Genomic DNA, 228,453 nt, shown 5'->3' on the forward strand with positions numbered 1-228,453 from the left:
ACTATTTTTCAGCCTGAACTGATGATAATAATGAAGATGTGTGTAGAGTGTGCTGCGATACCTGGAGATGCTCTTCGTATTTTCATTGACAGCCAAGGGGCTATAAAATCTATCACAAATCTTTCACGTTTCATAATGAGATGGCAGAGTCATTTCACTCAAAATATTGCATCGAGGGGAATTATAAAGCAGGTGAATTGGCGAGTATTGGCACCAAATTACCTAACGACTGCATAGACATTGATACACGTATACCCTTACAGACACAAAAGGTGCTTATATTTGACAGATTTGTAGGAAAAGCGAACGAAAGATGCTAAGCGCAAAGTAGGTATACCTGCTGAGCCGAAATAAGTATAGTCTTACGTACTGTCCAATTGGCACACAGGCGCAAAAGGTTAGGCGTGCAGACATATGACTTCAGCAGAAGCTATCGAGCGGAAGAAGAGAAAAAAATGATATGGCATCTTTTGTGTCACTGTTCTACTCTATCCAGACGAAGATTCGCCATTCTAGGCAGACAATTCTTCAATTCGTTGAAAGTCCTCAGCACTATGGAAATCAGGGACCTTCTAAAATTTTTAATCAGTTCTCATTGGTTTTAGTAGAGATCAGGGCAAGCTGCCTCTGTGGCAGACCATAGTGGTAGACCTCTACAACTCAACTTTTTTTCCTTGTTCACTCCTCTCGGGAGCATAGGGCCACGACAGGGCTCAGTCTTGCGTTGGTTTTGTTAATCTATTTTGATTTTGGACAGGATAGGTGACTAGCCTGCCGCTAAACTCAACCTACCAATCCACGATTAGATTAGTCGAAAGTGAAACAAATGGCTGTCACAATTTTTCAATAATAAAAATACAATATCTTATAATACCAAATCAATATTCTACATTTGTCCGTTTCTGGTACTATTAATTGAAAAATAATTTAGTTAGTATAACTTTGTAGAATTTGGCAAACAGGGAAATCAGAAACTTAGCACTCCACAAGCTTAAATTTCAATCGATATGGCCTAAGGGAGTTTGTCAAGGTTAACAGTTACGCAACTACGCAGGTACGTAAACCCTCTGACCTTCACACGCTGTAGTAAGATGAAACCATGAGGATCGTGAAAGGAAATCATGACAATAAGGCAAGATAAGATGGAACAGAGGAATATATGAGCAGATAGAAGGGGTCAGACCTTGAAGATATTTTATGTTCTCCAATACTAAAGGCACCTTCAGACTGCCTATTGACAGAAGGGGGAGGTCCTTGGTAGGAGGTCCTTGGTAGTAGCATTTCCAAAATCTCTAGCAATAACCCTAGCATTTCCAAAAGCTGTTTTCTTATAAAAAAATATAATCTAAGTCGCGGTGGAGCCGGATGATCACTTAAAATGTGCTGAGGGGTGTCATTATCTGCCAAATATGAGCGGCACTTTGTTTCAGTAAAAATACTCATCCGCTGAAAATGGGAGTGCAGTTGTGGGGAGTCTTACGTCGACTTTACCAAATTGATTTACGTCATTTCTACTTAATGGCTATGCAAAATGTCTTACCTGTCTCCAATACTTTCCAGTACTCAACTCCTAAACTTTATTTCGTAAACCAACTTAAGCTTGATAATCAGTCCATCTCCAGTTACTCCAATAACTCCAGTTACGGTTCTTTAAAATGTTTCCTGATCTATTATGGATACTCTCTGATGCACTCGTCGGTGTCCTTAGAATTTTATTGTAATACCCTCTAATATATTCCATTTTAAAATTAATCCAGCGTACACCGATAATACTTAAAAGAATGAGTTTCTGTTCAATAAAAAAGAGTAATCAAGATAAATTTGTTTTGTGTGACTTTAATTTTGCTTTTTTATCCTTTCGCGCATTTCCTTTCGTCGAACCCATATCAAACACAATTTACTGCTTAAAATTGCACCCTGTCTGGTATGTTGTAATTCATTTCCGGCATTCAATTATCTTTTAATGCGGCGCAAGCCTTTTAAGTACCAGCTACTGGTTGTGAGTATCGTGAGGCCCTTTTCGCAGTCCTCTCTGTGCATATGTATGTACGTATGTATGCATGCATGTGTGCGCCATCACAAAGGGGCGAGTTTTGTGTCTAATACCTATTGATTTTAAATTTAGTAGGCTTAATTTACAATTTAATTGCATTAATCGCATAGGTAAGGGTTAGTAGTCGCACGCAGAAAGGAAAAAAGTATTTGTAAGCGAAAAAGGAAGAAAAGAAAGTCACTTTTTTTATTTGCTAGAGAGTCGAAGCAAGTGCTTGCGTATGTTCCGAAAATACCCGTAGCAAAAATAGACTTCAATTACGATATTGGCGGCATTGGCGGCATTGTCTGATAGACAGGCGAGACGCCGCGTCACATGAACTGCAGGTAGGGTGCGCGCAAAAGTACCCACTTTGCGTTGAGAATGTCCTTTCAGTATTTACCTATACACATATACTTGTTTGTACGCGTGCATGCCTAGTCCGTGTGTGTGTATATGTGCGCCGTTAAAATCCAAGGTTATCGCGTAGTGCTAACAGACGCCATCGCCATCACTACCGCCAACACCTACGTTGAAATCGTCAATTTCACTTAAGCGCACAACGCAATTCAATTTGCCAGGCTGCTGACAGGCAAACAATGGATTCGTCGCCGTTTCGCCCTGATTGCTGAGCGTCGCAGAGTGTATGGAGTCGTAGTGGTTAGTGAGCTCAGTGTGAGCAAGTGAGCAAAAACTACGCAAATTGAAAAAAAAAGAAATAAAAAAGTCAGCATCGATTGCGAAATTGATGTAATAGCAGTACAACACGAAGGACATTAAAGCGATAAGTAAGCGCACATATTCATTTACCGCGAGCTTACAGTTAGAGAGAGAGAGAGAGGCGTGCAGCGATATGCATTGACTAACTCGGCCAACGCCATTCAAAGTCAGTCAAACACTCAGCCTCTTGCTGAAGTCAAGCTGGCAAAGTGCAATAACACCAATCTGAATCGGCAATCGTGCGTGTATGTGTGAGTGTCGGCAGCGAATGCTCTTTGATAGCGTTTGTGACAAATTGCCAGCAACATGCAGTTGCATGTGTGCGTTGTTGTTGTTTTTCTTGTTATTACTCTGCAAATTTTCTTGTTTTTTCAAGTGTCAAGTAGTCCTTTTTTATGAGCTTTGCTTTTCATTGCAAGCATTTCCTACCCTCTCACTTTGGGTTACAATTTTTCGCTGTCATGCAATTGATAGAAGGATTTACCACACGTCCGGGCTCGATGCGACTTAAGCGCGCAATGTCTTTGACTTAATGCCCCAATGCGGCGTGTCGGATATGCTTGATGTTTGCGTAGTATTTTTTCCTCTTCTTCTTCCAATTTTTTTTCATTTTGCACTTTGCACTTTCCTTTTTTATTCACTGCCGCATAGTCGTAGCGAAACGAAAATCACAGAATAAATGACTTTGCGAAAAATAGAAAAAAGAAAAAAAAAAATAGCGAAGGAAAACTGCAGACACCCCGCTATGCACAACATGCGCAAACCAACACAAAAGGCTGACATGCTGAAAGCCCTAGTCCGCGTACTAACGATAAACGTGAAAAATCGAATTTTCATGTTGCAATGCGGGCCACAAGCTGAGCTACGCAGCACTGCGCTGTGTTGGGCTTTGCAAAGCCGGGCAATGGGCTTAATATTCGTGCTACAAAGCATAGCCATATTAAAGCATGTTGGCGAGTTTATTGGTGTGTGTTAGCTCCATACATAGGTGTGGCAGGGAAATCCGCTTTTAATAAAGAAATATTTCCGAGGATTTGGCTCGTTGCCTGTTATGCGAGTGCAAGGTGTAAACGAAGGGTGCAGCGTGTGCGTGGCAAGTGTAAGCAATTAAGTTTTTTATATCCTATATCTCGAGCATAAAATTGAGGGTACGTACTCATACACATGCACATAAATGCACATGTTAGTGTGTGCATGCCAGATTGTGGTTAGCGACGTAGGAAGAGAACTTTTTAGAACAAATTTGTTGGTCTATTAATGTTAATGGTGCACACTCCCTTTAGGATAAGACAAATTGTGTAAAAACAAGGGAACTGTCAGTGGATATCTTTAATTTATGGAACTCAATGGGATTTTGATATGTGTGCAAAAAACAATTTGAATGGGCTACAAAATTGCACACCAATAATACTTCTAAAAGTTCTGATGAAAAATTTTTAAATTTCTAAATATTGATGAAAATTGGTTGATTTTTTTTAATTTGGTGCGAAGTCTGCATCTTCAAGTTAAATGGTTTTTATTGTAATATAAAAAAAAACAAAAATAAGTAAATAAAACAAGAAATAATATTCAATGCGTTCCAATATATCGCGCGGTATTATTGTGAGCACAGGTATTCACTTGCTTATATATAATAAAGTAAGAGCGCTTAAACTTTTTTTTTAATAAAACACAAACGGTTTGACTTTTTTAACTAATTTTTTTTTTATAATGGAGTTTGAACATATACATTTAAGTATGAAATTCGATTTCTTTTGCATGACCACCGCGTGCACGTTTTACGAAGTCCAATCGTTGAACCCAATTTTCGACCACTCTTTTGCATAAATCCGCCGAAATTCCAGCAATTTCGCGTTCAATATTGGCGCTGAGCTCACAAATCGTCGCCGGCTTGTTACTGTAGACCAATGACTTCACTTAACCCCAAAGAAAATAGTCTAGAGCCGTCAAATCACACGAGCGCGGCGGCCATTCGACCGGTCCATTTCTGGAAATAGTGCGCTCATCGAACTTACTCTTCAACAAATCAATTGTAGCGTGTGCTGTGTGGCTTGTGGCCCCGTCCTGTTGAAACCACATGTCGTCTAAGTCCATACCATTCAATTGCGGCTAAAAATAATCGTTTATCATGTCATATGGGCCAATTACGCCGCCGGCATGTAAACCGCACCAAACAGTAATTTTTTCGGGATGCAACGGTGCCTCATGAATCACGTGTGGATTGCTTTCTGCCCAGTAACGCATATTTTGCTTGTTGACAAAGCCATTGAGCCAAAAGTGAGCTTCATCACTGAAGATGATGTTTTGGAAGAAATCTGGATCATTTTCGAGTTGATCTTCAGCTCAATTTACGAATCAACGTCGCTTCAAATGGTCAAATGGCTTCAGTTCTTGTGTCAGCTTGATCTTGTACGGATGTAGGCCAAGATCTTTTCTCAAAGTTTGCCACAATGACGACACAGAAAGGCCCAATTGTTGAGAACGTCGTGTGAGCGACACATTTGCGTCTTCTTGAACTGAAGCTCTGGCGGCAGCAATATTTTCAACACTTCGTGCACTTCTTGCTCTCACTGACACCGGAACATTATGTAGCGAAAACGTAGATACAAATTTTTTCACTAGACGGTCGATTGTCGAGCGGGATGGCTTGTTAAATGGACCGTAAATGGCCGTAATGCTCTTAAAGTAGCAGCAACAGAACGATTAATTTCGTAAAAAATTTGCACGATTTGCAATCGTTGCTCAAGTGTGTAGCGTTCCATGATGAAATGTATACTAATGAAGTTTACAAATGATAAGCGAAAAATAAAAAATATTGCGTCGTTCGCCCTCCCTATCGGAAGAAATTGAAGCGCACCTATTGAAAAACGCTTTAGTTTGATACCAGTATTCTATTTGATACATATTTTGATTCCCATAAAAATTTGAACACATCATTTAAAACGTTAAGCCGCTGTGAAATTTTCGAAAAATCAATTTTTGCTTGCTAAAACATTTTTCAAGTCAAGTCAATTGACCTGAAATTTTCTCTGTATTATAATAGGTTTTGGCATAGTTAATGGAGGCGCAAAATAAACCACCCTATCGGAAGATTTTTAATATTTGCAATTGGCGTTATACGTCAATCTCATTTGACATTTGTGAACTACACAGCTGCAGTCCACAAACAGACAAGTAATGAAGCGCGTAAATGATTTTTTTTATTTGTGTGAATGTTGCCATCAATTAGTACAGTAGAAGGATGGGTTGCTGAGTGTTAATATGCCTTTAAACGATCCACTTCAAGGACATAAGTAAACAGCCGAACAATGCCAGAAATCGTGGAAAAAATACAGGATATCGTATTGGTCGAGTGACTAAAAGGGATTTAGTAGAAGCTCTTGGCATCTCATTAGGTAGTGTAAGCAATATTTTGACTGAAGTTTGGGTTTCAGAAGGCTGTATGCACAATGGGTGCCGCATTCGCTAACCATGGAATAAAAAAACAGAACAAACATATTCGAATGGGACTTTTTCAGTAAAGGATAAAGTGGATTTTGTGCATCGATTCATCACTATGAATGGCACTTGGGTCTATCACGATGAAGCTAAATCAAAACAAGAGTGAAAAGTGGTGTGAACCTGATTATTCGGCTCCGAAAAGAGTTCGTATCCAGAAGAATTTTGTCGTGGACTACTAGCAATAAATTCTGAATATTGTTGTAACCTTTTAGTCTAGCTGAAGGAAAAAAATCGTAAAAAATTCCCAGTTTGCAAGAGAGAAAAGTTTTTTCCATCAAGATAATACACCGTGTCACAGAAGCATTTTGCCAAAGGCTAAAATCCATTAATTAAAGTTCGAATTATTGGAGCATACTTCATATTCACCAGATCTGGCACTTAGTAGTTTCTATCTGTTTCCAGACCTAAAAAAATGCATGCGTGGAAAGCGTTTTTCATCAAATGATGGGGTCATAACAGCTGTGGAAACATATTTTGCAGCCCTTCCAGGTTCTCAATTCGGGGATGGAATTCATAAATTGGAATCTCATTGGAACAATTATATTGATTTTCAGTAGACCATACTGAATAATGAAAATTGTGATTTTCTTATCGAACCGCAAAACTTTTTGAACATCCTTATAATAGCGCAAGTGACCAAATTATAAAAAAAATATGAAAATCTAGGTGTACCGCACACCTAGGTGTTCGTTAACTCATATAGCTAATTTATTCGATATGATATAGCTTATTCAATCTGCCCATGAAAAACATATTCCCAGTAGAAAATATGTAAACTTAAAATTAGAACATCGACATTATATTGACTTATGTCCCAACTTTTGCAAGATATTTTACAGTTCATACATATTCAATTTATTGAATTGACTTATGTTAATATTTTTTCACTTCCAATAAATTAAACAGACCGGTCACGTGTACATAGTGAGCCAGCCATTGACAACTTGCATATTTGACAATTTACATGTGAACAATTTTATATGTGTTAGTAGTTTGCTGCCATTAACCCATAGGAAGGCAATGAAGCAGTGAGCAAAAATACTTCAGAATTTTATATAATATTTCCTTAAGATCCCCTAGCTTACGTGGCTACTATATAAAGTTTTTTATTTATAGTAACCTTTTTTGGAATTGCTTCAGAACTTTGTTGAAAAAAACACTTCTTTATATCTATGCCAAATGTGACATTGCTGCTTTTTTCAATTATATCATACATCACATACATTTTTTTACTGCTAATCGTTTTTCCTCTAATTTCTAAAAATAAATTTTCCAAAAGTTTTAGATCCTTTAAAACTTGTGTCTTTGGTTTGATCAAATACCTTTTGGTAACATGGGTTCTTGGCCATTGTGACATTGAGGGGAACTGCAGAGCCGATGAATTAGCGAAAATCGGTAACAAATTGACTGATGAGTACATAGACAGTGATATAGGTATACATAAATTGTAAGAGTAGCGAATAAAAGATGGCGTAATGAAGCCACTTGCAAAAATGCCCTACAGCTGTGGCCAACTCTCAATGCTAAACGCACGGAACTTCTACTAAGAAGAGATAAGCACAGTTCTTCAGTGAGTTACGACTGTGCTTATCTCTTCCCTTTCAGTTATTAAGGGGCACTGCGAATCGGTAGGCACGCCCAGAGAATGGGTGTGCAACCATATGACTTCTGGAGAAGTTGTCTAGACGAGGAAGAGGAAGAAACGATCCCGCACCTTCTGTGTCACTGCCCTGCTCTATCCAGACGTAGACTCGTCATTTTGGGTGGGCAATCTTTTAATGAATTAGAAGATCTCAGCTCTGTCGAAATTTTTGAAAAGTACACATTGGTTTTAGGAGGGATAAGGGCTAGTTCCACACGCGGAATCACAAAGGGCCATAATCCAGAGTGTGTCTTACAGTGTACCACAGCTTCAACCTAACTTAACCTAACCCTCCTTTAGGTCCATCGATGACCATTCAATCTTGTTCGAAATTTGAGAGCGGCCAACACTAAGTTTTCAACACTATACACAAAAAAACACAAACAAAAAAAAAACACACTTAGTGCTTTTGCACATACAACACGAATTTCGCAACATTTGTCTTTTCATTTTTTCTTTTCCAATTTTCCAAAGTAATTCCATTCGTGTTAAAACTAATGACACTTCATGAAAATTTTAAACCAACAAATTCAAGCTTTTTTTGGTTTGGCTATTTGGCTCACGGTATACATTGTGAAACTGTTTTGTGTTTAAAGGATTCCAATTTTAACAATCTGCACAGATGTTGAATTTCAAAATAGCAACCGATTTTTGTGTGATTTATTTTATTTTTTGTAATATAATTAGTGATGTCAGTTTCAACATTTCGAGGTAACTTTAAGCCCCAAGCTTTTTTTGGTTTGGCTACTTGGCTCTCGAGCTTGTTTGTCAACAATTGTCAAATAATATCGGGATTTCTAATTCCTTACGATACAAATTAAAGTGGTGCACAAGTCGACATATATGTGCTTTCAAGTCATTTGCTAAATTCACACAACAATGCAGTGTTTTGTTCTCAACTAACAGTAACAGGCAATAGCAGCTAGAGAGAAAACCAAATCATGCTTTTGTATGACTTGTTTCTCTCTCAGCATTATCACAACACACATATTTCGGCAAGATAGCAAGAAAAGCAATGACACTGAAAGGCAATGAAAAACAATTCAATTCAAACAAGTGAATTGTGTCAAATGTGGATTATTTACTTACATGAATTCCTGATATTTTAAAATCAAATACGCAGTTAATGTTTGGTATGATGGTTTTGTAGAATAAAAATTAAATTCTGATTAATATTTGAATGTAACTTACACTTTGCCTGCTAATATACGCTACGTACATACTTACATATGACACCAATTCACACATTGTACTTGATGTCTTTCGGCAAAGCTTGTATGAGAATGTTTTTCTACCATTGCCATGCAAGCATATAAGCAGCGTCGTGCAATTCGTGCACTGTCGATAGGCCGAAGTAGTATTGCTTGTTGAAGACAGTTTTTCTTCGTTGCTGTTCAAGTTGTGTGCCTACATTGCTTTTTGTCTTCACAAACAGTGCCACATGCAATGTGTGACTTGTTGCTTTGTAATAAGCAAGTCATTTGTGCACCACTTTAATACAAATGGTGACAAAAAAATCGTTTTTTACAACAAAAACGCAACATTGAAATGCACTTTTATTTTTGCCAATTTTTTTCCTGATGGTACAAAAATTTACATGCATTCTTTATTACAATAATAATTTTAGAACAATCTCAGGTATTGCAACTGGGCATTGTAAATTTAATTATCATCCTACGAACCTGGGCATATACTCCAATGGAACTTACAGATTCTACAGGGAGCAACGTGAAACCGCCAAACATGTCTGGTTTCGTGCATAGCACTGACGCATAAGTGGCACGAAAAACAGGATAAACATGTTTTACCAGAGAAGGAAATAAAACTCAATAAAATATGGCAAATGCTAAGATACTACTAAGGATGGTCAGCTCAGCGAAATACTCAGAGTCCATGAAGACAAAAGAGCATACTCAAAAATGTTCTAGAAATTCTGAATGAAAAGTGGGAAATTTTGAAGAAAAAAAGATGAATGTTTAAATATTTTTTGCGAGTTGTGAAACTGGCATTTACTTCAATATATATTCATATAATTGGTGCTACAGTTTTCTGCCGCCTCCAAACGCGGCAGATAGGATTTTATGAGCAGTTTTTTTACATAGCATAAATACATTCGGAGGTTTGCTATTTCCTGCGGCTGCTGTTAGAAAAAAATTTCAATCAGTTGGTGTTTCGTGCCCGCGGTTTAGAACCTGTGCACACCGAGTGGCATACACACTCCCACGTATTCTTTTATAACAAATAATAAGCACTTGTTCGGATCTATAGAAAGTTGATACAGAGCGCGTACCATTCCATTTGTCGCGGTTAGTACTACTCCCTAAGCATCGCAAAATCGTTGTGTGAAAAAAAAGTGCTATGTAATTTTGAAGCTGATAAAATATTTCTTTAAAAAAGTATCTCTTAATTAAACAAAGAAGTATTGTTCTTTGCCGAAAAATGCTAAGAATGACATTCTATACTAGGCAGGTACTGGCCAACGTAATTCGAAACTCATTGGCTTGTCAATGCGAATGAATTGAATATTGTGGTCTCCAACAGCGAGCCAAAAAAAAACTAAAATTTCAAATACAGGAAATCTGATAATCTGTAAATGTAGGAAAAGTGTCCAAGTGTAGCTAGTTAGCAAGAAGGAAAAACAAATGAGCAAATTAGCAAGAAAAAAATACACAGTAAGAAAAAAAATCGTACATTTCCAGCAACAAAAAAAGGATAAGAGAACCGAACTAACGAAAACACAAAGCCAAAGGCGAGCTGAGCATTAAATGAAAAAAAAAAAATACAAAATGCAGTAAAAGTAGATAAACCTGAGCAAAAACCCAACTGTTGCACTTTATTGTTCCTGTCAGTGCTGTCACCGGAGGCAATCGAATTAAATACACAACAAGCCTGAGAAAAATAACAACACAAGGTATTAAAGGAGCTCTGCCATTTTGAACATACATACATTGATATGCACATAGTTAGAAAAGGATGTCACGCTGTCAGAAAAAACTAATATTTACTTAGATGTGCAATACTTAGATATGTATGTAAAGTAGATTAGGGTGGGTTAATTTGTATCGTTCCTAGCTTATTCGGATTCTAAATGAAATTCCATTAATTAAAGTGTTATTGGGCCTATTTAAAGTATGATTCGTTGATTGAATGCCGGGTTTTATCTCCTTTATCCTTCTTTTTTGCATCCTCAGTCAACTTCTTCTCAATCATCCATAAAAAATAAGGGCGGATAAGCTGGCCGTTTGACATATATAAGAGGGTACTTCATTTAATTAGTTAAGCAAACAATGGGTGGTTCAGATGACTTAAAGTTAAATTAATATTATATTTACAAAATGCATATTTAATACTTATACTCCTTTCCAATTTCAATTTCAGGATCAAAATTGCCTTTAAAGCTTTTTCTTACAATTTTATATAAGGCGCCTTCGATTCGCTATGCGCTAGCGATTGTCGAATAGATGAAGTAACTGGTATAAATAAAAAAATGTTGATAGCATTGGAGAAGTGCTGCTAAATATTACTTTTGTTTGGAATCACTTAATTAGTATTAGAAGATTGCGTTCATACAGGAAAACTTTTGTTGCTTGAACTTTTTGCTTGTTATGCTCGTGCTCTGCCAATACCCTTTGAGTTCTCGTTCTTCTCAATGTTGTTGTAGACTTTAAACTAAAACTAAATAAGCGCAAGCAACGGAGTTGACGTGTGCGGGCCTGACTCACAACACCAAAAGAGAATTCGCTAAGTTGAAACTACAAAATTTCCTCTGAAGAAATGCGGTCTAATGCAACCTCCCCAATCTCAGGAAAAAGAGTTGACATCATTAAAAATAGTGAATTACACTAATTTTATGAGGCTTAGCCGTACTCGCTAGTGGCGAATCTTGTTGTTGTTGTTATAGAAGTTCAGTAGGCCCTGCCAGTGCAGTGTGGTCACCGATCGTAATCGCCTAACTCATCTAATGGTAGGTTCAGGAAATGTGCTGTTTCGACAGGTTGGGTCTAGGCGAAGAAGAATGTTAGGTGAGTGGGTTTGAGAGGGCATGTGGATAGGTGGTTAGCATCATGTGATGTGCTTTCACACGCCTGACATATATTGAGTATCTCGGGGTAGATTCTGGATAGGTAGGGGTTTAACCTATTACAATATCCAGATAGCAAATGAGCCAAAGTTACGTGGGTCTCACGAGACAGCTGAAGCTCTTCGTCTGCAATAGGTGGTGGTTGGCCTCCGATAACGGCATTCGAGGGTCGGGAATTCAGGAAGAAGGTGAGAGACTCCTGATAAATTTCGTGGCGCTAAGCCTTTCTATATACTGACCGGCTGGTTGGAGTTTTGTTTTGTACTGGATCTCGTCAGTGTATTTGAAAAGATGTCTCCTGACTCACCCGGGAGGTGGCTCAGGCTCTAGCAAAAGCCTGCAGAGGTGATTCCTACATTAACGCCCAAAGAGAAATTGCTTGTTGAGCATTTTGCTATACTCCTTGACTCGGAGCAGGGGGGCCTTCTTGTGAAGGTGTTGCAGAAGGGACATCAAGAGGCTTGCCATGCCTGTGTTGATATCAATATTTTGACAGGTCTGGAGCTTTATCCACTGCGAATCACTAGTGCCAAACGACCAGATGGCAATGATAACTTTGTCGTTGCTTTCACTTGCAAAGTTTTCGTTAAGCGAGTAGAGCCCCTACATAACGAACAGAGAAGTAGCGAATCGAAGGCGACCGTATAATCCGAAACAGCTAGGAGTGATGTGGAAAAAAATAATGGACTGCCCTAATGTGCACATATATTTTTAAAATATCACGTACAATATACTTTTTGCACTTTGCTGTTTTATGTACACTCAGTTAGGTAAATATCTATTCAATAGTTGCAAGTTTTTTGTGGCATTGTACTAATGCTATTGTTTGGCTGCTATAAGTCTCAAAGTACGCACACACATACAACGCGCACTCCTCTAACAACACACAAATCAAGATAAAATTTTGAAGATCCTATCGGCGTACGCTTACCAACACAAGTACAATAGCACCGAAGTTGCTGTTTTTTGTATAAATGGAGGTCTCGTACACAATGCGACATTTATGCAGGCTCTGCCCTTGTGTGTGTGTGTAATTCTTTAAGCGTCCTTTGTTGCAACGCTTACAATGAGCTGCTGTTTGCATATCCTTTGATCCGTTTGCCATTGCTGCTGCTTAGCTGAGGCATATTTGTGAAAATTTGTGAATTTGTTACAATAGCAAATGAATTTCAGCCCTTCATTTTACAGCCACTACCCATATACACCCACATACATATGTACGTATATACTTGTGCTCACATAATTAAGCCCCTCTTTAACTCTTTTCAATATTCGCAATATTTTTCATGCTCAATTTTTTCCGTTTTTGTTTTTATAAAAATTAGTTTATTGTACATTAAACAGCATATAAGTCAAAGCTCGAAACCTTGTATAAGAATCACAAAAATTTAACGGATTTCAGAAAATTGTCCACTATCAAAAAAATTCCGAACTTATGCTTTATATGGAAGAGAATTCTCAGCTTCATATGCAAAAAAAAAAAGATGAAAAATCACCGCGGTTTTTAACGATTTCAAGCTTACATTTTATTGTATTAAAATGAACTGGACTATAAACCCGCTAACACAGAATTTTTCTAAGAATTCTAATTATAGGTATATACAAGGCGAAGTCCCAAATTAACAAGACTGGCGTCATAAAAATGTTTTTGATGGCGCTATCTTTTTAATGAGTTAGTGCGTTGGAAGTTAGATCCCTAGCGGACTTCTAGTGAGCGAATGTCACGGTTCAGTGGAAGTTCACGCGAAGTTATTGCGTCTAAAGTGTCGTCGGTACAAAAATGAGTTTCGAACAAAAAGCTAATATCAAATTTTGTTTTAAGATAGGTAAAACGTTTACCGAAACATTTGAATGGATCAAAAAAGTTTATGGCGATGATTGTCTATCTCGTGCCAGAGTTCATGAGTGGTTTACACGTTTCAGAGATGGTTGTGAGGACATAAATGAGAATGAACATATAGCCGCCCAAAATCAGTAAACACAGAGAACTTCACCGAAATTGTCTGTAAATTTATCAGAAATGTACCGAAATCATAGTTGAAATTCATGGAATCGGAGTTGAACATCTCCAAACCATCGATTTGTCGCATTTTAACTGATCATTTGGGCTTACGAAAGGTTTGTGCAACGAGCCACCACCACCCAAAAAAATCGTGTTTGGAGAAGTTAAAAATCAAGTTGATGTTCATTTGCTTTCATGATTCCAAGGGAATTGTCCACAAGGAGTTCAAGCCAACGAGCCAAACCGTCAATACAATTTTCTATCTTGGCGTTTTGAAGTGTTTGTTGCATCGCATTCATCGAATTCGCCCTGAATACCGCGAAGGAGGAAGCTGGCGCTTATTGCATGATTATGTACCATCTCATCGATCCACTCTTGTGAATGATTTTTTTACAAGAAATCACAAGGCTCCCTGTGATTTCTACCTATTCGGAAAATTTGCTTTTGGCCATGAAAGGAAAACGTTTTGCGTCCGTAGAGGCCATCTAAAAGGCTTGTACCGACATCCTGAAGGACATCCCGGATATTTTGCAAAAACAAATAAATAAAATTTAAATTTAGCATGAAAAATATTGCGAATATTGTGAAAAAACGAGACTTAATTTTGTGACCACAAGCATACATATGCATGTATGTGCATATGGGTGAGTACAAATGAATAAAAAAAGGTAAAATTTTTGATCCTGAATGCTGAATTCTGAATTCATTTCCAACCTTTACCTGTTCTCTGTGCATACTCTTTCAGGGTTTTCTGTAGTCAAGCTTATGTCATAAATTGGTATACCAGCTGGCAGGTGTGAGCAGCAGTAGTGTTGAGTGAATTATCCTGCAGTGCTAATGTTGCGCGTGTGTGTGTGTGTATACCTGTACTCATTGTGATGCTGTAGTAGTATTCTAAATGGCAAATGCCTCAATTTGTTAAATTTGTTAGATTTGTAAAACTTGTCAAGCTATGCAACAACTACCCCTCTACATTTGCCACATGTGTTATGAATCTCGTGTGCATGTGTCTCTTCATGTTTGGATGTATGTATGTATGTTTAGTGCATAAAAGTAGTTGTGTATGTTAGCTGCATACGCATTAATTGCCACTTTAAAGCGAATGCCTTGCATTCAATTTTGTGCAATTTACCATTTTGCCAAAAATGCCCAAAACACACACACACATACACACATAATCGAACTAGCAAATAAGCGAGCATGTTTTGCATATTTTCGCAATTGAATTGTGCGAATCTCCTTTTTCAGCTGCTTTCCGCCTCAGACAAGCCCAGCCGAACCCAGAGCAGCCACATAAGCGCACACCGTACTGCCAATTAGCTGCTCGTACTTCGCAGACTATTATGCGAATAATTTGCGTGAATGTGCCGTCGAAACCGCACAATGTACCGCTACTTGCTCTTTCGTATCGTTGCCGTCGCCAGCGTCAGCGCCGCCACCGCTTTGCAATCCTCTCCAAAATTCTATTGTAAGCGTGCGCTTTCACTCCTTCTTCCCGTTGATGCCGCCTTTCGCTTTTGCTTCGCTGCGGTTGAATTGCAAATTTATTGCAATTTTATTGGCTGCACAAAGGCAAAATAGCAAATTTGCTTACAACAAAGCGGCAATCAGTCGTTGCACAAATGCCACAAAAGCCGCATGTGGCTTTGGGCTGTACGCTTGCTCGCGCACTCGCCTATTCGCCGCGCATTAGCAGGACAATGATATGAATGTATACCACACACACACATACATGCCCATACTCATACATACATACATATATATTCATTTATTCTTAGTTGTTATTAGCGAGACCAAGCACAAGCAGAGGAATTATGATTAATGCAGGAAAGTTGCAATAGTGAGCGTTTTAATGGGGAGCGCAACTGCAACAATGCCCTGGGGCACAGTAGTTCATTTACAATGGCAAGTTATCGGTGAAAAAAAAAAAATTCTCGGTGAAAGCCAATCAGAGGTATATAAAATTGTACTTAACCAACAACAAGAATGGATTCATTTAAACTTATAAAAATATTTATATAAAATTCAATAATGCTTCAAACGAATTTTTAAAACTTTAAGCTGACTATGCTAACATTTTTTTTGGATCAAAGTTTCTGAAAGCTAATTCTACCTAATTGCGACCTTATAAATTCAATGGCGTACTTCGTTCTTTCATATTGGTTCCAGTTTTTCAGATAACGGTATTTGAAAATGTTCCTTATTAATACACCGCAGTCTTGCATTAAAAAAATCAATGAGAAACACTTTTTAGATTATGTTAAAAATAGTCCTGTGCAAAGTCTTAGCAGAATAGTTTTAAAACTGTGGAAGTTATTACCCAAATAACAAAAATAAAAAACCAAAAAGATAGTAATGAATTGTATTTTAGATGTAAATAATTTTTTCGTACATATTTTATACCCAATACTCAAATAACATCCAATAAAGAGTGCAAAAAACATAAACGGTTTTTGGTTTAAAATATGATATTATGATGTAAGATTGTCTGTAAATGATCTCTTAGCGGTTCCAAGGGGAATTTCCAAATATCGTTACCTCGAAAGTCGGAGCCAATCTGACAAAACGGGGAGCGCTATTGAATTTATAAGGCCGGCGGCCGAAAGGGTTGGTGCGTGACTACCATTCGGAAGACGTAGGTTCCAGTCTCCGCGAAACACCAAAATGAAGAAAAAGTTTTTTTCTAATAGCGGCCGCCCCTCGGCAGACAATGGAAAACCTCCGAGTGTATATTTCTCATAAAAAATATTTGCCGTTCGGAGTCGGCTTAAAAACTGTAGGCCCCGCCACAAATAGGAGGAGAAACTCTGTGAAACAGCCGAAAAGATAATTTAGTGCAATCAACTAAAAACTTTGAACTTGGTATTGTATTTCTAAACTCTTCAGAGCCTACCTTCTGCTCAAATATGAAGGAGACGGTATCAATAAAACGGTCTGCGGATGACATATGGCAAAAATAATTTTTTTGTTTTTTGGTAAGACTGTTATAAGCTTACATGGCAAATTTCAGCGTGATATGTCACATAGTTTGTTTTCTGTGCTACTGTAAACAAGTCAAGCTCGAGTGTGTTCTTCGAATTCTCTTTTATGACTTCAATTGTCTCAAAATGTTTTCCATGGAGCGGCAACTTGAGCTTGGGAAACAGGAAAAAGGCACATGGAGCCATATCAGCCGATTTGTTGGCCGATTTTTTCAAATGTAATATCACTAGTGATGATGCATACTCGTTTTCTTCTTGTCATGTTAATTTACATTTATCTTTGAATTTTGGCTTACCCTATTTCTGTGGACATTGAGAGTGGAATCTTGTTTTAAAAACTTCTTCGCAGACTGATAAAGAGGAGCTTTCCGTAATTTTTCTCAAAAACTGCCCGTCTGTTGTGATTCCTCTCAAACTAATTCTTAATAAATCTCATTCTTCTAGAGCTTTTATCTACGATTGGAAAATCACAACAATTACCCCTATTTTCAAAAGTGGCAAACTTTTCGAAGGTACTGTAAAAGGAAAGATGTACTTTCCTACTAAGTGCTTAATTTCGACCATTCAGCATAGATTTATCATGGGCAAGTCTACAATTTACAAACTTAGCTGATTTTGGTGAATATTGTTTTTCAACTTTGCTGAATGTTTTCAAGTCAATTTTGTTAATACGGACTTTTATAAAGCATTTGATAAAGTTGTATGAGTTCAAAGATCTAGGGGTGATCTCTGACTTTGATTTTTCATTCAATAGTCACATTAACTTTGTTGTATCCACTTCTTACTCAATCTTGGTTTTATATGGCGTAATAGCTTTTTACTTCCTTTCTTCGCTCTAGATTAGAGTATGCAACATTTATCTGAAGGTGTTCCTTAAATATGCTCTCAGGTCGTTAAAATTCTCAAATCCTATCACTACCTATAATTCTCAATTGATTTTAATTAACTTAAAGCCTCTAGAGAGTAGCATGTCTATTAGGGCGGGTCGATTTAAAAATCGCTCATTGCTCTGAGAAAATCGTATTCTAGGGATCAAAATAAGAAACTTTGCCGAAGGAACCATACCTCTAAAACGAATTCTGATGTCCCCCAATTTGGCTGGAACGAAAAATCCCACTTTGATCCATTTAGAGTGCTCCAATCGAGTCCAAATGTAAGACCGACCCCCACTAACTTTGGACGGCCGATCCACCCATGCCAGTGGCATACCCCCTGGAACTTCCCTGGGGGGTTCCCCATACAATCATTTTAAAATATCACCATTTTTGGCCTTTACATGAGAAAAGACTCTAAAAAGTTCGACCCAAATTGGGGGACATCGGAATTCGTTTTAGACGTATGGTTCCTTCGGCAAAGTTTCCTATTTCGATCCCTAGAATATCATTTTCTCAGAGCAATGGGCGATTTTTTTGTCTCGCCACAAATTGACCCGGCCTAACGTCTATACTCCAACTGCCTTTTTTTAGTATAATTAAAGGAGAAATGGATTGTTCATTCCTATTACGGAGCATTCACTTTGATATCACTACTAGATCTCTACGCAACACTTACCTACATATATCATTTTAAATTACTTAACACGAATTATGCGCGTAATGCTCCTATTGCCCGCGCTCTGAGAGAATACAATGAGATATCGAGTTCTATTCCGCTTAACTTTTCGGTGTCAAACAAAGAATTTTATGAATTTCTCAACTCTTTTTTAATTTATTTAGTTAACTATCTGTGGTAATTTAAGCTCACATGAGCTCAGAGTAGTCTGTAAAAGCTATAACAACCCTCTTGGGTTGGATAATCTGGTACTTAAAAATCTGGTAAAAAATTATTAATTATTTGTTAGCCATTTTATGTTTATGTTTATCTGAGGGACGCACTCGACTGCATTGGACTCGATTGCCATGTTCAAGACTAGATAAGGCGGTCCAAGAATAGGACGGTTATAAAAGTGGTGTCTCGTACCGCGATTGGTCAACACGACTATCTGGACAGGCATAGCTGCCCACGAATGTCTTGAACATTAAAAACGTATCAGTAGACGTGCATTACTAAAAAACCCAGAAGCGGTTGTAAGTAAGAACAGTATTCAGGGGCTGCTCCATATTAGGTGAGTAAAGCAGCCACTTGTTGGGAGGTATAAAATGCAGCAGGTATTCCATAAAGAATAAATTGACCGACATATCCGACTACTGTATATTAGTACGACCAGAGTGGCCTCTCGTATAGTCAGCTCAGTTTGAAAGCAGGTGATCCTGGAAGACCAGCTCCATCTAAAGTAGTAACAATGTCTCAAATCTCGCCAACATCGAAGTTTTTGAACAAAGAATAACAAGTTGGGATATGAATGGCTATTGCCGCTTAGTTTTGAAGCCATGAGTGCACGATCTCCGACCTCTAAATCCAAAAGATTAGGCTTCGTAACAGAAGCATGACTACGAAGTGTAAAGGTAAGTGAGATTCTAGGATGAGAAAATCTCGAACACCGACGCAGGTTTCCATAATTAACTCAAGTAAAGGAGCTGAAAAGAGTAAGCAAGGGGGTTCGGAGAAGCTCTTCACAGGAACAGTTCATTGACGCTAACGCCGTAAATAAGCTTATCTAGAAATTCCAGTAATACTCACGCAATATTTGGTTTATCCACTTCGAACCCCAATTCGAAAGGCCCAAGAGTAGGTGTATATCGATTATATGTGGTCGATTCCGAGTAAATGAAAAATGTATTATTAAGTGTTCTATTTTATATACTTCCATTGTGTGTGATTAGTTTTGGATTGTGGTAGCTGTTGGAAAGAATTCTTAGGCTCTTGCTTGCTGGCTGGTAGTTTTTACAAACTGAAAAACTTGTAGTGAAGATGGCCCGGTTATTCATTCCTGCATTGTCCTTTTTTCGCTTTTCAGAGTTTAAGAAAACGACGCAGGGATGTTTTTATTCGGTATAAATACAGACTTCTTAAATAGATTTATTTCTGGCGTTTAAGTTGAATTTTTATGTTTGGTGTATTAAGATATTTATAAAATTTTATGGCAAATATATTTGTGATACATTGGAACTCGCTATATTTTTCTGTTATAAGTATTAGTTGCCCTCTTGGAAGGTTAAAAAGTTCCACAAGAATATTTGCCGTTGATTTTTACATACAGCTTCTGAACAGATCATATATCTAAAATATAAGGATCACTTAGTTTGTGTGCCAATTTACCGTAAAAATGTACAAAACAGTGAACACTTCGACTACCCCGAAAATAATATGCAAACGTATATTTCTTTGCCATCTTTATCAGAATTCATTGTCGGAACCTTGTTATTTTAATTACATATAATTGGCACTTACATCCTTTATTGGGGAGGACCGAGGACCGAGGAGGGACCTTCAGTTTTAAGCTCAAAAATCACTGCTCCAAGACTCCAAGCGGCAGGAATTTTTTTGCGAGCAGTTTTTTCATGGCTGAAATACACTCGAATTTTTGTCATTGGGGGGCGACCGCTATTAGGAAAAACATTTTCTATCAGTTTGGTGCTTCATGCATATACCTAAGGACTTCCGAATGGAAGTCACGCTTCAACTCACTCGGTTGCGGTAGCCGCGTTTTGTTATTTCAATTACAAAAATATAAATTATACATATAAAATAGATGGCAACCCTGTACAAGAATATATTTCTGCATGAAAGGTTCTAATCTGCCTCTCATTTTGTTCCCATGTTGTGATAAATATTTTATTTCCTTTTACAATAATTTAAAATATTTGGCGACCTTATACGACTATTAGATGAACTTACTAAGTGGAAGATTATTTTAATACAAATTTGAGATCGTTATTCAGCTAATGCCGCTATACCTCGTTAATTTCATGAATTTTGGATAAACCTCCATCTAACCACCCTCTAAAAACCTGACTTACCCCAATATCGTGGGCGCACTAAAGTCCTATCACTTTTACTAGTGCAGTGTTCCGCGCATTCCGACTAGCAAATTCATTTTAAATTTAAGTTCCAATTTTCAACACAAAAATAAAAATGAAATAAAAATCTCTCACTTATTGTATGTTCTCTGTAAGCTCAAAAGTTCACCGCTTTGCAATAAGTACCCGTACAATTAAATTACAACTTATTTTATATTAAATTTAATTTTAAAAGTAGCAATACCACTGTCTGCGGCCATTCGAATGCATTGTGTCGGGCGACGCTTGCGGCGCTTAAATAATGAATCCATCGCGCATTGCTATTGTGGCAGCCACAATTCGCTTGCCGCACGAGCAGCTTTGAGTACGCCACTTTCAGTACTCCTTTCCGTAATGCCACTAAAGCTCCATCAACGCAGGCGTTTGCTTGTGTTTGGATGCGCAATGTGCTCAATTTTTAATTAGCCGGAGCAAAGCACAACCAATGCTCGCTCACCGTTGGGTAATTGCAACGTTCCTCTTGCACTGCGCAAATATAGAATGGAGTATACAACAAACATATGTATGCAAGTATGTATGTAGTATATACCTGTGCATACATATACAAGTAATTATATATAAATATATGTATGTAGGGCTGTAAAATGGGTGGTTTGTTGTGATGATACGCTGAGCGCTAAGTGCTGACTGCTGACTGCTGAGTGCTGAGATTGAGCAACGCAAATCCTCTAATTTCGGTGGCTGCTTTAGTGGCAAGGATATTAATGGGTAAGCTGGTGTTTGTATAAGTGCTTATTTGAGTGTGGGTATGTACTTGTTTTTGTATGAAAACCACAGCTTTCACTTTCATTTTTGGTGGTTTTTTTCTCTTATTCGGCAAGTGTTGCGCCAATAATTTACGGGATATTAATGGTTGCCCAGCTGGAAGTTTGACGAATTTGTTAAGACTTTAATTTTCCCAGTCACAGTTTCTCATTTATTTCTTAGCATGTAAAGTGTCAACAACATGTAAAAGTCGCCAACTGGGCTGCATACAAATGTACATACCAACAAGAATGCAAATGTACCCTATAGTGGAAAAGCCAAACTATTCAGTTCACGTTCTGGTGTTCTTGACCTGGTGTTTGATGAAAAAAACAATACTAGTTCGAGAGTGACTAGTATTGGTACAGTTAAAAAATTAACAATTATAAATTTATGCGAAAACAAATATTCCTCTATTATGTGTGTTGTTTTTATTGTTGTTATCTGGCAGCATTATCGGTCCTTATTTCGTTCTTTAATAAGGAAGGAGCTGCCGTTACGGAGAATGGCGACCGCTATCGAGTCATGTCGACTGAATTTTTTTTCAAACATTAATTAGCTAAACATCGACGACATTTGGTTCCAACAAGATGGTGCAACTTGCCATACAGTGCGGTTTGCAATCAATTTATTGTAATATTCAAGCCACCATTGAGGACATGCAGCCAGAATTTTTGGAAAAAGTAGTCAAAACTTGGACTGATCGAATGGACTAAGTTACTTGTAGCCGCGGCCATATATCTGCCGGGTATCCTATTCAAGAAATAACTGCCATGAAATTATTTAGCACATTATAATACATAAAAAAATGCATTCCAAAAATATTTCAGTTGTCTATGATCATTTTGAATTCTCAAGCTATTAAAAAAACAGCCAATATAAGGATTTTAGACCCATTTATTTTAAGGCCATATCTCAAATTTCACTTGAGTAGATATCAAATGAAGGCGTTTAAAATGCTTTAAAAAATATTTTTATTTGGTGTTGCCACATGATTTTAGTTGCAAAATAGTAATCTATGACACATTTTATTTGAATAGTAAATATGGATATTGAAGAAAAAGTGTCTAGTCAAGTTTGGAGCTTTGTTGGCTAAGCCATACCTGTAAACATCATTTTACTTAACTTAGGCCAACCTACAACCGGGATCAGCATCACGTGTTATTGGTTAGCTTAAGCCCTACTTAACTTAGAAAACATAGAGAGCAGAAGGGTTTAGATTCCTAAGTTATGTATCTTAAGTAAATTGAGAGCCGTGAGTGAATCATGCTGCCATATCATTTTTTCAGCTATTTAGAATAACATTCCTCCAAATATACCGCACGAAATAGATGTTTCGTACAAATGTAAAATATATGGAAATAAAGACTAAGCAAAGCAAAACATTACGAACACCGACGATGAAAATATCGCTGGGACTATCTTGTTGACGTGCTGCGTTACATCTTCTAAGTTTTTATGAAAACTAAGTTAAGTCTAAGCCTTGGAAATACGTTCTCTTAATAAAAAAGTATCTTAATAATAAAATATATCTGGTGATGCCACATATTCTATAAATATCAAAATACAATTACAGAAATACATACATATATCAGTGCAAGACAGCTTGAACGCATAAATATTTCTAAATCGCGTTGCGTTCTAGTTTTAAAGGAAAATTTTTAATTAATAACAAAATTTAATAAGAGGTTAGGATACAGGTTTCAAACAAAATATGTTCAAAAGAAAGAACAATGCTTTAAATATGTTTGATTTAATTAATTAATTTAATTTTCTTGACGTTGCCACCTAGCTTTTAAAGCGAAAATGGTAATTAGGGCACAAATGAGTTAAGTCTTAATATCTGGGTGTCACGTTCTTTTTTATTTAGAAAGTTAAAGTATTTTTTTTAACGGCGTTGCCACTTATTTTTGTGAAAGCATTAGAATTTCCTTATAGTACACCTTTTTTCAAGCTGTGTTAACGAAAACCACTATTAATTTTCGAAATTTATTTCATCAAGTCGCCTAAGCAATTTTAAAATTTTGTTGCTGAAATAGTTGCTTTTAGCGAAAACCATTTTTTTGGTTATAAGAAATTTAAAATCTCATACTATAGCTTGGTAATGGAACAGTTTTGAGTGTTAAAAAACTAGAAAGTAATGTTATTGGAACAACTCTTTTAATTGGTTGCCGCAAAGGAAAATTTGGTTAAATTGCATAAATTCCAATTATTCCAATAAATTACGCATTCAAATTCAAGCAACTTTAATTTCCGATTGGTTTCTATTTAGCAATAATAATTAATAAGGCACAATAAAAAACTGATTTATATATTTGCACTGCAGATAATAAAACTAAAATTGTTATATACAGAGAAGCACTTCACTAAATATATACAGGGTTGCCAATATTCGACGGACCCATCTGGCAACCTTGTATCTTTTGTCAGAGACGTCAGATCGCTTAATGACATACCGCGTTGGAAGCGTCAGTCCAAGCAAATTTTTATCATGGAACAGTACGCGCCATGCAAGCGCTCCCAAATTGTTGAAATTTACATTCAACAAAAGAAGTCGATTGTGAAAACTTAACCTGCGTATAAAAAATTAAATAATGTGAAAAGTGCGCCTTCTAAGAACAACATTAAACGTTTGTATGAAAGGTTTTCGACTGGTGATGCTCTTTCTAATCCAAAGAGGCCAAATCAAAACCGTCGCCAAGGACATCCCAAAATCGCCGTTCTCAGCAGTTGGGCATTGCTCGGACCACCTTACAACGAATTATCCGCATTGATTTGCATTTATTCCCGTATAAGATTCAATTGACGCAAAGACTGTATATGTATGTACATATATACTTTAAAATAATAAAAAAATAAAAAGTATCAAAATATCAACTAACCGTAACAAAAAATATGTGTCGGTAAAGGTTTAACTAAATTTATTTTTTTTTATACAAAAGCTAGTACTTAAAATTTTTTTATTTGCAGCTCTTACATTTTATTTCAACATAAATAAAACTGTGAAATATGTAATTTTGATAAACGGAATCTTATTTAGTCAGATTTGAAAATTAAAAGAAAATGTTATAATTAAAATAAAAATATTTTTTAAAAGTTGAAGTATTAATTATATCCGCGCACTTAAGCACAAGGGTACCCTAATTTTCCTCACGTAACAATTGTATGTAATAACATAAAGGAAACGCGATAGATAGAGACACACATATGTATCTATAGGCCTCTTCTATGCGCCTCTGCTCGCTATCCGTTGACGAAAAATATTCATCTGAAAGCAATAATAAAGTTATCGAGCAATATTCGCCGCTATCAAGTGTGGTTGTACCTTATAAAACTGGTATAACTCACTATTTTTCAAACAAATGTAATTTTAAGCAGTTTTATTCCAGTGTTACCAAGATATGTTTATTTATACCAGTTACTTCATCTGATCGCCACTTGCTAGCGCTTGGCGAAAAGAAGAAGGCTTAGAATAAGTATACCCAAATGCTAATTTGAATGCTGATTTAACCCGATTTATTCAAGTCTGCTATGCGTACATCTGTCAGTGCGAAATTGGTCAACGGTAATATCTCCAAATTACTCAAATTTGGACAAATAATTTTGAAGAATAGGCGGCGCCATGCCCAATTTTTGCATACATGCTTTTTATCTGGATAACGACTTAATAAAACTCGCCCAAATTAGATATACATATAGCACTGCCTGCCATTGCGATACGAAATAAATATTAGTGAGATCGGATAAAAAATACGCCCACTTTTTATATGTTAAATCTCAATTTACATCCTTCAAGCTATAACTCCGATTATCAGTGGCGTTGGGTTATGGTAGGTTAGGTTAGGGTGGTTGCCACTCTCCACAAGGGTCTGGATATCTATTGTGACACCACTATTTCTGGCTCATTACTCCCCTCTAATTTCCAATGTGATAAAACCACTTTGTCTCTCTATTAAGCAATGACAGGCTGTGGATGGCTGCGGATTCAAGTCTGTGAGTTTGTTTGATTAATAGTTAGTAAAAATTAAGCTTTACTAAAATTAATCAAATTTATAAAAAAATGATTTTTACTAAAATTTAACTGCGCAAGTATTTAAAGTTTGATCCGGACTGAATTTAACGTTGCCTACTTGTTGTAATTTACTTTTTAACTACTCCGAAAATAGTGGCTTTCGAGACAAATTGGTGTAGAAGTTTTTGATCCATAATGTTACTGGTATAATACAACTTGATACACTACACTACAGACTATTCCGTTAATTGCTACAAAACTGATGCATAAGCTGCTAATTGATATTTCATAGGGCAGCGTCATGTTGAAAATACTGCGTGCTAGCATTGAAAAAAGTTCGAAGTCTAATAGATACTTTAGCTGTAAAGCGTTAGGTATTTCAGGAATAGCGAATTTTACTGTAGGGTGCAAGTAATTATAAACACACACGCACGCACACTGTAAGTCTCTCATCAACTGCTACCGTTCCACCCATCATCATCCAGTGTCCTTATTCCCAACTGAATGACACGCTTTGCAGACGCTTGTCGTCTTTTCAATTATTTGCATTAATGGCGTCTGGCTCGTTAGTTTACAAATAAAAAATAAACAGAAGGAAAAAAGTATTACAAAAAAAGCGAAAAAAAAAACTTCAATCGATTTAATTTATTTCTCACTTTCTGTTGACGCCATTTGGACTGCTTGCAAGTCCACTGCATACTCACACAAACTATCTATTTTTATACAAAATTTATTTGTTTGTTTCTTTGCCTTGGCTTCACCACGTTGCCGCGCTGCATGACCGTGTATGTGTGTATGTTTGTACCGGCGCGTGTTCAACGCCCTTCGACACGTGACTTTCTAATGAGTGCCTTTGTATGTTCATTTGCATTTCTCGTTCATCCATGCTAAGGCGCCTGGTTTCTAGCATAAACTCACACGCACAACGAGACACTCACACCCGTACAAGTATGTGCGCACACATACGCTCACGTCAAGCTCACGAACTTTTGTACTTGGAAAACACTGAATTTGTCGATTTCGTGTTAAGTGAGTTGTAATGATTTGCCATTAGAAAATTTGTACACTATGCGAATGCCTTCCCAAATAATCCCCCCAAAGGTTAACGAGTGCTATAAAATTCGAATTTATCAAAAGCTGGAAATTATGTTTCATTTATTCTTCTGGCTGCCTGATTTCATTGCCATTTCTAAGGGGTTTTTGTAGAATTCGCTGTGAAACAACTTTTTTATGAATTCCAATTGAGCAGTTCCCTTCTTTTAATGACCAATCGTCAATCTGTTAATGAGTTGAGAGTGCTTGCAGACCAAAATATATTGTACAAATACATAGTTGTTCTAATTTATAATTTGTTATGAAGATTTGTGTATTTGCATTCCTACAAATAAAAGCCATTGATTTATAATGATTGGCAATAAGGACGAAGGAGGTCAAATACCAACTGAAGGTACAAGCCCACTGTTAACAAGCCCAAGTTACTTGACGTCACCTTCGACAGTTTGTCCTCCTTCTCGGCGTATATAACCGCGATTACCACTGAAGTCCACGGAAACCAAGAGCAACAAATTTTGGTGCCGACATTCAAAGTAATCGGCCAGCCGGTTCTAAACTATACACTAACCATCTGGTACTCGTATGTGGGGACAAGTAGGACGCAGTAGATGAAGATAAGTTTATATATATAACAGTATACACCATCGCACCTGCCCATCTGGTCGCACCCCATCGAAGCAGCTCGTTACTTGGGCCCACCATTAGATTGTATCGTGTAGTAAGCTACTAAAATAACAGCAGTGACTTGGGATATCTATATACTTAATAAAAAATAGTTTAAAAAACTAAAAAACACGCTTTTATTGCTAATCGAACTAAAAAGTATAAAATAAATTTTAATGACAAAGAGACCTATAATGAAGTAATAGCAAATCGAACGATCAGTCATAGTCAACTACCTCAGAACAGAATTATAACAAAAATTAAGATACAAATAGAATAATTCAAATTAGAGTTTAAAGCGTGGGATGCATTTTGCTTCACTTTCATAACCTTCTGTACATAGGTAGTTGGTAATAGAATGATTGTAATATTTACTATATCAATATTTACTATATCACACTGATAAACAATAGACAAAAATAAAGAGAGTAGTAGGAGTTTTTTGAAATTTTACTTCTAAAAGAATAACGCGGCGGTAATTTCAAAAACGAAATCAATTTTTTTATACGGGATACCAATTTTATTTATTATTATTTTTTTGTAGTGTGAGAAAGCTGGTATTTTCTAAAGTTTTTATGTGAACTTTCTAAAGCTCCTTCAGATAGTAAATCCATAGATTCGGCCATGATTGTTCACCAAACTGCCCAACCTGCATGGAGAAGGAAGAAGACGCTGATCACGTCTTGTTTCAATGCCCACGCTATGCTACCGAAACTTGTAGCATATTAAACGAAGAGGATCTTATAGATTTTATGCTAAAATCAGGTGATAACTGGAAGCGAATCTGCGCGCACGTAAAACATATCCAAAATGATTTAAGACTCGCGAAGGTTCGTAGACGAAATAACTAGCGGCCTATGAGCCAACCAGCCCCATGAGGTAATTCCTCCCCGGGGAGAGTGGTAGATAGTGGAGAGGTGTTTAGTACGTAGGTGTTGCTGTGAGGCTAAACGTCGTGCATACTGCTATGCCGGTATAGCAGTACTTATGAGAGTTACCTCTTCACGGGCGTCTTCCAGGAAAATAAAAACACAAAAAATGCCTGCGCATTTTATATAAACATATAGATTACACAGTCTGTCTAATAGAAACATGATCGCCATACTTTAAAAACTATTTATTTGACCAATTCAATTCTAACCAACTGCATTTTGTGGGCTTATAATATTTATTATACGCAATATAATTAAAATATGTAGTCACCACCATTAGCTATAATGACTTCACAGCTTCGAGTCATACTTTGTTTTAATTTCTGAGTAAGTTGTGGACGTAATCGGCTCCAAATCAACCGAATTCACCCTGATAGCTGCTTGACCGTCGATGCATGTTTTTCTTTGAGTTTTTCTTACATATTGTCCAAAAACTTTCAATGGTTACTGTGAGGACTAATTCAACATTTTAATCCCATTTTGCTGCCTTCTTGTAAAATCTAAAGTTGGCTAGTTCATCCAAATATCTTTGCAGCTGAAGGAAATGATGCTCTTTTATTCATCAAAACTGCATTCAAATTGGTGGTAAACACAAATAAATGAATATATCCTTTTTCGGAGAAGCAGCCCAAAACATGAAACTTAACTGGATTCTTAACAGTTCGTTGAAGTCGTCGATTATGAGTAGTGCGCATGTAACGACGCATGCATCTATTCGACCAAAAGGAAGATGCACCCATTTAAATTACGTTTGTCCAACGCCATTCTGAATTTGTTTAGGCCCATGCTATGTGTTGTTCTCAATGTGTTATAAGAAGAGCAGCGGTTTTTTAATGTGTTCCGGAATTTGGGGTATTCTGCATGTAAACATCTTCGAATCATGTTTCTGGATACATTAACATTACTTTACCTTAAAACCACTTCAGCTTCACGGAACGTTAAGTTCGGCTTTGTCACAAACAAATCGATGATTTATTGAGAGGTATTTTGTTTTTTGGCCTTGTGCGGGAAAGCCGTCAACGTTTTGAACTACGATATACCATACTTCAAATATTTTGATGCAGATGCAAGTGACAATTTTGGACCTTTAGAGTGAATAGACTACTTCCAATCGTTCTTCATATGTGGAACTCATTTTTTAAAAACAACATACGCTTTCTAAATTCCTCACAAAACGAACAAAATGCGCATCGAGTTTTGCGAACAGGATGCGCCTATTTAAAAGCTTTAACATTTATTTATAACGGAACTCTAAGTTCGAATTTTGCTGGTCACCCTTCTATTAGACAGACTGTATATATAGATATAGTAGACCTAAAGTGTTGAAATGCTATTGTTTACTTTCAAGTTTCATACTCAAAATAGAGGGTCTACAAAAACCTTAAATACCTTCACAGGTGCTAAACCAGGAAGAATTGAAAAAAATTGGCTAATACTGATATAGGAGATAATCTTAAAAGACAAAATACGTTTAGAAATACAATTTTTAGAACTGTGAGCGCATTAATATATTACAAGTAAAGTTGTTTATAAATAGGTCCATAAAAAATTCTTATAAGTTAAATTTTTTTTTTGGAAATATTAAATAAATCAGTGTTTGCAGATGCTGAAACTCGAAAATTGTGAAAATATAGTGTCCTAAAAATTCCTCTAAATTTTGTTCGGGGCTTATGGCGATTTATATTTCCTTTTGAAATAGTGTATACTTGCAATTTTTAGAAAAACAATTTTTTATACGAGTGTACGAGCAATCACTCGTACTCATAGCAATCACCGAAACTAGATCAAAAAGAGAAAGCAAAAATTGTTGAACCTTCAATACCGAAAACAGACGTCACACGTAAAATCAGAAATATATTTGTAATATATTTGCACAATTACTCTTAAGTTTAAAACTTTATAAAAATTGTTATATATATATATATATCTACAGTCAACCAGAGCTGTTTATGTAACGGAGAAGGTTGATGGGATTTAAGTTGGACCACTGCTTCAGGCTGTCGAAAAAAGGAGCACTCAGTAACCTGAATCGTCTGGCTCCAAAATCCGAACGTTCACAGAAAAAGTTCTCAATAGTCTCCGTTTCTGAAAGGTTCGCACACTTCTGCAATGAAAATTAAATGGTTAACCCAGCATTTCTGCGTGAATGCCGATCGTCCAATGACCGGTAAGCACAGCTACAAGTTTGGAAATACAAAGTTTGGGCGTGGAATCTCCATGGCTATCTGTGTCCTGAATCTATTGTACTCGGACCACAATGTATGATCTTTAAATCTTGCAGATTAAGATAAATACCTAATTTTTTCACTTATTTTAGGTATCCCTACTATAAAATACCTATATTGTACAATACATTTTTTTTGTCTTCTGGCCTCATATCTTTATCGATATCTATGGAACCGTTTCAGATATCAAATTGTAGTATAATTTAAAACACTTTTGACTTTTGTTTAAATATTGGAGGTTCAAGGTAACAAGTAAACATATACAGATACATATATATTGATCCAATTTTATTTATATAGACAAGCCCCGAGTATACTTTTATTGAACAATATTTGAGTGCGTAGTGATAAACGAGAGTCACAAAATATAAATGAATAATTAAAAATATGTATAAATAAATAATTTTGTCGAGCTAGCTTGTTCTGATCGAATCACTGTGCGCCATGCAGAAAAAAATTGTTTCAAGACAAATGAGTATGAGGTTTTGAAAAATATAGCTTTTACTTTTAAAAAGCGAAATTACCTGCGATAACATATAAGAAACAACGTACGGTATTTGTTTTTGGAATGGGGGCGTATGCTTCAATTTCCCTCACTACTCTTATGGATTTACTTTCATGCTATGCACTTAGATATATACAGGGTGGCTGATGAAAGCCGCTACCAAAAAAAAAATTTAATAACTTTTTTTCTTTTTAAGTTATCTGTTCCATTTTTGTTTTAATTTGCAGATTGATCTTTAAAATTTATTAAAATGGATAACTGGGACACGCAAACAAGAATTTGGATAGTCCGCCGCTATCACGCACTGGAGTCCGTAGTTTTGGTACAGAGAGAGTACAGGCGGATGTTTGGCGGCGATCCCGCGAGCAGATGGACCATAATGAGACTGGTGAATAATTTTGCTGAGCAAGGAACAGTCGCAAGAAGGCCTTATCATCGAAACCCACCAGTTCGGACGGAGGAAACGATCGCTGCTGTAGCTGCAGCTATACAAAGCAATCCAAGGGTTTCAACAAGAAGCTTATCTGCTCAACTTGGTGTCAGCCGACAGTCTTTGCAAACAATAATGCACAAAGATTTAGACTTATTTCCCTACAAAATTCAAATGGTTAACAAACTGAATGCAGCAGACTTGCCGATTCGCTTGGAATTTTGCCAGAAGATCCTGCAAATGGTGGAAGAAGACCAAAACATGTTAAACTGCCTTTTCATGTCTGATGAGGCCCATTTCGATTTAAACGGCAATGTGAACAAACAAAATTGTCGAATATGGAGTACTTCTAACCCACAGATACTCCACGAGACGGAATTGCATCCTCTTCGCGTGACAGTGTGGTGTGCGGTTTCTTCACGCTGTATTGTCGGGCCTTATTTTTTTGAAGAAAATGGTCACACCGTTACGGTTACTGGAGACTGTTATTTGAAAATTCTGCAAGAATTTTTCTATCCAGAACTACGCCGAAAGAGAATTCCTTTCAACTCTGTGTGGTTTCAACAAGATGGGGCAACGTCTCACATAGCCCAGACTGTTATGACAGAGTTGCGACGAAAATTTCCCAATAAACTGATTTCAAGAAACTCCGAATTTCGTTGGCCCCCCAGGTCGCCTGACTTTACTGCACCTGACTTTTTCTTGTGGGGTTTATGTAAACAAGAAGTTTATAAAACAAAGCCAACAAATTTGGATGAACTATGGTAAAACAATCCATTTGGGCAACAATTGCGGCTATTCCTGTCGCAACTAAGATGCCGCACTTGTGTCAACGAGCATGGGGGGCATTTAAATTCAATTATTTTTAAAACTAGTTAAGCTACATTTAATAAAATTTAATGACCTTCAACTTGAAAAAAAATAAATGAATTCCATACACTAAAAAAAAAGTTATTTGAGTTTCTTAATGTAGCAAAATTCATCAGCCACCCTGTATTTCACAATACCAACCACAACGAATATCTTTAATTTTGCTCGTCACTTTACAGCACTTTAGAATAGAATAAAATTTGCATTGCCTATTTTGATACAACAAAGCGAAATTCTGACTAGCAAGAATTGAATGATTTACTTCAATATTTGTATAATAAGCTAATAGAAGTCCTAGCGATTGCTATGTACAAAGCATAAGGATGATTCCATGATAAATAATCCAAGTAGTTTGGGCATTATAGTCAATTTTTTCGAAAATTGGTACCTGTAGGTTTTATATCCTTTTATAAACCAAAAAAATTTGAAAAAAATAATTATAATTTTAAGATTTATTTATTGCTGAACATTTTGGTACAGATTTTTAAATAAACATTTTTAAATATTTTGTGTTTATTTTTAAGTTAAAATACTTTTCAAAATTTAATTAATCAAATTTTTTTATTCTTTTATTTTTGGGAAACTTTTTTGTTAATTTTGAAAAGCACCCACCTCAGATTTTTTTCTTATTTATTTCATTAGTAGCTGACTACGCTCAGTAATCCCTAAGAGCTTCATAATGGGATTCTTATAACTTTTCGAGTTATATAATATTAATACGTAGAGCGAATCTGTGAAAAATCAGTGCAAAAAGCTACTCTAGTGCAGGGCTGACGCGCGTATTCGCATACTAGTATTACATATGCATGTTGCACCCATTTGTAAATCGATAGAAGCGTCCCTACGTACGTATTAGTAAGCAGATGCGCGGTATTTTGCAACGGGTCTTATGTGCGCTCGCTTACGAGAAAAGTGTAAAAAAATTAAATGTTAAAATATCTTCAAGAGCAAACAATTTTTAAAAATTCTTAAGGCGTTTTCGTATGTACTGAAAAAAATGTCCGCTTAAGAGAGGTGTCCGTTAGGAGAGAGTACATTGTAATTCGAAAAGTTAAAGGGAAAAATTAAAGAAAAAGGGGAAATGAAAAAATAAGACAAAAATCTAAAGAGGGGTGTTTTTCGAAAATTATAAACAAATATTTTTTGAACAAGGAAATTTTGAATAAAATAATTAAATTTGTTTAACAAGTAAATTTCATCCTAAAAAAACTCAAATTTTTTTTATTTTAAAATGAACCGAAGATATTTCATTTACAAAAACCACCAACATTTTCAACATTGAATATATAATATGTATCTTAAAATTATAGTTTTTTTCTGTTCACCGTGCTCTTCTTATTTTCCTGAAATCTACAAATAAACCAATTTGCGTTCAGATCTACAAATAAACCAATCTTTCATAAGTTTTGGTGTTCTATCAAATGATCTTTGTAACAACAAACAGTTGACGTAAAGGAGAAACTTAGGAATATTTTCAAAAACGTTTATGCAGTAGACATTAAAACTAAAATACTACTACTATAAGTGCTCGTAAAACTACTTACTTTGCGAGTTGCGACCTAGTAACCTCTAAATACTCTTCTCTATTACCCAACCAATCTTGGGGCTTAGCGCCTGTGGGTGTTGTTGCGCATTATACGCTTAACTGCTTTAGTTTTAAGCAAACTTATGCACTTAAATATGGATATGTTGGCAAAGCACATACACACATACATATAAATGCGCATATGTGCTTGAGCAAGTGCACTCCTACTTCAACATTCTGCCATAAAGCGCGCAAAGCTACTTTTGTAGTAAAAAGTAAAAAAAAGCATGTAAAAACATGCCAATCCTCCATGAGTACCTACACTTTAAAAGGGATTTCATAAAACGCAGTGTGTTAAGTACGTGTCTGTAATGCATAAGTGTTAATGTATAAGAGCGCTTGCGTTTATGTCCGCTGGTGCATCCTTTGCTCTGCTGAACGAAAAGAAATTCGATTATACTTTCAAAAGGACATCGTGACCTGGGCGAAAAGGAGCAAGGCGGATATACATACATAACTGTCGTTCGTGGAAGTGCAGTAGCAGTTCCAGATTCATACCTACATTCTTATGTACACACACACACAAAGGAGTACGTTTTAATGTTTGAATGAATGAATATGTAAGAGTTTGTTTGTTTGTTTGTTTATTTTTGAAACGCTGCAGCAAGTGCAAGAAGGTAACGAGATTTATTGCCAAACAAACCAAATCAACCTAACCAACTAACCGACCAACTAAACGAGTCAACTAACTGTGCAACCAACCAAGCGGCTAACGAAGCCAAAGTGTTGACAGCCATACAAGCGGACCGTATACCATTAAATAAACATACATACATACATATATAGTACAAATACAAAGATATAGCATGTATGTATGTGTGTCAATATGCCCATGTAGCTGTGTATTGTAAAACAATAACATGAAAATGGGCATTGAAAATGAAAATAAAATTGAAAAATTTATAAACTACGTGCAAGAGACCGGTGCAATGTAGTGAGACAATGAGAAATGTTGGCTTGAACGCGCCGAGGAGCTGAGTTGCCAAAGTCGTAACCATAAATCATTTCAACGCCGTTAGTTGGCTAGCCGACTTGCTGGCCGTTTGCTTGTTGTGATAGTCAAAAGCTGTGTGCATACACTGCGGTGGGTATGACCTGTCGGTTTTGAACCGAAAACTCATTTTAGGTCAAAGTGATTTTTACTTTATACTATTTTTGTTCTTGGCTTTGCATTTTTCACTTTCATTTATTTGATTATACTTCTACAAAAGTCACGTCTCTACTGCAGCATCACACATCCACACCTTGTGCGTGCGCCCGCGCTCGTGTGTGTGCGTGTTTGTGTGAGCATATACATACATATGTATTTTCCGTAGTTCCGTACACGGAAGTGGCTCGTTAAATCTGTGACGACAGTTAAATATGTCGGCGTATAAATCTTTACCGCGACCGCGTTGCTGATGTTTTGGCTGCCACACAGATTGGCAGGTAGATACATAGCGAGGTCTTGAGGCCGTTTGGTTTTACAAGCGCTTTGACTGGTGAATTTAAATTAAGTTGTGCGATTTAAAAATGAAGTTAAGGCAACGAACCTTGACCGTTCAGCACAGAAAATGGATTGTTGGCGCCAGTTACCCTTTCGCCGTCCTACTGTTACTGCCATTAGGTCACCTATATATAATATACATCCATGCATACATATATACATACATATATATATACACACACATATACAAATCTTAGCAAGGAAACAAAGTCATTATTTCTGGCCTGACTCAGCGTCTTCCTCATTTGCCTTTCGTCGTTTCCCATTTACCATTTTCAGCACTTCGCATATTCTCGCTCGGTGTTATTATTATTTTATTTATTTTTTCTATTATGCTAGGATTACGAGCATATTTTCAAACGAAGTCAAACTCGGTCCAACAGTCGAAGTATTCACCAGTACCAGTATGGCAATGCGCCAGTGAGCCACAACATCCAGCTGCCGCATTAATTTTCCTGTTGACCTCAACACGCTTTTCAAAAGTCTTAATTGGCGTTCAACGCTTGTCGCTCACCACTTGCCGTTTCGTGAGGCCACACAACGTCGACCATTTTCAGCATTTTAATGTTTCTTCATTTCACTTTTAGATTGTAGTATACATATATAAAGTTGCTGACAGTGCAAGTGAGTGTTTGTGCGTATTGGTGTATATGGTTGTGTGTGTGCATATTGCATTTTCCAGCGCAAATTCATTTTCCGTTGCCACCATTTGTCGCTCGGTGGAAATTTATGGTTGCAGTAGTCACCACACAGACACTAACAGTACATGTTTGTCTGTGTTGCATGTCTAATTACTTACTGTGAGCGTCAAAAGTGAGTCAACACCTATGGGAACTTGCGGTTGATTAAGATTATGGCAAGGAAAAAAAAACGCACCGATTCTAATTAGCATAAAATAGAGTCAAGACCAAGTCAGTCAAGTAAAAATTCGCGTCCGAAGAAAATAAGGGGATTGATAAATTTTTTCTAATTTTTTTCCGGAGTCGGCTTAAAACTGTAGATTCCTCCATTGGTTGAACAATATCAAGACGCACGCCACAAATAGGTCGAGGAGCTCATCCAAATACCTAAAAAGAGTATAAGCGCCAATTATATATATATATACAAACATATTTTATTTGAATATCTGACACACTTATGGGGCAAAACACGTCAAGTGTACCCGCTTGAAATCTTCATGGCTTCCAATTTGTTGAAACTTGTTGAAGATATTCTATTAAACAGTAGCAGAAATGTTGCCCATGGAGAGGAGGAAATATTGAGTGGTTGTCGGGATATAGACGTTCATAATTTAAATTTCTCATTTTGTGCAAGACTTTTTCTTCGAATTGTAAGTCAAATAATTGTTGGCCTATGAGAAAACCAAAAGATTTTTCCATGTTTTCCGTAAAAATATTAAAAAACAAAATTTTTTAATTTTAGTATAGTATAATAGTAAATAAAAAAAAAAAATTTTTAATTTTTTTGGTTGAATACATTTTTCAAATGTTTTTGAATTTTGTTTTAAAATGTTTAATATTTTTTCATTTATGATCAAATGACAGTTTGCAATTCTTTTAATTCATATCTAACTTTTTATAAAGATATAAAATTTCATGATTAAATTTTTATCTTGAACGCACTCTTCCGGATGTCATCAAAATTTCCTTAGTAACCAAAAACTTCAGAAATTTGCTCAGAAAGTCTCTCCGATAAAGTTAAAAGTTTAATAAAGTGCACCCCATATCTTTAAAAATACTCGAGGGTAAATTCGAACTGCTCTGCACAAGCAATTTCATATGGGTCGGTTGACCAAAACGCCTAAATGAAGAGACATATTTACAGTGAAGAAAAATCCTCGGAGTAAAGCATTCTCAAATCAACGAAAAGACAGACATCATTCGGATAAAAATGTTGCCTTAAATGGAGGTTGACGTCCGCCGTCCCTGAAAAAAAAATACAATTTATCTTCAGTGTGAAGCATCGTGCCTCAACAAGGAACGATAAACCCTAAAAAACTTTTCTTGCACTTTGCTGTACTAAAATTCAGCGGGCTATAAACTGCGGGCCCAGAAAAATTCTAAAAAATTTGGTTAAAAAGTTGAAAGTCTTTGAAAATTTTGCAAAACTTTCTACAAAGTTCGAAGCTTCGCATTTTATTGTTCTTTTTGTTTTTTGCAGTATGAACTATATTTTTATAAAAAAAAAAACAGTGGTGTGCTTATAACTTTCCAATGGAGTGTACCTATATGAGAAGAAATGGTAGAGTAAGGGACGAGTCATGACGTACAGGTACAAAAACTGTTAAAAATAAGAGAAGCAAAAATACTTTTCTCATTTTCTATTCTTGGTATAATTTTTTGGTAATTTGTGAAGAAAAGAAGAGATTAATTAGCAGCGTCTTGCAAACATTTTAGAAGAAATTTGTGGATAAGTACATTTTTGACGTGATAACGTCTTATAATTCGATGTAGCCGGCTGCACGTGCCAAAAAATGTCACGTTACCTTGCTCATGCGTCGTTACCTTGCTTGAATTGAAGAAAAGTTATTTAGAGGATATCTGGGATAACGCTGAAAAGAGAAAATTTATTACGACTAACGAAACATAGTAGTTTTGGGGTGATGGTGTGGTGATTCAGCAATGGATAAGTTTGCTTATTTGAATATTAAAAACAAATTTTAAAACAAAACATTGGGATGCTGGGGTGATCAAATGAATACTGCTTTCAACAAGACAACGACCGCAAGTATATGGCTCATAAAGTAAAGTCATAGCTTCTCAATAATGTCGCCAAACTATTGCCAACACCTCCACAATCACCAGATTTAACCCATATTGAATATTTATGGGCACTTCTGGAAATAAATATGTATAAGGAAACACCAAATTACAAGCAAAGAGGTCTTGAAGGATGTTATGTTGGAGAAGTGGAAGAAGATTACTATCGAAGGGACTACCAAATTGGCAAACTCTAGGCTTCCATTGGCATACAATGGGCATATTTTTGATAGTTTTTTTGAAAATTTAATTTTTTTTAAATAAGCGTAAATCTATTGTTTATTGGTTAAATGGTGTGATTTAAAATAAATAATGCATTTTATTTAATAAATTTGAAGTTTTTATACTAGTTAAAAATTTATTTCAAAAACTTAAGAACTTTTTTGCAAGATACTTTTTCAATTGCCCACAGAGGAGCGTAGAATAAGTGTGAATGTATAATTTACTATAGTTAGTTCGGATTTTTGGTTTCACTTTAATTATTATTATTTTTTTTTGTGTATTGGTTTTTTTAAAACGAGTATGTATAAATTATTGATTCCCATAATTTCACGAAAAGCAAAAACGTCATAGGTGTAGACGCGCTCTTGACTCCCATTGTACATACGTATGCGCATACATATAGTTGCATGTATATTTATTTGTTTATTTACACGATCCAAGAATGCAGAACGCCTCAAGTTTAGTGACCATAAATCAAAGCATTGTTATTTAGGTTATAAAAATATTTAATGTGCTGTGAAATTTAGGAGTATTTGATACTATGAAATTATTGCGGATGTGAATCCATGATTGCATAGCTGAAAATGCTAGTGGGAATGTGAAAGTGGGGAGATTTATTTCCAAATATTTGAACGAAAAAGCAACAACAACAATTTTAGCTCTGAAGCTACGTTGCAAAGTAATATATCTGTCATATTAACGAAATATTTCACAAAAAAAAAAAAATGTAATACAATAGAAAATTTAATCGAAACATGTGCATTCAGGAGCTTAGTGCTCTCTATCTTTTTAGGTGGAAAATTTTATACATATTTCAAAATTGATTTATACTTACTTACTTACTTAGCTGACAACTACAACCAATGGTCAATCTTGGCCGCTACCAAAATGTTGCGCCAATTGCCTCTGCATTGCGCAGATGCTAGATCCTAGGTAGACAAAGTCCTTGAATATGCCGAGCTCGCAATTGTCAATTGTTGACACAAGGTACTTTGTCTTGCCCTCGTTTACCGCCCACTCGACGGGATTCCTTTTTAATATTGAAGAACGTTGCACTAACTGCCGCTGACTAATGCCAGTAATGTCGATATCATCAGCGTAAGCGAGCAGTATGACACTTTTATAGAAAATAGTGCCAGAGATGTTGGCGGCGCGAATAATTTTCTCCATAATGAAATTGAAAAAATCGCATGATAAGGGATCGCCTTGTCTGAAACCCCGCTTCGTTTCAAATGACTCCGAAAGATATTTGCCAATTCTCACTGCGTTGGTGGTGCTTGTTAGGGTCTTCCTGCAAAGTCGGATGAGCTTTGTGGCAATACCAACTTCAGGCATGGCGACGTACAGGTGATCCCTTATCGTACCGTCGAATGCAGCTTTGTAACCAACGAAAATGTGGTGGTTTCGATCTATTTCTCTTGGGTCTTCTCCAAGATTTGGCGTAATGTGAAAATCTGGTCGATGGTAGATTTACCAGGCTTGAAACCAAATTGATTAGGCCCAATCAGTTTGTTGACAAGGGGTTTTGGCATTTCACAAAGTACGCTTGATAGGACCTTGTATGCAATACCTAGGAGGCTTATCCAATGGACACCCTTCTTGTGGATTAGTCAGAGAACGCTCAGATGCCAGTCGTTGGGCGTGCTTTCATCCGACCATATTTTTCTTATAAGTATTTGCATACCTTTCGTTAGCTCATCACCTCCGGCCTTGAGGAGCTCTGCCGGCAGGCCATTCGCACCCGCAGCTTCTTCTTCTAGAAATCCTAATTAAAAATTTAAGTTTTACTAAGGATTAAAATTTGTACAAAAATTTCAACTCTGATTTATACCGGCTTTGTTAGACAGAGAACTGGACTTTTATAAAGAAAAATAATTAAAATATAAAAAGAACTGGTCAAAATGTTGAGGTGTTATCATTTTATCGCGGGAGTAGACGCAGACGCAGTTGAACGGCCTCAGTCTGTAGGTAAAAGTTTCTTCACCAATTATCGCTTCTCCACTTAATCAGCATTCACCATACAAGATCTTGATATATTGCTGTATCGCAGACAGCTAATACATAAACGAAATTTTCTTCTTGCCATAAGCACTGTTAATTTCTCTTTGTGTGCTAAAGCGCCAGTTGTTCCAAATGCATAAACTTCCATTGTTAACTTTTATTTTCATGGATTCCGTTCGAGGACGACTTCTCTTTGATTTAAGTTATCCTACTGAACTTCAAGTCTGCGCATAATTAGTTGCAGCGTCTCGGTCATATTAAAAAAGGAGAAGGGAAGGAGCTAAACAGATGCAAAAAAGGAAAAAGGAGCTTTGGATTAGAGGCTGACAGTCCACAGTGGCGATTTACGTTCGTATTAACCGCTTCAGGCTACTGATGAGTTTCACCAGATGTGTGCTATTTAAATCCGCAATATCCGCAAGTGTGGCGAATCTAATCCCTTGCCCGACGAGAGCAAGGCAGCTGCGAAGAAGGTGCTGAGATGATTCCCCCTCATCCTCCAGACAGCTTCTGCAGAAAGAACTTGCAGCAATCCCAAGCCTCTACGCATGGACACCTAACTGCAATATCCGGTAAGGATACCTACCAAATTCGATAGTTACGGCTTTGTTAGTCTTAGTTCTGTCGAGCGCCCCCGGTTTACCCGTGGCCAGAAGGATCTCGCGACTTTGCATGTTGCACACTAGTCCAGCGCTCGCTGAGTTGACGCAAAGCCCGACTTTCCAGTAGTAGACCACAGGTTCTCAAAGGAACTTCAATTCTCGCATGTTGTGATGAAGTCGTCTACGGGGCTCCTCTCTAGCAAACTAATCGACCCAACAGTTTTCCTCTATGTCGCTGTGACAGAGAACCCAAATGCGCCTGATATCGAAGTATTACGATGCAATCGAGAGAGAAGTCAGGCATTCCCGACTAATTTCGAACGCACAAACAACTGGTTTAAATGCTCTAGTTTTACATGGAACGGATGAACATATTAATTATCTAAAATGTAAGAATCACATATGTAGTTTCTTATGCAAATTCACCATAAGAGTATGCAAAAGATGGAACGCTTTGAGCCTAACAAAAAAATTCAGCCGAAAAGTTTCAAATCGCTGATGCACTTATATATTTTTTTTTTTGCCCTCTCTACCAGAATCTGCTGTTGGAACATTGTTATGCTTTTTTTTGTGTGTTCTTGAGAGTTTTATCGCTTCCTAATTAGCTTCTCAGGAGTGGAAAGAGCACACTCGTTGCTCTTCTCGTAGTTGATGATGCATTAGTTTCAACTTAGTAAACAGTACAACAGCCAATTATTCAGCTTAGCATTTTCCAGAGTTAAAATTGCCTGTCTAATTTTTCCTCTTCCCAGGCCTTGCCGATTATTTTTATACAAAAACGTACTTTTTCCCCCTCTCTCGCTCTCTTTGATAAGAAAATTAATCACGCATATTTAGAATTGCCTTACTTGTGGGAACTAAAACTTCAACTGAATAGAAGCACTTCACAATAAACCAAATGATTTTATTAATATACGGGTCACTTAAATTTTTGTGGCACTTTAAATTGGATAAATTGACTTTATGTTGGGATCTTAAACCAAAACGAAATGCCATATTTAATACGCACACGAGCAACAACAATGCGAACTCCCACGGCTCAACTGGGTTGAGCAACATTGAGCAAACTAACTATACGATGTCGTCCCAACGCAGCGAATGAGGCGATAACTTTTTGAAATTGTGTGAAAAATGACTTCCTCATTTTTACATAAACAAAACAAAATGCAATGGCGTTTTTCAGGGAGTCGAGGCGAACGGAAATGCTCCACAAAGACGCTAACGATTGCATTGTTGTTGATGTTGTTGATGCTGCAATGAGTTTTTGAACTTCATCGTAAACGTGTCAACAGCAACTAAAACTAGCAGCAGCTACCGAGGTGCTGATCTCCCTAAGCAGTTCTACTTGTTTTCATTTTTGTTTTCATTTGTCATGTTGCTTTTGTTGCAGCCGCATCCTTGACACAGAAACCGCACCAAAGCTGCAGAAAGTTAAATTGCCTGCGGCAATCGCTGCAACGACAACGGCAACGGCATTGGCGAGAGCCTCAGCAACGGTGATGGTGATAGCGAAAGTGCGGGTGAACAAACACAAAGAGCGGCAGGTTTAATCGACGATATGAAGGTGGAGGCAAAGGCTTTTGTAGGGCTTTGGTGGCTTTCAGGGGATTAGGGGTAGGGTTGGCATTTTAATTACATTCAAATACGAGCAACATCCAGCACACAGCAGCAAGCAGTGACAGTGCCAACGACAGATAGTGTCAGCGAGCGAGTGATTTTTGTCACCGCAATGCCACCGCAACAACAACACAAATGGCTTGCATGTATGTACACATACATATTTACATTTACATGCCCGCATAGACGAGCACTACCAGCTTTTACAACATGTACTAGGTATTTCTACACTCCTACACACGTACATATATATATGTATATACAAACATGCACATACTATGCACAAACACAGACTATGTACGGACATATGTATATTCCCCCAGGGAACGGAGAAGTAGTGCGTGGGATTTGTCTATGCGCGACGCAGCTGCCCGCATTTGTAGATTTAAGGATTTAAATATGAATGCAGGAGGAAAAGTGTCCGAGTAAAATGAGGGCGCCACACAAGTGCGCCGCCTGAAAGCCGAAATGCCTTGCACGCTGCCCTGCCACTGCACTCGACTCTGCATATTCTGAGTAGCTGAAGGTTTTTGCTTCAATTAAATTAAATGAAATTAAATTGATGGAAAAATATGCGCTTTATTAAAGGCATAAATCTACTTAACTGTGGATATACATATACATATATATATATGTGTGTGTAAGTAGCAACAAAAAATATCCTTGGCGCGACTAAAACTAAGCCACTCAAGGGTTGGCCAGCTGTAGCGGCAAATGCCATTCACCGCTCACCAATCGCCATTTTTCTTCAGCTGTTATTTCGTGCATAAAATTCAATTACTTTGCAAATAAGAAAAAAAGTGGTATATTAGCAGAACCCAGAAGCAGTCAACACAACAAACAAAGCAAACAAATAAAAAAAGCAAGCGAAGTGGCGAATACGGCATGGAATAATAACCAAAAATAAATAACAATAATAAAAATATAAATGCAATAACAACAATTCTAAATAAAGTTGCTACTACTGCGACATTCCAAAATATTTGCTCTGCCCATTTCTTGTCCCAACCCAACCCATTTGCAAATTCTTCGTCACGCTCGAATGTCCTTTCGATTGTTATTGCTTGTTTGCCGAATTTTTATTCCATTCATTTTTTCGTTTATTCTATTTAAGTGTATGTGTGTTATTTGCCTTTTCGCATTGCATAGCCATTGTTGGTCGTATTTCATGCAATTGTGCACTCACTTACCCCATTAGAAATGTCGCTACCTCGCCTTCTCCGTTGGTCGCCCGCCCAGCCGTTGTCCATTGCCAAACATTCGACTTTTCTCATTACTTCATTGCTCGCTCGAACGATTTTATTCTAATTTATTGCAGCACTTAAAGTAGTACGGAAATTTATAGAAGGTGAAAGCATTTGAATTCGGTGTGTGGTCCTTTGATAATTAATAAGCATAAACAAATTAATGAAATATTCAAAACTGCAAGCTCTTAAGTCATTGCTTAATTAATTAAATAAAACAAATTCTCTTTGAAATTCTAATTAAATTCTGTCATGATATCACTTACATGTGCATTCATATTTTATAAGCTTATGAGCTTATGAGCATGTATGTATGTATGTATACATGTATGTAGGTATGTACATGTGTACAAATATGCTGGATTTGAAATGCCTGTAGTTTAGTGCACTCATACACACACTCGGACAATTCTCATAGGTGAGTCTCTTAGCGGGGCTGAGGAATTTGGCTCAGAGGACCAAATAACTTTCTTTTCCTAATTCATATAATTTAATGACTTCTAAAAATAGGCTTCATATAAATTAAATTAAATTAAATTAAATTAAATTGTTAGATACCAGAAAATGTTTGGTAGATACGAGTGCGTAGTTTAATAGCCAAATAAATTTTAATTAAAAAAAAAATGCAATTTTCAAGTGTTTCATTTTTGAAAATTTTTTCCCCACAGTGTTGAGTGTTTTCGTTATACGATGGGTGGCTATTTTTATTTTGAGCCTAATATTGAAAACACCGTAAAATAGTAATGCAAATGGTTTCATTGTTTTTTAAAATATATTCCTTGGAAGTTACTACACTTCTGCATTCCCTCGAACTAATTTTCAAAGCAATTTTCCACTCCGAAGTGGATACCTCCAAAACAAGCCTTTAAACAGCTGCAACAGCTTTTTTAGGCTAGAAAATATTTTTATTTGTGATGGTTTGAACCACGTTCAGTTTTTATTTTTGATTTTAGGGAACAAAAAGAACGGCGGACTTTCTTTACTTTACATTTCTTTACACCAATCGACTCGAGCCCTTTTTTGGACAATTGTCAAATTATGCGGTATCCAACGAGAACAAATTTTCTTCATGATCAAACGATCATGCAATATTGAATATATGCTGTCCCTTTAATGCCCAGTGATGCCTCTATCTCGCGATATGTCACATGATGATCTTGCGTTATCCATTGACGCACATCATCGATTAACCATGCCTGGACGGTATTTACCAAATTCATCCTGCAAGGGTCAACGGCAATATTGGATCTCTTTGTACCAGCGTTTCACAGTGGCTAAGTGTGTTGCTTAAGGTAAGTTGATCAGTGCACTGCTGGCTCGATAACCCACGTCGGAAATCACCGCAAGAAAATTTTCACGAGCCAATTCCATCTTTTGGAATTAAGATAACCGAAACTCACAAATGTTGCACTTTTCGTTTTTCTGAGTGCTATGCTCCATGGTATAAATCTCTTTCATCTGACGCTTCCAGTGCATTATGACATTAGACAGTCCAACACCTAGGTGGTTTTTTATAAAGAGCCTTTCTTAGTGCTCCCTCTCGAGTATCAAGGTATTTCAGTAATCTGTTTTTTAATCATATGAAACAAATTCCAAACACCGATGTTTCGATATTTATGACAATATTGTACTCTCATTCCAACAACGATATATTGAACTCCCTTTTCTCCGTTAAGAGCGCGGATAAATAATAGCCTATATTTTTGTTCAGCTGATGCATTTGTTCTATAGCTCAACAGTTTCTGATCTGGACGCTTACCAAACTTAGCAGAGATTTTGTGTGTTTAGCATTGAGAGTCGTCCACAATAGTCGGGCGATTCTACAGGTGGTTTCATTACCCCATCTTTCATTCGCTGCTCTTACAATTTTCTCATTGAAAGGGATAGGCAGCATTGACTGTGTACTCATTAGTTAACTTGGTGCCAAGCCACTAGTCCCTAGTTTATCGGCCCTGCAGTTACCCTGAATGTCACAATAACCAGGAACCCATGTTACCCATGTTAGAGTACATATGATATTTCGCAAATATTTCTTTCTAAGCTTTTTGTGGAAACATCTCTGAGCGACTTCTGAAACTCAAACAGGATAATCTATGAACTTCGACTGATTATCTGGGAGGTAATCAGGTTAAAATACAATTTTAATAGGATGTAACTTGGCGCAGAAATGGAATGAAGGAATGAAACATGAACACCAAACAGAACAGAAACGAATGCACGATATTTTTTTATATGGAGCAAAACCGCCAAGAAAAAATATGATAAATAATCAACTTCGAACTTATACTTTCAATAATAATAATAATCAACTATACTTATACAATAAAACTGTGTACCCAGATTTTTTCTGAAAATTCTGAATAAAATTTAAATTTTGGTGAAAATTTGGTTACATTTTATAATTATTTCACAGGGTATGGTACTTCTTGTATAGTGAGTTAGACTTTTATAAAAATAATAAATCAAATTATCGGTTCTGTGTTCCCTAATTGTATACAGAAGCCTCTGCATGATGTGAAAGTCACTGTTTGGTGTGGTAGGAGCGCTATGCACAATATCGGGCTACCCTTCTTCGAGGAGAAAGAAGGTCGTGCCATAATTTTGAATGGTGATCATGATCACCGAATTTGCAGCCATTCATAGGCACGGCAGACGTCGAATTTACTTATGACTATGTTTCTTCGGTGGCTTATCAGCGTTTCTTCGGTGGCTTAACAGCGATTACGATTGGCCTCATCGCTTACCCGATTTAACAGCGCCAGGTTTTTTCTGTAGGCTTACTTAAATGGAAAATGAAACCCTAATAAGTCCCAAGCCTACAGCTCTCTAAAGGCTAGGATTCGTGTGGAAATCGACCCTTAACCCCAGAAATACTCCAAAATGTTATGAAGAATGCAGAAAAAAATAGTGCACATGTTTGTCATGGGAAATGGTGACCAATTTTTTAATATTGTTTGTTATATATATATATATATATATAAAAAATTTAAACGAAGGAAAACGAAATTGTATAGCAGTCGCCCCTCGGAAGGCGATGGCAAGCCTCCGAGTGTATATCTGCCATGAAAGAGCTCTTACTAAAAAATTCATTTTCCATCCGGAGGCGGCATAAAACTTTAGATTACTCCATTCGAGGAAAACCACCAAAACGCACACCACAAAGTGAATGCCAATCTTCGACTGGAAAGGTCAAGCTACATTAAGCGAGTAACCATTTCAGCCAAATTGGCAAATCGAAAAGCGCCCAGTTATCTTAAGGTAATATTTTACGTAAGTAAGGAGCAAAGATTTTCGCTTATCTCAGTAAGAAATTATATACATATATGTATTGTATATAATTGGCGCGTACACCCGTTTTGGTTGTTTGGCCGAGCTCTTCCTCCTATTTGTGGTGTGCGTCTTAATGTTGTTCCACAAATGGAGGGACTTACAGTTTCAATCCGACTCCGAATAGTAGATATTTTTTATGAGGAGCTTTTTCATGGCAGAAATACACTCGGAGGTTTGCCATTGCCTGCCGAGGAGCGATCGCTATTAGAAAAAATTTTTCTCTCTCTTTTCTCTCGAACCTACGTTCTCTCTGAATTCCGAATGGTAGTTACGCACCAACCCAGTCGGCTACGGCGACCGCTTATTATTATAAGAAATTACTGTAAATTAAATTTCCCTGTCTTCATATGAACTAAGTCAATAACGCAGTATTCAATAAGCGCACTTAAGCTTCTTACACCTTTACTCATTTGACGCTAGACGCCACTCACTTACTTCTCATATTTTACGTACTTAATATTTTGTCATTATCTCAGAACGTCTTAATGTCTGTGTCGCATGGCTTACTGCCACATAAATGTCGGTAATGCATTTCCATTCCCAGTCATTTGCCGTCAGTGCAATTTAACTCCTTTAGAGAAGCGCGAGGGCGATGAATGGGTGCTACTACAATTACCACAGGAGTACGTTGTGAGTGGCGCACATCCATATGCATATACATATGTATATGCTCTGGTTGCCACTGCAAGACGAAACAGCAATTTCAACTGATTTAATCATTTAAATAATTTCGATCCTTGAGTGCTTACGCTTTTCACCACCATCGCCATGTTGGGCCTCACTTCACTCCATGTATCCTCTCAAGCAGTTGCGAGTGTGTGTGTTTGTGCATTTGTATGCGCTTCCCTTTTAATCGTGTTTTTCGCCCAAATGAGACAGGCACTTTGTTAAGGACATGTCGGCGCATGTATATGTATTTATCTGGTGAGTGGTGCAAATTGCTGGTGCCGCTTTTCATTGCAACAGCAGAGCAGCAAGTGATGGTGGCAGTGGCAATGGCAAGCACAAAATGAGTAGTAACCAAAAAGGAGCAGCCTGCAACAACTTTATAGCATTCGCTTATCTGCATGCTGAAGTGTCAACATGTGTTCTTGTGGCACGCTTAAGTGCGTCTCGAGTCGGCCGAGTGCACCCAAATGCACGCACACACACAAACACGTACTTACTCAGTACAAAGGACTCTTCTTCTCGTGTAACTTTGTTGTTATGCTTCATTTTTTGTTGTAGTTTTGATTATTTTTCTTTTGTTTTTGTTTTCGTCTTCCACACCTTTACCGTTGGCGAAATAAGCGAAAGCTAATCGCATATGACGTGTTGCAAGTTCTCACGTTGGCGTCATTGTCTCATGTAGCCCATGATGTGTTGCATGTGCGTTGCATGCTTCTTCTTGTTGTCATCTGTGCCCTTAGCGTCGTCATCTTCATTGTCCTTGTGCGGTTCATTTTTTGGCTGCCATCACACGTATCCTCACTGAATTGGCTATAATAATTTTTGCCACTGCAAGTGCTACTGCTGCCACAGGCAGTGCAACGCAACTACATACATAGGTATGTCGTACGTATGCTCATTCACCTACCGATAGTATTTCCGTACACATACGAGTACATATGTACACACGTACGTGCTAGGGTTGCGAATTTCGGTGTCTCGGGGTCCCGTTATTTTAATATTTTTAGGTGCCGACATTTCCGGGACTACTCGCCTATAATCCCGAGAATTGTGGGACTCGTGCCGTATCCCGATAGTGCTATAACGAGATCCCGAAAATCCCGTAATTTTAAAAACCAAAAGAAAATGCATCGCTAGTATATTTATATGTATTTACATTAAAGCAGCTCCATGTAAGCCCCAGTTCCTTTGAGGCTTCTTGCGAGGTGCGAATAAATGTGGGTATGCATATCTGTGGCAAGTGTGCGTGGTAAAACAGCAGAAAAATGGGCGATACGCAACAACTGATGCTGATCGTTTTCTTATTACTTCACTTACTTTACGATTTATTTTATTTTATCTCATTTATGCACTTTGTCGGCTGCCTCATTGTTGTTGGCACTTCTGTGTTTTTGTTCTTCTTCTTGCTTTTTGTGTTCTGGCAGCAGTTGCTTGCTACATATGAATAAATGTACGACACATGCATGCTTACGTAGCACACGAGTACGTATGCATGTCCTGTGGATGCGTTGTCGTCATCCAAACCCATTCAACTCGTTCTACACGATGGCATATGCACGGTCATATTTCTTATGTATGCATGGCCGGCTTTGTAGCCAAAACAAAATAGCAGAAAAAGAAACAAAAACTAAACTGAAAACGAAATTCGAACAAAATGCAATTGAAAAAATTGAATCAAGCGAGCGAGTTGTGAGAACGTGGCCAAAAGGATGTCTACTTGGCTGCTTTTGCTTGTGTGGCATGGCAACAGCAGCCAGCCACTTACTTCCATTTGCGTTGCTGATGCAGCAGTAGCTCCTGCTGTTACTTGCTGCCAGCTACCGAGGAGCTCCCGTATGTATGCTGTCCACAATCGGTGCCACTCTGCTACAATAGCATTCACATATTCACAATGGTTGGTTCTTGGTTTGTGCCACCAGGCCGCAGCTGATTACAACACATAGATTACGCGCTCATATTTTTTCTTTTTTTCTTTGGCTGCATAACAAATTTGTTATTCCACCCGAAATTATTGTAATGAGTACGCAAACATTCTCTTGCCCAAGCATTATTGTTGTCACACTGTTTTTTTATTTTTATACAATATGTATGTACATATATTATATTATATGGTATACATACATATATTTATATGCATATTTTTCATCTTTGCTTTGCATTAAAATGCAAAACTGCGTCATGTGATCCTGCGAAGGCAAAGCGTGCAGTGGTCATACGCTCGTGGCGAATGCCATCCATACTCGTATAAATTTGTCCCGTTGAATTGTGCATGCAAATGTGTTTTGAGCTGAGCTTTGGGTTGGCTTTATCTTTCGTATGTTTTTGTTTGCAAATAGCGCTGGAAGAAAACAGGCCGGATAAGTTAAAATGCAAATGTATTATTTATGTTTACTTGAATAAAGATTACATCCCTTGACATCGTCAAAATATATTATGCTCTTTAATATTTAGTTTGAATAGAGCTGCTGGCACTTTTTTTACCTACATAAGCGCTGACTTTAATAGACCAAAATATGTGTGAAATCGCCAAAAAGGTGAGTTCAAGAGCAAACATGGCTCCTTACTATGTTCAAAAAAGCAATTAGGTGAAATGGCATTTAAATCTTAAACTCCTTATGCATTTTTTAACACTATTTCATCATCTACAAAGTAAAGTCTCCACCTCACCCGATACAAGGCATCTAAGCCAATCCAATCCAATCCTGTATAGACTTCCAAATACACAACGCATCGATTTTCAATCTGCTCAATCGTTGTCGAAGCAGTGTCCCCCGGATAGACATTTTCAGCTTAGGCAATAGCACCTAGAACTCACACTGCGCTAAGTCAGGTTGTGGAATGATATTTTTAAAATTTTAAGCGCATGCCCGGAATCCGCTTACGTTTCCAAACAAAACAAATTGGCAAAAATCAGCATGATTTTTGAGCCACTTCAAACTTACCTTTGTTATACTAAATCTAAATACCAGAGATTTTAAGGTTAATGACTGTTAGAAATGGAATTGCGAACGAAGATAAGAGGCAACCGAATTCATATGTAAATGAAAAAAAATTTGTTGAAAAGGTTAATTAGTAACTTTAGTTACATGCGATTAAGGGGTTACATACGTCCAGCAGCGCCAAAAATGCCATCCCTTTTAGAAGGTATAACAGGGTAATAGAAATAAATATAAAAAAATTGTATACATTGTTTATTAGTACTTAAACTTTATAAAAAATTTATTTTAATTCTAAACAAAAATTATATATGTATATATATATAATTGGCGCATACACCCTTATTGGGTGTTTGGCCGAACTCGCCCTCCTATTTGTGGCGTGCGTCTTGATGCTGTTTCACAAATAGAGGGACCTACAGTTTCAAGCCGACTCCGAACGGCAGATATTTTTATGAGGAGCTTTTTCATGGCTGAAATACACTCGGAGGCTTGCCATTGCCGAAGGGCGACCGCTATTAGAAAAATGTTTTTCTTAATTTGGGTGTTTTACCGAGATTCGAACCTACGTTCTCTCTGTGAATTCCGAATGGTAGTCACGCACCAATCCATTCGGCTACGGCTGTCGCCAAAAATTAGTATATGAAAAATCACGTGACCCAAAGTACAATGAGAAAAAAAGTTGCTCCACGGTCTGCATCATTTCTCATTGAAATCTTGATGAATATGTAAAAGGTGAAAAAATTCTTGTAAAATAAAGTTGTAGTTATAGCCTGTCGAGCCAGATTTTTCAATTTCGAGAAATTTTGCAATTTACGGCATTTTAAAAAGAATATGCGTTTTATGTCATAAATGTCACACTTTAATTATGCTTATAAAATTGTGTAATAAAAATAACAAAAATCAGAAACCGCATCAAAAAATATTAAAAACTGTATAAGTTATCATGCAGACCCTACCGGAAAAAGTAGTGCATTTGACTCGAGGTAGCGCACATTTAAATAGAAGAAAATATAAATAAAATCAAGTAAAACTGTTTTTTTTTCACTATTAAATTATTTTTGTTAGCTTAGCTTTGGACTTTTCAAACGATCAAACTATGAGCTTTACGACGACATAGCGCAGCGAATAAACATCCAGCGGCTTCGTTGGCTGCGTCATGGCGCCCAAAATGGATACAAACGCTCCGGCTTTGAAAGTATTCGATGCGGTACCAGCTGGTGGTATCAGAGGAAAAGAAATGAATGGCGCGCTTTGCTAAACTCGGCCAAAGTCGCGTAAGCGGTTATCGTGCCAATCAAGAAGAAGAAGAAGAAATTTGTTTTTATCAATAAATTGCTCGGCAACGAGCTCTACTTTTACACAAAAATATAATGAATATTAAAAAATACGGTTTACGATTTAGCAACGTATGGCCTGGTGTTGTCATGAAGAAATATCAGTTTGTCTTGTATACCGTCCCATTTCGGCTACTTTTCTTTGAGAGCACGATTCAGACGCATTAGCTGCTGTCGGTAACGATCGCCAGTGGTGGTTTAAGAAGCTCTTAATAGATGGCACCCTTCTGATCCCAACAGAGGCACAACGTAACCTTTGAAGCATGAATACTTTGTTTTGCTGTCGATGGACCTGGTTAACCTGGCAGGCTCGACGCTAAGGGTTATCATAGTAGATCCATTTTTCATCGCCAGTGCTAATGCAATGCAGAAAACATTTTCTTTTCTGCCAATCAAGAAACATCTCACACGTCATCAAACGTCTCTCGATATCCCTCTGCTTCAATTGATGTTACACCCAGTTACTTGCATTCTGGACTATTCTCATCGAGTGCAAACGTTTATTGGCGGTTAATCTGTCAACATACAACTCTTAGGCATATCATGAAAGGCGTCTTCATTCAATAATTGTTGTAGTTGAGTATTTTCGAATTTTTCGGTGCCCCTTCGCGATCTTTATCTCTCGCGTCTAAATTACCACTTTGCACGCGTCAAAACCACTTTTTTCTTTTATGGAGCGTGATTACCGTAAGTATTGATCAATATACGACACGTTTCAGCTGAACTTTTCTTTAAAAGGTAATAATGAAACATGACTTCCCGCAAATGTTGTTTTTTCGGGACGAACGTAGACATTTTTGACGCCGGATAAAAAACGATATTTACGTTTCAAACAAATCTCAACTACTGCAATCGGAACCTCACATAGACACCTTGAAATCACCAGAACATTACTAGAGCGAACACAAATACAGTATCAGCAGCGACACCTCTTTTACGAGGGCGGAAACTTATTCCCATACCCAATATTTGATCTCAATATACAAGTGTAAAATGCTTAAATTAATAAATAAAAATTTAATACATAAAAAATTCGTGAAGAAAAAGCAAAAATGTTGGTACTAACTCCTTAACCCCAGAAACGCCTTAAAAGTTACGTTAAAAGCCAATCTCATACATTTTACGACTACTCACTTTTATATATGACTAAAAAAATTAAATTTGGCATTAAAAATTAATTAAATTAAAGTTAAATTTTAAAATTCCACATATGCAATTTTATTTTATATTTCTTTTTTAATTTTACTTGAAAATGGTTCAGAAAACTTCAATTTTCGTAGTACAGGAAATCTAGCACGACGTTCAGACCAATTGTTGGTTAAGTTGAGCTCGTAAATGTGTTTGGTTTACCTTTCTAGGATTAACATAGCTTAGCCAGGGTTGCAGCTTTCTGCAACATTTTCGATATTTTTGCAGCAAAAATTTCACTCTCTCGCAAACCTTTTGGCCAACATTTTCTGGCTTTATAAAATTTACTAAATTCATTTTTCATTCTTCAAAAAACACGTGCACCAATAATGTCATGAAAAAACCTTAAATTTAAATTAAAAACACTGTTCGTAAATTTACGATGAATATACAAGGTGGCACAAAATTAATCATCAAATTTTATTTTAGACTAACTTTTTTACTAGATAAAAAATATTAAACATGATTTGGAATATGATGAATGAAATCATTAATTTGACCTTTACGCGCTCCCATTGCTTGTCTGTTTAGTTCACAAGTCTGCTGTCTAGTTCACAAGTGTAAAATAGGATTGACGTTCGACACCATTTGAAAAACTATAAATCTATAAATAGGATTATTAATGAGACCATTTACAATCACAATCATTTTTTTAGCTTTAACAAATTATTGGTGTACTTTTATCCGTTATCGCATACTATTTCAGTCTTAGAAGAGTCCTACTAAAATGTTTCGGGGAATATTTTTATAGAACATTTTAAGGCTCGATCGACCTTACAGCCGCAATATTTTCCACATTTTTGAACTAAGGGTAAGATATATTGGGCTAAAATATTTTACCAAAAAAATTTGCCATTGAATTTTATTACAAACACTTCAATTTTATACGAGCCTTTTCGTATAATTTAAATTACCTTGAGATCAACGAACGAAACTCCAAAGTAATAGAAAATGTTTTTTCTAATAACGATCACCCGTCGGCAGGCAAAGCCATAAAACTCCTCCCTTCATCTATCAACTTGATACAAAATAATAAGATTTTTGTTTTTTTAATTTTTCTCGCATATAGTTTTTTGATATCTACTTCATTACAAAATTTCAGTTAAATAGGCCAAATACCTACATATACGAATGATTTTTCAAAAATTAATTCTCTCACCCAAGCACAAATATGTGAGAGCTGACAATTCTTAATCTTATACTGATATCAGTTATCGCGAACAACCAGCGCTTGCGCGTGGAACACTTTTCCCTTGCTTATCCATGATTTTAGATTAGTCAATAGATTTCGTGTCTTTGAAATTCATTCGTTCATTTAAGCTAAACAAGAAGCAAAATTTCACATCTTATCCTCCGAAATCTTTTCTTTAAAAAATTTAAGCCATGGACAATTTCCTTTACAAATTCTTTGAGCCTGTGATTCCAAATGATAAAGATTCATCAGACAATAAAATAAAAAAAATATCACGGGCTTATTTTCAGGTAAAAATATTTGAATCAAAAATGTATGTATATCGAATGTCGGTCACAAATTCAAAAAAAGAAAACCAATTTATTATATTATATTTGACATTTTACCAATTTTCGGCAACGCTCATACGAATTTATCGCACAGAGCATTTGTGAATGCTAGTATATCATGCACTTAATTAAAGGATGTTGCTTTCTGATATATCGCATTTTTTATTGCATGCTTTATAATCTGGTATTTGGGAGTAATAAAAAAATATGAAAATTATTGCATGCGGTTTTTACTCTATAAATAGTGAACTTTTATGGCAATCTAATGGTTTGTGTCTACACTAGGCGGAGAGAAAACATAGAACGGAACAGGGAGAGTGTAGACAAATTTGCAATGTTTCTGGTTCTAAACAAACCAAATTCATTGGCGCTGATGAGTGTTTTCGATAAGCGCGCAGTAAAGTATGTTGTAGGCGCATATTACGTGAATACACTCAAAGCTACAAAAGTGTGAAATCATTTGCAAATAAAAAACACTAGTTATGTAACTATTTAGATTTTACTTCTTTCAACTAATTTGAGAATGCGGTTAATAATTTTTTTAATTCTGCACTCACTCCAAGGAAATATGAATTTACACGTCTATGTAAGGTGAATTCGCTACAACAGCTGCAACATTTACATGTACGAGGGTCGTTTAAAAAGTCCATGCAAAAATAAAAACTACTCAATAGTTTGGAGTAAACCTTTTTCCGACATTAGTCTCCACTTCGTCCAACTCAAATTTTGAGTAAGGAGTTTCCACCGTAGTAAGAATTTACCACTGTAGCGAAAAATTTGCCGCAAAGGCCCTGCGATCACCACGCTAACTAAGTATTCACCACAGTAGCCAATAATTTGTCACATAGACAGGAATTTATATTTACCATACTTCATGGAGAAAAATAAATGTAAGAAATTTATGGACCAGAAAACTTGTTGTGGAAATATAGCTCTGACGTGGATGTGCGCATGCTAATGCACGCTAGATGACGCCGCAAATGCGTTTGTACGTCTTATCCAATATAAAAGTAATGAAATTCTAAGGTACACACTTTATGGCATATTGGGCAACTTTTGTAGGAAAATTTTGTAGAATATGAAGTGAGAATTTATATAAATTGGGGAAGCGCTGCCTTACAAGTTCTGTGCCGGAAGTCCTTTATATAGTTTTCCATAAAAGCTGACAAATTTTGGATTTCTATATAGGAAAGTTGCTTGACGAGAAAACTTAAATAAAAATAAATAAAACAAAAGTTGGAAGTTTTCTGCTTTGTCTTTATGCTTTAAGAAATCGGGTGCTTGCTGGTACAGAGTGAGAGTGGGAAGGCAATGCATGCTAGACTTTTAAGCTACTTATTGCATTTCAATGAGAAACAAAGAAAAACACTCAACCTCATAGCCCATTATATAATAATAACGCTTGAAGAACTTTTTCCGATCTCTCTTAAGGGGGGAGCCTGCTTTAGAGGCTTCAAAAATCGATTTGTTCGTGGATTTTTTTGGGAAGGACAGAAATATTCGATTGGAACGAATCTTTCAGGTTTTATTGTAATATATTTCAACAGTCTTCTCAAATTTTGAATTTGAAATTTGAAACCGAAATCCCCAAAAAAAATTTTATTTTATTATAGTAGTTCCAGTTAAACCAAGAAAATTAAACAAAAAGCGAGAAATTCAAAATTTTTTTGCTAATTAAAAAAAAATTGTTTTATTTTTGGAAAAACAAATTCACATTAGATTGTTTAAAAAGTGGGTTAATCATAACTTTCTTAAGGTTTTTTAGGTTCAACTAGAAGAGAATTTAATTTCGAATACAATCAATGTTATCTCGTTTCGATAGGACGTTTAACTTTTTCCCATCTATCCCGCCAATTGAGAAAAATTGTAAAAAAAAAACCGAGAATTCGCACTTCGAGCGATCCGGCCGCTCGTATACCTGCTCGACGCTTGCTCACAATTTCTTCTATAACTGCGAAAATATTTTGAACTTGCTTCTGAAATTTTGAGGACACATTCTTGGATAGTTTGGGAAGACATTTATGCAAAAAAAAAATCGATTTTTTGAAGCCTCTAAAGCGGGCTCCCCCTTTAAAATCAATATGAACTGATCAAAAACTTAAGCAGAGCCCAGTTTTTCGTACCGTAAATGTGCATTAGATGTGGGGGAGAACGAGGAATAGAGTGAGAGAGTGTCAAGAATAGTCAGAGATAATAAGCAAACTTGAAAAGTAAGTTTAGCTTAATGTTAGCGAGTATGGCAACAAAGTGAATTCATACTTTCCCTAACCACTATTAGTTTTTTCCCCTGCGATTTGGTTTCGCATACACCCCGTGTTCACAATATATACCACTAATTTTTGGTGTTTTGTTTTTAATATAGTTCATCTCCATACCACGAAAAATTTCAAATTCCGTACAAAATTTAGAATTTATTTTAAAATTCATTAAAATTTTCAACTTTTTAACCAGAAGTTTTACAATTTTTCTGCGTACGTAGTTTTATAGTCCATTAAATTTTGGTATAATTATACAATATATCAAATTTCAAGTGACTACAAAACACCGTTAATTTTGAACATACAAAGAACATATTCGAATTGTTTTATATGGAAAAAAGCTGAACATAAAAAAATGCCAAAAACTATGATATTTTTAGCCAATTGAAAATTGAAACATGCATTTAGTTGCATTAAAATTCAATAGGCTATAAAACTGTATACTCAAAAAACATCTAAAAGTTCTGATTAAATTATTATTTTTTTATAATTTTTCAGTAGAATCACGATTCTTTTACATACTCGGTACTTGCGACACCTTTTTTTTTTTTTGATTGCGTAATTAGTACTTGCGACATAGAAAATGTTTGCCTCGATACTTGCAAACTTTCTCGTCTTTCTCTTTTTACGTTGTATTTTTGAAAATAAAGCTCAGGGTAGTACTGTCGATGTCACTCCGGTAATGAGATTTATTGAATTGAATCAGCTGAATGCATTTAGGGAAGTACCATCTAATTTATTTGCTGACGAAATGACAGTGGGCTTGTTCGAGCTTCAATCATTGTCAAAAACATAACGTTCGAAGTGTAAAAAATTCGGCAAATGTTGCGCGCGAATACAATCATCGTTTCAAGTGTTTGAAAAAGCGTCTGACTGGGATTGTGACGATACCATTCCTTTTTCGGAGTTAGGATTATAGATAGCTGATGATGCATCCCATATTCAATTCATTGCAACTTTGCTTCGGGAAGTAGAACCATTGCAGCATGTTTCCCAAAATGTAATGAAGAGGACGAAGTAGTCGATGAAGGAACTAACGGTATGATGCTAAATATCGGGGAGGCAATGACAGCATTCAAAATAAAGGGTTTTCCAATAAGAAGTGTTATTTTGATAAAAAAAAACAATGGTTTCGTTGCTTATGTGGCACGTAGCGGCGTCTTGTTGAAAATAATGGTTGTCCAGAGCAATACCATCCGATTTCAGCCGTAAAAAATCGTTAATCATCTGTCGATAGCGCAATCCATTCACCGTAACTGTTGCTCCGGCTTCATTTGCGAAAAAGTAAGGTCCAATGACTCCGCCGGACCATAAACCGCACCAAACAGTCACATGTTGAGGATAGAAAGGCTTTTCAACAATAACTCTTGGATTTTCTGAGCCCCAGATCCGACAATTTTGCTTGTTGACGAAGCCGTCGAGGTGGAAATGGGCCACATCACTCAAGATGATTTTTCGATGGAATTCCGGATCATTTGATCATTTTCATGCATTTCAACGAACCAATCAGCAAAGACACGACGCTGTTGATGATCGGTCTGCTTGAGTTCTTGTGTTAGCTAAACTTTATAAGCCTTAAGACCCAAATTTTTATGCAAAATACGCTGTAATGACGTTTGTGGAATGCCTAATTCCAAAGGCCGACGAGGAATGGACAAACCTGGATTTTCTTCAACACTTTCGGCTACACCAGCAATATTTTCGGCTGTTCTTGAGCGACGTGCACGGGTTTTATTCTTCACATCACTAATTTGTCCCAACAGCTCGAATTTTTTCACCAATTTCTGTGATTTGCGGTCCGACAAGGTGTTTCACGATGACCCAAAAATGTTCGGGTTTTACGAACCGTCTCTGCCAAATTTTCACCATTTTTATAGTGAATTTTAATAATTTCAAGGCGTTGTTTAAGCGTGTATCGTTCCATTTTTATTGATGGCGTAGTTTCTACTTGTCAAATATCAGAAAATGACAGCTTCAAAAGTGACATCTGCCGAAACCCTTTAGATATACTTGGATTGGGCAGAGCAAAACAATGCTTAACGATTTTATGACGCTGCAGAGGCTCAGAAACAGTGTTATACTGAGCAAGCGAGTGCCTACAAAACAAAGCAAAATGGAAAGTTTCTTTAATATGAAATGAAAGTTTCATTAATTATCGTTTTAAAGCGTATTTAATTACCCTAATTAATCCTTACTCGTCCATAAGACGACGAAAAATTGGGTGAAATTCTAAAACGTTTATAAGGATGAGCACTTAAACTAAACATTTAAACTAAAACATTATATTACCGTAAATATTTCTTGTCAGTGTATGATCAAGAGATGTACAAAGTTGCAGTATTTGTTAAAGAAAACTACAGCGATGATAAATAAATGAAATGAAAACTGAATTTTTTTCATCTCCCCGGGGGTTTTCTATCGCATAAGTACTATGTTCCCGTAGCGGGGCCTTTCGGCCGTTAAGGGTTAATATAATAAAACCAAACAAACTTAGAAGGCTATCAATAAGAAAACGATTTTAAGTTGTATAGAAAAAAACCTCAGTACTTGCGACAATCTCCAAACTTGCACCGAGCTCGGCTTTCATTAAGTGCAAGAATCGAGTTTCTACTGTAATTCGCCATAGAAGTAATCAGTTCATTTTCACGTTCCACATTCTGTATTCTCTCAATTGTGAGGCTGCTTTTTCATATGAACAAAAGGTATAGGCCTCATATTTTTAACGCATTCTCCGACTTTTCAATATCAATATAAAGAAAAAAACATGTATTTATGTAGCTAAAATATATTTATTACTATTTCAATATTTGTGTAAACATTTTAAATTACGTAAAATGATTAATAAAAATGTATCTTTGTTTAAAATAATTCGTTACTTGGTATTTGTATTAGCAATAAAGCACAAAAAAAGTGAGTAAAACATAATTTTGCATAGGTTTCTAAACTCTTTTGTTAAAAACTACATAATATTAGCAACATTTTTAAACAAAAAAATAATAATTTCAAAATTTGTTTAGTATTTTCTTCGATCAAGTACGTATGTACAAAATTTTGCTTAGTTTTGTTATTTTTCGTTTCTAAACAGTGGACATCTACATATAAACTAAGTAAATAGTTATATTGTATATGTATGTATGTCTGTGTATATCTTAAAGAGTAATTTTTGCATTTTTAACAAATGGGAAGATTTCGTTGTAATCGTTTATTGGGTGGATTCATTATAATTCTTTTTTTGTTTGTTTAATTTTTTTTTTTTGTTAAGGTAAAATTTTTATATTTACTTTTTTGTCAACTTTTCTTAAAAATCTTATAAAAATAAATTTAAAGTAATGCCTCACTTTTACTTCGGGTTACTGTGAGCTGCCCTCTCTCGTTTTCGATTTGTGTGACCAGTTTGTATGTAGTATCGTATGTAGCCGCAGAGTTACATTTGTGTGTAGTTGAACCATTATCCGATGTGCGAATTTTCGTTTAAATTATTTAAAAAAAAAGTTCTCAGTTTTCAAAAAAGAAAAAAAGAACAACTATACATAGCATCTATACAAAGGCAGAACATACTATTTGGTTGTATGTGCGCATGTATATGTGTACTTATGTATGCGTGCATGCGTGCATGTATGAGTGTCAGAGCAGCACGCAATTGCTGTCCTGTCGGCAGCGACGTCGCAAACAACTGCGCGAGCCCATCTCGTACATAAAGTCCGGATTGCTTATGTAATGCTGGTTCAGTAACTGACTGCCCAGCAGTGGTGACAAACGTATTTGTTGTTGGGAACGATGAAATTGTTGCGGTGATGCAGGTAATGTGTTATGTTGCATTGGTAATGTGTGTTGGTGTTGTTGTTGTTGTTGTTGATATTGATGTTGCTGTTGTTGTCTCAATTGACTGAGGGCAGGGCTGGGCAGTATAATTGTGCTAATACTACTCTGGCCTCATATACCTTGCAAGTATCGACGTAACTCTTCTTCGGTGTCGAATATCATTACCGGGAATGGTGAGCCGGGCACAAATTCACCAGCCCATTTCACCTCGACACGATAGTCACCGGGTTCTGTGGGGTCATACTGCAAGGAAGTTGTGTAAAAGAGTTAATTACATATTTGCGGTGTGCAAAATTTCGACATCTTTCTTTACCTTGCAGAGTATGGTGCGATCCTTTTGACTCTCGCGCTGCATTTCCACGCGGAATGCACCTTTGGGACCACGCACACGCACAGTCAGTTGGCCAGCGCCGGCGCCGCGTGTATCGCAGATGAAACGCGACTGGAAGGTGGCGAGCACGCCGTGCTCAATGCCGGGCCCATAGACGCGAACCTGTGGCGAGAAGAGATTGTTATCGAGTATTTGAAAGCAAAAACTACGAAACTGTGAATATTTTTATAAAAAATAAACGAATTCAATGATTTTGTTACTCTTGAAAATATGTAATATTTAGGCAAAATACTCCAAGGAAAAATATTAGATATGCATAGTTCTTTTCAAGCTCACTAATGGTGCCTAAAGAGAACCTAACTAGCTGGCTGGTAACCTCAGCAATTATAAACGACTTCATTGCCATGCGTACCAGAAAAGGTCTACCGGACAAGACGAAGTCCGGATTCTCTAAGAAGAACTATAGAATGTCAGAACAAATTTTACGCAATATGGCTTTTGTCGATCTTTCTAACGCCCAAATTGCGAACTCTCCAAATGCTACCACATTGCGCATCCAACGGTCTTCACAACTCTGCTAACGGCCAAGGGCAACCTATTATACTCTCTTTTCTTTCAAAATCCGTTTCTTTCAAAAATCTTTTCTTTGAAGCTCTTGACTGCCGCATTAACAGGATTATCTTAGGACTTTAGCTATTTGCACGATACGTTCAAAACCTGGATATTCAGGGTCATCCTTTATGTAAATTGAAATAATACCGACTATTATAGTCTCAAAATTATAATCATGAAAGTCTTAAGTCATCTAAGTCGTGTATTTAATTTGATTTTCCTAGAGTTTTCTGGATCCCTCAGTTGCGAAACATACAAATAAGTGATTGCACTGCTTGTGTAAATTTTAAAGATTTATAAAGAGCTTAATAGAAAACCAAGTCGACTCGAATGCCGAAATTCATCAATATTCCCGGCCCTTTCTATTTCAAACTATCACTTCCACTATTTCTTATTGTACACGTTTTTGAGAGTAGAAGCAAATATTCCAGATAAAATCGATTCAGATGTTCAAATATTTATAAGCCATGCCGTTCTCTCTAGGCCCACACGTGCCTCCAAATTTCTAGTTGCATTTCAATTGAAATTCATGAGACTTCATCCACTCACCTTGCTTGCATCGGGTGCTCCGGCGACCTTCAAAGCAAACGGCGAACCCGGCACATTTTGGCCACCGTATTTGATTGTCAGTAAATGCCTACCCGGCTCCTGTGGTTTTATGTTCAGCGTAAATGTAGCATCCCCATGATCATACAGCTCACAGTAGGCCACCTTTCGTGGGCCAGCGCAGTGAGCAGTCAACTCACCAGGACCAGCACGTCGCGTATCAATCCATGACTTAATATCCTTGCCGACAATGCCATGTCGAAGACCCTCACCCGAGCAAATGACTTTCGAGGCATCCATAGACGAACCGACAGCAACTGTGAGCGGGCAACCCTTCACCAGACGACCGTTCCATTTCACAGATAAAGTTAACGGTCCCGACGATGACTTCTGCGGCGTGTAGGAAGCCAACCAGATATTTTCGGTTGGTCGCGGTTGCGCCAAACTTACCGGCACGGAAGTGTTATCTTGATGTACAAGTATAACCTCAGGTCGTCCAGCGGGTGCATTTGTAGCGTCGATGGTAAAATGTGCAGCCTCGCCAGCTTGTGCCGCAGCCAGACCGCGACCGGTGAGCAGAACCTTATCGGCCGCTTGTTGACCAGTCACAAATGCACTGCGTGGACATTGGACAATGGTTAGACCACTCCAAGTGAGGTCTAAATCGTGTTCGCCTGGTGCTAAACTGTCTGCGGAAATGTAAATACGCATTTTACCATCATTTAACTTGTCGACCGGAATTTCAATGCCATCTATAGAACAGGCCAACTCGCCCGGACCCGCATTTTCCACATCGAAAACTATACGTGCCGGTAAAATAAGACGGCCGTCGTGGTCTAGCAGCGTGCCCCAACCGCCGACAGGAGTGATCTTAGAAGTTTCCACACAAGAAATGCTCCACGGAGAGCCAGGCAAATTGCCACGATTCGGACAGCTGGCGCGTATCTCATAATGGCCAACGGAGAGAATCGTGTATGAAATGCGCCATTCATTGTTGCCCAACGCCTGAAATTGCCAATATAAAAATACTAGTAAATACTCGCCAGTATAACTACACAATTTTACTTACCTTAATTTTCGGTTCAATTCGTTCGCCAAACTCATCCACGCGTTCGATTTGCACATTCGGTGCAATGGGACAGTAGACAATAAAAGAGGCTTCCTTGTTGCGCTGGCACACCTCCAGACCATTACCAGCGGCACGTGTGTCTGTCTTCACGCCTGTCGCGGAGGCGGTGAAGGTGAAAGGCGAACCCTGGATGGTCTCGCCACCGTACATGATTGTTAATTTGTAGGCACCCGGCTGGGATGGCACGAATTCAACGCTATGGATGCCCTCTGACTGTTCGGTGATGTGAACAGGTAGATTTTGATTGGTTGGGGAGATGGCAAAGGCTTCCAATTCTGCGATACCGGCATTCTCAGTGCGCACTGAACGAGAGAGGAGAAGCATGTAAATATACAAAATAAAATTGTTGATGAATAAATGTACCTGTGAAGCAGATGGGGCTGTGTAATGCTAACTGTCCTTTAGGTACGCCTTGAGCCGTGACACGACTAGTGTCAAAGGCCTCACATGTGAATGGACTGCCTGGTAGTGGCTTAGATTGATGGAGTACCTCTGAAAAAATATGGCATATGTAAGAAATTTTGAAATACTTATCTCTCAAAAGCCAACTCACCAATTATACTTTGGCCTGGTTTGTTGATGGTGAATTCGGCCTGTAAATGTCCGCTCTTAGTTTGATAGCAGCGTACTGGTAATGCTTGGCCACCCGGTCCTGATACAACTACGTCAAATTCGCGCGCTGGTCTCTTAACTGTATCGATGGCAAATGAAGTAGTTTTGCCCACACGTGCCTGATATAAACCAAGTCCAGATACACTGATCTCTTTGCCAACATTTGCTGGCAGCACGTTAATCTCAAGCGGTTTCAGCGAGATCGGTACTTCGTTGTACAGTATCGTGATCTTGTGTGGAGCCACGCGCATTGGATGGTAGACAATCTCATAAACCCCTGTCTTGGAGGGACCACGTATGGTATGTGGCACCTCAGAAGCACCGCACTTCACCAACGCTGACAACTCACCTTGTCCAGCCTCGTTGAGTGATACTGAAATGCTAGCTGGTCGCTGGCAGAGGGGCTCACCCACTTCGGTGATCTTCACCAGCGATGGGTCGAAGACGTTAAGTGTGCGTGTGCCTATGTGTTGACGTGTATCGCGATCAATAAAACGTATCAAATAATTGCCCGTCATATGTGTGCGGAATTCTGCCGTCTGCCGTGTGATGGTATACGGCACCGGTTTGTGATCGGGTCCAACGATCTCCGCGATCTGGTCATCAGTAGGAAAGTCGATGGTGGCCAAACTACCGATCTGTATGTACTGTGTAGTTTGTTGTATGTCGACGCGGAATGGGCTGCCATCGACGGGTACTTCATTGAATGTGATATTAACGTAATGCTGTTCCGTTGTCTGCGGCACGAAGGTAACATCGTAAAGACCACGTGCGCAGGCAACCACTTCCGCCTTCACAGTGCTCGTATCAGTGGAAACGACTAATTCAAGGGTACCTTCACCAGCGCCAGCGGCATCCACGCTGAAAGTTACTGGCACGCCCAATGCGGCTGGGCCATACTGCTGATCCAAACCGCTGATGCTGACACGTGAAACGTCGAAGACATTGCACGAGAACGGGGAACCGTTAATATGTTTATCATTAGCTGTGACGCTTATCAAATGCCGGCCAACCACCGTGGGCTGGAATGCAGCGGTATAAGCGTCGCCACCTTGTGGACTTAACTGGCATATAATATTATCACCGGATGGTGTTGTAACAAATACTTGAGGCTCAACGCCTTCGAACCCCTCCAATTCAAATGTATTATCCAACTTTATAGCTGCTTGCTTTAGACCTTCACCGCTGGCCAAAGCACGTGGCAAACTGATTGGTGCGGATGCGATCTGACAGGTGAACGGTGAACCGGGTACAGGATGCCCATTGAAGCGAACTGAAAGCGAGTGTGGCGCCGCCTCCGTGGGCTTGAAGTTAACCTTGAAGCGTGCATTACCCTCGGACTGTACATAGTTGGGCACGTTTTTGCCATTAACAGCTACGATGATTTCCAAGTTGCCTGCACCAGCCTGACTGGCATTAATGCCAAAACTAACGCTCTTCCCAACCACACCTGGACGTATATCGGTGACAATGACTTTCTCGGCGGAATAGGCTTTGAGTAAGAAGGGACTACCTTCCACATGACCGCCACCAGGCAAACGCACTTCCACTGAGTGATCGCCTACCTCAACAGGCTCAAATTTGATGTTATAGCCAATAGTATCCAATGGATCGATCTTCACAGGTACATTGCGTCTAGCCGGACCTAGTATCTCCACACTTGGTTCCGTGTCTGATTCGACTACAAACTCAAACAAACGTCCAACGCTCACCTTATCTAGTGCTTCGGGTGATTGTATACGCGCAGCGGCTGAGACACGACAAGTGAACGGTGAGCCCGGTACATCTTGTCCATTGAAACGCAATTCAACGGTGTGATTTTGAGGGTCACGTGGTGTAAAACTAATGGCGTAAGTGTGCTGTCCCTGTGCTTGAGCCGAAGTCGGTACACGACCGCCATTGACGGTCACCTCAAGATTACCAGGACCAGCTTGTGAGGTCTCCACGAGGAAAGTGACCGCCTTACCGACTGTGCCATTGCTGACGTTCTTCACTTTGATGGCATTAACATCGTACACCTGGATAGGTGAGGTAAAAAATTAATATGTAGTTACAGTTAGATGAATGTGAATATATACGACATGTGCTTTGCTGAATCCAGCAATCCAGTGGCGGTAGTGAAGTGATGCAGTAAAGTATAACTTTAAGTTAACTGTATAGTGAAACTAACAGCACTGGCCTGGTTTGTTTTGACTATCGGTATTAGCGAGAATATTAATGAAATGAGAGGGCTTGAATGTTAAATAACATTTACAGCCTCTGGTTTTAGTCTACAGTGTGCGACACGGTGTATGTATGCTTACCTTAGCTGCATAGGGACTACCCGCGGTGGACAAACCGTTGACGGTTACATTTACTCGATGCTCGCCGACAACTCGTGGCACAAACTCCGCCTTGAAGATACCCTCCGACGTTTGATGAACCTGTGCGGGCACTGACTGGCCGGCAGGTCCTGATGCGTTGCACGATATTTATATTTTGTGGTTAATGCGTGGATTTTTGAGATTTTCGTTGAATTTTCAATTTCGTTTTTGGTTTGAAAGTTTTTTTTTTTGCATTTTGATTTTAAATAATTTTTGGATTGTTTTGTTTTTGATTTTTACGTTTTGTTATTAAAATTTTTATGCGAACGTTGTGTTGCGCGAAAATAAAGTTAACGGCGTAAAAATTTGTTTTTTGTTGAAATTTGCAAAATACGCAAAATACGGGTAAATTATATTTGGTTTAGCAAAAGCATACGTTTTTTTTAGTTGTGGGTTTACAAAAGTTAGTTGGGTTTGTTTTGGTTTTTTTTAATTAATTTTTTGTTATGTGGGTTGGCATGTGAGTGTTTTGTTTAAAAATGAATAAATGAGAAAAAATTTTGAAAAAAAGCTTGATTAGTTTTATTAAAGAAAATTATTGTAAATGTGAATGAGCGTCGTATGTATTTTGGATATTTAGTGTTTTATTTTCAGCTGACTAAGCAAGCGAAATTATTTTACTTTTTCCTTAAAAATATGTGTATGTTTATACACTCCTTAGTTAGTGAATTGATAAGTGGAAATTAGTTATAATTTTATTTTTAGTAATTTTAAATGCTAATGGGCCTTATAAGTATAGTATATAATTCTATTTACAAATGTAGGAAAAGCGTAGGGGATACTAAGAAATCACACGGCACTATTTTATTTAAGAATTTTTGTTAGTACGCGCATGAGAAGACACAGTTGCGAAATATTTAGATTGCAGATGGTTTTAATAAAATTATTATGAAGTGACTAGGCATTAAATTTGATAACTTTCATTCAAACTATGTAAATCGCTACAGTTTTTTTTTATAAAATTCGACTAAAATTTAATTCTACTAAAGGTATGGTATGTGTACTTCAAAAAACAAAAATAATAAAAAATTAAAAAATTATAAGAACAGCTTTCTTTTATTTTAAAGTCAAGTTTATTATTAGCAAGAATTAATTATGAACTACCTTTTTAATAGTGAAACACACAGACAAATTTCTGAAACCCACCGTCTGCCTTAATGGATTAACTCCTTGTAACATATTTAAAAAAATTATTTTTTTACGTAAAAATTCGCTAATACCTTAAAAATTGCATACTTAAGGCATAAAGTGAGGAAAATTTCTAAATAATTATATTTTGAAATTTGGCGCAGCTCCTCTCAGTCCATCCATCCATCCTCAAAACTTGAACCCAGATGCCATAGCACCGCGGCTAAACTCGCGCTAAATATTGAGACACCGATAGCGCTACATTTAACCCGCGTGCCAAGGGACTAGAAACAAATGGCATTGGCAAGTTCAGTTTAGAGGGAATAATGAACGCGAAGAAAAGATCGGTGAAACGAAAACTTGGATGCTCGGATGGATTTCAGATTAGTTGGGTGAGTGATAAATTATTAACAAATAAAAACAATTTTTTTTCTCAGATTTTGTTTGTTTGTTTCTACCTCAATTTGGGGCAATGCGTATCTAGAGAAGGTGATGTGATTAGACTAGTTGGTTCTCCGATTCGCCTTTAATTTATAATACCAGTAAAACGGAATGACGGCAAGTTGTTGTTGTGTTGTAAATGCGTGACATACTATTTGTATATATTCGACATTCATTCCATTCTTCTGTTCCCTTTACTTCACATTCAGAATTTAAAAAATGTTGTTGCTCAAATGCTACGGCCTTGTATAGATTCGTCTTGGTTTGGTGTGCATTTTTCGAAAACGGTACCAGTGTTTCTCTAACAGATCTTGTTTTTGAATTACTTTATTTTGATTTTTTTGTTTTGACGCATACTAAAAAATATGTTTTCTTCTAATAAATATGGATATGCTCAAGGCGCATTCATTAAAAGTTCATTAAATGACACTAGACGAACAACAACGTTTTGTTTATTAGAAATGCCCCGACAAAAGAAAGTAGAAAAGAAAAATAAAATGACGAACTATGTTGCATAGCCGACAAGAAGTTGGAGCTATGCGAATGACACGGCTTTTAGTCATTTCATTTTATGCTGGCATCCGGATGTACACGGCGAGAGAAGAACACAAATCAACGATCTACCGATACCAATTTTAATAGATCCGTCTTGTATTAGGTAGCGACGTGGAATTTTTAATAACAAATTTTATATCTAATGAAAATTAATTTTGTTTTCTAATTAACCAATGTGGCGCTTTATCTAAAAAATAAAAATTGGAAAATTTTCCCCACTGAATAAACTATATACACATATGGTCATTAAAATAGGTACGCTGCCTTTATATACCGACTTCCTTGTGCCACTATGAAAAATTTAGAACTATTATTGAGATTTCGCTTTTTTTATAAATGGCATCACTGCTTCGTTGCGTTATTGGTTGCTCAGATTCGGTTATATTCATAATGACTAATTTTGCGTGGCCACTAAAATAGGTACTTTGCGGACAACTCTTGAATTCGAACTAATTAAGTTGAAAATATTGTAACGTAAGTAGCGAATTAAATATAGTTCATAAAATAACTAATAATTAATATGAGTTTCTTTCAAAGATGGATCGTGCGCAGCCTTGCACAGTTGTCAATCTTCGAAAACAAAAAAAAATATCGTACAATTTCATCACACTTGAACGGTCCAAAAATTTTGTTGTAAATACCCTTAAGCCCACTGAACGACGTGGTGACAAAAAGAAAACGACTTGCAGTTCTGATAATCTAACTGCGACCCTTGCCAAGAGATATTCTTTTAAGTCATCAAAGGCCATTGCAGCTGAAATCAACTGAACTGTACGGCGTCGATTGTACAACATGAACCTCCAAGGTAGAATAGCTCATAAAGTTCCTCTGTTGAACGAAGCAAATTTAAGGAAGCGGAAAAGTTTTGCTCAAGAGTACAAGTCATGGTGTGGGTCAGAGGGAATGAAAAAATGGAAGAACATACTTTGGACCGATGAAGCAAAATTAAATTTATTTCGAAACGATGCTGGGCGGTTAACAAAAACAAAAAAAAAAAAACAGTTGAGCACGATGGAGGCAACAAACTGATTTAGGGATGCCTTCCTTGGTATGGAGTAGGACCTATTCACCTCATAACTAATAATATGGACAAATTTACTTATAAGGACATACTTCAGGAAGTGATGTTACCATTTGCTGAGGAGAATATGCCACTTTTTATGCAAGATAAAGAACCAAAACACGCCTCAGTGTTAGTAGGTACGTGAATGGTCTTTACAAAATATTGCTCAAGTTATGGGCTGACCAAGCCAGTAACCCAACCTAAACCCCATTGCAAACCTTTGAGGAGATTTACTAAATAAGCGAATCGAGAAGAAAACATTAAAAAATAACAAGGATTTATGGTAAAAAATCAAAGAACTATGGCATTCCACTATTCCTCAGGAGCCTGCCGTAGGTTTATCAATTTCATGCCAAATTGAATACAAAAAGTCATTGACAATCATGGTGAATACCACAGGGAGTATGGATCAAACTAAGCAACATTTTTAATAAAATCACTAAGTTCTTTTTGTATCGTATATATCTCTATTTCGTACCTATTCTAATGACCACATGAATATTTCGTTTTTGTGCTTATTGTCACTAGATTAAATTTTGAAAGATTCTTGAATTTTTATTTATATTAATCTATGAAACAAAAACTACATGCAACTGAATATCTGTTATTAATAATTTTAAAAACTTGCATTTTCCGTACGAACGAGGGGTACCCATTTTAATGATCATAGTGAATATTTGGAATAAAAATAGCGCGTTTCTTAAAGTTTGAATTGCCCTCTTTCCAATGGATGTGTGAGGTTTTAAATGCCACGCTGCCTCCTCCTCCACACACTACTCCAAAATCAGTGGGTAATTACCATAAATAAACATTCCCCAATTTTTATACTGATTGTCTCAGAAAATTATCGAACCTTTTATAATAAATTCTAAACTAATAAATTTTGCAGATTTCGCAAAAAGATAGCCGCACCATTTTTGGTGGCACTCAGTGTGTTTGGACATAACAATGTCGCAATCAAAGTTTGAATCATATCAAAATCAATAAAGAATTATCAATTCGGTGTGTTTCTTTTCAGCATTCCAAAAATTAGCTCTACAGAAAGAGGTCTAGCGAGGGCAGTGCTAAAAATTCTGCTAATTGGAAGACTTAATAATTATTTGGAGTAAACCTTTGAAACTTTCGATGATAAAATACTCACTATTCATCTACATTTATATATGAAAAAATGTATAATAATAATATTAAAAAAATTTCCTCGCCATTAAAAACTCATATAAAGCGTATTATTTTTTGTTTTTGATTTGTGAGTATGTTTTTATTTGAAAATATTCCTCTCTTAATTGACAACATTAATAAAATCGTTTATTGAATACATTACAAGTGATAAATGAAAGTACGGACATAGTGTTAGTATTGATCAAGGACCTATCGGTGACTACTAAAACTTAGTTGTGTTGAATTGATAAAAAAATTATATTGAAAGGTAAGCATTTTGTTCACGGCTTTATAAGTACAGAAGAAATCATCAAAACAAACTTTAAGGTGTGTTAGTGAAAAGAATACTACTGTTTTTTACCAATTTACATTACTAACAATTAAAATTCTGATAAGTTATAGTATAGTGCAATAAAATCAATTCAAGAAAGGAAGGTAGAAATAGAGAGAGAAAGAGGGAGAGAGAGTGAGAAATAGAGTACAAGTGTACAGTGTGCAATTTAGAGCCTGTTTGAAAGTGTAAATTGTCTGTTTTGTATGACACACATACATATTCTTACATATGTGTATGCTGTATTATAAGTATGTTTTTAGTAAGTATGTAAATAATAATTTCATATATGTAAGTATGATAATGTATATATATGTATAAGTAGAAAGAGTGTCTAGTACAATAGTTTTCGCCGCCCTGAAATATAATACAGATCAAAAGTGAGAATCGAAAAATTGACAATAATAAAAATACTATAATAACAAAAACAAAATATGATTGTTAAAATAAATAGAATATATATGAAATAAAATTTTGTATATGTGTGAACATTGAAGGAAGCAATTTGAATTTGTGTACCTAAACATATACATATGTACAAACAAAACGAGCAGACATTGAACATACATGAATATACATACATATGCAAATATGCCGAAAGAAGTTTGGAGCGATCTTTCAACGCGCACGCCTCACAATAGAAGCAAGCAGATGAATTTCTTTATCTTTAAATATGAGTTTGAATAATTTGCGTTTCGGGTCTTCGATCGATTAAGGGTAGCAAAGGTGTACACAGCAGTTGCGGTCAAAATAATAGTAGTGGATTTTTTTTGTTTATAAGATGGTCGCTTTTACGAGGTGTGTTCAAAAAGTACCGCGAATTTTGAATTTTCGCAGGTTACGTATATTCGAATTTCGATTTTTTTGTGGCGAAATGTTGGTACTCATGCCTCTCACTCATGCCGACGAGTTCGGCCATTTTGAATGTTCAGTTAATTGTTGACAGCTGCTTTGCTTGCACGTGTTGCGGCTCGTCTTCGCTTTTTACCTATTCAAAAAGATGCACCAAAGAACCTGTATCAAATTTTGTGTGAAAAACGAAATTAAGCGCGCGGATGCATTCCGAATGTTGACTGTGTCATACGGAGAAGCTACTTTGGACCAAAGCAACGTTTATCGGTGGTACAAAATGTTTCAGAAGGCCGAGAAGATGTGAACAACGAAAAACGTGTCGGACGCCCGAGTACTTTAACAACAGACGAAAAAATTGATGAAGGGTGGAAAATAGTATTGACCAATCGTCGAATCACCGTTAGAGAAGTTGCTGAGGACCTAGACATATCGATTGGCTCGTGTCATTCGATTTTTTTCAATGATTTGGGCATGAGACGGGTCGCCCCAAAATTCGTACCAAAACTGCTCAATTTCGACCAAAAGCAGAATCGCATGAACATTGCTAATGAGAAGTTGGACTCTGTCCGCGACGATGACCCAAATTTGCTCCAGAGGGTCATAACTGGTGACGAATCGTGGGTTTATGGTTTTGACGTGGAAGCCAAAGCTGAATCATCTCAATGGAAGCTGCCGCACGAACCAAGACCGAAGAAAGCGCGCCAAGTTCGGTCGAATGTAAAAGTTTCAATTACCGGTTTCTTCGATTGCAGGGGCGTTGTGCATCATGAGTTTTTGCCACAGGGTAAAACGGTCAATAAAGAATATTACCTGCAAGTTATGCGCAATTTGCGGAAGAACAAAAATTGAAAGATTAAAGATTAAGAAATTTGTGGAAGAAGAAAACGCATCGTTGCTTGTACGCGACTTTTTGGCCAAAAACAATACACTAATGATACCACATCCACCGTTATCCCCAGATCTGGCCCCCTGTGACTTTTTCTTGTTCTCGAAACTGAAGAGGCCCATGAAAGGACGACGTTACGCTACGATTGACAAGATAAAGACGGTATCGAAGGAGGAGCTGAACAAGATAGAAAAAAATTATTTTTTGAAGTGCTTCGAAGATTGGAAAAAACGTTGGCACAAGTGCATAATAACTCAAGGGGATTACTTCGAAGGGGACAAAATAGATATTAATGAATAAATAAATAATTTTTGAAAAAAAAACAAAATTCGCGATACTTTTTGAACACACCTTCTATACGTTCCCTGCCCCATATCCCGGCCTACGCTAAACTTCATTTGCACACGAAGCTGAATTTTTGAATTTAACATTTTTTCATGTAGAATTGAATATCTGGTAACATTGTTGTATATGAAGTTATGATGTTCCCAGCAATTTTTTTTATTTAATAAATTTTAATATTTAAATTATGAAAATAATACGCATTCTCTCAAATACAAGAAAGAATAGGTTTTTATAAAAAATATTAAAGTTACCATGTACAATATAATCAATATATATGGACTACTTTCACACCGCTTTCTAACAAAAAATTCTGCTTGAGCGCAGGTGAAGATTTTCATCAAATCCACTTGATCGGCAATGTGTTAAAAATGGAGCGTCTTGCACAATAATTCTGGCGCGCCTCTTTATTTTTGTAAAGCTTTTTCTACTTTACGCAATCAAGGAAAACTATACACCAATTCGTCTATGAATAAATTCGACTAATTTCGATCTCTCTGCAAGAGAATCAACCAAATCAGACAAGCAAAATGTTGCGACAGAGAAGATGGAAGGTTACATATGTATCCACGACTCTTAGTGAACTTGACCGAACTAGCTATTAAATTGTGGGTTTTTTTATACATATTTGTTTTTTTTTAATGTTAGGAAAAGTGCTTTCTATTCTGTTTTCTTTTACTTTTCTTGTTTAAATTACTCTAACCTAACCTTTGATTTTTATTTTCAAATGCTGACTATTTTGATAATCTCTTCCTAATTCTCTCATTTATATTTTTTTTACAGCAAAGCGACGCTAATTTTTCTACTTCAATTATTTTTGTATCCTATAATTTTTAAATAAAAAAGTTTACGATCCCCAGTTGTATCTAAAAATTTTTGCTGGACGTTGAAAAGTCAGTTGCAAATGTGAAATTAACAAATTACTTGCCAGTTAGGCAGACAGTACAGGGTGATGCTTGGTACGACATGCGACGTATGCGTCTTGGGTCGAGCTTCTGTGGTGTTTATCTTAATGTTGGAGCGACCTACAGTATCTGTCACCTCAGTACGGCAGATGCTTTTCAATGAAGATCTTTTTCATGGTGTTTCATGCCCACAGCGACTTTCGAACCCAAGTACTATGGAATTGTAGTCACGCACAAACCCCTTCAACTACAGAGGAAAAACCTAGAAAACTCCTGAACTGAATTCTATGAAAAACGGCGAATAGCTTTTATTAGGGAATTTTTAATGGGGCGATTGCTATTAGAAAAAACTGTTTCTATTATTTGATATTAATGCACGGAAATTCGAAGCTACGCACTCCCGAATTGTAATCACGCACCAACCCATTCGGCCGCGGTTTGAAGAATCCCTCTTGTTAAAAGGTTATAGCAATAATCGATCAAATATTCACTGACACGCCATGAATGTCAAAGTAATTGAGACCTTAAGTATGCGGTATTTATTGTTATTACCGTAATTTGTAATTCGTTATTTTATAATTTTTTCTGGTAATTTATTTTTGTATACCTACTGTACTTTTAAATTAATTTAGACCATAGTATCTGCACATTGAAAATGTTGGCGCAAAAATAGTTAGAGATGATGTAGGGAATTACAGAACCTCCCGGAATATCCAGAAGGACGGAAAGATAGCAAAAAAGCCAAAATATTAGTGTTTACAACGCAAAATTCACTGTTTTCATTTAGAAGCAGTAAAAACATTAAATGACAAAAGTTTTTTCCGAGCTATTCAATAAGAAAAAATTCAAACTGGAGAACGCACGCTGGCTAGTTTCAATTAAAAAATATTACCTTGTAAAGAATTACTACAAAATCGAGTTTTGTTTGAATATTAGATTTTTATTTGAAGGAAAAGACAAGAATGAGTAAAACTTTTGCCTACAAAGGAGACTACGTAAGATAAGTTCCGTCTTCATTCTTAACGCGGCTAGTTATTGGTCCATTCTCTAACATGAAGACTTTTAAAATATTAAATTTGACTGCGAGGCATTCAAATATAGGTTATGGGTATTGGCGTATGTACTTATATATGTATAATGAAATTCACACAATACAGATTTTGACTTCACAGGAACGGGCGTACATAGGTATGAATATCTTTCTATGTGAAATATCTATTAAAAGCAGGCCTTAGTATTTTTGTTTGTTTGTTTGCTTGCAGTGCGGAGGTAATTTTTGCATTTTTTGTTTTCGAATTTAAAAATTTGTAAAAAATCATGAATGAATATTAATGAAAGTTTGAGTTAAGGATTGAACCACAACATGCGTGTGTTAAATTTTTTGGTCGCTCGCTTTTTGATGAAAAAATGCAAGGTTGCGTAGAGAAATGAAAAAAAATGTGCTCATAGTAAAAGAATATTTATTTTAATATTTTGTGTATATGCACATACATTTGTATGTATGTTCACACATGCATATAATTTGATTAAAATATTGCTGAGGTATGCCGTAAATAATGAGTATTGTAAATTCTAAATGGCTAAGAATGCTCTGATTTTTTAGCAAATTTAATGCTCTGGTGAGCGCCTCCATGTCAAGTGGTCCAAGTATTTTGAAAATTGTTGTAAATTCTTCCAGAAACTCGTTTATTTATAGGCTTGAGTATACTAAGAAGTAAACTGTACATTTTTTTATATTTTTATTTAATAATTTTGAGGTGTATTTAAAGTTGGAATTTTGGTGTAGTTTTTTAATGTGGCTCATTTTAACAATTCACAAATTTTTCATTACAAATGTTTATAAACCTTCCGGCAGGGTGATTAATTTTACATTATAGATATCTTCAAACTCAAATTTCATAAGATTTCTAGATCGGGATTGATTTCCCTAAGGACAATACCAGTCCTCCTATAAACAGAGTATTCTCAAGTCATGGATTCCGTAGCGTGAAGAGTCACCACCCTAATAGTCTAGACAGTCGCTGGTGATAATCGGTTTACATTTGTGGTAATTAACGATTAACTCGGAATTATCTCAGGAACTCATTACAACTAATGCGGATTGATTAAATCTCATGATTTAAGCGGACTAGGGGAATTTCCGATTGTAACATTGCTGAGAAATAACACTGAAAATACTGAAACTTTTAAAGATAAGAACAAAAAAGACTGGATGCAATGCTAGTTTGCACTAACACGTTCGAAATGACATTAATTGTTTTAATATTTCGGAAAATAAATAATTGTATTTCTTGTCTGCGATTAATCTTTTCACTAATCCGCGTAACAGCCGTCTGTCATACTACAATTTTAATCAGAATTAATTGTGCCGGCAATCCCGATTAACGCCGCTGTCTATCTGGCCTATAAGTTGCCGTGGTCGAATTGGCATACCATGAGAGAACGTAAAAAGATTAGAGAGTACTAAAATGTGTAACAAAAGAAAGCAAAGCTGAAACCAGGGAACATTAAAAATATTTTTCTTTCTCTTCTTCATCTTCTCATAGTTTTACAACAATCTAACAGGGTGTATTAAATGATGTGTGATTGACAACTCAGTGCGACTTTTTTTAAGGGACTATACTGTCAAAAATTATAAACAAAGGAACTATAATAAAATGGGTAACAATATTATCAATTTGAGCGCTGCCACACACTGAGCAAAATACAGTTAAATTGTTTTTTTCTAACAACTGTAGGTTGATCGATTGCACCGCGACGTGGCGAAAGAATGTGTTTAAGATCAAAATTCAATCATGAAATGTTATCTCTTCAAAAAAGTTTAAGTATCGGATTTAAACTGAGCATAATTACAAAAAAGTGAAAATTTCAAAAAATTCGAAAAAATTAGGATACGAAAAAATTTATAATTTTTTTTTCTACATATATTTCGGATAATTTGGATAAAATCGTATGGAAAATATTTATTTTGATTTCTCTCAAATTAACAATTATTTAAAGTAAAATCCAAAGAAAAGAGACTTACGCGAAAAAAAATTTAATTTTGAACCCCTATATCTCGATAACTACTGAATATTTACTTCCCTATCTTTAGAACAATTTACGCTACTGTATAGCTAATAAAATATTATATTCTAAAAGACAAAATTAACCACATATCATCCACATGTCGCTATTTCTCGAAAATATTAACCTGATTTACTGTAGATGTACAAATACTCAATATTTACAGCATATCCGGTGAATAAGTGAAATCGTGAGGCTTGCAATAACTGATAAAAAATTGTGGTTTGTATATGGTTTTGAATTTGCATTTTTGTGAAAACCGAAAACTTCAAAAACAAAAAAAATATGCATGAAGTATGAACTAATAAATAAATTAATTTATGATGTTTTCTTTTCTATTTGTAAATGTTGCGTTCTTTTTCCCTCTTTATTCACATATTCCTATTTGGGAAGACAATTTCTTCCGCGTTAGACAATTTTATTTAAAAATAATAATGAAAGAAAAAAAATAATAAAAAAAAATAAATAAAAATAAAACAAAGCAAATTACAAAGAAAGTTAGCAAAATCAAAAAAAAGTATACAAAATACAAAGCAAATAAAATATAAAAAAATAAGAAATTATAGCAATAAACAGTTGGTGGTAAAAACAAAACAAAGAAAATGTGCGTGTTTCTTTTTCATGCATTTCGTTCATGGCAAGACAATTCAAAACAGGTTATTTAAGCGAGTAAACTATTTTGTGTTCTTTTTAAATATTGTACGCCTGAAATTAAGCAGTCCTTAAAATATCGATAGTTGCAATATATTTATGATGTGAAGGCAACATAAACGGCATAGAAAAGAAAACACCATTAAATGAATGACTGAACACTTTTGACATGTGTTGGAACGGTTCACGTGAAAGGGATTAGTACATACACATACATACATATAAACAGGGAGTTTAAAGACTTTATTAGTTAGCACCTCACCACGTACATACCTTCAACATTGACCTCGATGTCTTCCAAACGACCGCCAGCGTGATTGATAACAAAAGAATTCGGCTGATGCACCGGGCCAGGACCGCCTAGTGACACTTGTGGACCGGACATGCCACCACTAATGTTCACAGTTAGCGGACACCCAGGTACCGGCATTTTATTGAAGGTCACATTGATGGTATGCTCACACGCCTCAGTTGGCACAAACGAAACGGAGAATCTGTGAGCAAAAAAAAGGAAGTTTAAGAAATTAAAAAAATTTCCATTTCCTATTTTTACAGATAAAATTTCAATATTCACCTTGCACTGCCTTGTGGATGCACTTGGGTCGGTATATTCTGTCCTTTCGCCGAAATGGTGATCTCTAAATTACCCTCACCTGCATCGCCAGCGTCCACTGTAAATTGCACAGATCTGCCAACAGTACCACGCGACACACTACCCACTGCCACTTTCGTCGCATCATAAGATTTTGCCAAAAATGGAGTACCTTGCACGGCAAAACCATTATATTCCACATTGATCGAGTGTCCACCGACTGAGGTGGGCGTAAATTCGGCAGTGAAGCCGGCGTGTATATCACCAGTGACACGTACCGGCAGTTCACCATGCGGACCGCGCACACTGACCGCCAATTCAGCAGCACCACCACCGCTTACAGTAATATGGAACGAAGCTGGCCGATTGACGGGTATCAATTCGAGATTCGAGAGATTCAGCATGACGCGAGAAGTGTCTGCAACTGCGCATACGAATGGACAACCACGCACCGTTTCACCATTAAATTTAATATCGATCAAATGTGATTTGGCCTGTTCGGGTGTGAAGGAGACCAAACAACGTCCACCACCGACAACCTGAACGTGATTTGGTACTTCGCCTTCGTTAATTGATATTTCCAGCTGACCTTCGCCAGCAGCGCTTGCATCGACACGGAATTGACACGGTTGCCCGACAACGCCGCCATTCACATCGGTCACTTGTATTAGACTGGCATCGTATACTTTGGCGATAAGTGGCCCACCGGCAATTTTTGTGCCATTGATCGATGCCTCGATGATGTGTGTGCCCACTTCGGTGGGCACAAATTCGATGCGTGCAGCACCATTTGCCGCCTCATGGGTGACTCTGGCATTCAGTTTGGACTTAGTTGGTGTCAAAACTGTAGCCACGCACTCGCCCTTGCTTAGGCTTTGTCCAGGAGGCGGCAGTATCTCAAAAACCGCCGGTGTATTAGCGGGTACAAGGCGTGTCGATTCGCCCAGTGCTGTTAGACCGGGTGTAGACATGATCTCAACGTGCCACGGTGAACCTGTAAGGAGAAACGAAGGATGGAATATGTTTTAGTAAATGCTCGTAATGGATTTATGTAAATAGGTTAAGAATATCAAGGAAAATATGTGAATATGCAGCATCAATTTCCGTAGACAAGCATTTTCGAACTATACGCAATTAAAGTTTCTATACCCTACGGGGGTTTTTTTTTTGAGAAATAATTTTTATTTAATAGAGATACCCTATTATGCAATCCACACGAACCGATTGAGAAGAGTCCTGAAGATCTTTCTTCGCTTAGGTCTGAACTTTCTTAATTTTTCTGACACCATTCTGTCCTAGGAATCACGGACATTAACAAATAGAGCAGATTGCCTACACTCTTCTTCTTTAGCGAATAAATTTTAATTTGATATACAGAAATTTCCCGCAGGCACTATCTCGATAATGACTTTTTGAGATTAATTACGTTTGTCTTTAATTTCTCAGCTCAAAAGCATCAGTCGTATTCTGTACCTATCCCTAGCAACTGGTTTCAGCAGTTCATATTTGATGGCCGAGAATATTTGGCCTTGGCGTTTATCAAATAAACTAATTGGAGAGATTTAAGCAAAAGCTTTTTCTCTTGAGATTACCGTAATATATGTGAATGCTCGTATGTATGTATATCCGCTTTTCTTCACTTCCTGGATGTAATCAGAAATACGCGTTCAACGTATTTCGGCGTGATATTGTTGTTTAAGCGGTTCATCAAGCCCTGTAAGTACAGTGTAATCACCGTTTGTTATCGTCTGTCACATCTAACGGTAGGCTTAGGGAATATGCTGTTTCGAAAGGTTGGGTCCAAAGGAAGAGGAATTTTAAGTGAGTGGGTTTTGAGCGGGCATGCGAATAGGTGGCTAGTATCGGTGGGTAGTGTATCGGTCGGGCTAATGTCCAACGCGGGTCTTACGAGGCAGCTGAAGCTTTTCGTCTGCGATCGATGCTGGTTGGAGTCCGATGACAGCATTCGGTGACCGGGAGTTTAGGAAGGTGGTAAGCGGCTCCCGATGAATGCCATTTAATGTCTGTGTAAACTGTCCGATCCAGTAGTTGCAGTTGGGTTCAATCCTGATTCTCATCAGTATAGTTGAAGAGATGTCTGGCGAGATAGTCGTTCACTATGGAGCACAAGCCATCTATGCCATTGCCAGACGCCATTATCGATTAATCGTCAGCATAGGATACTAATGAAACTCCCTCAGGTGCCTGAAGAAGCTTCGAAATATTGAAGTTGAAAAGCAAGGGTGAAAGTATACCACCCCACGACATTCCTTTACCCTCCTCTGATTTAAGTAGTGGTCTCGAAAAATGACAGACGTATGTGGGCCACTGAAGTAGTTCGCCGACTATCTCTTCACTTCTGAGGATCTTCTGTTGAATATCATCAAGTAGTGTGGAATTGCTTACTCTGTAGAAATTTTTCGATAAGTTCATTGCTGGTAGGGCAGTCCTCTTGCAAGGGTGGTTTTGGTTAAGCCAATGATTAACATGTGTGCTTATGACAGTAAGTACTGTGCTGACACTGTGCACTCTCCTGAAGCTATGCTGATGTGTAACTGGAGCAGATCTTTCATAAAGAGCGGGAGTGGGAGGAACAAGTGGTATGTTGGCCTGTATTGGTATGGTATCTAATTTTTCAGCTATTAAATAATTTTTTTAATGAAAATTTATATCCGATGTACTCGTCGAGTGCAAGCGGAATTTCAATAAGGACTCAATTTGTTAGTTTTAACTTATACAAGAAAACAAAAAATGTTTAAAATATGTCGAAAATCAGCCATACAGTTCGTACTTGTGGGATCAATGCTTTCATCAGAAATGTTGTAAGGAACTTGGTAATAGTTATTCTTAAGTGCGCTGAATTCTCATTGCGGGAGAAAAGATTTAAACACAAGTTTTCACTAACAATTCATTTAAGATGCATTTCTGGATATAGTAATATGCTAAGTAGCTTTGACTTGTAAATTTTTCATTTGTACAGGTATTTACAGCTCACAAGGTGTCATAAGTGTCGTATAGCTTATAACGGTTAGGTAAATGTTTAGAGGAGTTTAAACCAACTATTTATTAACTGTATTTAAATCTTTAATATGACCTTTTTTAGTAAAAGTTTATGCCTAAATTTCAGAGCCTCTGCTCCAAACTATACTCTTTCAAAGTTAAAGGTTTTTATGCCACCAGTTTTCATACACCATTTCCTGCACTTTCCCAGATATTTATCACTGTTTAACTTTGTTATAGGCGTACTTAAAGGCAAGTGATTAATTTCTCTACCTTTTGTTGCTTTTATATTTAGTTTCGCTTCCTATTCCATTGTTTCTTTTTTTCAAATTGCCGCTTGTTTTCTCAAGAAAATAATCGCAGTAGTTAGTTGTTGACAGCGAGCGGCTTTTGCTAATTTTCTACCAAGTGCTGTATTTTATTTTTATTTTCATTTCTTTTTTTGCATGAATCGACTTTTTAATTGGATTACGGTACTATTTGCTACTCGGTACCCACTGTTTAGTTGAGGCCAAGGAGAATTGGTAGCACTACGATTGAAATTTTGGCATTGAAACAAGAATAAAATGCCGTAAATGTTGCTTTTGTATTACATATTACTGTCACATTGTATGAATTTGCATTGGCTGAAGTGTCTTTTTTTTGTACTTTTCATAGGCAATTGCTGTAAAATTTTTAAGGAAAGCTTTTTCGCAGCCAGTCAAAGCTGTAACCTCGTATTTGATGTGGTTGTTGTTGTTGTAGCAGCATAAACATTCCCCGTGCTTACACGAGGAATGCTGCTGAAGTGACAGCCCTTGGTGGGATATAAATTCGGATCGTTCCGGTTACCTAGAACGCCTTTATGTGTGGTATCAGAGATTAGTGTACATTGGAGTCTAAGCAAGTTAAGTTATGTGAAGTGTTGGGAACAATGGTCGCAATACATTGATTCTTTGTCGAGTTGTTTAGCATGTGACACTTTTTTGTTGAAATTAGTAGTCACGCACATTATTTTCTCGTACAATAGACACCACAGCTGAACATTTCTAGCGCGTTCTTTCGGAATATACTTTTACACTTCTAATACGGTGTGACATTAGTCTATCTCTAGGGTTGTCAGAAATTACAGAGTTGCATGATGAGCCAATGGCACAAAGAACACCACAAATACCGCCAGCTGCACCTCGATAAGTTCCAAGCGGTTTTGTAGTCATTTTCCCGCAAAACATTAAGTCGTTTTATTTTTTATTCCAATCAATCCAATTAAATCAAATTATAGGCGGCCGCCGTAGCCATTCGGAATTCCGTGAACGTAGGTTCGAATCTCCGTGAAACACCAAAATGAAGAAAACGTTTTTTTCTAATAGCGGTCGCCCCTCGGCATGAAAAAGCTGCTTATAAAAAAAATATCTGCTGTTCGGAGTTAGCCTCAAACGGTGGGTTTCTCCATTTGTAAACGAAGACGCACGCCACAAATGGTGGAGGAGCTCGGCCGAACACCCAATTATATACATAATCAAAAAGATTAGACCAAAAGCTGGAGTGTTCATAGTATTTACTTAAGTAATCCTATCTTATTATTGCTGAATATCTCAGAAAATAATATTCTGCAACATGCAATGGGTGCCACTTGACAACTCACAACACACCAAAGCCAATAAGTCTAATACCTACAGAGTAATAAAATTAATTTATTGAAGTTTAAAGATGTCGGATAAGCGCCGCACTTATAAACTTAATAAAATTCCAACTTGTTGCAAGTTGGTCGAACGATGGTGTGGCTATTAGTGTTGTGGCAGTAAACTTTAGCCAATTCATTCATAATGCAACGGCAGCAAGAGACTAGATTAATGAATTTGTGGCTACCAGGCAAGGTGTTCACGCATACACACATATACATATATACATACCTACACATACCAACTGGAAAGCATGAATTGAGGAAGCAAATTCAAATTTATGTATGAATGCAAAGTGTAGGGAAGTAATTCTATCAAGCACTTGAACTGAATTGCCCAACGCAAAACAACAACAACAACAACAAACTTGCTGCCGGCATACATAATAAAGCGTTGCTTTGAAGCGTTTTGAACCAGAAGTCGTTTAGCGGGCAAGCCTGCAAAAATGGACTGGAGCCGGACACAGACAGGCTGGTCGCTTGAGTTGCTAGTTGGTAACAAAGAAGCAGTCAGTCCGTCAGTGATGCACCGAAGCGTGGCAGGCAAGATGCACTCCTTCTCCTCTCCGCCAAGCAAAAAGCGGCAAGTGGCAAGCAGCTTTATGTACTGAATATAATGAAGGCTTTGTGTTGGTGCATACAGCGTACAAAGGCGATTGCAACATTATAGGAAGCAGCTACAATTCGTTCTGGGAAGTGATGGCGGCGACGACGACGACGATGATGATGACTTACAAGTTAGACTACTGCAGCTGGTAATGTAGATGCACGCCTACAAATGTATGTACATAGAAACATACGCATATATGTGTGTACACAAATGGGCATGTAGAGCTTGCGCTTGATGAGAATGGCCATGCACTTGCCACTTGCAGCATGCAACTTGCCAAAAGCAGTAAATAGCAAGCAGCTGTTAGTCAATTGCCACCCCATTTGGTCAAGTGCATGGCTACATACATACAATGTTGGTGTTGCTTCACAGAGTGTTCTTGCATCAAAGGAATGCCAACAGTTTTGTTGGTGTGCGCGCGTAATTGTAGCCTCTACATTGTGGTGCTTCAGCATACTGAGATTGTTTGGCTGCCTGACGGCCTGAATAGCCGATTGCTTGGTTGCCTGGTTGCTCGTTTGCTTGGTTTGGCATTTAACGGTGCAGCAGTTTATGGGTAGTTGCGCATCTTACAATTTAGTCATTATTCTTGCAATAGTTAACTGTGATAAGAGCTGCATCTTGTATTTCGTTCGTACTATTGATATAACCTCCTATCGCTGCCTCTGGTGCGCACAGCTGTGCTGAGATCCGGCAACAGTTTAATTGCTTTTGTAATTTAACTCTTCATTGAGATGCTCCTTAAATGGTTTTAGACTTAAAATTGTTTCAGAAAATATTATACATATACCCACATAACTACCAGCGAACAATAGAAATAAGCAATTAAAATTTGTGAGCGAAAACAACGTTAATAATCCGTGAATTAAGGGAAATGGGAGGAGGAAGTTATTAATATTGAGTTTACAGGATTTCAGTTGCATACTTATAAAGTTCGGCACTAACAACACAGTGCGTAAATTTATACAGGATGCAGCAACTACTGTTTGGAATTATTTAAACTATCAATTTTTGACTATGACAACTAAGATAAAGTTTGTGATGCGTCAGAAATTTAGTTTATGACGAGATGGGTAGCTTTTTTCCAAAATTCTCCCAAATATGCTGAAGAGCATTTGTGGTAAATGCATATTCACAACGAAAAATCATATCTTCAGATTAAACTCATTTCATTTTCAACAGAACTTTCGCCTTCGGGGGTCGAAAAATCAACATCTTCTCATTAAGAAGCCTTTCATCCACATTTTTTTCGGCGAAAAAATTTTGCCCAAAAATGTCATGTCTTCGGAGTATTCGAGCTCAGGCACTTCAATCTCAAACGAACTCTAAGTTTTTGCTCAATTTCAAATTACGTTAAAATGTAAAAATATTCTACATAAGAAGAAAGTCCAACACCAAATTTTTTAGAATCAACCGACTAGACAGTGATATTTTGATGTTAGTCCATATAAATTATTTTTCTTTATATTTGTTAAGTAAACACAATATAAAATGCATAATAAGACACAAATTTTCTGGTTCTCTTATTATTAAATAAAGAGAAGAAATTATAAAAGATAAAAAGCTAATCACTTTCAGAGTCACTGGATGAGTCATGGTCACAACTTTCTTCACGACTATTTATTTGGGGTTTGCCCAATAAATTCAGCACTTCATTGCAATTGGTGCCTTGTTGCACCAGAGTTTTGCCGAATCTAATTTCAATTCAGAAAACAAATTCAATTGCTGATAAAAAAATTGCTTAAAGAAAATAAATAATAATAATATTTATCTGTCAAATAAATATAAATCTGCAGAAGGAAAATAAATCTGAAATGCGGCACATAATTTTTAAGCACTTTTGCCCAGCAAGATTGTTGAAATACACTGTGCAATGGCGAGCGTTACCGCGTCAAGTTGATACATTTATTTTTTATTACCAACGATTTGTACTTTTATATGTATGCACGTACAAACTTTCCCGGACCACAATTTATTCATACTTCCTATGAATACTTCTCATGTGCATGTATATACCCCGTTGTATAATTATAGATACAATTTTTTTTTGGTGACTGTGCCAGGCGTTTTCTTCCATATTGAAAAAAAAATTGAGCATGTAAAGGGTGATTAATATAGAGGTATTAGATTTTAAATTGAAATAAAACAACAACAATTCAAATTGATTGGGCAATCTTTATTATTTTTGTGTAGAGCCATTCATGAATTTTTTTGTTTAAGATAATCCCTTTCAAATGCCGCAACTGCGCTGTAATTCGGCATTTCGTAAACATCAATTTTGAATGACTCGCTGAAGGACTTCGGTCGGTATCGTGAATAACTTTAGCTATGTTGACTTCCAATACCTCAATCGAAGCTGGTTTATACACAAAGCATTTAGACTTTATACACCCCCTCAAATAAAAGTCCAAGGGTGTGATATCACACGATCTTGATGGCCAACCCATCGGTCCGAGACGGCAGATAAATTGCTGACCGAAAGGGCGACGCAGTAAATCCATTGTTTCACGGGATGTATGGCAAGTAGCGCCGTCTTGTTGGATCCAAATGTTGTGAAGGTTACAGTCTTAAATTTTCGACATCAAAAAGGGGTGTATCATGGCGCGATAGCGTTCGCCATTCACTGTTACATTGGTGTCTGCCTCGTCTTTGAAAAAAAATATGGGCCGATGATTCCTCAACCCTATAGGCCGCGCCAAATGGTTGTTTTCAGTGGATATTACTGTTCGTGAATGGCTGCGGGCTCAAATGCACCAATTATGCTTATTGACGTAGCCAATGCATCAAAAATGGGCTTCATCGCTGAACACCATAAGCTGGCCTGAGCGCGTGATGAACACTATTCACAAAGCGTCGATTTTCGTAATACGTATGTGTACGATTTATAAACTTTGTTGAGGCGTAAGTCTTTTAATGATGAAATGTCAATGAATACTGGACGTAGGTATGCGTGATCTGCTCTTTCACTTTGTACTCGTATTGAAGAGAAAGCGTGACAGCTTGGCTCAAAATTCATTGGGCTATAAAACTTCATACCCAGAAAACTTCTGTTTCAAAGTTTCAATTTTTAAATTCTAATGAAAATTTGAAAATTGAAAAATTATGTGGAACGTTGTAAACTTTGCGTAACGGGGTAAGAGCTCACCTTTATCGTTGATAGCCCCACGACTGTCATTTTCAGAAAGGTACTAGCCAATGATGCTGCCGAGATTGAATGGGTGAAATTTTTTACCAATAGAGACGAACACTATTTCACCCGCAGATTTATGATATCCCATTCAAAACGAACTAAAGTTGTCGAATGAAATGACGCATATACAATCTAAACAGGATTATGCCAACTATATTAATTTTCGTCCTCGAAATAGAGCAAAAAAAACACACACTCACCTTCTTACTTGACCTGATATGTTTAAAACAACAATGCATCCGCACAGTCAGCAAACCACATATGTGCATATGGACATAAATAGAAAATTTTAAAATAGATACTTTCTTATCGCGTATCATTGCTGCAAGAGCCTCATAAATATTTAATTGCCAGCAGAATTTCATTTTTCATTCAAGCTCCATATTTGAGCACAGCAACTGCCATATTTGTTGAACTTCAGCGCTTCTTCAACGTCTCTCTACAGTTTTCCACTTCTATTTCCATTTAAAAAATGTTTAACTTTTGTCGCTGCTGACTTACACGTAATTGATATGCTTGGCTAAAACTGTGTGAAATAGCTACCCAGCTACACGCGGCCACCTATGTATGTAACTCCCCACTACTGAACACTTTCCAAATTTGCCAAGTGCTCCGCTGACGACGTTTGTTAATCGTCATATTTTGCAAGTTTGTATGCGTGGCGCATTCTGCTACAATGAACCAAGATCAAGATCAAGCTATAAATGCGCCAAACGGAGCGTTGCAATTGGCAGGCATTGCGCACATATCAACACACTTATCTTCACTTTGGGTTTCAGTTGCGTGTGAGCCTCAAATTAATTGCGAAATTAGCAATTTAAAATTAAAAAACTGTTGAGAGAAGAAAATCTGCGGGAAATTTCGAAATATTTTACTAGAAATAATTGGTCTTTTTTTCTATCTAATGTGGAGCGCAGTTTGTTACATGCAAATTTAAGTGGTTGGGAAAATCACTGTGCGAATAGGAGGGCTGCCATGCGTCGCCGATTGGAAAAGGAAGTCAAAAATGAAACCGCTCGAATGGGGCATGTAATTTGTAGCCGCGACGAACATATGCCAGATATCATATTACAAAAAAATAATTTCCACAACATTTCCGTTGTTTATCATTTTACGTTTTTAAGCTCTTAAAAAGACTTCCGAAATGCAAATAAAATTTTGCATAAATGTAAAAAGAAAACCGAAGATATTCGACTTTTTAAAAATTTCAAAGATTTATGCAACAATCTCAAATAAATTAAATTTTCCTCCAAATTTTTTTTGTTTACTTTTTATTATACTCAAGCCTATAAACAAATAAATTTGCAGAAAAATTGAAGACCATGTCCAAAACAGACAAAGAGCTGCCTCGTAAGAGCCGCTTAACTTTGGCTAAATTACGTCCTGAGTATTAAAGTAGATTAAACTCCGCCGCCGTAGCCGAATGGGTTGGTGCGTGACTACCATTCGGAATTCAGAGAGAGAACGTAGGTTCGAATCCCGGTGAAACACCAAATTAAGAACAACATTTTTCTAATAGCGGTCGCCCCTCGACAGGTAATGGCAAACCTCCGAGTGTATTTCTGCCATGAAAAAGCTCTTCATAAAAATATCTGCCGTTCGGAGTCGGCTTGAAACTGTGGAACATCATCAAGACGCACACCACAAATAGGAGGAGGAGCTCGGCCAAACACCCAAAAAGGGTGTACGCGCCAATTATATATATAATATATATATAAACTCCTACTTCCTCCAGAATCGGCCGCGACCTATTCAATATATGTTGGGCATGTTAAGGTACCCCGCACGATACTAACACCTATTCACATGCACTCTTAAGCCCACTCATCTCACACCCCTCTTCCTCTGGACCAATCCAGCGAAAAAAGCATGCTTCCTGGGGCTACCGTTAGATGAGGTAGATAATGACTATTGGCGACTACATCCTACCGAGAAGGTTTGATGAACTGCTATAACAACAACAATAATCATATTCAAAGTACTTGGACCACTTGACATGGTCGATAGGGTAGAGCATTGGCGCAACACTGAAAAGGTTCTAGGAAATACTTGGACGCTTCTCAGAAGTCACGAAACAGTCTCCTGTCTCTATTTGGCTTTTAAGTCACCAATTAATTTGCCCTCTTAGTATTTGAAAATATAATACTATACAATTTTCTTGCCCGACTCGAACCAGCAACTTATTATGTCAGAAGGTTGACAGTTAAACTACAGAGGACAGATGTGAGAAGTGCAATGACTGACGATTGACGAAATTGCACTAGTTCAGTAACCGATCTTTTCGCACTAATTCAGGTTTTCCCTGCAGGAAAACATACAGGGTTGCCCATATTGTACGGACCCATCTGGCAACTCTGTATCTTTTGACAGAGACGTCAGATCGCTTAATGACATACCGCGTTGAAGGGTCAGTTCAAGCAGATTTTTACCATGGAACAGTACACGCCACGCGAGCGCTCCCAAATTGTTGAAATATCTATTCAACAAAAGAAGTCAATTGTGAAAAGAAGAAGAAGAAAAGAAGAAAATTATGATGCCAATTATTCGTCAAAAGCGTATGAAGCAGTTCTGGTTTCAACAAGACGGCGCTCCACCAAACACAGCTCGCATCACAATCGATTTTTTGAAGAAATTGTTTCCTCGTCGTTTGATGTCGAAATATGGCGATTTTGACTGGAGACCACGTTCGCCTGATTTAACGCCACCTGACTTCTTCTTGTGGGGATATTTAAAATGAAAGGTGTATCTTATATTAATAAGCTAAAGACCATAGAAGAGCTCAAGAACAACATCCGTGAGGAAATAGTCGCTATTCCAGCCGAAATGTTAGCTAAAACTATGGAAAATGCTGCAAAACGGGCACAATACGCCGTACAGGCTCAAGGCGGCCATTTGAGAGATATCATATTTAAAAAGTGATGTCAACAAATCTACTTGAACCAAATAAAATTATTATTATCGTCAACATCAAAAAAATTGTGTTTTTATTTGATTTAAAAAAAAACACATGGGTTCGTCGAATATGGGCAACCCAGTATGGGCGTGCGTGCATACCATATAATATATAATGACAGTATCATCGACTAGATCTCTTCGTAATTGCGATATTTATCTCACATTTCGCATAAATTTATCTGTGAAGTACTCTATGAGCGGCTAACTCTCCAAGCTGTAATTCGGAGCAATTTTTCTTTTCCAACCCAATTGCCTTCCAACAATTACCCGCATACTTTCTACTTTGCCTACATTTATTTGCAAATACTTTCCTCAGTTTTGCGATTAAGTGAGCCGCGCCTAAATGGACAAGTGAAAAATTATTTCTTCAATCAGCATATTTTTTGTGCTTCTCCAACTATTTGCGCCACTATTCGCTTAACTGCCTACAATCACATCAAATTGGCGACAGGAAGTAAAACAAATACATGTGAACTCTTTTTTACTTTACTTATAAACTAAATTTACTTTGTTGCAATTTTTTAATAGCAAAATGAAAACTGAAAAATGATTGCTTGGCAGGCTTGAAAATCGGCGTCGCACAAATAAGCCAAAGTTAAGTAAAAGTCAAAACGAAATTCTGTGCAGGCGTCGGAGAGGTTAAGCGAATAGCGGCGCCGGTGGTGGCGTAAAAAGATAAACGATATAATTGCACAATTTCATAGAAAATTATATTGCAAATTTAAGTAGTAAAAGTTGGCAATCTACGTGCCATATATTGGTAGTGGTGCTTGTGTTGGCTAAATTAGGATAGGTAGGCGTCTGGGAGGAAAATGATTGCTAAAACAAACGATTACTTGTGCGTGTGCATGTAGGCGTGAATGCAAAGTGTTGCAAATCGCAAAGTCTATTTAACTGGTGGCAAGGCAAATTACCTTCTTCACTGCTAGGCGCAACTTTTAGCAATTGCTTTGACACCATTTTCAGCAATAATGGTTCAACTCACTTTTTTTTAAGCCAATTTAGCTAAGCGATGTATGTCATGGATTTTCTTTTAAACTTTTGAGGAATAAAAAGTTATTATCCACTTAATTAAGATGCGATTCAGGTTAGAAAAAAAAAGTTTTTATGTTTTAAAAAGTTACTAAAAATGAATGAAATCAATGAAAGGTGTGCCCACTAAAAGCATTACTGCATTGCAAATTCATGCCAATAATTCCAATGATTGCAGAAAATAATTTTTTAGTCGACCCAAAAACACAAATAATGGATATAGTAAAAACGCAAAGCATAAACACCATAAAAAACAAGAAAAATCAGTGTTGCAATATTGGATGCTATTGAGTTTCTATTGCACATTCATTTTCATTATTTTACAATTTTTCTGCACACCTTTTTTATTTAAATTATGATATTTATTTGCTTATTCAAGGTATGCAAAACATTTGAAAATACATACAAATTAGCATGAGAATTACTGAAAATAGCCAAAATTTCAGCAAATGAAATTTAAATGAACTTGAACTAATTTGGTTTTTTCCTCATGTGTTGTGTGAATACACGGAATTTTGCAAAAAGAAAAATGAGTAACGAAAGTGAGAGGTAATTATTCATCCACACATACATATGCACAGCCCCCGACAAATGATAGCCCATCAAAATTTTGCCCAGTTTTGACTATTTTTGTTTTTGAAATTTTGGTCGTTTTTTTTTATAAAAATATAGTTCGTACCACAGTGTACACAATGTGCTTATTTAACACTTTGTTGTTTGCTTTCGGTATTTCTTCTATTACACTTGATGAAATACATCAAACGAATTGTCATGTATACATTTTTTGTTTTGGCTACTGCAACAAACATCGTACGAAATCTTAGAAAAACTTTTGGGTATGCAAAATTTAAAAAAAAGATTTGGGTATGCAGTTTTGTGGCCTATTTAATTTGGGTGTAATATAATGTAAATTTTTGGTAAATATAATTAATTTTTTACATTTTCTTATTGACAGTGTGACGCATTCCCTTCCATTTTTTATATGGGTAGGAAAACAAAAATTAAAAAATCAACGAGAATTTTGCGCCACTTCAAATATGCATTTTATTACTTAAAGGGTACTATTGCGCGCCATTTTTTTTTAGTTCTGGTTAAAATGTTTAAAATTTTGAGGAAAATTTGTCGCATTTTTATAAATCTTGCGTGATATCACAGTTTTGTATAGTTTTGTACAGTGCGGGACAGTCACAGGGGAGTTAAAAAATGTTTCCTTCTCCTCAATTTAATGACAAGAGGGTGCCTACCTCATGCTAATTTTTGGTTCAGTTTCGGTCACGTTTGTCTTGACGAATCGCGGGCTGTGTGCTTTGTTGCTTAGTACTAAATTCCCTGAATAGCATTTTGCAAGCTGCAAATTGGCTTACCAACGCGAGTTATTCCCATGACCCAGTGAGATATTTTTATTTTGTATTAATTTTTTGCGTAAATTACTTAAACTTAAATGTTTTGCTCAAATACTTTATTTTAAAACACTCGTGCAAACACATGCAACATGTCTTTCTTTTTTATTTATTTAGTTTTAAATTCGAAAAAATATTTAAAATATTAAAAATATTTATTTAATAAATTTGTGTCTGTAGTGGGCCTAATGGCCGACACTTCAACCTAAAATATCTTTTGTATCCTACTACATGTTTTAGAAGTACTTAATACTAGTCCTATTGACTAATGTCAGGTTCTATTTAACCTAGATGTTCCCTGCCTCAGGTTGGGTAGTGGTTGAACGCCAAGCACTTTCAGTAAATTTTCCGCCTTGCGTAGAAATTTCAGAATATCTGCAACAAGACATGCTTGGTTTCATTCGGATCCATCTTATCGCGATAAAGTAGCAAAAGATGTGCTCTGTGGTTTCATCATCTGCCAATCAGAGTCTTCACTCTGTCTCATTCCCAATGTAAATTTTTGAGACATGGTAATTGAAGTAATGTTGAGCTGCCAGAAAACCTACTATTTTCCTGACGTATATTTTACGCATATTATGCAGTTCCCTATTAGGTTCTTGTGTGACTTCCCAATGGTTAATTTTTTGGGTATTTTCCAAACTATTTATCCTAAATTAGCTTCTGCGCTTCCGTCCTTACCTTTTATTCCAAAGTGACCAGAAACCCAACAAAGCATAATTTTATTTGTTGCTCTAAGTTGAGACATTCATACATTGGTTTCGATTCCACAGAGGGTGAAGCTAGTACTTTTAATGCAGTTTGATAGCTATCTGTGCACCCTTGTTTCCGCTCTTACGGTTTATTCTCGCAGCCTGAAAGACGCTAGGCCATTCGCCCACTGGTTCTGAGATTTCCGTGTTTGGACCATATGTAGATTCTTGCACTGACTGCAATATTTGTTTGGAATCGCTGTGAACTATTCGAAACTTCTGGGATCGACCCAAGGCTGAGGTATGAGCAAAGTCAAGTAGATCATTCCCAAGTAAGATTTACATTTTTAATGCACTTCTGGCATAACCTTAGACACTTTCCATCATTACACTATAGATTGAACTCAGAGCGCTAATTGCCCAGCTGTGGCTCAATATTAAAATTAATTTCCTAGAGATCTAGTCCCGACTAGTAACGCGGCTGGTATGATGAGCGATAAACCAGCCTGGAAAACGTAGTCAGGTAATACAGATATATTGATTCCGTTAAGCTGTCACAGACTATTGGAACAAACTTACGTACATATTTATTTATGCATTTGTAAATAAACTAAATTATCTTACGCCGCAAAGAATTGATAATTAAATAATATTTCTGTATGCCTGTTTGCGCTTTTCCGTTTTAAAACAATTTTAGTGTACAGACCAGGCAAATCTATAGATACGAGTATGCCTTGAGTAAAGAGAAAAATGGTTTTTTCGAAAATCTCATTTCGGCACTTCAGCCATTCATTCACACAGCCTAAGCGCAGGTTGACTTGAAATGACAACTGTCTGCAATAGAGAGAAAACGAGTTGCACTTTCACACCGTCAGAGTGAACGTCACGTTCCAGTCCATTGTTAACAGAGTTATGATGGCTAAGGAAACTGATGTGAAGGTAAGCTGTGGATGATTGCGGTGCAACAGCGGTCAATATGGCACCGGCTAAAGCGCAGACAAACACAAATAATTACACACACACATCTGCATGTATAAATGCATTTATTGTGAGGTGAATAAAAGCGAATTTCACATGGCAAACAAGAATTCAAAATACAACCGCAATGAGAAGAAATCTTTAAAAAACAAATAGGAAAGTGTAATTTAATGTTAATGCTGCAGCTGCATGGCCAACTGATGGAGTGACGCATTGATAAGCAACAGCATTCCTGCATTGAAGAAAACGAAAGAAACCACAGGCAAGTAAGCTGGCAGCAACTTGGTTTCACACGCACAAATATTATCAAGCAGCATAGTGCAATGGGGTGTGGCTCAGCCCATAATAATTTTCATTTTCATCATACAACAATAACAATCAACACCGATTACAGTGAATGTGTTGATGGACAGCCAGGCAAGCTGGCATGGCTGGATAAGCAAACAACAGGCGCATACGAAAAAGGAAAAGTGCAAGTGGACAGCTAGCGCGGCAACAATTGCAAAACAATTATGCACACAACAACAACATGCATTGAAAAATACAAGAATGTATTCACAGCAAATACCTAAAAGAGAAAATGAGGAAAAAGATAAGTGAAGCGCGGTAAAGTTACACCGAAATGGCCGCTAGCAGGTAGTAGGTACATACGTGTAGCAACAACAACAGGACCATCATCAACCGGCAGCACTCATTGATAGCAAAACACCAATTGGCCGTGTAACAGCAGTGGAGCAAAAAGTAGTGAATTTTAATATTTGTGCAACATGCAACGACGGCCAATGACTGGCAAAAAATTACAAATGCGCGAATTCTTCAGATTTTCTGAGTGATTAAAAGAAAAAGCAAGCACTAAACAACAACAACAATAACATTATTGCTGATGTCCACTTTCAGCTGTTTGTGCGCTGCTGTGTAGTGAAGGAATTGGCGGCCGGAAAGCAGGCGGGAAGGGAACATGAACGACAAACCAACTAATTATAATTGATTAGAAAGAGTAAGTAAAGAAATCACTTACGAGTTTGATGAAATAAAAGAGGTTGTATCGAGAAAGAGCAAGACGAGAAAAACGCTTAGGAAGTTGAAGCACCAATTAAGAGGTGCACTAAAAAATAATGATAATATAATACAGTGGGAACGGAAACCGCAGCTGGTGATGAAGCTTTTAACTGCTTTCAGAAAACCCATTTTATCATATGGTAACCAGCCTAATATGATTGCATGCAATAGGTATGCAATACAAAACAGAACAGTTATGTTCCAGGCGCAGAAAATTCAGATAGACGAAGAAAAGATCCGTCTGATTCGCTCACTGTTTTATATATCATATATAATTGTTATTTAGCGAACTTTCTCGTCCAATTTGTGGCCGGCGTTTTTATGTTCTTCCACAAATAGAGAGACCTACAGTTTTATGCCGCCTCAGAATGGCAGAATGTTTTCTGTGAGAAGTGTTTTCAATGCAAAAATACCTTCGGTGGCTTGCCACTACATACCGAGGAGCGACCTCTATTAGAAAAAAGCTTTTTCCATCATTTCCACCATTTGCGCACGGCGACCGCCGTATTGGAAAATCGATTTTTTATCAGATCTATAATCGAGGTATCGGAGAATGTGTACCCAAAGGAATAGAGACCAATTTGAGATATATCCGAAGATGCAACTAAACGTAATATTTCATTTTTTGTTGTACACTTAAAATACTCTTTCAAAGAAACTTCGAACACACTTTTTTTCTGAAATTTTGCTTTACTTTTGAGGGGAACTTTGGCTGCGGCTTCACGTCACAAAAATAGCTTGTGTTAGTGATATACGAAAAAAAACAACACAGTCAATGCTCCTGCTATTCGTATATCGCTGCGATAAATTTTGTTAAACAGGTCCCAAGTGACGTCAGCCCATCAGCCGATTCTGGCAAATTCGCTCAGAGCCAAATAACGGTCTGCTACATAGATAACCTCTAAAAATCTTTTCACCATGCTTGACCACAGTGCGGGAGTTGAATTTAAGAGGCGCCATGGAATATGTATCTATGGAAATATCATTTCATCATATGGTGAGGTGAGTGGTCAATATTACATTTGGCTGCCCACTTTGCTATGAGCAACAGCTCTTGAGTTACAGCATGAGCTGAGCTAACAAGAATTCTCAACATCTGTACATCGTTTAAAAGGTGTGGTAAAATATTTTTAGCAGCGTTTTTTAAATAATGAAACCAATAAAAGAAATATTCAACGCTTGCATTTACTTTTCTTCATTTGTCGGTACCGGTAATTATTCGTAAATTAATAAGAAAACCAAGTGGTTTGGAATTTCGCCCAAAAAAAATATTTCGTACACACATATGCAAGTACATACAGGTATGTATGTATATCGTAGTACACTTTTTAAAAGGGACGTAAACGTAATATAAGCCATTATGAAACATTTAATTACATTTTTCAATTACAATAATGCGCAGGAATGTGTTGGGTTAAAAATAGAATAACTTAGTCAACATTTTTTAGTGCAGACAGGTATCTACACTGCGCTAAATAACTCTAGCACTAGGACTTATTGATTAGTTTTCAAAATTGATTCGTTTCTTATTTAATTTCAAGCAATTTTCCATTAAAATATAGTTCTTATTTAATTTTCATAATTTTTTCATTAAAATATAATTTATTCTCTTCCAAAAACGATATTAATCCAAGTTTCAAACTTTGTAAATATTAAAAAAAAAATTAAAAAAAGTTCATAAAGGTTTCCTACTTTTAGTCAGCACCTTAAGCAAAAATTCTGAGTATGCAGTTTTATAGCCCATTAAATTTTAGTGCGAAGTGCAAGTTTTAAGTATCTCACAGCTCGCGTTGATTTTTGAAAATTTTTTTCGCTAAGGTGTTGCGCATTTTCTCCATATAATGAATGCTCGCTATTACTCCTTATATGGAACAAACGCTGACTAAAATGTTTGATTTTTTGATAAAAAGTTTCTGAATTCTTACAAATTTCATATAAAGTTTGAGATTTTAATTATATGGTTTTTTTTAGTAGGAACTGCATATATTTTTATAATTTTATAAAAAAAGAGTAGTCAAAACTTGTCAATATGTGGTGTTCTTTACTTTTTAACGCTGATAACATATATTCAAGGTTGATAGATTGCCAGGCTTCACCATCAGCTATGGTGTAAACGGCTGCCCCGTCACCGGGTACTTGGTAACAGAATTCTGCTACCACACTCGTCCATTCAGTCATTGCTTAGATGGCAAGGAAGTGACATAAGCATAGGCTGTGTTGAGTTTTTTCGTATATTACCAACACAATCTCAGTTTCTTCGTAAAAAAACGCTGTTATGACCCCGGTTACGTCAGCCAATCAGCTTATGCCTTCAAAATCGCTGAGAGCCGGTTAACGGTATGTTCTTGGCCACACCTCTAATAATCGTTTCACCATGCATATATCTTATAATATTAACCCCGTTGTGCTGGCGCAAATAACCGTTATATGAAAAAAGTACACAAGCATAAAATTATAACAAAAGTAAGATGTATTAACCAGTTGAATAGCAAAATAATTTAATCAATACTTGTGATCAGGGTCATCACCTAATTTAGAAGCACAATACAGTAAAAAAATGACTAAGTTATTTGAATGACAGTCGATTCTATACCATAAAATGATTTTACTTTTTATCTTTTTCTCCTGTTGCTATTTTGTACTTTCCTCCCAAACGATTAGCTCATTCATTCGCACGTCGAGCGTGGACTATTAAGCAGCTAGAACAATTAACACAAACTTGAGTGTAAAATCGTTTATAATATATTTAGTTAAAATGAGCAATCTTTTAGAAATGTGCTGCCTCGCGGCCTGTTTAATTATGCAACGTATTGCTATTTTAAATGTACTTTTTTGATATTTTCCCACTTTTTCTTCTTTTTTATAATTACAGAAAATTTACATATAGTTTTTTGTATGTATATTGCCTTGACCATTTACGCATTTTGCCGTGACAGCAGAAAACCTATACCAATTTAGCTTTTACTGGGCGAATACTATAATGCGTCACCACCATTCCCCACTCTTGAATTTTCTGTTCATAGTCAACATTGCAGTTGCCAGTACACGAAAGCTGAGAATGAAAAACTCTACGGACGAATCAACTCAATTCAGTTTATTTCAACTCATTTCGATGCAAACACACCTCGCACAACTTGGTTTCAATCACTAAAAAATTACTTACCCATTACTTATATTCAGGTAGTGTATGCCGCCGTAGCCGAATGGGTTGGTGCGTGACTACCATTCGCAATTCACAGAGAGAACGTTGGTTCGAATCTCGGTGAAACACCAAAATTAAGAAAAACATTTTTCTAATAGCGGTCGCCCCTCGGCAGGCAATGGCAAACCTCCGAGTGTATTTCTGCCATGAAAAAGCTCCTCATAAAAATATCTGCCGTTCGGAGTTGGCTTGACACTGTAGGTCCCTCCATTAGTGGAACAACATCAATACGCACACCACAAATAGGAGGAGGGGCTCGGCCAAACACCCAAAAAAAAGGTGTACGCGCCAATTATGTATGTATGGTATGTGTGTGTATGTAGGTGTACAGGTGAGTACATATTTATGTACTTGCACATGTATGTTTGTAATGTTTTACATATAAATACATCGGATGCTAAATTCTATTTTAATAAATCAAAAAGAAAGCATAACTGTCACTCTCTGGATAATACAAGTAAGTAGGTATAGGTATATATAATAAAACCACTGTGTCATCAAGTAGTTAGAACCCAATAACAATAAAAAATGCGCTCACAAAAGCACGTTTTTCATCTATTGAAATAGCAGGGTTGCAGAATTAATCGCCAAATTATTGCACAAAATTCTTCTCTCAATAATTTTATCATCATTAATGACATAAAGACAATTCGCTCTTAGAAGCAAACAGACAGGATAACATCAGCTCTAGCCTCATCCTTGGATCTAGCTGATCTGCTTTACATATCAACTAACACAAAACAAAAATTTTTCCCAATAACGCCATCAAGAATAATGCTTAGATAACCAACCAAACAAACTGAGATTTTACATTTCTAGATCACAAATAGTCACATAGAAATTTTTGGTATAAACACACATACCTGACTTACATATGCAGATGTATCATTGTTTCTCTTAAACAAAGAAGCAAAACTGACTGGTTAAGCCTGTAGCAAAAACTGACGGTAGCCTCTGTTACCAATCGAGAGGATAGTCACCCATAGTACTCTACTATAGAAAGAAAACACAAAATTCGAATACTATTTGGATTTCGATTCGAACATACATTCATAATGTATAGACCAGCCATATTCTTTTGTACACGATTTGCAAAAGAACATTCCAACTCATATTAAAAAAGTTATGCCCAAGGTGAATACCGGGATAAAAATTTATCAAAATTCCGTTATCAGAATTTTCTGCTAATATTGGCATAAATAAAAAAATTTTTTTTGTGTAAAATAAACCTTTATTTTGACCTTTCCGCACTCCATTCCTTGTCTGTTTGCATACAGCAGCTGTTTAGCTCACGAATGTCAATTATGATTAACGTACGTACGACGCCATTTCCAAATCTCCCGAAAGGGTGATTAATTTGGCGCCACCTTTTAGTAGGTACTACCCACTCAACTATACAAGCACACACATATGTATGTATATATGTGTACGTATTAGCATTTGTATTCACTTATTTCGTTTTGAAATTTTTCTTTTGTGTAGTTTTTTCTTGACTTCTCTTCTTTTGCTTGATTTTGCATTTTTGCTCAGTACTAACAAGTATTTGGCTCATAAATTGCAAGCTGCTTTGCTATTCAACGTTTATTGGAGTGTGCGCTCAAATGTCTGTTCGCATTTGGTACGATTATTTACTTGCAATAGAGACGGATATTTCGACAGCTATTTAAAGGTTAAAGCCAACGTGCACTGCTCGTTGCGTGAATACATAAACAGGTTGGTATACGTATACATGCACGTAAGTATGCATGTAAAAGAGTATGCAATCCAAGCAAAGCTTAAAAGCAAACAGATTGTGTTTATTGCCGAACTACAAAATTTAAATTTAAAAAAGCTAAAATTTATTACCGGTAGCAGTTATTTTGGAAAATTAATGTTCTGTGAAGAGCCCCGTTCGTTTAAAGAAAAAAAAAAACAGTAGTAGTTGAATATAAGGGGTGTGTCTATTTGTGTGTATGGGAAAGTTTTTTTTGCTTTCCGTTATTAGAAAGATAAACATATCTTATAATGTAAATAAAATATATTTTTGTGATCGAAGTATCGGTAAAACAATTATTTGGGGACTAGCTAAAGCATGACTAAATTTTGATTTTGATTCTCCACTAGTAAAGGTGGATCGATTTAGCATAATTCAAAATTTAAGTTAGAAGCAAAAACACAGAGTCACTTAATTTCCTGTTCGGAAGCGAACAATTCGTACATCCCTAATACACATAGAAAATTATTGAACCAATTTATTAAGTATTTATGTTCAAGGCAAGATAAACTCTGTTGCAACTTAGTTGAAGATCATACATAGATATATAGGGTGATGCAAAATTAATCACCTTGTCGGGAGATTTAAAATTTTTGCAAGTATTAAAACAGACAAGCAATGGAGCGCGTAAAGGTCAAAATAAATACTTCCATCACTCAAAATTATTTTCTTTTATTTAGTAAAAAAGTTAGTCAAAAACAAAATTGGATGATATACCGCATACATATGTATGCACATGTGTATATTAGGGCGGACCAATTGGTTTTCGAAGACGTTCCTAGCAGAGTAGCATTTTAGATGAAATTATTAGAAAAAAAGTCAATAGCTGTAAAGTCAATTTTAAGCACGGCTCCCTAAACACAAATTTTAGAGGAATCTATTTTTAACTAATACGAAGTTAGTATGAAGATCAACATTCACTTAAGTAGTGAAAGTTATTTTTCTTTGTATTTGTAGTTGGGGATTTTTCGCTACGAGAAATTTATTTTGGATATTATTTAAAGAACCACAAGATGTAAATGTATGTAAATCAAACTAAAACTTGCAAAAAATCAAGAAGAAAAGATGATTTTTTTCGGACCATTAAATTTTTTACAAATAAGAGCGTTTTTTTTTTGGTACATCACAATTAAACTTGTTGTGGAGATATTATTAAAGCTGGAAAAAGAAAGACTTCCAAGTTTCCATTTTTTTTTCGAACAATTTTGAGTACGCAGGATTATATCACAACGAATTTCGATTTGATAAAGGACAGCCCCAAGTGTTATTCAGTCTTTGATCACGTCGACGTAGGAGCAAAGCAACTAACATAGAGACGTTTTTCCTTGACTGATTAAGTAGCGCCTTTGGGCGCCTGACGTACCATTCTGGTCAAATTATTTTTGCAGCATTTTTTATATCCAAATATAGCAAGCTGCTACTTGTACGACGCAGTTTGCAGGTTGAGAATGCTATACCTACAATCTCCATACCAAGGGGTGAGGCGGGTGGTAGTGTCGTCTCTCGCTAATTCGTCTGCCTTACAATTCTGTGCAATGTCACTATGCCTTGGCACGCATATCAAATGGGTGCGGAAATATTCGGAAATCACGTTAAGAAATGCCTCCTGGCATTTGCGAGTAATGGGCCAGTTCAAACTTGCACAAAAAGTCAATATGCTAAATATACAATTGACTTCTCCAAATAATTCTGAAAATTGTGATTAAAAACTCTTAAATTTTGAGGAACATTTCTTGACTTTTTTTTGTGATGGAATTATATTTGCATAAAAAAATTAATTAAATGGGTAACAAATAAATTGTCAAAAAGTCCTTGTGCTATAATTATTAGCACACAGTAGAAGAGGATGAGCAACCCAAAAGACATTCATTTTCCAAAATAAAAACATAAATCCTCGAATCTTATTTTCCGGTTCAGATAAATCAGACATACATACTCGTATATATGTATGTATGCCACATTTGGAGGTTTTCCAATACAATAAGAGGGTATTCCAAATGCTTTTAAAATGATTTGGTCGAGATTAATGTTAAACAGTTGACATGAAATTCTTTAAAACTGTCTTTTTATTTAACTTTTTACAATTTAATTTAATATTATTTTCATTTCTATTATTTCATTCCCTCTTTTTACTCAACATAATGCTAGCCACACACATATTAAGGCTGAGACAAGCCTCTGTTGTAACAGGTCGAGTATTTACATTGTGTCGTGCGTTTGGCACACATACACATATACATATGCGAATTTCATTTCCCCAAATGGCTTCACCAAATATTCGGTAGTATTACCTTTATAGGCAATATATGTCGCTGTATGCATCCAAGTATGGTGAATAGGCGGCCAAAATATCCAAACGCTTTTATGTTGTGCCTAACGGCAGATACAACGTTGAGGTGGGAAAGGAAGGAATGCGGTCCGCCGGTTATAGGTATTATAAAAAGTGTGAATGCATAAAAATAAAATAAAAGTGAGAAATATTCCAAACGGGAGTTTTTATTTGAATAAAATGCAAATACAGTTAGCTATTTACTAAGCACAAAACAAAGTAAAAAGCGTTACAATAACGTTAAAAGAAGAAAAACTTTAATGGTGCTACAAGAGCGTTGTATACATCGACTGACTGACTGACTGACTGACTTACTCACCAGCTGCATAACTGACAATAACTGCTTTGTTAGCGCCACGGCAAAAAATACATGGATGCGTATGGTAAACAAGCAAATAGAGATTGTTAGAACTAATAGCCGCAACTCAAGTTGGCTGCAGATGCGGAGGAAAAAATTCAGAGGAAAAAATGCTGGCAAAACAGCTGGTAACATTGCTGCAATGTTACCGTTAAGGGAAATGGTTGTTGCGGGCATTGTTGTGAATGGAAAAAACTTTAAATTTTTTTGTGCTGTGAAGTGCTCACTGAAAATGTTAAACATGATGATACCAAGCAATAACAAAAACAAAAGAAAAACATGCTGTGAAAACGGTCACAATATCAAACACAGCCATTGAATTGAATTTACAACAATTTATGCAACATACTCGTACATATGCACATATACCGGACAGTAAAATATATGGCTGGCATATACAATAATTTCTTATATAATTGCTTGTACCGCATAGAGATCAAAATCTTTTTCAACCGGAAAATACAATGTGATACACAGCAATAAAAAACTGTGTGTGTATGTGGTAGTAATGTAACAAGCCTCACCTCTTTTCACTTGCGTAGCTGAAATTATATCGACGGAATTGGTTATTTCGACAGCTAAAGCGGCTGCTTTGAATTGTATTGACGCCTTGGTGACCAGAATTTCCGGATTTTATGCCACAACAATAGCAGCAACAGCAACAGCAACAGCAGCAGCACTAACAAGTTTCGCTAGTATGTAATGCGTGTTGTCGCAAATGCGAATTCTTTCTTTCTTTCTTTAGTATATTTATTTCTTCTTCTACGATAAATGACTCTGCCCGTGCTACCTGCAGTTGATGTAATTCTATAAGCAATTGCGTTTTTATATTTTTTTTAATTTTGTTTTTTTTTAACTTTGCTATAAATGCTGTTTTCGTGCTAGCAGCGGTTACGTGTGCCACTTGTGGCAGGAGCAGCAGCAGCAGCAACTATTCAGCAGCTGGAATTTATTGGTGACGATAAGGAAAATGTTGCTGGTAATGGCGTTGCGGTTACCGGCAGAAATCGAAGAAGTGAAGCGATGGCGGTGGTTTTTGTTGGTATTGTTGGTGTATCTGGTTGTGGTATCTGTTGGCAGTGACAGTGCAAAAATCTGTTGGGATGTAGTGTGTGCGTACGCTTTTCCTCTCCACTTGGTTGTGCCTAGTTTTATTTCGATTGTGCCTCCTACTGAGTACGTATGCACCTGTGCATTTGCTTCGCTGACAATGTGTGGCTTTCTTTTGTATCGAATCACGACGATGCTGACGGTGTTTGGCGCGAAGTTTTTTATGTGATTTAGTTAAGATAATTTTTTTTTAATTTTTAGGTATTTTTTTACTTAAGACTAATATTTCATAAACAAAAATTTATAAAAATATTTTAATATCGCTTTTGGATTACATAACACGTTGGCTAGAAATTTCAACAAATAACAAATTTTAGTTAGAGAAAAATTTAGGAATCATCTTTCCAAAAAACAAAAAAAAAATTAAATAGTTTCGCAGGATTGTGTTTTAGCAAATTTTTCATATGATTTGTTTAACGTTGCTGTACGATTTTTTAGGTAGACAAATTAGAAGAATGAATTAGATTTTGGAACTCATTGAAGGTTGCTATTTCACTATTTTTTTAATTGTTTTATATAATTTAATTTTATTTCTTTATTTAATATTATTTGATTAAATTTCACTTATTAAATTTTTATTAATATATATATTTGGCCGAGCCCCTTCTGCTATTTGTGGCGTGCGTCTTGACATTGTTCCACATTATTTCGGCTGCTTTTTTTTAGTTTTTTTTTCGTATTTGAAACTATTTATTTACTTGATTCCATTTTATACTTTTATTTTATATTTGTATTATTTTTTAAATGTTTTCTTTTTTTTGGATGTTTATATTAACTTTGTTTCATTATTTATTATAATTTTTTATTTATATTTTATTTTATTTAATATTTTTAACTATTTATTTATTGCATTCTACTTCTTAAATTTTTTTTTTATTTTTTTGTTGTTAATAATTGCTGTTTTTTAACTTTATTTAATATTATTTTATTTGAGATCATTATTTACATTATATTTTATGTAATTTTGTTATTACTATTTTTTATGTTATGTATTTTTTTCATTTCTTATATTTTTTTATTATTTTTATTTATTTATTCATTGTTTTCTTATTTTAACTTTATTAATTTTTTCTTTATTATTTTTATTTATTTGTAAAAATTTCATTGCATTCTACTTCCTAGAATTTTTTATATTTTTTATTTATTATATAATAAATAAATATTTTATCTGATTTTATTTTTAATATTTTCTTTATTTTTTATTAAATATTATTTATTTCACTTTTTTTGCGAGTTTATTGAATTTTATGTTTCCTTTGCGTTTTTATTTTGGGGTAATTTTTCAATTTAATTTTGGGATAGTGCGCCAAAAGTTCACTTCACTTGATAACTTCATGCCCCATATTATAATTGCACTTTTTCACTTAATTTCTTTTTGTTTAACTTTTATTCATATTTAAGCATAATTTGTATGTATTTCAACAAGTTTGCTCAGCTGCCATACGCCGAAACTGCTGACTGTGGTTGCCTGTCTGCCCTCTCAATAGATCTTTGCGCATGCGCGCACAGCTTTCGATGTTTTTATGAATTTTATTTTAACTTTTTTGCTGTGTGCTTTGAGAGTTATTGAAAACCGGCTTACGGACGACAAAATACAAACAGCTCCACTATAACAGGTACATACAGGCCATAAAGACGCACTTTAGGTATTTTCCCTTACTCACTTCACCAATTTCTGTGCAACAAAACCGGCATCAAAATACAGTTTCACTGGTTTTTGCTAATTTTTATTGGATTTTTGTGTTTAGCGCACGTGTATTTTGTATTCAGTTAAAGATCGCTCGTCGTGCTTTGCCAATGAAGTGGCTGCGTAAGGAATGCCAAAGTTTGCATACCATAGACCTACATGCATATGTACGTATGTATGTATGTACATATGTATAAGCAATTTGGTTGGAATGTGAAAATGTGTGCCAATATTTACAAGTCATTTGTTTGCTTTTATTGTTGTCGCTGCTGTGTCGCACCAGTGAAACTTATACCTATACACAAAATACACCTGAAATATATGCCAAGTAAATTAAGCGAGGCTTAACATAGAGACAAATATTCAACGGTATAGGAATGTCTGAGATAACAGAGGATGTCTCTTTACATACCACTGATGCATGCAATGCCTAAATGAAATACCATGAGAGGCAAGGTGCGAGAGTGAACACGAAAAGGGTGTGCTGCTTGTCTAAGCTGGGCTTGGAGAGTAAAAAATATGTGCATATATTCCACGGATCAGCCGGGAATGCTTAGTTTTCATTTGCATTTGCATTGTAATGCTTCAATCACCCTCGAGCAGTTAAGCAATGCACTGATGGGAATTATAAATTTTATATGACTAGCTTTATTAAGTTTTTAAGTTGGTTAATTTTGCATGGGAACGAAAAGAAAACTCAAAGGTAGCTGGGGAAAAAGAAAACTTCAATAACAACAACGGCTGCAAATAAATATAGTACATCAAGAAAAGGAAGAAGAACTCCGGGATCTCAGAATTTTTTAAATGCATCAAAAATCTTGGGATTGGTGCATACGCGTCGCGTGCTCATTTATTCATTTTTAAGTTAAAGTTTATGAAAGATTTTATGTTAAATTTTATTTAACCCAACATACCCCTTTTAATCAACCTAAGATAGAGCTGGGTTAGGCTGAGCGTATATGCTATTCTTCTAGCCACATCCGGCAGAGATATGTTATTCTTCTTCGCGCAGTAGCATCACATTCGAGAAGGTGTGTTGGAGTTTCCGGGTATTGGTCGCAGAAGCAGTAGGGGTCAATGGAGCATATCCCAAACTTGTGCGGATGGCTGCGCAACATGCAGTGACCTGTGAGAATTTCTGTGAGTATTCTCAACTTGTCTTGGGCAGGGTTATGAGTTGCCTAAATCTCAACTCAGCAAGCGCTGAGCTAGTGCGCAAACGTGCAAAGAAGCGAGATCTTTCGGCCACGAGTAGATCGAAGGCACTCGAGAGATCTTCTAGGGCTAACAAAGCCGCATGTCTCGAATTTGGTAGGTATCCTCTTCACCGGACATTGTCCGTTAGGTGTCCATGCAGATATTGCAGGGTTTAATATCACACTTCTGGTAAAATTCATCAGCAGCTTGAACCGATTAATACGAATTTAAATCGGCACTGTTGGTCGTTATCCTGTAATGCAACGCCCCTTCTTCCCTTCTTCATTTCCTTTCATTTCTTCATGAAAAAAACGATAACTTTATTAAATTTGGGATTTTCCAGATCCCGAAACTGCATTAAAAAGATCCCGAAGTTTCGGGATTAACAATGATGTTAGTATTTTTTTATCTAATACTACTAGATTTGAAAGGTATCCTGTGATACTTATTTGTAATGGAAAAATTAAAGATTGAAAACAGGGATGTGGCTTATAGGAGTCACGATCAGTTAGTATTACGGTAAAAGGGCTCCCAATAAAGTGATAAATAGTACACTTGAGGCATGTCAATTAGACTGAATATATAGTAGATTAATCTCATTTAGTCTCCTCACTTCTCCAATGATTTATTTTGCTCCACTTTGTATCAAAATTTTTTAGTTCCTTATTTCACCTTGAGCGTCATCAGTTTTTACAGTTTATGTCATTTCCCTATTTAATTCGTCAGCTATTTTTCTTGGTTCTAAAAGGTATTTCCCCAAATATTTATTTCTGATTCTTTTGAATATTGAACATTTTTCTATTTCTGTTTCATTCAAATTACACAAAATGCAGCTTAGATTTTTATGTCCGCCAAAGTACATATATTAAATCACATCTTGCTTTAAGGATCAATTTTATTTTATAAGATCCTAAATTTTCGCTTAAATACATTTTAGCAATACAATGATCGAGACCCTTAAATATACGAGAGTTTTTTTATCGCTCGAGTATACGGATATTTTCACCCGAGACATCATCGTATTTGATTTTATGCATTTATCTATGCCCATTGAATTACAAAACTTGGCCTCCGTAGTCGAATGGGTTTGTGTGTGACTACAATTTGATAGAGAATGGGTTCGAAGAAAGCCTCTGTGGGTATGATGAAACATCAAATGATAGAAAAAGTTTTTCCCACAGCAGTCGCTTCTCTTAAGGTAACGGCAACCTGCGATAGTATTTCCACCATGAAAAACCTTTTAATTAAAAACATTTGCTGTAGGGGGACGGCATAAAAGCTTAGGCGCCTCTTTTTGGACGCAAGCCACAATTATATAGTTATCATCATTTCATGTTCGTCGGTAGCCGTTGACGATTAGCACTCACATCTTTCTTAAAATTCTAATAAAAATTAGCTTAAGAAATAGTGTTTTTGTTTCTGTGAATTCTTCTAGAAGAGAAATCTCCAATAGTAGGTCCAATATTAACTATTTTTGTATACAATTTTAAAATTCTTTGAAACATCCTTCTATCTTTCTCATAGAATGTTTAAAAAAATTTTTTATGAAAAAAAAGCAACTTCATTTGATTCGCATGTGTTTATAGACACGTCGATCACCTCCTTTCCTTTGGCTTAACATAAAAAATGCTTCTCTTTCACTTTTTATTTCATTTAATGACATTTCATTGCATTCCTTTCTTTTCTTTATTTCTTTTGATTGCTTTAGTCTCTCGTTCGATGATGAAATATTTTCTTAAGCCTCTTAAAATATTCGTTCATTTTCCTAAATGACTTTGAACTTGACTTGTCTCGCCGATATGCCACATTAGTTGTTAAACAATGGCTACTAATTAATGTTCATTTGTATATATTGCATGTGCTTGCGTCTAAGTTTTTCATGCCAATGGCACTGGTTGAACCAAACCAAAATAACGAAACTAAAAAAAACTAATTAATTATCTAAATTAATGGATTTCATCAAGAAAAAGGTCAGCAAGCGAAGAGCTTAAGAGTTAGAGTAGATATATTCGTTTATGCAAGTTAATAATGAATCAAATTTGTAAAAATAGATTTTTTTAAACCAACGAAACGAAATACAATATCACTCACAAGACAACTCATTTTCTTATTATTTTTTTGATAGAAATGTGAAGATTTTTTTCATGTTGAGAAATTTTAGAATTTTATTGCTTTTAAGTATACTTTCACAATGGCAGCCGCCGTAGCCAAATGGGTTGGTGCGTAACTACGTAGGTTCGAATCTCCGTGCATGAAACGCCAAAATGAAGAAAAAGTTTTTTCTAATAGCGATTGACTCCTCGGAAGGCAATGGCAAACCTCCGAGTGCATTTCTGCAAAGAAAAAGCTCCTCATAAAAAACCATTTGCCATCCAGAGTCGGCTTAAAAACAAATGCATTTCGGCTTCATTTGTGGAACAATACAAAGGAGGAGGAGCTCGCCCAAACATCTAATAGAAGTGTACATACCAATTAATTATTTATATATTTTTTATACTTTTGCAATATACTTAAGGCCTTAGACATTGCTTTCAAAATACAAAATGTATTAGATTATATTTTAATTAAGGTGACTTATTCACCTACTTAATAGAGCAAGAATTAATTATGTCTTTCGTGAAGAATGGACAGATGCGCTTCATCAGTATATAGAATACACAAGGTGGCGCAAAAAGTACCAGCTTTTTTGAGAATCATAAACTTTCTCTTTTGTTCATTTCAGGGGTAATTTTTATGATTTTTTTGAGTTCTGAAATGCACAGATGTACCCATTAGTACTCGTAAATATTTTTTCTATGTTTTTGCGTGCACTGCCAATTTTTACGCAACTCAAATAATCCCGAACTTTGCTAATATTTTCGGAAAGTATACTTAAGAGCTGGTCATTGCTGGCAGTCTTTGTAGGGGGAATAACGCAAAGGCCTTCGTGGACTTTGTGCCGTAACTGCAAGACTGTCGGAAGTGTGACTATTCCTCCCCGTGGTGGCCACTGGAAACAGGATACCCCAGCACGGTCATGTCTCTGTTGGGGTCCTGGCTAATATAGTCGGGCGGGAAGAGTAAACTTCCTTGGGTAAGTACAAAACGAAGTGGAAAAAATGGTCAGAATATATGTATATCTGAGCCATATGAAAGCTTAAGGCATATACAGTAAAATCTCACGGCAAACTATCAAACACTCGCACCTAAAAGCATCGTTTTGAGGCCTACTTCGAGACACGTATCAAAATACAAAATAAAAAAAAAATAAAAATGGAAGAGTCGGTAGAGTATTAAAATGTTCTACAAAAATATTCCTGGGAACATTTTACTAGGCGTCTTCTAAGGCAAAACCTTCATACAACCAACATAAAAGTCTGTGGTTTTGGTACTGCGTAATTCCCATAAGTTTTAGCTTCATCTAAGTTTCGGAAGATATATCCGCTCAAAAGATTTGACTTCTGGTGGCTCGACTTCAAGAGACTGAACTAATCGGATATTGGAAATCACGTGTGGAAACATGTGTGGCTTCGAACAAGCCGGTTACTTGGGAACATCCAAGCTGTGAGAGCTAATGTCGAGCAGGAGCCGTTAAGATCAAAGCGAAGTCGATTCTACGTTGTTGGAATGGTACATGCATGGGGATATATGTGCTGATATAAAAACAAGAACTACATCACCAACAGCAATAATAGCAACAACAGCAGCAATAACGACAAAGCGAAAATTCTCGGTGGTTCCTTCGAAGAATTTCGATAAACGCTTTGAAGATGTTTCCGTACAAATGCCTGATTTATTCCATAAATTTAGGATGAGTGACGAGGTTCATTTTCAGGTCCTTCAGGGTCACATGTTAAAAAAAAATAATAGTTTTTTCACTCGCAACTCGCTTTGAAAAATGCAACGAGTTGTAGCCGTTAACATTTTGTTTGTTTTTTGTTTAATTCCTTCACACTTTTACGTGCAACAATTGTTGCATGATGGCATGTTGCATGATGCACAATGCACAATGAACCGGGAATCGGGCATACACATTTTTTGGTTATTACAGCGTAACCAATTTGAAAAACAGAATAAGGAAAAGAAAAATATTTTATTTCAATGCATGCCATAAAGCAACACAAAGATCGGAAAACAAATAAATACAAATACTTGGTAAAAGGTAGAAATGCGCCATTTAAAATGCAAGAAAGTAAGGAAAGTAAAGTAAATGAATCCAAGTATGCGGCAGAAATGCATGTCAAGTATGGGCAATTCCCACTTCCTGGCTGCAGTTGCATTCAGTGTCTTATTCACACGCACTCACACATATCCATGCATGCACAAATATATGTACATATATGTATATGTACGTACATACATATGTATACAGTATAGCGCACCCAGGCGTGCAGCACGAATTCGCTGGGAACATCAAGCCATAATCTGCAAACAAATATAAACAGCGCAAGGAAGTGCAAGGAAGTAGTGGAAGTGGTGGAAGTCGCAAAAGGTAACACCAAATCAACGCAATTCCAGCAAAAACAAAACAAAATATTTTCTATCGGGTATATAAAATAAATGCAAGACATGCAACAGGTGGAACAACAATAAATTAATACATACGCAAGTGATGAGAAAACAAAGGAAACACAAGCAACTGTAGCTACAACAATTACTCGCATTCACAGATTTATTGCCACAATTTATACGCCTCGGCTGCTATACCTGCATAGGTACGTTTGCACGCCCAACTTTCTGTTGGGAATGAATTTACTCGCATCCCAAAGCAAATAGCTCTACATAGAAGTTGAACAAGATTTTCTGTCATCGCTGAAATATGTGGCAAAGGTTTCTATGTTTTTTTTTCTAACTATTCCAATCTCAATAGATATAGTACTCGTAGTTACACGTACTTTGTAAGAGTGATAAAAGCATTGGTAAAATGGGTTAGAGTGTGTAAATGCTTTGGAATGCTCGGGAAACAGGTACTTTGCAGCTGAATCGAAATGCAAGTACAAGCGGCATTGTGTGAAGTAAAAGTTAGAATTTGTCGGAAGAAGTGTACAACAAAAATGGTATTCAAAAGTGACAAGATAATAAGTAAGTGAGGTTGAAAGAGCATACACAAACAACAACAACAATTACTAAGGTGATATTGCTTAGAATTCAAGTGACTGCAGCAACTGCACAGAGAATGGCTGAGAAAATTAGTGAAGCGTAGACACACACATGAGAAAATTGTATACTTGTGCTCACATAATTAAGTCACTTTATAATTATTTAATATTTATTTATTTGATTATCTAGTCAAATACACAATTGCAAGTTATTTTTTACAGTGTTTGACTTCTTTTTACAATATTTCGCAATATTTTTCATGAACAATTTTTTTCGTAAGTTTTTTATAAAAAGTACCTATAGTTCATTGTATAACAGAAACTTATTAAATTAAATATATAAACTTTGTATATTACAAAATTCACAAATTTTAACAAATTTCAAAAAATTGTCATCAAAATTTTAAACTTTTTGGTCAGAACCTTTCGAAAAATTCTGGACATTCAATTTTCCATTTAATCTTAGAATAATAAAGAGTACGTCGGAGTCGCTTAAAAATCGCGTTGACTTTTCACAATTTCTATTACATACTATGATGAGAATTTTCATCCATATAAATGATTTCTAAGCAGAAAATCATCATCATTATATAAAAACGCCACTCTAAAATATGTTAAACCATTTTTTAAGTATTTAAGATTTTTATGAAAAATGCACTGAATTGAAGGAAATAACATCCTTTAGTGCGGAAATGCTAACCCCGATATATAGGAGAGTCGCATTTGACATAAAAACCAAAATGTGAAAACAAATATATCTCTAAAACCAATACGTGCGTATTGTGAAAAGTGGTAGGTATTGGAAAAGGGGGAGTGGTACTTCCCATATAAGTAGAAATTTCCAATTCGCTTTTCTCCGGAACCATAAAAACTAAGATAATGCAATTTGATATAGTTACTCAAATTATCAATACCTGTTGTACGACGAAAATCATTAGATTTGGAAAAAGAGTGGCGTGACACCTTCCATGTAAGCTGAAACCTTCATATTGTATAAGGTATCGAAATTTCATATAGTTACATAAAACACGAAAAGCATTAAGTATTGAAAAATGGGGCGTGGCACCTTCCATACAAACTTAAATATCATGTTATGTGTAAAAATAAATGAGTCAACGGAAATTAAAAAAAAAATTAAAACAAATTTTATGGATCACTACGCGGGTTTGAAAAAACCTTACATATTTTATCAGATTGTATCGTTCAATTGAAATTAGATAAAACCTACTACAGTGGGAATTCTTATTGGTCGAATTTTCGGCCACGGCCGATGCTAGTTCTGATTAAAATGTTAAAAATGTTCTTTTATGAAATTTTTGCGATTATTGTACAAGATTTTTGTTGTACAATTAACTTATATACTTTTATAAAAATTAATCGTAAAAGTTTAGTGTGAAAAATATTGCGAATATTGTAAAAACTATGAAGTGACTTAATTATGTGACCGCTAGTGTACTTATATACATACCTATGTAGACACAAAGGGATTTTAGGGGTTTAAATGCCTTTTTAAGGAGTGAGAAATTAAAATAAAGAGTCTTTCAAAAGTGACGTCCAGATGCCAGGAGTCAACTATTATGAAAATGGTCGATCTTTAGGAACAACATTTTGCAAATTCGGGACTTTTTTGCTGTAAATAATCTTCCGAATGAGTTGACAATCCAAAGGTCGGTGAAAACATTTCAAGAAAGTGTCTCTGTCGAGAATAGAAAAAGATTAGCAGACCAAAAACTGGAAATTCTCAAAATGAAGCTGCCAAATGTTTACAAAAACATTACATTTTACATTTTTGAATTTTCTGATACCTCAAAGACTAAGGCATTGCTATTGTCACAGATAATGTAATATGAAACTCTCACAATTTTCTGCGGAGAACGGGGGCTAATAATCCGAAAGGCATGTGAAAGCTGATTTACTGCTACCTATTATTATTAGTTGTGTTCGATACCAAGAAAATTTGTAATAGTTATTCCCAATTTTTGTAATTTGTTGTTCGTTATCGTCAACAAATTTCCATAACTCAAAAATTAAGAGAGCAAGTTTTCCTACGGTCTACTTTTTGAATAAACCCTTTGAATAAACTGGAATTATTCGTAAATCTTGAAAACTGAATAATTGGTATATTTTTTAATATTAATTTCATGACTATTTTCCATAATTTTTTTCGAAAAAAATTATTCGGAATTTTTACACTACTTTAGTTCTATAAACAATTACAATTACTTTACTACTTTAGTTCTATAGACAATTACATTGAAACTTACTCGGAAATGAACTAAGAATCTGCCCGAATATCTCCGAAATAAATAACAAAACTATTCTCAGAAAAAAGTTCCACACGTACGCCCAAGAAATTTATCAACACAATAACTTTTTATGAAATTAATTAACGGCCTGGGGACTTTGACTTCTACTATGCGATACCTTTCAATTTAGTAATTTAGTCAATCATTTAGATTATTATTTTGCTTACTTTACGTAAAGAAAATAACTGCTTTGTATTCGCCTATGACGCAGAGTATTTTCGCTACAAATTATATTAGATATTCCAAGACGACTCTGAAGTGCGTTCCAAATGCGTACTAGAAATATTATAATGACAACGTCTATATAGAATCTGCTAATATGTGGAGCTTCTTATTTGTAACGAAGTTTTCTCGAAATCACCACATATCGATACCCGCAAAAGAAAAAAAAACATAATAACTCGAAATCAAGTATATAATCAGAATTTGGTAAGTTTTTTTTGAATACTTATATTAGAACCTAGCAAAAGGAGGAAACCTCAAATTTTTTGTGGAATATGTATATAGTAAAGGGTTTTCCAATAAGAGGTGTTATTTTGATAAGCAAAGAAAAATGCTATTTTTTAATATAAATGATCGGATGTTTATTTCATTATAAAGAGGAAGGTATGCCGTTAATAGTGGAAAATAGCATCAGGGAAATGACCACCACGACGACGCTTACAGGACAATATCCTTTTCATGAAATTTTCCATAACCGAATTGCAAAGTGGTCGCCCTATGTCCTCGATAGTTTAACGAATTCCACCTTTGAAGTCTTGAATCGACCCTGGGCTGTTGGCGTAGACCTTCTCTTTCACGTGGCTCCAAAGAAAAAAAGTCACAAGGTGTTAAATCACAAGATCTCGGTGGCCAATTGTGATCACCTCTTCGAGAGATAACACGGTTTGGAAACTTTTCCCGTGGGAGAGTAGATTGTTCGACGTCAACTAGCAGCGTTTTATGACTGACTGCATCGAAAATTGATAGATTCAATGCTACTCGGACTGTTCTTTCACAGATGCGGTTTGTTTAAGTACGCGGTTTATCCGCTTATTTATGGGGTTAAGCGCTGTGGTGGTACTGTGCAGTTCATAGAAGCCATGTTGATGTGTTGCTGCGGACAGATGATTCGTAAACACCGGAAATAGAAGGGCTTCAACTGATTTCTCTACTGGGGAAACAAAAGATATCGAGAGATATGGCTCCCCTTGGTTGGGGGGTTTCATAGGTCTAATTAGTGGTACCACTTTTTCTGCTTTCCACTTTTCCAATAAGATAAGTGTGACTAAAACTTTTTTCAATATTAACATATATAGACTGTCGGGCTTTTCCTTTCCTGAACTTGTTCGCTGGTGCACTATTGTTTGTCAGGTTGTGCAACCGTCTGGTAACCCGACAATATAAATTGTCGACTGAAGAGGTTCGTGTATCTCTTCGGTTATTGACACTGCACCATTGTGATTCGTCGAACTAGACAGAGACCTTGCGGTGGACCCGAGTTAACTCATATCAAAGGTGACGTTACAGGTATTCAAATGTTCTACCTATTTAGACCGATTATGTCGATTTAACAGTTGTGGAATTTTCAAATTGAGATCCTTATACGAGGATTCTCGGGCTTGGCCTGAGCTCGTTTGCTGAAACGGCCGCTTCTGCTAGAAAATTTTGACGTATTTCCGTTAACTGTTCAGCAGGTATGAAGCGAGCCGTAGCAGCGGTGATCACCTTGCGGAATTCACGTTCGCCAACGCACCCATCTGTAGGAATGGGAAGAGCATCGAAGGTGTTCTCAGTGATTTCCGCGAAGCCGACCCAATCAGTTTTCTTAAAGTTATTATAGATACGTAGATTTTACTTGATTTGGATCGCTTCTTTCAATATATTTCATAAACAAAATTTTATTATTTCAATGCAGGAGTGATTATAAGCCTTTATTAGAGCCCGATTTTTATGTTCGTAATTGTCGATTATGCATAGTAAGCAATTTGCCTTCTGTTGTAACATTTTCTGACCCCAGAAGAACAAAATTTCAGTAGAGAGCTCTTAATTTTAAGGTAACCTACTTCAATTGGTCATAAAGGTCAAACAATTTAAATATTTTATGTAAAACAAATCACCGAATCGAAGCGCTTCAGCAAAGAACATCAGACAAATTTATTTAACTTTCAAATTAATTAATTTTTTTCTATAATCCAAAATAAAATTGTTAACTCTCGAATGAGAGATCAATGCAGCCACAGCAATAGCGCTAGAAGTAAAAACAAAAAACGCACAACAACAAAGTGACGTCTTGGCGCTACAAGACTCGAAACGAAAAAGTTCATTAAACTGGTTTTCCAGCGACGTCAAAGCGCAGTGGAGGCAGTGGCAAAGAGCCAAACTAACCAAACAGCCAGTCAGACCGCCAACTAGACAGCGAGCACAAACAGCGTTAGCAGCAGCAGCGGCAACATTAGCATATTTGGCCATTGAAACGAGCAAGTTGTCTTTTTGTGTCGCGTTCGTATCTCGTTTTTATTTCGATTTTAATATTTAGCTATTTGGCTATAGGTATTGGTTGATTGGTATTTCGGTTATTGGCTCATAGTTGAGGAATGCACACATTTCAAAAGCGTAGAAATTTTCGAGTTAGATGTTTAACACTCTTCGAATGGTAAACTTTTCTTTAGAATTGAGATATTTCAACAAAAGCGCACTTTTTATATTTGGCAGGCGGCATTTTTAAAAATTTCACATCCATACATACGTATGTATGTAGACAAATTTCACTTTTTACTCATGAAAAACATACAATTTTATTTTATGAAATATTTTACAATGTGAAATTTCTTTTAATTACAATTAATTTATTATTCTCATTCACATTGTGCACTTTTCAATGACTCTATTGGCGTTGACTTTTGTTTGTGTAGTTGTTTTTTTTATTTTATTTTCAATTAAAGTGTAGTTTCGCTTTTTCGAATTTTCTCCGCAGACGTGTCAATTTAGTTGGAAACGCGAGCTAAGACTGTTACCGGCTGAGAAGTTGTGGCATTTAAGCCATTGTCGTCGCTCAGAGTCTAATGTGGGGAGCTAAGAGAACCAAAGTGATCTTTTGCTCTCTACGGAGTTACACTAAGTGACAATAAACAGGTAGTAGTGGCAAGTGCGCCCGCTCAACTGAGGCTAATACTAGAGCGCAAGTATTTGCAAAAACATGTTTATTTCATGCAAGCTGAGGTAAGCAATAACCGAGTTTCTCAATTGGGAATGTGCGTGTGCATATCTGATTGTTTGTGTTGAATGAAGCATTCCCAGTTAGCATGACGACGTTCAATGGGCGAGTGTAATTAAACATCTGCGACTCTTTAAATAATTGTTTGAAGAGTTGAAATAACAAAATGTAAGGATTAAATGATTACTCATTCTCATATATTTTCTATTACAAATAATTGAGGTATAAGTCAAAAACCCATGGTATATTGTGAAGAAACTGAATAAGTGCAAAAATAATTTAAAGAAGTTAGTGTTTCATTAATAATAATAAGCGAAAAAGAATTAAATTCGTGAAATTTGTTGAAAGTGAAGTTGAATTCCTTTCAATTATAAATACATAAGTACTTATACAGCCACAGCTTATCTGATAAGCGAGAGAGACGATTTTTTTGTAAAGTGCTATATATTTCATAATATTTTGCTAAAATGGAAAAAAAGATTATAGAGATATTTTATTTATTTATTTTACTATTATTCTTCCACTTATTTCCTTGTAATGCAAAAAAACAGAGAATTCACGCCGTAACTTAAATGAAATAGTTCAAAAGGAGCAACTATTTATTTCTAATTTTTAAAATTGTAAAGCATTTAGTACTTTATTGGGTATCCTTCATTATCAATTACAGCTTGAAGCCTATGTGGCATAAAGTCAACCAATTTTTCTGTGTATTCTGGACTAATACACTTTTCAGGTGTTGCATTTTTATGGATGTCAGATTTTCTTATATTTGGCTTCAAAATCGGCCACATATTTTCTACGACGTTCAAATCCGGTGATTGTGCAGGAGCTTCAAAAATGTAGGGACATTTATATATGTATTAACGATGTATGTATTATTTGTGACTTGTGCTTAGGGTCGTTTTCATGACAAAAGCAAAAGTCAATTTCAATTTGTAATTTTCTAGCGCTTTGAGCTAAATTTTCTTGCTGAAGTTTTAAATAATTATATTTGTTCATTGTTTCCTCGATAAAGGTAAAATTTCCAACTCCATTTGATGGCACGCATGCCCAAACCATAACGTTGTCACCGCCGTGTTTTATAGGGCAAATTTTGGAGTTTGAGATTAGTATTGGCCTCGTGCTATATAAAACGACCATCTGGTCCACATAAGTTTATTTTATTTATTTATTTACCTAGTCTACAAAAACCACAGCCTCTCAAAATGCAAAATGTTTTGGTTTTTTTGCATTACAATGAAATGAATCGACACTTTTTACTTGGGTGTTTGCTCTCCTTCTCAGCGCACACAACCGCAATTGCCACTAAAGTCCAAAATCGCAACAAGGTCCTCAAATCGCTTGCCGGCAGCACTTGTGGCAAAGACAAAGAACTGTTGCTATCGATATTTAAAGCAATTGGTCGGCCAGTTCTGAACTATGCTGCGCCTGTCTGGTTGCTTGGAACTAGTGACACGCAGTGGATAAAGCTACAGACATGCCAAAATACTGCCATTCGGACAGCGACCGGTTGCCTCCTTATGTCCCCTGTTCAACACCTTCACAACGAGGCACAAATTCTCCCTGTAATGGATCATAACAAACTGCTCAGCAAGCAGTTCCTGCTAGGATGTTACCGCAGTAAACGACATTCACCGTCAATAAACGACATTCACCGGGAGACCGTGACCACCTTCTTAAGAGATGAAGAGCTCCAGCTTCCCCGTGAGACACGTGTAACACTGGCACAATTACGTTCTGGATACTGTAGCAGGTTAAACTCCTACTTATCCAGAATCGACCCCAACATACCAAACATAAGTCCGGCATGTGAAGGCAGCCCGCACGACACTAACCACCTTTTCACATGCCCTCTAAAACCGACTCATCTAACACCTCTCTCCCCCTGGACCCAACCCGTCCAAACAGCATGTTTCCTGGGCCTACCTTTAGATGAGCTAGACGAACACGACCGGTGATATGCCCTACACTGGCGGGGCTTCTATTACTGTTAAACAAACAAACAAACAAACACTTTTTTGCATTTTATGTAGAGAAATGAAATAAAGCAAAATAAGTAAAATATCTGCATAGTCTGTTTTTCCATTTTCGCAAAATATTATGAATAATAGAAGACTTTACAAAAAAAATCGTATCTGTAAGAAATAAGCCCCTTTGTTGGGGCTTTGGCGGAGCTCCTCCTCCTGTCTCTGGTGAGCGTCGTAACCTTCTTCTACATACGGAGGGATCTACAGTTTTATGGTGCCTTCGAATGGCAGATGATTTTTTATAAGGACCTTTCCCATTGCTGACATACACTCGGAAGTTTGCCATTGCCTGCCGCCACTAGGAACAACTTTTTCTATCATTTGTGCACGAGGTTCGAGTCCGAGCAGCATCGAAAGGTAGTCACGTACCAACCCTCTCGGCTGCGGCGGCCGCCTATGCATTTTATTTTTGAATTTTATTATTTTAAATTAAATATCGTCATCATCAATTCTTTTTGGAATTGGAATGGAACATAGGGCCCTGCTCTGTCTTTTATTTCAATATAATATGTGTATATATTTGTATATAGGGATATGTTTACGTTTGTAAAAACAAAACAATTGACGACTCGTACAACAACCCTCAGCTGAGTCTTATTCGACGCTCATATTTATTCGCATTAATTCCTGGTAAACTCTCACTCAAGACTTCTTTCGCTGTGTGCTACGTGACTATTTCTACCGCACTATGGTGAGTCGTCAAAGATCGAAAATCTCTCTTGCCGATTGAAAGTGGTTTGCATGCGATTCTCCAAAGAGTCTTTTGCGATCGAAATGGCTAGCTGGGTTATGTTGGACACGTAGCTACAGGTGAGCGTCTTGGTTTTCAATACACAGAGATTTACTTTGAGATTTCACTCTCTCACACACTACTGAGAAAGTGCTCTGGGAGAGTTGGATTCGAAGCTTATTGTGAAAAAAGGTATTTAATGCAATTACAATACAAATTCAAATAGAACAAAATGCAATGAGGTAAAAAAACTAAATAAACAAAAACTAAAAAATTAATATACAAAAATAAAAAAATTAAAAAATAATACAAAGTAAAATTTTACTTGATATTTAAATTTGAATAATATTTAAATGATTTAAAATAACTCAAAATCAAATAAAATAATTTGTTAAAATTTGTATGTTTTGTGTGTGTGTGTTTTGTTTTTGTTTTGCGTTCGGTTGACCGCATCCATAGTTTGTAATCACCCTTCAGTTAAAAGCTACTACAGGGTGGGCCAAATAAGACCTACTAATGTTAAGCACAAATAACTTTTTTATTTTTAGACATATTTATTTTTCTCTTTTTGTATGTTATAATTGAATTGTTGGAAATTTATTATGGAACCCTACAGTACAACACAACCCGTTAAAATTATAGAGTTTTTCTATTCTTACACAATTAGCCACACAAATTGATTTTTTAAATAATGTTTTGATTTCGGATAAAGCGCGTTTCCATTTAAATGGTTATGTCCACAAACAAAACTGTAGATTGTGGGGCTCTGAAAATGCAAGGGCAACACACCAACATCAGTTGCACCCATATAAATGTACTGTTTGGTGCGGTGTTATGGCCATTAGAGTTATCGGCCCATATTTCTTCGAAAATGACGATGAAACGCCGGAATCGATTTCAGGAGCTTCTTACAGAACATTGATTGAAAACTTTTTGCGGCCAATGGCGGGCAGTATCCTAATTTGTGGTTTCAACAAGAAGGAGCAACTGCGCTTACTGCTAGGCAGTAGTCTTTAGTCATTAGTAGGACTTATGTGGTCAACCCTGTAGTTTTGAACTAACTTACCACCAGTTTGCTTCGCAGCTGAAATAGCTCGTCTTCCATCATTTTAAATGCTAACAAGTCGTATTTTTAACATGGCGATGGATGCCCTGCGTCAGCATTTTAATCGATTAATTAATTAATGTGATAGTTGTGAACTAGACGGCTCCAGTATAGTAACATGCAAGTAATGGAGCGCTTAAAGGTCAAAATAAAGATTTCCCGTCTCTTTAATTTTTTTTTAAATTTAGTAGATCAGTTATTCAAAAACAAAATTGGATGATTAATTTTGCGCCACCTTGCACAAATCAATGAACCATTCAGCATCTACAAGTCTTATAGCAGTTTTTGAACTAATTAATAATGGACAAAAAAAGGGTTATGGCCTCCATCAACATTTACAGTCATGATTCGCATAATTCGCTTTGCGCGCATTCTTACAATTTTTATGTATAGTATGGAGCATTTTTTTCCATACACCTCTAATTCTGCAACTGGTACAATTCGAACTACTCTTGAACTATTTAATATGACTTCCATCAAATAAGAGTTTCCTGAGTAGTTTGGTCAGAGCTGGTTTGCAACCAACCTTGTAATAATAATTGACCGAGAAAATTTGAAAATTCTTCGGAGTCTTCTGGTTGAGCACACAAATTATCCAAATTCACCACCAAGAATTATTCAATTATGCTTGTAAAACTGTCGACTAACATTTGATATTTTGAGAGCCACTGGGCCTAAATTTTTCACCAAAGGTGCTTGTCTCGACTAATACTTTTTGGTAACTATGGTAAAATACTGGTTGACGGTGTGGGCACTTTCAAAAGGCTGGAGGTAAGCAATTCAACACAAGCGGTGGAAAGCAATGCATAACAAAATTTGTGCTCCAAAATGATATCCAAATTTCGTATATTTTATTTTATACGAAAATTTAAAGAACTAAAAGATTGAAGGAACATGAAGCATGAAAAAAAAAATGTATTTATAGGAAAAAGGCGTGTTCACACATATTTCAACATTATTTTCCGCAAATGCAACTTACCTTACTTTATTTTGCAATTTGTAATTGTGAGCAAAAATACTTCTTGTATACATTTCTCTTCTTCTCAATTGAGTGATATTTTTCATGAGACTTATGAGAGATTTTATCAAGTAAATTGTTACAAACTAGTGAGTTATAGGAGCAATTTATATTAGGAAAGATACGAGTTTTGTTAGAAAAACTCAGCTTATTCGATATTCGAAGAAATGAAGTTTAAAAGTCCCAATGATGCGAAAAAACCGGTGGGAGCACCCTAATGCATATACGCATTTTCTTGCATGTGTAGTAGTTGCAGATATTCACATATTTATGCTTGTCAAGCACTCACCTGTCACTGTTTCGCCATTGAAAGTAATCTGTACGGTGTGTATTCCCGGTTCGTGGGGCGTGAAGCTGGCTACAAAACGTTGACCACCCAACGAACGTACCGACGATGTGACACGGCCACCATTGACAAGTATCTCCAAATTACCCGAACCAGCCTTCGAACCGTCGATCTCGAACTCTACGGGGCGTCCAATGGCACCGTTTGGAATATTCTGTACACGTATGGCACGCGCACCGGTGGCATTGTTGTCTATGGGTCGAAATCGCGATAGTGAACTATAGCCATAATGACCATTCCCATTGCCACCACCACCACCACCACCAGAGGTACTTTCCCTAACGACGTGCTCACTAGACTCCTTAACGGTCTTCGTGTAACCACCCGATTTGTCGGTGTAAGTGTTTTTGGAGTGTGATTTAACTGTAATGGCACTGGGTCTGCAAACGAATTCAGTTAAATTTTAGAAAATCAAAGGATTATATCTTTTTTTTTTCAGTAAACTCACTTGTAACGATCCACATCATCGACCGAATCACGTGATCCACGTCGATCAGAGTGATACTTTTGTTCCTGCAATGCAAATTTGTTGTATTGTGTATTGCGATGTGTTTCATGGTCGATATCGGGTCGATTGTACGAGAGGTCTGTATTCAATTGCTTTTCCGTCATATTTGCCAACGATTCGAGCGAATTATGCGAAAGCATATGTTTGGTTTTATTGATGACATCCCAGCTGTCGCGACGTGCCGTTGTCGGTTTGATTGATGATACGCGCACATTCGATGAGTGATCGATGCGCGGTTCAGGTGAGGCGGTACGACGCAAGCGCTCAGCAGTTGTGTAGAGTGAGGGGCTGGCACGTACATTGGAGTCGGAAACATAATTAGAGGTCGATTTGTATGTCGAAGATTTCTCAACGGTGCGAGAAGTTTCGTAATCGGAGCGATTATTTAGACCGTTCTGAAAGATTATGGAAAACAGAAATAGTTAGATGTGAATTTTAAAGCAAATTTTAAAGCTTTGAATTCTTTAATCTAGCAGCGTTTTAATTAGTTTGATATCTATATCTGCCATCACTTATAGGAAAAGACTTCGGTTGGACGGGACCTATGTCAACCTGTATCAACAGATGATTCTTTCAAGTTCGCTAAGAGCCGAGTAGCGGCGCCCCGATATGTGCAACCTTCTGAAGCTATTACCACGGTGCTTAATGCTTAATGGCGTCACGACGTTCCTACGGCAGGTGGTTCTACGTTACCGGAACCACCAGGATTTATATCCGGTCAAGGACTGTCACTTCAGCAGCATTCCTCCTATATGCATGAGGAATGCTTATGCTGCTACAACAACAACAAAACTTCACTTGGATTATGGCAGCGGTTTGTTTATGTACAGACTGCGTTTGGGTTGGTGAAATACAAAAAAAAAGTCAGTACAGTTCCGCGCAAGTTGCTTCGTTGCCGTCTGAAAAACGACTGGTTGGACGAGCGTGTGAATACAAGTGAAATGATCGTGCAGAATTTGTCTGCGAATCTCCCAAGTGACATGGCAGCCGAAGTTTCCCTCACAATTTTCTTTTTCCCCAAATCTAAAGAGCAAAACCTTAGTTGCCTACCCTATTTTATTTTTCACCATAGCAGATAGAACAAACCCGGTAATCTATCATCCTTGACGTCAGTCAATCAAATAATTCCTTCACAACTAAAATTTGGGTGAGTAAAATGCGTAAATTTAAAAGGAATGAAATTTTAAAGAACAAACCCTTTCAGTTTAATTTTCATTAGTGTGGGCGGCTCTGAGCATGGAGGAGTTCTTGGAGCATGAGAAAAAAATCTTTGTATCACGGCAACATCACGGAACTTAATTGCCTCCATTTGAGGGTCTGAATAAAATATATTTTTTTATACACAAGCTGCTGAAGAAACTCATGAAGTCCGCGGCTAACTTCTTATTGACTTGGCCTGCCTTTGATATTTGATTGATGGTATTTAAAATTTACTTTTCTTAATTTTAACTATTTTTGGTAATGGCAACCGGTTTTCGTTTCAGGCCAACAAGTAACTCTACATGGCTAGTTAGTTATACTGTGCTCGTATTTTAAAGTTTTTTTTTGGGCAAGCATTTCCATAGTTGTTCTTTCTTAAGTGGGACCTTTGAATTTCATAGGGCACACTATTTTTGTCAGTTTGGCTCCAGTTTTCGAGATTACGGTGTTTGAAAAACTTCCTTGGCGCCGCTGAGAGCCCATTTAGAAACAACTTTACATTATAAATTTTGAAATGGAAAAAAATTGAATGAGAAGCTCGCCCAATCATCCGACGAAGGATATTATCGCCAATTACATGGCGAAAATTTGAAGTGGCTTTCCAATTTTCCCATGGAAACAAATACCATATTAAGTGTATGAGTACCATGAAAAAACTATTTACAGGGTGGTCCATACAGTTTCCTTATTTTTAATCATATTTTATTTTGACAATGTGAGCTTTTCCCCGCTGGAAGTCTTTATTGAAAGTCAGAATCATATCTTCGCGGCTATTTTAACAAAAAAAAAAAATGCCGCTCCTGGGGAAAATGCGCACGTGATCGTCGAGAAGCCAATGCATCCTTAGAGAATGACATTTTGATATGGATTTTGAAATGGTGGAATCACTAGCCTATTTTCCTTTTAAAAAGCTGCTGAATGTGCCATTTCCGTCAACGGTGAGTGCTACAGAGGCATGATAAACGATATTTCTTATCGACTGTTGAGAGGGCAGAAAATGTAATTTTCTTTAAGTTTGAGTGCTACATTTTGACAGCATACCCATATTTCAGAAAGGAACATGAAATATATATAAAGATCTGCAACATTTATGGGTAGAATAGAAAGCACCCGAAGTAAAGGGTTTTCCAATAAGAGGTGTTATTTTGATATTCAAGGAAAAATGCATTTATATTAAAAATAAATGATCGGATGTTTACTTCATTATAAAGAGACCTTCCTCTTGCCTATAATAGTGGAAAATAACATCAGGCAAATGACCACCCCAACCACGCTTACAGGACAATATCCTTTTCATGAAATTTTCCATAACCGAATTGCAAAGTGGCTGCCCTATAACCTCGGTAGCCTCACGAGTTCCAACTTTGACTTCTTGAATCGACCCTGGGCTGTTGGCGTAGACCTTCTCTTTCACGCAGCCCCAAAGAAAAAAGTCACAAGATGTTAAATCACAAGATCTCGGTGGCCAATTGTGATCATCTGTTTGAGAGGTAACACGGACCGGAAACTTTTCCCGTAAAAGATCAATGGTTTCGTTGCTTGTGTGGTACGTAGCGCCGTCTTGTTGAAAATAACCGTTGTCCAGATCAATGCCATCTAATTGCGGCCATATAAAATCGTTAATCACCTCTCGATAGCGCAATCCAATTCAAAATAAAACCTGTTATTGGAAAACCCTTAGTACATTTCTGAATTCTTAGTAAAGAAAAAGCGCTTTTTCAGTATCTTAATTAGCGAGAATGAGCGAAACATGTGTTCTTACCCCAACCAGTACTGATTCGAGACCTTACGATTTCTTCTCTATATAGACTCCGTTGCAAAATGATATTCGCACCACAATTTTTTTTATAAAAATATAGTGTATACTACAACAAAAACCACACAAAAAAAGTTTTAAACTTTGCACACAATTTTTCGAATTTCATCAAAGCTTTAAACTTTGAATTTAAACAAGAATTTTAAGAATTTTTGTAGGTATGCAGTTTTATAGCTCATAGAGTTTTATTATAATAAGGCGCAAGTTTCAAATGATTTCAAAATAGTATTGATTTTTGAGAATTTTTGAGGTGTCACGCCTTTTCTTCCATACAAAGTGCTTGCTGGAATTTTTTATATGGAAAAAAGGGTCGGTTAACAAAACAAATCAACGGTTTTTTGTAGTTACTTGAAATTTTAGTATTAGTATGAACTATCCATACATATAATTTTATAAATAAAGAGTGGTGTGTCGTTGGGTTATGAATTAATAATGATTAGGTCAAGTACATGTCAAAGGTTAATTTCGTTTGAAGACGATTTAATTTTTTTTTTTCATTTTTAAGAAGAAGTAAAAGGACCAAAAAGTATCAATGCACATTTTCTATATTTATTTACATATATAAATTCTTGCTCACCTTATTCAGAGTTGTGACTGGGCTGCCAATTCGGTGTGTGGCTGTCGAAATGTAGGCATTGCTGGGTGAATAACGTTGCACCGGCGAAATTGAGGTGTGTCGTGGACTGGCGCTTAAGTTGCGCGCATTCGACTCATATGGAATCGAAGTTTTAATTGTCAATGGACTGTGGGTGCGTACTTCACTCGAGCGTATCTGTGGGAAGTGCAGCGCAAAAGCAAAAATGTTAGGGAAAATAAACAAAATACTCGTTTGTATGTAAATATGTAAACAAACGAAATAATACCAACAACTTATTGAGCACTTATACGAAACAATAGCGACAAGGTTAAACACATCAAACATTTAAACAAACAATATTAACTAATTATTGAAGTAATTACACTAGGTATCGGGCTGAGACGTGTCGCGAAAGTAGTTGCCGATTTGACATTGGCTGTGTGACTCTGCTGTTGCTGCTGCACATGGAATTGTTGGTAGAGCGATGGCGCTTGCGTTGGCGAGTCATCAAAGCGATCTTCGCGTGGTGGCGCCAATTTCAAATCGCGATCATTGCGCTTACGATGGTACAGCTCATTCTCTTTGTCGTAGTAGTAGTCGTGTTTGGTGGTGGACGAATTCGAAGAAACTTTCGAGTCACGACGTGTCGTATTGAGGGTATACAAATCGGTTGAGTTGATATATTTGGTTGTAGGAGAATTGTTGTATAGATCGCGTGAGAGGAGTTGGGAAGCCGGTGGTGGTGTGGGGGAAGTTGCCAATTTATCCTAAACACGCAATTTTGCAATGTGTGGGAATGCGCGGGAGAGTGCAATTGTAAGGATACACAAATTAAAGATATACATACATACATATATGGGGGAAGAAGAGAGAGAGTGATTAAAGACATTTTTGGTTAGTTTCGGTTGATTTGGAGTCTAAAATTGTATATTAGTAGCGAATGCGTGGGTGCGAGGCGGCGTAAAGCAGTGCGGGTTTCGTCTTCAATATTAGTGATAGCGGAATATGATTTATTAGTGAGTAAACTACAATATATTATATGTACATACATATCTACAATCATACGTGTTTTTATATTGACTATGCAGGTAACCGAAGCAACTGATCTAACTCGGATAAAGCTATCCATCTCTCTACACTCCGATTCTGCGTAGGAACTGAAGATCAGTCACTACAGCTACCTGCGGCCCATTTCAGACATACAATTATGATTTTAGCACAAATGACCACTTCCAAGCTTACAACTCCCAATTTCGTTTATCTTTTCACACTTACCTCACTCTCTCTTTTGTAGTAGCTCGATGTGGTGCGGTAGTCGGGTGTATCGATTTTCGGTGATACTTGCGGCGAGTATGATCTTTGTCGTTCTGCGCTGTTGTGATTCAATAAATCTCGACGTGAGAGCGAAGCTGTTGCTGCCGACGTAGTATTCCTATAGTCATTGTGTCTCGTATTTGTGGTGGAAGTGTAATGCATCGAGGGACTCTCTGAGCGATGTTTGCTCTCATGCAAAGGGCTGCTACGCGTTTTGCCCGAACGTCCTTTGGTGCCGACACGCATAATGAACGGCGAACCTTTCACATCGTAACCATTGAAATATATGTACACGCGATATTTGCCATTTTGGCGTGGCATGAAGGTGACTCTATACTTATTCTCAACGATCTTTTCAATAGAGCAGACAAGCGAACGTTTGTCATGCACAATGTCCACATGCAGTTCGCCAGTGACACCAACGCCACGTGCATCCACCTCGAAGGAGTGTGCTCGCAACGGCATTGCGCCATCCAAGCCATGCACCGAGACGCCGCTAGCATCGAAGACGGCACAAGTGAATGGTCCTCCCTGAATATGACGGCCCTGGTAGGTAATGGCGATTTCCCAAATGCCTGCTTCGTCCGGCTTGAATATGGCACTGTGTCCTTCCTCGACCTTCTTCAACGGGCAGTTGTGAGAGATGCCAGTTGGCGAAACGGCAGTGACGAGTATGTCTTCGGTCTTTGGTGCGCCAGTGGCGTTGACTAGCACCTCGACAAGACTACCTAGAGCACAGGGTGCCATGCCAGGTGGTGCCACTTGTATAAAACGTGGCAGCACACGGAAGAAATGTCCGCCCAGACTATCGTCGCCAATCTCCACAACTATCTCATGCATGCCATACTTGTCGGGTATGTAGACGCCTTCGCCATGTGGATTGAGACGTACCGGTTGCGGCTGGCCTGATGGTGGCACTACAAATGCCTTCACCGAGCTAAGGCTAATATCGCGTGAGAGCACATCGATGCGGAAATGAGTCTGAAAAGGAATTTGTATCAGAGCGCATTACGTTTTAAGGTTCTATCTGTTATACGTACCGGTTCACCAACACGTCCAGAATTGCTTTCCATTAAAACATTGATTAAATCGGAAAGTGGTGGTCGGGGTGGCACCCATTGTAAGTGTGCAGCATAAGCCATTATGCCCAAATGCTCTACTTCTGGATTAGCCATGTCCTTGGCTGTGAGTATGGGTTGAACGCCCAGACGCTGGCCAGCTTCCACCGCTTTACGTATATTATTTTCATAATGGAAAGGGTCGGTACTTAATTTTTCGGGTGCAGGTGCAGGGCCACCGAGACCTTTAATAATTTCACACATAACGCGTCCATCGTTCCAGTCCGTCTACACAAAAACAGGGAAATATTACGAAAAATCACTGGATGACTATTTCAAAACTGCTTCGAAACTTACCGTGAAATTCTTAACAGAATCCTTGACCTGTGTATTAACCCAACGCATTGTAGCATTATAACCTGGTCCACCAGGCTTCATGAAGTACGATAGATATGTCATACCAGATAATTCATCCAACCATGGGGAAGCCAAATACTCCGGTTCCAACACTTTTGGCACACCGAACTCACTTTGGGCCAAATTCATGGCATTCGTGCAGTTGCGCACACTTTGACTAGGATCCAGCGAACGCCAATGTGGAAACAGGCCTGGTTGACAGTAGTCCAACAATGCGGCCAAGTTGACACCACTATTCCAGTCCGTGGTCAAATTGGTGATCTTGCATTCGGGTAGCGCTGCCTGCAACCAGGCGAGCATAAGCTTTCTGGGTGGGAACTTGCTGCGACCGATTTGGTAACGCACAATCAGCGACCAGATAAGACCCAAAATGAGTTTCACATTGCCATTCACAATGTCTACATTGCCAATATTGACGAGTTTGATGTGGTCCTTTTCGACGGCACTTAACGCTGTTGTTGCGTTCTCAAGGTAATGATGTTGATTGGCTGGACGTCGGTTCCATGATGGTTTAAGTGGACGTGTTTGCAGGTTCTCCACCAGCGCGCAGAGACAAGTGCCATCACAGAAGTCGGTCGCCCAATCGTGGACCTAGAGAGAAAGATATAATAAGAATAAACATTTTAGTAAAAGAAATTAGTGCGAGTACAGAGCAAGAGATTATACAAGAAGAAGTTAAATAATTAGAACAAATAGTTACAGCCTTCAATTTTGTGTGAGCAATCGTTCATTTGAAAGTGTTCAAACTTGCATCCAAAGCAGTATTTGTTTTCCTGATTTATTGAAAAAGGCAGTAAGTATTAAGCCGCATAGAAATAAGCTGTCAACATTCAACATGGCTCTTGAATAGTATTGCAGTCCTACTTTTTTCTTCAAAGTTTCTTATATTGCTTAACCTATGTAAAGATTATGGCAGGTAAGCCAACAAAAGTAAAATTGCAGAAATTTCTTAATGAGGGATTTGACGTTTTCAATTATTACTGATATGATTTGAAGCGCCCCAAGTGTTTTTCTACCAAGCGAAACTTTGGAGCTGATTTCTTGAATGTTTGTGCTGGATTCAATTGCCACAAAGGAGCACCAAAGTGAAAAATTTCCAGACGTATGAATTCAGAAGGTAACATAAATTCGTTGGATGAAGTTCTGATTAACTCTATGGATGACGTAAACACTACCGCCATATTTTAGCACGATGTCTCTGTCATACATGCGTCGCGCGCCACCCGAAATTTACTTCAGGAAAAACTAATTGAAGTACACATTAGGATGGCCACCACCGCACCCGGACTTATATTCGAGCGAGAACATGTGGGGCAACCTTCCTCGTCGAGTAAGTGCTGGAAGACATAAGTTTTAGATAGTGTAAGGGCTGGGTAATGCAGTCATTGAAGAATAGGGTCGAATTCCTCTTTCAGAGATTAAAATTGTCGTTGTTTCGATGTCGGAGACGGATTTTTGAAGTGATAATTAAATCTGCAGGTGGGACTACTATTAATTTTATGCCACCTACATTTGTTATGCTTTTCCGACTAATTGTTTTATTTTAATCGAGTTGAGCAAATAAGTTAGAATTTTCTTTTTGGAAAAAAAGAAACATTAATAAAGAAACTTTGTATTGCGTTTAAATAAAGAACTTTCATGCGCAGCATATCATGAGTTTCTTTCGTTAGTTTCTTGTCTGCAATCACTCCTCCTATTTTATCGTTATTATTATTCATTTATTTACGAAATGAAGAGAAGGCATAGCTAAAAGCTGGCAGGTTAAAACTTTACCTGTGTTAGTAGTATGGAGATTGTTTTGCTTTGATTGATTGCGCTTCTTCTGCAATACAATGTGCTAGTTCACACCACGCCGATGAACGATTTTCAGAGGACGCAGTTTTAGAAGCGACCGTAGCCGAATGTGTTGGTGCGTGACTACCATCCATCCATCGTGGAACCACCAAAATAAAGGAAAGGTTTCTAATAGTGGTCGCGGCTCGGCAAGCAATGGCAAACCTCTGCCATGGAAAAGCTCCTCATATATAGTTTTGAAAAGCAAATAATTCTACAAAATTTTCTTAATGAAATCTTCATAAAAGATTTGGACCAGTTTTTACTATTTTTCCAAGTTTTTTTTTTTTTTTTAATTTTCATACATTTTTTTAACTTCGTTACATTTTTTAATTTACTTTAATATTTTATAAAAACATAGTTTGTTTTACAACAAATAATACCTAAGTTAAAATTAAAACTGTGTAAAAATTGCACTAATTTTCATTATGGAGAATTTTCAATAAAGTGAAAATTGAGGAATAATTGAATGAATGGAGAACACCGTCTGGGGGAAAATTTTCAAAAATTAAGAAGAATTTGTGCTTTATTGTAAACAAAAATTTTTAAATTGTATTGATACTAAAATCATAAAACTGCTTGGTGGCCGCCGTAGCCAAATGGTTTGGTGCGTGATTACCATTCGGAATTCACAGAGAGAACGTAGGTTCGAATCTCGGTGAAACATCAAAAATAAGAAAAACATGTTTCTAAAAGCAGTCGCCCCTCGGCAGGCAATAGCAAACCTCCGAGTATATTTCTGCCGTGAAAAAGCTCCTCATAAAAATATCTGCCGTTCGGAGTCGGCTTGAAACTGTAGGTCCCTCCATTTGTGGAACAACATCAAGACGCACACCTCAAATAAAGGGTGGTTAAATTTTAAGGGCCGTTGTTGAATGTGAACGACACCTAAACGTCAAGTTTTTTCTGCATTTTATTTCACATTTTTCCATTTTAGATTATCTCAATTTGAACCATGGAAAGATACATAATCGAGCATCGCGATAAAGTTATTCAGGCTTATTAAGGAAACGGGCGTTCAAATCAAAATGCATATCGCGTACTTCGTGAAGAAAATCATCGTCAGTGATGTGGCACATTTTCACCTCAGTGGGTGTTTTATCACAATTTACCGATTTTTTTTTATCTTGTACAAAGTTTGAAAATTTGATTTAGATGTTATTTGTTATAGAATGAACTATGTTTGTATAAAAAGTTAATGAAAATTAAAAAGACTAAAGTAAGTTAGTCAAAACTAATCAAAAATTTTGCGGTCGTTTTTTCGAGGCTTGTAGGTATGTTGGTGTATATCAAGTAAGACAAAGCTTTTATAACATATGTAGATATGTAGATGCAATCGAAATATTTGTGAGTTCATTCAAATATTTGCACAAATATTTCAAAACTCGAAGTTTTTACACACACATAAGCACATGCAAATAGTTTGCCCTTTAAGTTAATTAGTTTGTGTCAAACTCTTACACGTCCAAGGTCTGGCACTCGACTCCATACTTTGTTATGCAAATAGATATGAAAATTTTGTGTACCAAGTTAATGCACAATTAAATGTAAAATTAAATATTTGTCATTTCTGTTTTTTGTTTCCACTGAGAAAATGACCCTCTTTATTTTAAGGGAGCACAAAGGGAAATACTTTGTAAAGACGAAAAGGAATTCCGAAGTTAAATAGTGACATTTTGTTTGATAGAAAACCTGACATGGCTTCGAAAGAAAGGAGGGCGGGAAAGCCAAATACAAAGTCAAAAGCAACTGCAACAGCAACAGCAATAAAAACAAAACGATTGAAGGATTACAAAAAGCTTTCTATGTGCGAGTATTTGACATAGAAAACTTTATATGTCGGTCCAAATGTACACAGCTGACTTTAAGTGCCGCAATTGAAAAGTGGACGTATGTATAATTGCTCATAAAGGGTGTTACAAAGGAGGCTGTTCAAGCTCGAATTTGAGATAAACAAGTTTTGTAGGTAGCATGAATTTTTTTAGTGAGAAAAAGTTTTGAAAATATAATACATAAAATACTAATATATTTTTGTATTGTCAATTTAAGTGATCCCGACTTAAATAGTTAAAAAAATTACATTTTAGTGCACTTTCAGCTATTGAAAGGTAGATCATTTTTTAATTTTAGCTTTAGCTTGCCTACAAAATGAACTCACTTCATCTTGGTTAATTTTTTCCAGATTTTTGTGATTAATTATAGATGAGTCCTCATATTTCGGCGTTAATGCATATGTATGTACAGGTAACTCGCTCACAGGCATGCGTTCCCCTTTTCGTCTAAAGAAACTTAAAATAGATGCACTTACTTTATATTATAAAGCATTTGCAATACTTTTTCAATTGAAAAATAAGTGGGAACGCAATTCAGAAAATAGTTTTTAATTCAAATGTTCTCAAATGTAATTTGCGTGGTAATAACATCCTAATTAATCTGTACTATTACTAAATATTAATTATCAAAACACAAAAATGCAGTAGTAGTGTTTTTATGCGTAATTATATGTGTAGGTATGAACATATGCAAGTCGGAACAGTCGGAAGTCGTTCGTTGTTGTATGTAGTTATACGTTTGTGGTGGTAATACAAAAACGAGTCAGCACAATTCCCTACATTGTTCTCTATGATGTGAATATATTAACAGAGAACGTTAATGATATTAGTTATTTAACATAAAAGCCAACAATAACATTAATCTTATATGTAAATATACAGGGTTGGCCATATTAAACTGACCCATGTGATTATTAAAAAAATATGGAAAAAGAAACATTTTTTTGTGTTTCATTGTGAAAAACATTTAATTTAGTTCAAGGAGATTCGTTTACATCACTTTTTGAATATGATATCGCGCAAGTGGTCGCCCTTAGCTCGTATAGCGTAATGTGCCCGTTTTTCGGCGTTTTCCATAGTTTTGGCCAGCGTCTCGGCCGATATGGCGGCTATTTCCCGACGGATATTGGCCTTAACCCTCCGATGTTCATATGGGTCTGGCCAGACCCATTCGATCTTTAAATGTATGTAGATCTTTTATTTTTAATATCTGAGGCTTCTTAGTCCATGACTTCCTAAAATGTAGTGTGCTAAACACAATGAAGTAGCAAAATTAAGAGTTTTGCTATATTTGTTGTAAAAATAATACTTTAAACTAATTTCGTTAATTAAGCTCACATGGGTCTGTGCAGACCCATATAAGCTTCTCATGTAAATTGGTTAACCGTTAGGTGTAAACAACTAAACTGTTAGCGGAGGCAGCGACAGAGATAATTTTTTAGTTGACATTTGAAAATTAAAGTGAATACGTGTTTTTTAATTAGTGGGAAGTGTTTTTTTTAATAAAATGGAACAAGTAAATATGGATGAAGTTGATGTGATGACGCATTTGCTTCGTAATCTAAGTGCAGCAAATGTGAGTCCGGAAGAACGTCAGCGACTTCAGGCACAAATTGAAGAAATTATGGGACAGGAGTCCGATCCATTTGAAACAAGTGGCGACGTGGAAGATGATGAATATTTTCCAGATGAAGACGACTTCGGTGAAGCATCAGATATAGAACAGGAAATCGAGTTAGAGGCTGTTCTGGATGAAAACCATGATGATATTGAGAATTTTTATAGAGAAGCTATCGCCCTTCAGGCTTCAACCACAATGGAATCATGCAGCACATCTATTACCCAGGGCCTTATATACAGGTCGAAAGATGGTAAGATGTGGAATTCAAATCCTCCACCACCTGGAAGGCCTCGTTGTCACAATGTTACAACTTTTACTCGTAAAGGGCCACTACGAGGAGCGCCACCGCGTCATAAAGCTCTTTTCAAGCTATTGCTGTCTCCTGTGACCTGGATTTGTGACTCAGTTTCAAACTACCCTTTGAAAGGTATAATTTATACCGAAAACCACCAGGTGGCCAGCGAGAAACGAATCAAGGTGAACGGGTCGTCATGAAATTGATGGAAAATTATATGGAAAGCGGTAGGACTGTTTATGCTGACAATTTTTTTTCAAGATACAACTTGGTAGAAATGTTGATGGATCGTAGAGTGGCTTTCGTCGGTACCGTAAGAAAAAATAAGACCTTCATTCCGCATGAATTGCTTAACCCGAAGCGTGATGTTAAAAGCACTTTATTTTGTTATCACAATAATAATATCGCTCTGTGCTCGTATATGGCAAAGCCGAAAAAGCCAGTAATTATGTTATCCACTGCCCATTACCGTCAAAGCACCGATCCATTGAAAGGATTCAAGCCAGATCAAATTTTGGACTACAATAAATTTAAAGCAGGGGTAGATACAATGGATCAAATGTTGACTGGCTATTCATGCAAACGCTCGACAAACCGTTGGACACTGGCAATGTTTTATAATATGCTTGATATTGCCGGTTTGGCCTCTTTCATGATCTATGACGAGCTGAATCCGGCAAAGCAGAGAGATAAGAGGCGCTCATTATTCATTGAATCGGCACGGCAGCTAGTTATCCCACATATGACGAAACGGGCGACTAACCCATTAGTAGGAGGTTTGCTCATATAAGACAAGCAATGAATCTTTTCAATATCAAGGTGAATATGAATTATGTACACACCTACATATATCTCCGCGTATAAAGATATGTGTATGCATGTATTCATATTTACTAATTTGAAATAAATAATTTCGCTACTTATAGGTACCGGAATCTTGTCCATCGACATCAGATGCAGCACAGCAACAATCATATGCTCAAGTTGCTTCAACAGGGTCATCGTGCTATCATCGTGCTGCTTCTTCTTCGAAAAAGCGACGTAAAACTCGTTATAACTGCAGCAAATTTAATCGTCCCATATGTCTTAATGAACATTCCATGCAACTATATAGTTGTAAACCCAATTGATCTTCGTAATTAATACTAATCCGTTCGAATAAATAAATAAAATTATTTTTAAAACCGTATTTCTTACATTATTTGTATGGGTCTGGCCAGACCCTTATGATGCACTTACCGCATCATAAGGCACCGAACATCGGAGGGTTAAGTGCGCCTAGTGTCTTTGGCTTGTTGACGTAAACCTTAGATTTCAAATTACAGTAAAAAGTTATAGGGTTACTCAATGGGTCAGTTTAATATGGCCAACCCTGTGCATAACCCTTGCTTTGTGCTGCATTTCGCACGCATTAACAGCAGTAGAGCAGTCTCATTTTGCCGGCGAACAGCGCAGTTATGTGGAAGTGTATGTTGTATCTGCGGGATTTTCGAAGTCCTCGAGTCACGTTTTTAAGAACCATTTAAAAAAATGTCCCATAAGACAATGAAAAACATTTACAAAATCTATAGCCAAATTAAAAATAAATCGGTACAGCCATTCTCGAGCTTTGCGAACAGGAGAATATGTATTTACATATTAGTATAGAATTTGGGGTAGATTACTACAAATCTATTTGGCTTATCAAATCCAATGCGGCTAATAATCGTTTCTGAGAAATGGAATTAGGCATATCATTTTTAAATTTGATTTTATTTCACGAAATATAATATCGCAAACAAAGGTAAGTAGCGGAGACTATAGGCTACTTTGGTAAATTGATATGATTACTTCTAGAACGAACGAATGGGGCTGGCCAGTTAATAACGGGACATTTAGAAAATTATATCATCATGTTTGTTATGCAAAATATTCTATATTTCCCCCATTGTGTGACTATTTTTATTTGGGCCTCAATTTCCCATTTCAAATTTCGGGCATTTATGTAACACTAGAGATATACAGATTTTAACTGAGAGCTAGTGGGCTACAAAAACTTCCACAAGCTGTCGACAATCTTCAAAGTAGCCATGAATTGTGCCAAAATGTTATATGGGTTCCAGGCTAGTACAACATCGGGGACATATAGGCATATTCTTACTAATATGAAAGTTACCTTTTTTGAGAGATTTGCAGGAAAAGCGAGTGAAAGCTGACGTGACGAGTACACCTGCAGAATCGCCCGCCAATGCTAAAAGCACAGTATACCAGATAAACCCAGCACACTCATTTCTGCCGTGATGGGGCACTGCCTGATTGGCGGACATAAATTTTGCAAAAGATGTTTAGAAAAGACAATTTTGTACCTTCTGACCCACCGTTCTGCTTCCTCCAGATGAATAGTGCACATTGGTTTTAGAAGCGAACTAGACAAGTTCTTACAATGAGGTATACGCCTGAGTGTGTTCCATTGTGAGCAACTTCGGCAACCTATTCTAACCTAACCTAACATTGCCGGTGCTAATAGTGTAAGGTGGTGTAAGTCCTATTTTGGAAGAAGTGACTTGAAAGTGTTGGCTTAAGTTAGTTGTGAGGAGAGGTCCAAGGTATATTTTAATGCAAAAAATTTAAAAATAATCCTTTTAATTGACCACTTATTTCTTTAATAGCATTTACATTTCTTGGAAAGGCATGACCTGCAGGTGTAGCGAGTAAATAACGAGACTAACGCAGCTATAGAAGAAACTTGAATGCGTCAAACGCCAGCGACCTCAAGCTGCTTAGTGTAAAGCCTTTCTTTCGAGCGCAGTACCTGTCATTTCTTTAAGGGAATCGATTTGACCTCAATCAACAACATTTTTGGAAAATACAAATCTTGATTATTACAACTCAAAAATGCTCGAAGATAAACGTTGCTTTTATTTATTTATTAAACGTACTTTTTGGCATCAATTCAGGACTGGTATAGCTTCCTTACAAAATAATGCGTAAAAACATCGCCAAAGTTGAAAGGAGGCGAAAAAAATGAATCCCAATTTTGTTTCATAATGAACATGTACCTGCATGATTCAAAAGTTCCAAGTCTCGTCTTTGAAAAACCGATAAGATATTGAAAATTAGCGGATAATCAACTATGTTATAGACTTACACTATGATCAGATAGTACCGGGAATGTTTAAATAAAACAAAACGGAGTTAAATTTCAGGCAAATTTGTTTTATCTCTTTCAAAGTATGACCCAGTCCTCCAAGCACCCCTGGTAGGCCGACGAACGGATGGCCTCCAGCTCCTTCGTCGAATTCTCTTTGATCTCCTCTATCGACTGAAATCCCCTTCCACCAAGTGGTAACTCCAACTTGGGAAACAAAAGGAAGTCGCTCGGGGCCATATCAGGTGAATACGATGCTTGAACGATGGTATTTACTTGGTGTTTAGTCAAATAATCCAGCACAATTTTGGCTCGGTGCGATGGCGCGTTATCATCATGCAAAATCCAAGAATTGTTCCCCCACATTTCCGGCCGTTTGCGACGTACAGCATCTCTCAAACGCCACAAAACGGATAAATAATATTCTTTATCGACTGTCTGGCCCGATGGAAGGTACTCATGTTGCACTACGGCTTTGTAATCGAAGAAAACAGTCACCATCACCTTCTCGGTACTTTTTGACTATAGGGTATAAGTACGCAAAGTTGCGAAAAAGCGTAAGTCAAGATTTTGGGGGTATTTGAAAAACTTCGTATTTCGATTCTTGCTTTATTCGACAAGTCCTACAAGAAAAATAACATCACTACCGAACTATTATTAGTCAACATTGCCATCTTCGCAGTTGATTTCTTACTCGGGACCTACCGAATAGTAGTAGCCCATTCGGCAACTACGGCTTCCTACCGGTATACCCTGTATTTATGTTTTCGTGCGTGCATTCGTGTGGTTATGTGCACCTACACTAGTCTATTAGAAACCCTGAAAACATGACAAATTTTCACTTTACTTTACATGCGGTGTGGACTTGAATGCGGGTCTAATTAGCACTACAAATTTGGTATCTATGTGGCTTTGCATTTGTATGAGAGAGTATGTGTCTGTGTGGCTGGGTGTGTGTGTGTGTGCTAATAGCATTTGTATATAGCACATTTGACTGTGAATGTCGGCATTATTTGTTCATTGCGAGAGTGAGCTTGAGAATCAGCAAATATGCAGCGAGCTGACATCAACTTTCATCACCGCCAAATAGGCAGTCAGCCTGTCAGTCGGTCAGTAAGAAAAACAACAAAAGTAAAAGCAATGCAGTGAAAAGTTAGAAAAGGGCTGAGTAAAATGTAAAAATCCACACAATAGAATTTTGCAATGACAAATAAAATAATTACAAAAATAAATAGTCGATGGTGGTAGAGGAGAGATAAAATACCTATATATAATAAAGAGTGGTGAAGAAGTACTTGTAGTTATTGGCAGAGGGAACATGTAAGAGCGCGTAATGCTGGCAGTGTCAATAAGTATTGAGACGAATGCGCAATGATGTGTAACAAGAGCAGAACCAGCCGCAAAATACAGTCATAGCTGAATGTACGCGTATGTATGTAATTATGTGCGTATGTATCAGGGATGTCTATCCCGGGATTTCGGAATTTTCGGTATTTTCAGAATTTGTAATTTTTTACGAAACATTTGCAAAGGAGGCGGAAAACAGAAACAAAAACAAAAATATTCAAACATATCCATATTTGCTAAAAATATAAGCCAATGTTGCTATTTTTTTTGTTAAAGGTGTAATTTTTTTGTTCTATTATGTTCCATTTGTTCCGCTTCATTTGTACCAGATTAAAAAAATAGACGCCTCCAATTCGCTATTTCTCTGCTCGCTTTGTTTGGGTTCTTCTCGCTTGACGAAAAATTTGTATGCGAAAGCAATAATAAAGTTATCGAGCAAGATTCGCCACAAGCGAGTATTGTGATGCCCCCTAGAAATGGTATAAACTCACTACATTCAATACTGCCAACTTTTCTTTGTGATATTGGGCAGATCGCATAAGGCCGCATTCATACAGGCCAACTTTTGTTGCTTCAACTCGTAACTTGTGGAGAGCACCGTGTCGGCCGTGCTCAGTTAACACGCTATGTGTTGTTGGTCTTCTCATTGGCTGTAGACTAAAAACTAAAGCAGAGTTGCCTTGTGTGCACATGACGAGCAACAGGAAAGCTGAAGTAACAAAAGTTTCTTTGTATAAAAGCGGTCTTACTAATACTTATTAAGGCTCTCGCCTCATTTGAAAGAAAAAAAACAAAATAGATTTTTGTTTTATTTATTTATGCAGATTACATGTTCAAAAGTATCGTCCCCAAACGATTTTCCGACATCCCGAATATTTACGGAGATATACCCATTTTAGTGACGCAGCCTCTACAGCAAAACTTCAGAATTAGTTTTAAGGCAAAACAAAGCATGGATTGATATTTATACAAAAAATGAAGTTTACCTTGTGAAAGCAAAACTTTAGTATTTTTTTGGACCTTTAAATTAAAACAAAAGGTCAAAAAATGATTTTTCATCTCTGAACGTCGGCCATTTTGTCAAATTGTTTGTTTTTTTAAAGATCGTAGTTCACACGATAACAAAATTGATATTAAACAAGAACCTTGTTGTGTTTTTTGATTTCAGACAACTGTGAGTCCCGGAATCCGTGTCGCCAGCGACATACCTTTGTTTGGAGGAGCATATTTGAAGGCTGACAACTTTTTGAACGAACCTTGTATGGGAAAATTACTTTTTTTATAATAGATAAAAAAAAATGCTGAAAACAAACATAAAAAATCTTTTTTGGTTTCCGCTTTACACGCATTTAAAGAAACACCCAAAAACCACCATTTAAGTGCTTCGTAAAATAAATGTAATTTATAGCAGCTCTGTTCCAGTGCTGCCAACATTTGTTTATTTATGTCAGTTGCTTCATGTATTCGCCACTCGCCTTGCGAATCGAAGGCACCTGGGTTTTTCAATTGGCGCGAATCGATTTTGGCGCCCTGTGGCAGCCATTTTGTTTTGGTGACATCTGTCAAATCTTTTGTTTATTATTCAGTTGTTTATGCCAAATCATCATGGCAAGTTACACGATTGAACAGCACGTTCAAATGATAAAACTTTATTATCAAAATGAGTGTTCATTAACGGAAACCTTGCGCGCATTGCGCCCATTTTTCGGTAGACGTGGTGGCCCTTCCAATTTCTTATGGCCCATATTGAACCATATGGACCTAGACGACATATGGTTCCAGCAGGACGGCGCTACGTGCCACACAGCAAACGCCACGATTGACATTCTGCATGCATACCCGCCCGTATTGAAAAACCCTTTATAAGAATTTCTTACAACTTCAAAACATGATTGCTTACCCTTTAAATTTTTTCACATCGAACTTTTTCGAAATATTTTAAGTTATTTTGTCAGATATGTACACCCTCAAGTTTTATTATATGCATGTAAATTTAACTACTGCCTTTCCTCTTGCAACTAATGCAACAATTTTTAATTTAAATAAGAAAAGGATGTTAAAAACCCCTTTACTTCTTGTTTATTATAGGGTAAAAGAACTTCTCAAACAATATTAATGTAATTTTTTTTGAGCTAAGTTGTTCCAAAGTAGTAAATATCCAGTTCCGTAAATCTCGTGATCGTAAAAGCGGAAAAATGTACATCTCAGGTATGTATGTACATAAGTAATATTGTAAGCATGTATGTGTGCACAACTAATATATTTCACATATTGTACGCATTCTACTCTAATCTGCTAACTGACCCACTTTAGCATTCATCAACTCGCATTCAACGATTACATTGCTATACTTACATATACATGCGCACATACATACATACATAAAACAGCGTTTCAATAACATAGCAAAATTTAAAAGTGACAATCCATGTTAATCGAACTTCTAGTGCTGCATTATGAATTGCAAATAACAAATTTCACATTTCGCAGCGAGTGTCGAGTGTCAAATGTCGAGTGTAGAGATTCGATTGCCAGCCGCTCAAGTCAAAAGTCATTTGTACTACAAATGTTCGCCGCCCAAACCTAAACCCCGTCGTGATCTGCAGCATTCAAGTGCACTGGCAGCATTACAAAATTATCTTCACACACTCACACCCACATACGTAATACAAATATTTATGCGCATAATAACTAAAGCAGAGTGATGTTAAAAGCGGACAAGCGCACAACTTTGCGACATGCGGCATGCTGGGTGTGGCGTCTATTTACCTTTGCCCTTAACAGACAGCCATTGGCAGGCCGACCGACTCTCAACGTAACTGAGCCGGACATTGGTGCAAGCGCTGATAATAGAGGTTTTGAAATACTCTGAATGCAAAGGTGATGGATGCAGCGCTTGCAATGATGAAATGATTTCAATGGGTTGAGTGCTTTGTTGGAGTTTCATATATAATATAATACAGTAAGTACAATACAACAAATTTAAATTTTGATGAGTGGAACAGAAAAACGACCATATAATCCTGAGAGTACATCCCTAATAAACCATTTTTGTGGAACAAGAGGCTCTCGAATTTTTTACAATGGGTCAAAGTTTCTAATTTTTGATTATGGATAGGCGAGTTTTCCTATCAATTACGAGTAATTGCTTATATTAACGGTTTTTGTGCCCTTGATAGCGTCAACTTGAATTTAGTGGCAAATATTTACTTCTTAAAGAAGAGGTAAAATGGAAAAGAAAAAAAAGGAACCTAGTGCGTTCAAATGGTCTCCAAAAATGATTTTCCAAAATTCTATTATAAAATATTTCTATTAAAAATCCACACATTAATTGCAACTGATTATGTTTACGCTTTTCTATGTCAAAACAGCTTTTGGTAGTGTAATTAATTTTAAACTAAAAAAGTATTAGAATCTTTTTCTCGAACACTCCAGCGGCCGCTTCATCGGATGCCGCCACTACGCCATATAATAGAAGAGGCATGTAGATGACGTTGAAAGGGATATCTTGGTACACTTTCTTCTACTTTATATTCACCTTCACTGCAATTGAAAATTTCACATACTCGAAAATGACAACATGAAAATATTTTGCTACAAATTATATATTCGTATGTAGGAATGTTTGTATGAGAAAGAAGTCAACCAAATGTAGATTTAAGCAAAACACTACTAACAATAAAAAAAAAAAATAATAAATGCCCACAACAAAAGCAAACTGCTTGTCACTGACAATTATGAGAAGCGGAATTTCTGAGCCACCTTCAATTTAACTTCCGTAGCCTTAGTTGGTTGCCGTTGTTTCAGCACCAGCAAAACTGGCAAGAGACTCGACAGCCACGCCGATGATGGCCCTGTGAAAGTGTCATGTCAACGGCAGCGGCGCAACACAGGGCGGGCACTTTGCTTGCAAAATTCATTGGCATGGACGTACATGGGCGGTTGGCTTGTTAGCGGCAGCCAATGGTTGTGTGATCGTTGTGGCAGCCGAAGTTTCCATCACTGTCAACGCATCATTTCCACCGGAGTGCTGTTGCCGCTGCTACCGATGTTGTATTATTTCGTATAGCACCGCTGTTTTCGTTGCGGTGGTGATTGTTGAATAAAACATTACGTTAAGCGACTACAGAGTTGCAGCTGCCGCAAACGTGTGTTGGTAAGTGATGGATTTATTTAAAATATTTGAACGAAAACATTGAAACCTCGGAAATATACATACATACGTATGTGTATATACATACAGAAATAAATTGGTAAATATATTTCGAAAGTTAAATGGAATGAAAAACGAAAAAAAAAATAAATAAAGCAAAAATTAAGTTAAAAATACAAGTAAATTTAAGAAAAAATACCAAATTAAAATAAAGATAAAGAAAATGTAGTTTAAATTAAAATATAATAAATTGAAACAAAGCGCAAAAAAAAACTTAAAATTAATAATCTTCTCAAAAACAAATTGAATTAAAATAGAATATGTATAATGAAATCAAGAGAATAAAAAAGTTTAATATAAAGAAAAGTTAAACATGAAATTAAATGCAGATGAAAAAAGTAAAAATATATGAAAAGGTAAGAAAATTTTACTAAAATCAAATTATATATTACTAAAATATAGAACAAGATAGGATATAGATCAAGGACAAAAAAACAATTTTATAAAAAAATATCAAATAAAGAAAATATGAAATATAAAAATAAAAAAGAGCTAACAAAATTTGATGTATATTAAGTTAAATTGAAATATAATGAGATGAAATAAAAAGAACATGAAATAAAATTAAAATAAAAATGTAATTAAAAAAAATTTAATAATAACGAAATGAAACAAAGTAAAAAAAAAATATATAAAAACAAAGAGAAATAAATATATAAAAAGATAAGTTAGAAATAAAGTGAAAATAAAATAAAAATATAAAAAACGTAGGAAATATTTTACTAAAATCATCCGTTTGCTGGCACGGAAGGATGAGCAGACGTAGCTAAATCGACCGTTTTACTGATTCGGAGCATTTAGATATCTATGTATATGGCTATATATTTATCGATTCCTTTATGCTGCTACGTAAAACCGTTATGTGAAAAAAATTGTAAACACGAGAAAAATAAAATGAAATGGCATACAAAAATTTAATTAAATTGAAATGTATTAAAAAAACAATAAGAAATAAAAAAATCAAATATTAATATAAACTGAAAAGAAAAAATTATAATAAAATAATACAAATGAAATAACATAAAATAAAAATAAAATATTAACTATATATAATAAAATAAAGTAGAAAAGTACCAGAAAATTAATTTATTAATCAATTACTTGAATTTAAAAAAATTAAAATGAAAATATAAAAGTTTCATACAGATGAATTTAATCCAATTTAAGGCAGCAATCTGTGACTCATTCCTTTTGTAAATAACAAAATAATAAAATCACATAACCACCTGTCATTACACGGCCGCCAGTTGGGCGCATTTTTGGGTGTGTTCACGAACAAATTTATTTGCGCGTAATTGTGCAATTTGTGGTGTCTGTGTATGTGTATGTACTCGTATATGGAAAAATTGTTTTTCCGCGCGACAAGTTTCGCATATAAAAATATAGATTTGTATAGCAGATGTTGATGTTCATAGTGTTATTTTTTCGTTTGTTTGAGGATATTTGCTGATTTCAAGTTGAGCGATTTCGAATTGTTAAACTTGTTTATCGACGCGACACTCTACCATATTTGGTTGGAAGGAAAGGCGAACTGGTTGCCCATTTTGGGAATGTTGCACTTGAAATGAATTATATATATTACATTGGTACATATATTTTGCTTGCAACAATTCAACCAATTGCTATGAAAAATTATTTCAATATTTTTTGCTATCAAGTGAAATAAAAAATTGTTACTTGAAATAACTGAACTGGAAGCGAGACAGCTGAGATAAATATTATTCCCAGAATAGAGAAATTGTTGTATTTTTTCTATTCAATAACTGTACTTGCCCACTTATATTCTTTTAGAATAAAATATTTCACGGAAAATAATAGTTATGTAGGTAGAAGGTGGCCATAACACACACCCACAGTCGCGCTACGTACATTTTTTTCATGAATGTATACTTATACTATATATGTACGTACATACATATGCAAATATATAACTATTTTAAATTGCAGGTATGGAAATGCGTAACGCGAATCTATTTCTAGTTACTCCTGCTCAAAACCGCACCTACACATACACACTTAATTACAAACCACGCTCCTCATATCATTCATACATATGTACATACATACACATGTTTACTTACATGTACACACGTATGTGCAATCACCAAACCATTAAGAAGTTTAAATTGCGAGTGTAAAAACAAAAATGTTCAAAAATCGTTTTATAATTTAATTCACCTCGTTCGCTTGCTTCACTTCAAAGTTAAAGTTTGTTAGCCTGCCACATTTGTCATCGTCACCATCGTTTCTGGCGTTGTCACACAGTTGACACCCACATATCCCGTACATTCAACCGCACAATTTGATGACGATGTATTCTAACTCAGAACTGTACGTGTGTGTGTGTGTATGTGAGTGTATTTGTGCTAATTTGTGTGCATATATGTGTAAACAAATACTTTGTTGTTGTTTTTGATGACCATGGTTGACAGGTGTTCAACTTTACGCCAACTTTTACATGCAAATAGGTTTGTTTTTGTATCTAGGTATATGTATGTATGTATGTGTGTATGTATTGTATGTACCTTCATGGCTTTATAAAAATTAGCAAATCTATTGTACATATATAAGTACATATATATGAAGTCATTCAAAAATATTTGTATTGATTATAAATTTAAACTATTTTGGCCATCTGTTCGTAGTTATTTATTTGAAGAATTTGTTGTGGGCATCGAGTGTAGATTAGATGAGCTACTCAAAATGGTATGCCTTTAAAATATTTGAATCAAAATATGTTACAAAATTTCTAAAACTAAACATTAGTAATCACATAAAACAATTATTTCTTTTGTGTATAAACTAATGAAGTATATTAATGAAAACACAGTAAATCCGTCGAAAGTCTGTAGTAAAATTATCGATTTTTTTATACGATCATCATCTGAAATCAACCAGTTAATTTGAAATAAGTTAATCAACCTAAACCTAATCGCAGAAATCTGGAAATTCGAAATTTCGGAGTTTTTAGAAAATACATTTTGGGACCCCTCGAGTAAAAATTGATGAAAAATTATATGAGGTGTTATTTTCGTATTCAAATAAAAATGCTATTTTTGAATATAAATGATCGGATGTTTATTTCATTATAAAGAGGAAGGTATGCCGTTAACAGTGAAAAATAACATCAGGCAAACGACCACCACGACCACGCTTACAGGACAATACCCATGATTTTCCAATTCATGAAAATTTCCATAACCGAATTGCAAAATGGCTGCCCTATGTCCTCGATAGCCTCACGAATTCCATCTTTGATGTTTGAATCGACCCTGGGTTGTTGGCGTAGACCTTCTCTTTCACGTAGCCCCAAAGAAAAAAGTCACAAGGTGTTAAATCACAAGTGGTGCTTCATGCCTGGAGTCTCGAGCCCGGGCACTATTGAGTATTAGTCACGCACCAACCCATTTGGCTACCGCGGCTTCTGCAAAACATACGTCCTTGATCAGAAAGTTCTCGGAACAACCGCCAGGTGACGCTCTAAGTCAGTTGAGTTCAGTTTTTTTGTTAGGTTGCCATATTTCTACTAAAATGTTATCGCCATTATTTGACATATGCGAAGTTATACTGTCTTGAGAAAGTCTACCCCTGTACGTGTTTTCGATTTTTTATTTCATTTCAGAATAGGATTCAATGGTATGAACACTTTAGAAATGTTGGGAAACGATTTCGGTAATGATACTAGGAAGAAAACAGCTATTTGACGCTTCAGAAGAGATCGTGAGCTCATCGAGGGTGACGAATGTATTGGCAGGCCGACAACATCTAAAACTCATGAAAATATCAATAAAGTGAAACAAATCGATTAGTAAGTCCAAATTAATCATTAAAGAGCTGGCAGAGAACTTGAACATTGCTTATAGATATAGATAGTGCTGCTGCAAAGTTGGTCCCAAAGGAGCTGAATTTAATTAAAAAAGGGACCGCGTTGCTGTAGCCAAAGACATGCTTTTCAAGACTGATTTCGGCCCAGTGTCCATCAAACACATCATTGCTGGTTTAAGAGTACGACAGGCTATCCATACATCAGGCGAGTGAATGGAGAGCTACAAATAAGGTCAGAGAGTTAATAAGAACTATTACTTGGGCATTATGAGACATTTATCTGAAGTGGTTCGCCAAAAAAGAAAGGATTTGTGGGATTTTGTACCATGAGAACGGGGGTATTACTTCATTAAAGCTTGAATGCAGTGAACCTGAACTCTGTCAAACAAATCAGTCATGCTATGCAATCTATTGGATTTTCTGCAATGATCGTTATGATCACTTTCTCTCTAAACAGCTAACGAGAGCTTCAGCTGTTACCATTATTTTGTATGAACGAACCCTAATTTTATGAATTGTAGTGGACATTGGGCGTTAACTATAAACTTGAAAATATAGTTCACCACTGCGGGCGCTCTCATCGTTAAATACGTAAACGTATTTGTAATTATGATTTGTTTTTGTCAATATCAATACTGGGAGTAGTTTTGGAGAACATGTATTTATTCTAAATCCACTACCAGACGGGATAGCCAAAAAACATATAACTTTCTGTAATGTGAGCTATTTTGTATAGATCTTGAAGTAGTCACTGACGTCTGACAAGTTTTTCGGCAAATTCCGGCAGAATGTTTCTCACGTTTTTTTAAGGCAATTTTACAAGCTTTTATACGCTGTGTGTTAAAAGCGGTAGGCATGCAACTCCTAATTTTTGCTTACTAAACTGCAAACTATGGTGGCAAATTTCATGCAATCCTAGGATAATACCCAATTTCTTAAATTTTTCACATATGCAGGTGAGCTGGAGACATACTCCTTTCTGAAATCGCTCCTAATTTTACCACAAATTAAAAATTAAAAACAAAACTAGCAGCTTAACGACTGTGAGAAAAAGCAAAATAGCGAAGCGGGTGTGGCGACAAGAGTATAGAATGAATGAAAATGAGTTATGTACTTCGATCCCATGGTCTGTTGTAATTTCTACTCATCATAGTACCTCATCCAAATTCCGTTCGCTTAGTAATCCTAAGCGGGTTTGGGTTGAGCGTATGTGCCTTTCTTCCGGCATTTTATCCGTTCCTTTGGCTGCGCAATCTGCAGTGACTTGTAAGAATGCTCACAGGCATTCTCAGTTTGTTCTAAGGCAGGGTTATGAGCTGCCTGGACCTCTTTTAACTGTTTATTCAATTTTTTTATTTTTTAATAAAATTATACTTCATACTTTCTCGTTAGAATTTTAAGAAAAGCTCGAGGTGTGCAATTTTTAGCCCATTAAATTTTGATATAATATTATGCCAGTTTTAAGTAGTACGGAATTATGCTGGTTTGTGATAATATTTTTTGTTGACGGTGTTATGCATTTTCTTTCCTATAACGAATGCTGTTCTTGTTGTTGTGCTCGTTTGTTTTATATGGAGAAAAAATGCACAAGATCGCTAGCACAAAAATTGTCGAAAATCAAAGGCACTTGAGCGACTTACATTTTATTATACTACTACTTATACAAAAAAAATTTTAAAATTTATAAAACTGCACATCAAAAGTTTTTATAGAAATTCCAATTACAAAACGTAGAATTGTGATAAAAAGTGTGTTGGAAGTGGAAGTTTTCTAATTTTTTATAAAGTTTGAGACATGGAATAATTAGTTTTTGCCAGACAATGAGCTATACTTTTATTATTTATTTATTATTACAATATTTGTTAGTTCAACAAAAAATCTTGAATATTCAAATAAAAAAAACCTAAAAATATCCTAACTAGTCCAAATATGTGCTATCATTTGTCGCGGGCAGTAAATTACGCACTTACATTTAAGCAAATTATTTATTAAGTAAGCAACAAAAAATAATAATAAAAATATTCACTTTTGCAGACAACCCGCTTGGAAGCCAACCTCAGCCATTGAGGCCGAGCGTTTGGGCCAACTACGAATTCCGGCACAGAAATGCAGCACTTGGCCAAAACAAACCTGCAGTGAGCAGCAAACAACAATTTTAGCCAGCTGTTAGTAGGTGGCGATAGAAGGTAGCACCGGAGAAGTATGTGCAACGAATACCAGAACACGGAGGGGTGGTAAACCATCAAGCGTGCCATGGCATGGCATGAGAACCAGAGGAAATGGAAATAAGGTTGCAGCGATCGAAAGTCAGTCAGTTAAAGTAAAATTAGCCGACAAGTCGAGTTAGTAGTCGTTAGTCAACCTGGTTAGCCAACTGCATGCCTGAATGGCCGAGTGAGCAGGCGGATGAAAAATTTCATTCATTGCTTTCGTTGGTAGTCTGGGGGAGGGCGCTGAACCACAGCGGTAAATAGTGGTGTATTGGTGGTGTTGGCAGTTGGACGCTATTCGCGACAGACAAGTTTATTAACATGGCAAAACAAGTCTGCGAGGAATAACAACAAAGACAAAAATCAGCACAAGAAATGTAATGCAAAAGAAAAAAGAAACCAAGTCAAGTTTGATAGCTGCATTAAAGTTGGCAGCTAAAGCAAAAAAAAAAAACTAATAATAAAAAATAAAGGTGAGATACAATTGGCCCAAACTACGTTGCGGTGCGTTGGCCTCAATTAAAAATTCATTTCACTCTCATTTGCGGGCCGTATATTTCGTTGTTTTTGTCGTCGCTAAGGTGCCACTCTTTTTGCGGGCTGACGCGTTTTACAGTTTCGTTTGTGGGATTAGATTATTTAAATGCAAAAAAAAAAAAAGAAAAATTAACAAAAAAAAAGTAATAATAATCTGCCCAAATGTATTTTTATTTATTAGCTAAATTTCGGTGAAAAAGCAACAACTGTGACATTCACAATAATAACAATAGCATTAAGCAAATCAGAAATTATGCAAAGCTGGCTCTTAAAAAATATGAAAGAAACATTAATTGTTAGCGTCAAAATTAATTTGTGAGCTAACAAAACAACAATAAAAACAAGTATTTCAGCCGCCTTCGCCGCTAGCGCATGAATTTGCTAAGCTATAAATAGTTGTGAATGGGTATTTTCTCGTTTTTTTCTCAATTCCTTAAATGAACATTACAAAATATTGGCGCTTAATTTGCATTTTATTTATTTTTGAATTTTTGAATTTTTGAATTCTTAATTTTATTTATTTAATGTTTAATGATTATTATTCACCTTTTTTAATAGCCGTGAGCCGCACACAATATCTCAAAGTTTAGTGTGGGGATCTCATTGTTCAAATCAGGAAGTACGAAATTTTAGCCCATTTCTTGACAGAAGCCGGTTTTCAATGAAAACATTTCAAAGCAGAAGACCTTAACTAGACCGACCGACGCTGAATCCGGCCAAGGACTGTCACTCCAGCAGCATTCCACGTATATATGGAATATTAATGCTACTACAACCACAATAACAGCAACAACAATGTCAACTCATTTTTGGGGAAAACCTTTTGGCCGAATACCTAAGCAATTGGGGATAATTATTCCATTACTTCGGAGCAATTTATTTGCATACCAGCAAAACCCCAGCTCAGGTTATCTAAGTGCATCTAGACTATCCACTTTTTTCCAAGTTATTTGCCTTCATGTATCTATAAATTATTTATTAAGTAATAAACTAAGCGTGGGCTTTATGCAAAGTCAAATCGATTTATAAATACAATTTTTAGAAACATCTCGACCTCAGCGCCGCCTAGCAATTTCTATACATACATCTTGCGACAGCACATCAATACATAATTTGACCAGTTTTAACTGTTTTCCTTTCTTGTTTTTGAATTATTTTTATTTGTGTGTTACAGTATAGGTCATTATACCTATAACAAAAATTATGTCATCCAATTTTGAAATTTTATACAAAAGTTAGAAAAATTCCGCAAATTTCTATCTTCATTATATAGTTTTTAATTAGAATTTCTAGAAAGACTATTGGCATGTATCTACTTTTATAGCTCCTAATTTTAATGCAATAAGGCGCAGGTTTGAAATTGTTGAAAAATCCTATTGATTTTTTATCATTTTTTCCCCAGACGGTGTTACGCATTTTCTCCATATACCGAATGCACGACTTTATAATACATATATCAACGGGATTTTTTAGCAAAATTATGCGATATAGAAATACATATATTTAGATATCAAATGAAGGAAGAATACCAAGATAATAAAATTTATGACAAAAATAACAATTTATAACAATCTTGCAAAAAATGTGTAAAAAATATGTTTTTGAATTTTCGTGCTTCAAATTACTTGAAAATTTCCATGCGATTTATTTAAAAAAGCATTGTGTTAAATACCATTATGGACCCTTTTGACAGACTTAAGGTAACCAATAGATTAATGCTAACTAACCACTTTCCATTTCACAGTGTCAATTTGACTGATGGTTACTGTTGTTAACAAATGTCTACTCACTCGTTAACCAAAGAAAGCAAAGATGTTTTTGAGTTCTCTTGGGATTCTTCTTTTATTTCATTCTCATATATCTATAAAGAAAATTTAAAAAAAGTTTCAAAATGTCAAGGATTTCCGCCCATAATAGGAAGTAAACTAAAAAAAATTGGAACAAATTTGGTAATTTTGAAATTTATTCAAAGTTCAAAATAATTTTTTTGTAGTATAAAATTTACTTAAAGAAATGTTTGGACAAACAATTTTGTTTCAGTTCAAAATCTTTGATGAAGTACTTTTTTTTGTCATTTAAAAAAACCAGCCTTCACTCAATGCATTAAAGCTAAAACTATTCTGGGTCCGTGAAAGCTGCATAGTGGGATTCCATAAATTTCATAGTTATATTAAATATTTATTATTACACGTACAGTGAATCGGTGAAAAGGACTATTCTAGACAAGTACACATAGTAGTGGAGAGCTTACAGAAGTTGGCGAAATCCGCAAATCTCTATACCGACCTCAGTGAATTTGGCTGAATCAGCTGGTGTATTGTTTTTAATTTTTATTATTATTAACGCCTCAATTTATTTGACTATATCGTTCTCTATCTTGTTCCTCCATTTGTTAGGTCACCATAAGAAATACTCTCGTGAACTTCCCAATCTTGTGATCTATTATTCTTGCTTCCGCATCGTTTCGATCACGTAGAACTGTCGTGCTAATTCCGCTAATTTGTCTTGCTTTAAGCTCGGCGGCCGCCGTAGCCGAATGGGTTCGTGCGTAACTACCATTTGGAATTCTGAGAGAACGTAGGTTCGAATCTCGGTGAAAGACCAAAAATGAAAAAAACATAATTTTTTCTAATAGCGGTCCCCCGCCAGACAATGTAAAAACCACCGAGTGTATTACTGCCATGAAAAAGTTCCTCATAAAAAATATCTGCCATTCGGAGTCGGCTTGAAACTGTAGGTTCCTCCATTTGTGGAACAACATCAACACGCACGCCACAAATTCGAGGAAGAGCTCGGCCAAACACCCAGAAAGGGTGTACGCGCCAATTATATACTTGCATATATACGAGGTGTGTTCAAAAGTATCGCGAATTTTGAATTTTCGCAAGCTACGTATTTCGAATTTCGATTGTTTTGTGGCGATATGTAGGTACTCATGTCTCTCATTCATGCCGACGAGTTCGGTCATTTTGAATGTTCAGTTAATTGTTGACAGCTGCTTTGCTTGCACGTGTTTCGGCTCGTCTTCGAATATTACCTATTCAAAACCATGTATCAAAGAACTTAATCAAATTTTGTGTGCAAAACGAAATTAAGCGCGCGGATGCATTCCGAATGTGTGTGTCATACGGAGAAGCTACTTTGGACCAAAGCAACATTTATCGGTGGTACAAAATGTTCTCAAAAGGCCGAGAGGATGGGAACAACGAAAAGCGTGTCGGACGCCCGAAACCTTCAACAACAGACGAAAAAATTGATAAAGTGAGAAAAAAGTATTGGCAAATCGTCGAATCACCGTTAGAGAAGTTGCTGAGGACCTAGACATATCGATTGGCTCGTGCTATTAGTTTTTTTTTAATGATTTGGGTCGCCGCAAAATTCGTACCAAAACTGCTCAATTTCGACCAAAAGAAGCATCGCAGGAACATTGCTAATGAAATGTTGGACTCTGTCCGCGACGACCCAAATTTGCTTCAGAGGGTCATAACTGGTGACGAATCGTGGGTTTATGGTTATGACGTGGAGACCAAGGCTCAATCATCTCAATGGAAGCTGCCGCACGAACGAAGACCGAAAAAAGCGCCCCAAGTTCGGTCGAATGTAAAAGTTTTGCTTACCGTTTTCTTCGATTGCAGGGGCGTTGTGCATCATAAGTTCTTGCCACAGGGTAAAACGGTCTATAAGGAATATTACCTGCAAGTTATACGCAATTTGCGCGAAGCAATCCGCCAGAAATGTCCGGATTTCTGGAAGAACAAAAATTGGCTGTTGCATCACGATAACGCCTCTGCTCACACATCGCTGCTTGTGCGCGACTTTTTGGCCAAAAACAACACACTAATAACGCCACAGCAACCGTATTTCACAGATCTGGCCCCCTTGTTCCCGAAACTGAAGAGGCCCATGGAAAGACGACGCTACGCTAGGATTGACGAGATAAAGACGGCATCGAAGGAGGAGCTGAAGAAGTTAAAATAAAAAAAAAATTTTTTTGAAGTGCTTCGAAGATTGGAAAAACGTTGGCACAAGTGCATAATATCTCAGGGGGATTACTTTGAAGGGGACAAAGTAGATTTTAATGAATAAATAAATAATTTTTGAAAAAACGCAAAATTCGCGATACTTTTTGAACACACCTCGTATATATATATTAAGCTCGTTTCACGTGTTTTTTCACAGAGGTCTCTAGAACAAGCAGAAAAATTAAAAACATAGCTTTTAATGGTCGATTTTGCTTCTTTATATGCTTCTTTGAAGAGCATCTTCGTTATCGTTATCATTGCTTTTCGTTGAAATTTTTTCCAAGATTTTATTACCTTCCAATATACCAGCGGAATTTTTCCTTGCATGACGTATTAAAGGTTGACCATAATTTGTAAAATATTGCCAAAAAATACGAATTAAGGAGGGAATCAAAATGTATGAAAATTTCTCGAATTATCGTGTGTTTCAAATCAACGGGGCACGATTTATCGTCATTCTACTGTAATTTGTATTCCAAATATTCAGAATGTGATTTTTCGGTATATCGATATTTTTTTCAATATGAACCAAATCGCATTCTAAATACCATATTTTGAATTATTTCAATCCTATCGGTGTCTCCTAGCTGGGTAGATATTTAAATTGGCAAAGTTGTTTTTAGTTTATTTAAAATTTAAACTTAAATTTATTCAATTATGTACATAAAAGAATGATATTCAATAATTAAAAACAACTTAAAATTCTGATTTTTTTATAAGAAACTTTTTGAAAAGTCGTCAAGTTGTGCACAAAATTACGTCATTCTCTTACTGTCATCGACTTTATTCCTTATAGATTTGGCGGATTGTGCGCATGTGTGTATGTATGTATGTTTGTATCTATGTATGTCGATATGTGTATATGAATTTACTTTTGTTTGCACACCAACTAGCACGTAGTGGACATAAAATCCCATTTTATTTATTTCGAATGCTTTGGAGGGTCACAAAACTTTTAATTACAAAGACACGAAAGTTTAAAGGAATTAAAAAAAATAAAAAATAAAATGTCCGAAAATTGTCAAAATCTCAATGAATGAATGCGGCGAATTTGCAAAGTGAGTTGGCGTGTAAGAATATCCGATTTTATCCATTTTTGTTTTTCACATAAATTTTGGCTTTACTTGATTTAATCGTACGAAAATATTTATGTATAAGTATGTAAGTACACATGTGTTTTTGCTTGTGGGCAAGCTTAAGTTCGTTGTGGTTTTCTGATTCAATCTACGTTCAAAAACATGTCTCCAAAAATTGTTTGCGATGAACTGCTCCAACCTTGGCATTCGAACTGCCCAATTTGGTGGAGCCAAGTTTTGGTTTTCAGATTGTGCTTTTAAATATGCATACATAAGTATGTAGATACACAAAACGTAATGTAGGTAAGCTACGTACATAGTAATGCGATATAGTTTTTTTATTGTTATTAAAAAGTTTTACTTATATGTGTATTTTTATTTGTGATTTTTAAAAAGGTATTGTGTTTCCATTTTTATCTCACTTCATTGATTGATTTCATATTTAATGACTATTCAAAATTTTAATAACACATATAAGTATGTACTTTGCAATTTTAATTGAATGAATTTGATTTCAGCGACAATCAACTGAGTTGCATATATACAGAGTCTCAATCCCGGTAAAACCCCAAAGATTCCGGGATTATTAAAAAATTGAAATGAAGAAATCCCTAAATTTTTGGAATTTGTAATTTTTTACGGAGCATGTAGAATGGAGACATACAAATTTTCTTTTATGGGGTTAGGGGTAGTCAGAGGCCCGAAAAAATGATGCTTTTCAATAATTTTTTTTTTTGCCAGTCAATTGTTTCATTTTAGAAAAATCAAAACATAGCATTAATATGTCATATTTCGACTTAACTTAAGCAAAATTAAAAACAAAAAAAATTAATAATTGTAAAAGTTATCGCTGTTTGTATGGAGCCCGTTTCTCTAGAAGTCCCTAGCGGTAATCATCACAAGTCCTTGGAGATTCATCTAAAATCAATCAGACAAGAGAAATTAGTTTTATTAATAGATAATCTTGGGCCTGATCGAAGCTTTTTTTTCAAAATTAACAATATGACGGCTTCAGGAAGTATTTTTCAGATTTTCGCGAAAAAAACCGACAATTTGTTCTTTAGAAACAATCGAAAAAAATTCTTCGATCAGGCACGAGTTTTTTATGCTTTTCAAAAGCAGTATAAATTTTATTGAAATCTACTAAGCGGTTTGTAAGTTACAATGATCACCAGTTTAACAGAGTTTAACGAAGACGTTTTTTTTAGTGCTAACTGACGCCTGCAAAACCAAGTCCTTCTCCACCTGATCTTTCCAATACAGAGGAGGCCTGTGTCTTCCTTTGCTACCACCAGCTGATACCGCGTATCTCACGTAACTGGGGTCTTCTAAATTGATTATTGTCCTTCGTTTTATCAGATTGGTTTCAGGTTTAGAAGAAAAAATATTTTCCATATACTTTGACATATTGTTTTATTTACATTTTTAATAGTTTTTTAACACATTTGCTGGAATTTTGGAAATTTTTGCAATTGAATATCTTACTTTTAAAGCTATTCTGTCCAGGGCTTTGCACAGGAATGTTTTTAATATAATTTCAGTTATTTGTGGAAGTCATCAAGATATAGTCACTTTAACATATAGCTCCACAGGACTGATCCTTCAAATATAAGGTTCTCAGTGAACAAAATTTTCCAACACGTTTATCTCGAAAACTGAATCTAAACTGACACAACTGCAATGAATTTAGAAAGCCCGCTTTAAGATAGACGAACTATCAAAACTTTAACCCATCAAAACCTTTGCCAATCAATTTTTCGCTTAATGAATTAATGGAATTGGAAAATACAGCGAATCCACTATCAACAAAATAGCTTAATCAACAATGGCTAATACTCATGAAATATATGTTATGAAATATAAGAAAGGGCAAACAATTTCTATCTTTAAGCACTTCTTTGAAAAAGAAAAAGAAAATTATCAGTTGTTTAGCGATCCATAATTATCCAAGAAATAATTTTTTTTTGTGGTGTAAGTGCATTCGATTCACGCAAAATTTCTGAAATAGTACTGCCTAACATAGCAATCAAATAAAAAATTTCTAATCACATTCACGATTTCTTTATAACTTTCTGCAACAGTATAAGTTGCCACTGCGTCAGAGTAAAGTTATTAGATTATAATTTTTGAAATGTTACAAAACGCATTTCTACGTTTGTCTGGCAACGGCTGTTGTGATGTAACTTATTTTCTGTTAAAGTATTTTACGTGCATTGGTTTCAGTCGAGCATTTCAGCAAATATTATTGGTTTTTCTTTTTCAATAAATTTGGTTGTCTAATCGTGGTACAAACTTTCTTTGTTAGTCGAACTGTGTCAGTAGCACAAAAATATTTTTAGTTTTATCAGTGGGTGGGTAAGTTGAAATGACCACTAAAAAAGATTTAAAACCATTATATTTTATATCTCCCTAGACCGTAATATGGAAAAATTTAAACAATTAAACCTCGAGGGATGTAAGGCTATAATAGAGATGCTTAAAACCGGTGATTCCAAAAAAAGGAGCTAAGATATTTCAGTACTGCCGGAGAAAAAGTCACAAAGGCGTTCAAGAATATTAAGCGGATAGACGCTTCAATAACGACCAGGCAAACCACGAGTACCAGCGAAACGAGTTGTGGAAAGGATTAAGACAATTTCAAACTCAAATTCATTCATGTCAGCTCCTCTCAATTGCAAAACGAAGGTCATGAAGCAGCTTCAATTCAAACCATTCGCAGAAGATAGCATGAAGCTGGCAAACATGGGCGCATTGCAAGGGAAATTCCGTATGTTAGCAAAGTGAATATGAAACAAAGGATGGATTTTTACCAAACTCAAGTAAATTCTTAAATGCTCTGGCACAACATACTTTGGATGGATGGAGTCTATTGTCTCATTGTCTCATTGTAGGCTCTATAAATGGAGAATCGCTGCCTTATACGTAGACTAAACCAACACTTAAGGTTACTGAAAGCAATGGTTTGGGGTTGCATTCGCGCAAATAGTCCAGAGAAAATAGTAATATTGGAGGGAAAAGTAAACGCCGAAATTTCCATAAATATTATTTGAAACGTTGAAATATCTGAAGGCAATTATGAAACTTTGCATATCGTAACAAGCATCTTAAAGGGTTAACGAAGTGAAGAATTACATTAAAGAAACTTGAGAAAAAATTAAATTGTATGAAGATGATGAAGTTTATCAATACGATAATCGTTTATAGTAAATGTCTTCCATAAATGGAGATCATTGCGACTACTAATGTAAATGGCAACTTAATGATGCAACACTTTTCACGTGCCTTTTTGTTTAATGGATCATTTTACTGTGATGGCATACGAGATATTTTTAAATTTATCGTGTTATGATGTTTATGAGTTTAATTAATGAAAATACATAGCAATTCCATTACATACATTTTGGCTAGATGGAAACTTATTTATGTGATATACTGCATGTACATATAGTATGTATGTATGTCAATTGCTTAAATATGTATGTACTTAGCTTTTTAATACAAAATTTATTTCACATGGATGTATGTATATAAAATAGCACGCTACACACTAAGAGCGTATAAAATAGTTAAATATTTCGAGTAACGCTTATTTAGCACCCTGAGTGCCTCTAACTAACACTTCGCCACTCCACAACCGGCTTCCTTTACTTTTCAGCAATGCAATGAAAATAAAATAGTATTTCTCGGCGTGGCCACATTTTCAACGCTTTGTGCTGAAATTCAATCGGCAGAAAAAGTTAATTTCTTTTTTTTTTTAGCTCATTTGTTAATGTGTATGAGTGTGTACGTGTATTTGTTTTTAGAGTTGTTACGCTTGAAAAGTGCCAAATACTCGTATGCAAAGTGTAGCAATAAGCCAGAAAGAAAAAAAAAAATCGTCTACGATCAAATTACGATTTTATGCAACTGAGTAATTGGTTAAGGCAATAACAACAAAAATATTGTAATATGGAGACGAGTCGTTCGAATTGCCCGATAACCTCATTAGACGTTAAGCGCTTACGTTGAAGCCATTTGAAGGGATAGAGTGAGCTATTAAATGTGTACAATATTTACATAAGTATGCATATATGGAATTCATTACAAGTAATACGTGTATTAGGGATGTCCGTTCTGGGATCCCGGGATTCCGGGAGTTTTAAGTGCCAACAATATTCGAGATTTTGGAATGTTTAAGTCCCAAAATTACCGGGATTTTCGAGATTGGTAATTATTTACGAAGCATCTGAAATGTAGACAGAAAAACCATCTTTGACTCAAACTCTTTAGCGTATATGGACATATTTGGACCCTTTCGTTTTTGTTGTATTTATTTATTTATATTCTTACCTTTTCACTTTTTTGCAGCGATCTCATTTCGCCATATCTTGAGTTACTTAAAAAAACTCTTTACCCCAAAATTCCCTTCAAAAAAGGACTTGGGCAGTGGTACGGTAGATGATGAAAAAAGTCAGTATATTTACTTACTGATCTAAGCGGGATGATCAGGTGGAGGAGTTTCCTCAGAAAAGCTAAGCATCCGTGCATCTTTTCGCTTGCCTAATCCCTGTAGTGTCTTTCCGACAGAAGACATTACCATAAGAGAGTGCTTATTGCTCTTAAAGAAGATATCTCTAACTACGAAGGAAGTATATTCGTATATCGACTCGAGTAGTCAGGCAGCTCTGAAATCGTTAGAGGCAGTAAAACATTTGTCAAAACGGCAGTTAAATGCTACAAATTAATATGTGAATTATCGCAATATTTCGTAATAAACCAGGCACCCATATCGCCTGGCCATAGAAATATAGAAGGTAAATGAAAAGCAGATGAGCTTGCAAGATGAGCTACTTGCAAATTCTTAATAGATAGATATTATATCAATGCTGCTAATGCCCGTTGCTAAAAGCAGGTAAATTTGGGCAGAATGCAACCATGGTCGTACAAAATCACTACTGAATCTTGAGAGATAGGTTATGAGAAATTCGATAGGAGTGCTAACAGGGGATTATGTAATTGGATGCCGTGCAAATAGACTGAGGTACCACATGATGACTTTTGTCGAAGCTGCATTCCACGCTCGGATTCCCCTTTCTTAATTACATTGAATAGGTCTCACAAACAGGGTTGATGAAACTATAAAAATTCATTAAATTCACATGTTGTTCAGAGAACACTCAGGAGTGTGAAGGACGAGCTCCAGTGATGTCACAATGGGACTATTCAGGCCTAAGTGAGTCGACTTATCCTAACCTAACATGTACTCTCTAAAATATTATTGATGCATATAAATTTAACGATTGTCTTTTGCTTAATTAATAAAGAAATCATTTTTCCTTAAAATAAAATCATATATAATATTTAAAACCAAATTATTAATTATTTATTATATGGTAAGAGAGCTTTTTGGCCTCGGTAGTCTAGCGTAAGTGCACTAGCCAGCCACCTTAGAGGTTGTGGGTTCGATTCAACGTGAATCACGGTCCACGCACTTTCCCAAATTTACCTACTTTCCCTCTTTCTAATAATTTTACATTCCAAAAACTTCCTTTCCATCCTCACTCCCGTACAATAGTCAGCGCATTATTTGTATTGTGGCTGGTAAAATAAGCAAAAACAAAGAAAAACACACAGCTACACATTGCATCAGTGGCGCCAGCAAGAGGAAGCGGGAAATCGCGGTAATAGCGCAGATATACCGAAATTTAGCGAAGTCCTCAACCATCTGTGCGATACTTCTGGCAGAAAAATATGAAACAGAGATGGCGCTACAAGCAGTAAAGAAGGCGTTGTTCCTAAACAACGACAGGTGGGCGTTCCCACTATTTAGGACTGGTAGTGGCAGGCTAATCGAATACCCTGTCAGAAATCAAAATAGATTAAAGAAGCTAACGCAAGACTGAGTCTTGTCGAGGCCCTATGCTCCCGAGCGGAGTGGACAAGGAAGAGAGAGAGCTTTTCAATAAATATTGATGGTATTTTTTTCGAGTTACATTTACGCAAAATAATGATTATCTAGTCCCGGAATCCCGGAATTATAATAACGACATCTCAAAAATTCCGGTACCATAAAAATCAAAAGGATGGATTCCCTAACATACATACCTATATATTGTACATATGTATGTGTACGCAAATAATTATTGCTCTTTATTTGTATGTAGCATGCAACACAAAGTGCCGACAGTCAGGAATTTGTTTTGCACCATTTATTTACTTAGCTTGAAGTGATGTAACGAAGTGAAAAAATACTCGCGCTTGGGATTATTGAATGCCTTTTATCGATAGATATGCTACATATTAATACAATGTAAAATTATATACACACACCTGCACTTAATAATATTTTTCCAACATTTACAATTATTTAATTATTCCTTCGATTCGATTGACTGATTTGTGCTGTAATTCTCGTTAATCGTTGCATGTCTGCAGCGAAAAAATGTTAAAGGGGAGAAAATATGCAATAAATATTTTTAATGAAATTTTATTGCCAATAATTATAAAATCAGTATATTTCAATGATTGGTCTAGAATTGTAATGTTAAAAATGAAAAATAAGTTCAAAAATTAAATTTTTTTGAAGTAGCCTACGAAAAGGTACATACTTGAGCCGTTTGACTCTTAGTTTGTTATCAGTCAGTTTTCATTATTTTGGATATGGGTTTTGGCCCATATTTGGCTAAAGGAGAAAATATTAATTCTACACCGCTTTAAAACTCTGACTACTGACTTCTGAGCGTAGCTAGTCGTCTAATAGGTATACAAAAACACTTTTAGTTCAACTTAAGTATATTTCGTACCAGTCGATTAGATTATCCTTCATTTATTTATTTCAAAAATTCATAATTTGTCGGCGTTGGGTTATTCTGACTCAATAAACGAGGCGAAAACTAGCTGCGGTTGGATTACTTAAATTCAAATGAAGAATTTCTTGTTACTTAGTCAAGACTTTTATTTTTACCGGAAACAATTAAAAACTCATATCACATTCCAACCGAAAAAAAACGTATTTAACTGAAAAAATAGAAATCCACTTTAAATAGATAATATTGAACTTTTTTCCCAAAAAGTTGGGAAAATGAAAAGCATTCTCTTCAAATGGACATCAACAACTTTTGTCCTTGACTTTATTATTTTTAGAAAACTTGATAGCTGCTGAAGATGCAAATTCACAATTTTTTATGGTTTTATGCATTTGTTTAGAATGTCAAGTGTGGACAACAAAAGCGTGGTTGGAAATTGAGAATGAACTGCCTACGTTTGATATGACGCAAAAGAGAGACAACTAGCGAAGTTGTTAGGCCTTCTAGATTTCAAGTATTCGGCCCAAACTTATAAATTGTTGTACAGTCACTGTGGAAGAAGAAGAGTCTTCAGTCAACTGATTCCTCTAACTTCATCACACTCATTGCCTATAGACGTGGCTTTGCTTTATTGCTTATAACAAAATAAAATTTTTAATTTGCATTTTCATTATACTGAACCAAGTATTTTGAACTATTTGTAGGCTTGAGTTTAAGAAGAAAGGAAACTGAACAAATTTTGAAAGCGAATTTAATTAATTCGGGACTTATTCAAAGTTGAAAGTTGAAAGTTTTTTAAAGGCAAATGCTATCGGTTTTTTTGTTTTTGGAATTTTCATTTTTTTTTTTAAATTTTTTTGGTTAAAATACAATTTTTATGTAGGCTAGCGCTTTATTAGAGCAGGATTTTGCGCTAGCTTTCCACTGGTTCGCTGTAGGTATTTGAACATAACTCGAAAATGTATGGCAATCTCACTACTGAGCATGGGTTAAGCTATTAAAAAAAGATAAGTAAAAATACTTTCGAAATTAAAGAAAAAAAAAATGTATCGAAAATTTTAAACAAGAAAATATAATTATTTTTACCAAACAAAAACTTTTTTCCAAGCATATTTTGCTCTTAAATATTTAAAAAAAATTTCTAGACAAAAAAAAAAAAATTGTTGCTCAAAAACATGTAGATGACTAACTCGGCGGCCGCCGTAGCCAAATGGATTGGTGCGTGACTACCATTCAGAATTCAGAGAGAAGGTAGGTACGAATCTCCATTAAACACCAAAATGAAGAAAAAGTTTATCTAATAGCGGTCGCCCCTCGGTAGACAATGGCAAGCCTCCGAGTCTATTTCTGCCATGAAAAAGCTCTTTGTAAAAAAGCATCTGCCGTTCGGAGTCGGCTTAAAACTGTAGGTCCCTCCTTTTGTAAAACAGCATAAAGACGCACACCACAAATAGGAGGGGGAGCTCGGCCAAATACCCAAAAAGGGTGTACGCGCCAATTATACATATATATTTATGTATGTTTAACTTTAAAAAACTCTATACCAAAATTGTCTAGGTTTTTTTTTAAGTGAATCAGCTTGAAATTTACTTAAAACAACCGTAAGTTTGTATGACTTTTAATTTTTAAATACCTTTCATCTACTTTAACTGTCTCCTTTAATATTAGCCACTCATGACGTCACATGCTCTGAAGCCAGGTATGGTACACATTCGAGGTGTAAGAACATATGCAAATAACTCGTCATTTCCGGCTGAAAAAAGTACCTAAGTAACTCTTCCCACTTGAGCCTGAGCATATTCATACTTGTTGCTATGTATTCTGTTATGTGCTATGCGATGTTGATTTCTTCCTGCGCATTTCCGCATACAAGTAAACATGCACCTATATTTACTTATAAATACTTGTACGAAGTCACTAAATATAACACATGGCTATTTACACGTACAAAAAAAAAATAGAAATAGAAATATTAAATAATTATGCAAAAGCTTACCAAGAACTATAACACAGAAATACGAATTAGTATGAAAACGCAAATACATACATATATATGCAAGATTTGTTGCTTCGGAAATGGCAAGTTGGCTTGAAAATCTACAACCCACACGCAAAAGTAAGTCATACAACAAATTCATGCTAACATTTTCACACACATATGCATGCATGTAGATGTATAGTCTAACATGTTCTTGCATAATCATAGACATATTTGTATGCATATATTTATTTAGGCACATATATTTACACATATGTGCATATGTATGTATGTATGCGGTATTTGCTGTAATTTATATTCATGCTATGTTTACATATTAGGCGGACAAGTTCGCGCTGCCTGTGGAGTTATTTAGTACTAAGTATATGCACACCTAGTAAGAGGAAATAGAACAGTAACATATGTATGTGCGTGTGTATGAATGTACTAATTTGCATTATCAATGAAAACGTCTTGCTTCTGAATTCTGGATTTCAAAAATAGTCAACTAATAGCTGCTATTAACAAATATTTCATTGTCTACTTCAGCACGCAGATATTGAAGTAATTTGTTTTCCCACACAATGCGTGGCTAAGATTTGCTAAATGTAATGTAGAATATAACAAACCTAAGTTCATACGAGCATAATCTGAAATGTTGTATGTATGAGATGTAAGAGGTCAGAATACTAACATGATGTTATAGGGGTTTTAAACTTGCTGATGGTAGGACTGGCGCTGGAAGTGCACGAACTTTAAAGTACCAGTACCAATGGGCGGTTATCCCACAGCCTTTCAAGCGCAGTGGCAGATTTATATCTGTGGCGGTGAATGCTTTGGAAGAGGTGCTACTTCGAAGTGCGTTTGTAGTTTACCCAGACAGCCTATTGGTCGTTGCAGTCTCACGTAATAACTTAAATTACGAAAATCATTCAGGAATGCTTCGCTGGCCATAATAACGTGGGGGACAAGAGCAACCCGTCTTTCTGGGTTGAGTAGCAGGACATAGGGGACTTAAAACTAAATTCCGTGAACCATTTTATGGAATTTCCAAAGCCCATATAAAGGAAGTTTTCAACGAAGACACGAAATTGATACGACACTGGATTGAGGGTGGGTAGGGCTTAAATCAGCATAGATAGGACTTACGAACATTCAATCTGTTAACACTCTTTTAAGAAAATGTAGTGCATTCTTCTACAAAACCAACAAAATATTAAGCAAATTAAAAAACTAAATCAACAAATCTTCATTAAAATTTCAAATTTCTTAATTAGAGTTAAAAAAAAAATTCCAGTTTGCAGTTTTAGAGCAAGTTTCAAATGACTCTTAAGGTGCGCTGATTTTTGAAAAAAAAAAAAATTCTGACATAGTTGGGTGTTTTTTGCGCTATAAAAAACATTTCGAGCATTCGTTATTTGGGCAAAATGCATAAGTCCGCCAGCAACAAAAAAGAAATTGCTTCAAAATATATTTATTATAAAATATTTGATAACAATAATATTCAATAGTCTATATGAAATTATAGGAAAATTAACATTTTTTCATAAAAAAATATTAAAATTAAATAGAAAGCAAATAAACTGTCAATAAGTCCTAATACCATATTTATTTATTTATTTAAGAGTCTAAAACATAATCAGGTTTTTACAGACTACTTTGAACTAGTGTAAGCTTAAGTTAATACAAATAATTAATTAATTAATTAAAAAAAACAGTTTAGGAACTCATACAACTCATTCTTTGACATCGAAAACTCAAGCGGAATAGAGCTCGAGATCTCATTGAATTCTCTTAAAGTGCGGGCAAGAGGGGCATTACGTGCATAATTCGTGTTAAGTAATTTAAGGTGAAAGGGGTAAGTGATTCGGAGAGATCTAGTAGGAATATGAAAAGGAATATTGTTTAATAAGGATGAACAATCAATATCACCTTTAATTAAACTAAAAACAAAGGACAGGTATAGATCTTCTTTAACGCAGTATATGTAGAGGAAGTTTTTTCTGATAAAGGTCGCACCCTAGCATTAAATGACACACAGCCAGTGTGTGACTTTAGCAAAATCTGTATATTTTTTATAAACTACAATCTGGAACTTTTCAGCAAAAAGCTCTTTCAATTGAAGAATATCTTTTACATTTTTTCTGGATTTGGTTGGCACTAAAGCAGCTCATCAAGATTGATTGGGACTGCTTTCGGTGCCGTAAAAATATATAATTAAAATCCAAAAATAAAAAAATAAGCAATCAATCGTTCCAAGCGGGATTATTTTTCTGCCTGAATTCAAAACTCAGACTAATCGCAACTGACTGGCTGATGAACATAAATAAAAGGGGATTAAGTCCTCGATAAAATAATGCGACTGAAATCTTGTAACTCTATTAATTTCCACAAAAACATTTTTAAGTATTGTTAAAAGTAGGTACTACTATTTTGAATGCGGTTTCTTAAAACAGTTTTTATATTTAACCAAGTCAAATGAGTCAATAAACTATTCTTAACCTTAAAAACATATTTATCTCTTTGCGTTTTTTCAACTACCAAAGGTACATTTTCTAACTGGCCGATATTTTGTAATAACATTATTTATAATTATATTTCACGTAAAAAATTAATACATTTTCTAGTTCCGAGACTGCGGGAAGGGTGTAAAAATGCACCATTTTGTTCAAGTGCCTTCAATGCAATTGAAATGGTGAATAATTTACTCCACTTTAAACTTTCGCCAATACAACAGCCAACTAAACTTCAAATATATCGGCCCTCCGAATGAAGAGAATGCATATTTTTATCCATATAACAAAATAAGCTGTAATGTTAAAGGGAAGATTAGTTGAGAAAACAGTCCTCACCCCAAAAACGGACACATACGAGTGTATGAGTTTCCATAATCTCTTAACATTTTCGTTGACATTTATTCCAACTATGTCTATGTGAAGCTAAGTAAGAGATATTTTAATAGCGAGCACATTTTCTTGCAAGAAATGCATGAATATAAATATTTTAGATTATAAAAGAAAAGAGTGTTTCGAAAAATTCCGCACAATTTTCATCTGGTGGCCCACCAGAAGAATGCACTTACTTCCCAAGAAATAAATAAAATAATTTTTATTATATTTTGTTTTTACTAAAATTAGTTTTTAGCAAGCAATTAAGATAATTTGATATTTTTACTGCGAATTGGCATTTTGAGTCCAAATGTATTTTTTTTAAATTTCTAGTTTCTGGAGTAAAACATATTTTCCAAATACACTCACCTGCATTCCTGTTGATCGCAAGTGCTCGTTCACCCAATTGCGAAATGTGTTTGCTTGTATTTCAACCCATAGGTCTTCATTGCCGCGTATATTCATGCCCTTGGCGGCGGTTCCTTCGGGACTACGCGCCACCAGACCGGCGTGGGTGATTTTTTGCGTTTCGGTACTGCCGTCAGCATTGTGCTTCAGCAGGCCGGCATGCGTCACTTTGGCACCTTTAATATCTTTCACATCCATCCTGCACGAGGATGCAAACTGTTACACACTATGCACTGCTATCTTTTCAATTCGAACACTTTTCGGTTTTTATAATTGAAATTCTATTTTTATATTTTTCAAAGCCAATTCAATAGTAAATATGTAGTATGCAAATATCCGTTTAGCACAATTTGCGTTTTGTTTTCATAGTGAACTTCGCACAGTTACGAGTTGGACAAATAAAAACACTTTAATACACTCAGTCGCACAAACACACAAGCACTCACACGTACACCCTTACAAATGAGTGTACTGTTCGTTTTTCTTGCAAATAATAGAGGATTTAGTTGGAATTCACCTGCTGCGCATTCACAAATATTCGTTTTTTTTTACTTTTCAGTATCTGTAAGATACATTAATGTACTGCTACTGCTACTTTAGTAATTCGTTTTCGTCGGCGCTGAAATTTAAGATAAAATCAAAATTAACAATTTTAAAACACCTATTTCTAGCATTAATTTTGTTTTGACACTTATGCTTTTCTATTTTTTTTTTAGGACATCATATGTATGTATGTACATTTCTTTTGATTTTTGTTTTTCACACAAAATTTCTCACATTTTTGCTTCGATTTCTCGCGTGTGCGCGCTCAGCCACAGCTGCGCTCAGACTGAAACGCGTTTTTAGCCAAGTGCGCCAATTCAATTTGGCGACGGCTTGAAAAAAGCGAATAAATCTATTCAAAAATTCTCCGCTTGATTCGTCTCACAGTCGTCGGCACACAACGAAATAACCACCTTATACGCTCAGCCAGCTGAATTTGTCCATTGCTTGCCGCCAACCTACGAGTTTCAACCTTTTAAGACAGCCTACTCGTTTATTGTAAGTGCTTAAAGAGCAGCAACAATAACAACTCAGCTTTTTATAATGTTAGACTTGGCTTGAAAAACCTGCCTCAGAACGTCAACAAACCGCAAAAAACGATGACGTCATGCTTGCTTTTCGAAAATGAAAATGAACAATGTGGTCAAACACTTCGCACGCACACAAACCCAAAGCACAATTGAAGACTCGCTCTCCCACATCTCGCTCACTCACTCACCTGACCTAACTGGCGTAGTTGTTAAACAACAAAAAGTTGCTTAATTCCCGCTCTAACCGGTGATCGGTTGAATTTTGTCTCCGATACTCAATTCGTCGTGCGGGGTAGATTTTTTTGGTGAGACTTGATTAACTTGTTTTTGGCTTAAAACAAAAACAAAAACAAAAAAAAAAATAAGAACGGTTGTCTGGTTGCAAAGCTGCTGCTCAGTTGCGAATGTTATTGTTAAAGCCAAATGTTAAAAAAAGAGAATTTTTAGTTAACGACTTAAAGCGAAATCATAAATCAAAAGTCGCAACTGACGAAAAAGTCACTGAAAAATAAAATAGAGGAAATAAATGTAAAAATGGCTAGAAAAGAGCAAACAATAATAATAATCGGTGAAGTGGTTACATTACACGGCAGAAAATTTCATTTAGAAAAACGTTTGAAATTATTAAATTCCAACTAAGCAGTGGACAAGCAAGTGCGGTTATGAATTTCTCTACCCTGGTCATTTTCTGATGGCTGTTGTATCGAACTTAGGCCAGTTGGCCCATTATGGTAAGTTTGGGTGTGGAAAGTTGTGACTTGCTGATAAATCTCTTAGGTTTTGGTGACTGTTCCTCCCCACTTAGGCCAATTGGCCCATTGTGGTAAGCTTCGGTGTGGAAAATTAAGAATGTTCGTCGAGCTTAGGTCCGATGTACTTTGGAAGTTAATGTTTCCATAGTATAGTCAGAAGGCAGTGAACGAAATACTATTCAACTATCTTTAATTTTCTTGAAAGCGAAGCCAATGCTCCACTATAACCTCATTGGCACACATTTGAAATAAATGAAAAATAATAATAAAGTTAGCTTTACTAACTTTATCGATAAACTATTTTGAACTTTAAGTTGGGCTTTATCTTTTTTCTCCTGACTTTTCATTTCCACTGCCTGACCAAGGCAAATTTTCTAGTTCGGAAGTTGGCGTAAGCCCACTATTTTGTTTATCTAATATTTTAAATCCTGGTAGTGCCGCGTTGAAAACCCAGTATTTGTTTACTCAAGTACCTACATCGGCTTAGTTAATTTCGTTCTAATTTCTTTCGCTTAAAACTTAATTATAAGGTTTAAAGGCAATTCAAATAACTTTTACATACCCTTGTGCTCACAAAATCAAGGCATTTAATATTCTTTCTAGAATATTCGCAGCATTTTTTTTTGGGAAAATTTTGTACGTTAATTTTTTATAAAAATAATGTTTATTGTTATAATATATATATGTATATATAACTAGCGGACCCGACAGACTTCATTCCGTCAAATAGATTTTGAATGTGGCAGTTTATATTTCGACCTTAAGACGTTTTTACTCTGCTGACCCTCACACAGCGCCCTATCATCATGGTGAGGGTTTTGTTCAGGAGAATTAAAGAAAAGGGTTAGCTCGGGTGATCTAAGTATCTTCGCTTTCACGAACTTTGACAACCCTTTTGGAACCCACTAAAAACCCCGACTGGGTTCAAGAAATACACGCGTAGGCTTGGTATTGTCTGCCGAGGGGCGATTGCTATTAGAAAAAACTTTTTCTTTATTTTGGTCTTTCACCGAGATTCGAAACTACGTTCTCTCTGAATTCTGAATGGTGGTCACGCACCAACCCTTTCGGCTACGGCGGCCTTAACAAAAGCCTTGTGAGGCAAAATTTCAAACTTCCAAACAAATTTCAAAAAATGCTCTCCAAAATTTTCAACTTTTTAATTTCTGGGATAATTTCTTAAAAAATTTCTGGGAATACATTTCTATACCAATTTAATTTTAAAATAATATGGTGAAAAAAATTTCGTTCAAAAATCGGACTGACTGACTGACTTTTGAAATGGATAAAAGGGATCAATATTGTATGGAAATTAAAAAAAAATTAAGTGGGTTAAAATTTACAATTTTATTTTAAATTACAATTCGGTCTCCATTTACAATTCGGTCTCCATCTGGTATCGCTAGGGACCAAAAGGTCTATGCGTGGCTTATTGCCAACCAGGCTAACCTAACCTAAAATTTACAATTTATAAGAAAAGATTTTGATGAGAATGTTTTAAAATTTGTTAATTTTTTTTTAATTTCGTACAAAGCTTGGAGCTTTAATTTATAAGGTTTTGTTTTACACAATGAATTATGTTTTTATAAAAAATTGACTACTCATCAAGAAAATATACCGAACATTGTAACAAGAAAGTCATTTAAAACGCGAGCCTTAGTGTATATTGACTCGATAATTTAAAAAGTTTTTGAGAGTACAAAAATGCTTTTATCGGCCATATAAAGTGAATATGATGTGAAATGGTGGCCTCTGCAGCCGAATGGGTTGGTGCGTGATAGTGCCCGTGTGCCAATTTATAAAAAAAGTATAGCGGTCGCCTTTCGGCAGGCAAGGGTAAGTCTCTGAGTGTATTTCTGCCATGAAAAACTATCTACAGTTCGGAGATGGCATAAATCTTTGAGCCCTCTAATTGTGGAAGAACATGAGCATCCCAACAGGGATGTAAGTGCTAGTTATGTACATACATATATCTAAAAAATTTTTTAATTGACCTTGGATGGATGTGCCAGGACACAAAAAATATACAAAACTAATTCTTTCAAAATCGTAAAATGCTAGCATTTTCGGCGGAGTTTACACTTTTATTTTTACATATTTCAATTACGGCCCACTTCTTATGAGTAATAAATGATATCAAAATAAATTCCTATTGAATTTTTACTGAAGTCGAGATAATTATCCACCGGGATTAGTCCCGAAACTTAGATCTTAAACATGTGCAAATCCCGACATTTCGTTATCAACGTAATCATCGCTAATATTGGGTTCCTACTTTTTTATGCAGGCTCTGATTGAGTAATAGTTTCATGAGGAGTTTCATAAGTTTTTTACGGCAAATGAACTCCTCCATCGGGATCTCTCGGAAATTAATTTTCCATTAATTTTGCTTAGTTTGTGAATAGTGAAATTTTATCAAATAGTTTTAGTTTTTTTTTATTTTTAATACGCTTAAAACGGCCCCTTCAACCCGAACTAATTTTATTGCACAATCATGTTGTTCTCTACGCCATGACAAGTCAATCACTTGTGAATGAAAAGTTGCTAGTGTACTTTATATTTTCCGCTAACTACATAGACTCACTCAACGAGTTCAGTTTGAGTGAAATTAGAGATTCTAGAATTTGCTGCTTTAGTTAACACCTGCATGCTTGATTGAGTAGCTGCGCTCGTTGACACGTGCTTAGATACTTCTCGCAAACACACCAACATACATGCATACGTACATACACATGTATATACTCCTCCGTTTAAGTTTTTCGCATTTTTAATCTCACATCGCTGGAGTCGGAAGAGGCTATTGATTTGTAATGATGTCAGTGCTATGGCATTTTGTTGTTTATGAAATTCCTACGATTTTTGATTCACTGAAACTTTTCGCATGAATGACATAAAAGGTAAATATGTACAAACATATGAAGCTCGAAAGCGAGAAGGGAAGAAATTTGGAAATATGTACACCTTTCTTTCGTTTTCTTGTTAAATTGTTTAGGTGTGAATTACTGCGAAGTATTTAGATACTCGTAGAATGTGGGTGGAGTAACCATAGAAAAATTAAGATATTGTAAAATTGTGAATCTGTAAAATGTATCATATTGTGACCCGTAAGTTATTTTTAGACTGAAATTTCTGGAAATCGTATGAAATATGATATATGCGACGGCTGACTATTTCAATTGGAACAATATACAAATACAGCTTCTATGGCACTCAAATTTGCGGCTTAATTCAATTTAGATAAAGAAATGTATAAAAGGATATTCATTGGATAAGAAAGACTTGACGGAATCTGATTCCATCAAGAAAAAAAGGGGAAGTAAAGCAATAATAAAGGAAAAAAGGATACATTTTGTCCGCATTAAATTTTCATACTCGCGCTATTTTGGTAAAATTTGGTTAAGGTTGCTTGGTAACTTTTGGAATCAAATGTAGACAATGAGTTCTATATTTTTTATAAAAAAAAATTGTGGAGCGTTCATATATTAGCAACGGGGTATATATGAAATGACATCATTGGGCACGAAATATTAGTGATAAGGACAAGTATCGGGTGTTTTTTTAATAGCTTCAGAGCTTAAAATGATAATATGAAATAGAAATATTGTTGGAATGAATTTTTATATTAGAATCTGGTAGATAATTTTAATGTATTTATTTGTTGAATACAATATCCGGTATATATCCGCAGCGGCTACAAGTTTTTTTTTTTTTGTTTAATTGGCGCGATAGCTGCTTACGCGATTTTGGCCGAGTTTAACAAAGCGCGCCAGTGCTAACCGGCGCCAATTGGACACACCAAGTGAAGCCAAGTCCTTCTCCACCTGATCTTTCCAACGCAGAGGAGGCCTTCCTCTTCCCCTACTACCACCAGCCGGTACCGCATCGAGCCGGAGCCGGAGCGTTTGCATCCATTCGGACGACATGACCCAGCCATCGTAGCCGCTGGATCTTTATTCGCTGCGCTATGTCTATGTCATCGTAAAGCTCATGCAGCTCATCGTTCCATCGCCTGCGATATTCGCCGCTGCAACGTGCAAAGGCCCAAAAATCTTGCGCAGAATCTTTCTCTCAAACATTTTAAGCGTCGCTTCATCGGATGTTGTCATCGTCCACGCTTCTGCGCATACGTTAGGACGGGCATGATAAGAGTCTTGTAGAGTGTTAGTTTTGTTCGTCGAGAGATGACTTTACTGCTCAATTGCCTACTTAGTCCAAAGTAGCACTTGTTGGTAAGAGAGATTCTACGTTGGATTTCCAGGCTGACATTGTTATCGGTGTTAAAGCTGGTTCCTAAGAATACGAAGTCCTTTACAACCTCGAAATCATAACTGTCAACAGTGACGTGAGTGCCGATACGCGAGTGCGCCGACTGTTTGTTTGATGGCAGGAGGTACTTCGTTTTGCCCTCGTTCCCCACCAGACCCATTCGCTTTACCTCTATATCCAGCTTGGAGAAGACAGCACTAACAGCGCGGTTGTTAAGGCCGATGATGTCGATATCATCGGCATACGCCGACAACGGTACGGTTTTATAAAAAATTGCAAATTACGATGCTCTCCAATATCAGGTTAAAGAAGTCACACGACAGCGAGTCACCCTGTCTGAAACCTCGTTTGGGATCAAACGGCTCGCAGAGGTCCTTCCCAATTCTGATGGCGCTGCTGGTGTTGAGCAACGTCATCTTGCATAGCCCTATTAGTTTTGTGGGGATACCAAATTCAGACATCGCGGCATACAGGGCACACTTAAATTCCAATCGACAGGCATGCTTTCATCCGACCATATTTTGCATAGGAGCTGATGCATGCACCTTACCAGCTCCTCGCCGCCATGTTTGAATAGCTCAGCCGTCAGTCCGTCGGCGCCCGCGGGTTTGTTGTTCTTTAGACGCGTTATAGCTTTTCTCACCTCGTCATGATCGGGTAGCGGAACGACAATTCCGTCGTCAACGATTGGGCTATCGGGATCTTCACATTCTCTGTGAAATACGCAGCTATCACTGTTTAACAGGTTCGAGAAGTGTTCCGTCCATAATTTAAGAATGCCCTGGATGTCAGTCACCAGTTCGCCGTCTTTGTTCTTACAGGAAAACGCCCCGGTCTTAAAACCTTCTGTAAGCCGCCGAACTTTCTGGTAGAATTTTCGGGCGTTGTTCCTGTTGGCCAGCATCTCAAGCTCTTCGCACTCACGTATTTCGGCCTCTCGTTTCTTCTTTCGGATAATACGTCTCTCTTCCTTTCTTAGCTCTCTGTAGCGATCACACATGGCTCGCGTTGCGCCCGATCGCAGCGTGGCTCTATAGGCGGCATCCTTTCTTTCGGCGGCAGCATGACATTCCTCGTCGTACGAATTGTTTTTTCGGGCTCGCCGAAATCCGATTTCTTCTTCGGCGGCGGTACGTAGGGAACGAGAAATGTTGCTCCATTGCTCGCGCATGCCGGTTTGTTGGGCAGTGCTCTCCGAGAGCAGAAGTGAGAGTCGAGTGGCGAATCTTCTGGCTGTCTGTTGTGATTGCAGCTTTTCGATGTCGAACATTCTTTGCGTAGGTAGATGCACGTTGCTGCACAGAGGCGGGTGCGCAGCTTGGCTGCAACAAGGTAATGGTCCGAGTCGATGTTGGGTCCTCGGATCGTACGCACATCTAAAACACTGGAAGCGTGTCTTCCATCTATCACAACATGATCGATTTGGTTTCTCGTTTTCCGATCAGGAGACAGCCACGTTGCTTGATGAATCTTTTTATGCTGGAACCTGGTGCTGCAGACTACCATGTTTCGGGCGCCGGCGAAGTCGATTAGCCTCTGTCCGTTACCGGATGTTTCGTTATGCAGGCTGAATTTTCCGACTGTGGGACCAAAAATTCCCTCCTTGCCCACCCTGGCGTTGAAGTCACCATGCACGATTTTTATCTCGTGGCGGCGCAGCGCTCATAGGAACGTTCCAAGCGCTCATAGAAGGAATCTTTGGTTGCATCGTCCTTCTCTTCCGTCGAGGCGCGGGCGCAAATTATCGAGATGTTAAAAAAACTTTGATGCGGATTATTGCGAAGGCGCTCGTCCACCGGAGTGAACGACAGTAATTGGCGACGAAGTCTCTCTCCCACAACAAATCCGACACTGAATTTGCGCTGCTTTACATGGAATGTTTCACCTTATCACTTTAGCTCACTCATGAACGGGTGTTCGGAAGCTACCCAAAGCATACTTGTGCTAATCCCGGGAGTTGTGAGCTGCTTGAACCATAGGCAGAAGAATCGTCTTGGCCACTCCTAAGAGTATGGCCATCAGTAACTTTCCCCACTTGCGTGGACTTCTAAATATGGAACCATCCTCCAAGTACAAGTAACGTGGTCCATGCGATCAAGTTAATTTTTGACTACTTTTTCCAATAGATCTGAATAATAAATCTAAATAAGGTTAATCAGCAAAAATGCGACGCAAACGATGCTTATTTGGTTTAAATTCTTGTGCGAGCTGTATTTTATAGGTACGTAAATCAAAATCTTTACCTAAAATTTTCCACTCAGTCGTAGGACAAAGGCCAACAAGTTGAGAACGACGACAAATTAACATTTCGGCGTCTTCTTCAATACTTCCCTCTATGAACTTCGTTGAAAATTCTGTCGTAAAACGATTCATGATGACTTGCCAAAGCTTACTGAGCAGAAATGTCAACTCAGTTTGCCATTCTCAGCTGCCAAACCACAGTTATCGAAATCGATAATTCAGCTTAAAAACACCCGATATATGCAGCAGTTACTCTATTACCAAAGTATTTACATACAAATGATATTTTTATTTTAGTCTTAGCAAAGTCACTACGTTGATATGAATTCAGCCGCAAAAATAGTCAAAACATTTCTAAATTACTCTGTTCAAAAACCGCTTGAATTCCAAGGATTAAATAACTCAAAATCCATGCACAAAAATGCATTGAAAATATCAAAATTACCATTGGAAGTGAGAAAATCCGCTACGCGAACACTAACCATCAAAACTAAGCGCCAAAGCAGGTGCGAAGCAATCGAATGCCCACAAAAAAATATATCTGCACCCATATACATACATCAACTGTGGGGTTGGCAACGGCAGAATGACAGCGGAGATGTATGCAACACAACTCAATACAGTGGAAAAAATTTTTTTTTGTCAAATAGAAATATGGGAAATACGTCAGTGAGAAAAATACAAAAAAAAAATAAAAAGTAATCCGCCCGACAGCAAATTGCCAAAAAAGTGCACTACAACTTATTGCTTTGGTAGTGTTGTTGGTGTATGCGCACAACACAGGCAGTGGATTTTCTAAAAGCTCACCTTGTTGTTGTTGGCGCTCATGCTGTCGTCAACGTCATGACAGTTGCAATGCGCAGGAAATCGCTGCCGCCTTTTCCGTTTTGTGTCACTTTAACTGACACAAATACGTTTGGCAGCAACAAAAACGACTACGAAAACGACAACAACAGCGTGGAATAAAAATGCAGACATCGATTGTGTATTTTTAGAATTGTTGATGTTGAATGTGCATGACGAGAAAAAAGATTAAATCAAATAAAACTTGGCATTGCGTAAAATAATAGCAACAATAAAAATCACAACAGAGTTTTTTTGGTTGAATTCAAACTGGTAAAAATAAGAGAAGTGAAGACGGGGCGGTGCACACAAATTACGAAAAATGCCAAATGGCATATAAACAAATTTTTCGGTTCTCCGTGGGGCCTAACAACTTCAAAGAAAAAGTCGCCATCGTAGCGCTCATAACTTCAAAACGAACACACACATTTGCCTACAGTTATATTTACATAGCTACATATAGATATGAACATATTTATAAAAGTATGCATGTATATTAGGGCGGGTCAATTTGTACGGCACGACAAATTTCACATCGTTTCCAGCATATGCGGATTTTATATAAAATAATACGAAAAAAGTCCACAAGACCATTGCTTTGCGCCCCCAAAATTGTAAAAGAAAGTATCTCTTTTTAATGAGAACTTAAAATGAGGACTAATATTTACTGAAGTACTATGAATGTTGTTTTTTTAATACAAATTTGTACTTGAGATTTTTTCGTGGTACGATAAATTTATTTCTGGTATCTATTTCCTATCTAAAGAATAGCTACAATGGCGAGAAAAAGTGTTCTGTAACGTTTCATTTGCCCCTTACCTTTTGTTATTAACTACAATATTTTCTATTTTTTTAACTTTATTCAGCACAAGTTGAGGGATATTTGAGAAATTATTAATAAGTTTCAAATATTCTCCTTGTGTTTTTATTTTACATAAAAACGTTTACTTAAAAAGTTTCTATAATTATTTAAAAAAGAGCAAACTTATAATTTTTCTTTGTTTTTGTCGGGACAACTAGCAAGTGCAGCACTCAGACACAATTAAGTCCATTGTACTACACTTGGATTACCTTTTAATTTTCTTTAAATCTACACCCGATGTCCGAAGAAATCTGAGTGGATCTTTTGGTGCCAAGGAGCCAAGTTGGTTGCTTCTTAACACATCAGTGGAATGTGGAGAAGACGCACAGGAAGTGGTCCGCCGTCTCATCCTCCTCTTCACAAGCTGGGTAGAGTACACTGCCTAATATGCCCACCCTTTCCATGTGCTTCGCCCACAGAAAGTGGTCCGGCATCAGTCCAACCAGCTGTCTGCAGTCCCTTCTGCTTAATGGCAGGAGGATTTGTGACAGTCGATCGGACATGACAGGTAACATTACTTTAGTCCATCTGCAGCCTCTCTCAACCTGGCAAGATCGCTTGCGGTAACCCATTTGCTAACCGTAACTTTGATGGCTGCAGAAGGGAGTGGCAGAACGAGCTCTGGGCCAAAGAAGTTAGCCGGAGCCATGCTCGGTCCTGGAGCCATCCATGAAAATGCGAAAACAGTGTTTGCCAGGCTCATTTTCAGAGCTTGACCACAACTGAGCCTCTGGCAGCACCACAAATGTAAATTTTCGATTAACTTTAAAGCTTTCATTTCAATAAAATCTTGAGAATGGACATCATAATTACTTTTTTAACTAAATAATTTATTGAAAGTATTAAATACCAAAATATTTTAAAATTATCAAATTTATTTTATTTAATAAAACTTATAAAAATAAATTTAATCTTTTTTTTATACCAATTGGAGAAATGCTTTTGAGTTCAAGTGGAGACTACCAATTTTTCAATTTGATAACTAAGAAAATCTCCGTGGAAAAGGGGCTTTTGAAGTTAAGAATAATATAATCCGCTTGTTGAGACGTTGTTGAGATTTGATTATAACGTTAGAGATTTGAGAAGGCTATTTGATATAAAACACAAAGGTTGGTTGGTATCATATTAATTACGGATATCGCCTTTGGAAAGTTGAGTGCTAGTAAGTGACTTTAGAGCAATGCTGTTATGGAGTTTTTTTCTTATAATTTTCTGTAAAATACGAAGTTTCTAGGAACGATCTGGTAAAACGACTTTTTTTCTTAAAATTTTATGCAGAATCCGTATATGGTAGGAGCGATGTCGAAAGAAAGTTGTTCCACCCTTATAAAAATATGACTTACTTCGCTGCCACTATTATTTTGGCAATGCTCCGAGTCTTCTGCAAGCCTTCGATGCAATTTTTTGCATGTGTGTGTGTGTATGGGTATGTAATGCAATATTGTGGCAATGTTGGGGCTTTCAAATACAGCGCAAATTTCAGTATTTTTGTGGGTATGCAGGCGTAATTCATTTCGTTACTGACCATTTGTTGAATGTGTGTCTGTTTTTTGTTTTTTAAATTGAGCAAACATTGTACAGGTGAGCCATTAGTGAAGTATTTTCAGTAGATTTCACTTCAGAAATTTTTTGTATAAATTAATTTGAAAGTTCTGTATTACGCATTCCCCATTTCAATATATTTCTGAAACTAATTTTGTAATTCGTTGTATGAAATCTGTAAAGAAGGCTCTGCGTTTGGGCAGAACCGAACTTTATACACCCAGCGCATGTTTCTACGGAAATGGTGGTGAGCACATTCATATACCTGTAAGAACTTTATGGTTAACTGTAAGAGAATTGTAGCAGATATCCCGTTTATAGCTCATCATAATTTGTCATATTTTATGACCGGTCACAAATTCGTACTCCATATCATATTAATTTCCCGGTATAATAGTTTTATATTTCCAACAACTGATTCTTGATTTTGATTCTTTATTACAAAAATATAGCTGAAATAGACATACTTTGTTTTTTATAGAGACATCTTCCTTGAACAGACAGAGAGGCAGACATTCAATTCCTTATTTTTTATTTTTTCTCATTATTCCGACCATTGTGCCAAACGAGACTGGTTGGTTGTTTGATTGGTTTAAGTGGTAATTATCCAAGAATCCAATTAGCGCTTCCGCACCATTTTGTTGTCACATCCTCGCTACCAACAAGTTATACGGGCTATTCCTTCACGACTATATCCAGCCTGTGTCCTTATATGTTAATGTTGTTTACGTCTATACCAACCAACTCCTCGAGGTTTTCAAAAAGTGGTTTGCCAAGGGCTAACATCCTCGCCTTTGTTAGGGCAGGACATTCACAGGGGAAGTGGAAGATAGTGTCCTTTTACTCTCGATGATTGTAACTATGACAGTATAAATAGTAAGGAATACCCATTTTGGCTGCGTGCGAGACTGACTTCTGGGCAATTTCTTGAGCCCAGTTCTCTAGGTTCTTTTGTGTGTTGCCTTAAAACAGTTGAAATTTTAGCCTCGGAAACTTTGCTGTGATCTGTCTGTCGAAAGCAGATGTAGAAGATTCCGCCTGATGGAGTCTATAAAAGTTCAACAAAATTTTTTTTCAAAAATTCAAACTTTTTAATCACAATTAAAACAAAATACATGTACACAGTTTTATAGTCTACCATTTGATGGGTCCGGGATCGAAGTTCGTTGGAGAGGTGAAACATTAAATTATAGAAAAGCCAGGCAAAGAAGAACTTTCGAGCCTCTCATATTTGTCAATCTCGGAGAAGGCATAAACTGTATACCCTTTGTTTACAGGAAACATCAGGACTCACACTTTATATGAGAGGAGAAGCTCTGCAAAAAATCTGCCCATATATACATACATATATTGAGTATATTTAATTTTCTAGACACCGATGGAATACCCCTTCCAAAGTCTTTCGTCTAATTTAAATATGAATAAAAAAACTATAATCAGGAACTAAAATTTTTATTCAATGCTAGGTTTTTTTTGCACAATATTTCAATGCCAATTTTGTGTGCGGTAGAATTAGTTTGCTAAATAAAACACAAAAAAAAGAAAAAAAACTTATGAAAGGTAAAACAGACAATATGACTGTGCATTCAATTGCAAAGAGAAAAATCATAGTCACAGCTAATCGCATGACTGCATTCGAAAACAATTTCATGCACCCATTTGAGCATTTTATCTTATTTTATGTGTGTTTTATATGTGTATACATACATACTCGTATATGCATACATATAATTGTTATTTTTTGTTTTTTTTTTTTTTTTTTGAAATTAATGCACGAGTCATTTTCTCATTTTCAACCAGTTTTCCTTCACCACGCATAGATTTATAAACCTATATATTTATGCCAGTGTACATACATATTTTAATATATCATAGGTAAATTCATACAAATATATGTATGTGAGTACATATACACGAAACAAATGACTAATTGCACGCATTTTAAGTTCAATGCCAATGTCAGATTGGCTCGCAGCTTAGGTGATTTTAATAGAACCAAGTTGTGCATTCATAAATATTTATGTGTGTATATGTGTATATACATATGCGTGTGAGTCTGTGCTTTCAACCATGTTGACAGGCAGTCGTCTAGCGACAGACCGACTAATGAGATCACAAAAATTGTGAATTAACCTTTTCCCATGTTATATGAATTACAATTGGCAAGTGAGTGGTGGAGTTGCGGTGGCACTTTGACTGTCTCGTAAATAATTGAAAAAAATAAGTGAAATCAGTGCAGTGTGTAATGGAATCTATGTCGGGTTTGTTTTTTTGTTTTATTTTGGTATTAAAAATTAATACGATGGCATTTACATGAAGTTTCCAGGTAATACTAAATATAAAATTTCAAAAACAAACTAAAAATAATTAAATTAAATTAAAAATTAATTTAATTAAATTTAATTAACTAGTTTAATTTCCTTAAGTTTCTATTTATTTTTTACGTGGGTAGGCGGTTGTAGAATTTAAAAAAATATTGTTTTCTTAAATCAAATTCGAAATTGAAATTCTTGAGAGAATAAGTCTGGAAATTCTAAACGCGTGTGAAGCACCAAAATGAAGAAAACGATTTTTCTAATAGCTTTCACCCCTCGTCAGGCAATGACAAACCTCCGAGTGTATTTCTGCCATGAAAAAGCATTTGTGGAACAACATCAAGACGCACGCCACAAATAGGAGGAGGAGTTCGGTAAAACACGCAAGAAAGGGTGTATGTGCCAATTGTATAAATATATACTTATATATGTACCTTTCTCAAGCCCGCCGGACTCACAACTCGAGGGAAAACTCAACAGATTCATAGCTATTAAATTCATCATGAAAGTTAGAATGGATTGTTAAGTGATATGTTAAATGTTGCAGAATTTCATACTGATCTGCATCCTAAATATAGCATTGTACAAGGTGGCGCAAAATTCATCATTCTATCGGAAAATTTATAACTTTTACAAATGGCGTCCGTCGTCAATCATATTTGTCACTTGTGAACTATACAAGCCTACAAACAATGGAGCGCTTAAAGATCTAAATAGAGGTTCCCTCACGAAAATTATTTTTTTGATTTAGAAAAAAGTTATTGAAAAACCAAATTGGATGATTAATTTTGTATTTTAGACAAACATATCAAGCAATATATCATATTTTGTATTTGTTTGACTGACTTGCGTTAACACTTTTTCACTTCCAATTAATTATTAAATTTAAACAGATTGCTTTGCCTTTTTTATAGGATTCTATGGTACTTCGTTTGAAATGTGTTTTTATAAGCAACTAGCATTTCCCAGTGGGCTTCGCTCCACCATACATAAAATGGTTTTTTTATATCGCAAGAAATTTTTCATATTAAGTTTTCTTTATAGAACTCGTAAAATGTTTAAACAGTTGAATTAGTTGATTTTTTTCATTCAACATACTTTCTAAAGATGTCACAATAGCCTTTTCTGTACTTTTTTAAAATTTGATTGTGGCGGTCACCTATATACAGGTAAGGTGAAAGAGCCGATAAAAACTTGTAATCAAACTTTGATTCTTTAATTTCCATTTCAATTTTTTACGCTAAATAAATTATGCTAAAATAAATAAAGTTAAAAATGTTTTTCCAGTTCCTTGAATGCTCCAGTTTTTATTATATTTTCGTCCAAAATTAATATTAACATAATACACTTACAACCACAACAGTACAACAGAAACGCTCATAAGCGGCTGTGTATTTGTTGTTGTTTTTCCCATACAGGCATTTCGGATGAGAGGAAACCATTACTCACATAAAATGTCATAACTCAGGAACGGCTGCACCGATTTCAATCAAACTTCACACAAACCACTTCCTCAAAGATAGAAAAGAACTCTAAAATTTTTGTGTCAATCGGTTTGGCGGTTCTTGAGTTATAAGATTACCAAGGAAATGTAACTTCTTTTTATATATAGATTTCTTTCTTTTTGTTTTTTATTGGTAAAAAAATTTAACAAATGAACGTAAGTATGGCATGGGAATCAAATATTTTTTTAAGAAAAATTTATTCCAAAAACAATTTTTTGACACAACGTTGCCATCTATTTTTTTGTTTTTTTTTTTTTAATTAAGAAACTGATTACAAAAATATACTAATTGTAAAAACGATATTCTCTTATATCAATAAAGGGACAAATATAATTTCACTCCAGTAATATTCTTATAAGGCGCTACCAACTAATTAAAAAAAAATTAATTAATAACAACATTTTTTTTGAGGTTAGGATATGTTCATGAAATCATGAGACAGAAAATAATATCTAAGTTTTAATTGAAAATTATGTGCAGTGTTGCCACCTAACTCTAAAAGTGAAAAAAGCAAATAACAGTATAGATGAATTAAGTATTAGGATGAGGGTATGTTTTGAGTGGAGTCGCATTTTTTTTTCAATTCGAAAAGGTTTGGAATTGCCCTATAATATAAGGAATGTGTATATATTCAAATGAATATAAATATAAATATATTAAAATAAAAGAAAATTTCAACTGTAAACGGAAATAGTTTGTCTTTCCTTTTAAAAATGTAATGTCCGTGTTTCATTTTATACGCAAGCGAAGCCACGAGCATCAGTTCATACAAGGTGGCGCAAAAGTAATTATAATCGGAAGATTTATTTTGCAAATGCCACCGGCAATCATATTTGACACTTGTGAACTAGACAGCTGCAGTATACAAACAGATGAGCAATTGAGAGCGTAAAGATCTTAATATCTTTTTTTTGTAAAAAAGTTATCAAAAAACACAAAACTTATATTTGTTGTTGTTGAAGTCGTTGCGGCCGTGCTTACTCCAGCTGCACTATTTTCTTTAGAATTTTAAGCAAAATATTTATGCAGTCTATGAGATGTACAATAAAGGACATTTTTCAGAATTTCGACTTATTTAATTTTTTTTCGCCTCCAAAAAACAAAAAACAATTCTTCGCATTTCACTTGGCATTAATTTCCATTTCAATTTATTCCTTAATGTATTTGAGATTATTTTTGATAAATCTTAACCCAGCGAAAATTCATTATCGCCCTAAGCTACTTAGTAGTTGAAGGTTGCTGTCATTGTTATTAGCTTTCGTCGTAGTTTTTTTTTTTTCCTTTGCGGTTTTTTTCGTTGTTATGCCATTTTGTAGTAAACATTAAGTAATTTTGCAATTATTTACTTGTTTCACCTGTAAAAGTACTTTACTTGTTGGCCAGATAAGCAGCGTGTCTCAATTTTTTTTAGTCAATGTTACAGCGGTTCAACTTTTCAACTCATCGTTCATCGCTCATCGCTTAATTTGCTTTGTTAAATATCTGCTTATAAATACTCGGCTATTTGTTTAAAAGCATTTTTTTATGAATGCTTGTTTGTGAGTTGCTTGTTTTTGTGTGTGTTTTGATTTGAAAAGATGACATCAGTATTTTCTTTTTATGGATTTTTAACAACACCACTTAGTCGGTTGCTGTCAATACCACTGACGCGTTAATCGTGTCGTCAATTTGTATACCAGTTTGATGTGTTCCAACTTGAGAGGTTGACGGTGTACTCCCATTTGGAGCAATGTGCATTTTCAGAGAGAAAAATAAAGTTTTTCATACGAAAAAGTGTATTTGGCAGGAAGTACTTTTCCGACGCCGAGTAAGTGTCATTGGAAAGAAAACCTTTATCGTTGTTTCATATTTCATGGTGGTATAATTGCAACTAAGGTCAACATTCTTTAAAAGGGAGTGCGGATAGTTGTCATTAGGGTAATTTTTTGGTTTGGTGTTGGTGAGTTCTTTTACTATTTTATGTATTAGTGCTAGATAGCTCTTGTGCGCGAGGAAATGCCTTGCAGTTATTGTGGTCAAGACATATCTGTAAATTATTTTATAAGTCTATTGAGAATTGAATAATAAAATAAATAGCAGGGCTTACTTTAAGTCCTTGAAGAATCGAAATAAGTTAGGACTGCTGATTTATACCCATGATTATCAGAGTTGGACAGAGTGCACTAAATAATTAATGCCGTAAGCAGATAGTTAAAACTCTATCTTAGTGATAATGAAGCCCTTATTTTAACTACCACTAAAACTAGTGGCAGCGACATATAGTGGTGGTGAAAATTGTCCAATCCTGATGAATATATTCCGATGGATATTCCAACTAGCAAATACCCAGCATGCGCTGCTTTGCAGATAAGGCAAAGTATTTTATTCAACGGCTAGGTAAACTCTTTTCAACAGATATAGAAATCAGAGAGCTTCAGACATTGAAAATAAATCTGAAAAAATAATAAAATTTAGATTAAGTTTTACAGAACAAAGAAAAAAAATTCAAATGAAAGTATTTGTCTAAACCAAAAACAGAACAGATAAGATAAGATTTTTGCAGGCCTAAAAATTTCCTAGAATTTCTGACTAAATTTTGAAATTTTGATGAAGATTTGTTTAGTTTTAATTTTATTCGAGTTACATGGTTTTTGCTGTAGTATGCAGTATATAAAAGAAAAGTAAAGTGGTGAGCCTTATTTGATTTATCATGTTGCAAAGATTTACCATAATTTTCATGAGAGAATTGAAGTGGCTCAAAAAGCAACCATTCTGTATTTAAAATTTCAATATTTCCAGTATATACCAGACTATATCGAATAGCGAGTATATGGTCTTGGGTTTTTATTGCGTTTCTGAGCGCGAAATGGCTTCTGATGAAAAATAAAATGTTATTCAAAAATAAATTATTTCACCCGATTTTATTTTGGTGTCAAGAAAAATTTATTTTATTGAAATGTAAAACTTAAAGTAAACGATTTTCATCTGCGTAATACACAGAAATCCCACATAAAGCACGGTCCTCGTACTTTTCCAAAATTACCGACTTTCTCGGTTTCTAAAAAAAAAAAAAAATAAATAAAATATCCTCCAATTCTATTCCTGAACCGCCAAAAAAAAGTCTGCGCATTATTTGCATTGTCGGTGCTAAAAAGAAGCAAACACGAAGAAACGCACACAGTTACACAGTGGGCAGCCGAGGTAATAGCGGAGACACACCCCTTTAGCGAAGTCCTCAAGCATCTGTGCGATCCTTCTGCCAGACAAATGTGAGACACAGATGGCGCTCCAAGCAGTAAGAAGGCGTTGTTCCTAAGCAACGACAGGCTACTCTGTCAGAAATCAAATAGATAACGAAGCCAACGCAAGACAAGTCTTTTCGAGGCCCTACGATCCCGAGAGGAGTGAACAAGGGAAACAAACACAGAAAAAAATTACACATAAATCAATGTGTTAGACTGAATTTGCATTAATATTGTTTTTAAGTTTTTTAATTCTCTCTCGAGTTGAATTAGACGCTTGTGTGCACATAATTTATGCTATTTCATTTAATTTTTTCATTCATATAATTAAACCTCACTGCTTTTTGTGTACAACTATTCACGAGGTGCGTTAAAAAAATACGGTGAATTTTCAAATTTTGCGAGCTACGAACATTCGGGCTTCGATTATTATTTTTTGTATGTTGGTACCCTCATTTCGAAGATATATTCAGGGCCTTAGCAATATAGCATTTTTAGTTTGCTTGTGGGAAGCATAGATAAGACAAGTATTTTGCGTGTTCGGTGATTTTCTGCTTTCGAAAAACTGGATCAAGGAAGTTGCATTAAATATTGTGTAAAAAAATGGAACTAAGTGCTCAAAAACACTTGAAATGCTGACAGTGGCACACAGCGAGAGTACTCTGAGGCAAAAAAATGTTTACAAGAAGCATAAACTTTTCACAGAAGTTCGAGAAGATGTGAATGACGACGCTCGCTCTGGACGCCCCAGCACATCAACAACCGATGAAATTGTTGAGAAAGTGAAGAAAATCGTTATGGAGAATCGTCGAATCACAATTAGAGTAGTTGCTGAGGATGCCTGCATATCGGTTGGCTCATGCTATGCTATCTTTTCGGAATTGTTGGGCATTAAGCGTGTGCGTGGCATGCAGCGAAGTTCGTTCCAAAATTCCTGAAATTTGACCAAAAACATCGTCGCATGAGCATCACTCAGGGTTTATTGAATGACTTCAACGATGATCCAGATTTGCTTAAAGGATCATAACTGGTATAAAACCAAAACCCAATCGTCCTAATAGAAGAGTCCAGTCGAGCCAATACCAAAAAGCATGCCAAGTTCGATAAATTATCAAGGTTTCGCTCACTATTTTCTTCGATTGCCATGGCGTAGTGCGTCATGTCTTCTCATCACAAGGTCGTACGAATTATAAGAAGTATCACCTAAAAGTTATGCGCCAATTGCGTGAATCAATACGAAAAAATGCCCGGAGTTGGGGAAAAAGTTCATGGATTTTGTATCATGATAATGCACGTGTTCACTCATCTTCGCTTGTGAGAGATTATTCGGCCAAAAACAATACCGTTATCATGCCTTAGCCACCGTATACACCAGATTTGTCCCCCTGCGCCTTTTTCCTGTTCCCAAGATAAAAGAGACCCATGAAAGGACGGTGTTGTGCGACGATTGAGGAGATAAAATACGAATCGCTGAGAGAGCTCAGGGACATACCAGAAAGTGCATATCAGAACTGATTCGAGAATTGGAAAAAACGCTGGTACAAGTGTATTATATCTGAGGGGACTACTGAAGGGACAACTTTGAAGGGCATAAAACTGAAATTGAGGATGAAATAAATATTTTTTGAGAAAAACGAAAATTTACCGTACTTTTTGAACACATCTCGTATATCTAAACTGAGCTATACTCATTAAATGCAATTTTCACAAAGAAAAGTAAAAATAAATATGGGCATTGTACATAAAAATGCCTGCACATTTTCTTCAAATTTTTATTTTTTCCCTTGTATTAAGTTAGCATTCTTCTGACCTATGTCTATTTTCAAACATGAGCATGTACTTGTATGTTAATATGTATATTCATCATCGCGTGTGTCACACATGTGCCACAAAAGCAGTTACTTTATTATCATAGATAATGGGTTGCGTTGCATTATTTATGTATTTTAATTGAAAGGCACTCGAAAAAGTGCAGCTTGCACACAAACGCATAAACACATCCATTTAAACACATTTTATGCTTCTCCGCTTCTAAATAGACTCAGAAGTATTCGTTACATAATACACTGACTTGCTGAAGTGAAGCAGCAGAAAAGTAGAAAATCAGAAAGCGGTGAATATTAACAACAATGAAATACCAAAGAGCTACCTGTTGCGAGTTTGTTGCTTAAGTCTTTTATTATGTTTGCTATGTTTGGCATGTGTAGCGGGCACATACGAGTACCTAAGATGATTGCTAGTGGCTTGGGAATTGAAGTTCTCATTTGAACTTGGAAACTGTTGTTTTCTATGTATAACAGTACATTTCACGCGACTAACAACTAACAAGCAATGGAACGCTTGGTTTTAATTACGATGACTAACGTCGAAGTGCGCACATTTGCAGCTAGAAAGAGAGCTAAAGCGAGAGAGATAAATATATCTGTACGAGTGTAAGAAACGGCGTAACATTTTCATTTGTGAAATTCCTTTATTTCTATCTCTTTTTTCGCTTTGAAAATCAACCTAACAATTAGCACATATAACTGCCAAATTTATTGACTTATTAGCAACCCAAATGCGGGCACTATTAAAATCCATGACTGAGCAGCGAAATTCGGTCAGAGCTTTCCCAGAATTCCGACTGCCAAGCTAATGAGCAGACGTATTCTTTGCAATATATTACATACTTATTATAAAGGGTCTTTCCAAAGACGTGCCGAGATGTTGTTTTAAAATAAAACATGAACAAATTTAGTTTTTTTCAGGGGCCACTATTTGCATCCAAAATAAGGCTCTTAAGAATAATATGTAAAAATTGCCATCAGTTCAATGTGCATCAAGACGTGGGCATGTTAAAATCCGCCAAACAGCTGATGCATGAATGCCTATCGTCGAGATGTCCATGTTGAAGTATGTCAATAACATTTTGCGCTACAGCAGCAATATTCTCAACAGCACATCGAGTTTCTCGTCTGTCAGTCCTTTTTCTATACTTGACAGAACCATTTTCTTCAAATTTTTTCACTAATCACTCATTCGGACGATTCTTAAAGGTCGACCATTTTCATAATAAATTTAAAGCGTTGTTATAGCGTGTAAAATTATACATCTGTCTATCTGTCAAATGTCAAAAGTGGCATAAAACGAAGTTACTGTCTAGCAATTATTCACGTCACTTTTGGAATGCCCTTTATATGTACTAATGCATGTGTAGCATATTGCCACAGTATGAGTTGATGCTAAAGAATTTAAAAGCATTTTCGTTCATGTTGTTATTAAGTGTTATTTAAAAAATGTTTAGAATTTTTTCACAAATGCCAATGCGCATGTTTTCAAAAATTAAAAAAGAAAAACATGTGTCGAAATTCTGTAAGAAATTGTGCTGATGAATTAGCACTTCCAACGTGAGTGACCCCATAAATAAATCAAGAGAGGATGGGATGACTGTTCAAAGACTTCTATCAAAAGATGACTGAATTTCGAGTAGTTACAGCCTCTTTTGTGTACTGCGTCTAAGTAATTATTGAAATACTTTATTATTTTCTTTTCATCGTACAAAATTGCAAAAAAAAACCTTAAAATACTATACTCTCACCTTAAGATATTTTTAAATTGAAAAATACTTTATTTTTGCTTGTTAATAAAAATATATTTTTGTTTTTGCATACTAAATAATATTTTATGTGGGGAATCGTTAGAAAACATGTTTTTTAATCTGGGAAAACTAACTAATGACGTCGCAGAAATTGATTCTGTGTTAGTCTCTAATTAAACTTTACTTGAGTATGTGTAAAAATGTGTCTAGTTTTATATATATTCAAGAGTATTTTTCAGTGATATATTAAATTTTCTCTGGAAATATTTTATTATGTTATTATTAACAAAAAAAATAATTCTAAAATAATATTCTTATATATATGTTTGTTACAATATGATTCGACATAATTTTATAAGTATCTTGAAAACGTTTAATTTTAATGAAAAATATAGCAAAAACATTTTAAACTTTTTCTTCAATGGTTTTTGTACTGTGGAGTTTTTGCATCAACTCAATGTTATACATTTTATTTTTGATACTAAGTTTAGGTTTCATCGCCAATTGATGTTTCAATATTTATGTAAATACGCCGAACCTATTCAACTATTGCTCAGTTTAATTTTATTGTATGAATGCATAGAAGTTTTACATATCGGAAGACGGTGTGATTTTTTTTTGTATAAATAAAAGGAATGCGCGATGGAGGATTTAGAATTAGAACAAATGTACATTAAGAGCTTCTTTTGAAATTTGTGCATAATCTCTTAGGACACTCGTACTTCTGTATTTAATTTTATTTTTTTTATATTGCTACCTCATATGAATAGTTTCAGGGAAAAAATTATTCTATACTAAGTTCTGTATAAGGTTTTTGGTATCTGGTGTGACAATCAGAATTTATAAAAACCGGATGCTATCTGCTTCTCTTGCCAATACCTTGTTTTTGATTTATAACATATGCTGTACTATACTACTGTACTTTTAGAAAATTTGAAAAAAAAAATGTTTAACTCAATAATACAAAAATTCTGTGTCTTTCTTCACTGTAAGTCAATTTATTATATAGTCATTATGTAGGTATTCCAAAATCTAATTTTTGGAGACGTTCCTTGAGCAACATTGCCACACCTTGCTCTACTCGTTTACAATAATTCATTGTTTAAGATAATCCTGCTTTTGAAAAACGATTTTTTTTACTTTCATTTTTGTGATTTATTTGCTCGTTTGAATTAATACTTTAAGTATAGTTTAGTTACAGTTTTTACGGTTTTTATAAACTGGTGGACAGGTTTGAATGCAGATTAAACGATTGGATCCAAATTGGCCCAAACTGGTTTTTCTCAGCCTTATTTTCTCTTCTATTCGAGCTAAAAAGTTTTGAACAAAAATAATGATCATATTTTTTATAGTGGGCTGAATTTTTGAATTTTTCTTTCTAAAAATTAATTTTTTTGTTTTTAATTTCAGGATTTCTGTGGATTATTCTAAGATCACGTAGAAGATAAGTATTTGCAAGGTGTCCCGCAGCTGAACTAAGTTATAAATTTAGGGTTTCCCTCTAACTACCGTGCATATAAGCTGGAAGTTAGCTTTGTTACTCGTGCAGGTTATTTAGTTAGGATTATAATATTCACGCGTATGTGATGATTAGAAGTGAAGATTTGATTCGTTTATGGGCTCTAGAGTTTTGGGCAACAAGTTCTTTGGCAAACAGCCAAAGGTCGGGGATTAGCCGATATTACTCGCATTGGGTTTAAGAGGCGCGTTGGAGAAGTGATTTTTGACAATTTTTTTCTTACGATATTAAGTGATTTCTTCCATATAAAAAAATTTGTAGCGTTCACTGGTATGGAGGAAATGTACAAAATCGTTAGCACAAAAAAAAAATTAATCAATGAGACCTGGGTTTTAAAATTGCCTACGTGAAATTTTTCTAAAACTTCGTATTGAAAAGTTTAAAAATTTTATGGAAGTTTGTAGATTTGATGGATTTATATGGTACTTGATATTAGCCAAAATTCAATGGGTTTTAAAATTGCCTACGTGAAATTTTTCTAAAACTTCGTATTGAAAAGTTTAAAAATTTTATGGAAGTTTGTAGATTTGATGGATTTATATGGTATTTGTAGGATAATGAGCTAAACGTAAAAAAATATTAAAATTAAATGAAAAACAAACAAAGTGTTAAAATTCTTCAAAAAGCCCTAGTCCCGTGGTTGTTTAATTTAGTGTATTTATATAAGGGGCAAAGCACGTGAAAACTACCCGCCTAAAACCATTATCGCTTCAATTTTGTGAGGCTGCTCTACTAAGTAAAATCATGAACTGTGCAAAAGGGGGGAGTAATATCGAGGGGGGCTTTAAGATATGCGGCTTTAAAATGTTCATTTGTTTTACGCAAGTCTTTTTCTTCTTGAAATGTAAAATAAATAGTTCTTGGGGAAAAATGTTATTTCACTAAAAAAGTTTAAAATTTGTGGTAATTTCTTTACATGTTAAAATTTTAACTCATATTCCGTAATTTTCTTATATTGTTGGAGAATAAGTTCATATCGTTTTATTTTATATTTTCTTTTATTTTACAAGAATTTGTTTGCTGAACTCTTTCACCTCTACAAAACTTTGTTAATTGTATTTTTGAGTTATTTAATTGTTTTTTAGTTTGGGGCTTAGAAATGGAATACCCAGTAGGCAAAAAATAACATTGTCAGCACCTGCTCTTCTTTGCTTTTTATCGAGATCAAAAAGCTGCCGAAGTAGGCCGGAACATTTGCGACGTGTATGGAGAAGGTGTCATAGGCGAGTCTACAGCATGGAAATGGTTTTCGATAAAGAACGTCTTAATCACTTTTGAAGGAGAACGGTCGCGAAACCAGTCGTGAATTGGCAGAAAAAATGAACTGTGATCATAAAACGATTCTCAATCACCTTCATTCAATAGGATTTACCAAAAATTGGGAGCCCGGGTGCCTCACGAAGCCTGATCGATATGGCCAAACCATACTCCTTCACGACAACGCCAGACCCCATGTTGCACAAGTCGTCAAAGCCGTACTCCAAAAGTTCCAATGGGAGGTCCTTCAGCATTCACCGTATTCTCCTTGCACCTAAAGATTACCATCTTTTATGCTCCCTGTCAAACCATATGAAGGGCGCTACTTTCGATAACAAAGAGGTATTTAAAAATTGGCTCAACAACTTCTTTGACACCAGACCAGGCGAGATGGGAAGCAATTATAAACAACAATGGTGATTATATAATTGATTAACGTATTGATATAATTATTGTTTTTTGTTGAAATTAAAGTTTCTGTCAGAAACGCTACGAACTTATTCCTCAACCTAATATATATATATATACAGGGTTGGCCATATTAAACTGACCCATGTGATTATTAAAAAAATATGGAAACATTTTTTTGTGTTTCATTGTGAAAAACATTTAATTTAGTTCAAGGAGATTCGTTTACATCACTTTTTGAATATGATATCGCGCAAGTGGTCGCCCTTAGCACGTATTTGGATATGTACAGGGTTGGCCATCTTAAACTGACCCATGTGATTATTAAAAAAATATGGAAAAAGAAACATTTTTTTGTGTTTCATTGTGAAAAACATTTAATTTAGTTCAAGGAGATTCGTTTACATCACGTTTTGAATATGATATCGCGCAAGTGGTCGCCCTTAGCTCGTATAGCGTAATGTGCCCGTTTTTCGGCGTTGTCCATAGTTTTGGCCAGCGTCTCGGCCGATATGGCGGCTATTTCCCGTCGGATATTGGCCTTAAGTGCGCCTAGTGTCTTTGGCTTGTTGACGTAAACCTTAGATTTCAAATTACAGTAAAAAGTTATAGGGTTACTCAATGGGTCAGTTTAATATGGCCAACCCTGTATATAATTGGCACGTACACCCTTTTTGGGTGTTTGGCCGAGCTCCTCCTCCTATTTGTGCCGTGCGTCTTGATGTTGTTCCACAAATGGAGGGACCTACAGTTTCAAGCCGACTCCGAACGGCAGATATTTTTATATTTTTATGAGGAGCGTTTTCATGGCAGAAATACACTCGGAGGTTTGCCATTGTCTGCCGAGGGGCGACCGCTATTAGAAAAATGTTTTTCTTAATTTTGGTGTTTCACCGAGATTCGAACCTACGTTCTCTCTGTGATTTCCGAATGGTAGTCACGCACCAACCCATTCGGCTAATATTACATTTTTTTCTACTTTTTTATTTATTTTTTTCTACTCTTTTATTCTTTCTAATTTTGTACTTTTCTGATTTAAATAAAAAAATGTTTAAGACAATTTTTTTTATTAAATTTTTCTTATCAGAAAATAAAATAATTAATTTAAAAATTTTAGAAGTTTGGGAACCAATTTTTTTTTTAATTTTTAATTTTCCAACTGCATCTACAGAAAAGATTTTATTTTGAGTATAATTCCAAGAAAAAACATGTATAGAAAAAAAGTGCGTGCAGCGTAGTACACGGACCAGAAGTGAAACTTTCAAGGCAGACAAAGAAAGAGGGAGAGACCCAAGAGAGAATGAAAGAGAAAGAGAGAAGGAATATATATCTATATAAATTCACAACATTTGTAGAGAATACAAATAGACAAAATTTACAAAAAACGGAGAAGGGTCAACCGCAACAACGCGCACTACTCCGAGCGTTTATCACCAGGAGCGCAGCAGCGGTACAAATCACCGCAAAGCAATACCAATAAATCCGACGCCGGATTGGATATCACTTTATAGTACGCACGAGCACTAGCCAGGAAACGGAAATAAGCGCCAAAAACTAGGCACCAAAAAAAAAACGCCAAAAAAACTGGGACCAAAAAACGCCCCAAACAGTAGGCACCAAGGAAATATAACGCCAAAAAGTGGGCGCCAAAAATATATTGTCTACAAGTTTGCACCAACAAACAAGCGCCAAAAAGTAGGCAGTGTTATTTCTCACTAGAAATTAGCAACCACAAGGAAAAACTCAGGAAAAATAGCCTAAAGTGTACCTAAGATATATATAGGATATAGCTCTCTCTTTCCTTTTCCTCAACGTTATATCTTTTTCTCTCTCGCGGAACGAAAATACCCAAAACGTTGCATGGCCTTGAAATTTTATTCTCCATTCTCGCTCGTCCATCGACCCCTAAGAAGTTTCACTTCAAAAATAAAATTTGTAACCTACAAACAATTTTCTCGGCAAGCATTTCGTGTTCACTCTCCACCCTTTTTGTATAATTTATGCTACTGTACTCGTTTAGTACTCTTACTAATACTCTTACCGAATTTTGCATTATATAATAACATTTTAAAACAAATTTTTACAATATATTTACTTGAACTATATGTTAATGTATTATTATATATATAATATAAAAAAAATAAACCACAGCCCCCTCTAGATTTAACCTTTGCTTTCTGATTTTAAAAAAATCCTCAAAGATTAAGTTTTTTTAGGCTCTATAGGGTGTAGCAAATTACAGCATGCACAAAGGAAATTGTCGACTCTAGCTACCCTTCAAAATTATTAAGACGGCCAGCCTTGTCTGATGGAAATTGAATTAAGATCCTGTATTAACGTTAACGTTAGGTTTATTAAAAAGCGCATCTTACATAATTTAATCTGACGAAATATCAAAGCAAAGGGGGAAAAATTGTTGGCCACATTCCTAATCTCCATATAACGCCAAAACTTTATTGCATTCATTAGCGAAAGTGTTCTCTATAAACTGACCACTCCACCCAATTTCGCTCTAGTAAACTTAATTTAGATTTCATATCTATATCTACGTATGTATGTGTGCATATAAATAATGCATTTTTAATTTAACGTTGATTTCGCTTTTACGTGCTTTATATATATGTATATATATAAATATGTGTGTGTGCATAGGTGCTTAATTAATTCAATAACAGATCACAGCAGAAGTGTTTGTAAAAAATAATAAAAACTAACTAAAAATACTTAACTTAACAAGAAAAATGGGAAAACTTGTTCGCGAGAAATGCGAATAGCTGAAATAAGCAAATATTCAACAGCGCAACAGGCACCCAAAACAGGCAAACTGGCGTACAGGCGAACGAAATGGCCAAAGCAATCACGCAACTAGCGTTAATCAACAACATTCCAAAAACTCATTTTTATTTATTTATTATTTTTGTTTGCTGTGAGTATGCTAGCACGCAAGCAGATACGAGCCGTAGTGCAGGTATGAACTTTTTTAAAATAAAAATTACTTGAAATAACTGAATAAAAAGAACAAAAAAATAGTAAAATAGAAAGCAAAAACATTTGTTCGATTATTAATCGTATGATGAAAAATTTATTTTAATAAAAATCTTTTGCAATGCCACAAAACTTCCAGCATCAATGAAATTTGCGATATAGACAGAAATCTATCAATTTCTTTTTTTTTTCGAATACAAAAGAGGAGAGAAGTTAACGATTTACGCGCCGAAATTGGATATCTACGAATGTATTGTTTTGACGTTTGCAACGCCACCAACGCCAACGCCATCGACGTTCGAAAAGTGGTAAGCCGTATACCGACATCTGGTGTATTTGTATAGGTGTGTGTTAGTATGCAATGTTCCACGTACGTGTAGGCGTGGGTGATGTTATTGGTGTATTTCGCTAACTTTTATTCCCGCTGGTTTGTGGGCAGCTTTATTCAATATTAAATCGACATTTTTTGGCAATCAGTGCCACAACAGCGAAATATAGAAAATTCATAAGTAAAAAAAACAACAACAAATATGTTATGAATTGATAACTTGAATCGGCTCACCCACGTTCAGGTGAAACAAGTTTAGTTGAAATAAACCAAAAAAGTTTTAAATATCAATTTGGGAGCAGAGTACGATAAAGTGGATTCGAAAATTTAATTGAATTCTGAGGGCCAAAAAATTGTATAGATCCAGTTAGCATAGATTTAACATAACTTAGAATGGCGTAAGAATGAAGAAAATTTTGTTGACATTTAATTTTTATATAGAGTGTATAACTTGATGGAGTTACAAGTCATAGACAGCTCAGAGCTATTTTTTACTATTATCATGTCAATGCGCGATCACATGGTTGACTTCAGTTGTCAGAATGTCTCAATTCATTAAAGTTATTTGTTCAAAGATTTCCACATGAGTGCCGAAAAACAGCAGGTTTAATTTTCTACTGCAATACATCCCACACGTTGTGGTGTGCGTTTGATGTTGTTCCACAAATGGAAGGACCTATAATTTTATGCCGACTTCGACGGCAAATGGTTTTTACAAGGAGCTTTTTCATGGCAGAAATGCACTGGAAGACTTGCCATTGCCTGCCGAAGAGCAACCGCTATTAGAAAAAACGTTTTCTATTATTTTATGTTCTTGCACGGAGATTCAAGGCTGCGCACTTCCGAATGGTAGTCACGCACCAATCTATTCGGTTACGGTGGCTGCCACATATTATATGGTTGAAAATATACTAGCTCTCAATTTGATGCTATAAAAGTGGCTAGCTTGACATTGAATAACATATAACAAGTAATCTGGCCAGCAGAAAAGTTCAAAGACGAAGATTTATGGCATTATTTTATGAAGAATCATGACAACTGCAAGCAGAGGTATCAGAATCATTCAGAGTGACAAAGTAGGCATTTCAAAGTGTCCAAAAAAATGAAATTCATTGAAAAGCAAGAAACTGGGTGTCATATGAATTGAAGCACCGTGCCGTCAAAAGGCGATTTTGTAAGAAATGGTTCTTAAACGTCTCAAAAGCTGAATGTTTCAAAGAACACATCATAATGTTTGCTTATCCCATAAGCGAATCCACGAGTGTCACCAACGGCTTGAGTCGGGTGGAAGAGCATTGCGCTTAAGCGCTAAGATCTTTCCGCTTAGCATTTCAAACTCTAGTGCAACTCTCATCAATGACTTCGAGTGATATTTTACTTATCAAAACTCACTTAAATGACTTTTACTTATCAAATTGGCGAAATATTTAACTTTGCGTAATTTTGATAATTTGCTAAAACGCTAATGAGAAGTCATTTCAGCAATCGAGGCTAGGTTCGGTCTTTAATTGAATATTTTTTTTTTTGTAAATTTCTATATTTTTGGTTTTATTTGAAATCTATAAGTATATTTGCACTTCTTTTGTATTGTATTTTTCCTGTTTAGAAAATTAAGACTTGAACTTCTTTAAGATTTGCCGTCATAAAAATTGGGTATACAAATTTTTTATTTGATTTACTCGCATGTGTAGAAATTCAAACCATTTTTCTGAGCATAAGAAATATGACAAGGTCTTGTGATCGCTACTTAGTAATAGCAAACTTTGGACCGGCAGGTTGACCGGCCTTGTTGGCAATATCACGAAAAACCAAAACCGCTTATCGTTTTAATGGCTGAAAGCAACAGTGAGATTAATCCAGAAAAACATATAAATAAAATTAAGTGTTGACAAAGAAAAAAAAAATAAAATAAAGAGAAGTTGTTTATGTAAAAGTTGAAAATAATAGAAAACGAAATGCAAAAATATGTTGCCTTTTCTTATATAGCCAAAAAAATAATACGAGTAATTTGTGAAGCTGTGCTGCTGGCGGCCATGAAGTTCGCAAAGGCGGTGACGCTGATGACAGATACATGCGAGCTCCTACAGCTATATGAAATGAAAACTATTTAACCAACTATCAGCACCAACTGCTGCTACCTTGAAGCCCATAGCCGTAGGCAGTAGCAGCAGTTACAGCGTTGATGTTGGCGGATTTGTTGCACGCGCGTTCAGCGCTCTTCCTTATTCCGAAATACCGGGCAAATATATCCACAAGCAAATTTATTGTAATAATAAATTAGTAAAATAGTGAAGCTATAGTAAAATGTAAAATCGCGCAATATTTTGTTATATAAATAGCTGCAGCTGAGTGTAAGCAAACAATAAGAAATAAAAATAAAAAAATGACGACGAAAAATAAGTTCAATAAGAAAACAAAAAAAATTAAATATAAAAAAGGCGAAGCTATGGGAGTAAACCAACAAATATATAGGTATATATATATATGTGCATATTTAGAGTTAAAAAGAATAATGAATAAAATTATATTAAAGTATTTTAAATAACTGTAGCTGTAACAAAGTTTAATTAATTATTTATGGTATGCAGTTTAAATTCCATGGGCTATGACTTCAATGTTAAACTGCAAGTTTCAAGTGCCTACAAAATTCCGTTGATTTTTGACAATTTTTTTGGCTAGACATTTCCTTAAAAAAAAAACATTGTCGAACTTACTTTGCATGAAAAAAATTGTGTGACAGTGTCAAGGATTTTTTTTTGAAAAATCAGCGGCACGTTATAGTTACTTCAAGTTGCAGTTTCCAGGGTTTGATGGAAATGTAATGAGCCTTCTCGCGCAGAGCGTCTGCCAAGCGATCAACCGAATCGGCTGGTGGCGGAAAATGATCGTTGGACCTTCCCCTTTCACTAGAAACCGGTCCCAGTTCGCTGGCAATAGCGGTGCAGTCAACATCGCTCCGCGCGTGAAAGCTGTTTTAAAAGTGTGTTAGGATTTTGCAGTGGCGAAAATGTAGCGATCGTTGGAGCAACGTTACTCGATCAAATTTTGCGTAAAGCTGAACAGTTTGTACCTCCAGGATGCACTGTAAACGCGGCATTTTACAAAGAAGTGCTCCTTCGGCTGAAAAACCGCGTCGCCCGGGTTCGGCCCGACCTCGTCAACAATTGGACCCTTCATCATGACAATGCGCTGGGGCACACCGCCTTCCTCTGCACCTCTGCATTGACCAAGATGGGGGTTCCGAACCCTGAACCTATGCAATGGTAGACAAACTGCATAAATTTGCATTAATAATCTTAACTGGATTCCGTTCAATCTACCCATAGAGGGTTAGTACTTAAAAAATAATTCTAATAAAATTTCAACAAGCGAATTTTCAAAAAATTTTCAGAAGTGCTTTTTCACTAATATTTTTAAATTATTTTCCGTTCTTCGTTTCAATTTGGGTCAAAACAAATTTTGTTTTATTATTTGTTTTTTATTTTTAATTGTTGCCTCTTCCGCCAAGGATTTGAAAATTATTATACAATTCGCATTAGAAAAATGCACTTTTCCGTAAATTTGGTAAACAAATTTTACTGATCAATATTAATTATGCAAAATTTTAGATTTTTTTATGAAAGTGCAGTTCATTCTTTTGCAAAATCCATATAAATACAGGTTTCAAACTTTGAGAAAAGTATAAAATAGATTTACAAATTTTTTATTAAAATTTTGTACTTTATAATCCGAATTTTTAGAAGAATTCCGGGTATGCCGTTTTATAAGCCATTGGATTTTGGTAAAATAAGGTACATATTTGAAGTAGCGTTAAAAAGTGCCGTCACAATTTCTTTGCAAAAGATATTGGGAATTTTCTTTCATATAAAAAAATGCCTAGCATTCGTTAATTAAATAATTTGGATAAGTTAAAATGCTGATGTAAAGTGTTGATTGCTTTTTAATTTGTATAAACTACGCAAATTCTAGTTATATGGTTTCTTCGAAAATGAGATGTGCACCTCATAGGAAACTTTCTTTCATCCGTTGGCCATCCAACGCAATTACTCACCACTCGGCCACTTTAGTTATCTGAAATTCGTAGCGCAGTATTATTGTGGTATATTGAAAAACTAAAAAATTGTAAACGTATTTTTGTTTTTTGTGATTTGATCTGTTATGGGGTGAAATTATGCTGGACGAACTAATGAAGCGAACGAGAGACTTAAGGCACAAACTTGATCAAATCGTTTTGTGTGGGTGCTTGCTAATAATTGCAAAAAAAGAAAACTGCTTGAGCATTCGACAATTCCCAGTTTAAATAATTACTTTTATGTAATTTCAGTAAAACTATATGTAAACTATGCTCTCACTTTTGCTGAGGAATGCTTATAATATATATTAGAGTATTTAATTTAGAATGTACCATAAATTATCATAATTATGTATTACTACACTCCCAGCCAAGTATGGGGAACACATTCAGCATGTATGTATGTTTAAGTGATCTGACACACTCAAATAAGATGAGACGTTTATGCAGCTATGTGCCACATTAAGATCTATTTATAGAAGTTAAGTAAGGCGCGCCACAAAAATTGGCTTTCTCAGCGTATGACGTCACATTTTCCACTTCATAATTCACTTTGTATGCTTTACTTGTTCACATTTGCCCCTCTACGTTACAAATGATTGCTTGATTTTTCAGCCGTACCAAATTCCAGTATCTTAGCTGGAACAGGTTATCACATAAGTGTCCTGAATAAATACAACTATACACTTAGAGGAGAGTTTTGTTACTATTAATGGTTCTTTTTGTATCACTTCAGGACTAGCGCAGTGTGTGTGCGTGTTTTTTTTAATTCAAATTATGTTTGTTTCAAGTTTTTTTATTCTTTCTTAAACCGGTAATTAGAAGAATTGGGGGTGTAGGGCAGATCGCCTCCGCGTGGTGCACCCTGGGTAGCGCTAAATGATCTGCGGCCTTAACGGCCTTTCTGAACGATGACGACCCCCCCGCTTTCTGATTTGGACCTTTTCTTTTTCAATACTTTTCTAGACTTTTTCTGACCTGTGCTGGTAGTCGCGGCATTCTGCCACCTGAGTATGCTGAGGTGAAACTCAGCAGAAATGGCTGGTGGGCTAATGACGTGACTGCCCCCGTCCCGCTAAAACCTTGGCAGGCCTCGGAGTACGTTCCAAACCCGTAGCCATTGGGTTGGCGGTGTAGGTGCGGTTGAGACGACTCCCGTCTTTGTGTCCGGTCTGGCTCTGAACGCATGCCCCATAAGGACATGCGTCAACCCTCGCATGGCCTCCCTGCTACGGCACAGACAACCATGGGACCCTTTAAGGACGACTACACACTACGGGTTTGGATAGCGGCTCCGAGTGGGGACCCACTCAATAAAATAATGAACAACAACAACAAAACAACAACAACAACAACAACAACAAACAACAACAACAACACAACTAACAAAACAATAAACGGTGGCGGGAACTCGGAACCGAGTCCCAAAACCAACTCCCTCAAGACAGGAGGAGCGAAATCGCCTCCTAGGAAATTTTTGCCCCGGGGGGCAGTCTCTAGTGGGGGTAACGCATCGGAATCGATGCGTAAGGTAGCAACCAAGGGAGACACCGAGGGAAAGTCGGAACCGACTTTCAATACTAATCGGGGGGTAAAAGGTGGGAACCCGCCTTTGATAGGTAGTGGAAGACAGGCGGAACCGTCTGTAATTCTTAAAGTAGGGGCGATGGATGGGAAAGCCAGCACCAGCAAGGGGCTTTCCCCCAGTTTTCCGGGGACTTCGGGAGCATCTCTCCGGGGATCCTCCATTAAGCCTAAACGGCAGCTAGGGCAGAGTAAACGGTCCTTCTCTGATCTTCGCATGACTACCAAGATCCTGGAGCGCTACGGTGGGCAGAATGACTCTCAGGTATCTGAGAAGCATTCCCAGACGCTCGAGTGGGCCAGGAAGGTCATTAGGGGAGCAGAGGAGGGCAGTGGAAAGGGAGTGGAAGCGAATGCGCCACAACCGGACTCGGGAGTTAAGAGACAACGCTCCCTGGAAGAGGATATCCCGCAAGAGAAGAGGCCCAGGATTGGTGGTGGCCCGCCAAAATCATTTAGCGAAGTCGCTAAACAGGCGGGCTCGATCATTCTGGGAGTAATGGACAGCGGTAAAGATGACGGCGCCATCTCCAGGGAGGAATGGAAGAAGGTAGCGTCCGCCATCTCCGCAGTATTTATGAGGGTAGCGAGGGAAAACCCTGGCCCCCCCCCAAGCTGTGAAAGTGCAGGATGGCACTACGGTTCATATAAAAGAATCATCTGCGCTGACGAACGGTCAGCCTCAATGTACAGGGCGGCAGTAGCCTTGGTGGGAGAGGTATGGGAGGGAGCTAAGCTGAGGGTAGTGGACCGAAAGGATCTACCTGTACGTCCGCGAGCACGTGTCTGGCTCCCCTCCGAACCCTCTGCCTCGAAGGAGATGGAGGAAATCCTCCGCTACTGCAACCCCACACTTCCCACACACAACTGGAGGGTGGCGAAGGTGGAGAAGACTGAGGGATCCTATCGGCAAGCGCTGATTCTGCTGAATGCAGAGTCCCTCAGTCCTCTCGCCGAAGCAAAAGGGGTCATTAACTATGGCTTCGAGAAGGTAGTCCTTAAAGTCTACCAAACCGATGCCAGAGGAGATGCCCCTGCACATCCGGACGTGCTGGGAGACGTAATGCCCACAGTGGAGGAAGCTCCTGTGGACATGGAAGTGGAATCCGTCATGTCGGAGGGTGACAATGCTGATGACGTTCGCTCTTTACCGGGGTCCGTCATAAGCATCGGGTCGTTCTTCGACAGGGCGGAGGAGGAGAGGCTTCTGGCCTCGGAAAGCGAGGACGCCGTCCTTGGGGTGATGGAGAGGATACTGGAGGATAAATATTCTTCAGATAAATCTTCAACACTCTAAGGCGGCGTCCGCCAACCTACTAATCCACCTTGAGCAAGGTGGAGCTGATATAGTCCTGATCCAGGAACCGTGGCTGAGCAGCAACGGCATTTCTGGGCTCAGGACGAAAAGCTACAATCTGGTGGCGTATAGCGGGACAGGTAAACCAAGATCCTGTATACTCATCAGAAAGGAACTTAACGCATTTATTTTGCCTAATTTCAGCAATGAAGACATTGTAACGGTGAGCCTGGAGGGCCCTCCTGGGAAACTATGGCTGATGTCAGTCTACATGGCACATGACGACGAGGTGGAACCACCTCCGGTGCTGCTAAGGAAAACCCTAGCTGAAGCAAAACGCAGGAAAATCGGCGTTATTATAGGCACTGACGCGAACTCCCATCACACCTGCTGGGGAAGTTCAGACATCAATGCAAGAGGTGAGTCACTTTTTGATTATATTCTAAACGAGGACTTGTTTATTTGTAACAGGGGTAAAGACCCCACTTTCATTACCGCAGCCAGAGAGGAGGTGCTTGACCTCACTCTGGCTTCTTCTTTACTGATAAACCGAATCTCCGATTGGAAGGTGCTAAATGCTCACTCCTTCTCGGACCATAGGTACATTCAGTTCTCTCTCGCTCAAACCCGTCCAATAAGATCCCCCTACAGGAACCTGAGGAGGACGGACTGGGATGCATACAACGGAAATCTACTGAACCTACTCCCCAAAGCACCGGGAGGAAATCAAGATCTATCGGAAGAAGCGATCGACGAACTGGTGGAGACTTTCACCTCAGCTTGCAACAACGCCCTTGAAACCTCTTGTCCAACAAAAGCTTTTCCCAGGAAGGAAAAACCGCCTTGGTGGACAGCGGAGCTCTCTGAGCTTACTCAGGCTCATGCAGACGCCTTTTTAACAGGGCTAAAAGAATAAGATCTCCCTCGGGATGGGAGCTTTATAAGGCAGGGCGAGGAATATATAAGTCCGAAATTAGGAAAGCTAAGAGGGACTCTTGGAGAAGCTTCTGCGAAAGCGTAGAGGGCTGCCATGAGTCCTCCAGATTTAGACGAGTACTCACGAAGAGTTCCGCTCCCTTGGGGTACTTAAGAGATGAATTGGGACGTTGGGCGATGAGCAGCGAGGAGTCACTAAAGCTACTTCTCGACGCCCATTTTCCGACGAGCCCAGCACCTAGCAGCACCGGCCTGGAGAGTAGATCAACCTGCACTCGAGACCGGGGCTGGTTGATGGATAAGCGCCGCCTGTCTTGGGCCATTGAATCCTTTAGACCCTTCAAGTCGCCTGGTCCTGACGGCATCATTCCTGCACAACTGCAAAAGTCAGTGGAGGTATCATGCCGTTGGTTGAGCCCTATCTATGCGAGCTGCGTAGCCAGGGGCTATATACCGAGGTCATGGAGGGCCGTGAGGGTTGTCTTTATACCCAAGGCAGGCAAGTGCTCGCATGTCTCCCCTAAGGACTTCAGGCCAATCAGTCTCTCATCTTTTTTGCTAAAAACCCTTGAGAGACTGATTGACTTGCACATAAGAAGCGAAATTCCTCGGGGTCGGCTGTCGCATACCCAACATGCTTACTGCAAGGGAAGATCGGTCGAATCTGCCCTGCACACAATTGTGAAAGAGATTGAGGAGTCTCTTTCTCAGAAGGAGCTTGCGGTGGGCGCCTTCCTCGACATCGAGGGGGCTTTTAACAACGTCCTCCCGGAGGCAATCACCCGGTCTCTGGGTAAACTGGGGGTCGAAACCGACCTGATCAGATTTATCTATAAAATGCTCAGCGACAGAACTGTCGCGGCAGAATGGGGTGGCATCTCCATTCACCGGCAGGTGAGTAGGGGCACTCCGCAAAGTGGTGTTCTCTCGCCCTTCCTCTGGGTCGCTGTTGTAAATGACTTGCTGGAGGAGCTGGTGAAAGGGGGCTGCAGGGTGGTTGCCTACGCGGATGACGTCGCATTAATCGTCAGAGGAAAATTTGTGGATACTCTGTACAACCTGATGCAGGGATATCTTAACGTAGTTGTTAGATGGGCAACGGACTGCGGCCTGTCGGTGAATCCTCTTAAGACGGAGCTCGTCTTATTTACGAGGAAACATAAAATACCTAGAGCTCAACTTCCCTCACTAGGGGGCGCTCCGCTGATGCTTTCTGACAAGGTTAAGTACCTAGGTATTATCCTTGACAGCAAGCTCACATGGAAGCCCAATATTGAGGAAAGAGTGAGGAAAGCAACAATCGCCTTGTATGGATGCAAGGGCGCTATTGGTAAAAGATGGGGCCTCTCGCCTAGAGTTGTTTTCTGGCTATACAATACTATTGTAAAGCCTATCTTGTTATATGGAGTCATAGTCTGGTGGAACTCACTAGAGAAGACGACATTGGTGAAGAAGCTGGAGAGAGTCCAGAGGTCGGCACTAATTGGAATCAGTGGGGCGCTTCGAACGACTCCTACTCTGGCGCTCAACGCAATGTTAAATGTGGTACCCGTAGACATTGCAGGCAGAATTGCCGCCTCGCGTACCGCAATCAGACTGAGGGGCTGGAGCTATAAGCTTAACCTCACTTATGGGCACTCAAGCATTCTCAGAAACTTCGAGTTCATCCCTCTGTCAACGGATCAGTGTATACCCTCGTATAGTCCTACCGGAAGCTTCTCCACTCATATTCCGTCAAGGGAAGAGTGGAGAGAGGGCTACACTTGGGGACAGGGCATGGTGAACTTGTTCACGGATGGATCGAAGTTGGAAGGAAAGGTTGGCGGAGGAGTCTTTTGCGAGGAGCTCCCCACCAGACTCAAATTCAGGCTACCGGACCACTGCAGTGTGTTCCAGGCAGAGGTAGCCGCAATCAAGGAGGCAGCCGATTGGCTGCTCAAATGCGTATTAACGGTCAAGAAAGTAAATATTTACTCCGACAGCCAAGCGGCAATAAGGGCCCTCGGGTCTACGACGGTGCATTCGGAATTGGTCAAGGAATGCTTGACCTCGCTTTCGACTGCGTCCGAATTCTTTAACACCAGCCTCATCTGGGTTCCTGGTCACAGCGACATTGCTGGAAACTGTGAGGCGGATGAGCTGGCCAGACAAGGGACATGCGAGGTGATTTCCCCGCGAAGGGAGGGAATTGGGATCCCCCTGACTACCTGCGGTCTGCTCCTGGAAAGATGGGCATCGCACCAACTCAGCGAGCGCTGGGCAAGTACACGAACGTGTAAGGTCGCGAAATCCTTCTGGCCACGTGTGGACCGCAGGCGCTCGGGCGAGCTTCTGAGGCTGACAAAATTTCAGCTCTCCAATCTCGTGGGTTTTCTCACAGGACACAATGCGCGAGGAATGCATGCTGTGAGACTTGGAATCATCTCGAGTCCCTTTTGCGCTGGATGTATGGAGGATGAGGTGGAATCATCTCAGCACCTTCTCCTTAGCTGCCCTGCTCTGGCGGGGCTAAGATCTAGGCATCTTGGCTCCTACTTCTTTGCCACGCCTGCTGATATAGCTGGCGTTGACATTAAAAATCTGATGAATTTCATCAGCAGCATAAAGCGGTTGACGCAAACATAGTCATCGTTCGTAATCGTAATCCGCACGCTCCCAACTATCCCAGCACCTCTCCCCGCCCTCTCCCTGTATCCCGCCTCACCCCTCCATAATGGCATCACAAAGGACGAATCCTTCTTCGTCCAAGTGTGCCCATTCCCTGGGCAACCATATCAACCTAACCTAACCCTAAACCGGTAATTGATAATCGGCTCCTAATTAATTTAGTTTACGCGCAAAACTTGTTTTTAGTCGTAAATCAAGACTTTGGAAGCATTTGACGAATTTCATATTTCGATCCTTGCTTTACTCTATAAAGCCTAAAAACCTCTTCGATTGCTTGTCTGTTTGTATACTATGGGTGTCTAGTTCAGAAGTCTCAAATATAACTAACATACGACGTCATTTCCAAATATTAAAAACGTTCGGCTAGGTTGTACATAATCTATATAATTGGCCCATATATCCTTTCGAAAGGCAGACAGTTCTTAGGACAAGCTTTTTAATGATTTAATATTGACTACGGAAGTACGAACGCCATGAAAATAATTCTTTCTTTCATTTTATGTTTCATTTCTAAAAAGACTTTCGAATCTGGCATCAACCGAACAGATGACTTTTTGGTTGTATTCTCCAATTGAAGCTTGTCGGCGTCGATGCTTTGAGCGACCAGCCGTATACAAAAATTAGTGCATTAGCTCCACGTTTTGTTGTTATTCAACGAATTCTGTTTTTCCAATTACCAAATTGGGAAATTGAAAAATCGAGACGAGTACTAAATAAGTTTAAGTAAAATGTATCGTGTCAAAGATTTAAATTAAATTATTATTAAATTAAAGATTTTACAATTGTTTTTTATTAATTTGTATTACTTTTTTAAATTTTAGAAAGCAAAATGCACACAAAACTATTTTTGCAAATGGCAGATGGGGAGCAAAGAGGTTTTCCATTGTCTGCCTAGAAGTGACTGCAATTAGAACTCATTCGCACCAACTCATTCGGATATTACGGTCACATTTTTTGCATTTAGCATAATATATATTGTAAATAACGGCCACTGTGGCCGCATGGGCTTAGCGTGACTACGATTCGGAAACGCGTAGGTTCGAATCTCCGTACATAAGGCACTAAAAATGATAGAAAAAGTTTTTTCTAATAGCGGTCGCCCCTCGGCAGGCAATGGCAAACCTCCGAAGTGTGTTTCTGCCGTGGAAAAGCTCCTCATAAAAATATCTGCCGTTCGGAGTCGCCTTGAAACTGTAGGTCACTCCATTTGTGGAGAAATATCAAGACGTACAACACAAATGGGGGGAGAAGTGTTGCCAACTGCTTAATAAACTAAGTTCAAGTAAAAATAATAAAATAAAGGCTATACTCGTATATCAACTTGGTAATCCAAGGAAAAAGCGTTTAAAAATCTAAATTTCGAATATATGTTTTAATAATATTGGCAACTTTTTAAAAGATTAGGTTCAAGAAAAATAATAAAATGCGTGTAATATATCCATATAGTAATCAAAGAAAAGAAATTTCAAAAATAAAATTTCGATTATATTTTTAAATAGTGTTGCCACCTGTTTGGAAAATTAAGTTCAGATAAAATTAATACAATAATAGAAATTTATTCATATAGTAATCAAGGGAAAGGAGCTTGAAAAATTTAAAGATCTCAATTTATTCTTGAATATGGTTGCCACCTGTTTGAAAAATTAAGTTCATGTAAAAATAATAAAATAATTGAAATGTATTAATATGGTAATCAAAGCAAAGAAATTTGAAAAACAAAATTTCTATTATATTTTAGAATGGTGTTGCCACCTGTTTGGAAAATTATGTTCCAGCAAAAATAATAAAATAAATGAAATGTTTTCATATAGTAATCAGGGGAAAAGAGTTTGAAAATTTTGAAGTTTTGAATTTATTCTTGAATATGGTTGCCACCTGTTTGAAAAATTAAGTTCAAGTAAAAATAATAAAATAAATGATATGAATTAATATGGTAATCAAACGAAAGACGTTTGAAAAATCTAAATTTCAAATATATCTTTGAACAGGGTTGCCACCTGTTGAAAGATTAAATCAATATATTAAGTACTTAATAATTTATTATTAAAATAATTCAGGACGAGAGTCAACTCAAGTTATGAAAGTTTGTTCTAGAGAACAATTTTGGAGATGGTTTCCACCTGTTGTTAATTCAATTTAATAATTAAGTAAACTGAAATATACTATAACGCAAATATATGGGTGCCAAACGAAAGAGGTATGAAAAGTCTTTATTTGGAATATACTTATATTTTAAATTTCTAAAATCAAGACGTAATTCTAGTTAAAAAAAAGTAAAAAAAAACATGATTGATTCACTTTTTCATTATTCGTCCAAGAGTTTGTACTTTAATAGAAAAAAATAGCTGTATTGGGGGTTTTTCTAAAATTCCTTATTGTTATGCCAGTTGAATTTCGAATTCTTGTAATTTTAGTTATGCCAAAAATAAGCTATTTTTAAATATGCCAAAAATTGAGAACTATGAAGGTAGTTAGAAGTAAAGATTTTTGTATTGCTAAAATTAACTCTTAACTTGCACTAGCTGATAGTTATGATAATTTAACGTACCTTAACTTAATGGATTTTATAGGAAAAAGAAACGGAATGCAGCACACAATTTTCTATATTAGTTTTATTAATAATTTTTAGCAGAAAAACACAGAATTACCATTCACTCAAGACAGTCACATGCTTTACAAATTTTTGAAAAGTCGAAAAAGTGCTGATTTCACGTATTCCACTTACCCCTAACGATAAAAAATAAAGTCCAAGGTCAATCTTTAAAATGTTATTCGAATGAACTTGAACAATCTTTTCTCTTCCAATAGCCAATTTTTTTTATAGTTTACTTAGAATTGGTACTCTGGAGAAATTGTTCATCTCTACATCGGATGGGGATGCCCAAAGTTGTGTTTATGCGTTGAGTAAAGATAAAAAATTAACAAAAATTTGTTTGTTTGCTATTTATTTATTTGGTTCTTTTTACTTTATTTAGTCAGGCGTAGCAACGCATGGTGGGCATGTTTTAGTGTTACATATAAGAAGTTTATTGGAGTCGACTTATACGAAGTTTCTCCTAGCGAAAAATATTGGAGCATTGCAAAATTTGAAATTTTCAATATCAATCACACGCAGACGTTACAGGAAGAAAAGTAAATTCCACCAGGGCAGGTGAGATTTTCGTCAACTCAGCGAGCGCAGACGTGCAAAGTCGCGAGATGTTTCTGGTACGCGACCTCTCCGGACATTGCCCATCAGGCATCCATGCTGTAATACTTGGCATTGCTTTGCGATCCTTTCTGCAGCGGCATCCTTGGGAATGTGATAAAACTATTTCAGCACCTTCACCAATCCTATTGATTCCAACCACCAAACTCGAAAAAAGTATCGAGTAACAAAATTACTTCTGCTTCCGGAAAAAAGTATCAAGGGTTTGCTTGCTAGTGCAAGTATCGAGGAATGCTAGTCGTAATGAAGAAATAGATTCCTTTGCAATCGAAAAGTTTTACTTACACATCAAAACAAAGTATCTTCTTGGTAGATACATAAATTTTATCACCAATAGCTCATATTAATCACTTAAATTGATCTATAAATGCATTGGCGCATGTAAAAATTCTACATAAAAGCTTAAAAACAATGACTATCATAAAAAACAGAAAAAACCTTATTTAATATGCAACAATCTTCAATAAAACTAGAAAACGTGAGAACGGCAATACACCATCACAGCGAACCATTGGCTACGAATTGGAAAAAGCGCTAAATGAAGCAGGCAATAAAACTGAAGAATGTAAAAAAAAAATAATTACGGTAAAAATTTTCAAAGCAAAAAACATATAAAAACAAATAGATGCACACAACAAAAATGAAAATACTAAGGCTAAAGAAAACATTTGATGAAAAACGTGGATAAGATAAAAAGCGGCACCTGCGAGCGCACGTTAATTATAGCCAAATGGAGTGCTATGAAGTGGCGTGGAGTGGTGGAGCTGAAATGGATTTCAAGTAGAGCTGAGCTAAAGTTAAATGAAAAAATCTAAAAAAAATAAAACAAATTCATCAACAAAAGAGTCTCAAGTGAGTTGCAATGTTGACGCGCAGGGGTCTTGGTGTGCGTGTGCGGCGCCGAGTTTATGGCAAGTGCCGTACGAGTACAATAAGCGACCAGCTGATGCGGCCAGCCAACTGCGAGTAATGAATTGCAGCGCGCAATAATTTACGCGACAGCGAGACGAGAAGCGGAGTGAGGAGCATTAATTAAAGCACACAAGTAACTCGCGAGACTTTTCGGGGCAAAGAGCAATAGGCAAAAATCAGAAACGATAACGAAAAGCAAAAGCGGCAAACTGTTTTATACATACGTATGTGTATTTTACATGTGTATGTGTATTATTACGTTCAGCACAATTAATTAGAATATTACTTTTTATCTTTAGTTGGCACAATTTTTTCGCTCTTTGACTCAGTTGCAACACTCAGAAGTACTTTCAGCACTTTAAATGCAAAATGTTGCCTTATTCTTTATTAGTGTATTATATTGCACAACTTAATAGTTTTAGTCACTTCTAGCCGAAACACCAGTAGGTGCACAGAAACACTTGCGGTGATCTGAATACACGATCAGCAACTGCTTGTCGGGGCAGAAGTTCAACTTCAAAATACTCTCCACAGAGCTTTGTGTTATTGAAAAGCACACTGACTCTTTTGTCAGATTTCCAACTGGAAATAAGTTGAGAAAGCTCATTGGAAATAAGTGACGTCACGCTTTGTTTGCTTTAAGATGTCGCAGTCAGCGCGTTTGTGTCTTAAGTCGTTTGTTTATCTTCACTCAGCAGACAGTTCGTACCCTGTAGAGTTCATCTAACTTGGAGATTTGCTTTTAACTGAGTAATTTTGTATGGCGAGGCTATCGAAGAAGTCAGCTACTTCTCAACTAGATCAAATTGTTTTTGAAGTTGACTAGTAAAGAGTTTGTTGAAAGCATATTTTTAGTAATACAGATTCTTATAAAGGGCTTTCCAATAACACGTGTTATCTATCGCTATCGGAGATGCCTAACGATTTTTTGTGGCCGGAATTGGATGGATTGATCTGGACAACGTTTATTTTCAACAAGACGGCGCTACGTACCACACAAGCAACGAAACTATTGATCTTCTACGGGAAAAGTTTCCAGACCGTGTTATCTCTCGAAGAGGTGATCACAATTGGCACCGAGATCTTGTGATTTAACACCTTTTGACTTTTTTCTTTGGGGCCATGTGAAAGAGAAGGTCTACGTCAACAGCCCAGAGTCGATTCAAGACCTCAAAGATGAAATTCGTGAGGCTATCGAGAACATAGGGCAGCCACTTTGCAATTCGGTTATGGATAATTTCATGAAAAGGATTTTGTCTTTATAATGAAATAAACATCCGATCATTTATATTAAAAAATATCATTTTTCTTTGAATAGCAAAATAACATGTCTTATTGGAAACCCCTTTATATTACTATATTTTCTAGCTTTTTAATGCCTCTTAAGACGAACCTTCGAGCTTTAATAGAAGATAAGAGTGTTTTTTTAATAGAAGAGTGTTCAAATGCAAAGCCGCAGTCTATCATTCTTTTAATAGAAAAATTGCAGTTTGTGAATTTTTTTTGTTTTTTTAATTTTGTGCACTTGTTTCTACAAGAAATTCATTTTGGAATAAAGTGAAAAAATATACTAAAACGCGGTTTTTAGGCGGCTAAAACTTACCACTTTTACCAAAATTGCATGAGCCATATTACTGCATGAAAAACAACTTTTTTAAAATTCCGAAGAAAAGTTTAAAGTCGTGTCAACTTTAAAAGTCCATTACATCATGAGCAATACCATATTTCTTTTGTTTTATAAAAAACTTGAATTCAAAACACATTTTAATTAGGAAGATTCTTTTTTTAATTGTCTTAATTGTCTACCCATTTTTCGTTTCATATTACAAAATAGTTTATAAAAACTGGGTTAGTTTCTTGAATTTTGTGCAAATGAACTCGTGCATTTTTTAACAAGACATTCATTTTTGTGTGGAACAAACACAGGTCGTCTGAAAAAAATAAACAATTTGTTAGAACTCCACGCAATTCTTTAGCCAGCAAAAACTTGCACTTACATGAATTTCATAAGCCATACCACCGCACACCCGAGAATTTTCTAAGGATGTAGATTCAAAAGTTAAAAATTGGACGAAAACTTGTTGCAGTTTTCTAAAGCTTGAAATTTCAATTTATATGGTTTTGTTTATGGTATGAATAATTTTTTCGTGTTTAATAAAAAAAAGTTTGACTCAAAGCACATTGTAAATATTTAAACCGTTACAAAGCATGCAGTTATGCTTGCCAGTGTACATACGGTGTCGGTGAAAACAATAGTCTCCCATCATATTGAATAATTTGTATGACTTATCAATATTTAATGGAAGTGTTTGTATTTGTTTAAAAAATTATATCTCACACTTAGAATAATAGAATTGAAGATTGTGCTTTTCCAGGTGGGATTATTTCAGTATAGAAAAAGAAGAAACAAAAAAAAAACAATATTAACCCTTAACCACCTAGCGTCGGTCACGGTGACTCTGAGCGATCTATTTTTTCAAATATTTCCGTTACTACGCGGGCCCCACGCCTGTGACTCTGTGTACCTTTTCTCCTCCCTCTTCAGTTTGCGCTCTGCGCTCGGCCAAGCAACACGTGCGCGCAGTGAAAAGAATCAGGTAAATATATATCGTATGCGGTCCTGGTGACCGACGTTAGGTTGTTACGTTTCTTTTAGTGTTAACATTTTCTTATCGTTTTTTAGGTTCAGCATGTCTCAACGTGATCGAAATATCTGTAGATGGTTAGAAGAGAGTGACTCAGATGCCGAGGATCAAAGGGACGAGCCGGAATTGCCAAATGAAGACTGCAGTGACGTAGAAGATGTACCTTTAGACCACGTGATTGAAAGTGAGTGTCAATCAGACTCTGAAATTGATGTTGACGAGTTATGTGAAAATAATGATGATGGTGATGTGCCAGTTGATGATCAATCTTCAGATGACGATGTTCCATTGGCAAGATACCGGAACTAATCGGTTCCGTTGGTCGAGCCAACCTCCAGTTTCGCGATCGAGGACTTTGCAACACAACATCATTCATCAACCTCCAGGATTGAAAAGGAACTTCAGAGATGTTTTGAACATTCATTGATGATATGTTAGAAGAAATTGTTAAGTATACAAACGAAAAAATTATCAAGATAAGACCAAACTATCAAAATCAGACATGTGTTCATGACCTCGACGTAATGGAGCTAAAAGCTTTGATCGGTATGTTGTACTATACCGCAATTTTCAAAGAAAACCACACACATTACACATGTTGGTACAGCACAGATGGCACAGGAAGAGAGATTTATCGTTGTATAATGAGCAAGAACAGGTTTGAAATACTGCTGAATTGCCTTCGATTTGATGATGCGAGCACCAGAGATGAACGCCGTAGCACTGACAAAGCTGCACCTATATCTCAGCTGTTTGGTAAGCTGATACAAAACTGCAAAGAAGTTTGTTCAATTGGCAGTTACGCTTGTATTGACGAGATGTTGGTGGCTTTCCGTGGGAGATGCGGCTTCAAAATGTACATGCCGAAAAAACCCAACAAATATGGATTAAAAATTACGTGCATGACTGACGCCAGAAATGGATATCTTGTTGATGGCTACATATACTTGGGAAAAGACTCAGATAGCCAAGTCTTGCCCGATGAATACCAACGACTGAACAAACCCACGCAATCAGTTTTGCGACTGATTGCATCGATTGAAGGAACCCACAGAAATGTTACGACTGATAACTGGTTTACTTCAGTAGAGCTAATGAAAATCCTGAAGCAAAAACAGCTGACACTTGTAGGGACCCTTAAAAAAAATAAAAGGGAAGTACCTCCCCAATTTCTACCTAGCCGTCACCGAGACGTTGGCTCTTCGATTTTTGGATTTACGTCGGATGCAACATTGGTGTCTTATGTACCAAAGCAAAACAAATCCGTGCTTGTTCTCTCCAGCATGCATCACATGCCAACCATTGATCCACAAAAACAAAAGCCAGAAATGATCACTTTCTATAATAGCACCAAAGGAGGCGTCGATACATTAGATCAGAAATGTGCCATTTATTCAACTTCTCGACGCACACAGCGCTGGCCAATGGCAGTGTTCTACAGAATGCTGGATGTATCTGCGGCAAATTCATACATCATCAGCAACATGAACCAAGCTCAGAGAACGGTGCCCAGACTGAATTTCATGAAACAACTGGCTAAAGAACTTATCGAACCTCATTTGAGACGTCGAGTGAACCAGTTTGGATTGCAGAGGGATCTTCAGAATGCTATTCGCCGGGTTCTCAAAATAGATGAAGAACCAAGATCATTTTCGGCAGGCAGCTCTGATAAATTAGAAACACGCAAAACTTGCTCAACGTGTGACACAAAAAAAAAACGTAAAACATTCCATTTGTGTTTTCAGTGCAAAAATCCAATTTGCGTTGAATGTTCTCAAAAAATGTGTATAAGCTGCCGCGACAAATTGTAAATGTTAGGGGGCTGTAATTTTGTAATGATTGTGATTTGATTGTGCCAATGATAATTTTATATAAGAGGTTATATACTTAAGTTACTAAAATAATTAAAAAAATATTGATCTCATTGATTGTTATTGCTTAGTTCTCAGTTTAATAAAGAACCTATAATTTGTTGAAATATTTGTAAGTGAACTTTGATTAATAATAATAAAAAGAAAAAAATGTTAATTTTAAGAATTTATTAAAACAATTTGAAATAAAAACAACTAAAGAACTTAATGTGGTTTAATTTTTTGCCAATTCATGACTTTTTAACCTTGTTAATAGTACTTAAACCCAAGCGGTCACCATGACCGACGTTAGGTGGATGTGTTACTGGAATACACGTTAGGTGGCTAAGGGTTAAGAATAAGCGAAAGTTAGTGAAACGGATAAGAATGTGAAAGAAATTGCGCACATATACATTTACACGTGCATTCATTGAGTACTGACGATATTCAGCCGTCAAATTCATCAAATTTAAATTAGTAGTTTTTGAAAGCGTAATCTTCAGTATTCTCTCTGTATTGCGATCTCACACCACACCAAAATCATATAACTTTGTACAAAATTAAAAAAAAAATAAAAAAAAAATAAAAAATGTAATAAAACTAGAAATTTAATTAATTAAAAGTTCTAAAAAAATTTTAATAAAATTTTAAATAAAAAAAAAAAAATTATTAAAATTGAAAATTCAGTTGATTAAAATTTTAATAAATTTTCTTTTCAAACTTTTTAATCAGAATTAAAAAAAAATACAGTATGCAGCTTTATAGCCCAATCAATTTTAGTGCAATGAAGTGCAGGTTTAAAGCAGCTCAAACTTCGCCTTGCCTTTTTACTATATAATTTCGTTTTGCTGATGGTAGTACGCATTTTCTTCCATATAAATAAATTTAGAGCCTTCATTATATGGAAGTACAGTACAATTATGTTTGTATGTAGATGTGCGTGTATGTTATGAGTAACGTTTTCTCTTATTATTAATTTTCACGCTGATTCCCTTTGTTGACTTATTTGTTTTGATTTTCTTTTCACTTAATGGCATTTCCGTTTACTCTTCTCACGATGCATTGCTTTGTTAAACAGTCACTTGCATGCATTCGTAATGTGTTGTATGTATGAAGGTAGCTCTTGTTGTATTTTTTGTTTATTTTTTTAATACTTGCAAACATTCATTTTATTTTAGTTTCTTTGTTGTTCTCAAAGTTGCTTTTAAGTGCAAATTGTGAACGATTACACGGCTCTGCTGAATCAATTGAGAGCTTATAAGCGCTTCACGCTGCAATAGGTATGGGGGCATGAAGGGTTTAAAGGTAGCGAGAGGGCTGTTGGTCTCAAAAAACTTGGGCCTCAAAGGCGACAGAATTACTATCAAGTAAGTTACAAAACACAAAAAAAAAGAGGAGGAGCTCGGCCAAACACCCAAAAATGGTGTACGCGCCAATTATATATATATATATATATTGTGTTTCTTCAAAGATGATAACTAACAGGCCATTATGACTCGAAAAGTGAAATTTCAAGTATTTAAGAGCAGCGACCAAGAAGTGATAACTGCTTTACAACGCTGTACCCATTTAAGTTGTCTATACACGCAAACCTTTGTTTTCAAATTTGGGCAAGCTTATTTCTCTAGCAGTCTCGTACCAAATTTTGTGGTGTTGCTAAATTAATGTTTTTCTAAATATACTCAATTTTATTACGTAATGTCCTAATATTTCAAAAATAGACATGCTATATATAAAAGAAATTGAAAACAAAATGTAGAAGAAAATTTCAAAAATTTAAAATCTTAAGAGATAAAATATGCTTGACCGCAAGTGTATTTCCTTTTTACCATAAACCATAAAATTAAAATTACTGCATAGTTTTAGGCTGCCTTAAATTTCACATTTGAAGTTTGGGGTAATTTCATTGGTAGCGTTCAATTTACATATCAAATATAGGTGTTGCACGGTGAAATGCTTTTCAGGTGGGTGTGCATTAGGGTGGAGTAATTTTGTTTCGTTTTATTAACTGCAGAAAGTTGGCTTTTTATCCCCAAAATAAGTGAGTAAGCTATTATTGGCCTCATCGTGTGTTATATATATATAATGATATTATATGATAATTGGCGCGTACACCCTTGGGTGTTTGGCAGAGCTCCTCCTCCTACTTGTGGTGTGTGTCTTGATGGATTTATGAGGAGCTTTTTCATGGCAGAAATACACTCGGAGGTTTCCCATTGCCTGCCGAGGAGCGACCGCTTTTAGAAAAATGTTTTTATTAATTTTGCTTTCACCGAGACTCGAACCAACGACCTCTTTGTGAATTCCGAATGGTAATCACGCGCCAACTCATTAGGCTACGGCGGCCGCATCGTGTGTTAGGTTAGGTTAAACGGCTGCCCTTGCGAGGGGCCACCTTGGTCAAAAATTTAAAATTTGTCCGTTGCGATACCTTACAATGGGAGGGGAGGTGAAAAGGAGAGGGAGAGGAACCAGACAGGTGGAAAAATGAAGAAGGGGCTTGGTTTAGAGGATGACGACCAACAGTGGCGATTTACGTTTGCAGTTACCGTGTGCTAAGAGGTGCCAATAATTTTTGGAAAACACCTTTCAATCAACCTTTTCATTTTCACTTTCAAAAATGAAGTACGTATAATACATGCGTATATATATTTATGCATACACTTAGGTATGTGCACTAAAGCTTGCATTGATGTCAAAAATTTGCATAGCCTTCTAAGATAACTTAAAATGCTATTTTTGTTATTGATTGCTATTATTGCATTTGATGACAGCAAATAACTTTCATTGACGGTTGTTGCTCGTTTTAAAATTCATTATTTAAATAATAATTATTCACGTTATTATTATTTTATTTAAGTACTGTAGTTAAAAACAAGTTCGAAGCATAAGACTTAAAACCTTTGATATATGCGGTTTATTGATAGCTGCTAAAACTTCTCTTGTTTTGCCAAACTTGATTAGGTTGGGGGCACCTCAAAACGTTCTCCTGAAAAGGTAATAATTTGTGATTTTTATTAACTATGTTGCCTTTGTAACATTTCACTGCTATGCCACTTCGCAAAATATTAAAAAAAAGTATTTCCATATACTAGCGCTTCACCTTAATTCACATATATAACATTATATTAGCACAATTGTGTAAAAATAAAAGGTCATGGAGGAAGGTGCACTCACCATCACCTCCTAGGTAAACCACAAAAGCAAACAGTATCTACTACAAAAGCAAAGCTATGATTTCGTTTTAGCAAAAAAATATTAATAAATCGAAAAAAGATTAAAAAATTGTTTATTTTTTCATTTTCATACCAGTGCCATTCAGCGGGAAGATACACATTTTGTATTGTAATTTCTATTAAGAAAAAAATAAAAGGCATAATAATATCATTGATGCTAAGAAACATGTTGGAAAACGCTTCCCTCAAATGCTTCACGCCGCAAACATGAATTCCGTATTTTGTCGAGCTGAAAGAAAAAGTTAAAATGGAATCCGAAAAACATAAAATAAGTACTTCAGCTCCTTCTGATGAAATTATTTGTCCAGCCCATCATTGTTTGTTCATGCCATACCACACACCGACGAGCTACACTCGTCAGCAACTAAATTCACCGTTGAATATGATAATTAATTTTGTTTAAAACTTATCAGAGTATTAAAATTATTATGCTAGAATTATGCTAAAATTAATTTTCTGCCACCTTGTCTATACTTGTGTTTTCCGATTTTAATTTCACAATATGTAGAAATAGATTTTAATAAAAAGTATGTAAAAATTATTAAATTAAGTATTTTTTTAAACAAAAATCAAATGGTCACTTTATGTCTAGTTTCTCTTTTTTAAATCGTACCGGGAGATGTTAATGAAAAAAAAAAAAAATAAATAAATAAAAAATTGTGCAAAGTGAGGTTTAATTATAGAGCGATTCCATATCAAATGGTTGAAATAATTTGGACATTTCTGAAAATTGGTTTATTTGTAGGGAGGAGTGGAATTAGAAATAAGCTAAAAAATTGTAATTTTCGAGTTTTCCAATGATTCAAATTTTTAAAAGTGAAATATTTTACATTCCTTTTTATATAAGAATATGATTTTCTTAATTTTTTAGAATATAATATATTTAAAAGAACTGTTTTTTATAATAAAATAATAATTTCTTATTAAAATTTTTTTGGTAAAACAATTTTGTTGTCATTATTTGTTTTAATAATAGCTGAGACAATACTTGGCAATCCGTGGAAATTCCATGGGGGGATTCCCATAACTTTTCGAGTTATATGCAAATACGTATAGCAAACCAGTGAAAAATTAGTGCAAAATTCTGTTTTAGCGAAGAGCTGGATATGATGTAATGAAATTACTAAAGCTTTTAATAATTTGAAAAAAAGTATGAGCAGTTGCATTTTTTAATGAAAGAAGAAAAAATAATAAAAAGAAAAAACTCTTAGGGGTGGCTGTTTTTCAAATATTACTAAAATAATTAATTTCCCAAAAATTTCCAAAAATTATTTAGTTTTCAATTTTTAAATTGAAATTCATATTGCTGAAGGCCGATTGCTATAAATGAAATGAGTGAACTAATAAAAAGAAGATTTAAACAGAAAATAAAGTCTTTTACAAACAAATAGAATAGAGGGTTTTCCAATAAGAGGTGTTATTTTGATATTCAAAGAAAAATGGTATTTTTAAATATAAATGATCGGATGTTTATTTCATTATAAAGAGGAAGGTATGCCGTTAATAGGTAGATACCTATGAAATGAGACTTTTTTTTCAATTTCAAACGTTTATTAACAAAAAAATGGTTACACCTTTAATCTTCAAAGTAATAACCATCGCTAGCGACACATTTTTCCCATCTCTCAGGCAATTTGTGGATGCCGCGCCAAAAAAATTGGCCGTCTTTGGCCATAAACCAATCATCGAGCCATTTTTTGGCTTCTTTGTGAGAATTGAAGTGCTGCTCGGAAAGTGCGTGGCCCATCGATGCAAACAAATGATACTCGTAATCGGAAGGCGTCAAGTCTGGTGAGTAAGCCGCATGCACCAGCGGTTCCCAATCGTACGTCTCCACCAATTCCCGGGTCGCTATTGTTCGATATGGGTCGCTATTGCTCGATGATGTGATTGTCATCAAGAAAAATTACTTTGTGACGCCGATCGGCATATTCTGGGCGTTTTCGGTGTATAGCGCTATTCAAATCGGCCAATTGTCGTTGGTACCGTGCATCGTCAACTGTTTCACCTGGTTTTAACAGCTCGTACCAAATCATACACATTGCCTTGCGGCCGAAGCGATTTGGTTTGGCCGTTGTTTTTGGCTTGTGGCCGGGCGGATCATACGATCGTTTACGTTTGGGATTGGAGAAATACACCCATTTTTCATTACCCGTAACGATTTAATGCAAAAAAGACTTTTTTTGAACCGGAAGCGCAGCATTTCACAAGTGGTTTTTCGGTTCTCTTGCTGCCTTTCAGTCAGTTCGTGCGGCACCCATCTTCCGACCGTTAAAATCATGCCCATGTCTTTCAAACGTTTGGAAATGGTTTTCTGGGTCACTCCCAACTGCTCTGCCATCATTTCTTGCGTTTGGCCATCATCTTCATCCAACGATGCTTGCAATTCGGCGTCCTCAAACTTTTTCGGTGGTCGGCCACGATCCTCGTTCTCCACGCTAAAATCACCACTTTGGAATTTTTCAAACCACCTGAAGCACTGTGCTCTACTTTGAGCATGTCTACCATAAGCTTCTATAAGCATTTGATGAGCTTGAGAAGCGTTTTCTTCAATTGATAACAGAAAATCAACGATGTCCGCAAATCGTACTTTGAAGGCACGAAATTCGACATTTTTAAGAGCGACAAAAATGCATTGTTTTATGAAACGTAACAAACAATGAACTGAATATTGACGAAAAAAACAAGACATTTGGGAATGTTTAAATATACTCCTAGCGACATCTATGGACTAATAGCTGAAAGTCTCAATTCATTGGTATCTACCTGACATCATCATCAGGCAAATGACCACCACGACCACGCTTACAGGATAATATCCTCTTCATGAAATTTTCCATAACTGAATTGCAAAGTGGTTGCCCTATGTCCCCGATAGCCTCACAAATTCCAACTTTGAGGTCTTGAATCGACCCTGTTGGCGTAGACCTTCTCTTTCACGTGGCTCCAAAGAAAAAGTCATAAGGTGTTAAATGACAAGATCTCGGTGGCCAATTGTGATCACCTCTACGAGAGATAACACGGTCTGGAAACTTTTATCGTAAAAGATCAATGGTTTCGTTTCTTTTGTGGCAGGTAGCACCGTCTTGTTGAAAATAAACGTTGTCCAGATCAATACCATCCAATTCCGGCCATAAAAAATTGTTAATCATCTCTCGATAGCGCAATCCCATTCAAAATAACACCTGTTATGGGAAAATCCTATATTTTATTCTAAGCAAAGAAACAGATTTATAAAAATGTTAAAAATAACTCTCTCTCTTAGCTTCATATTCTGTGGTGTACCATAGCTTCATCAACAATCCTCGCTCCACTTAGTTTCTCTCTTGCCTCGTTTCTCCAATTACGAATGTTCATCGCTTTAAGTCTGATTCGACGTCGAGCCATCTCTTTCATGGTCGGCCTCTCTTTCTTCCTCCAATTAAACGCAAAGTAAACATCTTTTTTTGGATTCTTTCGTTGGGCATTCTTGTGATGTGGCCAATCCGTCTAATCCGCTGCGCTTTAGTAAAACGTTTTACATTTTCACCGCTAATAAGGTTTTCAATTTCGTTGTTGTAACGGATAAAAAGAACTGCAGATATTTAATTTAAAAAAATCTATACTAATATTTTCAGCATTGAGCAAATAGAAATTATAACTTTTTTTCAAATTTCTTCAGTTTACTTCTTATTAAATTGAAGCCAAATTAACCAATTTTTTCAAACATGTTCATCAATTTCCAAAATACTTGGTTCATTTGACACAGAGTCATAGTGCTAATTCCAAATGTATTCACTAATTTGGAAAAAGTGTGTACAGTTGCATTTTCTTGAGGCGAAGAAGCTGCGATCCTCCGAAAAATAAGCTAAAGGTTTTATTTTTGTAATAATAAAGGAAGCAAGTGATTCCACCGGCTCATAAGACGGGCATGAAATAAATTTGAAGAATGTGCAAATGTTCCACTAGTGTGAGTCTATTCGCGATGAATTGCCAAGCCAAACTAACCTCTGAGAAATTTTAAATCGGCAGTCAGAGAAAAAACGCACCCTTTTGTATTAAAATCTACCATACAAGCAATGTTTGTTTTAGATATTTATGTATATGAACTCTTCTGGAATTAAGAAAAGAACTTCATTTATGAATTATTAAATATGTATATTTATTAAATTTGCTTTTTATTCAGTTTACACGTTTGACTGGTTTTTTGAATTTTTTTTTTTTTATTTTACTTAAATGTCTTACATTTACATTTGAAATAGTATTTTTTTAAATTTATTATTTTATTTGTTTCCAACTACACTGCATTTCATAGAAATCACAATGAATATTTTTCGTATAATTTATTTAATCTCTTTTCTTTTTAATCCACGCACTAATCCTTGTTTACGTTTTCGGCATATGGCTTCACAATAAATTTGCTTTGGTTATGAAAAGGAAAATTGAAACACAATGCGTTCACATACAAATATTTATGTGCAAGCCAAGTTTGGCAACCAATACATGCATACCTATATATGTACATATAAATAGTTTTCCTATGAAGTGTCGAAATGAAAACAGAGGAGTGGTGCTGGTAAAGCGAGAGCAACGAAGCTTTTTTTATGTTTTCGCATTAGCATTTGAGAATATCCATTTTGTATTAGCCGGAGCAGTGCCTGCGTAAATCAATCATTTAATTTATGTATCGTTTCAGCTTTTAACTTTCTTAAGCGAACTGAAGTTTGGTTTCGTGTTTGAATTTAAATTTTACGTGTAGAACAAATGGATGGACAAAAAATGTTTTTGAAGACAAACTGGATTTATTAGTACTAATATTTTTATGGGAATAAATCTTTCATTCTCAATAATCAATCGCTTGCTGCCTAACTACTACATTGATTTTATGAAACAAAAGTATGTATTGTATTTACAAAAATAAATATTTCATACTTCTTAAATGCTTATTTAGGCTTAATTGCAAAGGTGAATTATTTTAATTTTTTTTGTTTTTGGCTAACGAAAACATAAATGTTTAATGCTTTTTAATAACGACTTTTAGCACAATATTCCATTACGGAGCTCTTAATAAAAATTATGAATATTTTTTTCTTAATTGGGACATGTAAGACTTCAAAAAAACATAATAATACAAATTTTCACTTTCATTAACTTTTAGTAAACATTGTTTGAACCCGATTTCTGCTAAAATATAATAATAATAGTATTATATAATAACATTTTTTTATAATAATAATCATAATAGTGTTTTTTGTAATCAAATTTCTTTAATAAGAATAATTTTTTTGTTTCTTTTTACTTTTAATAGTAATAATTTGTTTTTAAGAATAATTTTTTTTTGTAATAATACGATAATATTTCTTGCCTATCCATAATCTTAAAAAAGCTACTAACAAATGCCATAGAATTTATCGCAATTCCGCAAACTTTAACAAACTGGATTTTCATTATACGAGTAGAATGAGCTTGGTAAAACGCTAATTTGAATAGTAATTACAATGCAGAGTTACAACGTGCAAAATGAAATATCATTAAAGCTAATCGAAAACTTAAAAAAAAATTAAGTTTTCCACAAAGATGTTATATGAGTAAGTAATAAATCTTTTTTGTATGAAAATTTCTGTCAAAAATTTAAATAATATTACACACAGTGTAAACAAAAAGTCTTCCAACCTTCAGAGTACTTTTTATTTTTAATAAATGCTGCCTATGCTATTCTTAAATATATGAAAAATCAATTCAGTTATTAAATTCTTAATTTTTTTATGTAATTTACAAACTGAATATTTTATAGTTTAGAATCTTTAATGCATATTCATTTAATTGCTTGCTGAATTTGTTGATTTGTGAAATAAAAATTGGTTTTAAATTGGTTTTCCTTCTTTCCCTTATTTTTTTATTACCAAAATGATGCAGTTAAAATAGAACGACAAATTTTTGTTCAATTTGTGTTCGAAGGTTGAACTTGCACTTCATTGTACTAGAAATAAATAGGCTATAACAAGGCATACCCAAAGATTTTCTAGAAATTCTTAATAAAAGGTTTGAAAATCTTCGAACTTTTATGAATTTTGTACTAAGTGTGAAACTTTGACTTATGTGATCTTTGTTGTAGGATGAACTATATTTGTATGCAAAGCCTAATATAGCATCTGCCGTTTTTCATTAACAATTCTATTTCATGTAAAAAATAAATAATGAATTAATGAATATTAAAAACACAAAAGAAAAGTAGTATGAACTAGTCAAAATATCGCTGAACTATTATTTTAATCCTAATATAGGTGTATACTGTCGTAGTAGCTTGGAAGAAAAAAAAGAACAGATGGTGCAAAATCTACTAGGATTTCAGCAATAAGCATTGCATCAACAAGTTTCGCGGCAAACCTGAAAAACGCAAACTCTATGTTTATAACTTTGAAGCAGAAGTAAAAAAAAACTGAACAAAAAATAACAGAAAGTAAAACGTAAAATATAAATATATATAGGGTTTTTCAATAAGATATGTTATTCTGACATTCAAAAAAATGATATTTTTTAATATAAATGATAGGATGTTTATTTCATTATAAAGAGGAGGGTATGCCGTTAATAGTGGAAAATAACATCAAGCAAATGACTACTTCAACCCCGCTTACAGGAGAATATCCTCTTCATGAAATTTTCCATAACCGAATTGCAAAGTGGCTGCCCTATGTCCTCTTCCTCGATCGCATCACAAATTCCATCTTTGAGGTCTTGAATCGACCCTGGGCTGTTGGCGTAGACCTTCTCTTTCACATGGCCCCAAAAAAAAAAAGTCACAAGGTGTTAAATCACAAGATCTCGGTGGCCAATTGTGATCACCTCTTCGAGAGGTAACACGGTCCGGAAACTTTTCCCGTAAAATATCAATGGTTTCGTTGCTTGTGTGGCACGTAGCGCCGTCTTGTAGAAAATAAACGGGTTCCAGATCAATACCATCCAATTCCGACCATAAAAAATCATTAATCATGTCTCCTGCTTAACACCTAACACCTGTTATTGGAAAACCCTTTATTTTCAAATAAAATGGAAAAAAAAAAAAAAAAAAAAAAAAAAAAAAAATTAATAATTGGCGCGTACACTTCTGTTAGGTGTTTGGCCGAGCTCCTCCTCCTATTTGTGGTGTGCGTCTTGATGTTGTTCCACAAATGGAGGGACCTACAGTTTCAAGCCGACTCCGAACGGCAGATATTTTTATGAGGAGCTTTTTCATGGCAGAAATACACTCGGAGGTTTGCCGTTGCCTGCCGAGGGGCGACCGCTATTAGAAAAATGTTTTTATTAATTTTGCTTTCACCGAGATTCGAACCAACGACCTCTCTGTGAATTCCGAATGGTAATCACGCACCAACCCATTCGGCTACGGCGGAAGGAAAAATAAATTAATTAAAGTAATAACAACATTAACTCAAAATATAATTAAAAAAGTAGATAAAAAGGAAAAAAAAAATAAATAAATCAAATAAAATAAAATAAAAAATTACAAATTTTATAATGCGATACTCATAAAAAAAGTAAATAAATAAAACAAAAAAATTATATAAAGGAAATATTCAACTAATAAAGAAGATGGATTACAGTAAAATATAATATAAGGAAATTTAAATTTAATAAATATATTTACAAAAAAATGTTATATATAATTAAAAAAAAGTCAAATAAAATAAAGCATTAGGCAAGAGTATGTTAAAAACTAAAAAAAAGTATTACATAATATATATAAAAAAAAATATATAATGAAAAGGAAACAAAATTAAATTAATAAATAATGTTGATTAAAGTAATATAAGGTTGTCAAAAAAGTCTTGCGGTATTTCCGCAAGCTTGTTTTTGCAAGCGCGTAGTTCTAGTTGTATTCGTCGCATCGATTCACGCTAGAGCTTTTTGGAAAGCTCTTTTCACGTGCTAATACGTGTTTGATTAATTGTTGTTTGCTTTTAGTCGTTCGTGAGTTATAGCGTCGCAAACATGGAGCAAAATAAAGAGAAAATACGGCATATTTTACAGTACTACTACGATAAAGGCAAAAATGCATCTTAGGAACAATTGAAAATTCAATAAAAATACCGCAAGACTTTTTTGACAACCTTATATTATATTCAAAAAAATTCAATTGAAAATTTTCGGGCACACAAAAATAAAATATAATTAAAAAAAAATCAAATAAAATGAAAAATGAAATGTATAATGTTTGTTAGAAATAAATAAAAATAAATATTAAAAACAATCAAAGACAAAAAAGAATATGAAAATTAAAGTATAAATGTGTTGCAAAAAACCTAAAAATAAATATTACGTAATATACAAAAAAAAACAAATAAAGAAATTCAATTAATAAAAATAAATATAAAGAAAAATTAAGTTAATAAATAAGATGGATAAAAAAAAAATAAAAAATAAGTAAAAAAATAAAAATAAATATAATAAAGAACCAAAGTAAAAAATTTAAATTTAACAATAGATAATTCATAAAAAGTAAACTATTAAAATTAAAATAAAAAACCTGCTTAAAAATAAAAATATGTGCAGAAAAATAAAAATAAAATAATTTTTATGTTACAAAATAAAATAAAAATAAGATTTTTTTAAACATAAAAATATAAAATTACTTGTATAAATAAAAAAAAAATTTAAATAAAACTAAATACAATAAAATACCAAAGTAAACCAATTCAATAAGTATTGTAATTATGTTACGAGACAAAAAATAAGTATTTTTTAATATATTATTATTAAAATAAAAAAATTAAAGAAAACAAGTAAATATTAGAAAACCTTAAGTAAGCAAATTAAGTATAATAAAAAATAAAAAAATACAATAAAAAAGTTAAAAAAATTTAAAATATGTTAAGAATAAAATTATACGTACAAAAAATATGTATAATTCAAAAAATCAAAATAAAAAATTATTATTAAAATAAAAAAATGGTAAAACATAAAATAGTAAAAAAAATATGTTATAAACAAATTAAAAAAAGTGGGGAAACAAAAATATTGACGAAATTTTCAAAGTAGGTAAATGATAATAGAACTTAAAAAACAAAAGAAAACGTAAAGTAAATAAATATGATTGATTAAAGTAAAATAAAATAAAAAAGATATAAATTAAAAAAATGAAACTAAGTAAGATAAAGAAAAATTAATTAAGCTGAATAATAAAATTTACTTATTTCGGTATAGGCCAAAAACCATACTCTACCAACATTTTTCTTTCTTTTCAGATTTTTTAAGATGAAAAAACATAGAATAAAATTAATCTCCTAATTATGCTTATTTATTTTTTTATCCAACCAACACTATTTACTCCCCTTTCACCTTCGGGCTACCTTTTTTTACCAGATTTTCTCACTTTTCCAATTTTTTTTATTAAATTTTACCATAACCTAAAATTTCAGTATCACCTAAATTTAAACTGCTACTTAATTGCTATTTGGTTTTCATTTCTTTTAAATTAGTTCTTTCAACTAGTTTTGCTTTCGCATTCCTTGTTTGGTAGTTCATTATTTGTTTGTTGGTTTTTTTTTTTTTTTTTTTTTTTTGTTTTTATAAGTTCTAGTATCATTTACCTACTTTGAAAATTTCGTAAATATTTATTTTTGTTTCTTTCTTTTTTTTTGCTTTTTGGCTGCACTAAATTTTATTGTTTACGAATTTTTAAAATGTTATAAACTTCAAACATACGATACATATAATTACAACGAACCGACAAAATATGCCTGACTCACATTAGCAACTGCTGCTTGATACCATTTTATATGTATTTGTTATATTTGTATTATGCATTTGTAGACATTTGTGTGTACTATGTTTTTGTTTATTTGTTTAGGTTTTTGAATTATGGTAAATATTATTTTATTTTAAAACTACTAAATTTAGTTCTCATATTTGTATGGTTTACTAGTGGTTCTGATTTTGTTGCTTTTGCTGTTTTTCTTCTTCGTTATTTCGCTTT

The 228,453-nt window shown here is 36.1% G+C and overlaps 1 protein-coding gene across 9 annotated transcripts; it reads right to left on the minus strand.

The window, feature by feature from the left end:
- Window positions 1–61,038: 61,038 nt before the first annotated feature.
- On the minus strand, window positions 61,039–211,235 carry LOC129245561 (filamin-C). 9 transcript variants are annotated; one of them, XM_054883781.1, is made up of 18 exons: window positions 211,054–211,235; window positions 167,359–168,016; window positions 129,341–129,991; window positions 128,966–129,271; window positions 127,887–128,906; window positions 126,995–127,378; window positions 126,612–126,806; window positions 122,959–123,413; window positions 122,454–122,890; window positions 78,475–79,486; window positions 78,174–78,394; window positions 66,463–66,611; window positions 64,101–66,177; window positions 63,911–64,039; window positions 63,488–63,849; window positions 62,422–63,423; window positions 61,243–61,422; window positions 61,039–61,172 (listed from the first exon to the last, which is right to left on the minus strand). In XM_054883781.1, exons 2-18 carry the CDS (start codon window positions 167,593–167,595, stop codon window positions 61,041–61,043), a joined length of 8,949 nt encoding a protein of 2,982 aa, XP_054739756.1. In that variant the 5' UTR covers window positions 167,596–168,016; window positions 211,054–211,235; the 3' UTR covers window positions 61,039–61,040. The 9 variants fall into 9 exon arrangements, with proteins under 9 accessions (XP_054739756.1, XP_054739757.1, XP_054739754.1 ...); XM_054883782.1 differs by having other exon boundaries at window positions 210,992–211,235; XM_054883779.1 differs by lacking the exon at window positions 211,054–211,235 and adding an exon at window positions 168,175–168,305.
- Window positions 211,236–228,453: the final 17,218 nt, after the last annotated feature.

The sequence above is a fragment of the Anastrepha obliqua genome, chromosome 4 (assembly GCF_027943255.1).
Source record: "Anastrepha obliqua isolate idAnaObli1 chromosome 4, idAnaObli1_1.0, whole genome shotgun sequence".
Lineage (NCBI taxonomy): Eukaryota > Metazoa > Arthropoda > Insecta > Diptera > Tephritidae > Anastrepha > Anastrepha obliqua.

What these genes read in the sequence shown, in the direction of transcription:
- LOC129245561 (XM_054883781.1), bottom strand. Translation starts at nt 167,595, where the DNA reads ATGGATGTGAAAGATATTAAAGGTGCCAAAGTGACGCATGCCGGCCTG. An exon ending in CAATGGCGAAACAGTGACAG is followed by an intron (nt 79,487 to 122,453) that starts GTGAGTGCTTGA and finishes TTCTCCTTACAG; the next exon opens with GTTCACCGTGGCACGTTGAG. An exon ending in ACCAGGCCAAAGTATAATTG is followed by an intron (nt 64,040 to 64,100) that starts GTGAGTTGGCTT and finishes ATATTTTTTCAG; the next exon opens with AGGTACTCCATCAATCTAAG.